The sequence below is a fragment of the Chiloscyllium punctatum genome, chromosome 29 (genome assembly GCF_047496795.1).
Source record: "Chiloscyllium punctatum isolate Juve2018m chromosome 29, sChiPun1.3, whole genome shotgun sequence".
Taxonomy (NCBI): domain Eukaryota; kingdom Metazoa; phylum Chordata; class Chondrichthyes; order Orectolobiformes; family Hemiscylliidae; genus Chiloscyllium; species Chiloscyllium punctatum.
In genome coordinates this window covers 80592731-80878307 of record NC_092767.1, presented here as the reverse complement: position 1 = coordinate 80878307, position 285577 = coordinate 80592731, and the positions used below count along the sequence as shown (strand labels likewise).

Here is a 285577-nt window from a genome sequence, read left to right as displayed (position 1 = left end):
ATAGGAGCGAGAGTAATAGGGTAGTTGTTATGGGAGACTTTTAACTGTCCAAATATTGACAGGGGATACGATAGTTCAAACTTTAGATGGGTCAGTTTTTGTCCAATGTGTGCAGGACAGTTTCTTGCCAACTGGGTAATGAACCCAGCCAGGTGTTATATTTGGAGGTAGGTGAGCACTTTGGTGATAGTGACTACAATTCGGTTATGTTTACTTTAGTGATGGAAAGGGGTAGTGCATGAGTTACAGCTGGGGGAAAGGCAATTATGATGCGATTAGGCAAGATTTAGGATGCATAGGATGGGGAAGGAAACTGCAGGGGATGGGCACAATTGAAATGTGGAGCATATTCAAGGAACAGCTACTGCATGTCATTGGTAAGTATGCACCTATCAGGCTGGGAGAAGGTGGTCAAGTGAGGGAGCTGTGGTTTACTAAAGAAGTTGAAGCTCTTGTCAAGAGAAGAAGGTGGCTTATGTTAGGATGAGACATGAAGGCTGAGTTACAGCGTTTGAGAGTTACAAGTTAGCTAGGAAAGACCTAAAGAGAGAGCTGAAAGGAGTCAGGAGGGGACATGAGAAGTTGTTGGCAGATAGGAATTTCCATGATCCTAGGGCTTTGTATAGGTATATTAGGAATAAAAGAATGACTAGAGAAAGATTAGGAGGTAGTGAGGACTGCAGATGCTGGAGATCTCAATGGAGAGTGTGGTGCTGGAAAAGCACAGCAAGTCAAGCAGCATCCAAGGAGCAGGAGAATCGACTTTTTGGGCATAAGCCACTCAACCGGACCTGATGAAGGGCTTTTGCCCAAAACATCGATCCACCTGCTCCTCAGATACTGCCTGACCTACTGTGCTTTTCCAGCACCCCACATTCTCAACACGAGAGTAAACTTAGGGCCAGTTAAGGATAATAGTGGGATGCTGTTCGTGGAGTCAGAGGAGATATGGGAAGCGCAAAACAAATATTTTTCATCAGTATTCACACTGGAAAAAGACAATGTTGTCCAGGAGGGTATTGAGCTACAGGCTACTAGACTAGACTGGATTGAGGTTCATAAGGAGGAGGTGTTAGCAATTCTGCAAAGTGTGAAAATAGATAAATGTCCTGGTCTGAATGGGATTTATCCTAGGATTCTCTGGGAAGTCAGGGAGAAGATTGCAGAGCCTTTAACTTTAATCTTTATGTCGTCATCATCTACAGCAATAGTGCCAGAAGACCTGGAGGATAGCAAATGTTCCCTTGTTCAAGAAGGGGAGTAGAGACAACCCTGGAAATTATAGACCAGTGAGTCTTTCTTCAGTTGTGGGTAAATTGTTGGAAAGGGTTATAAGAGAGAGTATTTATAATCATCTCGATGGGAATAAGTTGATTAGGGATTGTCAGCATGGTTTTGTGAAGGGTAGTCGTGCCTCACAAACCTTATTGAGTTCTTTAAGAAGGTGACCAAACAGGTGGATGAGGGTAAAGCTGTTGATGTGGTGTATATAGATTTCAGTAAGGCATTTGATAAGGTTCCCCATGGCAGGCTCCTGCACAAAATACACAGGCATGGGATTGAAGGTAATTTAGTGGTTTGGGTCAGAAATTCTCTAGCTGAAAGAAGAGAGAAGGTGGTGGTTGATGGGAAGTATTCATCCTGGAGTTCAGTTACTGGTCGTGCACCGCAAAGAAGTGTTTTGGGGTCACTGCTGTTTGTCATTTTTTTAAATATATAATTTACCTGGATGAGGACGTAGAAGGATGGGTTAGTAAAGTTGCGGATGGCATTAAGGTCGGTACAGTTGTGGGTAGTGCTGAAGGATGTTGTAGGTTACAGAGGAACATTGATAAGCTGCAGAGCTGGGCTGAGAGGTGGAAAAGGGAGTGTAATGTGGAAAAGAGTGAGATGGTTCACTTTGGAAGGAGTAACAGGAGTGCAGAGTAATAGGAATGCAGAGTACTGGGCGAATGGTAAGGTTCTTGGTAGTGTAGATAAACAGAGATCCATGTGCATAGATCCCTGAAAGTTGCCACCCAGGTTTATAGAGGATGGTGTTCGGTTTTATTGGTAGAGTGATTTGAGTTTCGGAGCCATGCTGCAGTTTTATAAATGTCTGGTGTGGCTGCACTTGGGGTATTGCATACAGATCTGGTCACCGCATTATAGGAAGAATGTGCAAGCTTTGGAAAGGGTTCAGAGGAGATTTACTGGGATGTTGCTGGGTCTGGAGGGAATGTCTTATGAGGAAAGGTTGAGGCTGTTTTCATTTAGAGAGAAGATTGAGAGGTGACTTAATTGAGATATAAGATAATCAGAGGGTTAAATAGGGTGGACAGAAAACTCCCAACAGGGTGACCTCTCCTTTCATGTTTCTAACCTCAGCCCATACTACCTCAGTAGACGAGTCCTCATGAAATGTCTTTTCTGCCACCGTAATACTGTCCTCAGGCTATTGTCCTAGGCCCAACCATCTTCACCTGCTTCATCAGTGATCGTCCCTCTATCATAAGGTCAGAAGTGGGGATGTTTGCTGATGATTGGTGCTGAACAGTATGCATTCAGGTACTGAAGCAGTCCATCTTTAAATGCAGCAATACAGGTGGGAATGCGGAATATGAAACTAACTGATCAACCATTATCTTATTGATTGTCAGTGAAGACTTGTCAGGGCAAATGACCACCTCCTGCTCCTGATTCATCTGTTATCCCCTAACCCCGGATTACTAGTTAAATGACAATACCATGCACCGCTTCCTACCTTGCCATTCTAAGAATCTTACGACCTTTAAAGTTCAATTCAAAAGGTTTAAAAATAGATTTCACTTTTTCCCATCATAGTTGTTCGAGGATTCCCACTTTCGCTAAATTCCCAGATTGGTCACTTTCTTTTGTTTGCCCTTCTCTGCTGGGGCCACTCAGTGCCACAGTTGGAAATGTGAAAACAAAAGGTTTGGGGTTGGAGGAGATATCCAAGTTGGGGAGGGATGAAGCCTTTAAAAGCAAGAAAAAGAATGATAAAATTTAAGGGGTGATTTCATGAGGAGCCTATGGAGGTGGGTGAGCACAGATGTGATGAGGAAATGTGATCAAAGTCTGGCTGTGAATTAGGAATCTTGCAGGACCTTGTGTTCACAGAGGCCAGGCTATGGGGTCTGATTAGGAGCACGTTTAGATTAGTTGGGTCTAGACCTTCACCAACCTCTATCCTTGCCATGGAATTGTCAACTCTGGAGGACCAAAAGCTTCCACAGTCGAAAAGTCATGACTTGAATAGGATCATGCATTGATAATTTATGAAACCCCGTAATAGGCCACAAGGTTAAGGCAGTAAAGACTAGGTGGTATCAGGAAATGACGAGTAAATTAGAGACCTGAGTGAGTGAGTGAGTAAAATTCTGGAGTTCTGAAACAACTTGAAGGGAAGAGGAGGTTTTACTTGATGGGGCTCATATGCACCATCATGTGGCAATAATGGTCTGGGGGACAGATGATCACTGAGAACCAGCAAGTTGTACAGAATGGTCCTTCTGAAAACTTTTTATGGAATTGTAAAAACCTGAAAGTTCTCCACAAGATGGCAATAAAGTTTGCTAATAGCAGGGTGATGACACTTCAAGCTGAAACTTTATTTACATGTTACTCCAGAGGGAAGAGGTTGGCTTCCTTTGGAATAGTTGAAAAGATATGCAGTTCAGAAGACAAGTGAGAAACGATAACAGTACGGTAAGGTAGAATTTGATTTAACTGGGATAATTTCATAGGAATCGAGGCCTAGGTTTTTATGATGTGTGTGGAAGATCTTCCCAAAGCATGAAATCTTCATCTTTAAGCCTTTCAGTTACAGTCAGCCAATCCCCTAATGAATAGTAGAATGCAATCCCCAAACATGAATAAAATCTCTGTGCAATTTTGGTTACATTTCCTGCCTGTTCCTATTAGACTTGCGAATGTCTTGGTGGCAAAATTACCTCATGTTCCTGGGTTTGTTACCAGAAGCTGCATGTTCAGTTCTGATCTGAACATTGACATGTACACAACCTGTTAAATCCACAAATTTCTGGGCTGACATCAAGTTAACTGAAGAATGGGGGTTGGGATGGGAGTGGGGGTGTGTTGGTGGGATATGGAGTTCTCATAGAAGCTTATAGAATTCTAATAGGATTAGGCAGGTTAGACACAGGAAGGATGTTTGTAATGACTGAGTGTCCAGAACCCGGGCTCACAACCCATGGTGAAATTCTCTGCCAAAAAGCTTTCAAGGTTGAACATGGAATAGAGATGGAATGTTTTCAAGAAAGAGTTGGATATAGTTGTTAGGACTAAAAGGATCAAAGGTTATGGGGAGAAAGCAGGAACAGGGGACTGAGTTGAATGACAAGCTATGATCATAATGAATGGTGGAGTTGGTTCGAAGGACCTTTTTTAAAATGGCCTCAGAAATCCCATATTCCTGTGAAGTATGATTGATGTTTTTCAGGAGAGAGAACCCATTGTCTGTCAAGTTCAGTGGCTGACATTTGCTTCATTCAACTAAGCCTAAAACAGATAGTGGTCTATACTCATGTAATCGGGAGAAAGTGAGGACTGCAGATGCTGGAGATCAGAGCTTAAAAATGTGTTGCTAGAAAAGCGCAGCAGGTCAGGCAGCATCAAAGGAACAGGAGAATCGACGTTCCTTTGATGCTGCCTGACCTGCGCTTTTCCAGCAACACATTTTTAAGCTATACTCATGTAATCTACAATTACAGCACAGAGAGAGGCTAATGTGTCTGCATCAGCAGTTCCTCTGATCACACTCCTCCAACTTTTTACCATGACCAATGGATATAAATCCAATTCTCTGTGGAAAGCCTCAGCCTGAGGCAGTGCTTCTCATCCTGATCACTGACTGTTCCATCATCATCATCATTGAAGGCCAGTGTTGTGAGTGCGCTGCGCTGTTGCAGGATTGCTGCACTGTTGGCAATGCTATATTCCAGATGAGATATTAATCTAATTCTCCAACTTTGAATGATCCCACGGACCTTGGAGTGTGAAGGGTTAAATCCAATTTCACTACATTGCCAGGTTAAAAGGAAGTGGGCCAGCACAGAAAAAATGACAGCTTCTTAATGAAGTATGGGATATAGATAATTAATTTTAATAGATTCAAAGGGAAGTTAATTAAATATTGAAATTAAAATATTACACTATTAGCTGATGATCAGTCTTATGTGGTCAGAAATAAATTAAACAGGGACTAAATCTCAAAGGCTTTACGTGTTACCAACTGGAGAACCAGAAAAAAAACAGCACTTGGGCATTTACTCCAGCTCAGATTCATTTTGATTTAAGAACAGATTTTGATTATAGTGTGTAGGTGGCTGTGTCCCTGTCTCTCTCCCTATTTGAAGGAAGTCCTGTTTGAAAGAAGTTGCTTGTTACTGGTTTTTGTAGTTGCTGTTCTGATTGAGGTATCATGTTTGGGAAAGGCAAGTCCAATCACTGGTGAAACGTTGATAGAGGCTATCACCAATTTGGTATCAGGGAGTGAATCCACCTCCACCCCACCCTCCCGCTGTGTCAGTTTGTAAGGGGCAGACAGTGAATACCCTTGTAGAGCACAGGAGATGGTTCATCCTTTTCCCTCACTGCAGCCGGGTTCAGTGTCACCCATTGCACTAACCTTCATTGCTGCCTCCATTCAGGTCACTTTGGTCTGATGCTGACCCCATGCAGGGAGCTGGACTTCTGGCCTTTTCCAAAAAGCTGGAGGCGAACTCACTGTCTCATATTCTCACACCCTGTCTTTCTCAATCTGTCTCATGCACTCACTCTCTCACAGCAAAAGGAAGTCCCTGTCACATGTCAGCTTGCCTAAAATCTGGGCCTGAGAATTTTGGGAAAGTTTACCCTTTGGGTTCAGATTCCAGGATTTCAGTTCCTGGGACTCAAAAAAAAACTGAAACATACTTAGGCACCAAGTGGTCAGGATTGAAATGCAGTCCAAATTGATTCAATCAAATGCTTTAACCCTAACCCTAATGGAACAGAAACTGGACTGTTCTTTGCACTGATTCCAAAGTACAATTCTGTTCTCAGAGAAGATGAAAGAATAAATAGAAGAACAAAAAACTGGGAGATACTGGAGCATGAGACATGGTAAATTGAAAGTTCAGGCAGGATGTTCCTGGGATCTGGTGAACGTCGGAAGATCCCAGCTTCCAGGAAAGGATCGGAAAGGATCAGAAAGCAACTCAATTTGTTAAAATAGATTTTTCTCAATTTGTGTCTATATTAAAAGGATATTTTAACTAAAGGAATACAGGACTCAGATGCTAATGAATGAATGAAATCAAATAAAGATAAACAAGGTATTTATAAATGAATTAAAATGGAAAGCTAGTAATCACATCACGAGGAGAGTCTGACTTAATTTTTTCATTTTTATTGTGACTTTGTTAAATAAACTTTACAGTTCTTGAAAATCTTTTGTTACGTATCAGCAGTGTGGGTTTGTGGAAGTTGCATAATGAGGACCTCCTATGGTGCGCTGTGACTGTGGGCAGATTAGCCTCTGTCACTCTCACTGGGTTACAGTGCATACAAAGAAGCCATGCATTCAGAAAGAACACCCCAAGTGGCAATCCAGTTCCACTAATTCCTTCAGTTGCAGTTCACAGCTGGTCAGTCTTTGAGGGGCAGATGTTGAGGCAGACTCTGAACTCCAGCTTTTAGGCTTTAGCTTCCAGCATCTCAAGGAATAGTTTGTGCATTGGCACCTTACCCTCTGTCACCACTCTACGGAAGCTCTGTATGGCTTTGTTTGCAGTTTGTCGGAGAAGGGGTAAAGTCATCAGTAATTTGCCACTGCGGTGAGGATCTGCCAAATGCTGGTTTGTCTCGTAGTCCTGCAGAGCTTCATGGAGGAGATCCTGCAGGTTCTGAATGGCCTCAACGTTCTCAATATTCATTGAGTCTGTGATCAAATTGAGGAACATATGAGACAGTTCGCTGGTGGTTTTACCCTGGTTTACCCTTCCCCCAAACAGAGCTGCACAGCAGGTCAGGCAGCAGCCGAGGAGCAGGAAAATCGACAATCAAGCCCTTCATCAGGCTTTTGTCCAAAACATTGATATTCCTACTCCTCAGATGCTGCCTGACCAGCTGTGCTTTTCCAGCAACACACTCTCTGCTCTAATCTCCAGCATCTGCAATCCTCACTTTTGCCACACAATGATATGCTCCAATTGCCCCCTAGGGGTCTGCCGCAGTGTTTGAAGGGGTGCCCTCCTCTCCCATCCAGCAGTGCAGAGTGTGGATGTGGAGTCGGGGGCCAGGGGTGGGATTGAGGAGGGGGTGGAATTAGGATGAGGGACTTAGGGCTGTCTAGACAGGTATTGGATACTGTGTGGAGGTGGGAGGGGAAGTTGGGAGAAGTTTGTGTGGGAATGGGCTTTACTGGGGCTATATGTTTCTGTGGGGTGGGACCAGGGATCACTGGGGATGGTGAGGGAGAGGTTAACATCTGTGTGGGGGTGAGGAACTGGGATCAGTGGAGGATGGTGGTGGGTAGGGGTAACATCTCTCTGGGGTGGGAGTCAGGATGGTGGGATGTGTGGGTAACGCCTCTAAGGGGAAGGGAGTGTAATGACTGCGAGGGAGGGGAACGGGGTCAGTATGGGATGGGGGTAATGTTCTAGATGTAGGTTTGCTTGCTAAGCTGGAAGCTTCATTTTAAGATGTTTCATCACCATACTAGGTAACATCTTCAGTGAGCCTCCGGATGAAGCATTTGTGGTGTAGCCCGCTTTCTACTGATATGTTTGGGTTTCCTTTGATTGGTGATGTCTGTTCCTGTGGTGACGTCAATTCCTGTTCTTTTTCTCAGGGGTTGGTAAATGGGATCCAAGTCAATGTGTTTGTTGATAGAGTTCCAGTTGGAATGCCATGCTTCTAGGAATTCTTGTGCATGTCTTGTTTGGCTTGTCCTAGGATGGATGTGTTGTCCCACTCGAAGTGGTGTCCTTCCTTTTCTGTATGTAAGGATACTAGTGAGTGTGGGTAATTTCTTTTTGTGGTTAGTTGATGTTCATGTATCCTGGTGGTTAGTTTTCTGCCTGTTTGTCCAATGTAGTGTTTGTTACAGTTCTTGCAAGGTATTTGGTAAATGACATGACATGCAAATGACATCAGATGACAAAACGTCTGAAAACGAACCTTCCAGCTCAGCGAACAAACCTACATCCAGAGCCTCAACCTGAGCTACAAATCTTCTCAAAACTCGCAACTGGGGATAATGTTTCTGTGGAGGTTGGAAATAGGGATCGGTGAGGTGTGGGTGTAAGGCCTGTATGGAGGGGTTGGTGAGCAGGGATCAGTGGAAGTGGAGGTAATGTCTCGGTCGGGGTGTCACTCCCTTCCGTTTCCCTGGTTCTGAGTGAACCCTGGAGCCTGTGGAAAGTTGAAGCCTCTCATTGCTGGCCCAACTGTTGACTGAGGACCTTACACTCTTCCAAAGTAATGCCCTTCCACCTCCCAACCCCATGGTGGTGCTCCCAATGATTAACAAAATGAGAAAATAAATGACTAAAAATTAATTGGAAAAAATATGGTAGAAGCTGGCAGCCTCATTCAGAGAGAGAAAGACTGAAGTTATCCCTTACCCTTCGTTGCATTCTCTTGTTCCACAGTCACTCTATTCCTCCTCAGCCTTCCCTGCTCACTCCTCCATCTCTTACCACTTCCCTCACTTTCCCCATTCCTCAAGCATGTTCTTAGTCACTTCCCATCTCCCTCAGTTACTCTCAACACTTGACTTTCCCCTCAGTCTCTGCCTCCCTCTGCTGCTCCCCTTCATCCTCTCTCTATCCCCACCCCTCTCCATTGTGTATCCTCACTACCTCCCTCTCCCCCTCGTGTACCCTCACTATTTGGAATGGTTTACTCTGTGGACAAATGTAAGGGCAAAGTAATAATATTGTGTCAATCAATGAGATTGATGAACTCTTAATTACAAAATCAATCTCTCTCTTTTCTTCATTCCCCCAATCCTTTACATCTGTTAAACCCAGCAGGCTCACACAATCTGCTCTCTCTCTCTCTCTCTCTCTCTCTGGCCATGTCTTGATGGTTTATTATTATTCTAGGCTATTGGAGATAGTGACATTGTAGATTAGACAGCAGCTCCCTCCAATAGGGCTTTCTGTCAATACAATTGCTCACGTCCCTTGCTTAGGAAGTGACAGATGTCAATAACTTTATCGGTCATCGGCTTCCTTTTAGCAAACAATGTTTAGCAAATGCACAAAAGGGTTGTGTCTCGTGCTTTGTCGCTTTGCAGACTCCACAGTTGGTGCACACACCATCCTTTTCTCATTAACATGCCACGCCAACAGCTTCGAGACTTCACCAGAAAAAGAGATGCCCTTGACAAAGAATTGGGATTGAAAAGGAAAGACAAAAGGAGTTGGAATACTCAGAATCATGCAACAGAAACCACCAGGAAATGAAGCCTGATTGAATTTTGTTATAACCATACCTAGACTCCATTCTCAGTTACACACCCTGTCTGTTTCAGTCCAAGATTCTCTATTATAGTACACTCTCTGTTATACTGTCAGCATACACAGTAGGAATAACACTGATAGCTGGTCTTGAATTGCAGAGATTGGTGGGGGAGGGGAGGGTGGTGGTTGGCAGTTAGCTCAATAGGCAAAATGGTTACTAGTTTGGTCACTGAGATACACCCAGAGGGAATGGAATAGCCACTTTTTACAAAAACCGCCTAGCAACAGCTGACGGTGAAGCCTCAGCAAATAAGAGGGCAAGGATCTGTCTTGGGAAAGTGCACAAATGACTAAATGACTTGAAGTGCGAACAGCAGGAAGCAATGGTTTTGTTCATTTGTGGGATGTGAGTTACACCCTTAACTGCCCCGGAGAAGTTAATGGTGACTCACCTTCTTAATATAGCTGAGTGATATCATAGAATCCTTACAGTGTGAAAAAAGGCAATTTTGCCTAACAAGTCCACACACACACCCTCTGAAAAGTAACCCACCTAGGCCCATTACCCCTACCCTATTACTTTACATTAACCCCTAACTAATGCACCTAACCTACACATTCCTGAACACTATGGGTAATTTAGCACGGTTAATTCACCTAACCTGCTCATCCTTTGGACTGTCGGAGAAAACCCACACAGAGACGCGGAGAATGTGCAAACTCCACACAGACAGTTGCCTGAGGCTGGAATTGAACCTGTGTCCCTGGTGCTGTGAGGCAGCAGTGCTAACCACTGAGCCATCTTGCCACCCTGGTTTGTTCAAATACTTGCAAAATGCAGCTGAAAGTCAACCACCAGTTTTGTGATATTTCTAAATTTGATGAAGTGCCACATAAATGTTTGGGTCGGTCGATGTGTTGCAGCTGTACCATGTGTGGGATGCCTGTGGGATCCATGGTGACCACATGTTTTAGTCTAAAAGGTTTGTTCCTTAACTTTAAACAATGATCCCTAATCTCGACACTCCCACCATCAGGAACACGCTTCCTGCATCTGACCTGTTTAGTTCTGTTAGAATTTTATATGTTTCTATGAGATCCCCTCTCAGTCTTCTAAACTTCACTGAATACAATCCTAACTAACTCAAAACATAAAATATTGGAAATCACAACAGGTCAGGCAGCAACCATGGAGAAACAGCAAGCTAACATTTTGAATCTAGATGACTCTTTATCAGAGTTCAATCATCCGGCCATCCCAAGAATCAATTTGGTAAACCTCTGGAAAGTGGGAGCTATTATCATTGTGATGATCTTTGTTTCAATGGCGCTGGGATTCATAAGACTAGGGCTTTAGAGGGGGCTTTAAAATAACTTTAATAGGAAGATGAAGGAATCTCAGTGTCCTGTCACATAAATCACAAACAGTCAGCATGTAACTAGAGATGGGCAATGAGTACTGGCCCACTCAGCAATGCCCGCATTCCATGACTGAATAAAATAAAAGATACAAGTGATTAGAAGGATAAAAGTTAGGAAGTTGGCCCTACTCTACTGGACATGATTGAGACAACATCTTTAATACTATGTAGTGTTTTGGTCTCCATACTTATTAAGGAATACACTTGTACCAGACACAGTTCAGAGAAGGTTCACTTGGCTAATTCCTGGAATGAAAGGATTGTCTTATGAGGAAAGATTGAATAGGTTGTGTTCAGACTCATTGGAGTTTAGAAGAATGAGAGATGATCTTATTAAAACAGAATTGGTTCCAAGAAGGTTTGATAGGGTGGATGTTGTGAAGATGTAACTTCCTGCTGGGGGAGTCTAGAACAAGGGTACAGTTTAAAAATAAGAAGGGGATGAAGAGATATTTCTTCATAATATCATAAGAGTTCTGAGTATTTGGAATTCCCTTCCCCAGGGAGCAGTGGAGGCTGGGTCATTGAATATGTTCAAGGCTGAGTTGGACAGTTGTATGATTGACAAGAGAGTCAAAGGCTATGTGAACAGAAAGGAATATGAAGGCCACAATCAGATTAGCCAATTGAATGCAAGAGCAGACTCAAGGGGCTGAATGTGTGGATCTAGAGTCAAGTGTGGGTCACACTGGTTAAGGATAACTGATCCTACTTTAAAGGACATTAATGAACCAGATGGGTGTTTACAAAAATCCAAAGGTCTGTGGTCATCATTTTCTGAAATTGGCCTTTTTAACCAAAGGTTATGTGATACACTGAATTAAAAGTCCTCAGTTGCCTGTTGGGTGATTCTGGGACTGGAGGGTTTGAACTATAGGGAGGGGCAGAATAGGCTGGGGTTATTTTCCCTGGAGCGTCAGAGGCTGAGGGTGACCTTATAAAAGTTTATAAAATCAGGAAGGGCATGGATAAGATAAATAGACAAAGTCTTTTCCCTCGGGTGTGGAAGTCCAGAACTAGAGGGCATAGATTTAGGGTGAGAGGGGAAAGATATAAAAGGAACCTGAGGGGCAACTTTTTCACAGAGGATAGTGCGTGTGTGGAATGAGCTGCCAGAGGAAGTGGTGGAGGCCGGTACAATTACAACATTTAAAAGGCATCTGGATGGGTATATGAATAGGAAGGGTTTGGAGGGATATGGGCCAAGTGTTGGCAAATGGGACAAGATTATTTTAGGATATCTGGTCAGTGTGGACGAGTTGGACTGAGGTTGGGAGTGATGATTGAGGATTCATACCTGAGTTAGCCAGAGCCATGGCTTTCAGTGTCACAAACTCTTCCTTGTCAAGCTGAAGCTTACGGTATTTTGTGATCAGTTGGAGGATTGTGCAATATAAGTCAAGTAATCCAACCACTCGACACTGTTCCCGCTCAAGGACTAAATTATCAGCATAAACCAATCCTTCTTCATAGGGCAGTGAGCGGAACACAAGCCCCAGGATCAGGACCTCCATCCAGGCACTCTGCAGGAGACCCATCTGATCTCCCAATGAAAGGGCGGAAAAACCTGGGTAGAATCGAGACAAATTGAGATCAGTGAATATTTTTGCAAGCTGCCACTTCAGGAAGTGTCACATTGAGACTGAGACTTTATAAAGCTCTGGTTAGGCCCCATTTGGAGTACTGTGTCCAGTTTTGGTCCCCACACCTCAGGAAGGACATACTGGCACTGGAACGTGTCCAGCGGAGATTCACACGGATGATCCCTGGAATGGTAGGTCTAACATATGACGAATGGCTGAGGATTCTGGGATTGTACTCATTGGAGTTTAGAAGATTAAGGGGAGACTTAATAGAGACGTACAAGATAATACATGACTTGGAAAGGGTGGATGCTAGGAAATTGTTTCCGTTAAGTGAGGAGACTAGGACCCGTGGACACAGCCTTAGAATTAGAGGGGGTAAATTCAGTACAGAAATGCGGAGACATTTCTTCAACCAGAGATTGGTGGGCCTGTGGAATTCATTGCCACAGAGTGCAGTGGAGGCTGGGACGCTAAATGTCTTCAAGGCAGAGATTGATAGATTCTTGTTGTCTCAGGGAATTAAGGGCTACGGGGAAAATGCGGGTAAGTGGAGTTGAAGTGCCCATCAGCCATGATTGAATGGCGGAGTGGACTCGATGGGCCAAATGACCTTACTTCCACTCCTATGTCTTATGGTTTTATGGTCTTATGAGTGGCGTCCCCTCAGGATTGGGTGTCCTGGCCTGGGCTGCCCATTCTGCCAATCAACATCGTGCTGGCAGCTTGTCCCTTCCTGCTGGGACTGTGCTCTCCTGGAGCTGTCTGAACCCGATCCGCTCCCATATTCCAGGAAGCAGGCCAGATCTTCCAACCTGGTAATTGATGGGAAGGAATGAGGATGGGCATTGGAGGAAGAGGTAAATGTGGAAGGAGGGAAAAGCAGGGACTGAGGGACAATAGAACAGACGCTGTTTGACATGGATGGAGGACACTGGGGTGCAAAAGGTACAGGGGTTGGGAGAAAGAGTCATAATGAGGATAAAGGGAGAGAAGGATAAGTTTTGGGGGAGGGTGCATGGGGTGGGGAAGGGACCCTGGGAGGAGAAGGGAGTGAAAGCATGGAGGGAGGGGTAGTGTTGGAAAATGGGTTAGCAATGGGATGTGGAGAGGGTGGGAAAGGGCTCTAAAATCTGATGTATAACCTTTTGAAAATGAATGTTAACTTAAAGCGTGGGTACCCCTTGTTTACCAAGAACACAAAAAGTACTGAGTATCAAAATACAGACTCAGCATTTTTAAGGTGTGCAAAAATAAGAAATCTTCCTGAAGCATTAAACACTGGCATTTGCATTCAGGTCAAACTGACCTCCAGATGACAGTTTTCATTTCAGCTCCATCACTGGACTTACACATGGCTGGAGAGTCCAGTGAGGATACCAGTGATGCAGATTACCCTCAGTATTAACATTTACTGATTACTATCTGCACAACATCTCTGCATCTGGTCCCAAGTGAATCTTATTTTCATTTTTTTAGCTGATTAATACAAAACAGGGTTTAGAAAACATTAATTAACAGATAGTAATCAGGAAATCAGTGGAAAGGAGATCAGAAAGGGACAGTGACAGACATTAAGGTCCTTCACAAGCATCAACATTTCTGCCTTAAAAGTTTTAAGGTGAAGTGCATGCTCACACTCACACTTATACAGACAGTCACACACTGTCACAGATACACTGTCACGCACATACACACTCACAAATACACAGTCACACACTCAGTTACACACATTCATACTCTGACTGCCACACACACATCACAGTTAGGCTCACACTTATTGGCGTACTCTCAGACAGTTGTGCATAAGAGCCATCAGAACTAGGAGCAGAAGGAGGCCATCCAGCCCCTCTAGCCTGCTCTGCATTCAATACAATTACACTTGATCTCATCTCAACCTCAATTCCACTCCCTCCTCCAGTAAGGGGGCCAAAATTGTACACAATACTATACTCCAGATGTGGTCTCACTAAAGGCATGTACAATTCATTACTTTTGCTCACTACCCCTTTAATAAAAATGCCGAATATCAATTCGCTTCCTTTCTAACCTGCCATAGGTACATATTAATTTTCTGTGATTCATGCACAAGGACACCCAGATCCCTCCGTACCGAAGCACTCTGAAGTTTCTCTCAAATAAGTTGCCTATATTTTTAACCAAAACTTCACATTTATCCACATTAAACTTCATCAGCTCCAATGGAAGAATCAATCCCTGCTAAACAGCTTTCAAGTTTACACAATTCATTCATTTCCCAATTAGTGGGTCACTTTCAGATTTAATTAGTTCTTTCAGGCAATCGAAAAACAATTTACACTTAGCCAATTATTGTTTGTGTTATTATTTATGTGTTGAAGTTCATGTTAGGTTGGGGTTGGAGGGATAGAATACATTTTGGAAAGTGAACCACGTGGAGTGAAGGATATGGGGTGGGGATGTGAGACCATAGGAGCAGAAATTAGGCCATTCAACCCATCGAGTCTACTTTGCTCTGCCATTCAATGATGCCTGATAAGTTTTTCAACCCCATTCTCCCGCCTTCTCCCCATAACCTTTGATCCCTTAACAATCAAGAACCTACCTATCTCTGTTTTAAATACACTGAATGATCTGCCTTCTGGGGCCTTCGGTGGCAATGAATCCCATAGATTCACCATTCTCTGGCTGAAGAAGTTTCTTCTCATTTCCATTCAAAAGGACCAATTAGGTAGCCCCTCATCCTTCTAAACTCCGTTGAGTATAGGCCCAGAATCCTCAAATATTCCTCATATGTTAAGCTTTTCATGCCTGGAATAATTCTCACAAATCTCCTCTGGCCCCACTCCAGTGCTACTACATCCTTTCGGAGATAGGAGGAGAGGAGATATGGGGAATGGGGCTGACAATGGGGTAGGACCCTCAATAGCAGGGAGGCAAGTACAAGGCTGGAAGGAGATATAGTAAACAGAAATAGTAAAGTGAAGAGACAGGTCAGGCTAGAGCATGACAGGGAGTGAGGAATGCTTGTTGGATTAAATTGCATGTATATCAATGAAAAAGGCTGACAGGCAAGGCCACTGAACTCAGAGTGTGGACAGACACGGGGGACAGAGATATTGTAGCCATTACAGAAACATGACTAAGGGAGGGACAGGACTGACAGATTAATATACCAGGGCACAGGTGCTTTAGGTGGGATAAAGGTGCTGGAAGGAGGGGAGGGGGAGTTACATTTTTGATTAAGGTGATTATCACAGCAGTGATCAGAGATAAAATAACTGAAGAATCATCCAGTGAGGCTTTGTGGGTGGAGCTAAGAAATAAGAAAGGGGTGGTGATGCTATTGGGGTTGTACTATAGGCCCCCAAATAGTCTACAGGAATTAGAGGAACAAATATGCAGGGAGACTGGGAAGACTCGCAGGAGTGATACGGTTGTCATAGTAGAGGATTTTAATTTTCCTAACATAGACTAGGACTACCAGAGCGTTAAGGGCTTAGATGGGGTGGAATTTGTTAAATGCGTTCAGGAAAGTTTCCTCAAGCAGTATACAGAGGGTCCTACTCGGGAATGGACAAAACTCGGCCTGCTCTTGGGAAATAGGGCAGGAAAGGTGACAGAGGTGACACTGGGGGAAGACTTTGGTACCAGTGATCATATTTCTTTTAGTGTGTAGGAGACTGAGAGGGGATCTTATAGAAGTGTATAATATCATGAGAGGCATGGATAGGTTGAATGCACTTAGTCTTTTTTCCAGGGTTGGGAAATCAAGGACTAGAGGGCATCATGGAGTCACAGAGATGTACAGAAACAGACGCTTCAGTCCAGCTCAGATGCCTTTTAAACATTGTATTTGCAGTTTAAGGTTGGAGGTGAGAGGGGATAGAATAAAAGGGAACCTGAAGAGCAACGTTTTTTAAAAGGGTGGTACGCATATGGAATGAGCTGTCAGCAGAAGTGGTTGAGGCAGCTACATTAATAACATTTAAAAAGCATTTGGACAAAGAGATGAATAGGAAAGGTTTAAAAGGACATGGGCCAATTGCAGGGAAATGGGGCTAGCACAGATCAACATTTTGGTCGGCATGGACCAGTTTGGGCCAAAGGGCCTGTCTCCATGGTGTGGAACTCCATGACAATGACTCAATAGACAATAGGTGCAGGAGTAGGCCATTCTGCCCTTCAAGCCTGCACCACCATTCAATATGATCATGGCTGATCATCCTTAATAAGTATGCTGTTCCTGTCTTATCTCCATAACCCTCGATTCCACAATCCTTGAGAGCTCTATCCAACTCTTTCTTAAATGAATCCAGAGACTGGGCCTCCACTGCCCTCTGGGGCAGAGCATTCCACACTCTCTGGGTGAATACGTTTCTCCTCATCTCTGTCCTAAATGGTCTACCCCATATTTTTAAGCTGTGTTCTCTGGTTCGGCACTTACCCATCAGCAGAAACATGTGTCCTGCCTCCAGAGTGTCCAATCCTTTAATAATCTTATATGTCTCAATCACATCCCCTCTCAGTCTTCTAAACTCAAGAGTTACAAGGCCAGTCACTCCAGTCTTTCAGTGTAAGGTAATCCTGCCATTCCAGGAATTGACCTCGTGAACCTTCGCTGCACTCCCTCAATAGCCAGAATGTCTTTCCTCAAATTTGGAGACCAGCACTGCACGTAGTACTCCAGGTGTGGTCTCATCAGGGCCCTGTACAGCTGCAGAAGAACCTCTTTGCTTCTATACTCAATCCCTCTTGTTATGAAGGCCAGCATGCTATTAGCCTCTTCACTACCTGCTGTACCTGCACGCTTACCTTCATTGACTGGTGTACAAGAACACCCAGATCTCTCTGTACTGCCCCTTTACCTAAACTGATTCCATTTAGGTAGTAATCTGCCTTCCTGTTCTTGCCACCAAAGTGGATAACCATACATTTATCCACATTAAACTGCATCTGCCATGCATCTGACCACTCACCTAACTTGTCCAGGTCACTCTGTAATCTCCTAACATCCTCATCACATTTCACCCAGCCACCCAACTTAGTATCATCAGCAAATTTGCTAATGTTATTACTAATACCATCTTCTATATCATTAACATATATTGTAAAAAGCTGCGGTCCCAGTACTGATCCCTGCGGTACCCCACTGGTCACTGCCTGCCATTCCCAAATGGAGCCGTTTATCACTACTCTTTGTTTCCTATCAGCCAACCAACTTCCAATCCAAGTTAGTACTTTGCCCCCAATACCATGCGCCCTAATTTTGCTCACTAAGGAAATGAGGAGCAGGTAAGACTGGTGGTGTTGAATAAACATACAATAGGGAACAAAAGTAGGCCACTTAGCTCTGAATCTGTTCCACCAACTGATAAAATCATGGCTAATCTGAGTTGAACCTCAGTTCTATATTCCTGTGTGTCCCTGATATTCTTTCATCCCCTCAGTCATCAAGAGTCGATTGACCTCTGCCTTGATCTGCAATTACTGCCTTTTGAGGAAGGGAATTCCAAAGATCTTCAACTTTCTGAGAAATAAAACATTTGTTTTAAATGAGTGCCCCCTGATTGCTGACTCCTTGCCAAGGCTCCTCAGAATTATATATGTTTCAATTAAGTCACCTCTGACTGTTCTCCATGCCAGAGGATACACATCCAGCTTTTCTAGCCTTTCCTCATAGAGCAACCCAATCAATCCAGAGATTAGTCCAGTAAACCTCTGAATTGTTGAACTTTAAATGGTTTGGTGAAGGAGTGAAAGATGGAGTAGGAAGTCACAAGAGGTTGGTCTTGGTGATCTTTACAAGACACTTTTGGATGAATGGGGTTCAGGTTCAGCTCTGACTCTATCTCACGAACACTAACATTCAGAACTTGTGGGATCTTTTCTGAGGTCACAGAAAGTAGTCAATATTTGCAAAGACTGATTTAGAGTCAGCACTTTCAAGAACAGTATTTTTTTGTGTAGAAGCAGGAAAGAAAAATTAGAAATGAAAATGTAAAGGATGCTCGTTATTAAAGTCATCATCAGGCAGAATTGTAATCCAGCACAATCTGCAATCTCATAGCTCAACATCTCCCAAACCCAACCAATGTCATCAGCCATTTCACCCTGTTTCAGTGGACAGTGTAGGAGGGCATGCCAGGAGCAGCACCAGACATATCGAAACATAAGGCATCAACCTGGTGAAGCTAGCACACAGGACTACTTATTTGCCAAACAGGATAAACAGCAAGTGATAGACAGAGCTAAGCGATCCCACAACCAATGGATCTGACCTAAGCTCTGCAATCCTGCCACATCCAGACATGAATGTTGGTGAATAACTTAACCACTTACTGGAGGAGGAGGTTCCACAAATATCCCCAACCTCAATGATGGCAGATATGTGGTGCTGGAAAAGCACAGCAGGTCATGCAGCATCTGAGGAACAGAAAAATCAACATTTTGGACCAGAACCCTTCATCCAGCCTAAAATATCGATTTTCCTGCTTTTCGGATGCTGCTTGACCTGCTGTGCTTTTCCAGCACCACGCTCTCAAAACTGATCTCCAATATCTGCAGACCTTACTGTCTCCTCAATGATGGGGGAGCCCAGCACATCAGTGCAAAAGATAAGGCTGAAGCTCTCATAATAATCTTAAACCAGACGTGCCGAATGGATGATCTCTCTCAGCCTCCTCCAGTAGGCCACAGCATCACAGTTACTAATCTTCAGTCCTCGTGATATCAGGAAACGGTTGGAGACTGAATACTGTAAAGGCTATGGGTCCTGACAACATCTAGCAATAGTAATAAAGATTTGTACTCCTGAACTTGCTGCACCCCTACCCAAGCTGTTCCTGTATGATTACAACACTGGCATCCCCCGACAATGTGGAAAATTGCCCAGATATGACCTGTACACAAAAAGTCAGGAAAAATCCAACCTGGCCAATTAATGCCTCATCAGTTCTGCCAGTGAGATTCAGCTTCTGATCTCATTATACAGGTTGGTTCAAACATGGACAAAACAGCTGAATTTCAGAAGCAGAGAGAGAGTTACAACCGTTGACATCAAGGCTTTATTTGATTGAGTGTGTTATCAAGGAGCCATAGCAAAACTGGAGTCAATGGGTATCGGGGAGATTCCCTGCTGATTGGAGTCATACCTGACACATAGAAAGATGGTTGTGGTTTCTGGAGATCAGTCATCTCAGCTCCAGGACATCTCTGCAGGAGTTCCTCAGGGGAGTGTCCTAGGTCCAATCATCTTTAGCTGCTTCATCAATGATCTTCCCTCCATCATAAGGTCAGAAGTAGGGATGTTCGCTGATGATTGCACAATGTTCAGCACTGTTGGCAACTCCTCAGAGCCCATCTCCAAAGGGAGCAAGATTTGGACAATATCCAGGTTTGTGCAGGCAAGTAACATTTGTGCCACATAAATGTCAGACAAGGATTACCTCCACCAAAAGAGAATCTGGTCATTGCTCCTTTACATTCAATGATATTACCATCACTAAATTGCCCACAGTCAACATTCTGGGGAATATAATTGACCAAAATTGGACTAGCCAAATCAGTACAGTGGCTACAAGAACAAGCCACAGTGTACAAATCCTGCAGCAAGTACCTCACCACCTGACTCCTCATAAGACACAAGTCAGGAGTAGGTCAGAAGTCACACAACACCAGATTGTAGTCCAACAGGTTTATTTGAAATCACAAACTTTCTAAGCAATGCCCCTTCATTCACCCCAGTCCAACACTAGCACCTCCACACCAAGTCAGGAGGGTTTAAGGAATACTCCTCATTTGCCTGGATGAGTGCAACTTGAACAGCACTCAAGAAGTTAGACATCATTCAGGACAAAGCAACCCACTTGATTGCCATCACATCAACAAATATCTATTCCCTCCACTACCGACACTCGATAGCAGCAGTGTGTACCATCTACAAGATGCACTGCAGAAATTTACCAAGGCTCCTCAGACAGCACCTTTCCAAACCCACAACTACCATCCAAAAGGGCAAGGGCAGCAGATACATGGGAATGCTACTGCTGGCAAGTACCCCTACAAGCCACTCACCATCGTGACTTGGAAACATATCACTGTTCCTTTAGTATTGTTGGTTCAAAATCCTGGAGTTCTCTCCCGGCAGCATTTTGGTCATTGTTGGCAGCAGAGTATTGAAAGAGGCAGCTCACCACTGCCTTTTCAAGGGCAATGAGGAATAGGCAATAAATACTGCCCCCATCCCATGAGGCCCACGTCCCATGAATGAATAGAAAAAGTGATTGATTTGAATGTCAGTAAGATGAATGGCCTCGTGCTGCTCCTATTTTCTATAGGCTTATGAATAAAAAAACAGATTGTACCAGTTCTGGTTTCTATGCCCTAATAGCCCAAGGGTTTGAATTGATTCCCAACATTTCTTCAATATTTGTGCAGTGACTGGAAAAACATTCTTCTGATGCAAATACTTTTTACATGAACTGGGAGGCTCACCTATTATACTTTACAATCTAGCTTGGCTGATTCCATCACACAAACATGTGAAACTCAAACACACTCATATATAAACACTTTCACACACATTAACAATGCTAATGCACACACTAAAGTAAACTTATACGCAAACAACACAGCCCCTGACACACACTCAGAGAAACATACTAAGAAACATACATATATACTGAATCACACAGACAAACAGAAATGACATGCATGCGCACTGAAACACACTAACATACACATTCATTCAACATGATTCAAACTTGCTCACACTGGCATTGTGGCTCAGTGTGGCCTCACACTGCTGCCTCACAACACCAGGGACCCAAGCTCGATTCCAGCCTTGGGCGACTGTCTGTGAGGGGTTTGCATATTCCCCCCACCCACCCCTCCGTGTCTGAGTGGGTTTCCTCTGGATGCTCTGGTTTCCTCCCACAGTCCAAAGATGTACAGATTAGGGTGCATTGGCCGTGGGAAATGCAGGGAAAGGGTATGAGGGTAGGTCTGGGTGGGATGGTCTACAGACATTTGGTGTGGTCTCAATGGGAGAAATGGCCTGCTTCCACACTGTCGGTATTCTATGTATATAAAAGGCATACACAAATGGAAGGTTCTTGATGACACTATGTTGACCCCAAAGTGTCTATTCGTGGATTATTGGTACCTGGGACATGTTTAGCCCAATTAATGATGACAACCAGTTCTCTGTCCACAAGGTCACAGAGTGTTGTGAGGACTTTGACATCATTCTCAGGAGCAGTTGGGTCAGCCATAGCGAAGATCTTGTCTGGTTCCACCAATAGCAGATGGGAAACAATTTTATTCCCTAGAAGAAAAATTAAAGATTTTAATTGATGACCTATCGCCTAATGTCTTGATTGACGGGTCTTTATTAGAACATAGAACATAGAAAAGTACAGCACAGAACAGGCCCTTTGGCCCACGATGTTGTGCCAAGGATTATTCCTGATCTAAAATAAAATAACCTAACCTATGCACCCCTCAATTCACTGCTGTCCATGTGATTGTCCAGCAGTCACTTAAATGTCCCTATTGACTCTGCTTCCACCACTACAGCTGGCAACACATTCCATGCATTCACAACTCCCTGCGTAAAGGACCTGCCTCTGGCGTCTCCTCTATATCTTCCTTCTAATATTTTCAAATCTGACCCTTTGTGCCAGTCAATCCTGCCCTGGAGAAAAGTCTCTGGCTATTGATTCTATCCAAGCCACTCATTACCTTGTATACCTTGATCAGGTCACCTCTCTTCCTCCTTCTCTCCAGAGAGAAAAGTCCGAGCTTAGTCAACCTCTCTTTGAAAGACAAGTCTTCCAGTCCAGGCAGCATCCAGGTAAACCTTCTTTGCACCCTCTCCAAAGCCTTGTATCTCTCCTGTAATAGGGTGACCAGAACTGGACAAAATATTCCAATTGTGGTCTCATCAGGATCTTGTAGAGCTGCAGCAAAACCTCACGGCTCTTAAACTCAATCCCCCGATAATGAAAGCCAAAAGACGATATGCTTTCTTAACAACCCTATCCACTTGGATCGTAACTTTGAGGGATCTATGCACTTGAACACCAAGATCCCCCTGTTCCTTCTATATTCAGCATTCAAGTTTGACCCCCCAAAATTCAACACTTCACATTTATTCAGGTTGAACTCCATCTGCCATTTCTCAGCCCAGCTCTGCATCCTGTCTATGTTGCGCTGCAGCCTGTGATAGCCCTCGATGCTATCAACGGCACCTCCAACTTTTGTGTCATTGACAAATTTACTCACCCACCCCTCAACCTCCTCATCCAAATCATTTATAAAAATGATAAAGAACAGAGGCCCAAGAACAGAGCCCTGCGGGACACCACTCACCACTGACCTCCAGGCAGAATACTTTCCAACGACAACCACACTCTGCCTCTGTCAGCCAACAAATTCTGAATTCAGATAGACAAATCTCCCTGTATCCCATACTTCCTGACTTTATGAATGAGCCTGCCATGGAGAACCTTATCAAATGTCTTGCTGACGACCATATACACCACATCCACTGCTCGACCTTCGTCAACCTGTCTTGTCACCTCCTCAAAGAACTCAATAAGATTTGCGAGGTATGACCTGCCCCTCATAAAGCCATGCTGACTGCCTTTAATCACACTATGCTTTTTTCAAAAAGTCATAAATGCTATCCTTCAGAGTTCTTTCCAAAACTTTGCTGATCACAGACGTAAGACTGACTGGTCTGTAATTGCCAGGGATTTCCCTATGACTCTTCTTGAAAATAGGAACAACATTCGCCTCCGTCCAATCCTCTGGTACGACTCCCGTTGAGAGTGATGAAGCAAAGATCTTTACCAGCTTAGCAACCTCCTTTCCCACTTCACAGAGCAATCTAGGATAAATCTGACCTGGCCCTGGGGACTTATCAATCTTAATGTTTGCCAAAATTTCCAGCACATCAATTTCATCAATCTTGACCTCCTCAAGCCTGTTTCCCAGCTCCTCAAAGTTCTCATTCACAACAAGGTTCCTTTCCTTCCTCAGATGCTGCCTGAATTGCTGTGCAGCATTACTCTAATCTAAACTCTGGTTTCCAGCATCTACAGTCATTGTTTTGACCTTTCCTTGGTGAAAACCAAAGAAAAAAACTCATTTAGGGATTCCCCTATCTGCTCTGACTCCACGCACAAGTTCCCTATGCTATCCCTGACCGGCCGTACCTTCTCCCTGATCATTCTCTTATTGCTCACATATGAGTAAAATGCCTTTGGGTTCTCCCTAATCCTTCCTGCCAAGCCTTTTTCGTGCCCCCTCCTGGCTCTCCTCAGTCCATTTCTGAGTCTCTTTCTAGCAAGCTTGTAATCCTCTAAAGCTGTGCTTAATCCTTGCTTTCTCCACCTTACGGAAGCTGCCTTCTGCCTTTTGATGAGAAACTCCTCTGTTCTTGTCTTCCAAGGTTCCTTAATCTTACCCCTTCTTACCTGTCTCAGAGGAATAAGTTTGTGCGTCACTTGCAACAACTGCTCCTTAAACAGTCTCCACGGTGGGCGGCACGGTGGCACAGTGGTTAGCACTGCTGCCTCACAGCGCCAGAGACCTGGGTTCAAATCCCACCTCAGGCAACTGTCTGTGTGGAGTTTGCACATTCTCCCCGTGTCTGTGTGGGTTTCCTCCGGGTGCTCTGGTTTCCTCCCACAGTCCAAAGATGTGCAGGTTAGGTGAATTGGCCATGCTAAATTACCCATAGTGTTAGATGAAGAGGTAAATGGGTCTGGGTGGGTTGCTCTTCGGAGGGTTTGTGTGGACTTGTTGGGCCGAAGGGCCTGTTTCCACACTATAAGCAATCTAATCTAAAAAAAACATGTCTGCTGTGCCCTGTCTGTGGAACAATTGCTCCCAGTCTGTACTTCCCAACTCCTGTCTGATAGTGTCATAATTTCCTTTTCCCCAATTAAATGTCTTCCCTTGGTAATTGCTCCTTTCCCTCTCCAAGGCTATGGTAAATGTGAGGCAATTGAGGTCACTGTTACCAAAGCGTTCTCTCACCACGAGATCTGATACCTGTCCTGGCTCACTGTCGAGCACCAAATCCAGTCATCCAGTCCAGTCAGCAACACACAAAGCTCAGTCTATGGGAGAAGAGCCTTACTGCTCCTTGACCCTTGCAACCTTCTGACTCTCACTACCATCTGACCACACATCATTCTATCTCCACTTTCCCCTCGAGTGAACTCTTTTCCAAGATACATTATTTAAGCACCTTTTTGAATTTCTTGTGAGCTTCTGGAGCTGAGGCAATAGTTGATTCCTTCAGGGAAGTATTCAATAAATATGAAGCTGAGGAGGATGCAATGTCATGAGGGTCAAGCAGTGCAATGGGATTTGCTTTCAACATTCCATTAAAGAACCATCCCAGAGATGATGGGTTGAAAGACCTCCTCCTGTGTTATCAGCCTATGTATTCCAAGTAAAGGTGCAGTTAAAGTCCTCATTGGCAGCACAGTGGCACAGCGCCAGAGACCTGGGTTCAATTCCCGCCTCAGGCAACTGTCTGTGTGGAGTTTGCACATTATCTCTGTGTCTGCGTGGGTTTCCTCCGGGTGCCCTGATTTCCTCCCACAATCCAAAGATGTGCAGGTTAGGTGAATTGGCCATTCTAAATTGCCCACAGTGTCAGGTGAAGGGGCAAATGTAGGGGAATGGATCTGGGTGGGTTGCTCTTCGGAGGGTTGGTGTGGACTTGTTGGGCCGAAGGGCCTGTTTTCACACTGTACGGAATCTAATCATTTAAATCACACATTTGTACTCCAGTCAGATTTCATCTCGGTTAAGGGGGAAATGCAGGATGCTGGCAACAATGTGGTACCAACAGCAACAGCTTCCACAAACCTGCATTCACAGTTTAATTGCAACTCCTTTGAGGGAAGCAGGAATTATCTGAGGATCCAGCACTGGACATGTACCTGATTTTTTGTTTGACTGACAACATTGAGAGTTGAGATATCCAACAGTCGACTCCTCAAAGCAACGCCTGTACTTCTGTCGCCCACCTCTCACACGGTCGAGCCGTACACCTGTGGGCAAGAAAGCAACAGTGACAGTAGCCAAAGCATGTACAGCAAGATCCCATCAACTGGAAAGTGAGCCAAATAAGCAGTTAATCTATTGTTGCTAGTCTCAGCAATTACAATTATTTTGACACAGAAACTTGGACAACAACCCTGTCCTTCTGATAGTTAGTCACGATGTAGAGGTGCTGGTGTTGGACTGGGTTGGACAAGTTCAGAAGTCACATGACACCAGGTTATATTCCAACAGATTCATTTGAAATCACAAGCTTTCGGTGCACTGCCTCATTGTCAGGTGAATATTAGTATCAAAGGACATTTTAATCCAATGAAGGAGGAGATAGGCCCATAATTTAACACTTCATCCCTCACCATACCCCACACCCCTCACAGCATCACTCTGATACATCCCATACCCCTCACAGTATCACTCTGATATCCACCACACCTCTCACTGTAACACCCTGATATACACCACACCCCTCACTGTAACACTCTGATAATACCCCACACTCCTCACTGTAACACTCTGATAACACCCCACACTCCTCACTGTAATACTCTGATGTATACCATACTCCTCACTGTAATATATTGACATAACCCACACTTCTCACTGTAACACTCTGACATACCCTACACCCACCACTGTAATGCGCTGATATACCCCACACCCCTCACTGTAATACTCTGATGTATGCCACACTCCTCACTGCAATAATCTGATATACACCCCACCCCTCACTGTAATACTTTGATATACACCACACCCCTCACTGTAATACTCTGATATACTCCACACGCTTCACTATAATACTCTGACATATCCCACATCCCTCACTGTAATACTCTAATATACCTCACACCCCTCACTGTAACACTCTGATGTACCTCACACTCATATGACTACAAGAAATAGGACATGAGTAGGACATTTGCTCCTTCAGACTTGGTCTCCCATTCAATATGATCACTGCCAGGACTTTATTTTCCTCTTGATCAAGAATCTATTTCAGCCTTAAATGTACACAATGACTCTGTCTCCATGGCTGTCAGTAGCAAGGAGTTCCAAAGACATACAACTCCATTTTGGTTAATGATGATAGAACAGTACAGTACATTGCCGCCCTTAATTCTGAGACTCTCCCATGAGGAGAAATATCGTCCTCCATCTATCCTGCCCTGCCAAGCACTTTAAGAATTCTTTATGTTTCCTAGATAGAACATGGCAGCAGGATTAAATATTCAGCTCTTCAAATCTGCTTTACCATAAATAGGATCATGGCTGATGATTGAGCTCAAGACGGGAACCCTGTCTTACCCTCATTCTTGATCCCCTGCGCCATCAGAGCTATATCAACCTCTTCTCAGAAACACAATGTTTTGGCCTCAACCACTTTCTGAGGCAGAGAAACCCACAGGCTCCCCACTCTCTGGGTGAAGAAATTTCTCATCTCAGTCCTAAACGATTTACTCCTTATCCTTAACTTTGACCCCCGGTTCTGGACTCCCTCACCATTGGGAACATCCTTCCTGTATCTAAACGGTCTAGCCCCGTTAGGATGTCAGAGGCTTCTCTGAGACCCTTCTCTAAACTCCACAGCATAACAATAAAAACATAGAAAATAGGTGCAGGGATAGGCCGCCAAGCCCTTCAAGCTTGCACCACCATTCAATATGATCATAGCTGATCATGCAATTTCCGTATCCCATTCTCACTTTCTCTCCATACCTCTCAACCCTTTTAGCCACAAGGGTCACATCCACATATATCTAGAGAACTGGCCCCAACAGCATCCTTTGGGAGAGATTTCCAAAGGTTTACAACTATCCACATGAAAAAATTCTTTCATATCTCGATCCTGCACAGCTTACCCCTTATTCTTAGACTGTGACCCCTAGTTCTGGACTTTCCCAACATCAAGAAAATTCTTTCTGCATCTAGCCTGTCCAGTCCCATCAGGATGTTTCTTTAAGATCTCCCCTTATTCTTCTAAATTCCAATGAATATAAGCCCAGTCACTCCAGTCTTTCCTCTCCAGTCCTGCCATCCTGGGAATCAGTCTGGTGAACCTTCGCTGGACTCCCTCAACAGCAAGAATGTCCTTCTTCAGACTAGGAGGCCAAAACAGCACACAATACTCAAGTTGTGGCCTCACCAAGTTCTTGTATAACTGCAGCAAGATATCCTCACTCCAACACTCAAATCCTCTCGCCATGAAGGCCAGCATGCCATTAGCTTTCCTCCCTGCCTACTGCAGCTGCATGCTAATCTTCAGCGACTGTTCTACCATGACATCAGGTCTTGTTGTACCTCACCTTATCCTAAACTGTCACCATTCAGATAAAAATCTCCCTTCCTGTTTTTGTGACCAAAGTGGATAACCTCACATTTATCCACATTAAATTGCATTTGCCAACTCAGCCAGTCTGTCCAAGTCACCCTACAGCCTCTTACCATCCTCCTCACAGCATACTCAGGTAAGTGTCATCTGCAAAATTGGAGATCTAGGATTCAGTTCCTTCGCCCAAATCATTAATGTATATTGTGAACAGCTAGGGTCCCAGCAGTGAAGCCTCTGGTACCCCACTCGTCACTGCCTACCACTCTGAAAAAGACCCTTTTATTCCAACTCTCTGCTTCCAGTCTGCGAGCCAGTTCTCTATCCATGTCAATACACCCCCTCCAAGACCATGAGCTTTAATTTTCCTTACTAATCTGTTGTGTAGAACCTTGTCAAAAGTTTTTTGAAAGTCCAGACACACAATATTAACTGATTCACCGTTAGCCATTCTACCAGTCACGTCCTCAAAAAATTCCTTAAGATTTGTCAATCCCTGCTGACTTGGACTGATTCTGTTACAGCTTTCCAAATGCTCAGTTATTACATCCTGACTGACTGATTTCAGCATTGTCCTCAACACCAATGTCAGGCTAACCAGCCTATAGTTCCCTGTTTTGTCTTTCCATTTTTTTAAAAAGTGGGGTTACATTAGTTACCCTCTGAGCCATTGGAACTCTCCCAGAGTCTATAGAATGCTAGAACATGATCGCCAATGTGTCTAGGACCACTGCCTTAGGTACTCTGGGATGCAGAGCATCAGGCCCTGTGAATTTATTGGGTTTTAATCCCATTAATTTCCCCAATTCCATTTTCTGACTAATAAGGATTTCCTACAGTTCCTCCTTCATGCTTAACCATCTGTCCCTTAACATTTCTGGAAGATTATTTGTGTCCCCCTTAGTGAAGACAGAGCCAAAGTATTTGTTCGCCAATAACATCCTAACAAACTCATCCCATACGTCAATCCTGCCACCCCCAGGAATCAATCTGGTAAACTTACACTGCATTCTCTCAAGCAAGAAAAGTATTCCTCAGTTTTATTGAGACCAGCTCTCTTCTAAACGACAGTGAGTTTAGTCCCAGCTTCTTTAGTCTTTGCTCATAAGACAATCCTTCCACACTAGGGATCATCCTAGTGATCCTTCTCTGAACTGCCTCCAATGAAATTATATCTTTCCCTGAATAAGGGGACCAAAACGGTCTACAGTATTACAGATGTGGTCTCACCAGTGCCTTGCACAGTTGCAGTAAGACTTGCCCTACTGTTATACTCCAACTTCCTTGAAATATTCCATTAAACGTCCTGACTCCCTACTGCATTTGTGTGCTAGCTTTTTGTGTTTTGTGCACAAGAACTCTCAAGTTCCTTTGTATTGCAGTTTTCTGCAGTTTTTCTCCATTTAAATTACACTCTATTCTTTTGTTCTCTCTTCCAAAATGAACAAATTCACATTTACCCAAATTATACTCCATTTGCTAACATTGTGCCTACTTACCTAACCTACCTTAACACCTCAGGTAAAGGAAGAAGGGAGGCCTGCAGATGCTGGAGATCAGAATCGAAGAGTGTGTTGCTGGAAAAGCACAGCAGGTCAAGCAGCATCTGAGGAGCAGGAGAATTGACATTTCGAGCATAAGTTCTTCATCAGGATAAGCTCTTCCTGATGACAAGCTTATACTCGAAACAACGACTCTCTTGCTGCTCGAATGCTGCCTGACCGGCTGTGCTTTTCCAGCATCACACTCCTCAATCTCAGGTAAAGGGCAAAGTTAAGACAGTTGGATCTCCATGGTAACCTCAGCTAGTCTGGGAAGTGATGTCTGTTCTATTACAAACCAGCCTCCCAGTCAACTATGGTAAACAGCCATGCAACCATAGGAGGAAAAACACACTTGCCCTTTTCTTCCTCCTTCTTCACCAGCCAAGGTTTGAAACTTTCTTTCCAAGTTAAACAGCATTTCCCTTGTACTTCTTTCAATCTAGTCGACTGCTCACAATGCTTCTCCGTTACATTGGCAACACCAAATGCAGACTGGGTGACCACTTTGCGGAATACCTCCACGCTCTCTGTAGGATTGGCTGCAACCTTCCAGTTACTGGTCATTTTAATAAAGCACCCTGTTCACACATTAACATTTCTATCTGAGGCATCCAGTGAAGCTCAATGTGATTTTTCTACCAGGGTTCAGGACTTAACTTTGAGTTCACAAAATTCAGCAAATTTACATTGTCCTCCATTCTGATTACAGCCTAACCTCCCTCACCTTCTCACCCTCCCTGTGTGTCTCCCCATTATTTGACAGGACAGTATAGAGGAAGCTTTACTCTGTATCTAAACACGTGCTGTCCTTGTCCTGGGAGTGTTTGATGGGGATAATATAGAGGCAGCTTTACTTTGTATCTAACCCCATACTGTCCCTGTTTTGGAGTGTTTGATGGAGACAGTATAGAGTGAGCAGTACCACATACATGAAGGGTCAAAAAGTGTGGTGCTGGAAAATTCAGCAGGTCAGGCAGCATCTGAAGAGCAGGAGAATCAACAGTTTGGTCATTCCTGATGAAGGGCTAATGCCTGAAACATTGATTTTCCTGACCGGCTGTACATTTTGTAATGGAGGTGTAAGGGGTACTGTACCTTAAAGCTAGCAGAACTATCTGACACAGCACACTGAACAAGGTAACAATGTAACATTTGGTTGAACAGCTAGATCAGCTGGGTTGCCTGGAGACAAAAAAAAACAATTCAAATTTGGTCAATCAGTTTAAATTATGCTCCAAAATACCAAACTCCAATCAAGTTTGACAATATTAAGACCAATGAAATCATCTGATGTTTTGGGGTATAAAACTGGGAAAAAAAATGAACAGTTGGGAGGAGAACTGCCAAAGACCAACAGATGTAGGTTTTTAGTAAGAACTCTCTGAAAGGTCTGGAGAAGGAGTTTGCACAGAGAAAAACATTGACACCGACCTGGAGAGCAAATCTACAGAGGAAAATACAAAGAGAAGATTTGACAGCTGGCTGGTTTTGAAATTTGAATTTTTCTGTAAATCTTAGTTGGGGCTTTTATTGAACCAGTACTGTAGAGGGGAAGGTAAAGGATAGGTTTAGATAAATATGTTGCAAATAGTTGTTAGTTAATTCTTCTCTGTTAGACTTTAAAAAAATTAAAGTTGCTACTTTTTACTTTAAATAGGGACATTTTGGGATAGTTCTTTGCCTCTCGAATTTTCACAGGTTACAGCACGAGGTGAATCTTTTCTGTGTGCCACGTTTAAACTGGCAGAGGGGTTTACTCCATGTCATAACAATTCCCAGCGCTAAACGTTTTGACTCTGATCTCCAGCATCTGCAGTCCTCACTTTCTCCACATACTTGAAGGAGTAATGACAAAAATGCACTCTGACATCTCTGGGAGTGTTTTGTGTGGTTGACTATCTGAATGTAAAATTATCTTTGTTGCTGCCCCTGAGGTGGAGAGAGAGAGGCAGCCCTGAGACCTGTGTCTTTTGAGTCTCCTGGTTGAAGAAGGTTGTGGACTGGATTGTGGGTTGACAGGGTAGAAGCAATACTTCCAAGAAACACGCTCAACACAAACACGATATGATGGTGTCAATCTGCCGTTGGTAAAAGCTCTGGTTATGTATCCAGATGGACTTTGTTCACATATAAAGCTGGCTGGTGAGACTGTAGGGGTCCACTGTACAGACTTTCACTAAGACAGTTAGCAATTTGCTTGCATCTGCCTGGGGTTGGCGTTTAGGTACCAGACTGTGGTGAGTTAGACTCTGTGTGTGTGTGTGTGTGTGTGTGTGTCTGTTGGGGGGGGGGGGGGGGGGGGGCGGGGGGCACTAGTGGGGGAGCTGAGCTGGGAAGCTACATTGAGAAAATGCAAATTCAATTATGTGCTTCTTCCCAAATGAGATCACTGCCTTTAGGAAGAGAGGTGACCACCTCTTTCTGCACGGATGCTAATTTAATTAGCTGCTTATCTCACAGGCTTCACCCACCAGCAGTCATCTTCCAGGGAACCACATGACCAACTGCATTCCATTTGCTCATTTAGCAAAGCTCACTCATGCGCCTCAGCAGTTTGTCCCAAACCCTTCATTTACGCGAAGTTACAGCTGCGTGTGTATTTCTCTATGGGGATAGGGCGCAGTGAATCAATTCAATAAAAATGGTCTATTTACCTTCCTTCATCATACCCACTTTCAGACACTTCATAAATCTACATGATTGACAGGATTTCCGTCTGCGTTTAGTTATTTCACACTCATTTCTGGCAGGGCAGCTGTAGTCAATGTTACCTGCAGGAAAAGAGACAATTAGAAGGTACAGATCTTCACATGTAGACCCTGATGCTTCGATGGACCCTCACAGACACTGACTGTGTCTAGTTCTGGCTCACTTTCTATCTAACTCATTGTCTCTTTTCCCCACCCCCAGTTATCACGGTCATCCCTCTGCGAACATCTCATTCCTTTGACTCCAAACCGTGTGCACTGCAGCTTCCAACTGCAAAAAAATTGGGCTTTCAATTTGTTTGGTCCCTGCCTTCAATTTTACTATAAATTTCTCCACTATCCTCTTCTCCTTTAAGAAATTCCTTAAAATTCATCCTCTTGAGCCTAGCTTTCAGCTAAACTGCTTTTCATGTGGCTCAGTATCAATTTTCTTGATTCTCTCTGTGCAATACTGTGCAGCATTTTACGATCTTCACTAGGCTATATAAAAGTGTTTCAGCCTGTCTCTTACACTGTTTCATTCCAACTATCTTTCTCTCATCCAATATTCAACTGAAGTAAAAGGAAATAGTCCACTTTTGGTATTGTTGGCCTGTGTGCCTCCAGTACACATGCACAAAAAATAAAAGTAACAATCAGAGTGAATCAGGTTATAAAGGTTCATCAAATTCAGCCTGACTCAATGCAGATTCCCATCCCTCACCAGACACCCTTTGGATCTCAGTGGATGCTGATGAAATCACAGAATGGAGACCCCATATGGAGCAATATTTTTACTTTTTATGTTCATCAGTGGTACGATCAGCATTAAGTGCCCATCTCTAATTTTGCTGGAGACGGTGGGGGTAAGCTGTCTTCTGGTACCTGCTGTGGTCTGTAGCAACACCCACAATGCCCTTAGGGAGGGAATTCCAGGATTTTGACCCAACAACATTGAAGGAACGATGATATATTTCCAAGTCAAGATGGTGGGTGATTTGGAGGGGATCTTGCAGGGGTGGTGTTTCTATGCATCTGCTGCCCTTGTCATTCTAAATGTAAGTGGTTGCAAATTTGTAAGATTCCTGGTAAATTACTACAGTTGCACCTTGATGTTACATGCTGCTCTCTGGTGCCTTCATTGTGGAAGGGTAACTGGTAAAGGTGGCTGAAGTGGTGCCAATCAAGCAGACAACTTTATCCTGATGATGCCAAGCTTCTTGAGTATTGCTGGAACTGAACTCATTCAGGCAAGTGGGAAATATTCCATCAGACTCCTCATTCATGCCTTTAAGGCAGTGGGCAGGCTTTGGGGAGTCAGGAGGTGAGCTGCTTGCTGCAGCATTGCCAGTCTCTAACTTGCTCCTGTAACCATTGTATTGAATTGATAAGATTCAGTTCAGTCTCTTGTCAATGGTAATCCCCAGGATTGTGAGGGATTCAGTGATGGTAAGACTATTGATCATTGAGGGGCAATGTCACTTATCGTCCCTATGAATTATGAATGTCACTTTCCATTCATCAGTTAAAGCCTGAATGAATCCAAACTTGCTGCATTTGAACATGGAAGCCTTCAGTATCCGAGGAGTCGTGAATGGTGCTAAACATTGTGCAAATATCGGAGAGCATCCCCACTTCTGACCTTATGATGGAGGGGAAGATCATTGATGAAACAGCTGAAGATGTTTGGGCCAAGGACACTGCCCTGAGGAACTCCTTCAGCGATGACCTGGAGCTGAGATGACTGACCTCCAACAACCACAACCATCTTCCCATATGTTTCCAACCATTGGGGAACTTGTCCCTTGACACTCATTGATTTCAGTTTTGCTGGGACACCTTGACACCACACCCGGTCGAATGCAGCTTTGGTATGAAGGGACGTCATAGTCACCTCACCTCTGGAATTCAGCTCTTTTGCCCATTTGAATCTGGTATCTAATATCTACAGTTTTCTGTGACACAGTGTGCAGCAACCCCATGTTATTGCTTCAATGACTACACTATCCCCATCCCAGAAAGTATCACAGGCTCCTAATCCTTCTCCAGCTCCAGGCTCAGGGCCAGGCCTACCACAGCCCTCAAGCCAAGTCCTGTGAGGATAAGCTCCAGCAACCCAGCTCCAAACCCACCCTCTAGGATCTAAGGCCCAAGACCCAGATCCATGTCCAGCCACATGCCTCAGGATGTCTGCTTGAAGAAACTTAAAAAAAACCTTTCTGATCAGCTTATCCCTTCCAGATGCCCCAAGATGGGTAATCTGTCAACCCTGCACATTCTTTGTAACTGGGACACTATTCTTTCTGTGCATGTCAAGCAATTGCCATGAGATGTCTTAACCATAGACAAACCGGGCACTGTCCACATCAACACTGGATGAAAATCAGTCATAGGGAGCCTAACTGTCAACTGCCCACCCAGTCACACCTGAGAGTCATAGCTGCTGGTCACTAAGCACAGAGCAGGAATTATATCAATGTCGTCTGAATCCCGGAAATCACTGGAAAAAGTGGATTTTAACATCCTGATTAACTCTTCTCCCTTTTTAAAGTTCTCAGTTAAAGTATTAAGGATCTGGGAAACCTCAGGAAATGAAAAGATGGCACTGACATAGCAAATGAAATGTCAGTGCCAGCTCCTGCATTTGAACAGTTAACTGTTAATCTTGGTTTTGTTGATGTTCAATACAGTTCAGCAACCAATGGTGGACATTAAATGATTCTCTGCCAGACCATGGGGAAAGAGGCAGTGGCCCTAATTAAAGCTGCTATGCTTCCATTAAAGTAGCTCTCTAAAATATGTGCTTGCATTTAGCAATTAGTCCCCTCTCACTCCCTAGGGACTGTGCCGTTAATGAAATGTCGTGGCACTCAAACTCTGTAAACACTAATGAATATTGACTGTATCTTCTGCCTGATATCTCTTTCTTACAGAGTCAAGCACAGAGATTAGCAAAGTCATTAAATGAAAAGTAATTAATTAAAATCATTGCTATTCTTTTCATATACATCGTCTTGTCAAATTTGCAAATTTCATCATGAACAAACTGAGTAATATAGGGCATATAAATTTTGTGATTTAAATATTTCTGAGGAAAGATTGCTGTGTTCAGTTATTAATTAAATCCTTATTGTCACATTAATGTGATATAAAGAGTCTGTCCTTTGCTCCACACCAAGAAACGACCAAAGGATGGCCCCAAATAAAAAAAAGGATGGTTCTGTGCTCATCAAGGTGAGAGGTGTTAGTGTGGAGAATTAAATCCAATCTCACTTCACGCAATTGGTGTCAGCATCAAACACTTCCAGGACAGGGACAGCATGGGGTTAAATACAGAGAAAGCTCCCTCTACCCTGTCCCCATCAAACACTTCCAGGACAGGGACAGCATAGGGTTAAATACAGAGAAAGCTCCCTCTACCCTGTCCCCATCAAACACTTCCAGGACAGGGACAGCATGGGGTTAAATACAGAGAAAGCTCCCTCTACCCTGTCCCCATCAAACACTCGCAGAACAGGGACAGCATGGGTTTAGATACTGAGTAAAGCTTGCTGTACATTGTCTCCCATTAAACACTCCCAATGAACCCAAAGGGGTGTTAAAATGTCTTGTTACTCTCAACATTTTTTGCTATCTGTTTCTGATGAAGTAGTTTCATTAGTGCCTGTATTATCAATGATCCTGTGATCGGGTCTACCTAAGCTTGGAGACACCACACACAGTCACTGGGAGATGGTACGCCTGGCCCTGACATTAGGTGGAAAAGTCCCACATTCCAATCTCCCACTTTCTATGTTTCCACCATCCAATCTCCAACCACCGTCAGTAACGCCCACAGAATGATGACGAATATTGTTGTAAAGTGTCACTGGTGCAGTCCTATGTGTGTGAAGCTTCTTAGACAGCACATTCCAAACCCAGCAGCACTTCCATTCAGACTGACAAGGGCATTGGGAACACCACCTCCCACAAGTTCCCCTCCAAGCGACTCACCATCCTGACTTGGAAAAAAAATCACCGTTCCTTCAAGATTGCTGGTTTAAAATCCTGGAAACCCCCTTCCTAAACAGCAATATGGGTCTACATTTACTGTATGTATAGCTATGGCTCACCTTCTCCATGGCAATTAGCGATGGGTAATAAATGCTGGTCCAGTCAGCAACGCCCACATCTTATAAGTGAATACAATCAAGTCTTAGCCTGTTGATATTGAACATTTGTGTGCGTGTAGTATCTCCGATTTAGATTTGCTGGGACGGCCTGCACTGTCACTCACTGCTGATGGCAGGGAACCTTTAATGGCGACTCAGACTGACAATCAATGGGAAGTCAAGAACAAGAGATTTGAAGCTCTCCTCAACATGTCTGCCCTTCCCATCTCAATCAATACGAAGCAGGACATTTACACAATGCTTCTGAATAGATTATTGATTATCTCAACAGCTTCTCAGACAGATGTTATCAGCTCCCTTTTATCCCTTTCGAGCAGTGATGTTTTGATCAATAACAGGTTGGAAATCTCACACTGTGTCATACTGAGCTGGAAGGACAACCTTTTCCATACAGGGCAGTGGGGAAGTGGCATGGGGAGGTGTAGGATTATAGGGAAGCATTGAAAGGGGTAGAAGTAAATAACTGAGGGATGTGGAGAAGGGTCATAGTGAAGACAGTGAGGAAGGAAAAAGGGGTGAAGGCAATGAGTGAGTTGAAAGGGGAGTGCTTTCTAACTATGTTAAAATTCACACAACATCAGGTTATAGTCCAACAGGTTTAATTGGAAGCTCACTAGCTTTCGGAGCAGCGCTATGAAAGCTAGTGTGCTTCCAATTAAACCTGTTGGACTATAACCTGGTGTTGTGTGATTTTTAACTTTGTACACCCAAGTCCAACACCGGAATTTCCAAATCATGAGTACTTTCTAACTATGTTGCTGAAGAAGCTGGTGTACTGGCATGGTGTGCTCATTTGGTTTGTCAATTGTTTGTTGGAGGCCCCTAAATTGGTTAAAGAGGACTGTGTTGTAAAATATCAGGTTAAAGGGTTGAAGATTGGTTCACAAACTGAAAGCAGAGAATCTGAATGGAAGGGGGTCATTTTTTGGATGGCAGTGTGCAGTGAGTGGGGCACTCACTTATTCACTTTGACAGAAGAATCTGCAAGAACATCTCTTAAAAGTTAAAAAAAAATCATACATTATACTGTGCAGAGAAATTCAGGGTCCTTTAACACAAATTTCAGAAAGTTCAAAAAACAACAAGGAATGAAACTGGTCTGTAGCCTTTTATTGCAGAGGGAGTTGAAATATAAGACAAATTAAGCTGCTGCAAGGATTTGATGAAAGTGCAGCTGGGAGTTCAACCCTGGGGGTGTCTCCTTGGTCAAAGAAGGGGACACTAACCTTGAGTGGTTGCAGTGAAGGTTCACAACGTCGACTGCCTTGCATGAGAGAGTGGTGTTATGATAGGAAGATGATTGGAATAGGCCTAGACTCTATGGAATTCAGAAGAGAGAGGTGAATTCATTGAAATGTGTCAAAATTCAACAGATAGACAGGGTCGATGGTGGGAGCCTGCTTCCCCTAGGCTGAAGACTGAGGGTCCAACTCCCAGTATCAGGAATTGACAATTATGAGTGAAAGCAAGCGATTATGGACCTTATCACCCAGACAGCTCCACATGCTTACTTGTTGAATATATTCAAGAATGAAATAGATAGATCATGGATACAAAGGCAAGCAATGGAAATGGGAGCAAGGCAGGAATGTGGAGTTCATGCGGAAGTTCAGTCATAGTCCAACTGAATAGCAAAACAGGCTTGAGGAGTTGAATGGTTTACTCCTGTGCTTATTTCAGGTGGTCATAAGTAAAGAGATTTGGAAGTTATTTAAAGGTGGCCATGGAAAAATATCCTTTCAAGTGAGTTTATTCTCACCAAGGTAAAAGGACTAAAGTGGATGTTCCATTCTGGAAACCAAGACTTGAATACCCCTGGTGCCAAGACAATGGATTTGGAGGTGGACGAAGAGGCAGGAAAATTTTAGAATGCCATCTCTGATTGGCTACTCAATGTGCTAGGTGAGTCTCGGTAGAGTCGGCTGCCACTAGAATTGAAAACTTGCCCATGGATGGATAAAGCATCATAATGCTAACCCTAGCCCTTTCACAACAGCCTTTCTTTGACAATGGAAGCTTCCCAATTTGTGGGACATTGGCTTCAGAGGTTGCTACTTTTAGTGTTGCGCAGACAACCATTGGGATCTGCTTGTGATGCTGATATCAGGGTGGGGAAAAGCTCTATGTGGTCCAGTTGTTGCTATCGGTATTCTGATGGAGATAGTTCCCCTCTGCACTAAGGGTGCTTGTTTCTCTAGACTGTGTTTGGAGATATCTGTCAGCAGCTCAATGTTAAGAGACCCCCATGTCACATTGCTTCAGGAATACTCCCCTGGTGAGGCTCAATAGACATTTTCATTGGTTCTGACCACTTCCTGTTCAACCTGTCATTCTTCGTTGGATGGACATCACAGAAATAGCTGGCTAATTGGCCAGAACTCATCCAGAGAGCCTTCGCTGACCAAAGTGAATACTGCTGTCTCAGGGTTTTATCACATGACCAGGACAGTCCAACCACTCCCAGGATATGGACTGCATTGGGTTAAATCCAGAGGAAAGCTCCCTCAACATTGCCCCATCAATTACTTCCAGAATAGGGATAATCTAGCATGGGCTTCGATGCAGAGTTTGTACCTGGGGAGGTGTTGGTTCAGCCCTGAGATGTTTGGAGTGGGATTTTGTAGCTGAATGGGAATGTCTGCTGCTGACATTGTTTGCCCAAAATGAGATATGCTTCAATCCCCATCACTAATAACATTCACTCAAACAAAACCACTGCAGAAATTAAACCAGGGAACAAATGCTGGACCTTGGATAGTACGTTTGAAGAAAGCTTTACATGCTTCACAGGAGGCCACTCCATAATGGTATCCAGAAGCAGTGTCCCCACACACAAGGCATAGACGTTTTGGAACTGAGCTCAGGCTGTAATCACATTTCAGGGCCACGTCTCCTATTAGCCCATTAGGACAGTCCTCGTATCTCTTGTGGCAATAATTGAAATTATTTGTGATAGAACCTGGGAAGGCGAGTCCCTGTGACATTCCACCCAGTGTGACACTGTAGATGGTACTTCCATCTGACGGTGCACTTGGACTGCAGTGATTCGCTGCCGCTGGCACTGGGCTCCACGGTTCCATTTTAACACAGGATTCTGTATGTTGGTCCTCAACTGATTTTCTACAGAGGAACCTGAAAACAATATAACACATATTTTAAGCAACTTGAAGGAAGAGACAGAGCAACATCAATCAGACATGTGTAAGGATTCATTATTTCTACATCTAATTCATGCTGTTTTTATTCCAGGAATGTTTAATGGCATAATGAAGAGGTAGCTTTACTCTGTATCTGACCTTGTGCAGTCCCTCACTTGGGAGTGTTTGATGGATACAATGTAGAGAGAACTTTACTCTGCATCCAACCCTTGGTGCAGAGTGACAGAAACTGTAGAGAAAGAGAATGCTTAAGAAAGAAAATACGCAAATAGAGTGAGCACAAGAAGGAGAGATAGAGAGAGACAGCGCACATTGGAGAGAGACAATGAATGCTGGAATGAAATATTGTGAGCGACAATGTTTCCACAATCAGTGCTCTGAACTTAAGATCAATTTACTAATATTAACTAAGGTTTATAATGAGGAGTTTGAGGATAATTGGAAGTGTTTGTTTCTCTGTCCCTGTGGGAAGCAGGCATTTTTACAATGTCCAGTGTGGGGCACGTACCAAGGATGGTGCACTAATTGCCCACATCCCTCCTCTTTTTAGACAGGATTAACTTTCCACTTGTTTAATTCTAGTTGTCAGAAGTGGACAATGGAACATGAAGACTTTCAGATCTCATTTTATCATGAACATGTATATTTTTGCTCAAACTGTTAGATATTTTAATCCCCCAGTGATAGAGAACTGGAAAGTTTGAAGTTATAGTCAGAGTTTCTGAGTGTGGTTTCTTAGGTTTATATGTGTTTGAGGGTTTGCTCACCTCAGACACAGAATTAAATGAAACCTCAAATACTTTGACCACGCGAAAAATCCAACATTGAACAAAATGTCAACAGTTAGCTGTCAGCACCTAAGCTTGTTTGGTGAAATCAATCTCACTAAGAAATATTTGCAAAGGTCTCTGAGGTTTTGAGAGAATTATTCAGATCATATCTCTGCCTAATGCCAGTCACAACCTACAACTATCAGTATGCCATCAAATCTAAATTTACATAAATCAGGAATAATTATTTTAGGAGAAATTAAGTTTCCATACTGACTTCAGAAAAGAACATAGAATTTATTCACACTCAGTCCAAAATTGTTAATTGCAGCTGTTATAACAATCTGATCATTTAACTACTCATCAAGGAAAATCTCCCAAATTATTACTTTAGAATTACCAATATCAATTACAGTGCTTGATTTCTGAATATGAAATGCTCAGGATCTGAGGCAAGGTCATTTGAAGATAAATCTTGGTCTGGATGAGCTATGGAATTTTGTTTCTTCAGCTCCCATTGGTAGTCTCAGGAGTCAATACACTTACTGTCTCAGGCTACTCACGGGATCAAACATATCCAGGGTCCCAGATATCAGGTATTAAACCTTTTCACTCATTCACTGAGAAACTTTGCACATATCAATCAGAATCCTCATTAGAAAGCAGCAGATAGTTTATATCATGCTTTATATTTGGTTAGAAATGGCCAATCTTTCAAAAGAATATTTAAATATTCTCAGTAATAGAATTAGAGGGATTTGGAAGCACAAGTTCCAAACATTAAAGACTGAATTTAAAAATCACTCACATGTTGGATTTCTTCTTTCCTCCACGTATCTACCCAATTCCTCTAATTTCTGTCCGCTGTCACTCCAATACAGCGACCAGAGCTGTGAGCTGCGGCCCAAGTAAGATTAAACTCCAGCACACGCCCCCATTAGGAAGATCAAAGCGAAGAGGAGGGACTTGGCTCGGAGGGTTAACCCATTCACTGCTGCGCTCTGAAGAGAAGCTGTATGTGCTTCACTAAACTGGAACAAATTCCTCTCACATCAAACTGCTTACTCGCATGAAGAATAATGGACAAAAAGTGCACAATAAAACAATAAAAATGTATTATTTTATTACAGAAGATCAGATGACAAGTCGTTTTTTTTACAGGGTGTTATCACTTAGAAAGACAAGGAATGAACACTGGGACAATGAAACTTCTATTACAGTGGGGACAGTAATCTCATAACAGAGACAGATAAAACTATATCATCACAAGAGACAGAAACGGGTAGGATATTTAGCCAATCTGTTCTGCCCATTCAATAAGGTCAAGGCTGAACTGATTGTGCAGGGGATTTACCAGCCTTTAATCTAATTCATTTTACGAATTTCTTCTCTGCCATTGGCCCACTGGTCTTCCACGATTCGGGGATGTTTCTGCGTCTTCTATTATGAAGGCAGATAAAAAGATATTGTTCAAAGTCTTTGATATTTCCTTGTTTCCCAGTATTACCTTCCCAATCTCATCCTCAAATGGACCAAAACATACTTTAGCAACTCTTTTCTTTCTTATACACCTGTAGAAGGTTTTACATATTGAGTTTATACTTCTCCAGTGTTTTCCCTGCTCTCCAATTTCTCATTTTTAGTCATGCTTTGTTTGTCTCTAAAATCTTCCCAATCTTTGGGTTCCCTACAAATCATTGCAGTTGTATATCTAACCGTGTAAATTAGTACCATCTTTAAGACATTGAGTTAGCCAATGAATGGACATCCTGCTGGTGGGACTAATTCTTTGTGAATCGTTTTGATCACAGACTATGGGAGTAGTGGACAATCTGGTCCCAGATGGAAACCTGGATTGACAGCAACATTTTTTATTCATTTATTGCCCACCCCTAATCATCGAGTGCAGTTGAGAGTCCACCTCATTGCTATGGGTCTGGAGGCACATGTAGGCCAGGTCAGGTAAGAACAGATTTCCTTCCCTAAAGGACATTAGCAAACCAGATGGGTTTTTCCAACAATCGGCAATGGTTTCATAATCATCCCTAGACCCTTAATTCCATAATCTTTATAGAATAACTGTGGGATAGTATACTGACAATTAAAGAAGATGATGAGTGAAACTCTCAGAAGCCTATTGATCATAAATTTATTCACAAAATAAAGGAAACCATAAAACATGTGAGAGGGAGATTGAAAGATAGGAAGAGAAGATTGGTTACCTTAGGGCCAGCACCTTGCAGTGGTTCTGAACAGAGCTAATCTACTCTCACTAGCAATATAGGAGAAAGTGAGGACTGCAGATGCTGGGGATCAGAGCTTAAAAATGTGTTGCTGGAAAAGCGCAGCAGGTCAGGCAGCATCAAAGGAGAAGGATAAGCCCTGGGCTTATGCCCGAAACGTCGATTCCCCTTCACCTTTGATGCTGCCTGACCTGCTGCGTTTTTCCAGCAACACATTTTTAAGCTCTCACTAACAATATCTCAGGTTGGGACAGTAAAGAGGAACACAGATACCTGCCATTAAGAACTTGTCAGATAATGATATCAGAGTACTCAAAAGCGCATGCCTGATTGCATCTGTATCAATCTCCAAAATGATCTCACTGCAACACACCCTCTCCATAACTTAGAACCAATGCCAATCTAATCCCTGTGTTTTGCTGTCTCCTCATTGTCATGTATCAGTCCCAAACTAATCCTAATGTCACATTCTTTCTCAAAATTTTGTATATTTATCTCTTTCAAGTACTTATCCAATTTAGCTTTTCCTTACAAGATATAGACTAAAGCTCCCTACAGGGCAAAAGTGAGGACTGCAGATGCTGGAGATCAGAAACATTCCTGATGAAGGGCTTTTGCCCGAAACGTCGATTTTCCTGCTCCTTAGATGCTGCCTGACCTGCTGTGCTTTTCCAGCACCACTCTAATCTAAAGGTCCCTACATCTGCACCTCCTAAAAATTCACAGGATCCTCATTAAAGGTACATGTGTGAGATGTTTGGTCCCTCAGCACAGTGCATGTACAGTAAATGGGACTGGGTGTGAGTTCTGTTGCAGATAACAGTGTTTTAGTTCAGATTGCACCAACCTGATTTTGCTTGAGCATATTCCATGTTTGTCAATAACCTTCAGATAATTCCTGAGACTAATATAGGTACATATACATATATGTATGTATGTGTATGTATGTATGTGTATGTATGTGTATGTATGTTCTAACTGACAGCTGATCCAGCTCTCACTAACAGTCTCTCCTTCCTCCTTCACTCAGTTTTACTTTTCTATTTTGTTTGCTCACTCTCCTTTTTACTTTCCCTCTTCTTATACGTTCCCATTTCTATGCTTTGCTGTTGCCTGACTCTCTCTTGTATATATTTCAGCCTTTATATTGCTCTCTTGTTTCTCATGTCCTATCTGTTCTGCAAATCAGCATATTTATTGAGTAAAAGCTGCTGTAAACTTGCATCCTTGCCTATCACTTTATGGTTCAGTTTAACTTGGGTTGCTAAATCTAAAGCAAAAATACCCACAGGACTTTTCCTGTCTGTCTGTTTTCCATCTATTTGTCTGCTTATATCCATCTCCCTGTCTACTCATTTATTTGTCTACCTATGTCTGTCTCCCTCCCTGTCTGTCTATCTGTCTGCCTGCATAACCCTAACTGGTCTATATAATGTTGATCCAGTGATCTCGTTCTCCCAGCGAGACTCTCCAAGTATTTATTATCTCTAAGTGCCCACTATACTCTAACCTAACTCTAAACTCTAACCCTGATTCACCTTAACGTTAATTCTAAACCTAATTCTAACCCTAACCCTGAACATAACTGAAACCCTAAACTTAAAACTCATCCTTACACTAACCCATGACCTTAACTCATTTTTACAAAAATATGCTTTACTCAGATTTTTTAAAAAAGTGCATCACATAACTCTTTAAAGTTGACTATTTATAAAATACAGTACAGATAAGATTCTTTCAATTACAGTACCTGAAATTCCTTAATGCACTTGCTATAACTAGTGATATTTACAAAGATCATTTATGTTTTGAGTTAAACATTCTCAGGTGCACACAGTTTAAGGGGTTTTACACAATTTCCAACTCTTTGGTGTACATAGTAAGGGCTTTGCACTGTGCCTTTTCCTCATTGTCCCTATTCAAGAGGTACCCCAGGTTTAGAATGTCCCTCAATATGAGAATGTGTCAGTCTGCCACATTCCATCAAGGACAACTTTTTGCACTGGAAGATCAACAAGTTTAGGTGGTCCAAAAGAGTCTTTAACTGAGTTGACTATCCTCTGTTTGTCTTTGTGTATGCCCCAGGGAACAGTCTGTAGAACACAAAGTCCTATGTTATAAAGTTGCTCAGGATAAACCTCAAAGAAATTACTGCATCTCTCCCCAGTGCAGTGTTACAAAGATACATCTCACATGGCAACAATGTCTTTCACACCACAAACAGCTCAAGAACATTGCACAGGATGACTCTTGCTATGGGTGTACAAGAAGGATCCTTAATCCTGACACTAACCTCAGACTAAGTTTACTGTCAACAGCACTAACCTTAGCCCCGTGTTGGGCATAATTCTGACACCAAAACAGCCAGCCATAAATTCTGATCCATGTCACTCTGTACGAGGTCATTATTGAAGTGTGATGTCAGTATTTGAGTGTGTCATCAATATTGCTATGGTGATCCACATTGATGAGAGCAATCAATCAGTGGTCAACGTTGGTGTGTGTGGTCAGTATCAGAGTGTGTGGTCAGTATCAGTATGTGTGGTCACTTCCAGTGTGTGTGGTCAGTATCAGAGTGTGTGGTCAATATCAGAGTGTGTGGTCAGTGTCAGTGTGTGTGGTCAGTGTCAGTGTGTGTGGTCAGTGTCAGAGTGTGTGGTCAGTATCAGTGTGTGTGGTCAGTATCAGAGTGTGTGGTCAGTGTCAGTGTGTGTGGTCAGTATCAGAGTGTGTGGTCAGTGTCAGTGTGTGTGGTCACTTCCAGTGTGTGTGGTCAGTATCAGAGTGTTTGGTCAGTATCAGAGTGTGTGGTCAGTGTCAGTGTGTGTGGTCAGTGTCAGTGTGTGTGGTCAGTGTCAGAGTGTGTGGTCAGTATCAGAGTGTGTGGTCAGTGTCAGTGTGTGTGGTCAGTGTCAGTGTGTGTGGTCAGTGTCAGAGTGTGTGGTCAGTCTCAGAGGGTGTGGTCAGTAACAATGGGAATTGACAGTTATCAGTGTGTGTGGTCAGTGTCAGAGGGTGTGGTCGCTGTCAGCAGGAGTGGTCAGTACTGAATGGAAGGTCAATATCAGTGGGTTTGTTCAAATCTCCCAAGCAAAGGTCAAATTTCATATCCTCATCCTAGCTTCTCAATAGTGATCCACTGATCGTTTAACATTTTCCCAGTGATACCCTTCTTTTGCATCTTCACTGAAATAAAAACACCCCCTCAGCCACCCTACACACACATCTTCGCCATTACTCCACTCTGCACTCCCCAACATCCTCACCTGTCTCCTCACATATACTCGCCCCCCGCCCCCCCCCCCAGCAACACTTACCTGGAAGGGGTGATGATGGATTTGATGAAATGTGGGCAATGTTTGAGGGCATTGGGTCAGGTGTTTTGGAATGGACATTTTCTCGGACTGCCCCACACTGACTACATCCTGAAGTAAATAGCCTTTCATTGCACAGCAGCAGCAGCAGCAGCAGAACTCCACTCAATCGCCTTAATCAAATCCTTTACTAATCTGTTCTGTAAAACAATCACTGTCCTCTGTTACACAATATCCTATTACCATTCCATTTTCTCTAATCTATCCTGGCATTTCTCTTGCTGCAAGGATGTTGGATTAGTCTCCTCACTCCTGTTAGATTCCACAGGCCTGGAGTGGGTGAGGACTCTGGGTCTGAACTCAATGGAGGTTAGAAGAATGAGGGAGAATATGATTGAAACCCACAGAACACTGAGAGGCCTGGATTGAGTGGATGTGGAGGAGATGCTTCCACTAATAGGAGAAACTAGGATCCGATGACACAGGCTCAGAGTGAAGGGGTGACCCTTGAGAACTGAAATGAGGAGGAATTTCTTCAGCCAGAGGGTGGTAACTTTGAGGAGCTCACAGCCTGTAGAGGCCAAACCATTGAGTGTCTTTAAGACAGAGATAGATAGGTTCTTGATTAGTAAGGGGGTCAAGATTATGGGGAGAAGGCAGAAGATGGAATTGAGAAATATATCAGCCATAATTAAATGGCAAAGCAGATCTGATGGGCTGAATGGCCTAAATCTGATTAGACTCGATTCTCTACAATATGGAAGCAGGCCATTTGGCCCAATAAATCCACACCAACCTTCTGAAGAATAACCAGATCCATTCCCTATCCTATATTTACCCCTGACTGATGTGCCTAACACTACAGGCAATTTCCCATGGCCAATCCACCCTAACCTGCACATCTTTGGATTGTGGGAAGAAATCGGAGCACCCAAGGAAACCCACACAGACCTGGGGAGAATATGCAAACTCCACACAGACAGTTATGTGAAGTGGGAATCGAATCTGGATCCCTGGCGCTGTGAGGCAGGAGTGCTAACCACTGAGCCACCGTGCCTCTCCTCTCCCATATTTAATGGTCTTATGATATAACACGACCTGTGCCAAAATGAGAGTGGGAAGTCCCTCTAATTGCCTGGCTGGGAAATAGTGTGTGCAGTCTCATTATTTAGTCTCACATCTGAATCAGTCTCAGGACCATTATAACAGAGGAGCAGACATAGTCCATTCAGCCCATTCAGTCTGCTCCATCATTCAATAAGATCATGGCTGATCATCTCAGTGTCACTTTCCCACACTCTCTTGTCTCTTGATGTCATTATTCTCCAGAAATCTATTGATTTGTCTTGATCCTGCTCAATGACTAATCTCCCACAGGTTCCAAAGATTCACCACCCTCTGAATGAAGAAGTACATCCTCATCTCAGTCTTAAATAGCCTAGCCCTTAACCTGAGATGATGTCTCCTAGCTTTAGACCCATCAGCCAATGGAAAATATCCCACCTACATCCATCCTTTCATGCCCTGTAACACACAAACGCTTGAAACAGGAGCAAGAAAAGGCCATTCAGCCCGTCAAGTCTGCTCTGCTGTTCATTAAGATCATGATACTGTTTGTGTTTCACATTCCACATTCACATCTGCCCCCTTCCAATCCTCAATATACCTGCCTGACAAGAATCCATCCACCTCCATCTTAAAAATATTCAATGACCTGCCTCCACTGCCTTCTGAGGCAGAGAGTTCCAAAGTTACACAACTCTCTGAGAGAACAACATCCCCTCCTCTCTGTGCTGGAAGGATGACCTCTAATTTAAATCAGTTCCCCCAAATTCTGGAATGATCCACAAGAGGGACCATCCTGTCCCCATTCACTTTGTCCAGCCCATTCAGGATCTGAAACACTTCAATCAAAACACTCTCTAAACCCCCAGTGGGAACAAGCCCAGTCGGTCCAACCTTTCCCCATCAAAGAACCCCCTCCTTATAGGGACCAATCTCATAAACCCTGAACCACCTCCAATGGATTTATACCCTTCCTTAAAAAGATCAAAACTGCGCACAGTATTTGAGGTGTGGTTTTATCAAAGCCCAGTACAGGATGAGGAAAATAATTCGTCACAGGTTAGCAAGCAATGAAAGATTTATCCAAGAAATGTGTGAGGCATCAAATTAAATCTTCCTTTGCCAATTTCTTACCTCTCCCCCTGCAGACCACCTCCTAGAAATGCAGAAGTACAGGCATCTCATCCAGATTAGTATTACTCATAGCTGGGCTCTGACAGTGACTGCTGACAGGCTATTTGACTTTGGGAAGAATCACAGATAAGCCTCAGTCCATCCTCACCTGTTGTAAATTCAGTCCTGGATTTGATATTTCATTTGTCTCAGAGGAAGCAACCGGATTCTTTTTAAGTTGACTTCAGCACACAATAAACACAGCCTGCTGAATACAGTATCCATTGAATTACACTAAAGAGGAGTATGGTTCCAGAACCAGATATAAACCAGAGTGAGTCTGGATGAATGACATGAGTGACCCTTTTGGGTTCTTCTCCAATTAAGATGTACTGGGGATGAGAAGGAAAATCGGAAATGAATGAACACACATAGTCATATATATTGAAAGGGATGTTGGCCTGAAAATTACCGGGTGTGTGAGAGAGTATGAAATGCAACCATGGGAAATGGTGAAAGTCTGACTGGGATCCCCCATATCAGACCTTGTTGAAATTTCCCAACTAATCATCTCTGCACCACTTCCCAATAATTTTGATATCAGTGTCAATTTGTTGCACTGATTTGTTGCAAATTTGGAATTAGAGTATGTATTGGTTGATGATCTTATCATTTCACTGTAACATCTGACCACACTGAAAAAGTCAATTTTCCTCAATCTGGAACTTTCTACCTGTTAATTGCAGATTGGTTGTCTGTCTGTACATGATGCGGTACGTCAAAGAGTGTTATCTGCTTGAAGTCTGATATTGGTGTGATGTGGATAACTGTAATCATTTTCATTGAAATGGACGAGCAGTGTACTTTGTAAAGATTATACAAAATACTAATTAGGAATTAGGAGTAGTATTAGGCCACAGGGCCTCTGAAGTCTGCTCTGCCAATAACCCCAACTAAATCATACGTATACACATACACACTGACTGAGTTTATACGTGCACATTATACACACACAGACACAAACATGTGGCAAACATACAGAGTATATACACATGGTACACACATTACATACATGGTATACATAGGGCACACATGCACACATACATGTAGAGAAAAGTGGACATATACATGTTAAAAGACAAACACATTGTATCAATCACACAACTATATACAATGCACCATGTATCCTGTAAGCCACACAAGTTCACCCAAGCTCACTCTGTGCAGACACCAATGAGTGTGAATACCTGGGCACCCCATTTACAGATACAAGTCTGAGAACCCAGAGCTTGAGTTGGATCCTGACACTCTTTTGGTTTCCAAAGCTTTTTTATTCCGCTCTCTTTGTGACCAAATCACTTCCAATTTTTTCATTGTAATCAAATATATTTGTCAATGCATTTATGGAGAAGTAGAGGAGCTGCCGAAAATATGTTTCCAACATCAATGGATTTGGTACCTTCCCCTGCTACCGCAGGAACTGCAAAACCTGCGCCCACACCTCCTCCCTCACCTCCATCCAAGGCCCTAAAGGAGCCTTCCACATCCATCAATGTTTTACCTGCACATCCATTAATATCATTTATTGCATCCATTGCTCCTGATGCAGTCTCCTCTACATTGAGGAGTCTGGACGCCTCCTAGCAGAGCGCTTTAGGAAACATCTCCGGGACACGCACACCAATCAACCACACCGCCCTGTGGCCCAACATTTCAACTCCCCCTCCCACTCTGTCGAGGACATGGAGGTCCTGGGCCTCCTTCACCGCCGCTCCCTCACCACCAGACGGCTGGAGGAAGAACGCCTCATCTTCCGCCTCGGAACACTTCAACCCCAGGGCATTCCCCTTCCCCCACCTCACCCTAGTTCCAAACTTCCAGCTCAGCACTGTCCCCATGACTTGTCCGGACTTGTCCTACCTGCCTATCTTCTTTTCCACCTATCCACTCCACCCTCCTCCCTGACCTATCACCTTCATCCCCTCCCCCACTCACCCATTGTACTCTATGCTACTTTCTCCTCACCCCCACCCTCCTCTAGCTTATCTCTCCGCGCTTCAGGCTCACTGCCTTTATTCCTGATGAAGGGCTTTTGCCCGAAACGTCAATTTTACTGCTCCTCGGATGCTGCCTGAACTGCTGTGCTCTTCCAGCACCACTAATCCAGAATCTGGTTCCCAGTATCTGCAGTCATTGTTTTTACCCCATAAAAATCAGGAAGACATGCTTTCAAAAATCAGCTTCAAAAACATTTTCTATTCAAAGACGTTGTCTGAGGGTTGACATCCTCAAGACCGGCAAATTTTGGCTAATCCAGGATTTCAGGTTTTGTCTTTTAACCCAATGAGACAGCAATGATGATGAGTCTGGGAAGGCAATGTGTTCATCACTTTGCTGATAATTAGAAGATCCTGACAGGGCAGTGATTGACGAGGTTAGGTCTTGTTGTGAATCCAATATACTGGGGCAATTTTTAACTTTGTCAGAGTTGGAACAACCCGGTTAAGAGCACCACTAATTCTGTAGTATATATCTCCAGTACTATTATCAGAATGTTGTCTGGGCTTATAGTCTTTACAGTATCCAGTCTCTTCAGCCTTTTCTTGATATCACGTGGAGCAAGTTTTTTCAATTTCAAAAATATACTTTATTCATTAACAAATCTCATACAGAACATTATTTATATCCATTTTGAGGCAATAAGAGGGTCTAACCACTGGTCAGGAAGACCTCAGATGGTGGTCTTTCCCCGTTGTGCCTTGACAGCAGCTGCCCCAGGCTTTAGTGTATCCCTCAGCACGTAGTCCTGGACCTTGGCATGTGCCAGTCTCCAACACCCATTCAGGGTCAGCTCCTTGCTCTGGAAGACCAAAGATTGCTTTTCACCAAGTTGATGGTCCTCCAAGTGCAGGTGATGTTTTTCCTGGGGAACACACCGTAGAGCACAGAGTCCTGTGCCACAGAGCTGCTTAGGTATGAACCTCGATACAAACCATTGCATCTTCCTCCAGACTTCCTTTGAAAGGCACATTCCAGAAGATGTGCAACAGTCTCTACACTCTGCCTCCTCACAGCCATTTTGAGGGCAGTGTGTGGTGGGCACACAGAGACCAGGAACACATGAAAGATCTGACCAACAGTGCACTTCTCCCGAACAGCCAAATGATGTCTTGGTGCTTGTTGGAAGTTCTGGTGATGGGGCATTCTGCCAAATGACTTTAACAGTCTGCTCAGGCAACAACCCAAAGGGATCCATCCTCTCCTTTTCCCTGAATCTTAAGGGCACTACCTGTTGAGTACTACCTGATGGGCTTGTGGTCAAAGGTTTTATTCTTTGTAAATTTCTCCAAGGGCAGGTGTTAAGGAGTAGTCCAACTACTTGGAGTGTTTCATGGCAGTAGGCCAGTCCCATCCTTCGTAACACCAGGGACAGGTAGAACCTCAATACATAATGACACTAGTGTTTGTGTACCGAGGACCTATGCACAGCTTGATGCAGCTGCACGCAAAGGTGGCCATCAGGATGAGGGCAGTGTTGGATATGTTCTACCCTCCCGTTTTTCCAGTGTTTAGTACATGGTGTCCACGCAAACCCAGTCTACCTTAAACCTCCTCCACATGAAGTGGAAGATGGCTTGGGTGATTGCAATGGCACAGTTTCAGGGAAAGGGCCAGATCTGCACCATGTACAACAACAGAGAGTGCCCCATACCTGATGACCACTTTTTTACCTGCAGTGGACAGGAAGTAGTGCTCCCAAAAGCCCAGTTTCTGCCTCACTCTGGTGATGGCCCAGCTGCTCCGAAACATATTCCCAGCACTTTCAGGTAATCTATGCTGATAGTGAAGAGGATAAATAGACAATAGACAATAGGTGCAGGAGTAGGCCATTCTGCCCTTCGAGCCTGCACCACCATTCAGCGGAAACATGTGTCCTGCCTCCAGAGTGTCCAATCCTTTAATAATCTTATATGTCTCAATTACATCCCCTCTCAGTCTTCTAAACTCAAGAGTTACAAGGCCAGTCGCTCCAGTCTTTCAGTGTAAGGTAATCCCGCCATTCCAGGAATTGACCTCGTGAATCTATGCTGCACTCCCTCAATAGTCAGAATGTCTTTCCTCAAATTTGGAGACCAGAACTGCACGTAGTATTCCAGGTGTGGTCTCACTAGGGCCCTGTACAGCTGCAGAAGAACCTCTACTCAATCCCTCTTGTTATGAAGGCCAGCATGCTATTAGCCTCTTCACTACCTGCTGTACCTACATGCTTACCTTCATTGACTGGTGTACAAGAACACCCAGATCTCTCTGTACTCCCCCTTTACCTAAATTGATTCCATTTAGGTAGTAATCTGCCTTCCTGTTCTTGCCACCAAAGTGGATAACCATACATTTATCCACATTAAACTGCATCTGCCATGCATCTGATCACTCACCTAACTTGCCCAGGTCACCCTGTAATCTCCTAACATCCTCATCACATTTCACCCTGCCACCCAACTTAGCATCATCAGCAAATTTGCTAATGTTATTACTAATATCATCTTCTATATCATTAACATATATTGTAAAAAGCTGCGGTCCTAGTACTGATCCCTGCGGTACCCCACTGGTCACTGCCTGCCATTCCGAAATGGAGCCGTTTATCACTACTCTTTGTTTCCTATCAGTCAACCAACTTTCAATCCAAGTTAGTACTTTGCCCCCAATACGATGCGCCCTAATTTTACTCACTAACCTCCTATGTGGGACTTTATCAAAAGCTTTCTGAAAGTCCAGGTACACTCCCTCGTCCATCTTAGAGTTCAAGGATCAGTCGGTCAGTTCCCAAAGAAAATGGTCTCTCTTTTGCCTTAATTTACCTTGCCATCAGAAGCTAGTTTGAACTGGTCGCAGATGCTCATAGTCTGTGAACTGACAGCGGATCTGAGCAGAAAAAGGCAACATCTTCCACCTGCAGGCCTCCGCTGCCTGGAATAGTCACCCCTCCCAGGCTCACATCCTTCCTGATGGACTATACAACACACAAACAAGGCAGGAGAGAGAGTGGGCAGCCCTGCCTGACTCTGGATCTGATCGGGAAGCTTTCTGATTCCCACATGTTGATTGAGACTGCACTAAGGTTGGTGGTGTAGAGCAGTCAGATCCAACTGCAGATATCCTCCGTAAAGCCGATTTTGGACAGCACATCCCACATGTAAATGTGCTATATCCTGAAAGGCCTTCCCATGGTCCAGGCTGATGAGGCAGGTGTCACATCCCTTGTCCTGCACCTAAGTGATTGTATCCATGAGTATCCGAGGCTGTCAGAGATATGGTCCTGCCTAGTACAGTATGAGTTTGGTCGGGGTGAAACACTGATCCCAGAGCAGAGCTGACCTGGTTGGTGATGACCTCAGTCAGGATTTTACAATTTGCATTCAGCAGTTACATTTGTTGCCAATTTCTGATTGCCTCCCTCTCTCCCTTCCACTTGTAGATGAGGGTGATGATACCCTTCCTCATGGAATCACATACGCTCCCTGCCAGAAACATCGTGAATACTCACTGGTTTCTGTGTTTCATCACCTTCAAACAACTGCCTAACCTGGGAAATTCCACTGTGTAATGTCCTCCTGTCTAATGTTCAAATATTTCCCATCACACTCTGTTGGCCATCACTGGAGCAATTCCATGGTCATGTTACTGCTGTCCCTGATATTCCATGAGCTGTAACTTTGCTGTCAGGTCTGTTGTGTCCCACTGTATCAAATGCCTTTTGGAAATCTGTGTGCATCACATCAATGATATGACCCTCAATAACACCCTCTGTTACCTCATCCAAAGTTCCAGCAAGTTAGTGAAATTAAATTTGCCGTTAACTGGCATTCTATATTAACCTGGACTTGTCTAAGTGACTGTTAATTTCATCCCAAATAAGCATTCCAAAGGTTTACCACCACTAGGATGATGCTGATTGGTCTTTTCAGTTTAGATTAGATTACTTACTTCTGGAGTTTATTCTTACACACTTCCTCGAACAAAGGTTTAACATTTGTAATTATTCAGTCCCCTGTCCTCTGACCTATTGGAAGATTATGCTGGATCCTTTGTAATTTCTATTGTTACCCTATCAGTATCCTTTGATCTACCTCATTCAGTCCTGGTGACTTATATCTCAGTCAAATTGTTCCAAAAAAAAATTCTGTCTTAGTTTTTCTACCAAAGTGTGTAACATATGTACAAATGTAAGAATATGTAGCTTTATATATAACCTTATACTTCATGTGGTGCTCTATTTTCTATGTCTTGCTTACTCACCCAACCCAACTCTATGAGCCTTCGGCGTTCCACAAACAGCCCTTCCCTTCTCACTGACTCCTAACTTTGTATAATCAGCATACTTGGGTGTTACATTCAATCCTTACATGGAACTCATTGCTATCGATTGTACAAAGCTGAGGTTTAAGTACTGTTCTTTATAGAAGTCTGCACAAATTACAATCTGCTTCTTGGTCTAAGATTGAAGGGTTTTGGAACCAGAATTAACGCAAACCATTTTTCCTGTTTCTCAATCTGGGTCATCACTGAACTGCAGTTGAGAGCAATGTCAGATACCTCACAATGTGTACACCCCAGCTTGATATCTGACATTGCACAGAGTTTAATAAAACCACATTTCACCTTGGAAACCTCCTATTACCACACATTCCTTCTCACAACCTCTCATACACCCCTTTCAAACATAGTCCTCCACATTATCACCCCCTCAATCTCCCCAGCCAGATACCATTTATCACTGTCTCAATTTCCCACTGTTAAACTGAAAGTCAGTGTGAGAGGAAAGTGAGAAACCGAATGAGAGAGTGTTGTGTTCAAAGTCTGTAAGAAGATTTGTAGCTCGGGTGCTCGTTGTTGTGGTTCTGCTCGCCGAGCTGAGAATTTGTGTTGCAGACGTTTCGTCCCCTGTCTAGGTGACATCCTCAGTGCTTGGGAGCCTCCTGTGAGGCGCTTCTGTGATCTTTCCTCCGGCATTTATAGTGGTTTGAATCTGCCGCTTCCGGTTGTCAGTTCCAGCTGTCTGCTGCAGTGGTCGGTATATTGGGTCCAGGTCGATGTGCTTATTGATTGAATCTGTTTCAGCTGGAACTGAAAACCGGAAGTGGCAGATTCAAACCACTATAAATGCTGGAGGAAAGATCACAGAAGCACTTCACAGGAGGCTCCCAAGCACTGAGGATGTCACATAGACAGGGGATGAAACATCTTCAACACAAATTCCCAGCTCGGCGAACAGAACCACAACAGAGTGTTGTGTGTGTGTGAGAGAGAGAGACAGAGAAAGGGTGTGCAGGAGAGAGAGGGAAAGTATGAGAGTGTGAGAAGAGACAATGACAATAAGAGAGAGAAATTTCTCAGTTTATTCTAACACTATCCTTTCACCTTTTGAACCTAGAACTGAACTGGGTGGGAGAGGGAAGGTGCACACCTCGACTCGGATAAGGCCATCTGAAGGTCAAATATGACTCAATGCAAGAGGTTGATGAATTACTGCAGTTACATCTTCTCTGATTGATCACACAAATGCATTGTGTGTTGATGCAATTAGTGATGGGAGATTTGCATTTGAGTGTGTTGTTATGTTTGGTACCAAGATCACTTCTGTCATCTCAGGCAGATGTAATAGATCCCATTATAAAAACAGGAGAGCTCCCCTGGACCAATCTTTACTGTGTATCACAGCATGTATGTTGTCTTGATGTATGAGGCTAAACTGTTTTCTTCAGCTCCAACTGAGTACTTAGCACAATACTCAGTGTCCATGTCAACTCTACTTTTTCAGTCAATAAATGTATGCTCAGAGAAACCTGTTTATACTCACCTTCTAAGTCAAGGTGATAAGAGTTGTGCTGGAGGAAGATGCACATGGGTTTAAGAGAAGACTGTTTAATAGGAATGAAACCCCTACACCAAGCCCGGTGTCATACTTTAAGTTTTATGTTTGAGTCAAACTCATATTTGGAAGATTTCTTCAAAGTTTCAATAGTCAACTTATACATCAGGATTTCTGTTTCAATCAAAATCAGTAAAACAAATAATCCAGCATCGCCATATTGCTGGCTGTGGGATCTTGCTGCGCACAAACTGGTTGCCACATTTCTGTTGTTAAGATAATGAACTATACTTTGTAAGTACAATCACTAACTGTGCTGTGTAACATCCTGAATTTTTCTGTCTTTCTGTCGTCTGTACTGTGTGTTGAGTAAATCTTGGTGCTACAACAGTTCAGTTCCAATCTTTGCTATTTTACGAGTAATCCTGAGTGGGATGTTGTAGCTTTAATTGGGATGATTGATGTGTAGATTGAGCAGACAGGAGTTACGTTTCATTGTTCCATGCTGCACAAATGGACTAGTGTCTGCCTTTGATAGTGTACCATTGGCAACTCTTAACTCAAGCATCCTGTTAGGAATATGATCTGTCAGGTTGGAAGTTTAAGACATTTCAAACTTCAGTGATACATCGAAAAACAACAATTCACAGAAAGAGAGCAAACTCACAAAGAACAGAGAGTGACATGAAAACTGGCTGGGTACAGACTACGATGACACAGTTGCTCAGCAGGTTGTCAGCCACTATGCACCTGTATGCACCTCAGGAAAATAGCAGGCATTGTTGGCCCATCCTTTCTATTTCCCAATCTGGTAAAAAGCCTTCTCTTTATTTAAACTATGAATCTTCCGACAGAGGAAGAAACTGCAGAACACTATCGGATAAAATAACAGCTGTCACGACTTGCAGGGATCTGTTTATGTGCAATAAACAGTCCGAAGCCATTGATCTCAGGCTAGTCCTGGGTTATTCTCAATCAGTAATAAGCATGGAGGGAGGCAGTGGGTGTCGTGGCATTGTCATTGAACTAGTAGAGTCCTTAGCTAATACTCAGGGTAGGTTTTGATTCCTTTCATGGCAGAGAGTTAAATTTGAATTCAATGAATAGGAACAGGAGTTGATCATTCAGCCCCTCAACTCTGTTCTGCCATTCAATGGGATTATGGCTGATCTGAGGCCTAACTCCATATCCCTGCCTATGGCCCATATCCCTTGATAGCTTTGCTTAACAAAAATATATCAATCTCAGAGTTAAAATTAATAACTCATCCTGTATGAATTGCTGTTTGTGGACGACAGTTCCAAATCTTTGTGTCGAGAAGTGCTTCCTAACATCTCTCCTGAGCAGTCTGGCTCTAATTCTCAGATTAATCTCCCAAGTTCTAGAATTCCGAACCAGTGGGAATGTCTTTTCCTGTGAAAATCTTGAATACTTCAATCAGATCCTTAACTTTCTAAAGTTCAGGTGCCATTATTATAAACCTATGTTGTATTCCCTCCAAGGCCACTATAATTCTTCCGAAGGTGTGGTGCCCAGAGTTTGGTTGGCATGAACCAGTTTGGGCCAAAGGACCTATCTCTGCGCTATAGGACTTTGTAAGATCTGCTCTGGGTTTTCCAAGTGGGGTCTATCTAGCATATTGTATTATTGTAGCATTATTTTCTGTACCTGGAGTCTTCATTCCTGAGATAACCTGTTGGAGAGTCTATGACTGGCAAGTAGTTTACTTTGAACAGATGAGGAAAGATTTAACAGTTGATCAGAATATCTGCACATTTTGAACTACCTCTTTTCTGGGGTCTTGATTTCCAAGAGATCTGGAGCAGTGTAAATCTGTGGTTGACTGCCAAAGGATGAGTGTGATTACCATTACAAGCTTCTCAAAGAGCACAACACATTTCAAGCACAATTTCAGTCGATTCTATTAACCTTTTCTGAACAAATGTATCAGAAAACTTAGCTTAGATCTACTTGGTCTCTGACTGAGCATGAGAGGGAGAAAACAATGTTAATGTTAAACTTCTGGGTTTGTTAGGCCTGAAGTTAACAGATTAAACCCCACAAGGATGCTACATGTTTCCTGGGTCTTTACATCGCAATAAAAACTCAATCGAGGAAGGGCAGAAAATGAACACAAGCAAAGATCCACTCAACTAATATCGTTAATCAGCAACGCTGTTCTTAAAGAGTATTAGTTCCAATGTTAGGATCTGAGTCTGAAGCAGTCTAGACAACATCTTGCAGGAAGTGTGGGGGTTAGAAACTGGATTGGAATCCAGAGTGGAAGCTAATGTTAACCCATAAAATACCAACCATCCAACCAAGAGATAAGGGAGAATTGTGAAACTATTTCAATAAATCTGGATCTATTCATTGGCAGCAGAAAGCAAAGTGACCACCAACATTGTTGGTTGTTTAAAACTCCAACTAACTTCACTCACGGTCCTTACAAAATCTGCCGCCTCAACCCAGTCTGGCCATAACTTCACTCCATTTCCTCATCAAGTGGCTGAGTAAATCAACTCGCCAGAAACCACAAGCAGTAGCAGAAAGCCCATTAACTTGTCACAGTAACTCGGCGTGAATAATAAATTCGTACTGTCTACATCCTGAAATCAAATGGGAAAATAACATCTTGCCAATGTTAAAAATCTCCCTTGATCTTTGTGATGCGAACAGATCAAATTCAGCTTCATTAAAAACTAAAGCAATATTTTGGACATATTTTATTTTGGCTTTTAATGTGAGCAGATTAAAAAAAACATTGAGAAACAGTACAACAAACCAAAAGTGTAAAAAAATGCCCTCACTATTCATAAACATGTAGAAAATATGTAGCTTTATAGCAAAAGTACAAGAATATCAGTACCACAATCACAAGTGGCAAAGCTTGTGGGATATTTGATGAGCTGCCCAACAATATCTCAGCTATTCTAAATTGTGGCAAAATGTGGACAAGGCACAGTGTGAGACCAAGTTCATCGATCGCATAAAGAGCCTGACCAGCACAGATTGTGGAAAGCAAACATGGAGAAACACCCCCACACCCCCTTTCATATTGAAAACTATCGTCTCAGTTTTACTCTTTCTGGATTTTGTTGGGAACATTATTTCTGGAATCCTTTCCAAAAACCGGTTTGGCTCCCAATGTTTTGAGCTCAGCACAGAGAATGTTACGAAAGAAATGTAAATTATCTTTCCTGCAGGAACAATATGAGTGCCAAGGACAAGAACAGCATTCTAACAGATCGAGCCACGATTAGGGAATAGGGACTGTGGGTGGGCAAGAGAGAGATAGGTTTGTCTCAATGCTGCTGATTTATTTGATGCTGTTTTACACAGGGATTAATGATGAGATTACCCATCTGGAAAGTCATCACTTTGTTCCTTATTCTGGTCTGCTAGTTAGATAAAAGTGATAATATTAAGTTTAGGATTGGTTGTGGTGGTATAAATATATGGTCATCTTTGAATAGGGGAAACAGAGGGAAGTTGGCTGATGAAAGTTCAGCAGCCTCTGAGGCAAGGTCATGTATTTAACTGTTGGACCCATGGTTCATTATGGAAATCCTGACCCCCATTCATCTTTGCAAATTGACTTGCTTTGAGAAGCCAAGGTGAAAATGCAAGATCTAACGTCTAGATTCACTGTTTGAAAAGAGGAGAAAAGAAGATGAAGAAGCAGAAGGTCAGGAAGGAGCAAGCTTAATTGGTCAGAATCTCAAGATGGACTCAATATGGATTGGAGGGACAAGGAATGGTATCATTTTACAACATCATGCTGTTTTGTAGAAGCTGCCCCATTACACATCATAGGAAGATGAGCACTGAGTCAGAGAGAGAGTGTGATTAGAAGCAGGTGGGATTTAAAAAAAAGGTGTCAAAAGAGCATAGAGATGTTCACACTTTTGAATCAAGTTCCAGGATCCATTCTCAGTGATTAGAACTGGGGGAAATGTCAGGTCAGGTTATTTTAACGAGGATTAATCTCAAAAGCCAATCAGATTATGGCAAACTTTACCATCTCTGCAAGACCAGTGTTTCAGTGATCTCTCTGTGAGAGGCTGATGAACTACTGCCAAATCACGTTTCTACCTGATGCTTACTTTGCACGACCTGATGCTGTTGGATGTTTAACATCCCTTGGGCTAGAAGGAGGAAATCAGTGCAGTCTCCCACACCTCATCACCATCCAGTGTACACCACGGCCTATTGGGTCATTCATCATGGTGCGCCTTTCACTGCTGATTAGCTTATCACCTTCACTGTCTCAGAGTGAATGAGAGGCAGAGTGAAGGATTGTTGTGGTGCTGGGTACAGCAGGACAGCACAGGAGGGAAGGAGATTTGCAGGTGGGGTTCTTTCGGTTTATCTCCCTGTTAAATTTTACAGTTACTCAGTCAGAAAAATTATTATTCTGAGGGGTAGGATCTTCTCAGGGATAAGGCAACACAGTGACTGGCAACATTTTATAAAATCAGACTAGTAGGTATTTCAAATGACACCTGGAGCTTTAGAAATATGTGCTTTTGTGATTGAGAAAGTCATCCCAAATTCCTCACTACGTGAGGGAATGGGACTGAATCTTCCAACCATTTGATTGAAGCTCAACAGATCCTGCTTAAAGATTTGGGAAGAGAGCCTGAATGGCACAATTTCAGGGATGTCCATCAAATTTCATGGGGCTGGGCATTTATTACATTCCTTCCCTGGTGTTGTCCAATATCAATTAAATAGCAATTAAATAAATACCTTCCACCCTCTTATTCTACAACACTCCCCTTGTCTGATAAACATGGAATTGATTGCTAGTCTGAATCTTTGGTTTCACAGGCCTGCTCTCCTCATGCTCTCCGCTCCACTGGGACACAGTAGTTGGGTTGCCGTGACAACACGTAACCCCGTAAGCAGATACAGCGGTAAGAACCATCGGTGTTTGCACACTTCGCATTTCTACACAGTGTCTTCGGGTCATCCACCTCATCACATTCGTTTATATCTATGACCGATAGACAAAGTTTTAGTCTGGAGCAAGGGAAACACAGGAAATACAGCATTCGAAATGCACCCTCCCCATCCAAGACACCTCCCCCAACAACCCTCCCAGACCACCCAGCCAACACTCCCCACACAAGCCACCCACTCCACCCCACTGCAACACCTCACCACACAGCCATTCTAGACCACACATCCCAGACAGCCCCTACCTACAAACCCCACAGACCACACCTCTAACCCCACCCAGATGCCCCACCCCAGACCACCCCACACACTGGCTCAGTGGCTAGCAGGGAATGTTGTTGAAGGGAGGGGGAGAATCCAGTCCCTTGTTGGTTCTGTGCCAGAGCGAGGGAATATTCCATGTGAATCTGGCTCTGAACTGTCTCCTCCGCCTCACTCCTCTAGATCAGGCATTCCTGTCCTCACAGTCTCTATAACTATACCAAACCCATGCCTCAAATTTACCTTGCCTCCCCCAATGTCACAACCCAGTACCACATCAGCCCCCATCCTGAATAAGATTTCTGCCCCTTACTCATTCCAATAGACCCCCTCCCCCAGTGTCAACACTCTCACATTTCTGGATGTAAGTTAGCTTGCTGACCTGGAAGGTTTGTTTTCAGACGTTTCGTCACCATGACCAGGTAACATCATCAGTGAGAGTCTCCGGGTGAAGCGCTGGAGGTATATCCCGCTTCTCTAATTATAGGTCTTGGTTTCTTAAAGTGGGGGATGTAATTTCCATTTTTTTTAATGGAAGGTAGATGGGGTCTAAATCTGGTTAGAATGCCATGCCTCTAGGACTTCTCATCTGTGTCTTTTTTTGCCTGTCCTAGAATGTATGTTATATCAAAATTAGGGAAGAGCTGGGAAATGTGGATTGAACACAGCTATTTGAAGGGAAGTCCACATTTGAGATGTGGAAGGCTTTCAAAGATAGGTTAAAGATAGTGCAGGATAGGCATGTGAACCATGGAAGCCAAGAGGAAAAGGGAAGTGTACATAAGATCTAGGCAGCTAAGAATAAAACGGGCCCTGGAGGAATATCGGAAGAGTAGGACAAGTCTTAAACAAGGAATCAAGCGGGCTAAAAGGGGTCATGAAATAGCTTTAGCAAGCAGAATTAAGGAGAATCCCAAAGCCTTTTATTCATATATAAGGAGCAAGCGGGTAACTAGAGAAAGGATTGGTCTACTAAAAGGTAATGAAGGAAGGCTGTGTGCTGAACCTGAGAGAATGGGTGAGATTCTGAATGATTACCTTGCATCAGTGTTCACTGAGGAGAGAGACATGATGAATCTTGAGATTATAGATAGAAGTTTAATTAGTCTGGATCATGTTGGCATAAGTAGGGAAGATGTGTCAGGTAGGCTAGAGGTTATTAAGGTGGACAAATCCCCAGGTCATGCTTTCACAGTGAGAGGTGGAAAGTTTAAGGGGGATACACGCGGCAAGTACTTCACACAGAGGGTGGTGGGCATCTGGAACGCGTTGCCAGCAGAGGTGGTAGAGGCACCTTGACAGATGCATGAGTAGGTGGGGAGCAGAGGGATACAGATGCTTAGGAATTGACCAACAGGTTTAGACAGTACATTTGGATTAGCTCAGACTTGGAGGGCTGAAGGGCCTATTCCTGGGCTGTAAATTTTCTTTGTTCTTTGTTCTATGTATGTGTTGTCCCAGTCAAAGTAGTGTCCTTCTTTGTCTGTATTTATGGAAGCTAGTGATAGTAAGTTGTGTCTTTTGGTGGTCAGGTGGTGTTCATGTATCCTGTTGGGAAGTTTCCTGCTAGTTTGTCCAATATAATCTACATCAAAGACATATGAGAAATGACTTCCAGACTACTCAGACACCTTGGCATCATGGTAGCCCACAAACCTACTAACACACTTCAACAGTGACTAATGAACCTGTAGGATCCATTAGATACCTGCCAGCAAAACTAATGTAATTTACAAAATAACTTACAAGAACTGTAAAAAAGAAGAAACATACAAACTAGCAGGAAACTTGCCACCAGGACACATGAACACCAACAAGTTACCAAAAGACATGACGCACTTTAACTAGTTTCTATTAATACAGACAAAGAAGGACACTTTCTCTGAGACAACACACACATCCTGGGACAGGTGAAACAAAGACATGCAGGAGAATTCTTAAAGACATGGCATTCTAACCAGAACTCCATCAATAAACACATCGACTTAGATTCTATCTACCTTCCCTTGAAAACAGGAACCAAAAATGATATCACCCACCTTAAGGAACCAAGACCTATAAATAGAAAGGTGGGACACACCACCAGCGCTTCACTGGAGACTCACTGATGATGTTACCTAGTCATGGTGACGAACCATCTGAAAACAAACTTTCAAGCTCAGTGAGTTAACATACATCCATATCATCAACCTGAGCTACAATTCTTCTCAAAAATCGCTAAGTCTCACGTTTCTTTCTGTACCCTGTGTCCATAACCCCCCCAGTATACCCAGGACCATATCCCTTCCATGGTACCTGTGCTTATATCTGCCCACAACCACCCTACCCCATGTCCATATCCTCTCCAGTGCACCTGGGGCCCATATCCCAACCCACAGTACCCAGGGACCATAATCTCCCTACTGTATCCAGGACTATAATGCTCACAGTGTGCCCATTATACCTCCACCCCGTGTTGGGCCCATATTCCCCCACCAGACACAGGCCCCGGAGCTCATACCGACACACGCCATTTTGGTCATGTCGAGTTGATAACCATCATCACAATGACAGGTGAACCCTTCAGGGACACGGATACATTTCCCATTCACACAGCCAGTCAGGATCCCACATTCCTCAGCTTGCAGACCCTCATAACGCTGGAACTGGTCTGAGAATCAAGATGGACAACGTTAGTGTGTACATTATTATCTGGTTTCCACAGTTCCTTATTTAATTTCAGTAAATTATTAAAGCTGTCCTGCGTTTGTCAATGACGTGAATTTCCTGAACCTTCATCCAGCTCAGTGCCGGCTGCAGCTGGAAGCAAAGAGCTTACCACAGAAATACAAACTGTAAGTGGTCGGACTGTGATAGTCTGAACACATTGTGAAAAATCCTGACCCAGGGATAAGCATGAGATTGTGTCCAATGGCAGAGGAGAGACTGAGAGGAGGACAAGGCAGTGGTAAAAGGAAAGGAGGGCAAGAAATGGGGTGAGGGTGGGGGAGAGTAATGGGAATGAGGAGGGTATTGGGGGGGAGTGAGACTGAAAGGGGATTGAGGGTGGATGGAGGGGAGATGAAGGGATTGAGAAGGAGATAGAGGAGTGGAGTGGGGACTAGTAGTGTTTAGTTGCAGAAATGAGGTACGTGAAAATATTTAAGGAGAGATGAGGTGAGGGAGCGTGCATATAGGTCAGTGTCAGTGACTGGAGACATTACTTACTGTCATATTCTTCATTGCTGCTGACAAGGAGAGGGAGGTTGGGAGACTGGAATTCTGGAGCAGCTTGGACAGGTTCCCGGGGCTGGTAGTGATGCCAGGGCTGGGCAGACTCTGAGTCAGTGACACTTGTGTGGATGCTTCGGGTGTTGTAGCCCTGTCCCAACTGCCTGCTTCGGGGCTGGTAGCGACGTCGGCTGGATGAGCTCTGCCCCCTGTAGGCCGTCCCAGAGCGCAGCTGGCGGGAGTCGTACGGTGGGCGCCTAGGCAGGGAATCCCGTGGCAGGAACGGCTCACGGTTTGGAAGTCTGTAATCGCTCCCATCTCCAATCTGGGGTGGAATGGGGACATACTCTCGTGGGCGATAACGACTGAGGGAATCTGGAGGGAATTCAGGCCCAATTGGCAGCTCATAGTTTTCATATTCCAGCCCTTGAGAAAAGCCCTCATCTTCACTCAGAGGTACACTCAGGTAATTACACAACTCATTGTGATACTCTGTGGAGAGAGAGAGAGAGAGAGAGTTTAGTGTCCGAAACTCAATCATTCATCATTCTCACATTCAGGCATCTCATCCTCTCCAAAAGCTGACCCTCACTTTGCTAGGGTCATAGGACACATGTCCATAGTCGGGGTCAGGGTCAGGGGTCAGAGTTACCTGAGTTCCTGTCAGGGCAGAGGGCGCAGTCCATTCCCCAGGCTTCTCCATAGCGGCAACAACATTCTGTGTATGTGGTCTGTCTCTCCAGGAAAGGTCGCTTACACAACAGGTTAACAGTCACCTCCTGCCAACAGAGAGCCATGTGCACATCTGTGAGGGTGGAGGGATGGGAGGGACAAGGGGGAGGGAGGTAGAGGGAGAAGGAGAGAAGATGAGGGAGAGGTAGTGAAAGAGGGAGAGGAAAGGGTGTGGTGGGAAAGGGGGTTAAGAGGGAGGGAAAAGGGGGAGTTGGGAGGAAAGGGGGAGAGGGAGACGAAAGGGGGAGAGGGAGAGGAAAGGGGGAGTAGAGTAGGAAAGGGGGAGTGGGAGAGGAAAGGGGGAGTGGGAGAGGAAAGGGGGAGTGGGAGAGGAAAGGGGGAGTAGAGTAGGAAAGGGGGAGTAGAGTAGGAAAGGGGGAGTGGGAGAGGAAAGGGGGAGTGGGAGAGGAAAGGGGGAGAGGGAGAGGAAAGGGGGAGTGGGGGAGGAAAGAGGAAGTGGGGGAGGAAAGGGTGAGTGGGAGAGGAAAAGGGGGAGTGGGAGAGGAAAGAGAGAATGGGAGAGGAAAGGAGGAGTAGGAGAGGAAAGGGGGAGTAGGAGAGGAAAGGGGGAGTGGGGGAAGAAAGGAGGAGTGGTAGAGAAAAGGGGGAGTAGGGGAGGAAAGGGGGAGTGGGAGAGGAAAGGGGGAGTAGGGGAGGAAAGGGGGAGTAGGGGAGGAAAGGGGGATTGGGAGAGGAAAGGGGGAGTAGGGGAGGAAAGGGGGAGTAGGAGAGGAAAGGGGGAGTGGGGGAGGAAAGGGGGAATGGGAGAGGAAAGGGGGAGTAGGGGAGGAAAGGGGGAGAGGGAGAGGAAAGGGGGAGTGGGGGAGGAAAGGGGGAGTGGGGGAGGAAAGGGGGAGTGGGAGAGGAAAGGGGGAGTAGGGGAGGAAAGGGGGATTGGGAGAGGAAAGGGGGAGTAGGGGAGGAAAGGGGGAGTAGGAGAGGAAAGGGGGAGTGGGGGAGGAAAGGGGGAATGGGAGAGGAAAGGGGGAGTAGGAGAGGAAAGGGGGAGAGGGAGAGGAAAGGGGGAGTGGGGGAGGAAAGGGGGAGTGGGAGAGGAAAGGGGGAGTGGGAGAGGAAAGGGGGAGTGGGAGAGGAAAGGGGGAGTGGGGGAAGAAAGCAGGAGTGGGAGAGAAAAGGGGGATTGGGAGAGGAAAGGGGGAGTAGGGGAGGAAAGTGGGAGTGGGGGAGGAAAGGGGGAGTAGGGGAGGAAAGGGGGAATGGGGAGGAAAGGGGGAGAGGGGAGGAAAGGGGTAGTGGGAGAGGAAAGGGGGAGTGGGGGAGGAAAGGGGGAATGGGAGCGGAAAGGGGGAGTGGGGGAGGAAAGGGGTAGTGGGAGAGGAAAGGGGGAGTGGGGGAGGAAAGGGGGAATGGGAGAGGAAAGGGGGAGTAGGAGAGGAAAGGGGGAGAGGGAGAGGAAAGGGGGAGAGGGAGAGGAAAGGGGGAGAGAGGAAAGGGGGAGTGGGGGAGGAAAGGGGGAGTGGGAGAGGAAAAGGGGGAGTGGGAGAGGAAAGGGAGAATGGGAGAGGAAAGGGGGAGTAGGAGAGGAAAGGGGAAGTGGGGAAAGAAAGGAGGAGTGGAAGAGAAAAGGGGGAGTAGGGGAGGAAAGGGGGAGTAGAAGAGGAAAGGGGGAGTAGGGGAGGAAAGGGGGAGTAGGGGAGGAAAGGGGGAGTAGGGGAGGAAAGGGGGAGTGGGGGAGGAAAGGGGGAATGGGAGAGGAAAGGGGGAGTAGGAGAGGAAAGGGGGAGAGGGAGAGGAAAGGGGGAGTGGGGGAGGAAAGGGGGAGTGGGAGAGAAAAGGGGGAGTAGGGGAGGATAGGGGGAGTAGGAGAGGAAAGTGGGAGTGGGGGAGGAAAGGGGGAGTGGGGGAGGAAAGGGGGATTGGGAGAGGAAAGGGGGAGTAGGGGAGGAAAGGGGGAGTAGGAGAGGAAAGGGGGAATAGGGGAGGAAAGGGGGAGAGGGGAGGAAAGGGGTAGTGGGAGAGGAAAGGGGGAGTAGGAGAGGAAAGGGGGAGTAGGAGAGGAAAGGGGGAATGGGAGAGGAAAGGGGGAGTAGGAGAGGAAAGGGGGAGTAGGGGAGGAAAGGGGGAGTAGGAGAGGAAAGGGGGAATAGGGGAGGAAAGGGGGAGTAGGAGAGGAAAGGGGGAATAGGGGAGGAAAGGGGGAGTGGGGGAGGAAAGGGGGAATGGGAGAGGAAAGGGGGAGTAGGAGAGGAAAGGGGGAGTAGGAGAGGAAAGGGGGAGTAGGGGAGGAAAGTGGGAGTGGGAGAGGAAAGTGGGAGTGGGGGAGGAAAGGGGGAGTGGGGGGGGGAAGGGGGATTGGGAGAGGAAAGGGGGAGTGGGGGAGGAAAGGGGGAGTGGGAGAGGAAAGGGGGAGTAGGGGAGGAAAGGGGGAGTGGGGGAGGAAAGGGGGAGTAGGGGAGGAAAGGGGGAGTAGGGTAGGAAAGTGGGAGTGGGAGAGGAAAGTGGGAGTGGGGGAGGAAAGGGGGAGTGGGGGGGGAAGGGGGATTGGGAGAGGAAAGGGGGAGTGGGGGAGGAAAGGGAGGAAAGGGGGAGTGGGAGAGGAAAGGGGGAGTAGGGGAGGAAAGGGGGAGTAGGGGAGGAAAGGGGGAGTGGGAGAGGAAAGAGGGAGTAGGGTCGGAAAGGGGGAGTGGGGGAGGAAAGGGGGAGTGGGAGAGGAAAAGGGGGAGTGGGAGAGGAAAGGGAGAATGGGAGAGGAAAGGGGGAGTAGGAGAGGAAAGGGGAAGTGGGGAAAGAAAGGAGGAGTGGGAGAGAAAAGGGGGAGTAGGGGAGGAAAGGGGGAGTAGAAGAGGAAAGGGGGAGTAGGGGAGGAAAGGGGGAGTAGGGGAGGAAAGGGGGAGTGGGGGAGGAAAGGGGGAATGGGAGAGGAAAGGGGGAGTAGGAGAGGAAAGGGGGAGAGGGAGAGGAAAGGGGGAGTGGGGGAGGAAAGGGGGAGTGGGAGAGGAAAGGGGGAGTGGGGGAAGAAAGGAGGAGTGGGAGAGAAAAGGGGGAGTAGGGGAGGATAGGGGGAGTAGGAGAGGAAAGTGGGAGTGGGGGAGGAAAGGGGGAGTGGGGGGGTAAGGGGGATTGGGAGAGGAAAGGGGGAGTAGGGGAGGAAAGGGGGAGTAGGAGAGGAAAGGGGGAATAGGGGAGGAAAGGGGGAGAGGGGAGGAAAGGGGTAGTGGGAGAGGAAAGGGGGAGTAGGAGAGGAAAGGGGGAGTGGGGGAGGAAAGGGGGAATGGGAGAGGAAAGGGGGAGTAGGAGAGGAAAGGGGGAGTAGGGGAGGAAAGGGGGAGTAGGAGAGGAAAGGGGGAATAGGGGAGGAAAGGGGGAATAGGGGAGGAAAGGGGGAGAGGGGAGGAAAGGGGTAGTGGGAGAGGAAAGGGGGAGTAGGGGAGGAAAGGGGGAGTGGGGGAGGAAAGGGGGAATGGGAGAGGAAAGGGGGAGTAGGAGAGGAAAGGGGGAGTAGGGGAGGAAAGGGGGAGTAGGGGAGGAAAGGGGGAGTAGGGGAGGAAAGGGGGAGTGGGAGAGGAAAGTGGGAGTGGGGGAGGAAAGGGGGAGTGGGGGGGGAAGGGGGATTGGGAGAGGAAAGGGGGAGTGGGGGAGGAAAGGGGGAGTAGGGGAGGAAAGGGGGAGTGGGAGAGGAAAGGGGGAGGAAAGGGAGAGTAGGGGAGGAAAGGGGGAGAGGGAGAGGAAAGAAGGAGAGCGATGGAAAAAGGGGAGTGGGGAGGAAAGGGGAGAGGGAGGTAAAAGGAGGAGTGGGGGAGGAAAGGGGGCGTGGGAGGGAGAGAGAAGAGAGTCAGAGGGGTAGAAGAGGAAGAGTGAGAGAAGGTGGATATGAGGGAGGGGGAGGGGAGGGTAAGGGAGTGAGTGCCATGAGGGAGTGGGGGTTCAAGGGAGTTGGGGAGGGGGCGAGGAAGAATGGTCAGAAGGACAGAACAGAACAATTAAAATTGTAAAGCATGAATCTAATTTGCTGTTCCCTTGTGGATTGTGCTCAGTGATCTGGTCTGTGAATCTGTGAGCCCAAGTTCCAAACCACCACATGGGATTTATGGAATCTGGGAATTTCAATCTGCAGTAAGTGACCCCTGTGTCCTTCAGACTGATCCAGCTGTGATTCCAGTCTCAAACCTCCCTGATTACAATCACAGAACCCCACTCCCACAATGACCCAGTGCCACTCGGAGGCTTTGATGGGCATGATGTTGGGAGTCCATCGTCCTCAAACCCAGGAGGTGGGGGCGTGGGGGGGATCTTGGAGGTTGAGTTCCAGGGAATGGAGCCCCAATCCTGCCCCTTCTACCTTGATGAGGGAGAGGGATCATAGTCTACAGTATCTGGGGAATCATAACGAGCATCTGGTTCAGGGACAGATCGAGAGGGTTCATTATCAGCATTTGGATCAATGATGCTCCGAACTGATATCCAGATCAAGGGGTTTCAGTATCAGCATCGGATCAAGGGAGTCCTGTGCCAGCCCCCAGATGAATAGGACTGTATTCAGGGTGGAATCCCTGATGTTTCTGTCTCCCATACATAGGCTAACACCAGTGCAAATTTGGCCACTTACCAAACTGCTCACTGCTGTTTGAGATGCACCGCCGAAGTGTCACATCGAGAATGAGAGGAGGTTGACATGAACAGTAATAGGATCCAATTGTGTTCACACATTCGCCGTTATCACAGGCTGTCTCTTCCTCACACTCATCATTATCTGTCAGGGTACAGGGGAGACAGGCACGTTGAATCTAGGACAAGCTGTAGGAGAAGCTGCTTCCCCATTCTGTGTAGGTACACTTCTGAGCTACAAGACTTGGGGGAATACAGTCCAGCACAGAGCCAATTGGCTTCTCAGTAACACACTCTGTCTGTCTTTCAGTCAAGTGACTGCAACTCCAAATTCTACTTCAACACCCCCTCCCCACCCACCATCCCCTCCTCTCATTCCAGCACCACACCCTGTACCCAAATCACTGAGGGAACATGGATTGGCATCAGGACAATCACAAGATGCTGTGTGGCTGGCTCTTCAAATTTATGATGGCACGGGGTCAGGTCAATCAACGATGATCCATGGAATTCTCAAACTGTCTGGCCAACAACTCCTCAAATTTATGGTTAGTGAAGGTCCTGAGGCACAAATTTTCACAAATCAGGAAACTCTTTTTGAATAAGACAATTTGGGAAAAGCAATTGTGCAATAGAGAAGAAATGGGGAAATACAATTTGAAGAGAAGCAGGGAAATACAATTTGAGTGGTTGGTTTGCTTGCAGGGGAAGTACACATTGGTCAGAATCAAGGACCAGGGCATAGATCATAAGCTGGAAGACAGACATCCTACATGCCATGTCTCTCCTGACGTCTGTCTATCTTTCCTCTCCCCGACACTCAGCTCTAGTCCTCTCTTGGACACCAAACTGCTTCCTGCATCCTTAAACCAACACTCACCAATGCACTCCAGCCGGATGGAGTGATAATAATAGCCGGTTGGACAGTAACAGGAATAACCAGGAACTGTGTTCACACAGACGCCATTCTTACAGACCTCAGACCCAAACAACGAACATTCATCAGCATCTGTGAGCAAGGGAACCAAATGAACAGACAGTTAAAGGATTACGGCAAACTCAGTAACACTTTACTCAGCACGGTAAAGGTCACTCACTACGTAGCTGTACAGAATCAGAGTTTATTCAGCAGGGTCAGGATCACTCACTGTGGAACTGTACAGGCTCAGAGTTTATTCAGCAGGGTAAAGATCATTCGCTGTATAACTGTACAGAATCAGGGTCACTCACTGTGGAACTGCACAGGGTCAAGGTCACTGTGTAATTGTACAGGGTCAGAGTTTATTCAGCAGGGTCAGAGTCACTCACTATGTAACTGTACAGGATCAGGGTCACTCACTGTGGAACTGCACAGGGTCAAGGTCACTGTGTAATTGTACAGGGTCAGAGTTTATTCAGCAGGGTCAAGGTCACTCACTGTGTAACTGTACAGAGTCAGTGTTTAGTCAGCAGGGTAAGGGTTACTGTACAGGGTCAGGGTTTATTCAGCAGGGTAAAAGTCACTCACTGTGTAACTGTACAGGATCAGAATTTATTCAAGAGGGTCAGGGTCACTCACTGTGTAACTGTACAGGATCAGAATTTATTCAAGAGGGTCAGGGTCACTCACTGTGTAACTGTACAGGGTCAGAGTTTATTCAGCAGGGTAAGGGTCACCCACAATGTAACTGTACAGGATCAGTGTCACTCACTGTAATTGTATAGAGTCAGTGTTTATTCAGCAGGGTAAGGGTCACTCATTGTGTAACTGTACAGGGTCAGGGTTTATTCAGCAGGGTAAGGGTCACTCACTGTGGAACTATACAGAAGTCAGAGTTTATTCAGCAGGGTAAGGGTCACTCACTGTGTAGCTGTACAGGATCAGGGTCACTCACTGTGTAATTGTACAAGGTCAGAGTTTATTCAGCAGGGTAAGGGTCACTCACTGTGTAGCTGTACAGGATCAGAGTCACTCACTGTGTAGCTGTACAGGATCAGGGTCACTCACTGTGTAATTGTACAAGGTCAGAGTTTATTCAGCAGGGTAAGGGTCACTCACTGTGTAACTGTACAGGATCAGAATTTATTCAAGAGGGTCAGGGTCACTCACTGTGTAACTGTACAGGATCAGAATTTATTCAAGAGGGTCAGGGTCACTCACTGTGTAACTGTACAGGGTCAGAGTTTATTCAGCAGGGTAAGGGTCACCCACAATGTAACTGTACAGGATCAGTGTCACTCACTGTAATTGTATAGAGTCAGTATTTATTCAGCAGGGTAAGGGTCACTCATTGTGTAACTGTACAGGGTCAGGGTTTATTCAGCAGGGTAAGGGTCACTCACTGTGGAACTATACAGAAGTCAGAGTTTATTCAGCAGGGTAAGGGTCACTCACTGTGTAGCTGTACAGGATCAGGGTCACTCACTGTGTAATTGTACAAGGTCAGAGTTTATTCAGCAGGGTAAGGGTCACTCACTGTGTAGCTGTACAGGATCAGAGTCACTCACTGTGTAGCTGTACAGGATCAGGGTCACTCACTGTGTAATTGTACAAGGTCAGAGTTTATTCAGCAGGGTAAGGGTCACTCACTGTGTAGCTGTACAGGATCAGAGTCACTCACTGTGTAGCTGTACAGGATCAGGGTCACTCACTGTGTAATTGTACAAGGTCAGAGTTTATTCAGCAGGGTAAGGGTCACTCACTGTGTAGCTGTACAGGATCAGAGTCACTCACTGTGTAGCTGTACAGGATCAGGGTCACTCACTGTGTAATTGTACAGGGTCAGAGTTTATTCAGCAGGGTAAGGGTCACTCACTGTGTAGCTGTACAGGATCAGAGTCACTCACTGTGTAGCTGTACAGGGTCGGTGTTTATTCAGTAGGGTAAGGGTCACTCACTGTGGAACTATACAGAATCAGTGTTTATTCAGCAGGATAAGGGTCACTCACTGTGTAGCTGTACAGGATCAGGGTCACTCACTGTGTAATTGTACACGATCAGGATCACTCACTGTGTAATTGTACAGAGTTGGTGCTTATTCAGCAGGGTAAAGGTCACTCACTGTGTAATTGTATACGATCAGGATCACTCACTGTGTAATTGTACAGAGTTGGTGCTTATTCAGCAGGGTAAAGATCACTCACTATGTAATTGTACAGGGTCAGAGATTATTCAAGGGGGTTAAGGTCACTGTTAATTCAGCAGAGTAAGGATCACTCACTGCAGAACTGTACAGGATCAGGGTCACTCACTGTGTAATTGTACAGATTCAGTGTTAATTCAGCAGGGTCAGGGTCACTCACTATGTAACTGTACAGGATCAGGGTCACTCACTGTGTAACTGTACAGGGTCAGGGCCACTCACTGTATAATTGTAGAGAGTCAGGGTCTCGCACTGTGCAACGTCAGTGCTTATTCAGCAGTGTACGCATCATTCACTGTGTAAATGTTCAGGATCAGTGTTTATTCGAGGTAAATGACACTCACTGTGTAACCCCATCCAAAGTTATTACTACAATCAGGAAATGAAACTGTACAATGAATTCTGGGTAATCCAAGATGGAGGTGGAGAAGATCAGAGAATCGTCATAGAATCCCTAAAATGTGGAAACAGACGCTTCAAGTCCACACTGACCCCTCCGAAGACTAACCGGCCCAGACCCATTCCCCCTACCCTATATTTACCCTTGACTAATGCACCGAACCTACACGCCCCTGAACACATGGGCAAGTTAGCATGGCCAAAGTACCTAACTTGCACATTTTTGGATTGTGGGAGGAAACCGGAAAACCCAGAGAAAACCCACACAGACACAAGGAAAACATGCAAACTCCACATTGACAGTCATTCGTGGCTGGAATCGAACGTGGGTACTTGGTGCTGTGAGGCAACAGTGCTACCCACTGAACCACCATACCACCCCATGGAGGATGGGAAGAAATTGTGGCTGTAAGAACTGCTCCTTTTTTGAGGCATTTTTCACTGTTGGAGCTGATTTCCTCAAACTCTAGGAGCAGTAATTAGTGTTTTGTAAGCAGTTGCATTGTTTTGGAAGTTGGGCAAAAAATATGATCAAAACAACGGTACTTTTAAAAGGAGGGAGACAGACAAAGGCTGTGACCACATGAGGAGCGAATCAAATAGAGAAATAAACCTGCACTGCTGTTTGACCCTGCCATGCATCTGCACAGCTGACTGTTCTGCTGCTTTGTTTCAACTATCTCTGGACATCAAAGTTGTCTAAGAAAAATTAACAAACAGCAAGATTCACAGCTGACCTTGGAGAAATCTGTGTGGGAGAGTTCACAGCAGGGGAGCAGCTAAGTGGCTTTTTTAAAAGTGTAACCTTACTGTTTTCTTTTTTGTAAATTTACAGTAGTGAGAAGAGTGAGTTCTTTTCTCGATTTTATGTTTTATTGAGATCTGTGTCTTGATTATCTGAAAATATAAAACATAGATACTAAGTTAGCCTGGAGCAGTATTTTTAGAGCAGTAAGACTATGCTATTTTCTGAGTCTGTAGATTGTTAAGGTGCAGAGATGGCCTTTAGTAGAGTGATGTGCCTTTCCTGTTGGATGTGGGAGTTGAGGGAGAGTTTCCATGTGACTGATGATTATGTCTGCAGGAAGTGTGTTTGGTTGCAGATCCGATCAAATCACATAGATCGGTTGGAGTGACAGTTAGAGGCAATGAAGAATTTACGAGAGCTAGAGGATGTGATGGATGGCAGTTATAGGAAGGGAGATAAACTGAAGATACAGTCAAGTAGATGGTGATCCCCAGGAAAGGTAGGAGAGGGAAGTAGGGAATGCAGGAGTCTTCTTTGACTAGTCCCATCTCAAACAGGTAGGCCCATTTGGAAAATATAGGAGATAATGACTCTCAGGAAAATGTAGCGTGAACAGCTAGGTTTCTGGTATCAAGACTGGCTCTGATGTAACGAAGGGTATGTCAGGTTCCAAACAATCGATTGTAATAGGGGACTCTCTAGTCAGAGGCACAGACAGACATTTCTGCTGCCGACAGTGAGACATCAGAATGGTGTGTTGCCTCCCTGGTGCCAGGATCAAGGATATCTCAGAGAGGGTGCAGAATGTTTGAAAGGATATTGGAGCAGGAGGGAGAAGATCCAGTTGTTGTGGTCCACGTTGGCACTAACACCATAGGCAAGGCGAGGAAGGAGGACCTGTTTAGGGAGTATCAAGCACTAGGAAGGAAATTGAAGAACAGATCCTCGAGGGACATATCTCTGGATTACTTCCTGAGCCATGTGCTAACTGGCAGAGGGATAAGAAAGTTAGGGATGTAAACATGTGGCCAAGAGATTGGTATGGGAAAGAGGGATTCCATTTTATGGAACATTGGCATCAGTTTGGAACCGGAGTGATCTGTACCGATGAGACGGTCTCCACCTGAACTGATCTGGAACCAGTGTTCTGACAAAAAGGATAAATAGGATGGTCACTAGGACTATAAACTTCTGAGTCAACGGGGGAAGAGAAAGGGAAAGCAACAGGGAGTATGGAGTCAAGTAGAAAGATAAGCAGCCGGTTAGCATGTGTGCAGGTTTAAGTTCAAGGCAGACTTGGAATGAAGCAAAAAGGAAGGATAACTTAGGACATATTACTAGGGATGTTGGAAATCATGAGGGTAAGAAAATTAGCATTAAGAAGCTGTACCTGAATGCTCGTAGTATTTGTAATAAAGTAGATGAATTAATGACACAAATCATTGTGAATGATTATGATGTGGTAGGCATCACAGAGACGTGGTTGCAGGGGGTTCAGGGCTGGCAGTTAAACATCCAACAACATACAACTTATCAAAAAGACAGGGAGGTCAGCGGGGGTGGGGGGGGGGGTGGCTTGTTAGTTAGGAATGAAATTAAATCTATAGCACTGAATGACGCAGGGTCAGATGATGTGGAGTCTGTGTGGGTGGAGTTGAGGAACCACAAAGGCAAAAAAACCATAATGGGAGCTATGTACAGACCTCCCAGCAGTGGTCAGGAGCAGAGACGCAAGATGTACCAGGAATATAGATAGGGCATGTCAGAAAGGTAAGGTCACGGTGATCATGGGAGACTTCAATATGCAAATGGACTGGGTGAATAATGTTGCCAGTGATTCCGAAGAAAGGGAATTCATGGAATGCTTACAGGATGGCTTTTAGGAACAGCTTGTGATGGAGCCCACAAGACAGCAGGCTATTCTGCACTTAGTGCTATGTAACGAGCGAGACTTTATAAAAGACCTTAAAGTAAGGGAACACTTAGGAGGCAGCAATCATAATATGGTAGAGCTCAGTCTGTAGTTTGAGAGAAGGCAAAATCGGATGAAATGGTGTTACAGTTAAATAAAGATAATTACAAGGGCATGAGAGAGGAACTGATAAAAATTGACTGGAAGCAGAGCATAGTGGGGAAGACAGTAGAGCAACAATGGCAGGAGTTTCTGGGTGTTTTTGAGGAGACAGTACAGAGGTTCATCCCAAAGAAAAGAAAAATTATTCGGGGTGGGGTGGGATAGGAATTAGACAGCCATGGCTGACAAAGGAAGTCAGGAAATGTATCAAAGGAAAAGAGAATCCTATAAAGTGGCCAAGAGCATTGGGAAATCAGAAGATTGGGAAGGCTACAAAAGTAAACAGAGGATAACAAAGAGAGAAATAAGGAAGGAGAGGATCAAATATGAAGATAAGCTAGCCAGTAATATTAGAAATGATAGTAAAAGTTTCTTTCAATACATAAGAAACAAACGACAGGCAAAAGTCGAGATTGGGCCGCTCCAAATTAATGCTGAAAAGCGAGTGATGGGAGATACGGAAATAGCTGAAGAACTTAATAAATACTTTGTGTCAGTCTTCACAGTGGAAGACATAAGTAATATCCCAACAATTAAGGAGAGTCGGGGGCAGAGTTGAGGATGGTAGCCATTACAAAAGAGAAAGTGCTAGAGAAGCTAAAAGGTCTAAATATTGATAAATCTCCTGGCCTCGATGGGTTACATCCTAGAGTTCTGAGGGAGATGGCTGAGGAAATAGTGGAGGCATTGGTCGTAATCTTTCAAAAATCACTGAAGTCAGGGAAGTCCCAGATGATTGGAAAATCACTGTTGTAACTCCGATTGACAAGAAAGGATCACGACAAAAGGTGGAAAATTATAGGCTGATTAGCCTAACCACAGTTGTAGGTAAAATTCTAGAATTGATTGTTAAGGGTGAGATTTCTAAATTCTTGAAAGTGCAGGATCGGATTAGAACAAGTCAGCATGGATTTGGTAAAGGGAGGTCGTGCCTGTCAAACCTGTTAGAATTCTTTGAAGAGGTAACAAGTAGGTAAGACCAGGGAAACCCAGTGGATGTTATCTATCGAGACTTCCAAAAGGTCTTTGATAAGGTGTCTCATGGAAGGCTGTTGAGTAAGGTGATGGCCCATGGTGTTCGAGGTGAGCTCCTGGTATGAATTGAGGATTGGCTGTCTGACAGAAGGCAGAGAGTTGGGATAAAAGATTCTTTTCTTGGAATGGTAGTTGATGACAAGTGGTGTCCCACAGGGTTCAGTGTTGAGCCACAGCTGTTCACGTTATATGTTAATGATCTGGATGAAGGGACTGGGGGCATTCTAGCGAAGTTTGATGATGATACGAAGTTAGGTGGACAGGCAGGTAGTACTGAGGAGGTGGGGAGACTGCAGAAAGATTTAGACAGTTTAGGAGAGTACTCCAGGAAATGGCTGATGAAATTCAATGTGAGCAAATGCGAGGTCTTGCACTTTGTAAAAAAGACTATTTTCTAAATGATGAGAAAATTCAGAAAGCCGAAGTACAAAGGGATCTGGGAGTGCTAGCCCAGGATTCTTTAAAGGTAAACATGCAGGTTGAGTCCGTGGTTAAGAAAGCAAATGTAATGTTGTCATTTATCTCAAGAGGGTTGGAACATAAAAGCAGCGATGTGCTACTGAGACTTTATAAAGCTCTAGTTAGACCCCATTTAGAATACTGTGTCCAAGTTTGGACTCCACACCTCAGGAAGGACATACTGGCACTGGAGCGTGTCCAGCAGAGATTCACACGGATGATCCCTGGAATGGTAGGTCTAACATACTATGAACGGCTGAGGATCCTGGGATTGTATTCATTAGAGTTTAGGAGGTTGAGGGGAGATCTAATAGAAACTTACAAGATAATACATAGCTTAGAAAAGGTGGACACTGGGAATATGTTTCCATTAGGCGGGGAGACTAGGACCCGTGGGCACTGCCTTAGAATTGGAGGGGGTCAACTTAGAACGGAAATGAGGGGAGCATGGTGGCTCAGTGGTTAGCACTGCTGCCTCACAGCACCAGGGACCCGGGTTTGATTACAGCCTTGAGTGACTATCTGTGTGGAGTTGCACATTCTCCCCACATCTGCGTGAGTTTCTTCTGGGTGCTCCGGTTTCCTCCCACAATCCAAAAGATGTGCAGGTCAGGTGAATCGGCCATGTTAAATTGCCCATAATGTTAATTGCATTAGTCAGGGGTAAATATAGGGTAGGGAAATGGGTCTGGGTGGGTTATTCTTCGGAGGGTTGGTGTGGACTTGTTGGGCCGAAGGATGTGTTTCCATACTGTAGGGAATCTAATCTAAAAAAAATGAGGAGACATTTCTTCAGCCAGAGTGTGGTGGACCTGTCAAATTCATTGCCTTGGAGCACAATGGAGGCCGGGACATTGAACGTCTTCAAGGCAGAGATTGATAAACTCTTGATCTCACAAGGGCTGCACGGTGGCACAGTGGTTAGCTCTGCTGCCTCACAGCGCCAGAGACCTGGGTTCAATTCCCGCCTCAGGCGACTGACTGTGTGGAGTTTGCACATTCTCCCCGTGTCTGTGTGGGTTTCCTCCGGGTGCTCCGGTTTCCTCCCACAGTCCAAAAATGTGCAGGTTAGGTAAATTGGCCGAGCTGAATCGCCCATAGTGTTAGGTGAAGGGGTAAGTGTAGGAGAATGGGGTCTGGGTGGTTTGTGCTTCGGTGGGTTAGTGTTGTTGGATTTGTTGGGCCGAAGGGCTTGTTTCCACATTGTATCTAATCTAAAGGGTGCGGGTAAGTGACAGAGTGGGCTGAATGGCCTTACTTTCACTCCTATGTCTTATGTTCTCAAAGAGGAAAGGAACCAGCAGGAGGTCATTGTACATGTTGGAATGAATGACATAGGAAGGGAAAAGGATGAGATTCTGAGGAGAGAATATAGGAAGTTAGGCAAGAATTTAAAAAGGACGTTGTCGAGGGTTAGAATATCTAGATTACTCCTGATGCCACAAGCTAGTGAGGGTAGGAATAGAAGGACAGAACAGATGAATACGTGGCTGAGGAGCTAGAGCAGGGGAGAAAGATTCACATTTTTGTGTTATTGGAATCTCTTCTGGTGCAGAAGTGACCTGTATAAGAAGGACGCATTGCACTTGTATTGGAAGGGGACTAATATACTGGCAGGGAGATTGCTACAGCTGCTCAGGAGGATTTAAACTAGTAAGATGGCACGGGGTGGAGGTGGGTGGGTGTTGGGGGGTTTGGTGGGGGGTGGGGGGTGAGAAATTGGAGAGGTGGGACCCAGGAGAGAGTGAGGAAAGAGATCAATCTGAGACTGGTACAGTTGGGAAAGGGAGCGAGTTGAACAGTCAGGACAGACAGGGACAAAGCAGAGAGCAATACTCAATCTGATAAATTAAACTACATTTATTTCAATGCAAGAGGCCCAATAGGGAAGGCAGATGAACTCAGGGCATGGTTAGGAACATTGAGATTGGGAATGTCATTGCACCTACAGAGACGTAGCTCAGGGATGGACAGGACTGGCAGCTTAATGCTCCAGAGTAGACACGATAGGAAGAATAGAAAAGGAAGCAAGGGAGGAGGGGGAGCGGCATTTTTGATTAGGGATAACATTATGGCTGTACTTAGGAAGAACATTCCTGGGAATACATCCAGGGAAGTTATTTGGGTGGAACTGAGAAATAAGAAAGGGATGACCACCTTAATAGGATTGTACTGTAGACCCCCTAATAGTCAGCGGGAAGTTGAGAAACAAATTTGTAAGGAGACCTCAGTTATCTGTAAAAATAATAGGGTAGTTATGGTAGGAAATTTTAACTTTCCAAACATTGACTGGGACTGCCATAGTGTTAAAGGTTTAGATGGAGAGGAATTTGTTAAGTGCGCGCAAGAAAATCTTCTGATTCAGTATGTGGATGTACCTACTAGAGAAGGTGCAAAACCTGACCTACTCTTGGGAAATAAGGCAGGGCAGGTGACTGAGGTGTCAGTGGGGGGAGCACTTTGGGGCCAGCGATCATAATTCTAATAGTTTTAAAATAGTGATAGAAAAGGATAGATTGGATTTAAAAGTTGAAGTTCTAAATTGAACAAAGGCCAATCTTGACTGCATGAGGCAAGAACTTTCAAAAGCTGATTGGGCGCAGATGTTCGCAGGTAAAGGGACGGCTGGAAAATGGGAAGCCTTCAAAAATGAGATAATGAAAGTCCAGAGACAGTATATTCCTGTTAGGGTGAAAGAAAAGGCTGGTAGGTGCAGGGAATGCTGGATGACTGGAGAAATTGATGGTTTGGTTCAGGAAAAGAAAAATATATTTCAGGTATAGACAGCAGAGATTGAGTGAAACCCTGGAAGAGTATAAAGGCAGTAGGAGTATATTTAAGAGGGAAATCAGGAGTGCAAAAGGGGGACATGAGATAGCTTTGGCAAATAGGCTAAAGAGAATCTGAAGAGATTCTACAAATACATTAAGACCAATGGGGAACTAGGGAGAGAATAGAGTCCTCTTAAAGATCAGCAAGGCCACTTTTGTGTAGAATGGCAAGAGATGGGGGAATACAAAGCAAATATTCTACATCAGTGTTTAATGTGGAAAAAAACATGGAAGAAATAGAACATGGAGAATTAATAGAGACATTTGGAAAAATATCCATATTAGAGAGGAGGAAGTGCTGGACGACTTAAAACATATAAAGGTGGATAAATTCCATAGGACCTGATCAGGTGTACCCGAGAACTCTGTGGGAAGCTAGAGAAGTGATTGCTGGGCCTCTTGCTGAGATATTTGTATCATCGATAGTCACAGGTGAGGTGCTGGAAGACTAGAGGTTGGCAAACGTGGTGCCACTGTTTAAGAAGGGTGGTAAAGACAATCCAGGGAACTATAGACCAGTGAGCCTGACCTCGGTGGTGGGCAAGTTGTTGGAGGGAATCCTGAGGGACGGGATGTACATGTATTTGGAAGGCAAGGACTGATTAGGGATAGTCAACATGGCTTTGTGTGTGGGAAATCACTAATTTAATTGAGTTTTTTGAAGAAGTAACAAAGAGGATTGATGAGGATAGAATGGTGGGCATGATCTATATGGACTTCAGTAAGGCGTTCGACAAGGTTCCCCATGGGAGACTGATCAGCAAGGTTAGATCTCATGAAATACAGGGAGAACTAGCCATTTGGATACAGAACTGGTTTGAAAGTAGAAGACAGAGAGTGATGGTCCAGGGTTGCCTTTCAGACTGAAGGCCTGTGACCAGTGGAGTGCCACAAGGAACTGCTGGATCCACTGCTTTCTGTCATTTATGTAAATGATTTGGAATGTGAACATAGGAGGTATAGTTAGTAAGTTTGCAGATGACACAAAAATTGGAGGTGTGATTGACAGCAAAGAAGGTTACCTCAGATTACAATAGGATCTTGATCAGATGGGCCAGTGGGCTGAGAAGTGGCAGATGGAGTTTAATTTAGATAAACATGAGGTGCTGCATTTTGGGAAAGGCAAATCAGGACAGGACTTATATACTTAATGTGTTAAGGTCCTGGGGAGTGTTGCTGGACAAAGAGACCTTGGAGTGCGGGTTTATAGCTCCTTGAAAGTGGAGTCACAGGTAGGTAGGATAGTGAAGAAGGCGTTTGGTATGCTTTCCTTTATTGGTCAGAGTATTGAGTACAGGAGTTGGGAGGTCATGTTGCGGATGTACAGGACATTGGTTAGGCCACTTTTGGAATATTGTGTGCAATTCTGGTCTCCCTGCTATATGAGGAATGTTGTTAAACTCAAAAGGGTTCAGAAACAAGGATCCTGCCAGGGTTGGAAGATTTGAGCCATAGGGAGAGGCTGAAGAGGCTGGGGCTGTTTTCCCTGGAGTGTCAGAGGCTAGAGGTTTATAAAATCATGAGGACATAGATAGGATAAATAGACAAAGTCTTTTCACCAGAGTTGGGGAGTCCAAAACCAGAAGATACAGCTTAAGGTGAAAGGGGAAAAATTTAAAAGGGACCTGAGGGGCAACTTTTTCATGCAGAGGGCGGTGCGTGTATGGAATGAGCTGCCAGAGGACATGGAGGAGGCTGGTACAATTGCAACATTTAAAAGGCATTTTGAGGGGTATATGAATAGAAAAGGTTTGGAGGGATATGGGCCGGGTCTGTTTCTGTGCTGTACATCTCTATGACTCTGTGAATGAATCTCTCCATATTGGTCTGGATGCTGTAGGTATTTGACAGTATCAGATTGCTACTACATTGCTGCCATCCTGTGGCAAAATGGGGTTTTGCAAGTGGAACATGCCATTTTGAACAAGTTTGTGGCTCTCTTTCGTTCTTTTTGAGTCAGAGAGACCAATGTCAAGAAGCCTGTTTGTCATTCATGTACTGAGAAATATTGTGTTTGCACTTTGAATGGTCTCTCTACAGGGCAGCAAGAACAGGTATGAGCAGGGATTATGACTGAAGTAAGTTGTTACTAAGGTCTTCAGGATGGAAGTTTTTTATATAAATAATGAGAAGCAGTGGACCCAGCTTCGATCCTTGTGGCACTCCACTGGTCACAGGCCTCCAGTCTGAAAAACAACCCTCCACCACCACCCTCTGTCTTCTACCTCTGAGACAGTTCTGTATCCAAATGGCGAGTACTCCCTGTATTCGGTGAGATCTAACCTAGCTAACCAGAGGTGCATGTATGGAATGAGCTGCCAGAGGATGTGGTGGAGGCTGGTACAATTGCAACAGTTAAGAGGCATTTGGATGGGTATCTGAATAGGAAGGGTTTGGAGGGATATGGGTCAGGTGCTGGCAGGTGGGACTAGATTGGGTCGGCATGGAAGGGTTGGACTGAAGGGTCTGTTTCCGTGCTGTACATCTCTATGACTCTTTGACATCTTATTGAATGGTGAGCAGCCTTAATGTGCTGAACAGTTAACTTCTACTTGATTGTTTTATTGTTAACATAGAACAAGTGAGAGGAATATGTCATAGAATGATCATCAGGACCTCCGCTGCTGATGGGACCAGGAACAGCATTTTCAAACAGAGAGTTTCTCTCCCAGATTATCAAGAATCATGCTCCAACTCTCCAGGTTCCAAGGTTCAAAAGCTATTCCCACCTGTGAACTCACCTTTGTAGTTCCTTCCAAACAATGACTGTGGAATGGAGAGGAATCCTTGCCCTTGAGGACACAGAGACTGATATTCGTCTGAAAGAGATATGAGAGGGAAATCATTTAGACACAGGAACATGAGGTTCTACAATTGACAGTAAAGATTCACAAGTGGTGGTAAAGATTAACAAGTGACAGTTAGAGTAAACCACTGATGGTTAAGATGAACAAGTGATGGTATGAATTAACTGACGATAGTAAAAATGAAAAAGAGATAGTAAAAGTTAACAAGTTATGGTAAAGATTAACGAGTGATGATAAACATTAACTTCAGTTTCATGCATACACACTAACCTGCGCCAGGGACAGGACATTGGTAGATTCGGCATTCTCTCCCCCAGCCCTCACCCACAGTGCAGCAACATTCCTGTCTCGTGACATTCCGTGCCAGAATGTTTTCACAAAGCTGCACATCATTTAGGTTGTAGTAACACTCGTTCTCCTCCCTCGTGGTCTCTCCCATCGGCCGACCTGGAAAAGGCAGCAGAGTCAGAAGGTAAGGAGCAGCAAATCACCAGTAAACCTGAGACGCTCTCCCTTTCACTGACTCTACCCCATTCATTTGTACAAAGGACCATGTATCAATCAATCTCAAGTTAATACTGGGACTTACCCACTTTGATTCCTAGAGATTGTCTATCTCCTTGAATTCCATTTAATCTCCAAAGTTCATATTGTTTCTGTCTCAAACACCAATCCCAAAAGTGAATTCAAGCAAATACAAACTGTCAGCAGCTCCCTCCCTCCTTCTGTTCAAACTCCTATCTTCAGTTTTGGATCTGATTATTGAAGACAGATTCTGGATCAATTCTCCTTGATGAACAGAGATTACTGAACAAAGCACCAACGTTACAGATCCATTCGCAGTTAGTTCTGCCTGGTACATTCTCTCCTCTCACTCGTGATCTGATTTTGCCCATACCTGCGTATCTTGGCCTGTATTGTATGTCTGAGGAAACACATTATGCTAGGATTCCCTCTCCTCCTCGCCAACCCCACTGTGTAGATCCTCAGTGTCCCATTCGATACTGATTTGGAGCAGGGCTCATGGGCAATAACCTGTTCACTCATCATGAACTAAGAACTTTTCAGGGATGATTTGGAGATGCCGGTGTTGGACTGGGGTAAACAAAGTTAAAAATCACACACCACCAGGTTATAGTCCAACAGGTTTATTTGGAAGCACTAGCTTTCGGAGCGCTGCTCCTTCATCAGGTGGTTCTGCTCCGAAAACTAGTGCTTCCAAATAAACCTGTTGGACTATAACCTGGTGTTGTGTGATTCTTAACTTTTTCAGTGAAAGCACATTTATTGCATCAATGCTCTCACTCGTTTCTTGAGCTGTTTTGTACAGAATCTGGGCTTGGCTGAACCGGACAGAGATGTCACTAATGTACAGGTGTGAGTTGGTGTGCACACCTCAGTACGGCTTTCCCAAGAGGAAGATATTACCCTGGTCTAGACAGAGAGAAAAGCAGCAATACAGCAGCCATTATAGGTACCCTGGACAGTTCGTCGATTGCACCGTCCTGTCCTTGGTTCAAACTCTTCGTTTTCATCCAGACAAAGACAGAAAAATGAACCGGCCACATTCTCGCAGACTGCAGAGCCACAGACACCCTCGATAGTCTCACACTCGTTCACATCTGCAAAGGGATGGCAAGTTTTATAGTGAAAATTTAGCTGAATTTGAACCATTTACATGACATTCAGTATTGCATTCTGAACTTCATTCCCTTGGCCTTTGCTCAGGAAACATCTCAGACTCACTTCAACTCGTGTGTAACAATCTTCCGGTTGCGATTACAATACTGCTAAGTACAAAAGGTTAAAAAACTATTCACATTGCAGTTCCTCAGTGAATGTTCAGCAGGTATCACATTGCAGTCAATGTCCACACAGAAACCTCCCAGCAGGGGGAGTGGTCAGTTTGACTAAATTTGCTTTCATTGTGCAATCACCATTATGAAGAGCCCGACTGAAGGAATGAAGGGTGTGAATGACAGCAGTGGGCTAGATGGATGCGCACAAGAAGTTTTCAATTGTCATGTGGCAAAGCATCACATGACAGGAATGGGATTCCCCCAATCGTTCTCATTGGAGGGAAGAAGGGTGACAGGTGACTTGATAGAGTGTACAAGATGATGTGAAGCACAGATAGATGAATAGTCAGAGACCTTTTCCCATGGCAGAAATTTCTGTCATGAGGGGTCATAATTTTAAAGTGATTGGAGGAAGGTTTAGGGTAGATATTAGAGGTAAGTTCTTCACTCAGAGAGTGGTGGGTGCGTTGCCAGCACTGGTAGGACAGTCAGCTACGTTAGGAACATTTGAGTGACTCTTGATAGGCAAATGGATGATAGTAAAATGAAGGGTATGTCAGTTAGTTTGATCTTAGAGCAGGATAAAAGGTCGGCACAACATCAAGGGCTGAAAGGCCAAATCTGTGCTGCACTGTTCTATGTTCTATATTCAATCTTCCCATACATCTGCCATCTCCCCAACTGGTCTAAGTCCATCTGAAATCTACACTATCCTTCCAACGGTTTGCTATTTTTCTGAGGTCCAGGACATAGTTACTGACACACACCGTCAATCCCCACCCCACACCGTCAGTCCCCACCCCGCACCGTCAGTCCCCACCCCGCACCGTCAGTCCCCACCCTGCACCGTCAGTCCCCACCCTGCACCGTCAGTCCCCACCCCGCACCGTCAGTCCCCACCCCGCACCGTCAGTCCCCCACACCGCACCGTCAATCCCCACCCCGCACCGTCAGTCCCCACCCCGCACCGTCAGTCCCCACCCTGCACCGTCAGTCCCCACCCTGCACCGTCAGTCCCCACCCTGCACCGTCAGTCCCCACCCCGCACCGTCAGAGACCACTCTGCACAGTCAGTCTCTACACCGCACCATCAGACACCACCCCCGCACCGTCAGTCCCCACCCCACACTGTCAGACACCATCCCACACCGTCAGACACCATCCCGCACTGTCAGTCCCCACCCCGCACCGTCAGAGACCACTCTGCACAGTCAGTCTCTACACCGCACCATCAGACACCACCCCCGCACCGTCAGTCCCCACCCCACACTGTCAGACACCACCCCACACCGTCAGACACCATCCCGCACTGTCAGTCCCCACCCCGCACCGTCAGAGACCACTCTGCACAGTCAGTCTCTACACCGCACCATCAGACACCACCCCCGCACCGTCAGTCCCCACCCCGCACCGTCAGTCCCCACCCCGCACCGTCAGACACCATCCCGCACCGTCAGTCCCCACCCCGCACTGTCAGTCCCCACCCCGCACCGTCAGTCCCCACCCCGCACCGTCAGTCCCCACCCCGCACCGTCAGACACCATCCCGCACTGTCAGTCCCCACCCCGCACCGTCAGTCCCCACCCCGCACCGTCAGACACTACCCCCCACCCTCAGTCCCCACCCCGCACCGTCAGTCCCCATCCCGCACCGTCAGACACCATCCCACACCGCCAGAGACCACCCTGCTACCGTCAATCCACACACTGCAACGTCAGTCCCCACCCTGCACCGTCAGTCCCCACCCCGCACCGTCAGTCCCCATCCCGCACCGTCAGTCCCCACCCCGCACCGTCAGTCCCCACCCCGCACCATCAGTCCCCACCCCGCACCGTCAGACACCATCCCGCACCGTCAATCCCCACCTCACACCGTCAGACCCCACTCCGCACCGTCAGTCCCCACCCCGCACCGTCAGTCCCCATCCCGCACCGTCAGTCCCCATCCCGCACCGTCAGACCCCACTCCGCACCGTCAGTCCCCACCCTGCACCGTCAGTCCCCACCCCGCACCGTCAGTCCCCACCCCTCACCGTCAGTCCCCACCCCGCACCGTCAGTCCCCACCCCGCACCGTCAGTCCCCACCCCGCACCGTCAGTCCCCACCCTGCACCGTCAGTCCCCACCCCTCACCGTCAGTCCCCACCCCGCACCGTCAGTCCCCACCCCTCACCGTCAGTCCCCTCCCTGCACCGTCAGTCCCCACCCCGCACCGTCAGTCCCCACGCCGCACCGTCAGTCCAAACCCCGCACCGTCAGTCCCCACCCCTCACCGTCAGTCCCCACCCTGCTACCGTCAGTCCCCACCCTGCACCGTCAGACACCACCCCGCACCGTCAGACACTACCCCGCACCGTCAGTCCCCACCCTGCACCGTAAGACACCACCCCGCACCGTCAGACACCACCCTGCACCGTCAGTCCCCACCCTGCACCGTCAGTCCCCATCCCGCACCGTCAGACACCACCCTGCACCGTCAGTCCCCACCCTGCACCGTCAGTCCCCACCCCGCATCGTCAGACACCACCCCGCACCGTCAGTCCCCATCCCGCACCGTCAGACACCACCCTGCACCGTCCGTCCCCACCCCGCACCGTCAGTCCCCACCCCGCACCGTCAGTCCCCACCCCGCACCGTCTGTCCCCACCCCGCACCGTCAGTCCCCACACCGCACCGTCAGTCCCCATCCCGCACCGTCAGACACCACCCCGCACCGTCAGTCCCTCACCCGTACTGTCAGTCCCCACCCCGCACCGTCAGTCCCCACCCCGCACCGTCAGTCCCCACCCCTCACCGTCAGTCCCCACCCTGCTACCGTCAGTCCCCACCCTGCATCGTCAGACACCAGCCCGCACCGTCAGACACTACCCCGCAGCGTCAGTCCCCACCCTGCACCGTCAGACACCACCCCGCACCGTCAGACACCACCCTGCACCATCAGTCCCCACCCTGCACCGTCAGTCCCCACCCCGCATCGTCAGACACCACCCCGCACCGTCAGTCCCCATCCAGCACCGTCAGACACCACCCCGCACCGTCAGTCCCCACCCTGCACCGTCAGTCCCCACCCCGCATCGTCAGACACCACCCCGCACCGTCAGTCCCCATCCAGCACCGTCAGACACCACCCTGCACCGTCCGTCCCCACCCCGCACCGTCAGTCCCCACCCCGCACCGTCAGTCCCCACCCCGCACCGTCAGTCCCCACCCCGCACCGTCAGTCCCCGCCCCTCACCGTCAGTCCCCGCCCCGCACCGTCAGTCCCCGCCCCGCACCGTCAGTCCCCGCCCCGCACCGTCAGTCCCCATCCCGCACCGTCAGTCCCCACCCCGCACCGTCAGTCCCCACCCCGCACCGTCTGTCCCCACCCTGCACCGTCAGTCCCCACCCCGCACCGTCAGTCCCCACCCCGCACCGTCAGTCCCCACCCTGCACCGTCAGTCCCCACCCTGCACCGTCAGTCCCCATCCCGCACCGTCAGACACCACCCCGCACCGTCAGTCCCTCACCCGCACCGTCAGTCCCCACCCCGCACCGTCAGTCCCCATCCCGCACCGTCAGACATCACCCCGCACCGTCAGTCCCCACCCCGCACCGTCAGTCCCCACCCCGCACCGTCAGACATCACCCCGCACCGTCAGTCCCCACCCCTCACCGTCAGACACCACCCCGCACCGTCAGTCCCCACCCCGCACCGTCAGACACCATCCCGCACCGTCAGTCCCCATCCCGCACCGTCAGTCCCCATCCCGCACCGTCAGTCCCCACCCCGCACCGTCAGACACCACCCCGCACCGTCAGTCCCCACCCTGCACCGTCAGTCCCCACCCCGCACCGTCAGTCCCCACCCTGCACCGTCAGACACCACCCCGCACCGTCAGTCCCCACCCTGCACCGTCAGTCCCCACCCCGCACCGTCAGTCCCCACCCCGCACCGTCAGACACCACCCCGCACCGTCAGTCTCCACCCCGCACCGTCAGTCCCCATCCCGCACCGTCAGTCCCCATCCCGCACCGTCAGTCCCCACCCCGCACCGTCAGACACCACCCCGCACCATCAGTCCCCATCCCGCACCGTCAGTCCCCACCCTGCACCGTCAGTCCCCACCCCGCACTGTCAGTCCCCACCCTGCACCGTCATCCCCACCCCGCACCGTCAGTCCCCATCCCGCACCGTCAGTCCCCACCCCGCACCGTCAGACACCACCCCGCACCATCAGTCCCCATCCCGCACCGTCAGTCCCCATCCCGCACCGTCAGTCCCCATCCCGCACCGTCAGTCCCCACCCCGCACCGTCAGACACCACCCCGCACCATCAGTCCCCATCCCGCACCGTCAGTCCCCACCCCGCACTGTCAGTCCCCACCCTGCACCGTCAGTCCCCACCCTGCACCGTCAGTCCCCACCCTGCACCGTCAGTCCCCACCCCGCACCGTCAGTCCCCACCCCGCACCGTCAGTCCCCACCCCGCACCGTCAGTCCCCACTCCGCACTGTCAGTCCCCACCCCGCACCGTCAGTCCCCACCCCGCACCGTCAGTCCCCATCCCGCACTGTCAGTCCCCACCCCGCACCGTCAGACACCACCCCGCACCGTCAGTCCCCACCCCGCACCGTCAGACACCATCCCGCACCGTCAGTCCCCACCCCGCACCGTCAGTCCCCACCTCGCACCGTCAGTCCCCACCCTTCACCGTCAGTCCCCATCCCGCACCGTCAGTCCCCATCCCGCACCGTCAGTCCCCATCCCGCACCGTCTGTTCCCATCCCGCACCGTCAGTCCCCACCCCGCACCGTCAGTCCCCACCCTGCACCGTCAGTCCCCACCCCTCACCGTCAGACACCCCCCCCACACTGTCCACACTGTCAGTCACAGCTGGAACGAGTCAGGCATCCCCATGTACTGTTAGTGACTTACCCACACACTGTGAGCCATCTGATGTCATCTGGTAACCCTGGTCACAGTGACACTGATAGGAACCAGCCACATTCTGACAATACGCATTCAACCCACAGATCGTGGCATTGACGCACTCATCGATATCTGGGAGAGATAGCAAAGAAAACAGTTCACTCACTTATATAGATTACACACTCACTGTGTCACACTACCAGGGCTGCTCTGGCAGAGCCACTCTGACTGGGTCAAACTGGCAGAGTTGCACTGGCTGGGCCACACTGGCAGAGTCACTCTGGCTGGACCACACTGGCAGAGTTGCACTGGCTGGACTGCACTGGCAGAGTTGCACTGGCTGGGCTGCACCGGCAGAGTCGCTCTGGCTGGGCCACACTGGCAGAGTTGCTCTGGCTGGGCCACACTGGCAGAGTCGCTCTGGCTGGGCCACACTGGCAGAGTCACTCTGGCTGGACCACAGCCTGACATTTCCACAAGTTTACGTCATCTGAATTTGATTGTTCTTGCTGGGCTGCCCATTACTAGTTTCTGCCTCTGGACTCTGCCTTCGTCCTGACATGGTCTTGGTGCAGTTCATCAGGAACTCCTGAGTTTAAAGGAGGTGTTGTTCTCAGGATTCTGCAGGAATAATCAAAGACTTTGCATAGAAATCAATTAACATTCCAACTGGACAGAGGGGAAAAGAGCCAGGGTCATTTATGATCAAAAATAGAAAATTCAAGTCCCATTCAAGCACAGGAAGCCAATATGTGGGGAGGGACAACTTGTCTTCAATGGGGTGTGGTGGCTCCTACTGCTCTCTCAAAGAATGTTGAGAGTTTTAATCTTTGGTGCAGCACCCTCAGTTGAATAGTAACTCCAAGAGGATTTGCAGGAAACATGGTCACTGTCTTGAGACTTTGGTGTCAGACTTGGTTTAAATCTGCCTCTGAGGCAGTACACAACGTAATGATCAACAAAGGCTGAACTTTATACCCCCAGATCCTGGCTCTGGTCCAAGCTCCTCTACTTTATCTCTCCCTCCTCCTTTCCTTTTTCCTATTCCCTCTCTCCTATTTGATCCCTACTCCAATCTGCTCCTCCCCCAGGTCACACCACCATTCCCATTCTCCCCCTCCCCCTCTCTATCACATGCTTCACATTCTTCCATTCTTTCTCCCTGCCTTCTCCCACACAAAAAAAAATTCCGCTTTGCAAACTCAGTTGAATTTGCAGTGATATGGTCCCTTCAGTTTGACAGCCGATGGTTGGGATCCTATTTGTGGAACTGGGATTTCCTCCCTTCCTTTACATACAGGCGCTCAGATCCACGTCACCATTAGTTGTGTTTGAACAGCACAAACCTGGAGATGATTCCAGCACAGACTCATCTAATTACAGCCACAATTGAGACCATCAGCACTCAGAATGCTCATTCACTGGCCAGGCCTATAGTAAAAGTCAGGAGTTCTCTGCTTGAAGACAGGTCCCCTATTCTCCAGATTCAGAACAGGGACCAAATCCCATGTTGTTCAGATCCATAATCGGCTCTGCCCTCTCAAGGCGCCTGAGTTACTATGGTAATGTAGACATTGTACATGTAACAAAGCCTGGGGACCATCGACAGTGATGGGCTCTTCCCATCCCAGGCTGCTGAGGAACCTCTCTCACTCTTACTGTCTGCCAAAAAGTGTCAGGCCATGCATTTTGATATGAAGAGTCAGAAGACAGACCATTGACCAGAAACTGAACTGGACTTTCCACATAAACACAGTGGCTACAAGGGCAGGTCAGAGGTTGGGAAACCTGCAGTGAGTAACTCATCTCCTGACTCCCCAAAGCCTGTACAAGGTACACGTCAAGAGTGTGATGGAATACTCCCCACTTGCCCTGGATGGGTCAAACTCCAATACTCAAGAAGCCTGACACCATCCAGGACAAAACACGCTTGATTAGCACTACATCCACAAGCATCCACTCCCTCTACCACTGACACTCGGAAGCAGCAGTGTGTACCATCTACAAGAAGTGTTGCAGAGATTCACTAAGGCTTAGACAATATCTTCCAAACTCAGAGCAATTTCCATTGATAAGGACAAAGGCAAGGAAGCATGTCTTAATACAGGAAGATACATGGGAACAACACATCCTGCAAGTTCCCCTTCAAGCCACACACCATCCTGACTTGGAAATATATCACCGTTCCTTCAGTGTAACTGGGTCAGAATCCTTGAATTCCCTTCCTAAGGGCATTGTGGGCCAACCTTCAGCCCATGGACTGCAGTGGTTCAAGAAGACAGCTCACCCCCACCTTCTCAAGGGGGTAATGAGGATTGGAAGTAAATGCTAGGCACATCCGCTAAAAATAGGAGACAATGGTCTCTCTCTGAGCTTGTGTGGAGTTTCATGGGAACATGCCAGAAGACAGGGTCAGAGAAATTGTGGGTGTGGGATGAAGACAAAAAAACTGGAAATTGAGCAGAGAACAGAGTTGTGTTTACTCCCACTGTCCATGATCCACTGGGGTGGACACCTCACTGTCTCACTGAGAAGGGATATTTGGAGCTAGGATGAATGATACATGAGAGGTTTTAAAAAGTCATTGAGTTCACATTGTCATGTACATCCTCAGCCCTGATCATGTTTAGTGAAGTATCCCATTGCTGTGTATCAGTAATAACAAAACTCAAACACAAATCAACACAACATCCTTTGCAGAAATTTTGGCAAGACATTCAGCTGTTTTTATTGATCTGGGGATCAGGGACAACTCACCAATGCAGTCCTGAGCAGGACTGAGCTCAAATCCTTCACTACAGTCAGTGATACACAGGAAGGAGCCAGCAGTATTCTCACATCGCTTGCTACCACAGATGGTTGGATATTCAACACACTCATCAAGATCTGTTATACAAAAAAAAAAGAGACATAGTGAGACACAAAATAATTTCTGGGTGCAGTCAGTCAAAGTTTATGACTGATCAAAGTTCAGGAGGCAGGCAGAGAAGAGTTACTGTGTGGGCCTGAAGATTGCTTTATAGAAAATCTAGTTCCAAGCATGTGTGAGATCCAGTGCATGTGTGAGAGAGTGTGCGTGTGAACATGAGAACATAGGAGCTAGGAGCAGGAGCAGGCCACCTGGCTTTTCGAGCCTGCTCTACTATTCAATAAGATCATGGCTGAGCTTTTCATGGAATCAGCTCCACTTACCCGCCCACTCTTTCAAATAATTATCAATCTTGGCTTTAAAAACATTTACTAAAGTAGCATCAACTACTTCACTTGGCAGGGAATTCCACAGATTAACAACCCTCTGGGTGAACAAGTTCCTTCTCAATTCAGTCATAAATCTGTTCCCCCTAATTTGGAGATTGTGCCCTCTTGACCTTGTTACACTTGCCGTCTATTCCCTTCCTAATTTTATATGCTTCTACATGATCCCTCCCCATTTTTCGAAACTCCAATGAATATAATCCCAATCTACTCAGCGTCTCCTCATAAAACAACCCCCTCAACTCTGGAATCAATCTAGTGAACCTCCTCTGCATTCTCTCCAGAGCCAGTACATCCCTTCCCAAGGAGACCAAAATTGCACACAGTACTCCAGGTGTGGCCTCACCAGCTCCCTATACAGCTGCAACATAACCTTCCTGCTTTTAAACTCCATCCCTTTTGCAATGAAGGACAAAATTCCATTTGCCTGCCCAATTACTTGTTATACTTACAGACCAACCTTCTGTGATTCATGCACAAGGACACCCAGGTCCCTCTGCACAGCAGCATGCTGCAACTTTTTACCATTCAAGTAATAATCCTTTTTACTGTTACTCCTACCATAATGGATGACTTCACATTTATTAACATCATATTCCATCTGCCAGACCTTTGCCCACTCACTCAAAGTATCTATGTTCTTCTGCAAAGTTTCACATTTCTCTGCACACTTTGCTCAGCCACTCATCTTAGTGTCATCTGCAAACTTTGACACCCTACATGTGGTCCCCAACTCCAAATCACAGATATAAATTGTAAATAATTGCAGTCCCAACACTGATCCCTGAAGCACACCAGTACCCACTGATTGCCAACCAGAATAGCACTCATGTATCCCCATTCTTTGCTTCCTGTTAGTCAACCAATCCTCTATCCACGCTAATCCTTTACCTCTAACACCATGCATCCTTATCTTACGCAGCAACCTTTTGTGCAGCACCTTGTCAAAGGCCTTTTGGGAATCTAGGTACACCACATCCACTGGGTCCCCCTTGTCCACCTTGCTTGAAATGTCTTCAGGGAATTCCAAAAGAATAGTTAAGCAAGCCCTTTATGAACTCATGTTACATCTACCCAATTTCTGTCCATATACCTTGCTATTGCTTCCATGATTATAGACTCAAGCATCTTCCCCACTACAGGAGTTAAGCTAACAGGTCTATAATTCCCCTTCTTTTGTCTACCTCCCTTTTTTAAACAGTGGAAAAAAGCAAATGTGACACCAATCTGTTGGAACTGCCCCAGAGTCCAGTGAATTTGGAAAATTACCATAAGTGCACTTGCTACTTCTCCTGCCATCATTTTTAGTACCCTGGGATGTATTCCATTCGCACCAGGAGACCTGTCTATCCTTAGCTCTGTTGGCTTTCCCAACACGGCACCTTCCATGCTAATGTCTGTTTCCAGGTCCTCACCTACCTTCATCTCTTTGTTAATTACTGGCATGTTATTTGTGTCTTCCACTGTGAAAACAGACACAAAATAATCTATTCAATGCCTCATCTATTTCATCATACTCCTTCTTATCCTCTAAAGGACCAATATTTACTTTAGCCGCTCTTAATCATTTTATATATTTATGGAAACTTTTGTGATTTGTCTTTATATTCTGTGATAGTTTTTCTCATGTTCTATCTTACTTTTTTTATAGCTCCTTTTGTAGCTTTCTGTTGGTCTTTAAAGCTTTCCCAATCTTCTAGTGTCCCACTGAAAATTTGGCCACTTTGTGTGCCTTTTCTTTTAATTTCATAGAGTCACAGAGTCATAGAGATCTACAGCATGGAAACAGACCCTTCGGTCCAACCTGTCCATGCCAACCAGATATCCTAACCCAATCTAGTCCCACCTGCCAGCACCCGGCCCATATCCCGCAAAACCCTTCCATTTCATATACCCATCCAAATGCCTCTTAAATGTTGCAATTGTATCAGCCTCCACCACATCCTCTGGCAGCTAATTCCATACGCATAACACCCTCTGTGTGAAAAAGTTGCCCCTTAGGTCTCTTTTATATCATTCCCCTCGCACCCTAAACCTATGCCCTCTAGTTCTGGACTCCCCGATTCCAGGGAAAAGACTTTGTCTATTTATCCTATCCATGCCCCTCATAATTTTGTAAACCTCTATAAGGTCACACCCTCAGCCTCCAATGCTCCAGGGAAAACAGCCCCAGCCTGTTCAGCCTCTCCCTATAGCTCAAATCTTCCACACTTGGCAACATCCTTGTAAATCTTTTCTGAACCCTTTCAAGTTTCACATCTTTCTGATAGGAAGGAGATCAGAATTGCACACAATATTCCAATAGTGGCCTAACCAATGTCCTGTACAGCTGCAACATGACATCCCAGCTCCTGTACTCAATTCTCTGACCAATAAAGGAAAGCATACCAAATGCCTTCTTCACTATCCTATCTACCTGCGACTCCACTTTCAAGAAGCTATGAACCTGCACTCCAAGGTCGCTTTGTTCAGCAACACTCCCTAGGACCTTACCATTAAGTGTATAAGTCCTGCTAAGGTTTGCTTTCCCAAATTGCAGCACCTCTCATTTATCTGAATTAAACTCCATCTGCCACTTCTCAGCCCATTGGCCCAGCTGGTCCAGATCCTGTTGTAATCTGAGGTAACCCTCTTCGCTGTCCAATACACCTCCAATTTTGGTGTCAACTGCAAATTTACTAACTTTACCTCTTATGCTCGCATCCAAATCATTTATGTAAATGACAAAAAGTAGAGGACCCAGCATCAATCCTTGTGGCACTCCACTGGTCACAGGCCTCCAGTCTGAAAAACAACCCTCCACCACCACCCTCTGTCGATAACCTTTGAGCCAGTTCTGTATACAAATGACTAGTTCTCCCTTTATTCCATGAGATCTAACCTTGCTAACCAGTCTCCCATGGGGAACCTTGTCGAACGCTTTACTGAAGTCCATATAGATCACATCTACTGCTCTGCCCTCATCAATCTTCTTTGTTACTTCTTCAAAAAACTCAATCAAGTTTGTGAGACATGATTTCCCACGCAGATAGCCATGTTGACTATCCCTAATCAGTCCTTGCCTTTCCAAATACATGTACATCCTGTCCCTCAGGATTCCCTCCAACAACTTGCCCACCACCGAGGTCAGGCTCACTGGACTATAGTTCCCTGGCTTGTCTTTACTGCCCTTCTTAAACAGTGGCACCATGTTTGCCAACCTCCAGTCTTCCGGTACCTCACCTGTGACTATCGATGATGCAAATATCTCAGCAAGAGGCCCAGCAATCACTTCTCTAGCTTCCCACAGAGTTCTCGGGTACACCTGATCAGGTCCTGGGGATTTATCCACCTTTAACTGTTTCAAGACATCCAGCACTTCCTCCTCTGTAATCTGGACATTTTGTAAGATGTTACCATCTATTTCCCTACAGTCTATATCTTCCATATCCTTTTCCACAGTAAATACTGATGCAAAATATTCATTTAGTATCTCCCCCATTTTCTGTGGCTCCACACAAAGGCCGCCTTCCTAATCTTTGAGTGGCCCTATTCTCTCCCTAGTTACCCTTTTGTCCTTAATATATTTGTAAAAACCCTTTGGATTCTCTTTAATTCTATTTGCCAAAGCTACCTCATGTCCCCTTTTTACCCTCCTGATTTCCCTCTTAAGTATACTCCTACTTTCTTTATACTCTTCTAAGGATTCACTTGATCTATCCTGTCTATACCTGACATATGTTTCCTTCTTTTTCTTAACCAAAACCTCAATTTCTTTAGTCATCCAGCATTCCCTATACCTACCAGCCTTCCCTTTCACCCTGACAGGAATATACTTTCTCTGGATTCTTGTTTTCTCATTTCTGAAGGCTTCCCATTTTCCAGCCGTCCCTTTACCTGCGAACATCTGCCTCCAATCAGCTTTTGAAAGTTCTTGCCTAATACTGTCAAAATTGGCTTTTCTCCAATTTAGAACTTCAACTTTTAGATCTGGTCCATCCTTTTCCATCACGATTTTAAAACAAATAAAATTATAGTCGCTGGCCCCAAAGTGCTCCCCCACTGTCACCTCAGTCACCTGCCCTGCCTTACTTCCCAAGAGTAGGTCAAGTTTTGCACCTTCTCTAGTCGGTACATCCACATATTGAATCAGAAAATTGTCTTGTATGCACTTAAGAAATTCCTCTCCATCTAAACCTTTAACACTATGGCAGTCCCAGTCTATGTTTGGAAAGTAAAAATCCCCGACCATAACCACTCTATTATTCTTAGAGATAGCTGAGATCTCCTTACAAGTTTGTTTCTCAATTTCCCTCTGACTATTCGGGGGTCTATAATACAATCCCAATAAGGTGATCATCCCTTTCTTATTTCTCAGTTCCACCCAAATAACTTCCCTGGAATATCCTCCTTCAGCACAGCTGTAATGCTATCCCTTATCAAAAATGCCACTCCCCCCTCCTCTTTTGCCTCCCTTTCTATCTTTCCTGTAGCATTTGTATCCTGGAACATTAAGCTGCCAGTCCTGCCTATCCCTGAGCCATGTTCCTGTAATTGCTATGATATCCCAGTCCCATGTTCCTAACCATGCCCTGAGTTCATCTGCCTTCCCTGTTAGGCCCCTTGCATTGAAATAAATGCAGCTTAATTTATTAGTCCTACCTTGTCCCTGCCTGCCCTGACTGTTTGATTCACTTCTGTTCTCAGCTGTACCCGTCTCAGATCGATCTCTTTCCTCACTATCTCCCTGGGTCCCACCCCCCCCCCCCCCCCCCTCACCCCCCCCACCTTACTAGTTTAAATCCTCCCAAGCAGTTCTAGCAAATTTCCCTGCCAGTATATCAGTGCCCTTCCAATTTAGGTGCAATCCGTCCTTCTTGTACAGGTCACTTCTACCCCAAAAGAGATTCCAATGATCCAAAAATGTGAATTCTTCTCCCATACACCAGCTCCTCAGCCATGCATTCATCTGCTCTCTCCTATTCCTGCCCTCACTAGCTCGTATCACTGGGAATAATCCAGATATTACTACCCTTGAGGACCTCCATTTTAAATTTCTGCCTAACTCTCTGTAATCTCCTTTCAGAATCTCAACCTTTTCTCTTTCTACATAGTTGGTTCCAATGTGGACAATGACCTCTTGCTGGCCTGTTTTTGGAGTTAAGTCTCTTGATTAAATTTAAAATATAAGCCATAGCTCTTAATTTAACCTGGGGCAGTGTTTGTCGAGGAATAAGATGGTATTATTTTCTGGGTCTGTAGATTATGAAGGAGCGAAAATGGCCTTTGCAGTGAGATGTACTTCTTGTCAGATGTGGGAGTTTAAAGAGAGTTTAATGGTTACTGCAGATTATATCTAACATAAATGCTGTTGGATGCGAATCTTATTAGATTGAGTGGATCGGTTGGAGAGACAGATAGAAGCGATGAGGAATTTGCAACAGCAACAGTATGTGATGGATGGCAGTTATAGGAAGGGGGGAAAGTCTCAGATACAGTCACATAGATGGGTTAACTCCAGGAATGGTAAGAGAGGTTGGCACCTAGTGCAGGAGTCTTTTGTGGATATACCCATTTCAAACAGGTATGCTGCTTTGGAAAATGTAGGGGGTGATGGATTCTCAGGGGAATGTAGCACAAACAGCCAAGTTTCTGGTATTGAGACTGGCTTTAATGCAACGAGGGGCATGTCGGCTTCCAAGAGATCAATTGTGTTTGGGGATTCTGTAGTCCGAGGTACAGACAGACGTTGCTGTGGCCAGCAGAGAAAAAGCAGAATGGTGTGTTGTTTCCCTGATGCCAGGATCAAGGATGTCTCAGAGAGGGTGCAGAATGTTCTCACAGAGGGAGGTTTGCTAGCCTCCCTTATTTCCTTAGACACCCATGGCAGATTACCCATTTTCTTAAAGTTCGTCCTTTTTACTGGAATATACTTTTGCTGAGCACTTTGAAAAATTGCTTTGAAAGTCCTCCACTGCTCGTCACCTGTCCCACAATAGTCTTTGTTTTCAGTTTACTTTAGCCAACACCTCCCTCATCGTGTTGTAGTCTCCCTTGTTTAAGTACAGGACCCTGGTATTGGATTTTATCTTTACACTCTCCACCTGTATTCTAAATTCAACCATACTGCCATCGCTCCTTCCAAGAAGATCCCTTAACAAGTGTGAGAATGTATGTGTATGTGAGAGAGTGTATGTGTGTGTGAGACAGAGAGAAAGAATGGAATTGTGTGGGTGTGAGAGAGTGGGGAGAAATCCAGGAGGGTCAGTATCCAGTGGGGTGGAATCCAATGGACAATGGATCCAGTGAGGTTGCAAAACTAACACTGAAAATACAGAGCAGTGAGTAGAAACATTGGTGGAAAAGCTGCTAAACCCCTGGGTGAGGAAAGGTCAGACACTTACCAAAACACTGGGATCGATCTTCATCAACTAGGAATCCAGGCTCACACACACATTCAAATGACCCAACTGTATTGGTGCAGCTCCCACGATCACAGACACCTGGCTGTGTGCACTCATTAACATCTAACAGGAATGAAAGGAACACCGAGAAATGGATTAATGAAGGGGAAACTCGAGAGGGAGGTGAGGGGAGGAGAGGAGGGAAAAAGAAGCATTGAGAGACAGAGAGAAAGGGAGAAACAGAAAGATGGGAGAGAGGCAGAGGGAGGTAGAGGTGGGAGAGACACATTTATGGAAACATAGTGAGAACAGGAGATAGGGGAGAGAGAAGGGATAGAGAGAAAGAAACAGAGAGAACACAGAAAAATTAGAAGGAAGGGAGACAGAGGAAAAATGAAAGAGCAGGAGTGAAGATTGTGAGAAAATAGTAAAATGAGGAGTGAGAGAAAGAGAAAGTCAGAGGAACAGAGACACCAAAAGCTAAATGGTGACTTCATACAATCCCCATGTTTAACAGATTTCCCTTTTTTAAGTTGAAGGACCCACACAAAGAAGCAAAGGTGCAGGAACTCAGAAAAGGCGAAGTTCAGGCTAACCAGGAAACAACTCAGAGTTAGAATTCCTGACAAACAAAAGCAAAGGAAAACTCAAAACCAACAAGAATGGAGGGAGAGAAAAGTGTGAGATAGAGGGTGGGAGAATCAAAAGGAGTTGGGGAGAGAGGGACAGAGAAAGAGAGGGAGAAGGAGGGAGAAAGAATTCTCATAATGAAGTGGGAGAGTTATGACATGGAGAATGGAGTGAAAGCAGGAGAGAGACAGTAAAGGAGAAATATTAAAATTCATGTAATGGAATAAATGCTGGATAATGTGGGTGTCTCACCGAGACAGGTGGAGAGATCAGCAGATGTAGTGAATCCCTCAGCACAGAGACAGGTGTAGGATCCAACACTATTCAAACATTCCCCATATGGAGCACAGAAATCTCCCTCAAAACATTCATTGATATCTAAAAAAACCATAAACAAAATCTCACAGCAAATCCACATTAGCTCTTTTACTTTACTCATTTTTAGAAAAGCTATTTTTGAGATAAAATTGACAGTTACTTGGATAAATTCAAATTAAAAGATGAAAGACAACACACATTTGTTAAGGCAATGTGATTGAGTTTTTGGATGAGGTAATATGATGCACACGGATTTCCAAAAGGCATTTGATACAGTGTGACACAACAGACCTGACAGCAAAGTTACAGCTCATGGAATATCAGGGACAGCAGTAACATGACCATGGAATTGCTCCAGTGATGGCCAACAGAGTGTGATGGGAAATATTTGAACATTAAACAGGAGGACATTACACAGTGTTAGGATTCCTGTTTTTGCTGACTGACATTAATGACCTAGTCCTTGGGTGCATAGGGCACAACTTCGGCACTTACGCAGAACACAAAGTTTGTGAGCACTGTGAACCGTGAGGAGGAGAGTAATAGATGTCAAGAGGACATAGGCGCCCCTATGCTGGAATGGGCAGATAAAATTTAACACATAGAAAGTGTAAAGGGATTCATGTTAGCAGAGGAACGCAGAGAGACAATCTAAAATAATGAGTACAATTCTGAAATGGCTACAGGAGCAAAGAATTCTGGGTGTTTATATATCCAGATCATAAAACGTTATCAAAAAGATTGAGAGCTTGGTTAAAAAGTGCATGGAATCCTGAACTTAAGTAATAGGGGAATTAAACTCCATCTGCCACTTCTCAGCCCATTGGCCCAGCTGGCCCAGATCCTGTTGTAATCTGAGATAACTCTCTTCACTGTCCACTACACCTCCAATTTTGGTGTCATCTGCAAACTTACTAACTGTATCTCTTATGCTCGCATCCAAATCATTTATGTAAATGACAAAAAGTAGAGGACTCAGCACTGATCCTTGTGGCACTCCACTGGTCACAGGCCTCCAGTCTGAAAAACAACCCTCCACCACCACCCTCTGTCTTCTACCTTTGAGCCAGCTCTGTATCCAAATGGCTAGTTCTCCCTGTATTCCGTGAGATGTAACCTTGCTAATCAGTCTCCCATGGGGAACCTTGTCAAACGCTTTACTGAAGTCCATATAGATCACATCTACTGCTCTGTCCTCATCAATCCTCTTTGTTACTTCTTCAAACAACTCAATCACGTTTGTGAGACATGATTTCCCATGCACAAAGCCATGTTGACTATCCCGAATCAGTCCTTGTCTTTCCAAATACATGTACATCCTGTCCCTCAGGATTCCCTCCAACAACTTGCACACCACCGATGTCAGGCTCATCGGTCTATAGTTCCCTGGCTTGTCTTTACCACCCTTCTTAAACATGTTTGCCAACCTCCAGTCTTCCGGCACTTCGTCTGTGACTATCGATGATACAAATATCTCAGCAAGAGGCCCAGCAATCACTTCTCTAGCTTCCCACAGAGTTCTCGGGTACACCTGATCAGATCCTGGGGATTTATCCACCTTTACCCATTTCAAGACATCCAGCACTTCCTCTTCTGTAATCTGGACATTTTGTAAGATGTCACCATCTATTTCCCTACAGTCAATATCTTCTATGTCTTTTTTCACAATAAATACTGATGCAAAATACTCATTTAGTATCTCCCCCATTTTCTGCGGCTCCACACAAAGGCTGCCTTGCTGATCTTTGAGGGGAGAAAGTGAGGACTGCAGATGCTGGAGATCAGAGCTGAAAATGTGTTGCTGGAAAAGCGCTTTTCCAGCAACACATTTTCAGCTCTGATCTTTGAGGGGCCCTATTCTCTCCCTAGTTACCCTTTTGTCCTTAATGTATTTGTAAAAACCCTTTGGATTCTCCTTAATTCTATTTGCCAAAGCTATCTTATGTCCCCTTTTTGCTGAAACTATTCTTTGATTTATAAAGATGCCTTCTGCACCTCATGGCAATTATTCATTTTCCACATTTAAAGGCAGGTTTCTGACAGAGAAATGTATAATCCAGAACCAACTCAGCTGAACTGTGCAAACGCTCACAATGATCATTCCACAGCAAGAGAAACATTCATTTCTGTCACTCCTTTTACATGCTCAGGATGTATCAGTAGCTCTCCAGCAAACACATTATTACAAAAGTGTAACCACTCCAGTAATTGAACAATCAGACAATTGTGCACAACAGGATCCCACCAAACATTACTAAGTTCAGCAAAGACCTCATTCAATTCTGTGCACAGAATGTTTTGGAATGCTGGAAGAAACTGCATATATTTCAGTATTGGTTTCAAATCTTCTACAGCTGAGCACAGCCTCAGTTTATGGAACTCTGGGACATTGTCAGTCTGAGTCAAACCTGCACATCGATTGCTGTCAGCACTTTGCCGATATCCAGGGTTACAGTCACATTGGTACGAGCCCTCAGTGTTGACACATCTTCCAGAATTCCCACACGGTGCAGCATTTGCACACTCGTCAATATCTGTAATGATAGATAACCAATCAGACTGCACTGGGCAGAGTTTAACCCTGACATCCGATTGCTTCTTTCATAGGGTGGGAGTACATCTAACAGGGAGCTAGGCTGCCATGTGGCCTGACAGTACAATGGCTTAACGATAATAATATTAATGATAAAGATGTGCGCTAATCTTGCAACAGGAGAGTGGAAGGTTAACCTTCTACCTGACCCCATGCTATAACTTGTCCTTGAAGTGTTTGATGGGGACAGTGTAGAGGAAGATTTACTCTGTAGCTAACCCCATGTTGTCCCTCCCCTCGCAATGTTTGATGGGGGATAGTGTAGAGGAAGCTTTATTTTGTAGCTAGTCCCATGCTGTCCTTGCCCTGGCAATGCTTGATGGGGACAATGGGAGTGGAAGCTTTACTCTGTATCTAACCCTGTGCTGTCTCTGTTCCTGAAGAAGGGCTTATGCCCGAAACGTCGATTCTCCTGTTCCTTGGATGCTGCCTGACCTGCTGCGCTTTTCCAGCAACACATTTTTCAGCTCTGTCTCTGTCCTGGAAGTGTTTGATGGCGCAGTGTGGAGACAGCTTTACTCTGTATCTAACCCCGTGCTATCCCTGTCCTGGGAGTGTTTGATACTGCATTTCCCTCCTGCCTCTGGATATTGTTACCATTATTTGGTTTCAGGCTTTAAGTAAAGTCAAGGCCCTTATTACCTGAACACTTGCGATTCTGGATTCTGTAGCCATTTGGACAGGGCAGACAGCGATATGATCCCACTGAATTCACACACTCTGCATTTGGACAGGTGGAAATATCCAGACACTCATCAATATCTGAAAAGGTGCAAAAAGTAGGGAGAACAGACTGAATTTAGAAATTTGCCGTCCAAATCAATCTAAATATCATTAACAAGACAGAATGTGTGTGTGTGTGTGTGTGTGAGTGACAGACAGACAGAGAGAGACAGAGAGAGAGAGAGACAGAGAAAGAGAGAGCACGAGAGAGAGACAGATAGAGAGACAGAATGAGAGAGAGAGAGAGAGACAGAGCGAGAGAGAGACAGAGACAGAGAGAGAGCGCAAGAGAGAGAGACAGACAGAGAGACAGAGAGAGAGAGAGAGGGAGGGACAAGTCGAGAGTGTTCACAAGTGATTCTGGGACTGTAGGCGTGAGGTCTGATGCTTTATCTTCATTTTCTTAATGTTCTGATGGTGAATATTTTTATTCTTCTTTCTGTAACAATGATGTTCTGCCCATTCTCCCAAATCCCAGCTTTTGATCAATTGATCTCTGTGACCTACCAACCTTTCTTGGAGCTTCTGGATTTCAGATCATCAAAACGTGACAATCTCAAAAACCCATTTGCCACCTCATGAGCAACAAGTCTTTGTATTGGACTCTCAGCTCCAGTCTCTTGCTTGATCCTTTTTTTAAAATTCATTCTCGTGATGCAGAGGTAACTGAGAAGGCAAAGCATTAATTACCCACAGAGCAGTCTCAGAGTCAACCACATTGCTGTGGGTCTGGAGTCACATATAGGCCAGACAGGATCAGGATGGCAGTTCCCTTCCCTAACGGACATTAGTGACCTCGATGGATTTTCCTTGACATCATTATTAGATTTTTACTGAAGTCAAACTCTGTCATCTCAGCAGATTCAAACCTGGGTCTTTGGATAAATATCCCAGCAATAATACTAAGAAGGTTGTTGCTTCCCCCCAAGTCTCACCCTGCCACACCCACAATCATCTGTCAGACACTCCATGGCCCTGATTTCTTTTTTTCTGATATTGAGTTTTTGAGGTGGGAGGTGAATACAACGTTGAAAACTCCTCATGCTGCCGGATTTACAATGAGGACAAATTATTAATTACCCACACAATCCGTCCCGTGAGAATTGGCTGAAAACCCCTTGGAACAGGCACAATGGAAACTGCCGACTGTGTTCACACAGTGCCCATTGAGGCAGGGCTGAGGTCTCACTCTACATTCGTCAGTATCTACAGGAGAGACACAAACCATTAGCCATCCGCCTCAAAATCAAAACAGCCCATTAGATCGAAGTCCCCACCGAGGCCCACACACAAGCTCAATGTACCCTCACTGCCTTCTCCCGACCCCCACCCCCCTCCTGTACTCTCGCAGTGCCCCCCCTTCCTCCAGCCTCCGCACCCCATTCCCCTTCCAATTACTCTCTGATACCTCCTCCATCACCCCACAGGATGGGAGCTAGAAGTTCCCCCCCCTTGGGTAATTTGGCCTCAGTACCCCCAGAAGCAGCAAATCCCGTCTCTAAGCCAGTTAAACTGGACCCCAGTGATGAATAAACACCAGTCTCGATGACAGCACTGATGGCCCCTGCTGCTTTGCTGAGCGCAGTTCGACTCTCTGCTCGGCTTCACTCACCAACACAACGTGAACGTTCGGTGTTCAACTGGAAACCAGTGTTACATGCACATGTGTAACCAAGCTGCCGTATCACACAGCGTCCCGGCCCACAGATCTGCGGCATCCGATGACAGATGTGAACCTCAGGAACTGCAGATCGAGAAGAACATAGCAACAGTAAATACCATTGGGAGTGAGAGTCAGAGAGAGAGAGACAGAATACAAGGAACGGAATAGAGTTAGCAAGTGAGAGAGGAAGACTGGGCAAGAGAAAGACAAATGGTGGAAGAGAGAAAATATAACAAGGAAAGAGATGAGCAGAATGGGAAAAAAAAGAAACGGAGAAGAGGAGGAAAGCAAAGAGCTGGAACAGAATGGGGAAAGTGAACAGGAAGGAAGCACAAAGTGACAGCACGAGAGAGAGAGAGAGAGACATAATGACAGAGCGAGGGAAAAGGATAGATAATGAAAGGAAGGAAGGAAGGAAAGAGGACACTCTGTATACAAGGAAACCCCACACTGTATACACCAGGTAAAAGGAACTCCCACACTGTATACACTGTGTACAGGGACCCCCCACACTGTATACACCATGTACAGGGGTGCCCACACTGTATACACTGTGTACATGGAGCCCTCACACTGTATAAACCGTGTACAGGGACACCCCACACTGTATACACCGTGTTCAAGGAGCCACCACACTGTATACACGGAGCCCCCCCCAACACTGTATACACCGTATACACGGAGCCCCCACACTGTATACACTGTACATGGAACCCCCACACTGTATACACCCTGTACAGGGACCCCCCCACACTGTATACACCATGTACAAGGAGCTCCCACACTGTATACACCGTGTACAGGCAATCCCCCACACTGTATACACCATGTACAGAGACCCCACCACACTGTATACACCATGTACATGGAGCCCTCACACTGTATACACCGTGTACAAGGTTCCCCCACACTGTATACACCGTGTACAAAAAGACCCCACACTGTATACACCATGTACAGGGAGCCCCCCCCCCCACACAGTATACACCTTATACAGGAAGCCCCCATACTGTATTCACTATGTACAAGGAGATCCCACACTGTATACTCCATGTACACGGAGCCCTCCCCACTGTATACACCGTGTACAGGGAACCCCCACACTGTATACACCGTGTACAGGGAACCCCCACACTGTATACACCGTGTACAGGGAACCCCCACACTGTATACACCGTGTACAGGGAACCCCCACACTGTATACACCGTGTACAGGGAACCCCCACACTGTATACATCGTGTACAGGGTGCCCCCACACTGTATACACGGAGCCTCCCCCACACTGTATACACCTTATACAGGAAGCCCCCATACTGTATTCACCATGTACAGGGATCTCCCACACTGTATACACCACGTACAAAGAGCCCCCCCACCACTGTGTACACCGTGTACAGAGAGCCCCACACTGTATACACCGTGTACAGGGAGCACCCACACAGTATACACCATTTACAAGGATTTCGCCCCTACCCCCCCACACAATGCCTACACCATGTACAGGGACCCCTCACACTGTGTATACCATGTACATGGAACCCACACTGTATACACCATGTACATGGACCCCACACACTGTATGCACCGTGTACAGGACCCCTCCCCACCACACTGTATACACCATGCACTTGGAACCCTCACACTGTATACACCGTGTACAAGGTTCCCCCACACTGTATACACCATGTACAAAAAGACCCCACACTGTATACACCATGCACTTGGAACCCTCACACTGTATACACCATGTACAAGATGCCCCCACACTGTATACACCATGTACAAAAAGACCCCACACTGTATACACCATGTACAAGATGCCCCCACACTGTATACACCGTGTACAAAAAGACCCCACACTGTATACACCATGTACAAGGAGCACCCACATGGCAAAGAATGCAGCAACATTGCGAGATTGACAGAGGACCTAGATGAAACTGTAACTGATTTGCCTGTCAGATTGTGGAAACCGAGGTATCCTCATCAGGGCATGGGGAGTCAGTGGGTGGGGACTGAGTATGGCAGGGACTGAGTGGGGCAGGGACTGAGTGGGGCAGGGACTGGGTGGGGCAGGGACTGAGTGGGGCAGGGACTGAGTGGGGCAGGGACTGAGTGGGGCAGGGACTGGGTGGGGCTGGGACTGAGTGGGGCAGAGACTGAGTGGGTGGGGACTGAGTGGGTGGGGACTGTGTGGGGCAGGGACCGAATGGGCGGGTCTGAGTGGGGCATGGACTGAGTGGGGCATGGACTGAGTGGGTGGGGACTGAGTGGGTGGGGACTGAGTGGGTGGGGACTGAGTGGGTGGGGACTGAGTGGGGCAGGGACTCAGTGGGGCAGGGTCTGAGTGGGCGGGGACTGAGTGGGTGGGGACTGAGTAGGTAGGAAATGATTGGGGCATGGACTGAGTGGGTGGGGACTGAGTGGGTGGGGACTGAGTGGGTGGGGACTGAGTGGGTGGGGACTGAGTGGGGCAGGGACTCAGTGGGGCAGGGACTCAGTGGGGCAGGGACTCAGTGGGGCAGGGTCTGAGTGGGCGGGGACTGAGTGGGTGGGGACTGAGTAGGTAGGAAATGATTGGGGCATGGACTGAGTGGGTGGGGACTGAGTGGGTGGGGACTGAGTGGGTGGGGACTGAGTGGGTGGGGACTGAGTGGGGCGGGGACTGAGTGGGGCAGGGACTGAGTGGGGCAGGGACTCAGTGGGGCAGGGTCTGAGTGGGCGGGGACTGAGTGGGTGGGGACTGAGTAGGTAGGAAATGATTGGGGCAGGGACTGAGTGGGTGTGGACTGAGTGGGCGGGGACTGAGTGGGCGGGGACTGAGTGGGCGGGGACTGAGTGGGGTAGGGACTGAGTGGGCGAGGTATGAGTGGGCAGGGACTGAGTGGGCGGGGACTGAGGCGGCATGGACTGAGTGGGCGTGGGCTGAGTGGGCGGGGACTGAGTGGGCAGGGACTGAGTGGGCGTGGGCTGAGTGGGCAGGGACTGAGTGGGGCAGGGACTGAGTGGGGCAGGGACTGAGTGGGGCAGGGACTTAGTGGGTGGGGGCTGAGTGGGCGGGGACTGAGTGGGCGGGAACTGAGTGGGCAGGGACTGAGAGGGCGGGGACTGAGAGGGATAGGGACTGAGTGGGCGGGGACTGAGTGGGCAAGGACTGAGCGGGCGTGGGCTGAGTGGGCGTGGGCTGAGTGGGCGGGGACTGAGTGGGCAGGGACTGAGTGGGGCGGGGACTGAGTGGGGCGGGGGCTGAGTGGGCGGGGACTGAGTGGGGCGGGAACTGAGTGGGGCAGGGACTGAGTGGGCGGGGGCTGAGTGGGCGGGGACTGAGTGGGGCGGGGACTGAGTGGGGCGGGGACTGAGTGGGCGGGGGCTGAGTGGGCGGGGACTGAGTGGGGCGGGGACTGAGTGGGCGGGGACGTTGTGGGGGCGATGTTGTGGTCGGGGACTGAGTGGGTGGGGTCTGTGTGGGGCAGGGACTGAACAGGCGGGTCTGACTGGGGCTGGGACTGAGTGGGGCGGGGACTGAGTGGGGCAGGGACTGAGTGGGTGGGATTGAGTGGGCGGGGACATTGTGGGTGGGGACTGAGTGGGCAGGTACTGAGTGGGCGGGGCTGAGTGTGTGGGGACTGAGTTGGTGGGGCTTGAGTGGGGCAGTGTCTGAGTTGGTGGGGACTGAGTGGGCAAGCACTGGGTGGGTGGGGACGGTGTGGGCGGGGACTTAGTGGGTGGGGACTGATTGGGCTGGGCCGTAGTGGGCGGGGACTGAGTGTACCTGTACTGGGTGGGCGGGAACTGAGTGGGTGGGGACTGAGTGGGTGGGGATTGATTCGGCGGGTACTGAGTGGGCGGGAATGTAGTGGGCGGGGACTGAGTGAGTGGGGTTTGAGTGGGTGGGGACTGAGTGGTCGGTGATTAGGTGGGTGGGAAGAGAGTGCATGTGAATGGTGCGTGGAGAGAGACCGTGTGGGGAGATAGGGTGTCGGTATCCAGTGCTCACAGACTGAATGCATGGGTAGTGTGTATACAGGGACTGTGAAGGGAGTGAGTGCGTGGGGGGTGTACGCAGGGAGGGCGTGAGTGTGCGGGGAATCTACACAGGGACTGTGTGGGGAGTGCGTGCACGGGGAGTGAGTGCGCAGGGAGTGTACACAGGGACTGCGTGGGGAGTGAGTGCGTGGGAAGTGTACGCAGGGAGAGCGTGAGTGTGCGGGGAATCTACACAGGGACTGTGTGGGGAGTGCGTGCACAGGGAGTGAGTGCGCAGGGAGTGTACACAGGGACTGCGTGGGGAGTGAGTGCATGGGAAGTGTACGCAGGGAGAGCGTGAGTGTGCGGGGAGTGTACACAGGGACTGCGTGGGGAGTGAGTGCGCGGGAAGTGTACACAGGGACTGCGTGGGGTGTGAGTATGTGGGGTGTGTACACAGGGACTGCGTGGGGTGTGAGTGCGTGGGGTGTGTACACAGGGACTGCGTGGGGAGTGAATGCACGGGGAGTGTACACAGGGACTGCGTGGGGCGTGAGTGCGTGGGGAGTAAGTGCACGGGGAGTGTACACAGGGACTACATGGGGAGTGAGTGTGCAGGGAGTGAGTACACAGGGACTGCGTGGGGAGTGAGTGCACGGGGAGTGTACACAGGGACTGCGCGGGGAGTGAGTACACAGGGACTGCGTGTGGAGTGAGTGCACGGGGAGTGTACACAGGGACTGCGCGGGGAGTGAGTACACAGGGACTGCGTGTGGAGTGAGTGCGCGGGGAGTGAGTACACAGGGACTGCGTGGGGAGTGAGTGCGTGGGGAGTGTACACAGGGACTGCGTGGAGAGTGAGTGCGCAGGGAGTGAGTACACAGGGACTGCGTGGGGAGTGAGTGCGCAGGGAGTGAGTACACAGGGACTGCGTGGGGAGTGAGTGCGCAGGGAGTGAGTACACAGGGACTGCGTGGGGAGTGAGTGCGCAGGGAGTGAGTACACAGGGACTGCGTGGGGAGTGAGTGCGCAGGGAGTGAGTAAACAGGGACTGCGTGGGGAGTGAGTGCGCAGGGAGTGAGTACACAGGGACTGCGTGGGGAGTGAGTGCGCAGGGAGTGAGTAAACAGGGACTGCGTGGGGAGTGAGTGCACGGGGAGTGTACACAGGGACTGCGTGGGGAGTGAGTGCGTGGGGAGAGAGGCTGCAGGGACAGATTGTGCGGGGAGAGAGAGTGTGGGGAGTGAGAGCGCGGGGAGTGAGTTGGCTCTTACAGATCTGGGAAGAAGTTGCATTTTTTGCTACATTTGCTGCTATTCTATACTCTCAGAGTCAGGATAACTGTCTCAGTTTATTCACTGTGACAACCTCCAGCCTTTCAAGTGATAGAGCACCTGACCCTTTGAAGGAAAATCAGTTCAATCCAGCAACAAATCCATTGATGCAGAGCTCTGACCAGAAAGGAACAGGAATTTGGAAACAGGGTGGGCACAATATCCATCCCAACAGCAACACAAAGATTCTGACACAGAAAGCAAAGCAAGAGTTGGAAGTGTTTAAAGATGGCGAATGTGGCAGCTTGTGAATCTATTTGCCTTGTTTCTGAAGTAGGAGTTGGACACAAACCTGGTCGGGAGGTCCTGGGCACAGCTGCTGTTGTGGGCGATGTCCTGGCTACGCTTGTTGTCTCTCTCAGCCTTGGAGCTGAGGTGGAAAGAGAATCAAAACATTACAGTTCCCCTCTGGTACCCATCTCAAACATCCCCCCTTTTCACACATTCCATCCTTCCCCTGCTATCCCCTTCTCCCCCAGCCTCCAATCCCAATTTCACCCTCATCTACATCTTTCCAATCATTCCCCCTTCACCCGCGTGCTATCCTCTCCCCACATCCCTCCACCCTTGATCCTGCAATGACCTTGAACCTACCCTGTGTGGGTTGAACAATTGGTGCTGAGGTACTGGTCAATGATGCTTGATCCACATTTGTGACTCCTCGGTTCCTCTCCCCCAATCCCTGGTTACTGTAGCGGAGATCTGACCGGATGTAATGATATCCAGAACCTGCGGGGCAAATCTCCCGAAATCCCTCTGAAGGCAGAAATTGAAATTTAGAATCTTAAAACATCCAGAATCTGTTTGAAAGCCCAGTGTGAATATGTCAAACAGCGATGATGCTTCAATCGCACTGGCACTGATGGTGTACTTGATCCAGCCAAAACAGCCCCGATTGAGTTCAAACATCAGTAGGGCAAAGTGCGAGATTTGAATAATCATATTTAGTCATTTGTGAGCATAATGTGTCATAGTGAGAGGTCAGAAACCCAAAAGTACTTAGAGACTGACTGAATTTTTAATTGCAATGTGTTTTTCTGAACAAAAATAACAGGGTCAAAAGGGGACTGCAGATGTAAATTCTGTACAGTTGCTATCTGGAGAGAGACCCTGGAATGTCATACTGATATAGTACAAGGATTCTTCAAAGGGATGGATTTAAAAGGGAGAAAGACATGACAAACTAAACTGCAATCCCCTGGGAGTTATCTCAGAAGATGTGAACATGATGAGAAAAATAGGCAGCAGATTGTTTTGTCTCTTCCCCTTTTAAGAATACACAAGAACAGGGATTAAAAGGCAATTGAATCCTGGTCTGTGTGTGCCAGTGGACAATAATGTGTTTGCGTATTTGTGCTTGGGTACTTACTAACACACAGCATAAACACGAGTCTGAGAACCTGTGTGTTGTGTGGTCACAGTTAAAGTGAAGGTCAGCTGTTACTTTAAATGCTAGAAGCCATTTAGTCAGATCACAGGAAACAGGATAGACTTCAACTATTCTGCAAAACCAAGAATCTCAAATTCAGTTGTTTGAATGTGCAATGTTCCATGTTTCATGAATGACTGAGAGATTGAACCATTTATCTTTAAACGTATATTTTTATTACACTTCATTCTCGTTTCTAATTGGTGTTTGATGCACTGCACTATTATTTCTTCTTGCGTTTAGTAACTAACAAAATTACTCTATCATTATGTCAAGAAAGTGCAGTTAAATTGGCTCCTTTTAAAGCATTAATTCATATGGTCTGTGAGAAAGGACCCCACTGGGAAAGGAATCCTCTTTAAATGAACCTGTTGTAACCAACTCAGTGCAGCAGGAGAATAAAGGTTGGGAGCAATTTCATTCCTCTTCACTCAGGAACTTAATAATTCGGTGTACAGTACTCTGTTTGGAACTAGAACAAATTGAGTAAAGTTGCCTTCGATCTGGTTTGTTATTTCACCAGAGGCATGAAGCTGCTCATGATAAAAACTAGCACCTACACCCTGCCTCTTGGGAATCTTCAAACCACTCAAGTCCCATATGTAACTCCAGGCCCACATTGCGGTTATGATCTGAATTCCACATGGTCCACTGAACAAACCATTGGCAGAGTTTGGTCTCCAGTATCCCTTTGGGGTCTAGATTCCCAAAACAAAACCAAGGCCTTGACTCTGGAACAGACAGATTTCCAGCAGGTCGAGGGAGGGAGACTCACTAACATCAAATCACACAAACCCAAGCAACTGTGATAGCAACCATCTCCATTCACTGCCTCCTGCCAAATCCCCCCAGTGTTTCTAATGTTTCTGAACCTGACACTGTAACCTGACAGAGTGTTGCTTTGTTCCCTTCCCTCTGCCTCACTGCAGAAACTGAGGAAATTTATTTCCCAGACAGGGCTCTTGTCACAATGCAGAACAATATCACAGAATTATTATGGTACAGAAGGGGGCCAGTGGTCCATCGTGCCTGTACAAAATCTATGACATAGTGCCAATCTCCTGTCCTTTCCCCATTTCCCGACACACTATTTCTATCCAAATAATTATTTAATACCCTCTTGAATTCTTCAATTGAATCTGCCTCTATCAGATTTCCAGGTAATGTATTCCATGCCCTAAATACTTGATGCCTGTAAATGTTTTCCTTACATAACGCTTTGCACGTCTCTTTAAACCTACGTCCTTTCACTCTAGTTTCTTTCCCTATCTAGTCTATCCAGCCCACTCAGCCCCCAAACAAATCCTCTCTCAGACTTCCCCTCTCCAAGGGAATAGTCCCAACCTCTTCAATCTATCCTCACAACTGAGGTTTCTCATTCCTGAAATCATTGTTGTAAATCCCTTCTGCACTCTCTCCAATATATTTGCATCTTTCCTTGACACTTTATTTATTTCTCCCATTATCATCAACCCAATAACACCCACCCTCTCGCCCCAGGTGCCCAAAGATCAGTGGGTCAAGCATTGGTCTATTCATTCACACAACAGAAACTTGCTGCCCTCTCATCTGTGACTCAAGGGATGGTCAATGATGTCACTTCTTCCATCACTCCTTCATTACTCCCCTCACAGTCACCTTGCTGTCTCTCTTATCCCCTCTTATACTCTCTCTCTGATACCCTCCTCCTCCTCCTACCCTCCTCCTCCTACCCTCCTCCTCCTCCTACCCTCCTCCTCCTCCTACCCTCCTCCTCCTACCCTCCTCCTCCTCCTACCCTCCTCCTCCTCCTCCTACCCTCCTCCTCCTCCTACCCTCCTCCTCCTCCTCCTACCCTCCTCCTCCTCCTACCCTCCTCCTCCTCCTCCTACCCTCCTCCTCCTCCTCCTACCCTCCTCCTCCTCCTACCCTCCTCCTCCTCCTCCTACTCCTCCTACCCTCCTCCTCCTCCTACCCTCCTCCTCCTCCTCCTACCCTCCTCCTCCTCCTACCCTCCTCCTCCTCCTACCCTCCTCCTCCTACCCTCCTCCTCCTCCTACCCTCCTCCTCCTCCTACCCTCCTCCTCCTCCTACCCTCCTCCTCCTACCCTCCTCCTCCTCCTACCCTCCTCCTCCTACCCTCCTCCTCCTCCTCCTACCCTCCTCCTCCTCCTCCTACCCTCCTCCTCCTCCTCCTACCCTCCTCCTCCTACCCTCCTCCTCCTCCTACCCTCCTCCTCCTCCTACCCTCCTCCTCCTCCTCCTACCCTCCTCCTCCTCCTACCCTCCTCCTCCTCCTACCCTCCTCCTCCTACCCTCCTCCTCCTCCTTCGTTCCATTTATCTCATTCATCTCTTTTCTTTCTATTTTTCCTACATTCAACCCCTTTTGCTCCACTCTTCCCCTTGCAGTCTCTCACTCTTTACTCACACTCTTTCCCTCTATCCCCTACCTATTTTCCCCCTTTCCTGTCTCACTTCCTTCCCAACTGTATAGCCCTCTGCAGTCAGAGGTCAGTAAGGTGCTGGCCATGGGTAACTTCCTGATTACCTGTGAGCGGCGATGGGCACTTCAGGCACTCTGTTCCCCAGGCTTTCCCCACTCTGCTGCAGCAACAGATCTGCTTCGTGATGTTCTGTCCCACGGGCAGGGAACAGGATCCACTCCTCCAAATCCGATAACAAGGTCCTTTGGTTAATGAGATCACCTTCTGCGCTGAAACATTGAAACCGCAGCAAGTTACTCAGTAAAAACACAGGAGTTGGAGTAGGAATGGTTCGCCACTCTTCTTCAGTCTGGAGAACCCCAAATAGGCCCCCAGGTGATGTGGGAAATCTCCCAGACTCATCTTGTCCTCACAGTCACTCTTTAACAAGTTTGTTGCAGCATAAAGTCTGCTGTTTTCCTACTTCCCAACATTAATGTGGTCGTGTTACATCTCAAAGCCCATTGGCAACAAAGCTTTAAAAGACATACTCATCTCATCATCACATGTGAACCAATATTATGAAGGTGCCAGACTCCACCTTACTGCGTACACTAGTAGCATGGCATGCCAAGGTTTCTCCTAGCCCATATACAACAGAGCCTGTGATTGTAAGGTGTGTGTGTAAATGCCCATAATTGTCATAAACATCCATTGAGATTCTCAATATGATGTTACTCATACAGTCAAAAAGATAAGGACACAGACTCTTCAGTCCAACTCATCCAGGCCAACCATATATAATAGAAACTTACAAGATAATACATGGCTTGGAAAGGGTGGGCGCTAGGAAGTTGTTTCCGTTAGGCGAGGAGACTAGGACCTGTGGACACAGCCTTAGAATTAGAGGGGGTAAATTCAGAACAGAAATGCAGAGACATTTCTTCAGCCAGAGAGTGGTGGGCCTGTGGAATTCATTGCCGCAGAGTGCAGTGGAGGCCGGGACGCTAAATGTCTTCAAGGCAGAGACTGATAGATTCTTGATGTCACAAGGAATTAAGGGCTACGGGGAAAATGCGGGTAAGTGGAGTTGAAATGCCCATCAGCCATGATTGAATGGCGGAGTGGACTCGATGGGCTGAATGGCCTTACTTCCACTCCTATGTCTTATGGTCTTATGGTCTTATATCCTAAGAGAAGAAAGTGAGGACTGCAGATGCTGGAGATCAGAGCTGAAAATGTGTTGCTGAAAAAGTGCAACAGGTCAGGCAGCATCCAAGGAGCAGGAGAATCGATGTTTTGGGCATCAGTCCTTCTTCAGGAAATCCTGAAGAAGGGCTTATGCCCGAAACATCGATTCTCCTTTTCCTTGGATGCTGCCTGACCTGCTGCGCTTTTCCAGCAACACATTTTCAGCTCTTATATCCTAACCCAATCTAGTCCCATTTGCTAGCATTTGGCCCATACCTCTCTAAACCTTTCCTATTCATATACCCATCCAGATGCCTTTTAAATGTTGTAATTGTACCAGCCTCCACCACTTCCTCTAGCAGCTTGTTCCATACACACACCACCCTCTGCGTGATAAAGTTGCTACTTAGATCCCTTTTAAATCTTTCCCCTCTCACTTAAACCTATGCTCTAGTTTTTGACTCAGTCACCACAGAGAAAAGACATTGTCTATTTGTTCTATCTATGCCCACATGATTTTATAAATCTCTATAAAATCGGCACGGTGGCACAGCGGTTAGCACTGCTACCTCACAGCGCCAGAGATCCGGGTTCAATTCCCGCTTCAGGTGACTCTCTGTGTGGAGTTTGCACATTCTCCCCATGTCTGCATGGGTTTCCTCTGGGTGCTCCGGTTTCCTCCCACAGTCCAAAGATGTGCAGGTCAGGTGAATTGGCCATGCTAAATTGCCCATAGTGTTAGGTGAAGGGGTAAATGTAGGGGAATGGATTTGGGTTGGTTGCTCTTCGGAGGGTCGGTGTGGACTTGTTGGGCCGAAAGGACTGTTTCTACACTGTAGGGAATCTAATCTAAGGTCACCCCTCAGTCTGAAATACACCAGGTAAAATACTCCCCAGCTATTCAGTTTCTCCCTGCGGCTCAAATCCTCCAACCCTGGCAACATCCCTGTAAATCTTTTCTGGACCTTTTCAAGTTTCACAACATCCTTCCGATAGCTGGAAAACCAGAATTGCATGCAGTATTCCAAAAGTGGCCTAACCAAAGTCCTGTATGGCTGTAATGTACTCACGTCTAGTTCTTACCTCATCAGGTATGAAAACCCGAAAAAAGGTAAAAACCTAACCCTAATGCTACCTCTTCATCTACAGCAGATGGTGAGAGCAGAACAGATCAAGGTTAACAGTGATGGCCGTTTACAAAGAAACAGCTCCCAGATTCCAGATCCCAGAGCTCACATCATGGTGGCAATGCAGGTTAAATAGTGGGAGCTTCTCGTAAAAAGCTCCAAAATATCATTTGCAGATCCTCCAAAACACCACTGAACTACACAAGATGAGCCTTACACTCAAGGATTCAGAAGACTAACAGCAACAAACTTTTGTGTGTGAATTATCACAAATTAAATAGCCACGAGGCAATTTATCTCTTTTCTACTTCACATACAAAAACCTCTGTATCTCTTTTATTAAAAAAAAAGTATAGTCTGCTTCTTACAGACTAAAGAAGTAAAAATGGCAATCAAAATCTAAGGTTAGGATAAAGGTTTGAGAGAGTGAGGGATAAGTCACTGCATTGTTTAAAGCAAAATTAAATTTATATTGGAAACTGACAGAGGTACAGGTTATGGAGAGTGTGAGGCAGTAGAATTAGTTTGAGATTGATACAGCATTGAGGGGAGAGCAAGGGACATTGGGATTACATTGGTATGGGAGAATATGTTGGTGCAATTAGTTTGAAGACTGCTACAGACCTTTGGGAGGGATTAGGTTGGGGATTAGTACAGCGCTGTAGGGACAAAGTGGGGCAGTGAGATTCATTTGGGGATTAGTACAGGGATATGGGGAGGGAGTGGGGTAGTGGGATTAGGTTGGGGATTAGTATAGTGCTATGGGGAGAGTGTGGGGCAGTGGGATTAGGTTGGGGATTAGTACAAGGCTATGGGGAGAGAGCACGGGGCAGTGGGATCAGTTTGGGGATTAGTATAGGGCTATGGGGAGACTGTGGGGCAGTAGAAAGAGCTTTTGACTGCTCTCGTTGTTGGTTATAATTGACCAAATTTCCTATTCCTAATTTGTAAACTTCAATTCCATGGTCCCCTAGATGAAAGCTGCTGTAATTTCGGAAGTTGAGGGTGGAGCTATTGCCTGTAGAAAACTGGCTGGTAGTTTTGGTGATTGTGCTCAATGGTTACAAGGCGTTGTGTCTGTAATTTCTGATCACTTACAGATGCAGCGGCTCTTGGAGGTGTCCTGCACAAACCCTTGGCTGCATACACAGCGGTAGCTGCCTCTCACGTTCAGGCACTTTCCATTTTGACAGATTCCTGGCAGGGAGCACTCATTGATATCTGGAAGAAGCAGAATGAAAGAGTTGACTATATGCTCATAAAGTTACCCTCTCCAACGGGTGGGGAGGGAGCAGCACCAGGTCAAAAGCTTATTTCTAGTCTTATGTTTTATGAGTGCTACAGAAGTGATGGTTGAGCTCTCCAGGTGATTGCTCTGCAGTAAATTTTCATGCCTCAATTATTTTTATAAGAAATTAAATCAGTCTTCAGGGAAGGCCAACAGTAAGTGAGGTGGCATCTGTTTTATCCATCTATCGATTTGATACCTTACACCCCTATACTCACCTCACAGTTAATATAAAGAAGAATCTCGTTTGCAGTTACAGTGTCCCCACAGATGTTCTGTGGTGGTGGGCAATGCTACCTTACCCCAACTGCAGTGTTACGCCTGTTTATTGCAACGTGGACACCAAGGCCCTTCAAACAGCATCCTGAGGGGCTAGTAACTTACAGAACCTTTTAGTCCCAATGCTTGCTACTGAATCTAGATACTGAATGTCACACAGATTTCAATTGTATTGAGGCACCTCAGAGTGTAAGGAATTTATCGAGAAAACCTGAATATTGTTGCAACTTCTAGAATGTCCAATTGGAAACATTTTGGAATATACCTTTAGATATTTTTAAAATAATATGTTTTTGGAAAATATTTATTGCAATCCTGGCGCCCTCTAGAGAACAGTGCAGCATTTTGAACTGGAGATGGTATTTGGTGGGGTCCCCTGGGATCAACGCTTTGTGTGCACTTCAATTATACAACTGTAAAATGATGTTGATTATTGTCTCAATAATTATGGGATGGGGAGGTACTAGCAGCTTACGGACTATCACAGACATCACACAAGAATGGTCAGTAATAGTGGGATAGAGTGCCAGCAAATATTTACTCAGGGAAAATATTTTGCTTGAACCAAAGGACATTACCTGTTTAAGACCAGACATGATTTAATACATTATCTTCGTACCAAACAGTTTGAAAAGATATAGTATGTCAAGGTTGGAATGCGAGCTGTTGAGACCAGTGTTAAGATTATTTGGGAGGTATGTGCAGAATGCTCCAAAGGGATAGGCAGCTTAATGCATCAAATGTAGACAGGGTTCAGGCTGTGCACCTCCTCTCAATGAAGCTGCCAGCAGAGGAAGCAGGGAATGAGATTTCCCAAATACCAGAGCATCAATTGCTGCTCCCACTCCGATCATGCCTTTAGAATGCAGCCTAATTACTAAAGCAGCTTTCAGTTTATTCAGGTCTCCAGTCTCTCTCTGGGGGAGGGGGGGGGGGAGCGGGAAGCATGGTGTGGAATCTAATTTGCACTAATCCCTTGTGTAAAGAGGTTCGCACCTTTTACCCTCATCACCTCCATGACTGTGTAAACTGAATGGTTAATGTGCTCACACAGAAATCGTCTTTTTATTTCTTCTTTTCCATATTCAGTCAATTCAGCGGAACTCCCAGCACTGACGTGGAGAGGCCCCAGCAGCTGTAATGGGTGCAGCAATAGCGTCTCTGGGAATGTGGATTCTTAACAGTTATTCTTCATGTCTGAACCCTGATCATGAGTGAGTGTTCACAGACAATTCAAACATCAGTCTGAAGTTTAACACACACTGCACTGGAGGTTCACTCAGGAAACAGGCTAAATCCAAAGAGCTACTGAATGTAACTGTAAACCCCAAAGTATGGGCAGCACAGGCTGGGTCCTTCCCGACTGCCTGCTGATATTAGGATTATATTCATAGCAGTACTTTCTGTCTGGAGTTAGGAGTAAGGGGAGCAGGGTGTTGTTGGTGGGATGAAGGTGGGGAAAGGGGTTCATGTGGCAGGGAATTTAAGGTGCTTTGCCTTATTTACCTTGACAATGCCCATCAGCAGCTTTTTCAAATCCATGTGGGCAGTCATTTCCTGTGGAATAGAAAAGAACAACAGTAAAGCAGAAAGAAACAGAGAAAAAAGGCTGGGAGGAAATCGAAACAAGAGTGACTGAACATCTTAACTAGACTCAGAGTAGACAGGCAGGAAGCTGGAAGAACACAGCAAACCAGGCAGCATCAGGAGGTGGAGAAATCAACATTTCGGGTGTAACCCTTCTTTGGGACTGGGGGTGAGTGTGGGGGGAGCTGCAGGGGTCAGGGTGGTGAAGTGGGGACAGGTGAAGACAGGTAGAGGGTACGACGTGGTTGGCCAATGGGAGGAATGAATCAAGTTGATGGCAGGGACGGGTGGAAGGGAGGGGAAGAGAGGCTAGGAAGGGGGGTGGGGATAGGGAAGGAGGTTATTTGAAATTGGAGAACTCAATGTTGAGTCCTTTAGGCTGTAGTCTGCCCAGGTGGAAGATGAGGTGTTGTTCCTCCAATGTGTGGTTTGGTTCATTGTGTAATTCTGGTCTCCTTCCTAGTTGGAAGATGTTGTGAAACTTGAAAGGGTTCAGAAAAGATTTACAAGGATGTTGCCAGGGTTGGAGGATTTGAGCTGTAGGGAGAGGCTGAACAGGCTGGAGCTGTTTTCCCTGGAGCGTCAGAGGCTGAGGGGTGACATTATCGAGGTTTATAAAATCATGAGGGGCATGGATAGGATAAATGGACAAAGTCTTTTCCCTGGGGTGGGGGGAATCCAGAACTAGAGGGCATAGGTTTAGGGTGTGAGGGGAAAGATATAGATTAGATTAGATTAGATTACTTACAGTGTGGAAACAGGCCCTTCGGCCCAACAAGTCCACACCGCCCCGCCGAAGCGCAACCCACCCATACCCCTACATCTACCCCTTACCTAACACTACAGGCAATTCAGCATGGCCAATTCACCTGGCCTGCACATCTTTGGAATGTGGGAGGAAACCGGAGCACCCAGAGGAAACCCACGCAGACACGGGGAGAATGTGCAAACTCCACACAGAGAGTCGCCTGAGGCAGGAATTGAACCCGGGTCGCTGGCGCTGTGAGGCAACAGTGCTAACCACTGTGCCACCGTGCCGCCCTAAGGGGCAACTTTTTCATTCAGAGGATGGTACATATATGGAATGAGCTGCCAGAGGAAGTGGTGGAGGCTGGTACAATTGCAACATTTAAAAGGCATTTGGATGGGTATATGAATAGGAAGGGTTTGGAGGGATATGGGCTGGGTGCTGGCAGGTGGGACTAGATTGGGTTGGGATATCTGGTCGGCAAGACGAGTTGGACCAAAGGGTCTGTTTCCATGTTGCACATCTCTATGACTCTATAGTAGATGAGGCCAAGGATGGTCATGCTGGAAAGGGAGTGGGAAGGGGAATTAAATTGGGCAGTGACTGGGAGGTCTGGTCGACCCCTGCAGATGAACCTCTGACAGTGCTTCACCTGCATCTCTTCCAACCTAGGGGAAAGTGAGCACTGCAGATACTGGAGATCAGAGTCAAAGAGTGTGTTGCTGGAAAAGCACAGCAGGTCAGGCAGCTTCCGAGGAGCAGGAGAATCAATGTTTCAAGCATAAGTTCCTGATGGAGAGATTATGCTTGAATCATCAATTGTCCTGTTCTTCAGGTGCTGCCTGACCTGCTGTGCTTTTCCAGCACCGCACTCTTCGACTCCCTTCCTACCTAGTTTACTGTATCTGGTGCTCCCGACGTGGTATTCTCTACATCGAGAGGCTGAGGGTAAACTTAGGGAATGGTTCGCACAACATCTCAGCCAGGCCCGCAGGGGCCAACCTGATCTCTCAGTTGTCATCTATTTTAATTTCCCTTCCCACTCCCTTTCCAACATGATCATCCTTGGCCTTCTCCACTGCCACAACAAACCAAATCACAAATTGGAGGAACAGCACCTCAATTTCCACCAGGGCAGCCTACACCTGGAGGACACAACATTGAGTTCTCCAATTTCAAATAACTACCCTTCCTATCCCCTAACTCCCTTTCCAGCCTCTCCCCCTCCCTTCCACTCTCTCAGCCACCTACCAGATTCATTCCTCCCATTGACCAACCAGGTTGTATCCTCTCCCTGTCTTCACCACCCTGCCCCTGCTACCCCCTATATCTGCAGATCCCACCCCCACACCCAAACCCAGTCCTGAAGAAGTGTTACACTCAAAACGTCGATTTCCCCACCTCCTGACGCACATCCTGAAGGGGGTACTAACTCACTGAGAACAAATGCACATTGTAAAACAATGTCAGGCTCCCCCCCCCCACCCACCTCCCCACCTCCATGTTACCATCACCTAATACATCATGTTCCTAAAGGGAATGAGGTCTAATGGGAAAGGTCTTGTGGAGGTTCCATGCAAACACGCCACTTCATGTGATTAATGATTATGCTTTAATCTGCCTGGGATATTTCTGCACCCTCACTGTGGTTTGTGTGTGCAGGAAGTGGCTCCTGCTACATTAGCAAGACCCTGGTACACAACAGTGAACAAGATCGCAGTGAGAAGACGCCTGTTCACACACACTGCATCTCCCACACATGGGAACAATTAGTTCCAGAGATTCAGATGATTCGTACAATTACAATTGGCCAGCTGTTGGCTGTGACTGTACATAATTTAAATTATTCCCTTCTTTGAGACAGAGCTGAAATGGTGACCAGAAGGTTTCAGGTTTGATTTTCAGACTATTTTCAGTTTGGTGATTTTATTTCACAGACTTTAAGATAAAGAGAGAGAATGAAAGATCGGAACAAAATTACTGAAAGAGGAAGCCATTCAGCTCCTTCAGGTAGTTATATGCACTGCCACCCAAAAACGGGGGACTGTAATGAGGACCTCTTGACTGACAAAGGCTAGGGTGGACTTTGTTTATTGAGCCCCATGATCCAAACATTGGCCCACTCTCACTGCCCTTTAGAGACAAAAAAACTGCAGTTGCTGGAATCCGAAGTAGATAGGCAGAAGGCTGGGGGAACACAGCAAGGCAAGGCAGCATCAGGAGGGACAGGCAGGAGGCTGGGGGAACACAGCAAGGCAAGGCAGCATCAGGAGGGACAGGCAGGAGGCTGGGGGAACACAGCAAGGCAAGGCAGCATCAGGAGGGACAGGCAGGAGGCTGGAAGAACACAACAAGGCAGGCAGCATCAGGAGGGACAGGCAGGAGGCTGGGGGAACACAGCAAGGCAGGCAGCATCAGGAAGGACAGGCAGGAGGCTGGGGGAACACAGCAAGGCAGGCAGCATCAGGAAGGACAGGCAGGAGGCTGGGGGAACACAGCAAGGCAGGCAGCATCAGGAAGGACAGGCAGGAGGCTGGGGGAACACAGCAAGCCAGGCAGCATCAGGAGGGACAGGCAGGAGGGTGGGGTAACACAGCAAGGCAAGGCAGCATCAGGAGGGACAGGCAGGAGGCTGGGGGAACACAGCAAGGCAAGGCAGCATCAGGAGGGACAGGCAGGAGGCTGGGGGAACACAGCAAGGCAGGCAGCATCAGGAGGGACAGGCAGGAGGCTGGAAGAACACAACAAGGCAGGCAGCATCAGGAGGGACAGGCAGGAGGCTGGGGGAACACAGCAAGGCAAGGCAGCATCAGGAGGGACAGGCAGGAGGCTGGGGGAACACAGCAAGGCAAGGCAGCATCAGGAGGGACAGGCAGGAGGCTGGGGGAACACAGCAAGGCAGGCAGCATCAGGAGATGGAGAAGTTGATGTTTCAGGTGTAACACTTCTTCAGGACTGAAAAAGGGTTACACCCAAAACATCAACTTCTCAAGACTCTCTATCCAACCACCTCTTGAAGGACGGTTATCAGGAAGGACTCTTCCCCCGTCCTCCTGGCACCACTTTGAGACTCATTGTCTTGTAGCAAAATAACCAATGGGTTAAGGTTTGGATCAGGACTGTGGACAATACTTCAAATTATGTCTGGCTAGTCCCCACACTTTTGGCTGATATCAGTGGAAAGAATTAATTTGAAATGGACACTGAGGAAGATTTAACAGCCTAGACAAGTGATTAAGTTAACACAGAGTCTGATTATTGCAAGCAGAGATTTGTGTCTTGTTTAGTTGAAATTATACAAACCAGAAAGGAATGTCTGATCACGGTCAGAGTGCACTTGCTCACAGCCCCATGACAAATCAACAACACAGTCAGTGACACCCTGCGCTGAACAGCTTTGGGACATCATCTGTGATTATTTCCAATACCTCAGCTCAGGCACAAAGCAATACGGGATATTTGACTGTGGGGGCATTGTCATCCATTTTGAATCTACTCTGACATTTAAATCAACTAGGATCTCTTGTCAGGTCCACACCCGCCACCAACCCATCTTCTCCTCCTGGCACCTTTCCTGCCACTGCAGGAATTGCAAACCTGCACCCACACCTACCCCCTCACCTCTGTCCAAGGCCCCACATGCATCAGAGTTTTACCTGCAAATCCACACGTCATTTACTGTATCCATTGCTCGCGATGCAGTCTCCTCTACATTGGAGAAACAGGACGCCTACTTGCAGAGTGCTTCAGAGAACATCTCTGGGATACCTGTACCAACCTACCCCACTGCCCCTTGGCCGAACACTTCAATTCCCCCTCTGTCAAGGACATGCAGGTCCTGGGCCTCCTCCATCGTCATACCTTTACCACCTGAAGCCTGGAGGAAGAACACCTCATCTTCCACCTTGGGACCCTCCAACCACATGACATCAATGTGGATTTCACCAGTTTCCTCATTTCCCCTTCCCCTACCTTATCCCAGTTCCAACCTTCCAGTTTAGCACCATCCTCATAACCTGTCCCACCTGCCATCTTCCTTCCCACCTATCCACTCCATCCTCCTCTCCGACCTATCACCATTACCCCCACCTCTGACCACCTATCGCACTCTCAGCTACCTTCCCCCCAGCCCCACCCACATCCCATTTATCTCTCCACTCCCTTGGCTCACAAGCCTGTTGAAGCGCTCTTATCTGAAGCATCGATTCACCTGCTCCTCAGATGCTGCCTGACCTGCTGTGCTTTTCCAGCACCCCACTCTTGACCCTGTAATTTAAACACCACCTGTTATCAGTGGGAGCACAGAATGGACTACAGGAACAGGTTCAGAGGAACAGGAGGACACAATTCAGACCCTCAAGCCTTTCTGCTTTACAACTTTTACAGATCTTGGGGATCCATGCACAAGCCGATACACAAACTAGGCGGAAGATGAGACGCTCTTCCTCCAGCCATCATGTTGCCATGGTCTGGCGATGGAGGAGTCCAAGGACCTGCATGTCCTTGGTGGAGTGGGAGGGGGAGTTAAAGTGTTCAGCCACGGGGCGGTTGGGTTGGTTGGTCCGGGTGTCCCAGAGGTGTTCTCTGAAATGTTCCGCAAGTAGGCGGCCTGTCTCCCCAATATAGAGGAGGCCACATCGGGTGCAGCGGATGCAGTAAATGATGTGTGTGGAGGTGCAGGTGAATTTGTGGTGGATATGGAAGGATCCCTTGGGGCCTTGGAGGGAAGTGAGGGGGGAGGTGTCAGTGCAAGTTTTGCATTTCTTGCGGTTGCAGGGGAAGGTGCCGGGAGTGGAGGTTGGGTTGGTGAGGGGTGTGGACCTGACAAGGGAGTCATGGAGGGAGTGGGCTTTCCAGAATGCTGATAGGGAAGGGGAGGGAAATATATCCCTGGTAGTGGGGTCCGTTTGGAGGTGGCGTAAATGATGAAGGATGATACGATGTATCTGGAGGTTGGTGGGGTGGTAGGTGAGGACCAGTAGGGTTCTATCCTGGTGGCGAATGGAGGGGCGGGGTTCAAGGGCGGAGGAGATGCGGTGGAACACAGAACCCCACTGGTCCTCACCTACCATCCCACCAACCACCAGATACATCGTATCATCCGTTGTCATTTCCGCCACCTCCAAACGGACCCCACCACCAAGGATATATTTCCCTTCCCTCCCCTATCAGCGTTCCAAAAAGACCACTCCCTCCATGACTCCCTTGTCAGGTCCACACTCCCCACCAACCCAACCTCCACTCCTGGCACCTTCCCCTGCAACCGCAAGAAATGCAAAACTTGTGCCCACACCTCCCCCCTTACTTCCCTCCAAGGCCCCAAGGGATCTTTCCATATCCACCACAAATTCACCTGCACCTCCACACACATCATTTACTGCATCCGCTGCACCCAATGTGGCCTCCTATACGTTGGGGAGACAGGCCGTCTACTTGCGGAACGTTTCAGAGAACACCTCTGGGACACCTGGACCAACCAACCCAACCATCCCGTGGCTCAACACTTCAACTCCCCCTCCCACTCCACCAAAGACATGCAGGTCCTTGCCCTCCTCCATCGCCAGACCATGGCAACACGACGGCTGGAGGAAGAGCGCCTCATCTTCCGCCTAGGAACCCTCCAACTACAAGGGGATGAATACAGATTTCTCCAGCTTCCTCATTTCCCCTCCCCCCACCTTATCTCAGTCCCAACCCTCAGACTCAGCACCGCCTCCTTGACCTGCAATCTTCTTCCCGACCTCTCCGCCCCCACTCCCTCTCCGGCCTATCACCCTCACCTTAACCTCCTTCCACCTATCGCATTCCCAACGCCCCTCCCCCAAGTCCCTCCTCCCTACCTTTTATCTTAGCCTGCTTGGCACACCTTCCTCATGCCTGAAGAAGGGCTTATGCCTGAAACGTCGATTCTCCTGCTCCTTGGATGCTGCCTGACCTGCTGCGCTTTTCCAGCAACAGCTCATGTCTGACTTCCATGTGGTTTCAGAGCCATATGACTGGCTCTCAACTCCCCTCTAAATGACTGAACAAGCTGTTCAGCTCAAAGGCAAATTGGATAGATAATAAATGCTGACCTCATCTACAACATCCACATCACATGAATGGATAACAGGAAACAAAAGCTGTGGTACCTAGAACTAGCTGTGGTGGCTCCTTGCCCCCAGCCTCTGTCACCTCTCTCTCATTCAGCACTGAGCAAGATAGAGAAATCTAATAGGAAACATACATTGCACTCAGCATTACAGGATTCAGAATTGCAGTTATCTGAATGGATATTTGCAAAGAACAATTTTCTTTTGTTTGGTGTGTGGACTAAAAATGAGAGAAGAGACACCTTTAAATTGAGAAATCTGAGAAAGAATGTTTGCAGCTATTAAAACCAAATGGGTGGAGCACATTGTGAAATGTTGAGGGGAATTTCAGATGGAATGGAACTGCCTGTGTGTGTTTAGGGCCACTTGGCCCAGAAACAGTTCTTTGATTAGTTCATCAATTGGAGCCAGTTATTATGGGCTCAGCGTAGTAACAACTGCTTGACTGGTTCCTGGGAAGGTGGTTCCACCCCTGTGTGTGGGCAATACAGGAGACTGTGAAGAGAAAGAATCCATCTCTCCTTCACCATCTTTTTTCTGTGCTGAGTAGCTAACTATTCTCCTCATTTTTCTCTAAACTGTTTTCTCTGGAAATCCCTGGTTGAAACGACCAATGGAAAAACCACCTTCAGAGGCACTGAAAAGGTGATTCTTCAACCAGCAAAAGAAAGACTGAGAATTGGTTGTAGCCACAATCTCATATCATCAGAAAAGAAGCAGAAACAATTGAAGGGAATAAAAGGGACCCAAAAGGAAACAACTTGCTAAAGTCTGTGATTTGGACTGGTGCCAGGATTGTGCTACTTTATTCATTCATTTCCCACCCCTAACACTTGTGTCTTCTCTCTTTCTGCATCTGTATGGAAATTGTAAAAAGTGGCAGAGTTTAAGTTTAGAGTTTTGTAACTTGACTTGTCAGCCTTTTGCCATTGGCTAAAAGGAGTTTGATTACAACAGTTATTTTTTATTAATTGAAAATAAATCTGGTCTGCACAGTCTCGTCATCAGAATTAGAATGTTTGATAAAATTAATCAATTTTTCACATATGTATTGATTCCAAGAATAGTGGATCTTGACTTTCATTGCACTGCCCCAGTACATAGGTAATAGACTAATATTAATTGACAATACAAAGAGCCAAAGCTCAGTTAGAAACTGCCAGGTGTGAAACGTTTGAAAACTTCAGGAGCTGAAGTTCAACTTAAAAGTGTGTGGATTTTGTGAATGGGGAATTCATGTGTTGATCAGGGAGGAGAATGGCAACTCACTGACTCTTTAACTTTCTTCATATGTATCTACATTCAGTACCAAATTCTGGAAATGAATTAATTAAACGCACACTGAAAATTGCATTCCAACATTCTAGCAATGTGAAGACCCACCTTGTTTGAAATAAAACAAAAACATCTTTATTTGCCCAGTTCAGCTGCTGAGGAAAGCTGCTGTCTTTCATCCTCAAATCTAAGTCATTAAATTGAGTGCTTAAAGTCTTTTAATAAAATCACGACTCCCAGAAAGTACTAATTCCTTGATCATGTGATCAGTGCTCAGATTTCAGTATTTGTCTAAAATTCTTTTGTTCAGCACCTGTGATCAAACGCTACTAGCCTGTTAGCTCAATAAAAACCCCTGACAAATCCTCAATGTTCCAGCTCTTACTCCAAAACAACACCGATTCTGTACAGTTATAGTGAGTGACCTTTATCCTATTGAATAAACGCTGACGTTATACAGTTATAGTGAGTGACCCTTACCTTGAATAAATGTTGAATCTGTACAGTAACACAATGAATAGCCCTTTCCCTGCTGGATACAAACTGACGCTGACACAGTGAGTGCATGAAGCAATGTGGTGGAGGCAGATTCAATGGAAGCTATGAAGAGGCAGTTACACTGTCACGTGGTGGAAGAGTGGATAAGAACGATGAGCAGGGTTATGGGGAGGGGATGGGGCTGTAACTCTGGCTCAAGGTGCTCATTCTGAAAGCCAGTACATATACAAGGGCCTAGTGTCCTCCCCTGTGCTGTAATAACTCTCTGGTTCTACTGATGTGGGTTACTGATCCAATTCTGATCTAACTTGGGGTTCGAGACTGGTTGTGGCTTGGTTATTCCACCAGGTGACAAGCTCACTAACTGATCCACTGTGGGTATGACCATGTGATTTTGGAATAGTTTTGTCCGTATGCATTATGGAAATGTCTGACCTGGTGTCACAGGACATTGAATACATTCGGTCACTCCCCAGCCAACACCTCCTCCTTGGCAGCAACGTTCGACTGTCCGCAGGCCGGTCAGTGGGGAAGAACACTGAAATGATAATATCGAGACAAGAATGACTTCCGGGCAAGCCAGAACCTTGAAGCTTAGGTAAAAACAAACGCCACTGAAAGTACACGGCAGCTCGGGCAGAAGGGAAGAGCGTGAGTTAATATTGTAGCTCAGCGACCTACCCCAAAAACTCATACTTTTCTCCTCAGTGACTCTCCCAGAAAGCTTCAGCCCATTTGTCAAACATTTCATTAATTTGAGGAGAAGTGGCTGTTGTAACAAATATATCAGCTCCTTGATGAACAAGCTTCCACTCCGGGCTGAGATGAACCAACAGCTTGGTTCTGGTTAAGGGAAGAAGGTTGACACCAGGATTTCTCCAGATTGAGCTGAGGCCATAAATCCTTGAACATTCACAAGACAAACATTTTGACAGGAGTAACAAGGCAAGGGAGTACACACTGAATGGTCGGACCCGAGGATGTACAGAGAATTAGAGAGACCTTTGTCTGCATTTGCATAGATTCTTGAAGTTGGCAGGAGAGACAGGTAAGGTGGTTAAGGAGGCATATGGGAAACTTGCCTTTATTAGTTAAGGGGGTTGTGGTGGAGTTGCATATGAGTTAGATCACAGGGGGTGTACTGTGTGCTGTTCTGGTCACCAAGTTATAGGAAGGATGTGATTACATTGGATGGGGTGCAGAGGAGATTCACCAGAATGTTGGATGGGCTGAAGTGATTCAGCGACAAAAAGAAAGTAGATTGGCTGGGGTTGTTTATCTTAGAGCAGAGAAGGCTGAGGGGCTTTGGCTTGAGGTGCTCAAAGCTCTGAGGGGCATAGACCCTGAGGGGCCCTCGCCTTCAGAGAGGGGTCAATAACTTGAGGGCACCACATTAAATAAGGAGCAAGGGACTTGAGGAAAAAATATTTTCACCTAGAGGGTGGTGTGAGTCACTGCCTGAGAGAGTAATAAGGCAGGAACTCCAAGACATTGAAGAAGATTCAAATGAACAGTTGAAACACCAGAGCAGACAAGTGCTCGAAAATGAGAATGGAAGAGATGTCTGCTGGGTGGCCAGCGTGGACATGATGGGCTGAAGGATCTGATGCTGTAAAAACTCTGATTATGACAAACAGGATTCAATCTCTCAGCGAAAGTAAAGATTAACTGTTATTGGTCAATGGGGTAAGTCACTGTCTGACACCAAGAACATTGCACAGTGACAAAAGCCAATGAACAGAGAGAGGTGGGAATGGAACTCTGGATAGGGGTTAATACCTCCCTTCCAAAGAGAGCTTGGTGGCAGCCATTTAATTGGGTAGAAGTGTGACAGATGGGGACCCTGCTCCCTTCTTGCTTTCACTCTGATTAAAGCTTTCTCATTCTGTTATTGACCGAAAACCTTCATCTGCTCATTAATGGGTTTGATCCTGCCAGTGAACAAAGAACAAAGAAAATTTGCAGCCCAGGAACAGGCCCTTCGGCCCTCCAAGCCTGAGCCGATCCAAACCTACTGTCTAATCTGTTGCCCAATTCCTAAGCATCTGTATCCCTCTGCTCCCCATCTACTCATGCATCTGTCCAGACGCAACTTAAATGATTCCACTGCGCCTGCCTCTACCACCTCTGCTAGCAACACATTCCAAATGCCCACCACCCTCTGTGTGAAGTACTTGCTGTGTGTATCCCCCTTAAACTTTCCACCTCTCACCTTGAAAGTGTGACCTCTTGTTATTGAATCCTTCACCCTGGGAAAAAGCTTGTCTCTATCCACCCTGTCTATACCCTTCATGATTTGGTAAACCTCAATCAGGTCCCTCCTCAATCTCCTTTATCCTAATGAAAATAAACCTAACCTACTCAACCTCTCTTCATAGCTAGCACTTTCCATACCAGGCATCATCCTCGTAAACCTTCTTTGCACCCTCTCCAAAGCGTCCACATCCTTTTGATAATGTGGTGACCAGAACTGTACACAGTATTCTAAAGGCAGCCGAACCAATCTTCTTGTACGATTTTAACATGACTTGCCAGCTCTTATATTCAGTACCCCGTCCAATGAAGGCAAGCATACCATATGCCTTCTTGACCACTCTATCCACCTGTGCAGCAACCTTCAGGGTACAATGGACCTGCACTCCCAGATCTCTCTGCCCATCAACTTTTCCCAAGGCTCTTCCATTCATTGTATAATTCGCTCTAGAATTAGTCTTGCCTAAATGCATCACCTCACATTTGTCTGGATTGAAAACCATCTGCCACTTTTCCGCCCAACTCTCCAGTCTATCTATATCCTCCTGTATTCTCTGACAATCCCTTATGCTTTCTGCTACTCTACCAATCTTTGTGTCATCTGCAAACTTGCTGATCATACCAACAGTGCCCTCTTCCAGGTCACTTATGTATATTACAAACAACAGTGGCCCCAACACTGATCCCTGTGGAACACCACTGGTCACCTTTCTCCATTTTGAGAAACTCCCTTCAACTACTACTCTCTGTCTCCTGTTGCTCAACCAGTTCTTTACCCACCTAGCTAAAACACCCTGCACACCATGTGACTTCACTTTCTCCATTAGTCTACCATGGGGAACCTTATCAAACGCCTTACTAAAGTCCATGTATATGACATCAACAGCCCTTCCTTCATCTAACAACTTGGTCACTTCCTTAAAGAACTCTATTAAGTTGGTAAGGCACAATCTCCCCCGCACAAAACCATGTTGCCTATCATTGATAAGCTCATTCTTTTCTAAATATAAATAGATCCTATCCCTCAGTACTCTCTCCAGCAACTTCCCCACCACTGACTTCAGGTTCACTGGTCTGTAGTTACCGGAATATCCCTAATATCCTTCTTGTACAGGGGGACAACATGAGCAAACTTCCAGTCCTCCGGCACCTCACCTGTATTTAAGAATGCCACAATGATATCTGTCAAGGCCCCAGCTATTTCGTCTCTTGCCTCCCTCAGCAACCTGGGACAGACCCCATCTGACCCCTGGGGATTTGTCCACCTTAATAACCTCTATCCTAGCCAACACACCTTCCCTACTTATGCCAACATGATCCAGACTAATCAAACTTCTATCTCTAATCTCAACATTCATCATGTCCCTCTCCTCAGTGAACACTGATGCAAAGTAATCATTCAGAATCTCACCCATTCTCTCAGGTTCGACACACAGTCTGCCTTCATTATCCTTTAGTGGACCAATCCTTTCTCTAGTTACCAGCTTGCTTCTTATATAAGAATAAAATGTTTTGCGATTCTCCTTAATTCTGCTCACTATAGCTATTTCATGACCCCTTTTAGCCCGCTTGATTCCTCGTTTAAGACTGGTCCTACACTTCTGATATTCCTCCAGGGCCCGTTCTGTTCTCAGCTGCCTGGACCTTATGTACGCTTCCCCTTTCCTCTTGGCTAGTCAAACGATTTCTCCTGTCATCCACAGTTCACGAATCTTGCCCTTCCTATCCTTTGCCTTCAATGGGACATGCCTATCCTGCAGTATCTTTAACCTATCTTTGAAAGCCTCCCACATCTCAAATATGGACTTCCCTTCAAATAGCTGTGTCCAATCCACATTTCTAAGCTCCTGCCTAACTTTGATATAATTGGCCTTGGTCCAGTTTAGTACTCTTCCCTTAGGACCACTCTCTTCTTTATCTACGAGTATTCTAAAGCTTACAGAATTGTGGTCACTATTCCCAAAGAAATCCCTCACCGCAACTTCTCCCACCTGGCCTGGGTCGTTCCCCAGTACCAGGTCCAATATGGCCCCTTTCCTCATCGGACTGTTGACATACTGCTCTAGAAAACTCTGCTGGATGCTTCTTACAAATTCTACTCCATCCAGACCTCTGACACTAAATGTATCCCAGTCAATGTTGGGAAAATTAAAATCTCCCATCACCACTACCTTATTGCTGCTATATCTTTCCATAATGTGTTTACCTATTTGTTCTTCTACCTCATGCTCACTGTTGGGAGGCCTGTGATACAGCCCCAACAATGTCACTGCACCCTTCTTATTTCTCAGCTCCACCCATAATGCCTCACCACCCAAGACTTCTATAGTGTCCTCTTTTAGCACAGCCGTGATATCGCCCTGACGAGCAATGCAACTCCACCCCCCTTTTACTTCCCTCCCTGTCCTGTCTGAAGCGTCTATATCCTGGAACATTTAGTTGCCAATCATCATGCCCTTCCTTCAACCAAGTCTCTGTGATTTGCAATAACGTCATACTCCCAGGCACCAATCCAAGCCCTAAGTTCATCATCTGCCTTACCCTCTATATTCCTTGCATTAAAGTAGATGCATTTCAGACCACCAGTTTGTTTTGCGTTCATTTGCTCTCTGCCTACTCTTCCCTTTATTAATGTTATCTTCATAACTGTTACAGTCTCCAGTCTCCACCTCACTGCCTACTTGTTTTCTCTTCTGGTTCCCAGTCCCCTGCCACATTAGTTTAAAACCTCCCCAACAGCAGTTGCAAAAACTCCCCCAAGGACATTGGTTCCAGTCTGGTTCAGATGTAGACCACCCATTTTGCAATAGTCCCACCTTCCCCAGAACTGGTCCCAATGTCCAACAAATCTGAACCCCTCCCTCCTACACCATCTCTCAAGCCACGTGTTCAGCCTGCCTATTTTTTCATTTCTACACTGGCTAACACGTGGCACTGATAGTAATCCCAAGCTCACTACCTTTGAGGTCCTCCTCTTTACCTTCTCTCCTAGCTCCCTGAATTCTTCTTCCTGCTATTAATGCAGCAGGAACTGAGAGCTGGCTCAACAACGTGGACCAAACCTGCACAACATCATCTCTGGGCTCCAATGGGAAGACTCTTTTGAACAAAAGTGCTCAGTGCCTGGGATTGAGGGACTTGGCACCAAAACATCCTCATCAAAGATCAGCACCTTCCAAACCCACAACCACTTGCATCTAGAAGGACAATGGCAGCAGATACATGAGATCATCATCACCTTCAAATTCTCTCCATGCCACTCAACATCTTGATTTGGAAGTATATCACCATCCCTTCACTGTTGCTGGGTCAGAATCCTGGAATTCCCTTCCTGAGGGCATTGTGGGTCAACCCACAGCACATGGACTGCATCGGTTCAAGGAGACAGCTCATACCCACCTTCTCAAGGGGCAACATTAAATGCTGTCCCAGCCAGCAACACCCACATCCCACAAACAAATTAAAAAACGACAAAGGGGTCTGCTTAGAATTGTCCCCACTACTGCCAACCCCCTGTCCACTCCATCTCCAAGTGTCACCTCCCTAGATGTCACTCACCAGTGCCTGGAATCTAGTGCTGATCCTAAGCATCAGGACGAAGTTGTACCAGAAACATCCACTGCTTGTCTACTGTGGATTCCAGTATCTGCAGTTCTCTTTGTCTCTGTCATCCTTAAGAGCTGCCAGTCACTGGCATTGGCTAGTGACGCACTTTCAAAGAAAGATTTAGGATTTTTCCTCACAACTCTCAGACCAATAGAAGGACATGGATGATGGTAAGATTTGAGAATGGTATGTTGATATTCTAGGGCATGTCACTATTAAAAAGGAAGCAATGCTGGTTGTCTCAAATAACATTAAATTTGAGAAAGCCCCAGGGGCTGATGGGATCTACCACAGGATATTGAGGGAGAAGAATTCTGGGACCTTGACAGAAATCTTTGTATCCTCTTTAGCCACAGGTGAGATCCCAGAAGATTGGAGTATAGTCAATGTTGCTCCTTTGTTTAAGAAAGGTAACAGGGATAATCCTGGAAATTATAGGCAGGTGAGCCTTACATCACTGGTTGGGAAATTATTGGAGAAGATTCTGAGAGACAGGATTTACTTGCATTTGGAAAAGAATGGACTTATTAGGGATAATCAACATGACTTTGTGTGGGGGGAGGTCTTGTCTCACAAATTTGATTGAGTTTTTTGAGGAAGTGACACAGATGATAGATGAGGGAAAGGCAGTGAATGTTGTCTATATGGACTTTATTATAGAATCCTTACAGTGTAGAAGCAGGCATTTCAGCTCAACAAGTCCACACTGATTCTCCAAAGAGTATCCCACCCAAACCCATTCCCCATTACTTTGTATTTCCCATGACTAATGCACTCTAACGTACACATCCTTGAACACTACGGGCAAATTAGCATGGCCAATTCACCTGACCCGCACATCCTTGGACTGTGGGAGGAAACCAGAGCACCCGGATGAAACCCACACAGCCACGGGGAGGATGTGCAAACTCCACACAGACAGTTGCCTGAGGATGGAATTGAACCTGGGTCCTGGTGCTGTGAGGTAACAGTGCTAACCACTGGGCCACCGTGCCTTAGAAAACATTTGAAAAGGTCCCTCATGATAGGCTGGTCCACAAGTTTAAGTCACATGGGATCCACTATGACTTGGTAAGTTGGAAACAAAATTGGCTTGGTCATAGAAGACAGAGGGTAGTTGTGTTTTTCTGTCTAGAGGTCTGTGACCAGTGATGTTCCACAAGGATTAGTGCTGGGACCTTTCATGTTTGTAACATATATATAAATGATTTGAATGAAAATGTAGGCAGTCTGATTAGTAAGTTTGCAGGTGACATGAAAATTGGTGAAATTACAGATAGTGAGGAAGGTTGTCAAAGAGGACAGCAGGAAAGAGATCAGATGGAAAGTTAAGCAGAGAAATGGCAGAAGGAGTTTAATCTGGATAAGTGTGAGGTGATGTTTTCAGGAGGGCAAATACAATGGAAATGTATACAGTAAATGATAGGATCATTTGATGCATTGAAATACAGAGGGATCTTGGGGGCAAGCCGATAGCTCCCTGTAAGTGGCAACACAAGTGGATAACAGGTAAAGAAGGCATAGGTATTCTTGCCTTCATCAGTCAGGGCACTGAGATTAAAAATTGGTAAATTGTGATGCAGCTGAATAAAACTTTAGTTAGACCACATTTGGAGTATTATGTGCAGTTCTGGTCACCACACTATGGGAAAAATATTGAAGCTTTGGAAAGGGCGCAGAAGGGGTTTACCAGAACATTGCCTGGATTGGAGTATATTAGCTATAAGGGGAGGTTTAAAAAACTTGGATTATTTTCATTAGATTGTCAGAGGCTGAGGGGCAACCTGATAGCAATGTAGAAAATTGTGAAGCAGAGATAGGGTGGGTAGTCAGTGATTCTTTTCCAGTGTGGAAATATCAATTACTCGGTGGCATTGGTTTAAAATGAGAGGGGAAATGTTTAAAGGAAATATGGGGGGCAAGTCTTTGTTTACACAGAGTGTGAGGGGTGCCTGGAAAGCATTGCCAGGGAAGGTGGTAGAAGCAGAGATAACAGAAACACTTAAGAGACATTTAGACAGACACATGAACTGGCAGGAATAGAAGGATATGGACCATGTGCAGGCAATTGGATTAGTTTAAAATAGCATCATGGTCAGCACACATTTGGTGGGCCGAAGGGCCTGTTCCTGTGCTGTACTGTTGTATGTTCTAACAGCAGTGTGCTCCAAGCTGGCATCACAGCCCAATGCCAGTTGTAAAGCAGTTTCCTACCTGTCCACTGGTGATTTCAGTAAAGCAGTACCCAAACACAGACTCTGCATCCAATCGGGGGTCAGCAGTGAGAGGCCCCTGGCGCTCCTGTGGTGTCCGGTTTTGTGGTTCTCTCTGAGACGTTGGCTCCTGGACGTGGAGCTGAGCAGAATTTGTGTGTTTCTCTCCGACCACTTGTGTGACCTGATGAACCTTCACTGAGACTTCAGGAGGATGCTGGACTCGGAGATTAACGATTGACGGAATCAGTCGGTCTGCTGGAATCAGCACATTATTTGCAGTTAGAGATCACTGTCCAATGGGGAGTGCAGCAATAAATCAATATGCAATGAGGGCACAGGGTAATGAATGACTGTGTAATGAAGGAGCAGAATAAAGGACAATATCCAATGGGAGAATAGAGGAATGAATCATTGACCAATGGGGTCAGAAATCAGACAGTACCATCCCTTGGGAGGACAGCTCACCTGTGGCAGGGCTGTGAAAGAAAGATTAAGGGTAAATTTTCCAATACAATTACATCAGTTATCAATAGGGTTGTTTGGTGCAGACAGGGAAGTGAGGAATATCAAATAAAATTGGAAACTTAATCAGGAAACCTATTTGAAAGCTACTGATACTGAAACAGGTAAAGATAAAGGGAGATGGTGAAAGAGTGGGGTTAATCAATGACAAAATGGATGAGCTAATTCTATTTTCTCTTCTAAGAATTGGGATTGCTGTTAGATTAGACCATAAACTTTTAAAGCTGAAACTAGTGTACACTAGACTACGTGCTAACTGATGATCCTCAGTCCTCTCTCTTGTTCACATAGAAAGCTTTTCTAATTCTACAGGATATGCAGCACAGACAGGCCATTCAGCTCAGTCTCTGCAGATTTGATTCAAACCTCCTCCCATTTTTTCTCATCTCAAACTTGAAAGGGCTCAGAAAAGACTTACAGGGATGTTGCCAGGATTGGAGGGTTTGAGTTATAGGGAGAGGCTGAACAGGCTGGGGCTTTTTATCCCAGAAGTATTGGCGGCTGAGAGTGGCCTTATAGAGGTTTATAAAATCATGAGGGGCTTGGATAGAGGGAAGAGTCAAGGTCTTTTTCCCATGAAAGGGGGAGTCCAAAACTAGACAGTATAAGTTTAATGTGAGAAGGGAGAGATTTAAAAGGGACCTGAGGGGCAATGTCTTCACACAAAAGGTTGTGCATGTATGGAATTAGCTGCCATAGGAAGGGGTGGAGGTGAGTACAATTGCAACATTTAAAAGGCATCTGGATAGGTACATGAGTAGGAAGAGTTTAGAGGGATGTGGGCCAAATGCTGGCAAATAGGACTACATTAATTTAGGATATCTGGTTGGCATTGATGAGTTAGACTGAAGGGTTTGTTTCCATGCTGTACAAATCTATGACTATAGTATGTAAATGTACCTACCAGAGAAGGAGCAAACCTCGATTTTCTCTTGGGAAATTAGGTATGGCAAGTGACTGAAGTGTTAGTAGGAGAACACTTTGGGACAAGTGATCATAATTCTACTAGTTTTCAAATAGTTATGGAAAAGGATAAGTCTTCCATAAAAGTTTAAGTTCTTAACTGGAGTAAGGCCAACCTTGATAGTATGAGACAAGAACTTTCAAACGTTGATTAGAGAAGACTGTATGCAGGTAATGGGATAACTGACAAGTAGGAGGCTTTCAAAAGTGTGATAACGAGGGTTCGGAGGCATCATGTTCCTGTTAGAGTGAAGGGTAAAACTGGTAAGAGTAGGGAACAATTGATGAATAAAGATATTGAGGTTCTAGTCAAGGATAAGAAAGAATCATATATTAGATATAAACAAAAGGTATCAACTGAACCTCTTGAAGAGTAGAAAGAGTGTAGGGCATTCTTAAGAGGAAAATCCAGAGGGAAAAGGAGGGATATGAGATTGCCTTGGCAGGTAAAGTTAAGGATAATCCAAAAAGATTCTACAAGTATATTAAGAGCAAAATATCAATGAGGTTGTCTATGTGTTGAACCTCAGGAGAAGGGAGAGATACCAAATAAATATTTCATGTCAATTTTTATGGTGGAGAAAGAAATGAAGGTTAGAGAACTCAAAGAAATAAATATAGATGTTTTGAAAACAGTTCACATTACAGAAGAAAAGGTGCTGGGGGTCTCAGAAAACAACAAATCTCCAGGATCTGACCAGGTGATTCCTAGGATGTTAGGGAAGAAATTGTGGGGCCTCCAGCAGAAATATTTGTATCAGTGATAACCATGGGTGAGGTGCCGAAGGATTGGAGGGTGGCTAAAGTGCCTTTATATAAGAAAGGCTGTAATAAGGAGAAGCTTGGGAAATATGGATCTGTGAGCCTGATATCAGTGGAGGGTAAGTGGTTGGAGGTGAATCTGAAAGATAGGATTTACATGCATTTGGAGAGGCAATGACTGATTGGGGATGGTCAGCATGGTTTTGTGTGAGGGAAATTATGTTTCACAAACTTGGTTGAGTTTTCCGAGGAAGTATAAAAAACAGTTGATGATGGTAGAGGGTAGACGTTGTTTACATGGTTTTTAATAAAGCCTTTGATGAGATTCTACATGGTAGATTAATTAGTAAAGTTGGATCACATGGGATTCAGGGTGAACTTGTTAAAGAATACAAAATTGGCTTTATGGTAAGAGACAGAGTGTGGCAGTGGAGGGTTGTTTCTCTGACTGGAGACCTGTGACCAGTGGCGTTCCACAGGGATTGGTAATGGGTCCACTTTTGTTTGATATTTATATAAATGATTTAGATGAGAATATAGGAGGTATGGTTAGTAAGCTTGCAGATGACACAAAAATGGTGGACAGTGAAGAAGGTTATCTATAATTACAAAGAGATCTTGATCAATTGGGTCAATGGGCTGAGGAGTGGCAGATGGAGTTTAATTTGGATAAATGTGAGGCATTGCACTTTGGTAAAACAAACAAGGGCAGGACTTATACCATTAAAAGTAGGGCCTTGAGTTTGGTGGTAGAACAGAGAGACCTAGGGGTTCAGGTACATAATTCTTTGAAATTTGCATCACAGGTAAACAGGGTAGTTAAAAAGGTATTTTGCACAATTGCCATTGTAGCTCAGACCTTTGACTATAGGAGTTGGGATGTCATGTTGAGTTTGTACAGGACAGCGTGAAACCTCTTTTGGAGTACTGCTATAGGAAGGATATTATTAAGTTGGAGAGGGTTCAGAAAATATTTACTAGGATGTTGCCGGGAATGGAATGTTTGTGGCATAAAACTAAGTTGGGACTTTTTTCACTGGAGTGTAGGAGGTTGAGGAGTGACCTCATGGAGGTTTATAAAATCATGAGGGGTACAGATAAGATGAATAACAAGAGTCTTTTTTATGCACAGGGAATGGTTTGTGTTTGGAATGAACTTCCACAGGGAGTGGTGGATGCAGGTACAGTTACAACATTGGAAAGACATTTGGATAAGTTCATGAATAGGAAAAGTTTGGAGGGATATTGATCAAACATAGGCAGGTGGGACTAGTTTAGTTTGGGATTGTGGTCAGTGTGGACTACAGTCATAAAAATGTATAGCATGAAAACAGACCCTTTGGTCCACTCGTCCATGCCGACCAGATATCTCAACTTAATCTAGTCCCATTTGGCAGCACTTAGCACATATCCCTCTAAACCCTTCCTATTTATATACACAACCAGATGTCTTTTAAATGTGGCAATTGTACCAGCCTCCACCACTTCCTCTGGCAGCTCATTCCATACATGCACCACTCTGTGTGAAAACGTTGCCCCTTAGATCCCTCTCGTATCTTTTCCCTCTCACCCAAACCTATGGCTTCTAGTTCTGGACTCCCCCACCCCAGGGAAAAGACTTTGTCTATTTATCCTACCCATGCCCCTCATGATTTTATAAACCTCTATGTCTACACCCCTCAGTCTACAATGTTCCAGGGAAAACAGCCCCAGTGTATTCAGCTTCTCCCTGTAGCTCAAATCCTCCAACCCTGGCAACATCCTTGTAAATCTTTTCTGAACTCTTTCAAGTTTCAAAACATCCTTCTGATAGAAAGGAGACCAGAATTGCATGCAATATTCCAAGAGTGGCCTAACCAACGTGATGCATAGCTGTAACATGACCTTCCAACTCCTGTACTCAATACTCTGACCAATAAAGGAAAGCATACCAAATGCCTTCTTCACTATCCTATCTACCTGCGACTCTACTTTCAAAGAGCTATGAACCTGGACTCTAAGGTCTCTTTGTTCAGCAACACTCCCCAGGACCTTACCGTTAAGTGTACATGCCCTGCTCTGATTTGCCTTTCCAAAATGCAGCACCTCACATTTCTCCAAATTAAAATCCACCTGCCACTCCTCAACCCATTAGCCTATCTGATCAAGATCCCAATGTACTCTGAGGTAACCTTCTTTGCTGTCCACTACACTTCCAATTTTGGTGTCATCTGCAAACTTACTAACTATACTAGTTAGACCGAAGAGTCCATTTCCATGCAGTATGACTCCATGATAATCTCTATTGGATTGAGTTGACAGTTAACTGCCAAGCTAAGTCTGTAAACTGGAAAACTCAAAGATTGATAGATCATACCAAACAACCCATCCCTTCAGAAAAGCACAGTTGGTCAGGCAGCATCCGAGGAGCAGGTGGATTGACATTTTGAGCATAACCCATCAAGAGAACCTCATTCTTGATGCTGGTCTTATGCTCGAAACGTTGATTTTCCTGTTCCTCAGCTACTGCCTGACCAGTTGTGCTTTTCCAGCACCACACTCTTTGACTCTGATCTCTAGCATCTGCTGCCCTCATTTTCTCCCAGCCCATCCCTTCAGCCTTTATACTGATTGAATCTAGTCACACAACACCAGGTTATAGTCCAACAGGTTTAGAGTCATAGAGATGTTCAGAATGGAAACAGATCCTTCGATCCAACCCGTCCATACTGACCAGATTTCCCAACCCAATCTCGTCCCACTTGCCAGCACCCGGCCCATATCCCTCCAAACCCTTGCTATTCATATACCCATCCAAATGCCTCTTAAATGTTGCAATTGTACCAGCCTCCACCACATCCTCTGGCAGATCATTCCATACACGTACCACCCTCTGCGTGAAAAAGTTGCCCCTTAGGTCTCTTTTATATCTTTCCCCTCTCACCCTAAACCTATGCCCTCTAGTTCTGGACTCCCCGACCCCAGGGAAAAGACTTTGTCTGTTTATCCTATCCATGCCCACTCATAATTTTGTAAACCTCTATAAGGTCACTTCTCAGCCTCCGAAGCTCCAGGGAAAACAGCCCCAGCCTGTTCAGCCTCTCCCTATACCTCCAACCTTGGCAACATCCTTGTAAATCTTTTCTGAACCCTTTCAAGTTTCACAACATCTTTCCGATAGGAAGGAGATCAGAATTGCATGCAATATTCCAACAGTGGCCTAACCAATGTCCTGTACAGCCGCAACATGACCTCCCAACTCCTGGACTCAAGGTTTGTTGGAAGCACTAGTTTTTGGAGCGCTGCTCCTTCATCAGGTAGCTGTGGAGCAGGACCATAAGACATCCTGGTCCAATAGCCACCTGATGAAGGAGCAGCACTCCGAAAGTTAGTGCTTCCAAATGGACTATGATCTGGTGTTGTGTGATTTTTAACTTTGTCCACCCCCCTCAAATGCCGGCTCCTCCACATCATGTACCTAATCAGCCCATGTTCTCAAAATTAAAATATAGTCTCCAACATTAGACGTGATTCCATTATTGGACATTTGCTAAATAATGCTGAGTGTGGTACAGTTCCATCTAGCATTATCAGTCAGGATCACAGTGTGGTACACAGTACATACTGGAAGGTACATATATGAATACAAAGGGCCCTATTCTTTGTAGATAGAAAGAGCATGTACATACATGGTATCTGACTTAATTCAGCAGAATAGGTGACCACCATTCACTGGTTCTTTTCTGAGACCAAATCCTTGACCAATTAGAGTCAGCTTGCCTGATTTAAATTTAAACAACAAACTTTGAATTAACTGTTAATCATTACATACCTGGTGCATGGCAATGGCATGACCATCTACTTACCAACAAACTAGCATTTGACCCTTATGGTAAAAAATGTCATTTACCTTTACACCGATATTCTTACAAAATGTCCAGTGTGCAAAGCAAAAGGCTTTGTTAAAATGTGGCTTTTTTTGTCCCATACCCTAGTTCTACTGTATCAAATAATTGAGTGTTAAAGAGAACCCTAGAGATACAGAACTTGGAGAAGTTTATAAAGGTGAATTTCAGAAGTTAATGTCCTCACAGCTGAAGGCTGTCATGAAGGCACCATACATAAAGTGCATGATATGAATATCAAAGGTAAACATTGAAGGAATGTGATTGTCTGTCGGGTAGGAAGGCTGGAGGAGGTTGGAGAGATAGGGAGTGACAAGACCATAAAGAAATATATTTTCCAATTATTTATGTGCCTGCTACTCTTTATAGTGGCACATTAAAGCATTTCAGTCTGTTTCTCACAGCCTTCTGTGTCTGGTTACTTACAAAGCAGTTTCAAATCTGTACAATAATCTTACAATACCCTGTGAACTCCAACAATGTTTCCCATTGTGTGCTTGTTTAAGTGACAATTACATACTCCAGGACAAGATTAATGTTCTGACTGGCCAAACATTAAAAATATTAAAATGATGATAAACGGGTTTATTAAATGGTTTATGTTAAGTATTATTGCGGCTGGAAGTAAGTGAACTTGTGCTTGGCCTCAGGAGGCTGATTAACAGCCAAACAATCACTCCCAGTTTGTTCTCCACAGTCACCCAGCTATTTCAAATTGCCAGTTTCTATTCCTTTCTCAGAATCCCAGTTTCTATAATGACTGCACATTAAATCAATAAATGTTCTACTGTAGATGTCCTTTTGTTTCGACCAATTTAAAATAATTGAACGCCAATGTGGCCAGTAAAATGTAAGTTTTCCATTCTGCCATTTGCAGTGGACACTTCAACCTCTTAGATGCAGAAACACTGTGCTCCTAAAACTTAAAACTGACCACACATCATTCCAGACTTGGCTCTTCACCCCAACTCCAAACTGTCCAAGATGCCATTACCCAAGCTGCAAGCAGATTCCACCACAAAATGAAACAAGGTTACGTTTAGTTTAGCGATGGAAAGGGATAGGTATGTGCCACAGAGCAAGAGTTATACATAGGGGGAAGGGCAATTATAATGTGATTAGGCAAGACTTAGGAGGCATAGAATGGGACAGCAAAATGCAGAGGACAGGGACAATCAAAATGTGGAGCTGGTTTAAGGAACACAAATTGCATGTTTTTGATAGGTTTGTCCCTGTCAGGCAGGGAGGAAGTAATAAGGTAAGGGAACCATGGTTTACTAAAGAAATCGCATTTCTTGTTAAGCAGAAGAGGGAGGTTCATGTGACATTGAGGTGAGATGGTTCAGATGAGGCAATGGAGAGTTACAGATTAGTTAGGAAGGATTTATCGAGAGAGTTAAGTAGAGCAAGGAGGGGACACGAGCAGTCTTTAGCAGGTAGAATAAAGGAGAACCCTAAAGCTTTCTATAGATATGTGAGGAATAAAAGGATGACTAGGGTAGGAATAGGGTCTGTCAAAGATAGAAGGGGGAAGTTGTGTGTGGACCCTGTGGAGAATGGAGAGGTGCTAAATGAATATTTCTCATCTGTTTTCATGCAGGAAAAGCAGAATATTGTAGAGGAGAAGACTGAGATACGGGCTATTAGACTTGAAAGGATTGAGGTTAGTAAGGAGAAGGCGTTATCAATTCTAGAAGGTGTGAAAGTAGATAAGTCCCCTGGGCCAGATGGGATGTTTCCAAGAATTCACTGGGAAGCGAGGGAGGAGATGGCCGAGCCTTTGGCCTTGATCTTTGAGTCTTCATTGTCTACAGGTTTAGTACCAGAGGACTAGAGGATTGCAAATGTTGTGCCCTTGTTCAAGAAGGGAGTTAAAGATGACCCAGGTAATTATAGACCAGTGAGCCTTATGTCTGTTGAAGGAAAGGTTTTGGAAAGGATTATAAGAGATAGGATTTATAATCATCTAGCAAAGAACAATTTGATTGGAAATAGTCAACATGGACTCGTCAAGTGTAGGTCATGTCTCACAAACCTCACTGAGTTTTTTGAGAAGGTGATCAAGCCTGTAGATGAGGATAGGGCAGTTGACGTGGTGTACATGGACTTCAGTAAAGCCTTTGATAAGATTACATATGGTAGGTCTTTGGTTTAGGCATGGGATTAAAGTTGATTTACCAGTTTGGATTAGAAACTGGCTTTCTGTAAGAAGGCAACAAGTGGTGGTTGATGGAAAATATTCAGCCTGGAGTCCATTTACTAGTGGTATGCCACAAGGATCTGTTTTGGGACCACTGCTGTTTGTCATTTTTATAAATGACTTAGACGCAGGCGAAGGTGGATGGATTAGTAAATTTGCAGATGACACTAAAGTCGGTGGGGTAGTGGACAGTGTGGAAGAATGTTGCAGGTTGCAGGGAGACTTGGATAAACTGGAGAATTGGGCTGAGAGGTGGCAAATGGAGTTCAATGCAGATAAATGTGAGGTGATTCACTTTGGGAAGAATAACAGGAAAGCAGAATACTAGGTCAATGGAAAGATTCTTGGTAGTGTGGATGTGCAGAGGGATCTTGGTGTCCATGTACATGGATCCCTGAAAGTTGCCACCCAGGTGGATAGTGCTGATAAGAAGGCATACGGTGTGTTAGGTTTTATTAGTAGAGGGATTGAGTTCTGGAGCTGTGATGTCATGCTGCAACAAAATGTTAGTGCAACCACACTTGGAACATTGTGTACACTTCTGGTCGCCCCATTAAGGAAGGATGTGGAAGCATTGGAAAAGGTGCAGAGGAGATTTACCAGGATGTTGCCTGGTCTGGAGCAAAGGTCTTATGAGGAAAAGATGAGAGACTTGGGTCTGTTCTCATTGGAGAGAAGAAGGCCAAGAGGGGATTTAATAGAGACATACAAGATGATCAGAGAATTAGGGTGGACAGTGAGAGTCTTTTTCCTCGGATGATGACATCTGCTTGTACGAGGGGACGTAGTTGCAAATTGAGGAATGATAGATTTAAGACAGATGTCAGAGGCAGGTTCTTCACTCAGTGAGTGGTAATGGTGTGGAATGTCCTGCCTGCTAATGTAGTTAACTCAGCCACATTAGGGAGATTTAAACAGTCCTTTGGATAAGCACATGGATGATGATGCGATAGTGTAGGGCGATGGGCTTTGATTAGTTCACAGGTCGGTGCAACATCGAGGGCCGAAGGGCCTGTTCTGTGCTGTATTGTTCTATGTTCTGTGTTTGCACAGAGGGTGAAGAGCTGAAGAATTCTCTATCTTTCCCAGACCTGTCTCCTGCTGGGATACATCCCTTCTCCTGCTGGGATGCGGTTGCAAGTAAAGTCTGCTAGAAAGTCTTTTACTACCTCACTTCAGTGCTCATCGTTAATGTGTGAGCTCAGGGAGTGAGTGTTGGCAGCCTTTTCAATTGTTGCGGTATTGCAGAACATCATTACATATATACTTTCTGCACCAAGGCTCAATGGATTCTGAGCAGGAGTGAGAACCCTCGCAGACATTTCCCTTCCTTAAAGTAGGGACTATAAAGTACTCCTGAAACTGAGATTAGGTAATTTTGCTCCAGGAGTGAAATCTGGGAAATGGGTCCAACTCTATCAATAAATATCAATCATTATAAAATCTGAGAATTGAAGATGTTTTGCTGAGGAATTCAGGAGCTTCATGAGTCTCTGTTCCAGTTTCTCTCCTATGTCCATACCTTTATTTAATTGTTTCATTTTGTTCTTCTTCACTGACTATGATTTTCTCTTAAAGGTTGTGACTGACTCAGTTTATGATAAGGCACTCTATTCTGGCAAAATTTCTACGGAGTGTATTATTTCCAATTATACTGCATTTGGTGCACATCCTGTATTTCAACAAGTCTCGATATTTATCTCTCTGTGACCATCAGGTTGTGAAGAAGAGAGAGCTCCTAGTGGTCTCTGATGCACTGCCTGTCACAGCATTGACCCATTTCTGTCTCCAGGCTTCAACTGGACTGAGCCAGTCAATTCTTCAACGTCCTTGATCTTTACAACTCATGTAGCATTTGATAAAATGTCACTTGAACATCTGAATATATCAAATTGAAACTAATCCTTTGACTATTTTCTTTGTTCATAACTTAGACAACAAATTTAATTATATTTGTCAATTTGACCTGCCCTTTTATAAATCTCTCCCGAGTGCAGCCAAAAGGTTTCCATGGTGTTATTATAGATTATGGCCCTTCACTGGTTTCCATATAACTGATACAAAATGCCAAATAAAACAGAAATGCTGGAAAGACATACATCAGAATCTGGACAATTTACAGGGAAAAAGAGGATCAGCATTGCTCAGTTTACAGGTTTAATGAGAAGTGCCCCTGACTCTGGTTAGAGATTTCATCTCTGTCTCCAATTTCCTGAACATCAAGTTCCCAGTCCCAGTTTGGATAGCCTTTCTTTTATGAAAATACAAAGACAAATTATATTTGTTTTAAAAGTTGCTTTTTTGCAGAAGTGACCTGAAGATTAATCTCCAATTCTTGCAGACTAGGCCATTTTTACTGACCAATCAGCAAAGCTTTAAATGAGAGAGATGTGAATTACTGAACACACCACAGAAGACAGTTCTGAAGCTGTCAAAGTGGGCCGGCATGGTGGCTCAGTGATTAGCACTGCTGTCTCATAGCAGCAAGTACCTGGGTTCGATTCCACCTCAGGCATTTGTCTGTGTGGAGTTTCTCATGATATCTGCACTGGTTTCCTCCCACAATCCAAATATGTGCAGGTTGGTTGAACTGGCCATGCTAAATTTCCCATAGCATCCAGGGATATGGAGATTAGGTGGATTAAGCATGGGAAATATAGGGTTAGGGGGATGGGGTGGGATGTCCTTTGGAAGGTCAGTGTGGATTCAATGGGCCAAATGGCCTGCTTCCACACTATTGGGATTCTGTGATAATTGAACATGGTAAATTTGGGGACATAATGTGAATATATATGTGGTGGATCCTGAACTATTTCCAGGGCAAGGAAGTTAGTGCAAGCTCTGACTGACTCAATCAATGCACTGGGCACAGAGCCTAGCAAAGCCCTGTTTTCCCCTGGTCAAATCGGAAGCTACATGAGGAGGGCAAGATCCAGCAGGCAAACCCCTCAGTTAAAATAAAAAACAGGCAGGTATTCAAACATTTGTTCAAGAATATTCACCATCTGCATCATAACATTGCCAAAATTATTATTAGCCTTATTTGTCAAATTTGCATTTAATCTGAAACAATGATGAAGAATCAATCCTCCACCTTAACAAAATTTAAACAACAATTTCTGTTGTGAGGAAGTTTCTCTTACTTTGGTTTGAAAGCTGTTGGTTGGAGAGTGGAAGAGTGTATACAGTTTCCACCCGTGGTTTACGGTGTCGATCTGGGTCTACTGTCGGGAAACTGTCAGGAACCTGACTGCTGCTGGCTGACCGGGTGGAGATCTGACAGAATTTCCCGGTGAACCCAGGTGGGCAATGGCAACGATCCTTTCGTACGCACACTCCCCCATTCTGGCACTGAAGCAGACAGAGGACTGGAAGGAAAGAAATCATGTTACATCAGTAGAAACAAGTTAACATCATCAGGAAAGTTTAAATCACAAAAACTTAAATTCTCCTCTTGCCTGGAAATTACTGACTCTTCAAGGAATACAGAAACTAACGGAGTTAAAATCCTTCACTCAAGCAGAAAACTGTCTTGGGAATGTATACATAGGAACAGAAGGAGGCCATTCAGCACCTTAAGCCAACAAGTTAATGAGGTCTTGGTTGGTCTGTGACATAACTCCATATACCCAAACTGTTCCCCATTCTCCTTAGCATCAATCTGAAAATTTAAAATTAATAATTTACACAGAATACACTGTGGAAGGGAGTTCCAAATCTCTGCCAACCTTTGCATTTATAGGTGTGTCCTAACTTGATTCCTGAAAGGTCTGTTCCTATTTTTTAAGATTGGTCTCCTAATCCCAGATTCCCAAACTGCAGAAGTCCTTTCTCCAAACCTACTGGATTTATTCACTATTGTTTCTGGAAAACGGATGACTAAATCACCCCATAACCTTCTAAATTTCACGCATTGCAGTCCTAGTTGGGGGAAAGACTCTGTAATGACTCAATAGTCCAGGGACTCTCATCCCTGTACAGTTTGACCTAAGCACTGTACAGCTGTATATGAAGGCTCTCAGGTATAAGCAACAAAAAAAAAAGAAAATAGCCAATATTTTGACAAAATCATCTACTCAGGAAAGATTTTGACCAAAAACACGTTTATGTATGAATAGGTTTAGAAATAAGTTTCCCCTGATGAGATCAGTGTATGCAGATTGATACTGAACATGGGCAGAGGGGGAGTGTAATTCCTACAGTTTGCAGGAGGGAGACTCAGCAGGTTTACTGATATTTAACAGATGCTGTAGAGTTTAGGAGAAAGAACAGCAACACTGTGATTATGAATTCTATAATCGACATAGACAGATATATATTTAATATGTAGCAAGTGGGGGCTGATAGAAAACAGGGGAACAATAAAATGCTAATAATCCAGTCAATCACACGCAAAACAATTTTCATCTCCACTGAAACTAAATCCTCTTGCATCTAGTTCAGGAAGTTGGAATCCTGCGCCTCAAGATTGAGACCCCACAGCCTAAACTACCCCTAGTGGCAGATGTAAAAAAGGGTGGAATGTAAAGCAAGCACAGTGTACCATTCCAGGGGTGAAGCTGAGGTAGTTTGACACAGAAGGTAACAATACTCCCTGAGAATACGTTGGAAGGGAATTTAAAAAGACATTGAAACTCTAAATCTCAGTCTCAGCTTCCTCATACTGTCCCAGTCTTGGAAGAGTTTGAAGGAGACAGTGTAGAGAGAGCCTTATTATGTATCTGATCCCATGCTGCCCCTGTCCTGGGAATGTTTGGTGGGGACAGGGTAGAGGCAGATTTTTACTGGTATCTAAGCCTGTACTGACTGTTTCCTAGGACTGTTTGATGGGTCAGTGTAGAGGAAGCTTTACTCTGTACCTAACCCTCTGTTGCCCCTGTGCTGGGAGTGTTTGGTGGGGACAGGGTAGAGAGAGCTTTACCCTGTATCTAAGCCTATACTACTCCTGTCCTAGGACTGTTTGATGGGTCAGTGTAGAGGCAGCTGGCAGTGCCCCTGTGCTGGGAGTGTTTGAATCGCCTTTATTGTCATGTACATTCAGTGAATGCAGTGAATGTAATGTCACCTTCTGGACGCAATCTTATGCAGAGTACCGAGGTACAGATATTTAACTGTGGGTACAGAGTAAAATACATTTTTAAGTTTGGGAATAGAGTTTAAAAGTCAAGAATGATAATAAAAGTGACTATAAAGTACTTGAACTTCAGAAGTTCTAGTCCTTTTCCAACATGAGTTGGAAGTCCACTGGCTTCAGAACACTTGGCAACACCCAGCCCGTACTTGCTCTGCTCCCGTACCAGCACCTGCTCAGCACCCCGCTCCAGGAAAACACACTGCTCCCCACTCCGGGACACACACTGCTCCCCGCTCCGGGACACACACTGCTCCCCACTCTGGGACACACACTGCTCCCCACTCTGGGACACACACTGCTCCCCGCTCCGGGACACACACTGCTCCCCACTCCGGGACACACACTGCTCCCCGCTCTGGGACACACACTGCTCCCCACTCTGGGACACACACTGCTCCCCACTCTGGGACACACACTGCTCCCCACTCCGGGACACACACTGCTCCCCACTCTGGGACACACACTGCTCCCCACTCCAGGACACACACTGCTTCCCTCTCCAGGACTCAGCCCGTGCTCAATCTGCTGCTGTTCCAGGACCCAGTCTGTGTTCATTCTGGCCCCACTCCAGCTCCGGCCCATAATCACTCTGCTTTCCGCTCTGGGACTCAGCCTCTGTTTGCTGATGGGTCAGTGCAGTGGGAACTTTAACACGTAGTTAATCCAATTACTGTACTTACCTTGGGAGTGTTCCATCTCAGACTCCAGCTGAGGTTGCCAGATTGCAGATAGCAGCCTTTAGTTAATTTGATTCACTCATGTGATGTCATGAAACAGCTGAAAACTTTGGATACTGTTTGGGCCCCTAGCTGAGGGGAGAGACAATGGGCAGTGGTTTTGTTCCTGGATACTAATCCAGGGACAAGGACCATGGCAGATGGTACTGTTTGAACTTGCAGCAATTACAATCTGAATAATGACTGTGATATGAGGGAATTTTGTTCAGTAAGATCCTTTAGGTCTGGCATACATGTGACTCTAGGCTCACAGAACATTGCCTGTCAAATGCCCTTGGAAATGGCAGAGCAAACCATTCAGTTGTAACAATTGCAGTAAAGCCTTAAATTAGAAATGAAACTGGTTGGACCATCTGACACCAGGCATCAGAATCAACAACAGCAAATCCAACCCTGTTGACCCTTCAAAGTCCTCCTCACTAACATCTGGAGGCTAGTGCCAACACTGGGAGAGATGTCTCTCAGACTAGTCAATGAGCAGCCTCACAGGATCGTATCTTACAGACAACATCCCAGACACCACCATCACCATCCCTGGATACGTCCTGTCCTATGATCAGGATAGACCCAGCAGAGGTGATGCTGCAGTTGGGTGAGAGTTGTCCTGGAGTCTTCAACATTGACTCCAGAGACCACAAGGTTTATCGCATTAGGTCAAACATGGATGAGGAAACCACCTGCTGATTACCATATACCATCCTCCCTTGGCTGATGAATCAGTCCTCCATTTGAACAACATTTGGAGGAAGGACTGAGGATGGCAAGGGCACAGAATGTACCCTCGATGCGGGATTTATGTCGACCATCAGAGTGGCTCGGCAGCAATACTAATTGAGCTGGTCGGGTCCTAAAGGACATCGCTGCTAGACTGGGTCTGCAGCAGGTGGGGAGGGAACCAACAAGAGGGAAAAACATACCTGACCTCATCCTTACCAATCTGCCGACTGAAGATACATCTGTCCATGACAGTATCGGTAAGAGTGACCACTGCATAATCCTTGTGGAGACAAAGTCATATTGAGAATACCTTCCATTGTGGAACTGTCACCATGCTAAATGGGACAGACTTTGAACAGATCTAGCAACTCAAGACCAAGCATCTATGAAGTGCTGTGGGCCATCAACTGCAGCAGAATTGTACTCCAACACAATCTGTAACCTCACGGTCTGGCATATCCCCCACTCAACTATTACCATCAAACCATGGGATCTAGCCTGGTTCAAAGGAGAGTGCAGAAGGGTATACCAGAAGCAGCACCAGGCATACCTGAAAATGAGGTGTCAACCTGGTGAAGCTACCAAACAGGGCTATTTGCATGCCATACAGCATAAGCAGCAAGTGATAGACAGAGCTAAGTGATCCCACAGTCAATGGATCAGATCTAAGTTCAGTCCTGCCATATCCAATCGGGAATGGTGATGAACAATTAAACAACTCACTGGAGGAGGAGGGGTCTCCACAAAAATCCTCATCCTCAATGATGGAAGAGCCCTGCACACCAGTACAAAACATAAAGCTGAAGCATCCACAGCAACCTTCAGCCAGAAGTGTCAAGTGGCTCCCAGCATTACAGATACCAGTCTTCAGCCAACATGATTCATTCCATGTGGTAACAAGAAACAGTTACAGGTACTGGATACTGCAAAGGCTCTCTGCCCTGACGACATTCTGGTAACAGTACTGAAGACTTGTGCTCCAGAACTTGTTCCCCTAGTCAACCTGATCCAGTGTAGTTACACCACCGGCATCTACCTGACAATGTGGAAAATTGCCCAGGTATGTCCTGTACATAAAAAGCAAGACAAGCACAATGATGAAGGGCTTTTGCCCGAAACGTCGATTTCGCTGCTCGTTGGATGCTGCCTGAACTGCTGTGCTCTTCCAGCACCACTAATCCAGTATTTGGTTTTCAGCATCTGCAGTCATTGTTTTTACCACAATGGCTAACAAAACAAGTCCAAGATTAGGAATCCTGCAGTGACTCCCCAAACTTTGAGGATGGTGTTGATGACTCCACCATCTACAGTGGACAAACTAGGAGTGTGATGGAACACTCCCTACTTACCTGGAATACAACTCCAACAATATTCAATAAGCTTGACGTCATTCAAGTCAAAGCAGCCCTTTTGATTGGCAGCACATCCATCACTATCAACATTCTGACACACAGTAGCAGCAAGTGAAGAACACAGAACAGAATAGGCCATTCAGCCTTCTTCCACCATTCTACAAGACCATGGCTGATGTGTGGCCTAACTCCATAATCTCACCTTTGGCCCATATCCCTTAAAACCTTATCCTTAACAAACATTTATCAATCTCAAAATTAAAATTACCAACTGATCCAGCATCCACTGCTGTTTGTGGAAGAGAGTTCCAAACATCGACACTTTGTGTCTGTAGAAGAGCTTTTTAACATCTCTCCTGAACCACCTGGCCCTATTTCTCAGATGATGCCCCATTGTTCCAGAATCTCCAACTAGTGAAAATAGTTTACATTTATGTACTCTGTCTCTTCCAGTTAATATCTTGAAAACTTTTATCAGATCACTCCTTAACTTGCTAAATTCTAGAAAAGTTACAGCAACTACAAGATCCTTAAACAGCACATTTTAAACCCATAGACATTGCCATCTAGAAGGACAAGAGCAATAAATACATGAGAACACTATCAACTGCAAGTTCTCCTGCTAAGCCAGTCACCATCCTAACTTAGAGATATACCTCTATTCACTCATTGGCAAAGTACTGGAACTCACTCTCTTACAGCATTGTGGGTGCCCCCACTCCAAATGGACTGCAAGTGGTTCAAGAAGGAACCTCACGACCACCTTCTCAAGGGTAATTATGGATGGACAATAAAAGTTGGCCAAGGCAGTGCCACCCACATTTCCTGAATGAATATATAAAGACTCTGTAGCTTACAGCATGCTGTATCTGTTATGGGAGTGTTTGATAGGGATAGGGTAGAGGTGGCTTTACCATGTATCTAGCCCTGTGCTGTGCCTTGGCTGACAGAGAATGTTTGATGGGGACAGTGTTGAGAGAGCTTTACTTTCCATTTAAAAGAGTATGGGGAACTTTATTCTGTATCTAACCCTGTCCTGTCCCTGTCCTGGGAGTGTTTGATGGAGACAGTGTAGAGTTTCAAAATTTCTCAATGTATTATTCTGAAAAGCAGAATTGTGCAGACATTGAAGTCTGAGGTAACAACAGAAGTTGTTGGACTGAACTTGCTGAGTTTCTTTCCAGAATGTTCAGTTTATGCTTGTAATTTTTGACCCGGGTCTTTACATATTTTATTCCTGGTGCCCAGGGAACAAGTGAAAAATATCTCAAGTCTAAGCTAAAAACCAATTCATTCTCTAAATAATAGCTGGGATGGGAAGGTCTAATCCTGAAGTGAAGCTTCAAACCTGAAGATTAAGTGATTATTTAACAGAAATTTTAACAGGGGGCAGCACGGTGGCTCAGTGGTTAGCACTGCTGCCTCACAGTCCTGGGTTCAATTCCAGCCTCAGGCGACTGACTGTGTGGAGTTTGCACGTTCTCCCCGTGTCTGCGTGGGTTTCCTCCGGGTGCTCTGGTTTCCAAACCTGTGCAGGTCAGGTAAATTGGCTATGCTAAATTGCACATAGTGTTAGGTGTATTAGTCAGCAGTAAATATAGGGGAGGGGAATGGGTCTGGGTGGGTTACTCTTCGGAGAGGCGGTGTCGACTTGTTGGGCCAAAGGGCCTGTTTCCATACTGTAGGGAATCTAATCTATTCAGAAGGTTCCAGAATTAGGCTGTTTCTGTGTTTGGTTGCCTGTGTAAAATGTTTTACATTGACTCTGACTGTTTCAGGAGGAGAGTAGGATGGAGCTTCTCTCCAACAATAGAGTGCACCTTCTCCACAGCAAATACAGACTTCAGAAGATCAAGTGAGGTGGAAAAGTGTTTGACAGGGAAGAACATAAAAAAACTGAGAAATGAAACAGTAAATAGAGGCAGAATAGCAATACAATGACCTCACAACAATGGTCTCTTTCCAAGAAAGAGAGAGAGAACTCCTTGATGATCAGCAAAGGTGGGAACTGTGATCTGTGAGGGCAAAACACTCTCAAACTATTCCCTGCAGGCTTTTAAAAGTGTGCAGTTTGAGAAACAAGGTTCAGCAGTTATTTTGCCAAGTGCCTGGTGCCATTAGAATGTGGAGTACTATAATTTGGGAAGAATGCTTTACATTCTCATTCATTACAGGAATCCAGATCTTTGTGCTGCAAACATACATTTTAAAGGCAGGGAATCTTTCAATCACTATCCTTCCTAACCACAAATCTTCCATTCATTGATACCTCTGATTTCAAAACTCATATTTAATGCTGATCTCTCTGGACAGCCATGATTCTGATACATCTCTCTACTATTTCCAAATTCTGATTCATAATCCAGCAAGCTATTAAAATTGTTTTTTTTAAATAAAGATCACTCCCCTGAAAAGTTGCAACAGTCAGTGAGCTATTCACTGTGGAGTCCTGAGCCTCAGAACAAGAACATCCAAGCCTCCGTTCTTGCTAAGTGATCACTGGGAGTCAGTGCCTGAGATGATAAGTGTAATCTCATAAGCATACATGCTTGTCCTCACTCAGGAAAGGGAGGGAAATATCTTCCATGCTGCTTCACCAGCAAACCTAAGGTGTAAAGCACTGAGGAGCAGGGGAAACATGCATTGCTTGTGTAGGTTGTCATTTTGTCACATGACTTTGGCTGTGTGTGGTATACCAATACTTTGCGATCATGCTTTGTACACTTTGTGGTCGAGCTGGGGAGTGGAAATTGACCAGCTTCAGAGCTGCTGGGTGACTGAAGAAGAACTTTCACACCGCTCTTAAAAGGCAGGGAAAACTGGACACCATCGGGGAAATGTTAACTGGCAGATAAAGGAAAGGAACGGGATACTACATTCCCGTCAGGAAAGATTGGATCTACTGAAAAGGGAAAGTAACCTGCTTATACCTACAGGGAGTTCTAAACACTACAGGGACATGATCTCAATTAATTATATGTCTGAATACAAAGACAGCAGTGTGTGTGAAGTCAGTCAAACAGATCCTTCCCAACAACCACATAATACAGGTAGTTCTCCTTTCATGGTAAAAACAATGACTGCAGATGCTGAAAATCAAATACTGGATTAGTGGTGCTGGAAGAGCACAGCAGTTCAGGCAGCATCCAACGAGCAGCGATTTCGCTGCTCGTTGGATGCTGCCTGAACTGCTGTGCTCTTCCAGCACCACTAATCCAATAGTTCTCCTTTCATGTCCAGAATGCCCTGAACTGGCTAAAGTACAGACTAGAAATAAATAACATGCCAAATGTAGCTTGGTTGCAGGCCCAGACACCCAACAGACTCCCAGAGAAGACCCTGTTTGATTGACAGCTCTGGCTATCTGATCTATTCACTCAATTACACAATGTTTATTTAGAGAAGATAAAGGGGTTTCAAGTGCTTGCAGTTTCTGAGGTTCAGGACCACACTATTGTTAACATAAGAATCATTGGTATTACAGTATATTAGATTAGATTCCCTATAGTGTGGAAACTGTCCCTTCAACCCAACCAGTCCACACCGACCCTCCGAAGAGTAACCCACCCAGACCCATTTCCCTCTGACTAATGCACCTGACACTATGGGCAATTTACCATGGCCAATTTACCTGACCTGCACATCTTTGGACAGTGGGAGGAAATCAGAGCACCCAGAGGAAACCCATGCAGACATGGGGAGAATGTGCAAACTCCACACTGACAGTCGCCCAAGGCTGGAATTGAACCCAGGTCTCTGGCACAGTGAGGCAGTAGTGCAAACCACTGAGCCACTGTGTTTATAGTGCACATTGTGAGTAAATGAGCATCTAAATGCCATACCTTGGCACGAAGAATTCGCAGGGTAAAAACAAGGACTGCAGATGCCGGAAACCAGAGTCTAGATTAGAGTGGTGCTGGGAAAGCACAGCAGGTCAGGCAACGTCCAAAGATCAGGAAAATCGATTAGAGTGGTGCTGGAAAAGCATAGCAGGTCTGGCAGCGTCCGAGGGCTCCTTGGATGCTGCCTGACCTGCTGTGCTTTTCCAGCACCACTTTAATCTCGACGGAGAATTTGCAGGCTAGGCAGAGGGGGTGGGGGTGGAACCATGAAGCTTAACACAGAGAGTATGAGGATTATAAAACTGAATGGGGATTCACAAGATTTTCTCATCCAGACAATAGCTCACAGCTTCTCATAGGTTGCATTAATCAGCACTGTTTAAAATCAAGGCCTGAGTGACTGCACAAAAATTGCCAGAGAGTGGGGGATGTTCAACCCTGAAAATGTTGGGTGTATGCACTTGACCTGAACCTGCCTGAACCCTAATCCTGTTTGGCAGAAAGTCAGAAATCCTGAGAGTAGGTCCCAGCTGCCATTTCCACACTTCCAGAGAATCTTCCTGACTCTCAGGAATTAACTCAACAAACTAAACTACACCATCAACCTATCCACAATCCAACAACAAAACCAAACCTCTTGCACATACTAATTTTATTAATTTTGATCTAAATACAAGGTGCACTTGGATAATGAAAAGCTCAATTTGGCCCAAGGATTTAGAAAAATTCAGGAAGCAACATGTAAGTGACAAAAATAGAGGCAGCGTTCCCAGACAGACTAGAAATGGATAGAACAGATCAAGCAGGAGGTGGAATCCTCACCCTAACCTTAACCCTAACCTCTGGATGATTTGACCTTCAAAATACTACAATAGATCCAGGGATCTTTAACACATATATAATAGGCCCTTCATGTTCACTGACTGTCACTGACCTGTCTGAATTAAGCACTGACTACCTATTGGCTGTACAAGGTCAAGTTTGACATGAAGTACCTTGTGTAGGTAAAGATGAAAATAGCTATGGAATATTGTAGAAATTACTTGGGAAGATATTAAATATTTAACTGTTATGAAATAAGCTTGCTCCAAATAGAGCCACCTTTCCAGCTTAAATACTAACACCTATTTACAACCATTTGCAGATTAAGAACCAGATTTCTCTTGTACTCTCCCACACTAACAAAGCCTTTAGGAAAGATTCTGATTAATAGTGCAGAGACTTTCTCACTAACATGGCGATGAGATGGTATAGACTGGTTTAGGTGGTCACTGCTGTAAAGTGGAGCTTCAATGTCAGTGATTTTTTGCAAAGATTCAGCTTCCAGTCTCTCAAATAAATCTAGTTATGTCTGGCCTTTCACAAATACAGTACTAGCAATGAATGCAGCAGAATCTGTAAAAGACAGATTTTGGAATGGAAAATTCCTATGCCACATGAATGAGGTAGAGTCAGGGTCTAACACTGTGTCATTCACCTTGCCACCATCCTATTTTCCCTGTCTTTATGACTTGATGTACTTCCTCTGATATTACCATATCTCCTTTTCAACTTTGTTTCCTCAGTTTAAGTTTAAATTACAGATCATGGAGAATGAGAAACAAATTTAGGGTGTACTTGACATCCAGCCAATGGCTTAAATTTGCTAAATATATTATTGTAAGCTTAGAGGAGATGTAACTCCCAGTCCTTAGTGAGCTCCTGAATGAAGTGTGGCAGGAAAGTTGGACAACTTAATCCAGGCTGTGTGAGAGTATCACACTCACTCCTATCCCCACAACACTGAGATACTTCAATGTTAAAATAACTCAGCAACTGCTCTCCTCTAACAATCCTATCACAAGGTGCTGAACCCTGGGTCTGTGAGCAGGTTATCACACTGAAACTTTAACCACTTCCACATCTCCAATGCCCCACTCCAACAATCTCCCCTCCCCAAGAAACAGAAGAAAACCTGTAGAATTCTTCCTGATTGTGGATAATATTTTTCATTTTAGACACCAGAAAATTTGATCAACAGATTTAACATAAACAGTGAATCAGCTAAGACTCTATGGACGGAGGTCAAACTGTACCCTCCAGCCTCCAAGTGAGTTAGCCAGGGTTCTGGTCTGGAGCATTTAGATAGAGCCTGAGCCTAGGTAGTTGAGCAGGGTTCAAGACCGGGGGCAACTGGGTAGAGTTCAAGATGGGTGGGATGGGCAAGGTTCAGGTTTGGGAGATTTGGGGCAGGATGTGTGTTTGGTGTATTGACAGGGTTCATTTGGAGCATTTGGTAGGTGGATATTTGTGGGTATTGGGCTGGGTTTGAGTTTTGGCATTTGGACGGGGGGTACAAGTTTTGGGGTAACAGGCAGGACTTGTGTCTGTTGGTCAATTTGAGCATTTCAGTAACTGCTCTCCTCTGAACAACCCAATCACGTAGTGCTGAAGCCTGGGTCTGTGAGCAGGTATCACACTGAAAAAAAACCTATCTCCCCTCTCCCATACCCCCATCATGTTCCACTCCAACAATCTCCCTCTCCCCAAGAAACTGCAGAAAACCTCCAGAATTCTTCACAAGTCTAAATAAAACTATTCATTTACATGAAAATTTGATCAACAGATTGTTTTGGGGTATTGGTTGCATTTGAGTTTACTCATTTGGCGGGGGGGGGGGGGCGCGGTGGGGAGTGAGTGTTTGGGGCATTTGAACATGGTTCAAATTTAAGTTAGAGGGCATTGGTTGAGTTTGGGGGTTATATTTCATTTAGAAAGTCCTGACATTATTCAGTTTCTATTTTTAGGTCACGGGTGGCATCCTGTTTTTGTTTGATTGTAACTTTTAATGTTGGGAATGCTATGTAAACATGTCACATTGTAATTATGCTACTTGCCACTAGGGGAGGTGTAATCACAGTGTCATACATTTACACAGATATCTTTCCATCAACTCCCTCTCCATTGTGGGAAGTGAAACAAATCCATGTTTATAGTCAGCATTAGGATTTATTGTTGGGTCATGTCAGGCATAGGTTACAGAGAGTGAAAGTCACTTGTATGCACTGACTTGCCAACATGCTGCAAAACACAAGCTTCAGGCACAGCCAGCTCTTGGCCACTCTCACTCTGTAAACATTCTCTCTCCCTGAGGGCTAATTGCTCCAGTTCGCTGAAGGATTGGCCAAAGTGTGTGTCAGAAACATTCTCGAGGGGAGAGGCTAGATTCCACTCAATCCGTCATCTTAATAATTATTTTGTTTTTGAAAAGTGAAAACTATGTGCACGCCTCTTAAAAAGGCATCACTGTCTGAGGTGTCCCAGAGTAAAACTGAATGTGCGCCATACAATTTGCCACTTTCACAAGCCTAGTGTGTTGAAGTCTCACCCTGATGTACAGCATTAGGCACATCTGTACTCTGTCACTATGGGAAGTACTGATCAACATGGATACTCAACAGGAGATGCAGAACAAGGGTTAAATTGGTTTCTTCATAGTGCATTTGGTGGAAAATGCATTGCATTAATCACACTTCCTTTCCTCTCTCTCCACCCTAAAAGCAACACATTTCTTTAACTGAAAAGAGCAAAGACATGTCAATGTGACCCCAAACAAGTCACTTGGTCAAAGCTGAGTCCCAAAGCCCCTGCTACACACTGCTGCGCAACATTGATATCATAATAGGACATGCAGAATCATGGCGCTGAGCCCAGAGAGTTTGTTTAAATACAGAGCATCAGAGTAAATTACAACCATTGTTTACAGAAACAAATTACTGAATATCTCGACAGATCTGTAAAATACTTGCTAAAATCCATCACCCTGGGGTTTTCTAATCTTTTGCACCTCAAAGAGTAGACTCACCCTGCCTATTGTAAAAAGGCTCTTTGAAAAATCTCTATAAAGTTTAAAATTACAGCTCAACTTAGAAAAACTAGGAGTGGGGGAGAGACAGGGACAGGATCTGGAATGAAACACAAAAGAAAACACTCTTGCACACAAACTACAATGGAAACTTTTTTTTTCTCATCTGTAAAATAAATCAAAACTCTAAGTCCCATCTGCCCAGGCACATGGAGTAAATTATATCAAGAGCTCAAGAAAGATTCATAAAACTCGTTCTTTCCCCCCTCCTGTTAGTTACTCACACAGTCGGAATCCAGTCTTGGCTGTGTCAGAAGGACTACTGTCACTGTAAACCGTTGTAATATTGCCCTTTCTACAGCGATTCTCGCAATGTCCAGCCTCACACTTCAGCTTACAAACCGTAGGTGTGAAAAGAACCTTGATCTTCCCAACCTCAGCAATTTGATTAAACACTGGTGACATGAAAACAGTGCAACAACAAAGCATCAGGAGCAGCTCGGAATCCATTGGGGTCCCTAAAGGTTCAGAACCCCGAGCAGTCCAAGGAGGAAACTGAAGCTCAAGCTAACGCAAAGAATATCTTAAAATCTCCACAGGGTTTGTGATCCTTTGTATGGGAGTTTAATTGAATGCAGCATATTGAGTATACACTGGGAAGAAATCCAAACATGCACTTTATGAGGGGTAACAGTCTCGGAGTTAACCCAGTAAAGGTCTATCCCTGATTCACTGCACGGCATCACAACTCAACACAGTTACCAAATGACAGGAGGCAAGTGCTTGAAAATTAAAATCAGGTTTTATTGTGAAAGTAAATCCTGTTTGGTGAGGTGAAACACAGTCTAGCTTTCTGGTTCCTAGCCAAAATGTACAGCACAGAATTCTAGACACATAGGAAGAGAGAGAATAGGGGCAGGGAAGAAAGGAGAGATGAGGCGAATAGTGAGAGAGGGAAAGAGAAGAGCAGAGGAAGACAGTGAGAGATGTAGAGGGAGATGAAGGGAGGCGAGTAGCTTGGAACAATGAGAGATAGGATTTTTGTTCCAAAGATAGTTGAAATGTGGTTAAATACATGTCATTGGAGGATATAATTACCTTATCCGAACAATGCCAACCATTCCAGCACTAGCAGATCTCCACTGGTGTTGCTCACAGGCTAAATATTTTAATCAGAATGGGAGTGCTACACAGAACATCAACTATCAGATATGATTCTACATATAGGCAGCATTCGCCATACGATTCTGACTGTAATAATAACTAAACTAACAACTCATTTAAGATAATTGATTGAAACATGTACCATGGCTCAGATACACTTGTTCAACATAAAATTAAGGGCCCATTCTCTGCAAACAAAAGGAATACGTTCCAGCCTTTTGCCTTTTTGAATTACCCATATTAGGAAACTAATATTTTCTGCTGCTTATTAGATAGCCTGAGGTCGATTTGCCAACCAATCAACAGCCTTTCTCCAGTAACACTGTAAACTGCTGCAATTGTTTGAAAGTTGGCAGTCTTGCGTTTGGCTTGATGAGTACAAGGTGACAGATTTCAGCAATGTGTCTGTCTTCTAAGCAACACACGACACATTATTCTGCTGCAAAAATGAGGCTGTATTTAATAATGGATGATGATTTATTGACAATTGTACTCTACAATGAACAACATGGTAAAGTACAGTGAAAAGTTTCAACTGCCACGACAATCCAGTGCCATTTGATTACTTCAAGAATAAAAGGAGTTGAGCTTCTCCCTTTACACCAGCAATGACTGGCCCTGTTATACTCCCTGTTATACTCCCCGTTATACTCCCCGTTATACTCCCCGTTATACTCCCCATCTGACAGTCAATTCTTCTGAGGTCAGTAGAGTGGAATCATAAGTGTGGCCTATAGCAAGATCCATTTCTCACCATGGGTGAAGGTGGGTTTCTATCTCAGAATGTCAGATTGTTACAAACAGGATAAATTCCAATCAGTTCAAACAGAATCACTGCTGAAGGATTTGCAGATTGACCCATTTTCTTTGTTAATTGGAGAATATTCCTAATAAGAAGGGAAGGGAAATTGATCGAGTCATTACCCAGGACTGTGTTAATGTGACTTCCACTGCGCTGATTGGACAATGATCAGAATTGACCATCACAACTGGGATCTGCCAAATCAAAACACACCAAGTTCCCGACCAGGTGAGTTATGAAATCCCTGGAAGATAGGAGCAGGAGTAGGCGAGTTGGCCCTTCCAGCCTGCTCTGCCATTCAATATGATCACCGTTGCTGCTCTAGCTCAATGCCATAGTCCCACTGTGTCTCCATAGCCCTTGAAAGCTTTATAATCTAAACATATATCTGTTTCTTTCCTGAATACATTCAGTGACTTGGCCTCCACAGCCTTCTGTTGTAGAGAATTTACAGGGTCTCTACCTTTTGAATGAAGAAATCTCAGTCCTAAATGGCCTCCTGTTTCAGGAGACTGTGTCCCCTGGTTCTAGACTCCCTAGCCAGGGGAGACATTTTTCCTGCTTGCCCAGCCCTATTAGAATTTTATACATTTCAGTTAGGTCCCATCTCATTCTTCCAAACTCTGGTGAACACAGGCCCAGTCAATGCGATCTCTCGTTGTAGGATAGTCCTACCATCCCTGGTATCAAGTTAGTGAACCTCTGCTGCACTCTTTCTTTCACAAGTATATCCTTTCTTAGGTAGAGACTCCAAAACTGCACACTATACTCCATGTGCTGTCTCACCTATGCCCTGTATAACTGCAAGGAGAAAGTGAGGACTGCAGATGCTGGAGATCAGAGCTGAAAAATGTGTTGCTGGAAAAGCGCAGCAGGTCAGGCAGCATCCAAGGAGCAGGAGAATCGACGTTTCGGGCATCAGCCCTTCTTCAGGAATGAGGAAAGTGTGCTAAGCAGGCTAAGATAAAAGGTAGGAAGGAGGGACTTGGGGGAGGGGTGTTGGAAATGCGATAGGTGGAAGGAGGTTAAGGTGAAGGTGATAGGCCGGAGTGGGAGTGGGGCGGAGAGGTCAGGAAGAAGATTGCAGGTTAGGAAGGTGGTGCTGAGTTCGAGGGTTGGGACTGAGACAAGGTGGGGGGAGGGGAAATGAGGAAACTGGAGAAATCTGAGTTCATCCCTTGTGGTTCGAGGGTTCCTAGGCGGAAGATGAAGTGCTCTTCCTCCAGCCGTCGTGTTGCTATGGTCTAGCAATGGAGGCGTCCAAGGACCTGCATGTCCTGCGATAGGGTATCATCCATCGTCATTTCCGCCACCTCCAAACAGACCCCACCACGAGGGATATATTTCCCTCCCCTCCCCTATCAGCGTTCTGAAAAGACCACTCCCTCCGTGACTCCTTCGTCAGGTCCACACCCCCCACCAACCCAACCTCCACTCCTGGCACCTTCCCCTGCAACCGCAAGAAATGCAAAACTTGCGCCCACACCTCCCCCCTTACTTCCCTCCAAGGCCCCAAGGGATCCTTCCACATCTGCCACAAATTCAGCTGCACCTCCACACACATCATTTACTGCATCCGCTGCACCCGATGTGGCCTCCTCTATATTGGGGAGACAGGCCGCCTACTTGCGGAACGTTTCAGAGAACACCTCTGGGACACCCGGACCAACCAACCCAACCACCCCATGGCTCAACACTTCAACTCCCCCTCCCACTCCACCAAGGACATGCAGGTCCTTGGACTCCTCCATCGCCAGACCATAGCAACACGACGGCTGGAGGAAGAGCACCTCATCTTCTGCCTAGGAACCTTCCAACCACAAGGGATGAACTCAGATTTCTCCAGTTTCCTCATTTCCCCTCCACCACCTTGTCTCAGTCCCAACCCTCGAACTCAGCACCACCTTCCTAACCTGCAATCTTCTTTCTGACCTCTCCGCCCCACCCCCTCTCCGGCCTATCACCCTCACCTTAACCTCCTTCCACCTATCGCATTTCCAATGCCCCTCCCCCAAGTCCCTCCTCCCTACCTTTTATCTTAGCCTGCTTGGCAAACTCTCCTCATTCCTGAAGAAGGGCTCATACCCGAAACGTCGATTCTCCTGCTCCTTGGATGCTGCCTGACCTGCTGCGCTTTTCCAGCAACACATTTTCAGCACCAAAGTGTATGACTTCACATTTAGCCAAATTGTGACTGCACTGCTATATGTTTGCCCCCTCCTTCAACATGTCTAAATCGCCTTGAAGTCTCTTTGCACCCTCCTCACAATCCCACCCAGTAGTGTCTTCAGCAAACTTGGAAATGTTGTGTTTTATTCCCTCATCCAAGTCATTTATAAATATCATGGAGAGCTGAGCCCCAAACTCTGATCCCTGTGGACCTTCAGTAGTCACTGCCTTCCACTTGGAAAAATACTTACTTATTCACACTGTTTGTTTCCTGTCTGTCAACCATATCTTGCCAAGACATTACCTGTATTTTATGTGGTTCACGTTTGCCTAGTAACCTCTTAGGAGGCACCTGATCAAAAGCTTTCTGAAAATCCACATACACCCTTTTCCCTAATTCTCTCTTTTCCATTCTGCTGTTTGCATCCTGAAAGAATACCAGGAGGTTTTTTAGGCATGATTTGCCTTTCATAAACCCATGCTGGCTTTGTCCAATCTTGTTAACATTTTAAAAATGTTCTGTGATCATTTCTTTTATAATAGACTCTAGTATTTTCCCCACTCCTGGCAGTACAGCTTACAGAAGGTAAAAGGGATTACAAGCTGGATAATAGCATACATAATTGAACACTACACTTGTACTTTTCAATCAGTGTCTACATGTACAAATCCTACAAATGTAGTTCCTAACTTCATAAGCTGAAACGACTCTGTTCAAGGAGATGGATCTTAGGAACTACTTTAAACTTCCACCTGTGTTGTTTGACTTCAACTGAAGAACAACATGTGGGATTGTGCCACATTTGCACAGTGGATCATCCTGAGGCAGTGAGGAAATGTTACAGATGGATGGGAGGCTGAGTGAAACAAGAGCTGTGGAACATTAGTCAAGACTGAATTAGTGGAGTTGGTTTTCCCAGTGAGTAGATGGAAAGAGGTTGGGGGATTTGGCTGAGTGTACAAATTTAGAAAGAGAAAAAATGCCAAAACAAACTAACACATTGGTGAAACCTATGAAACTGAGAATTTAATTGGTTTTGCTGTGACACTGAAGGGTTTGCACCAGGATTATTGCAAGTTGTCAACATGAAGAAGAAATTTCTTTTCTGCCACATAGTGTTGAGACTTTAAAAAAAAACTCAGCAAATAATCATCATTCTGATGTAAAGAACATATGTCTTGGTATAGTCTCTGGACATTTTAATCTGTATTCCTTCTTCCCAAAAGCAATTAAATCCTGGTGATTTTTTTTTGGTTGACTTGTAACCAAATACCACAGCCACAGGCCACACAAATCCAGGAGCTTGACTCTGAAACCACTTTCCAATAGTGTAGGATGGAAGTATCAGCATCTTCACTTCCACCTTTGTCTCCATTACACCCTAAGCAAGAACAACGGCTGCATGGGGATTCAGTAATTGGTGCACAAACACCAATTCAGTTCGGATACTCATCCCCTTGGAGCTCTATCAACAAACTAGCCTTCCCAGATGACAGCGCACACAAAGCACACACGCTCACTCAAGGGGCACACACAACCAGTCCCACACTTCAAAAGAACATTAGACATCAGGGCTGGGACAGCACAGGGTTAGATATAGAATAAAGCTCCTTCTACATCGTCCCCCATCAGACACTCCCAGGATGGGGACAGCACAGGGTTAGATACAGAGTAGAGTACTTTCTACAATGAATGTGCTATGCTTGGAGGAACTGAATGCTTGCTGAAGGAGTTATGAAGGTGGAGAGACAGGGGAGAGAATGCATTGGGACTGGGACTGGGACAGAGTTTGAAGACAATTTGAGATGATGTTTGGGAGAGCAGAGAACAGATCGGTGAAGTGACTGGAGGACTGCAGAAGGTAACTGGATAAGGGTGGAGGGATGGAGGCGACTGGAGTATAAAGGGAACAGAGAGGGAAGGATAGAACAGAGGGGAGCTGAGCAGAATGGCTGGGGTGGAGATGTGGGGGAGCCGAGGAGAGAGGGGAGGAGACAGGAGAGTTGGGGGGGAGGTGCGGGAACATCCGAGGAGAAAGGAGAATTGCCACTGAGACTGGAGGGAAGCCGGTGAGAGGATTGAGGATGGTGTAAATGGGGTTGGAGGAGGTGGAGGGGGATGTCAGAGAGAGTAAAAGGAAAGTGGAAGGGTGCAAAGGTGTATGGAGGACGGGAGGAGTGGTAGAGGAGTGTGGTGAGAGGAGACAGAGTGGGATGGGGAGGGAGCAGAGGGGTGGGTGTGGGCTGTGGAGTGTGGTGGGAGAGGGCAGAGGGATGAGGGTGCTGTTGAGGGGTGTAAAAAGGAAGTGGAGTGGAGGGAGAGGACAAGGCATAAAGGGCATGAGGTATAGGGAGGGCAGCTGATTAGAGGGTAAACCCTGTGGTGAAGTGGTTGGTGATGGACATTAGGGGATCACAGTCACTCATTGGCTGTATCCAGATTGAGTGGAAGGCTGCAATTAGGAACAATGGCATCGGGCCAACATTTGTGAGACTGCATTAATATCAGCTGGCAGGGCTGGAAGCAGCAATTACAGCTGCCTCAAATCCTGGCAATGTGAAGGCATTTTAACCCCAAGAATCTCATCGAATTCAACTGCCTAACATTAAGTCTTGTGACAACTTACACGAGTCTGTATTGATTTAGATTGCATACACACTCACTCGTACATTCACTCTGTCCTGCACCTATGCACCCTCCCTCTCTCTCCTACACCCATGCACCCTCCTTCTTTCTCCTACACCCATGCACCCTCCTTCTTTCTCCTACACCCATGCACCCTCCCTCTCTCTCCTACACCCATGCACCCTCCTTCTTTCTCCTACACCCATGCACCCTCCCTCTCTCTCCTACACCCATGCACCCTCCCTCTCTCTCCTACACCCATGCACCCTCCCTCTCTCTCCTACACCCATGCACCCTCCTTCTTTCTCCTACACCCATGCACCCTCCCTCTCTCTCCTACACCCATGCACCCTCCCTCTCTCTCCTACACCCATGCACCCTCCCTCTCTCTCCTACACCCATGCACCCTCCTTCTTTCTCCTACACCCATGCACCCTCCCTCTCTCTCCTACACCCATGCACACTTACTCACTCTCTTGCCCAAACTCAAACACACCTACTCACTCTCACACACGCTAACTCTATCGCACAGACTTGCACACTTAACATGCTGAAATGCCCAGAGCGGTGAGACACAGCCACTTAAAACCAACTCTCACTCATTCAGATACTCTCTCACACACACATGCAGACCCCACTCTTACACACCCACAGTCACTCACTCATGCACCCTTCCCTTAGACAAAACAGTGAATGTTGTCTCTAGAATCAGATAAATCATCATCTCATTGTATGCAGAATGAAATCAAAGGGCCAGTCGCCTATCACTGATCCTAAAGTCAAGCCCTGTGTACCCTGTCCACATCAAACCCTGCCAGGACAGGGACAGTACAGGATTAGATACAGAGTAAAGCTCCCTTCATATTCACCTAAACATAAAGTAAAGCCACCTCTACTTCTTTAAACTGAAAGTAAAGTTCTTTCTCTACTTCTAAATTGAAAGTAAAGTTCCCTTGACACTGCCTCCATCAAATATTCCCAGGAAAGGGACAGTGTGGATTTGTACTTTGGTTCATTTGATCTTGACTATGCCAGTGTTTATTACCCACCCTTAACTGCTCTGAAAAACATGAGGGTGAAGTACCTTCTTATTAGAGAAGGATTTTGGTCCAGTGACAACGAAGGAACAGTGATATACTTCCAAGTCTAGATGGTGAGTGGCTTGGAGAGAAACGTGCAGGCACTGGCATTCCCATGTGGATGCTCGTCCTTCTGGATGGAAGTAACCACAAGGCGATGCTGAAGGAGACCTGAAGGGCTGTTATTGTTCATAATGATGAGAGTCCATGATCACTAGCAATTGGGTTAGGATTGCTCAGCTTAGCTCGTACTGGGCCCTTTCGGGAAGCTCACCCTTTGGATTGGAATTGAAGGCTCTACAATGAAGAGATTGTGTTCTCCCTTGTCTCACCTGGAGTGGTACCTAATCTGATTAAATCACTCAGAGCCCACTCTCATCTCTACACCTGCAGTTATAACCACTTCCCCTTCACTTTTACCTTTGACACTTGCTTGTTTAACTCGAGGTTGGTTCTGCCCATGTGCCTTTGGGCCCTGGCTTTTTGTATTGGCTGTGACATCAGATGGTGTTGGCTGTCTCTTGGCAACTTTGACAGAGCGCTGGCTGGACAGTGTGAGTTTCCTCAGTAACACCGACTGTGCCTGCTTCACACTGCAAAGGAAAAGGAACAGAATTTAACAAAGTAATAATCGATACTACAGACAACATGGGAAACTGCTGAAGCAAAGAGAGGGAGGAGAAGAGGGAGTGGAAGAAGGGGAAAATTGGGTAAAGAGAAAGGAAATGATGAGAAATGGACAAGAGAGGTGAGAGAGGAACCAGCTTAGAAAGTTGGAACGAGGAAGGGGAGCAAGCAAAGGTCGACTGGACACAAGGAAAATCTTTGGTTGAAGGCCTAATCTTTCCTCCTGTTCGTCCAATCATTATCTAGACATGCAGCCAAAACAAATGATGCACTTCATTGGTATTGCCCAGCCTGTGTGTCTCCACATCCATTTCTGTATGTACACATTAAATGTTGCAAAAAGAGACAGTTACCTCTTGCAAGCCCCAGAGCTAGTTAGTTCAGGTTGCCTGGAGACAGGAAACTCTCAATCTGCACAATCACTTACTCTGTTTACATTCAATTTTCAGACGTAATATTCAGACAGTTCCTGGCTCAACTTTGCTCTCCCCCCCAGTACAGACAGAATTTTTCCTGCCAGAATGAACAAAGGTACAAATCAAGGATATTTGGCAATAGTTTCAGACTGAAACAAACTGATTAGATTTACGTTTCACGGGGACAAGAATCTCACCCCACACTGGTGCACAAACTTAGCTCCAGAAGCAGCCCACTGATCACTGATAAAAACATTTCTGCACGAAATGTGCTACATGAATTGTGAAAGTGATCTGTACATCATAGCAAGAGCATCTTCTACAGGGAAAATCACATCAGTACAAAAGCTCTGTTTTGGACCTACCAGGGCCACACAGCACCTGACATCATCATAGCCTTGGTTCAAAAAGAGGTGAATTCCAGAGGTGAAGTGACAGTGACAGACCTTGACATCAAGGCTGCATTTGACTGAGTGTACCATCAAGGAGCCCTGGCAAAACTGGAATCAATGGGTGTTGGGGAAAACTCTCTGCTGGTTGAAGTCATCCCTGGCACACAGGAAAATGGCTGCGCTGTTGGAGGTCAACCATCTCAGCTCCAGAACTGCAGGAGTTCCTCAGGGCACTGTCCTAGGTCCAACCATCTTCAGTTGCTTCATCAAATAACGTTCCCTCCATCATAAGGTCAGAAGTGGGGATGTTTGCCGATCAATGCACAATGTTAAGGTTTGGGCTAGCAATTGGCAAGTACCATTCATGCCACATAAATGCCAGGCAATGACCATCTCCAATGAGAGAGAATTTAACCATCACCCCTCAACATTCAATGATATTGTTGTCACTGAATCCCCTTTTATGAGGAATCGAAGATGTGGGTTTGTTGAACAGCAGATCGAGTCAAAACAAATGATACACCATAGCAAAGTGTGTCAATCTCAGCAACAATCGTGTATCTGACACAAGAGAAATGTCCAAGTTGTATGCAGCATGGAGGAATTTTAACCAAGAGGTCCCTTTGGGGGACCCCTGTGCTCTCTGAGTATTTCCCAGTCAATTTAAATTTCAGATTGAAGTAGTCAAAGTAGCCTTGTGTTTCTTCTCATTTGGAGGTTATGATTCTAAAGAGAAACTGAAGCCTCTGGGACAATTTCTACTGCCGCCAAATCTGGAACATGTATCTCAGGGTCTGGGTGGGAGGATCACAGCAAAGACCAGTCTTATGCCCATCCTTTAGTTTTCCATCTGAAGTCAATGCATTGAGGACAATACAGAATTCCTTCAATCATGCACTGGAGTTCGGGACTGTTCCAGGCTTAAAGAACGTAGAATGGTACAGCACAGAATCGGGCCCTAAGGCCCACCATGATACTGAATTAAGCTAATCCCTTCTGCCTGCCCTTGCTCCACATCCCTCCATTCCTTGCATATTCATTTGCTTATCTAAAAATCTCTTAAATGCCCCAATCATATTTGCCTCCATCTCCACTCCTGATATAATATTCCACACTCTTACCACCTTCTTTGTAAAAAAACCTCCCCCATATCTCCTTTGAACTTTCCCCCTCTCACCTTAAATGCATGCCTCCTAGTATTAGACATTTCAACTCTGGGAAAAAGATTCTGACCATCATCCCTATCTATACATCTCATAATTTTATAGACTTCTATCAAGTCTCTCCTCATCGTCCAATGCTCCAGAGAAAACAGGTTTTTTTAGTCTTTTCTCATAGTTCATTACCTCCAATTCAGGCAGCATCCTGGTAAACCTCTCCAAGACCTCCACATCCTTCCCTCATTGTGGTGACCAAATTTGAATGCAGTACTCTAAGTGTGGCCTAACTAAAGTCTTATAAAACTACAAGATGACATCCTGAATCTTGTACTCAATTCCCCGACCAATAAAGGCAAGCATGCCACACATCTTCTTTACCACCTTATCTACTAGTGTGGCTAAATTCTCATACCCAATCTGTGATATAAACTACACCTCAGCTAGACCTGTTCTGCAGATACAAGCAAAGAGCAATTGACTAAAATCTTGTCATCACCAACAACCAATTAGAAGCCCTCAACAGAAGCAAATCAAAGATGCAGACAATGAAAACTAATGCCTAACCTTATGATATACCTCAATTTATTTGAAATCATTTCAACAGTTGCTCCTATTGAATCTTAATTCCTACTTATGCTCAGGCAGATGTTCTTACTTTACTAAGAAGATCTGCTCAAGGATCATTTTCAATGAATTTCAGGCGCATAATATGATCTTTTCTTTAAACTGTATCCAAAGTTTGAAGAACCGACATGAATCGTACTCTGACAGTTTTATCATAGAAATCACCCTGTCTTTTTTCCTAAGACAGTAAAATTCTTCATTATTGTTGTAAAGAGAGGCTAAAACTCTAGTTTTCTTTTATTCTCAGCACATGGAGCTAAAAGTAAATGCTCTTCAACTTTCCCATATTCTGTAAGATCATCTTCACAGAACTGAATGAGCGAAATCATTGTTATACAGAATCTCTAAAATTCCAACTTTAGCAAATTCCAACCTCACTCACCAATTTAGTCAATGGGGAAATAAGCACTGCTGAGCTCTCTTACTGTGTCAATTTGCAATTGGTCTGGTCTTGAAGCTTGAAATCAGATTCCATACTGAGCCAGCTCAATTGGCTAGATGCCTGTTTTTCTGAGCACAGTAACAAATTAGCGTCGGTTCAGTTCCTGCATTGACTGAGGTTATCATGAAGACTCTCCTTCTCAATGTTGCCCCTCACCTGCAGCGTCATGCCCCTCAGGTTAAACTCAGCACCAGTCACCTCTCTCAAATGAGAGAGTAGTGATATGGGCCAGTATGACTCTGGTTACTTTCCCTTTCAGATGACCAATTAAATACCTTATCTGTATCAGGTTTTAAACCAAAAGGTCTATTGACCAAATCTTTTAATAAATACCATTATGGGTTTATTATCAAAATAAAACTTATTCAGTGATGATGCAATAGTTAGTTAACAAATACATGAAAGCATGCACACTTGGCTAATGGAAAAGAGAAAACTTGAAATATTCCAGCAACAACTCTTACAAACAAACAAATAGGTTTCAGCCCGAACTCAACATGAAGATTTGAGATTTTGAGGCAGGGGTCTACCTCAAAACAAGTTGTTTTAATAGTCATGTGATTTCTTAGGAAGCCTTGCTAAAAAAATCTACAATGTCCACGTGAACCTTCAACTTCCTCTTTTGAAGAACCCACATTAGAGGTATTTCCACTAAACTTGAAATAAGTAGGTTTTCTAGCATTGTATAGTAATATTAGTCCTTTACTAAATATGAAGCATCTTCATAACAAGGGAGTTCAATGAGGATTCACCAAACTGATTCCTGGGATGAGGACGTTGTCCAATAAGGGGTGATTCTGAGTAAATGTTCCCCCCATTTGGCAGAATTAAGTATCAGGCATCACAGTCTCATAATAGGAAGTCAACAATTTAGGACAGACATGAGGATAATTATTTTTATGAAAAGGATTATGAATCTTCAGAATTTATTTTCCTTTACCCTCAAGAGCTGTGAATGTTCATGTGTTGAGTATGTTGAATGTTCATGTGTTTAAATTATTATACAGAGTTTGGATATGAAGGTAATCTGGATCTAATGCAGCAAGACAAGGTTGAGGCAGATAATCAGCTATGATCTAATGGAATGATTCCTCCCCTCTCTTATACTTTTATGTTCTCGATAAGATTGGATGAAAATTAGTTGTCTTGTTGTCCCACAGTAAAACAGTCGAGGAGGTACTGGTGTAACAGTAATGCTATTGCCCTCTGGTCAATTAGGATGGGTATGCGAATGACCCCCACATCCCATATTCAATTTTTTTAAAGTCCAAACATAATTCATTGGCTGTAAAACACTCTAAAAACCCTGAAAGTTTTTGTCTAAACATGTGTTCAGTTTTGTGGAAGCAGTGTTCTATGAACAAGAAAGGGGCTAATAGAGAAATAATGTGCAGTTCTGCAGAATTTTGCTCATCTTGCATTATCTTCTCCTTCTCTCCTAAAAATGGTTCTTGATAGAAGACCATAAAGAGGCCATTTAATACCTTCTCACACCCAGGAGAGCTTTCAAAGTGCTTGGTGTTGAATGAGTGGTTGATGCATGGGATGATATCCAATTCTCATTTAGTAAGTTTCACAGACACCTCAAAATAAATAATCATTATAATCATATTTTCCAGAGTTTATAGAAGGAGGAATATTGCATAGTAGATTTCTACTCTGCTTCAAATAAAATCAGAAAACTCCTATCCACGAGAAGTGCAGGTGTTATTTGTTACCACTCTCACACCCAGCTGGACAGTACATTCCACACTGCATCAAACTTTTAAAATGTTCCTCCTCTGCCAAACCAACTTGCTCCAATCCATCTCTCCAAGGTCCTCCAGTCCCTCCCATCTTTTACCTCCATTCAACCTCTTTGTTCATCTTGTTCACTCTTTGACTCAAAATGGTAACAGTCTGCTCTGCTCTAATTAATTCACATGTGCCTGACACACACACGAACCCATTCTCAACATTCTTGGCACCAAATGCAATATTTGTTTTTGCTAAACAAACATTCTTCAACTGGTTCCCAGAGGACAATCACTCACTGAAGGCCAGAGAGCTTAGTCAGAGCTGAGTTGAGAGATGGAAAGCGTGGGACTGGGGGAGTGCACTGGGAGTGGGGGAAGGGAAGATACAGAGAGATGAAAACAGAAAGAGAGAGGGATAGAAAAAGAGGGGGAGAAAAACACTTCCTGCTGTTCTTCTGCATTGATAACTTCGAAAATGTAGAGAAATCTCATGTTAGTTTTGACTATTTCCAGGTAAACTTCATAAGATTAATTGGCAACGCAACGCTTAGGAACAGATTGCTCAGAACCAACAACTCAAGGTTCAGCTTGTATATCCCAGTCCATTCTGATTCGGTCTGTCTGTCCTGATCCACTCCAAATTCAGTCTAAGAATCTTGATTCGCTCTGGGTTCACTGGGAAGGAGTAGTTCATTTATGCTGTGTTTAATTGTTCAATGCTATAGAATTCTCTGTAAATAAACTCCTGGTAAAGTTTAGCTAACCACTTCTCCAGTCCCTATCTAACAGACCTTGAGTAAGTGGTAAATGGAGGCAATTCACTCAACATCTAGCCAAACAAATATCTTTCCTGCAACTATGATCATCAAACTGCTCCTCATATCCTTCAGAGATGGCACTTTGTAAATGCTGCCTGCCAGTCTGGCACAAAGCAATTATCCTCACCAAGAAAAGACTGGTACAAAGTTCCCATGTGATGCAATAAATACACAGAGCTTCTACAGATTGACACTAAAACATGCTTCATTACTGTTCCTTGACCCTGTCTCACAACACTTTGGTCTGTCTCTCACTTTGTACAAAGAAAGAATGCTCACTGATCCTTCCAGCACCACCTGGATTTATGTTGGTCAAGATTGATAAAAGAAGTAAAAATTAATCTAAAACTTGTAATTATAAAAACCATTTTTAAAAATGCTGAAGGTGAGGCTGCAGTAGGACAAGGGGCTACACACATCAGCTCCTGAACATCTCTCCCTTTTAATCTCAGCAACTCCCCGTCCCCAACCCCATGCCCCATTTTCTTCACGATTCACCCTGTTCTGCCACCCTAGGCTTCCATCTCTCATCCTTTACAATATCCAGGTGAGATAATAAAGAACAGATCTGTGAATTTGATCACAGCTCAGTTTGGAAAGATTAAACATGCGAGGTCGAAATCTGAAACATGAAACATTTGCAGGCTTGCCCATATGAACTGCAGGTGCCTGCAGACCTGTCGATGTAAATGCCAAGATTCCGCTAGGCAGCTGAGCATTAACCCTTACATCAGCAGTGGCACCACTGTACAGTTACTGCCCTGGATTTGCCTGTTGTATCTTGTGGCTTAAAGCCAACTTCTATAAACAGATGTGGTCTTCAATTAAACAACCCCCCCCACCAGGTCCTTACAGCCCGCATATAAGTTCCAGAATTTAATAATCAACCATTAATTACTTTAAACAACCCCACAATCTCTTCCAATACAAAAAAAAACAGATGGCCAAGTTATACAGGTTAAACAAATTGTTCAGATTTATTTAAACATTAAGGCCAAAGGGCTTAGCAAAATAACCAATCAAGACCAGACAGACAATAAGATTTGAATCAGTCTGCAAGTGTTGTCTATCCCATTATTGACTGGTGGGTCCTGATTGTCTGTCATACACAATAATACCTTTGGATGAAATGACACTGTCCTCTGTAGACTTGTAATCAAAGGTATTGAACAGAGACAACACATAATCTAGTCTCTGTTATTTAAAATAAAGCTTAATGCTTGAGCTGCGATTCACACCAGGACACAATTCTTGTTGAAACCATTTTGTTTCAAGTAAATAAAGTGTTTAACAGATCCTGGACCTTGTAAGGACAGGTGCTTATTTCTGGATTGTGCATTTATTCCCCTACAAGGAATGTCCTCCCCAATTCTGGAATCCATTCGACTGACTCAGTATTCAGATATCGGGAAGTTATCCAGCTCCTGTCTCTGTCATTCCACAGATTTCCGAATGTAAAGTCAGCCAATCTGTCAACAATGCAATTCTTAATATAATTACAATGGAAGGCTGAAACAATACTTTGTGAATTTGGTTGTAGCGTAGATGTTTTGTGACTCACCAAACTTTTCAGAAAATGAAGAAAACATTTAGCTGGAATCCATTGTTTGCTCCACAATCACAAGATCAATCAGATGCTCCAAAGTCACCCAGCTGCGTTCGCAGAATTATCACTTCGTTATTGACAATTAGCTTCAATGTTTGTATAGACAGGCATGGATTAGGAAACTATTGTGTCCCTATGTCTGGGCCAGGAGGTCTAGGTTCAATTACCACCTGACCCTGAGATGTGACATAATAGGTCTGAGACAGGCTGATGAATGACAATTAAAACGATGGAAAAGATATTGGTGTCACCATGGGCTACATCCGGACAATAACAAATGAAGGTCAATAGTGTGCATCAACAGTGACACTGAAGAGCTAGCTTCTCAGTGAGAAAGCTTGTATGGTCAGTGAGACCTACCTGGATTCAGCTGTGCACTGGATTTTTCAGATGCAGGCAGAAGGAATTCACATCTCAGCTGCCATTGTGAACTGAATCGACAAATAAGTTTCATGGCCAATGATGGCTACTACCCCTGGAGAGATGAGGTCAGTGAATGGAGCTGTAGCTCATACTAATCTACCTAGAACTGAACCTCGAAATAACAGGGTTTTATATCAGAACAAGCATACAGTGCACAAGAGAGAGTGTAGTTCTGTATGATGTGGCCTAATACCATTCTGGCCACCACAGTAGATATCATGAAGACTCAAGGATTTAAGCAACGCAAGAACCAAGGACTATTCCTGGTGGGCTGTACCTAACTCCATCTGTGATTAGGAAGTCCAGGAAATTGCAAAGCCAATATCACGTGAGCATACACTCACCACTACTGTATAACAGCAATAACATAGTGTGGATGACAGGAGACATGTCCAAGGGCTAGTTTTTCAAATATTTTATGCCCAGTGTGAGGAAGCACTTAAGGTCATAGAGAGTACTAGAGAAAGCTATCCCATTATGAGAATGTTTTTGGAATAGTTTCTGAGAACTAAACAGCAAGTTCGAGAGCCAGCCAACCAACCAAGGTATCCTAGACCCGGATTTAATGAAGACAGCTTAGTCAACAGTAATAGTGTGGAATGAGACACCTATGTCCATTAGCAAAAAGGTTAACAACCAGGAGATGCGAATTATTATACATTAAATTTGACGGACAGAAGAGAGGATCCAAGACTATTAATTTAAATTTGATTAAGGACAGTTATGATGGCATGAAAGCAGAGCTAGCTAAAGTGAACTGGAAAAGTAGAAAAAGCAATAGATTGATTGATGTGCATTGACAGACATTGAAGGCCTTTTTCAGAACACGCAGCAGAGATACATTACTACAAGAACAAAATATTTCAAGGTAAGGACAATCATCTAATGGATCTTACAATAAGTTCCAATACTAAAGACAATATAAACTTTAATGAAAAGTGTAAAATTGCACAAAGGTAACGGCAGGCCAGAACACCAAACACATTAGACTGGAGAACAATGGTAATTAATGAAAAGATTAATAAGAAAGTGAAATTAGAACATGAGAGAAAGTGAGCTAAAGAAAAGAAAACAGAGCAAAATTTCTAAAATTTATTTCTAAAAGGAGAGTTAAAGTCAGAATTCCTCCTATAGAAAGTACGCCTTGGGAATTAATTATGGAAAATTAGATGAGAAATGAATTGAGCACATACTTTATATCAGCCTTCACTAGGAAGAAACGAGTAATGTCCTAGAAATAGCTGTAAAACAGGAAATGGGAGACAGGAGGAACTCAAAAATATTACCATCATTAGGTGGTGGTGATGATTTGGAGGTGCTGATGTTGGACTGGAGTGTACAAAGTAAAAAATCACACAACACCAGGTTATAGTCCAACAGGTTTATTTGGAAGCACTGGCTTTCAGAGTGCTGCTCCATCATCAGGTGGTGTAGTAAGCAAATTGTTGGAGCTATGGGCAGCTGTTAATTTTCCAAAATATTCTCAATTTGGGGAATGTTCCTTCAGATTGGAAGATAACAAACATAACTCTTTTATTAAAAAAGCAAAGGATTAGACAGGAAATTACAGGTCAGTTAGTTTAACATCTGTCATCGGAAAAATGCTCCAAGTCATTATTGAAGATATTACAGCAGTGCTTTTGTGAAAGGAAAATCATGCTTAAACAACTTATTGAAGTTGTATGAAGAAGTAACACTTGCTGTAGAGAAAGGGGAACTAGCGAATGTACTGAACTTGGATTTCCAGAAGGTGTTTAATAGAGTGCCACATCAAAGGTTGGTGTTTAAAATTAAAGTTCATGGTGTTAGAAGTAATACTTTGCCACAGACAGAAGATTGGTTATATCTTACAGGGACTAGAGAGGTGGCATAAGTGGCTCATTTTCTGGCTGACGAAACATAATGTGTGTTGTCCCACAGTATGGGCACCTCAACTGTTTACAATTGATATAAATTCATAAAGTGACCACATACTGTCCTCCTTTGGCTGATGAGTCAGTACTCCTCCACTTGGAGGAAGCACTGAGGGTGACAAGGGTACAAAATGTACTCTGGGTGGGGAATGTCAATGTCCACCACCCAGGTGGCTTGGCAGCAGCATCACTGATCGAGCTGGTCAGGTCCTAAAGGATATAACTGCTCGACTGTGTCTGTGGCAGGTGGTGAAGGAACCAACAAGAGGAAAAAGCATGTTTGACCACATCCTTACTAATCAGCTGGTTGCAGAACCATCTGTCCATGACAGTATTGGTAAAAGTGACCATCGCACTGTCCTTGTGGAACTGAGGTCCTGCCTTCACATTGAGAATAACCTCCATCATGTTGTATGGCACTATCACTGTGCTGAATGGGACAGACTTCGAACTGATCTAGCAGCTCAAGACTGAGCATCTATGAGGGTCTGTGGGCCATCAGCAACGGCAGAATTGTACTCCAGCACAATCTGCAACCTCATGGCTCGGCATATCCCCCACTCAACCATTACCATCAAGACAGGGGATCAATCCTGGTTCAATGGATACTACAGGAGGGCATGCCAGGAGCAGCATCAGGCATACCTAAAAATGAGGTGTCAACCTGCTAAAGCTACCGAACAAGACTACTTGCCAAACAGCATAAGCAGTGAGTGATAGAAAGAGCTAGGTAATCCCACAACCAGTGCATCAGATCTAAGCTCTGCAGTCCTTCCACATCCAGTTGTGAATGGTGATGGTCAATTAACTAACTTACTGGAGGAGGCAGCACCACAAATATCCCGCTCCTCAGTGATGGAGGAGCCCAGCACATCAGTGCAAAAGATAAGGCTGATGCAACAATCTTCAGTCAGGAGTGTCAAGTGGATGATCCATCTCGGGCTCCTCCAGTGGTCCCCAGCATCACAGATACCAGTCTCCAGCTAATTCGATTCACTTCATGTGATATCACGAAACGACTGGAGGCACTGGATACTGAAAAGGCAATGGGCCCTGACAACATTCCGGCAATAGTACTAAAGATGTGTGCTCCGTGTGTTCCAAAACTTGCTACTCCCCTGGTCAAACTGTTCCCATACAGTTACAACACTGGCATCTACCCAACAATGTGGAAAATTGCCCAGGTATGTCCTGTACATAAAAAGCAGGACAAATCCAACTCGAGCAATTACCGCCCGATCAGTCAACTCTCCATCATCAGTAAAGTGATGGATTGGTTCAGCAACAGGGCTACCAAGCAGCACCTGATCAGTAACAAACTGCTCAGTGACACCCAGTTTGGGTTTCGCCAGGGCCACTCAGCTGCTGAGCTCATTACAGCCTTGGTTCATACATGGACAAAAAAGCTGAATTCCAGAGGAGAGGGTCAATCCTTGACATCAATGAGCCCTGGCAAAACTGGAATCAATGGATATCGGGGGCAAACACTCCATTGGTTAGTCATACTTGGCACAAAGGAAGATGGTTGTAGTTGTGGAGGATTAGTCATCTCAGCAGGAATCCCCATTGTGTTCTAGGCCCAATAAATCTTTAGCTGCTTCATCAATGACCTTTCCTCTGTCATAAGGTCAGAAGTGGGGATGTTCACCAATGATTGCACAGTATTCAGCACCATTCGTGACTCCTCAGATACTGAAGGAGCCCATGTTCAAATGCAACAAGGTCTGCACAGTATCCAGGCTTGGGCCGACAAGTGGCAAGTAACATTTGCACCACACAAATGCCAGACAATGACCATCACCAATAATAGACACACTAACCACTGTTCCTTGACATTCAACGGTATTACCATCACTGAATCCTCCACTGTCAACATCCTTGAGGTTACCATTGACCAGAGACTCAACTGGCCTCACCACATAAACACAGTGGCTACAAGAGCAGGTCAGAGACTAGGGATACTGCAGCAAGTAACTCACCTCCTGACTCCCAAAGTCAATCCACCATCTACAAGGCACAAGTCAGGAGTGTGATGTAATACTCTCACTTGCCCTGGATGGGTGCAGCTCCAACAACACTCAAGAAGCTTGACACCACCCAGGACAAAGCAACCCGCTTGATTGGCATCACATTTACAAACTTTCAATCCCTCTACCACTGGCGCTCAGTAGCGGCAGTGTGTACTATCTACAAGATGCATTGTAGAAAATCACCAAAGATCCTTGGACAGCACCATCAAAACCCACGATCACTTCCACCTAGAAGGACAAGGGCAACATGTAGTTGGGAACACCAGCCCCTGCAAGTTCCCCTCCAAGCAACTCATCACCCTGACTTGGAAATATACCACCGTTCCTTCACAGTCATTGGGTCAAGATCCTAGAATTCCTCCCTAATGGCATTCTGGGTCTACCCAGAGCAGGTGGCCTGCAGTGGTTCAAGAAGGCAGCTCACCGTCACCTTCTCAAGGGCAAATAGGGATGGGCTATCAATGCTGGCCAGCCAGTTATGCCCAATCCCACAAATGAATTAAAAAAAATACAAATGGTGTATGACGGAAGAGATAACTACTAAATCTGCTGACAATACAAGATCGGTAGGAAAACAAGTTGGGAAGAGGACATAAGGAAGCTACAAAGAAATATACACTGTAGATAGGTTAAGTGAGTGGGAAAAGATCCGACAAACAGTATTAAATTCCCTACAGTATGAAAACAGGCCATTTGGCCCAACAAGTCCACACCAACCCTCTGAAGAGTGACCCACCCAAACCCATTCCCCTACCTAATGCACCTAATACTATGGGCAATTTAGCATGACTAATTCACCTGACTTACATGTTTGGATTGTGGGAGTAAATCAGAGCACCTGGAGGAAACCCACACAGACACAGGGAGAACGTGCAAACTCGACACAGTCACTCAAGGCAGGAATTAAACTTGGGTCCCCAGCGCTATGAGGCAGCAGTGGTAACCACTGAGCCACTGTGCCATCCACATAGTGTAGGAAATGCAGCAGATGCAAAACCCATATAATGTAGGAAAGTATGAACTTGCCTACTTTGGCAGAAAGAATAAAAAACATATTATTTAAACGGTGAGAGGTTGCAAACTCAGATCAAAGGGACCTGGATGTTCTTGTGCATCAATGATAGAAGATTTGTTTGCTGGTGCAGCAAATAATTAGGCAATTTAATTTTTTGATGATTAGATTAGATTCCCTACAGTGTGAAAACAGGTCCTTCGGCCCAACAAGTCCACACCGACCCTCAAAGAGTAACCCACCCATTTTCCTCTGACTAATGCACCTAACACTACGGGCAATTTAGCATGGCCAATTCACCTGACCTACACATCTTTGGATTGTGGGAGGAAACCGGAGCACCGAGAGGAAACCTACGCAGACACAGGGAGAATGTGCAAACTCCAACAGTCGCCCGAGGTTGGAATCAAACGTGGGACCCTAGTGCTGTGAGGCAGCAGTGCTAACCACTGAGCCATCGTGTCACCCCGTGTTAGGGAATCGATTACAAAAGTAGGGAGTTATACAGGGTACCAATGACACCACATCTTGAGCATCATATTGGTCACCTCTTTTAACGAAGGATGATAAAATGTCGGTGTCAGTTCAGAGAGGGATTAATCGGGAAATCCCTGGAATGGATGGTTTTCTTATGAGGAAAGATTGGGTGGGTTGGGATTGGCATCTGCTGGAGTTTACAAGAGTGTGAGGCAACATGATTGAAGCAGAGATGATCCTGAGGCATTGGGGCAGGGAGGATGTGGGGAGGATGTCTCAGCTTGTAGGAGAATCTAGAACTAGGAATAACTGTTTAAAAGAAAGCGGTTGTCCATTTAAGACAGAGATAAGGAGAAACATCTTTCTTACAGTGCTTGAGAGTTTTTGGAGCTTTCTCAAAAGGCAGTGGAAGCAAAGGTCTTGAATATTTTTTATGGCAGAGATGGATAGATTCTTGATAAACAAGTGGGAGTGTGAATGGTTATTGGAGGATGGTGGGGTACATAGAAATGTAGAGTAATCAAATGAACAATGAACTTATTTCTCACGAGAGACCAAATGGTCTAATTCTGTTCCTTATTCATATTCTCCCGTGTACAACAGTCCAGAGCATCAGCACCCAACACAACATCCACTGAGGTCCCTGGGACAAGTGATGGCAACATCAACACTCCAAAAATCAGCCTCTGGAACTGTATACTTCAGAACACTTGCAGAAAACAGCTTTTCCAGCACTGGCTGGTTGAAAGCCCAGCATTTTACAGGAGCCAGTACAGAGTACCCAACATAGGACAGCTCCCATTAAGAAAACAAAAAGAGGCAGGCACAGAAGAAAGGGATTGAATTATTTTCAAGAATTGATTCTGTAATCTATTGCAATACAATATTTATTTATAAAATAAATATTTGGAAAGCTCGGCAAACAGAACCACAACAACGAGCACCCGAGCTACAAATCTTCTCACAAACTTTGAATACAATTTTAAATATTTATATATCTTAAAACTAAATTCAGTTCTGTCATGTTGTCTTTCTCCCGTATGGGATAATGTGCTCTCACTGCTTAGACCCTGATGACTGCCTTATATCAGACTTTTGTGCTTTTTCAGCAGGGGTGAGTAGTATTGTTTTTGCTACTCCCCAGAAAACCTGCAGAGATTCAACTTGAATCCTGATGAGTGATAGTTTCAGTTTGAATAATAAGGCAATAAATTAAATGAAGTGAAGAGAAAAATCTCTACGCTTGTCATGGTACCTCTTCCAGATAAAGCTCAAGGGTCAGTCACAATGGAGCCCAATTTGGGGGTTCAAAAATCTATGTTTGTTTTTTAGAGCAGCACATTCTGCTACCATCTTGAAAGCATTCTACAAACTCTTCATCCAGATTTTTCCTGCCAAACTGATTTTTCCAGTTTGTATGTAGATTAACATCATCTGTGATCATTGCTGTCCCCTTTTCACAAGTGCTTAATATTTCTTGTATGTTTTGTCCCACGGTGTAGTTATTGTTAGGGGACTGATAGAGTACTCCCACTAGTAACTTCCTTCCTGTGCCATCCTTGATTAACAGTGTTAACCCTCCCCCTTTACCAAGCTTCCTGTTCTTTTATGAGGGTCCCGTGAGGTTTCTTTTTGAGGGTTGAATATCCAGGACCCAACCTTCACATCCCGTAGCTACATCTCTATAATAGCTCTGACATCATCCCATTTATTTACTTCAATGTGCACTATCAATTAGCTATGAATGCTGCATGCATTCAGATATAGCCTATTTAATTTTGCTTTTTTTATTGTTGTAACATCTTATCTTGACTGTTGATGCATTCTGAGATGTATTCTTTCTGCCTGTTCCTGACTTTCTCTGCCCACTACCTTGACTCAACCCCTGGATTTGCTACACCTACTCAAGCTTTATCCTCACTCCCACTGTTTAGTATAAAACCCTTTCTACTTCCTTAGGTATAGAGATTGCCAGATGAAGTCTGTCCTATTGGTATAAACCCCATTTCCCCAGTATGAGTTCCAGTGGTCCATGAATCGAAACCTACTTTTCCCAAACCAGTCCTTGAGCAGTGTATTAACTTCTTCCTGGCCTCTGTCAATTGGAATATGGTTCAGGATTATTACCTTTGAAGTTCTGCTCTTCAATTTGGTGCCTAGCTCCTAATAATGTCTAAGTAGAAACTCCTTCCTTGCCCCACCAATGCCACTGGTACCTACATGGGACACAACAATTAGATCTTCTCCCTCCCACTCCAAATTCCACACTACCCTGAGCAGATGTCCGAAACTCTGGCACCAAGCAGACAACACAGTCGCCTGGACTCACCCTCTTGGCTCCAGAGAATGGTATCTATTCCCTTAATTATATTAGCCTCTATTGCCACTGTATTCATTTTCACTCCCCCGCTTCTTGAAAGGCAACCAAAGTGTCCTGGTCAATGTGCTCCACCTCCCTACAGACCTTGTTTTTGTCCATACAAGTGAAACATCATTACACAGGCCGAGTCTCCTACATTATAAGTATCCTCCTTGCCCTTACCTGCCTCACTCATGATTCAATGGTCCTGACCCTTACTACTGGTGGAATTGGAGAGCCAAACCCTAAGGGGTGTGATTGTCTTTAGAACAAAGCATCATTGTACACATTGGGTGGATTCTAGGATATCTGGTATCTCTTCTTCTTGTCTGATACATCATAATATCTTCAGTTCAGCCTCCAATTTAATGATTGAGTTGGATTCCCTGTAATTTTACACATTTACGGTAGAGGTGTTTGCCTTAGATTACTTTCAGGTCCAGAAGCCCCCATGTCCCATGTTCGTCAGCCTGGTTCTCCATTGCCTTATCTAATTAGTTAAATGTAGTTGTTAATTTGATAAGTCGTGTTAAATTTTTATTATTTATCACAATTTTACTTTATCAATTAAATGCTATTACCATTTACAACTGAAAGTTATATGTTAACATTTAATTAGCTCACCCGACTCCTATGATGTCACTCATTTTTTCATTGTTTCTCAAATCGAGCGCACACTGACTGCCAGCTGCTGTGGGTGAAGTGGGTGAAATGGTGCACTCCGAAAAGGGCAAGAAAGAAAGAAGACAGATGGACCTCCTTCTACCATTTCACCAAAGTCTCAGGCTGACCAAACCCACACGCTCCCTGAACTCACACAACTTCCACTCTGTGCCAGGTGCACTTAATGCAGGCTGCACTCAATATTGTTGATGTGACTTAGATGAGTCAGTTTGGCTCCATTATTGTTCAAGAATTTGTTTTAGCTAGCTCCTTAATTAATTAACTAAACACGAGCTTCTCAAAAGAAATGGAACTGAGTTTCAAGCTCCACATCATATTAGTTACTAACAATGTCCTCAGACCCTCACACCAAGTGAAACCTCCTTCATGTTTCTGTCCAGGTTGGATTCCTTAACTCACTAAATTCCAAATAGTCTGAAGCTGAAAATATTTGAGCGACAATAGATCCGGGCGCTTGTCTTTAAATTGTTCCATCGTCCTTCCATAACCAACATCTACAACCTCCTCCAGTTTTACAAACCTCCTGTACATCACACCTCCGCACCCACAACTCACTCCTCAAATTCCTTCATATCTCCTTATTCCACTTTTAGAAATCTCCTCATCCATTCAACCAGATTTTCAAACACCTTTTTCAACCTGAACCCCATGTCCAATGTTTGCTTTCTCTTCTCTCTCAAAGTCACAATTGGTGTTTATTGCAGGATTTCTAATTGGGATCCCCTGAACTATATGACAGCAGTGAGAACATTTCCTCAGAGTTCAGACTGGAGGATATATTTCCAACTTGATTCCCAGCCTCAGAGAATATCAAGTTCTCACAAAACCATTAAGCTGGGATGTTGTTACATCATCTTTTGGTGGGAGCTAATTATTCATGATGATGGTGTCGTGGAGTTGAAGGCGTGTACTGTACCTTTAAGAGAGAGTGAAAGTTGATAAGCTAGCAAGCACCTGTCATGTGACTGAATGCAGGCATAGAGCATTCTGGACAATTTGAAGATGTAATATTTGAGCTATAAATCAGATAATGAGTTGTTTTCACAACCATTCAAATTCAACCAATCAGTTTAAATTATGCCCCAAGATACTAAAATCCAATTGAATTTGTCTTGACAAAATCAAACCAATGAGACGATCTGATGTTTTGGGGTATAAAGAGCAGGCATTTTGAACCATTAGCTGGAGACAAAGAGCACCTACTGCCATCAATAGGCTGCCCATAGGCCCTCTCTCTAAAAGGTATCGTTTTCATATGAAACATCTTTGCAGGAGAAGACCAAAGATGATGCAGTGGAAATCTACAGACAGAGGAAGTGCAGCACACAAAGATGGCACCTGGTTTTGAAAATTGATTTGCTGTAAATTTAATTGGGGCTTTATTGGATCAAATATTGTCATAGAGTGAGAGGTAAATAAATCATTAAGACAAAGGAGGCTTACAGTTGTAGATAGTTGTTATTTAATTTTTTTTAAATTAAAGTATAAATTGTTAATTTTTCTTTAAATAGTGGAATTTGAGTAGTCTGCTGTCACTCATACTTTAACAATTTACGAGGTGGGGTGAGCTTTTCTGTATGTTTGGTTTAACTGAGCAGAAGGGTTTACCCCGTGTCATAACAGTGTTTGGGCTCGGGTCTGTGATTTGGAATGGTTTAGACAGATCCAGTCTGAGATTTGGACAAATCTGAACAGATAAAATCCCAGCAGATTTAAACACTTGCTGATTAGTGTCCTAGATCTTTAAATAAACCATAGGTGAGACAATTTGTTGAATTTCAGTTGTTAGTGGTTGGTTAAATTAAAAGTGAGACAAATGGCCCTTAAAATTGTGAAAGAGGTTCTGGGGCTTGAAGATGATTTCCAAATTTGCCAAGAAAGTTTAGAAGGAAAGAAAAAGACCTCACTTCTAGAATTAGCAAAGAGGTTAGAATTGGGTTTACCCAAGGACAAAAGTAAAGCTGAAATTGGAAGGGAATTACTTGAGCAATTAGGTGTGTCAGAGAAACAGATAAGTGCTGTAGAGTTAGAAAAAACTTAGGAGAGGGAAAAAGAAATAAAGAGAGAGAGAGAGAAGAAAGTGGGAGAGAAAAAGAGATAGAAACATAGTTAGCAATGTCAAGTTAACAGGATGGAGATTAAGAGAAGATAGTGACATGTACAAATGTGTTAAACACCACCACATTTTGATGAGAAAGTTGTCAAAACCTTCTTTATTTTATTTGAAAAACTGGCCAGTCTGATGGAGGGGTCAGAGGACTTGAGGGTAATGCTAGTTCAGACTAAACTGGTAGACAGAGCTCGTGAGGTATTTGCAGCGATGTCAGATGAGGGCTCAAGAGATTATGAAGAGGTCAAACAAGCTTTAGCTTCCGGCAAGAATTTCAATCTGTGAGGGTCAGAAGTTGGGAGAAGGGAGATCCTACACTATGAAACCAAGAGTAGAGAATACTGGTAATTGTTTACCACAGGTTAAAAAAGAAACCCAAGAGGGTGGAAAGGAGGTGAAAGTCCTTGTGTATGTCCACTGTGCTAAAGTGGGACACACAAAGTGCTGGCTGTTAAAGAAAGGCACTGTGGGAAAAGATAGTGGTAAAAGAAGCTAAGCCAGTGGCGTTAGTGAAAGTAGTAAAGGAAACCCCAAGAAGAGCCAAGGAACTGCAGGAGAGTGCACAGCCAAGGCAGGGGCTGGGTATGGGGTTAGTATCTGATCATGACTAAGGATTCGTCTCTGTGGGTAAAGTTTACTCAGAAAGAAGAGAATGACAAGACTTAATATTTTGAGAGATGCAGGATCTAACCAGTTTCTAATAGTAAGACATGAATATATTTGCACTCTTTCTGATCTGTTACCTGAGAGAGTGATAATTTGTAGGATAGATGGTCAAAAAGTTAGCATTCCCCTATGTAAGATCAGGTTAGAGTGCCAACTCAAGACTGGGGAAATGACAGTGGGAGTGATTGACACAGATAAGATCCAGGAATCCAGTTTGCTCTTGGGAATGATTTAGCAGGTTTCAAGGTAGGAGTGATACCCCTTGTTGTGGAGAAGCCCAAGGAAGACCAGGGAACTGAGGAGTTAAAAGAAAAATACCCTGATATTTTCCCAGACAGTGTCATAACAAGATCCCACTATCATAAATCACAGCACGAAGCAAAAACTAAAGAGAAAGATGAAGGAGTTGAGGTTCACTTAGCAGATACCCTGTTTGATGTAATGGTGCAGGAAAAACCTGAACAGGCAGAGGGTCAGACAGAAGTGTTTAGTCCTGAAAGGCAAAGGGACTTGCAACAGAAAGATGAGACAATCAAAGATATGTATATTGATGAGTAATCCGAAAAAGAGGAAGAGAATATTCCTGAGGATTATTAGAATCCTAAAATGGAAATGGAGACCATGGCAGATTAGTGCAGAGGAGAAATGGGCAGAGATGCACCAGGTTGTGTTGCCTATAGCATATTGACAGGAAGTGTTACAGTAGCACATGAACCACCTGCAGGAGGTCACCTAGGGGTACGAAAGACTCAGGCTAAGGTACAAAAACATTTTTATTGGCCTGAAATACACAAGGATGTGGTTAACTTTTGCCATATGTGTCATACATGCCAAATAGCAGATAAGCCATAGGCAGTAATAAAACCAGCACCTTTGTTTCCAATTCCCACATTTGAAGAACCTTTCATGCAGGTTATGATTGATTGTGTAGGTCCCCTCCCGAGAACTAAAAGTGGGAACCAGTACTTGTTCACCATAATGGATGTGTTTCCCAGATTTCTGGAGGCAATTCTATTCCAGAGTGTTAAGGCAAAAAGAATGGTAGAGGAGTAAGTTGCTTTTTTCACACGGTATGGGCTATCCGGGGAGATTCAGTCAGACTAAGAGTCAAATTTTACTGCTAGGCTGTTTAAGAAGGTTATGGATCGATTAGGTATACAGCACTTTAAATCCAGTGTGTATCATCCTGAATCCCAGGGAGCTTTAGAAAGGTGGCATCAGACCCTGAAGACCATGTTGAGAGCATACTGTCAGGATTACCCGAATTTAAAAATGTGTTGCTGGAAAAGCACAGCAGGCCAGGCAGCATCAAAGGAACAGGAGAATCGACGTTTCGGGCATAAGTCCTTCTTTCCTGGCCTGCTGCGCTTTTCCAGCAACACATTTTCAAGCTCTGATACTCCAGCATCTGCAGTCCTCACTTTCTCCTAGGATTACCAGAATACTTGGGATAAAGGTATCCTATTCGTATTGTGTGTCATTAGAGATGCCCCAAACAAATCTACTCAGTTTACTCTCTTTGAGTTAATATTTGGACATGAAGTGAGAGGCCTTTTGAAATTAATTAAAGACAAATTGATAAGACCAAATTTGGAGGTTTCACACTTGGATTATGTATCGGAGGTGAAGGAGAGTTTAAATCAGATAGGTGAGTTAGCTAGGGCACAGCATAGAATGAAGCAGGTGGCAGATAAATACTCTGAGATTTGGACATTTTCCTGTGGGGATGATGTATTAGTATTGTTACCGGTAATAGGAGGTCCCTTCAAAGCCAGGTTTAGTGGTCCCTATCAAATTAAGAAAAAGTTGAGTGAGATGAACTATCTGCCAGATAGAAAAAATCTATATTGGGTATGTCATGTGAATATGTTGAAACCTTATTATAATAAGGAGAATGCTGTGGAGAAACAGGTGTTAGTTACTGTCCTGCAGAGTGAGGAATCAAATCTAGATGTTGTGGAATTTGACGTACCTCAAAATATATTAAACAATGACAAAGTCCTTGAGGAGTGGGATAGGTTAGTAAACTATCTGTCTCAAGAGCAAAGAACATGGTTGAAAGGTTTGTTACGGCAGGACATATGCAGGAATAAGATGGAGAGGACTAATGCTATAGTGCATGAAGTCGATGTCAGGAATACTGCTCTGATAAAACAACACCCCTACAGTCTTAGTCCTGTCAAAGCCAGACCGGTCCAAAAGGAAGTGAAGACTATGCTCAACAAACATAACATCGAATCGAGTCAGAGTGAGTGGTGAACACTGATCGTGTTAATTCCCAAATGTGATGGGACTCAACAATTTTGTATGGACTATCAGAAGGTCAATGCTGCAACAAGATTGGATTCATGCCCAATACCGAGATTGGAGGACTGTATAGAGAAATTTGGACAAGCCAGTTACATCACAAAGTTGGACTTACAGCATGGTTACTGGCAGGTACCTTTATCAGAGAAAGCAAAAGAAATGTCTGCGCTTGTAACTCCAAATGGGCTATGTCAATTCAAAGTGGTGCCCTTTGGAATGAAGAACATACCTGCCCTATTCCAATGACTCATGAACAGAGTTGTGGCTGGGTTAACGAACTGCACAGTCTATTTGGATGATGTAGTGATCTTTAGTGAGTCCTGGAAAGGTCATATGGTACAGTTCACAGATCTCTTTGAATGATTGAACAACAAACCTGGTAATAAACTTAAATAAAACCAAATTCGCAAAAGTAGAGGTAATGTTCTTGAGACATAACATCGATCATGGAAGGATGGCACCACTGAACGCAGACATCACTGAATGCAGACACCATGGAACGCCAAGACAAAGGCCATGGAGGAATTTCCATGACCAACCTTGAAGAAAGAGGTGCTTCAATTCTTGGGATTAAGTGGATTCTATCGGACGTTTGATCCAAATTTCAGCCGTGTAGTGGCACTGTTAAAAGATTTGCTGAAGAAGAACACAAAATTTCGGTGGACAGAACAATGCCAGGAGGCATTTGACAATTTAAAAGCAGTATTAACCACTACACCAGTTTTAGCTACACCAAATTTTTTGAAACCCTTCAAAGTTGCAATTGATGCTAGTGACATAAGAGTTAGAGCTGTACTGCTACAGGAAGATAAGGATGGAATTGAACTGCCAACTGGTTACTTTTCAAAGAAACTCAACACTCACCAGAGAAAATACTCTACGATTGAAAAAGAATGATTGAGTTTGGTACTAGCCTTACAACATTTTAATGTTTATGTCACGAACAATGTGTCTGAGTTGATTGTTTACACAATCACAATCCCCTTACATTCTTGGAATACTTTAAAGACAAGAATATGAGACTAATTCATTGGAGTCTTATGTTACAGACTTTTAATTTCCAAATTGTACATGTTGTGGATCATAAGAATGTAATAGCAGATGCGTTATTGTAGATTTCATGGATAAAGCATAGGTAAGGTAGAACAGATACCAAAGTTTTTTTTATATATATGTGTGTGTACAGAGGTTAGTATGAACTTAAATTAATGTCCCATGTATGTCATGGTAGTGAGGTTAAGAATTAGACGACTAAAATGAAGCTATCTTTACATTATGATGGTTCATTTCTATTCTTAAGTGGGGAGGAGTTGTGGAGTTGAAGGTGTGTACTGTACCTTTAAGAGAGAGTGAAAGTTGATAAGCTAGCAATCACCTGTCATGTGACTGAGTGCAGGTACAGAATGTTCTGGACAATTTGAAGATCTAACATTTGAGCTGTAACTCAGATAATGAGTTGTTTTCACAACCATTCAAATTCAACCAAATAGTTTAAATTATACTCCAAGATACTAAAATTCAATCAAATTTTGATTTTGTCAAAACAGTAAAATACAACCAATGAGTATAAAGAGCAGGCATTTTGAACCATTAGCTGGAGACAAAGAGCACCTACTGCCATCAATAGGCTGCCCATAGGCCCTCTCTCTAAAAGGTACCTTTTTCATATGAAACATCTTTGCAGGAGAAGACCAAAGATGATGCAGTGGAAAGCTACAGACAGAGGAAGTGCAGCACACAAAGATGGCACCTGGTTTTGAAAATTGATTTGTTGTAAATTTAATAGGGGCTTTATTGGATCAAATATTGTCATAGAGTGAGAGGTAAATAAATCATTAAGACAATGGAGGCTTACAGTTGTAGATAGTTTGTTATTTAATGTTCTCTTTTGAAGTTAAAGAATAAATTGTTAATTTTTTTCTTTAAATAATGGAATTTGGATATTCCTCTGTCACTCATACTTTAACAGTTTACGAGGTGAGATTACCTTTTCTGTGTGTTTGGTTTAATTAACAGAAGGGTTTACCCGTGTCGTAACAATGTCGACATCTAATGTATAGCCCAATAAGGGCAGTCTGTAAAATTCAGCAGTGAAGATGGTTGTGTCTCTCATCCCAGTTAATCCACAGGTAGTGCCTTAGATTATTGTTGATTTAACCCATTAACCATTTCCAAACGTTCCTGTGTTTGACCACTGCTCACTCGGGTTCACCTGTCTAAACCAGTGAAGGAACAGTAATTGAAGGAGGGTGCTGTCTGTTAGACATAGTTACTAATTTCACTGCCTTTCCCCTAGTTGAGAATGGCTCCTCTGGTACTTACGTGAGTGGTTGCCATCGAACTGTAGACTTCTTTCGGCCAATGTAGCGAGGGCTTGAAGCTTTCGTCCCTCCGGCTCTCTCCCTCTTTTGTTTCTTGCGGACGTGTCCCATTGACAAAGCTGGCACATGCTGTGTCTTGGGTGAAGCTAATGTGGGATTGGTTGGGAGATGAAGGTCAGTCACTACTTCACAGCGTGTGCCGGTAAAGCCAGGTTTACATACACAGACCTGGGGCTGTTGGCAAAATCCACCATTCTGACAACGTGGGAAACAGATAGCTGCAAAGTGACCAGAACAAAATCAATCAAGAAACAGCTCTCAGAAGGTGAAAGTCTGAAATTCTGGCATTATACATCTCTATTTAACACAGCATCTGGGAAAACAGACACCACTGAGATTTGACAAAGTATGGAGTATGGATGGGATGAAGAGAAGATGTCCTGCCATCCTGTAACAATGTTCCTGCAGCAAGGAGAGGGAATGGCATTGACTTGCAACACAATCAGCAACTCCCTGACCAACTGCTGTCATTTCCAGTTCACAGCTGACTACTAATATCTCTCTTTGCCATTGAAAGACAGTGTGTAACCCAGTTCTGACCTCTAGATTTGGGAGCAAGTTTAAATGATTACTGCAAGAAACACACTGATTTCTGGTTTGGATCTTTGTAATAAAAGCAACAAATTTAATGCATAAATCCTTCAGCCTAACAGAAGTGTAGCAGTTTAAGTGATCATTTTATTCTGAGAAATAAAATTATAGGGTTATCTGACAGTGAGTCAAGAGTGTGGTGTTGGAAAAGCAAGCATCCGAGGAGCAGGAAAATCAATATTTTGGGCAAAAGCCCTTCGTCAGATTATCTGATAGTGAGTTGAACATTGTCTGTCCCTTCTGGACTCTGGGTTTAAACCCAACCTTGACCAAAATCCCCTTTACTTTGTTGTATATAAAGCCTTGACTAATAGACAGGTAGAATAAATCTGGGATGTTAGCTACGGATAACCAAGTCATCAGGTAGTACTATGGAATTTTACATTGTAAAGAGATCATCAATGCTTGTTGTTACATTAGTTTGGTACAGAAAATGACTGAAATTTAGATTGAGTTACAGACTGGGTCAGTTTAAAAAAAAGACTCTCAATACTCTGTAGCTAACTCTGTATCTGTTCTTGGAGCCTTTGATAAGGACAGTGTACATGAGGACAGTATAGAGGAATATTTACTCAGTATCTAACTCTTGCTGTCCCTGTCCCGGGAGTGTTTGATGGGGACAATGCAAAGAGAGCTTTGCTCAGTACTTAACCACACACTGTTCTTTGTTTGGAAATCCTTGATGTTGATGTTCAAAAAGAGATTCAACTAAAATATTTCACAATAAAAGCTTGCATTTAAATAGCTACTCTCAGAATTGTAAAATGTCCCAAGCAGCCTTAGAGATGTGAATCAGACATTAGGATAACAAGGAGATGCTGGGACAAGCGACCTTGAAGCCAGATTGCAGCTACTGAAAGGAGACAAAGAGATGGGGATGTGAAGGGGTGGACGGCTAGAGATGGTCAGTGAGGGGAGTGTGCGTATTTAGGGAAAGAGATTTGGATGATATTTAGGCAAGAATTCCAGGCAGATGGTGGGGTTGAGAGGTTTGGGAGGGAGTTTCAGTGTGGGGTTGTTCAGGGAGAGAGCTGTTGAGAGTGGGGAAACTGGGAGCCAGAATTCCAGAACATTGAGGCTTGGATTGACCTCCTTCTGTTCCTGAGTTTCTACCACCATCTACAGGCCACATACAGCTGGTACAGCAGCTGCTGGTGAAGAACCAGAAATAAAACCTTTCATAATTTCCCATTAAAATCACAATGCAATGGGGTTGGTGTTGAGGCAGGGAACCACTAGGATTTGGGCAGTGGGTTTGAGCTGTAACACTGCAGCAACGTGAATGACCACAGTGAGTGAGAAAAGCTACAGATCAAATACAAACTGTGCTGTAATTATACAACTGTTTTAGAATCAATGTCCTTTCAGAAACGAAGTCTGCCGGCCTTACCCAGTGTTGCATTCATGTGACTCTTGACCCAAAGAAGCGTGACTGATTCTTAACTACCCTCTGAGCAATTAAGGATGGGCAATAAATTAGGGTGGTCCAGTCAATGAAATTCCCATCCCATGAATTAATTTTAAAAAGTAGTATCTATGGCACTCAAGACAGGCAATGATCACCTTCAAACAATAAAAAGCCTCATTGTTTTTCCTTGATATCCAATAATACGAATATTGCTGAGCTCCCCCACTATCAATATGAGGGGACCATCACTGACCCAGAAGCTCATCAGGGAACATATCAGGAATGGGATGGAATACACTCCAATTGTCTAGATGAGTGCAGCTCCAACAACACTCAAGTAGCTCACATTATCCAGGACAAAGAAACTGATTGGACTGACACCCCATCTACCACCTTCAACATTCACTTCCTCCAACATTGCAGTGGGTATCATCTGCAAACTACGCTGCAGCGAATCACCAATATTCCCTTGATTGCATCTTCCAACCTGTAACATCTACCATCTAGAAGGAAAATGACAACTGATACATGGGAACACCATCACTTATACATGGTTCCCCCTCCAAGTCACTCACCATCCTGACTTGTAAATATATCACTATTCCTTCAGTGTCACTGAACCAAAGTACTGGAACTCTCTCCCTAACTGCACTGTGGATTTCCTGACAGCAGATGGACTACAGCAGTTGAAGAAAGCAGCTCATCACCACCTTCTTAAGGGAAACTAGGGATGGGAAATAAATACTGGCCAGCCAGTGATGCTCACGTCCTGTGAATAAATAAAAAAAAAACTACTGATTGGAATCAAATCTCAACTGCCTTTAGAGAATGTGCTAAGCAACAATATCCTTTAAAGATAAAAGGAATTGCAATTCCTCCATTAAACGGACTTGAAAGTTTAGCTGATTCAAGTCAGATTCTCTCTGAAGTTTGTCTTTTCCTGTTGGACATCTTTTTGGCCTGTAAAATGTACCAGGTGTTGCCACTCAAACACCATCAATCACATTTGCCCCAACCTTCTGCTTGGACACAGTAGCTAGGCACAGCTTTGTATGATTACACAATAAGCTTTGGTGACAGCATCTGCTAAAAGTCTGAATATTGTTGCCTTTCTGTTTCTGATGAAGTGTAATTGGAGCTGAGATACAGAAACCAGACTGAAGCTTAGTCTATTGAAGCTATGTCGGGTTGGGAAGCACTTTTGTATCAGATATCACACTTTGAGTGCTACACTGGAGAAAATCCGCTAAACACATTCAAGGTCCTTTCATGGTCAAAGTAGAGAGGGTGTTGGAGGAGGGGGAATCCAATGTTGTGTGCATGCTTCAATCTGAAAAAATAGCTTCTCCCAATTCCAGAGCATGTTGGCCACCTGTTCACTAGGTTGTCAGTCCCAGGGTCAGTCAGAGACAGGAATCCAAAGTTTGAAGAGCAGGAGGCTGGACGAGCATAGCGAGCCAGGCAGCACCAGGAAGTGGTGAAGTTTGCTGCTTCAGGTATAATCCTTCTTCAGGAGTGGAGGTGGGGCTAAGAGGAATTGCAGATAAAGTGGGGGGGTGGGGGGGTGTTATGGGTAGGGAGAGAGCAGAGTGGTAAAGTGGTGAAAGATGAATACTGGTGGTCTGTACAACTTGGTAGGTCGGTAGGAGTGACTCCAGTTGGGAGCTGGAAGGAGGGGTCTGTCAGAGGTGGGGCTGGAAATGGAATCAGGGGATGGGTGGGGAGATTATTTGAAATTGGAGAACTCAATGTTGAGTCCTCTGGGCTGTGGGCTGCATAGGTGGAAGATGAGGTGTTCTTCCACAAACTTACTGTCTGATTCACTGTGGCAATGGAGGATTCTGAGGATGGACATGACAATTAGAGAGGGAGAGGGAAGCGGAATTGAAATTTCCATTCCAGTCCTGCCTCCTCTCTTCCATCCCTCTGACAAACCCCACCTTCCAGCTTCCAGCCAGATTCATTCCTTCTATCGACCAAATAGGCTGTACCTACCACCTATATTCATCTATCACCACTGCACCACTCTGCCCCTCTCCCCATCCATAGCCCTTACACCCCCTCCTTTACCTGTAACTCCCCCATCACCACCTTTATTCCTGAAAAAGGGTTATACCCAAAATGTCGGACTTCTCCACCTCCTGATGCTGCCTGGCTTGCCTTGTTCTTCCAGCCTCCTGCTCGTCTACTTCAGATTCCAGCAACTGCAACTTTTTGCCTCTGGAAGCAGGAAGTCAGCAGATCACAGAAAGATACTGAGCAACTCCACTCTGAGAGGGAGGCTTTGGAAAACTCTAACCAGCTGGTCCCTGCTGAGACTCTGCATCTGGATCAGACATAAAGGCAGATTGGAGCCAGAGATGTCGGTCACTGTGACCGTCTTGCAAAGGAATGGCAATGATTGGAGGACACACACACACACAAAGGCTCTGCATGGGGACTGGTGTGGTCTCTGTGCAAAGCACAATGCAATGCTTCAAAATAAAGAAACTATTACACTGATGAGTGTCTCTTCAATTGCCTGAAATTACACTTGAAACTACAAAGAGCACTGTTCAGCTTGGGTTGCACAAGTCACATTGAATAACCATCTCTGCATTGTGATACAGAAAGCTCATACAGGTCAGCACAAATCGCGAGCCAGTGCAGATTGCCAGAATTGCAGCCATACTTTGTGCACACAGGTTTGCCCCCAGACTGACCCCAAGGCTTTTGGTTGTGGTAAAGGAAGCAAATACAGGCTGCTCTATTTTTGGTTCTTTGAGTCTGGCCATTTGGAATGACAACACAGACCGAGATTAAAACTAGTCAGGAAAAGATCCAGTGATATGCTATGGCATAATAGACTCGTAATGAAGGTGACAAGAGGTGGAATCAGAGGAGAAAGTGAGGACTGCAGATGCTGGAGATCAGAGCTGAAAATGTGTTGCTGGAAAAGCGCAGCAGGTCAGGCAGCATCCAAGGAGCAGGAGAATCGACGTTTCGGGCATAAGCAATCCTCTGAATCAGAGGATAGTAAACTGATTACAAAAGAAGGTGCAGAGAACAGGTTAAAGTTAGTCACTCAGAACGGTGATAATTAGGAAGTGAAGCTTCATAAGGATCGTCACTGGGACTGATATTGTCCATTGTTTCGACACTTTTACAGAGGACATCACCTGAAAATCTCCTTCGAAGCTATCACCATCCTGACTTGGAAATATATCGCCGTTCTCTCAGTCACTGGGTCAAAGCTCCCACCCTAACCACTTTGTGGATTCCCTTACACCCAAAGACTGCAGCAGTTCAAGAAGACAGCTCACCACCACCTTCTCAATGGTCTCAAGGAATGAACAATAAATTCTGACTCAGCCAAAGACGGCCACGTAACACGGATAAATAAAGTAAAGACTTGGTCTTTCAATCAGAGCACACAGTTAATACACAGAAATATTGTGGCAAGATACAGGAAAATATTATCAAACTTGCAAAATGGGTGAATATTTGTAAGTAGATTCAATAGAGATAAGGATGAGGTAGGAAGAAGCAAAGACTACACACTTCTTGAAAAATGAATGACAGTGGGGATTGGAAAACAGATCACACAAAGCAGTGATACAAAGTAATAAGGCCCAGAAAAAGAAAAGCAGGTACTGGAATGAATTTCCAGAAGGGTAGAATTGAAATGGAGAATTTCTGTGAATCCTACATTGAACTTCAGTGCAATCACAATTGTAATGCACAGTCTTGTCTCCACATCAAAACAAAGGTACTGAAGAAAGATATTATTAGACTCATGCCAGAACAGAGGGGATATCAGGAAATATCAAACAGATTGAGTCTCTTTCAACTAGAAACAAGAAAGCTGAAGGCTGCCCTGACCGAGGGTTTTAAGGTGATACAAGGACTTTGATAGGGTGAACATGGAGGTAATATTTTCCCTTCCTTGGAGACCAGATCTCAGGGCTGTCAATGAGAGACTGACAAATCTAACCTGGATGTCTGGAGGAATGATTTTACTCAGACAGTGGTGCAAATATAGAAGTCACTTCGACAGGGGATAGTCAAGGTGAATATTATCAATACTTTGAAGTGGGAATTTGGACAAAAGGAATAGAAAGAGAGGATGATAGGACAAAAAGCAGAGGGGTTGGGAGGAGGCTTATGTGGAACAGACCAGCATGAAGCAGAAAGGCTGAATGGTCTGTTTCTGTATAGGAAAGGTGATGGAATTCTACAGCACTCAGTGTAGGATCTCCCCAGTGTTTCATTGGTATACAAAAATGCTTCTTCCATCCTCACTGCTTTTATATGGAGTATTTGAGAAAGGGACTTACGTTTTGTGCATTGTCTAGTCTGGGGTCCCAATGCCCATCCGTTACAGCAGCCACTGCCACAGACATTTAAACTGCAATAAACACAAGGTACAGGTTACAGAGCTTCACAGATCAGATATAGGAAGGAAGGGCTGGAGGAAGATGTGGATAGAAGGAATAAAATAGAGGCATGGTGGATATGGCGGGGAGGGGGGTGGAGGATGCAGAAAAAGGGCAGGGAATGGGGCACTGTGCTGCTGAATGAAAGAGTTTTTGATTTCTCAATCAGGAATCTGGTTTGATTTCTCAAAGCAAATCTGTCCTTAAAAAGAAAACACAATACTTTTGTATTTCAAATGAAGATTGAGCCATTTGCTGCTCAGTTATGATGTTGTGTTCCATCACTGGTTAGACAGCTCAATATCCTTGTTCACTGTACACACTTAGAGACACCAAGAACAGAAGAAGTCACACTGTCTCGGTATCTGTGCATAGGTGGCAACGCGTGTGTCTGTGTGCATGTGCGTGTCTGTGCGCATGTATCTGTGCATCTGTGTTTGTGTGTTTATGTCTGTGTGTATATAGTGAGTAGTGTAACTACTGAATATAGGCACATTGAGATCCCCATCCAGTAATGGAACAGAACATGGTTGAAAGACAAGTAGACTCTTCTTTGGAACAGTTCTGTTTGGACTCAAAATACTAACTCTGTTTCTCTCTTGACAGGTACTGTCAGATCTGCCAAATTTGTTGAGTGTTTTCTCTTCCTTTTGGAGAATTCAGGGGGCTTTTCTCTCAGACCTATTTTACAATACAGCTGTTGACATTTCACTGGTAGTAAATCTATTGTCCCCACCAGCCTGAAAATGTGAGACAACTTGAAAACAGCTTGTTTTGAGGCAGACAGGAGGCTGTTGGGACAGATTGAACTTAGCACCAACTGTGAAATACTGCAGAAGAGTCTACTTCAGAATGGCTCATATGTTCAAGCTCAAAAGATAACTCGAGCTTAGACAGTTGATAAAGGTTAGGAAAGCACATTAACTCCATAAATCACTACTTAGATCTCAGCTGGAGGACTGTGTCTGATTCTGACCACTGCATTTTAAGGAGGATATCAGGGCTTTGAAGAAGGGGGTAAAGGAGAATGTCCCAGGGATGAGGGATTTCAGTAAATGTGCAGAGGCTGGAGAAGCTGGGATTCTGTCCTGAAAACAGAGAAAGCAATGGAGAAATAAAACACAGATGTTTCAAAATTGTGAGAGAGTGTCTGCATAGTGAATAGCCCAAACATTGAGTATTAGGATGTTTAGAGTTGCGTATTAAAGAGACATATTTAGAGAAACTGGGGGCAGAATTGGAGACAGTGAGAGAATTTCTTTGTACAATTATTTGTGTGATCCTGGAATGTGCTGCCTGAAAGGGCAGTAGAAATCATTCAAAGTGAAGATGTCCAACTCCCCAGAGGAGGAATGTGAAAATAATTAAAATAAACCCCATAACTCCCAGGCTTTAAATCTTCAAACTCTTTTTCTATCTCCTTATCAGCCACTTCTCTTTTTTTTGCTCAGGCTCCTGCTCCATCCCTATTCCTCAGCCACCATCACTTTAATCCTTTGTCTATTTCATTGCCATGGTTCAGGTTTTGGTATGGTTATGTGGTTGACTCTTACCATGGAGACAGAAGGTTCTGAGTTCAAATTTGCCTCCAGCATTTGCCCATACAAATCACCAACATGGTTCTGAGGGAGTGCCGCACTGTCAGAGGGTCAGCGCTGAGGGAGTGCCGCACTGTCAGAGGGTCAGTGCTGAGGGAGTGCCGCACTGTCAGAGGGTCAGTACTGAGGGAGTGCCGCACTGTCAGAGGGTCAGTACTGAGGGAGTGCCGCACTGTCAGAGGGTCAGCGCTGAGGGAGTGCCGCACTGTCAGAGGGTCAGTACTGAGGGAGTGCCGCACTGTCAGAGGGTCAGCGCTGAGGGAGTGCCGCACTGTCAGAGGGTCAGCGCTGAGGGAGTGCCGCACTGTCAGAGGGTCAGTACTGAGGGAGTGCCGCACTGTCAGAGGGTCAGTACTGAGGGAGTGCCGCACTGTCAGAGGGTCAGCGCTGAGGGAGTGCCGCACTGTCAGAGGGTCAGTACTGAGGGAGTGCCGCACTGTCAGAGGGTCAGCGCTGAGGGAGTGCCGCACTGTCAGAGGGTCAGCGCTGAGGGAGTGCCGCACTGTCAGAGGGTCAGTACTGAGGGAGTGCCGCACTGTCAGAGGGTCAGCGCTGAGGGAGTGCCGCACTGTCAGAGGGTCAGCGCTGAGGGAGTGCTGTACTGTCAGAGGGTCAGCGCTGAGGGAGTGCCGCACTGTCAGAGGGTCAGTACTGAGGGAGTGCCGCACTGTCAGAGGGTCAGCGCTGAGGGAATGCCACACTGTCAGAGGGTCAGCGCTGAGGGAGTGCCGCACTGTCAGAGGGTCAGCGCTGAGGGAGTGCCTCACTGTCGGAGGGTCAGCCCTGAGGGAATGCTGCACTGTTGGGGTGTCAGCACTGAGGGAATGCAACACTATTGGAGGGTCAGCACTGAGGGGGTGCCTCACTGTCGGAGGATCAGCACTCAGGCGGTGTCGCACTGTCGGAGGATCAGTACTCAGGCAGGGTTGCACTATTGGGAGACTCCTGTTTCAGAGGAAACCTGCTAAAGGTGAATATGAAAGATCCCTTGGAATCAAATGAATATGTCACCAACCTTGGTATGGTGTATGGATGCAGAGAAGTGCCTTGAACACAGTTAAATGTGAACATGCCCTGGGAGGATAATAAAGATGAAAAAACCTCACAATCGTAGAACCCCTACAGCATGGGAGCAGGCCATTTGGCCCATTAAGTCTACAACTGACCCTCTGAAGTGCAGGTAAAAACAATGACTGCAGATGCTGGAAACCAGATTCTGGATTAGTGGTGCTGGAAGAGCACAGCAGTTCAGGCAGCTTCTGAGGAGCAGTAAAATCAATGTTTCGGGCAAAAGCCCTTCATCAGGCCTCCGAAGGGCAGCACACCCAGACCCACACCATATATCCCTGCATTTCCTATGGTCAATCCACTCTTATCTTTGTATGGTGGGTGGAAACTGGACCATCTTGAGGAAACCCACTGTTAGGAAGGTGTACCCACTGTTAGGAAGGTGTACCCACTGTTAGGAAGGTGTACCCACTGTTAGGAAGGTGTACTGTGTACTGTACCTTTAAAAGAGACTGGAAGCTGCCAAGAAAATCAACAAGCATAGACTGCTAGCTACATAGCTTTCTGAAAGGTACCTGTCCATAAAATAAGTTGTGCAGCAGAAGACCGAAGAAGAGACGACCCAGGAAAACCCAGAGTGAAACCTACAGAGAAGAATTGATAAATCTTAATTGTTTTTTTTAATTGGACCAGTATTGTAGAGCGGGAGGTAAAAGATTGGTTTAAGAGAAAGGAGTTGTAAATAGTTGTTGGTTTTAATATCTCTGTTGGACTTAAAGAATAAAATTGCTAATTTTTACATTGAATAGTGATCTCTGGGATAGATCTTTGCCTCTTGAAATTTAACTGTTCCAACACAGGGTAAACCCCTCTGCTAATTTAAATCTGACACACAGAGAAGCTCATCTCGTGCCATAATCTGTAAAATTTTGAGAGGCAAAAGAACTATCACAGAGGTCACTATTTAAAGTAAAAATTACAAAAAAAAAGTTCCTTGGCAGTTCTCCCCCTAACTGTTCAAAATGTCTGGTTTTATACCCCAAAACATTGGATCATTACATTGGTTTGATGTCATCAAAACACTAAAGTCCAATTCAAAGAAAGAAAACAAAGAAAATTTACAGCCCAGGAACAGGCCCTTCGGCCCATCAAGCCTGAGCCGATCCAAATGTACTGTCTAAACCTATCGGTCAATTCCTAAACATCTGCATCCCTCTGCACCCCACCTACTCATGCATCTATCTAGATGCACCTTAAAGGAATCTACCGTGCCTGCCTCTACCACCTCTGCTGGCAATGTGTTCCAGACGCCCACCACCCTCTGTGTGAAGTACTTGCCACATGTATCCCCCTTAAACTTTTCACCTCTCACCTTGAAAGCATGACCTCTCATTATTGAATCCTTCACCCTGGGAAAAAGCTTGTGTGTATCCACCCTGTCTATACCCTTCATGATTTTGTAAACCTCAATCTGGGCCCACATCAATCTCTTTTTCTCTCGTGAAAAATAAACCTAACCTACTCAACCTCTCTTCATAGCTAGCACCTTCCATACCAGGCAACATCCTCATAAACCTTCTCTGCACCCTCTCCAAAGCGTCCACATCCTTTTGGTAATGTGGCGACCAGAACTGTACACCGTATTCCAAATGCAGCCGAACCAATGTCTTGTACAATTTTAACATGACTTGCCAGCTCTTATACTCAATACCCCGTCCGATGAAGGCAAGCATACTATATGCCTTCTTGACCACTCTATCCACCTGTGCAGCAACTTTCAGGGTACAATGGACCTGCACTCCCAGATCTCTCTGCCCATCAACTTTTCCCAAGGCTCTTCCATTCATTGTATAATTCGCTCTAGAATTAGACTTGCCTAAATGCATCACCTCACATTTGTCTGGATTGAAAACCATCTGCCACTTTTCCGCCCAACTCTCCAGTCTATCTATATCCTCCTGTATTCTCTGACAGTCCCTTATGCTTTCTGCTACTCCACCAATCTTTGTGTCACCTGCAAATTTGCTGATCATACCAACAGTGCCCTCTTCCAGATCATTTACGTATATTACAAACAACAGTGGCCCCAATCCTGACCGCTGTGCATTCGATTGGATTTTGGCATCTTGGGGCATTATTTAAACTGATTGGCCAAATTTGAATTTGTTATGTACCATGGCAACTCATCTGCACTATTGGTTTCGCAGCCAAATGTTACATTTTAAATTATTTCAGCACACTCTCTGCCTCTCTAAGTCAGTACCAGCTTCCAGTCTCTCTTAAAGGTATAGTGCACACCTACACCTTCATAACACCCACACAGACATGGGGAGAATGTCTGTGTAGAGTTTGCAGTCACCTGAGGCTGGAATTGAACCTGGGTCCCTGGCACTGTGAGGCAACAGGACGAACCAGTAAACTACCTGCCACCCACTCTGTTAAAAGTACTTAGGTGAGCACCTGAAATGTCATAACATTCCAGTCTGTAGGCCAAGTGCTAGAAAATGGGATTAGTGCAGACTCGATGGGCCGACTGGCCTCTCGTGTGCAGTTTGAATCTCTCACAATTTTGAGGGGAAGGAGTGGCGAGGCGAGAATTACCTCCATTAACTTGGGGTATATCTACATGGCCGGGGACCTGATGACGATCGCCTTGCTTTTTGTGAGATCTTGCTATGCGAGGTTAAACAATGACCGCACTTCATTGGCTATAGGGAACTTTGGGACGTCCAAAGGTAGCGACAAGCGCTATCGAAAGTCATTTCCTAGAGGAGGGCTGGGAAGTAGGGAGGAGGGACTGGGGTTGGAGGGGATGGAGAGAAGGACGGGTGAGGAGGAGGGGGAATAGAGAGGAAGGATGGGGGCATGGTAGGGAGAGATGGGGATGGTGGAATGGGTGATGGAGGGGGGGAGGAGGGGAGAGGGAGGAGGGATGAGCGATGGAGGGAATGAGGTAGAGGGGGGAATGGAGCGGAGAAGAGGGGAGCAGATTGGAGGGGTGGGGAATTCCCTTACCCCCTACCGACTCTCCCTGCCTGATAGGGTCTGCTGAGGTTGGTCTCGATGGAGAACACAAGTCCCTGGGGGGCCTGGGGGGGCAGGATTCGGGGCTGAAACCTCGACATTAAAAACCCTGCAGCAGCTCAACAGTAATCTCCTTGAAAATAAACCCAAGAGCGACATAAACTTCGCAGGGAGCGAGTCCTGGAGAGGATTACAGACAGCATTCCAAAATCATTTCTATCTCACCAGTTTTTGGGAGAACTGACTGTACATTAACCGTGAAATTGCACAAAATTAAATTAAACCATAAATCGCACAATTCAGAATTACGTTATTAAAACTAAATTCTAAAGCTGCATTATTAAAAACCGTTAAAACAGTAACAAGTTAAATAATGTCAGTTGTAGTAACTGCGGTTGGAATTAGCGAGAGAGCGGACACACCTCGGGGACAGTGCCCGCTGCTTCCCTCTCCCTCTCCCTGGAGACAGGCGCCGATTGTGGGCAGCACTAGCTTCACGGGCCCGGCCACAAACAGCGAGCATCAGCCAGACCACAGCCAGAATCTTCCACATGCTTTCCCCCGGAGCGGCTAACGGGAGGAGAGCGAAGCCTGGCCCCGCGATCCGCTCACTGCCCGCGGCTCATTCATACAGCCAGAGCTCGGTACCTGGATCCGGCTCCCTACCTCACCCCCTCAGCCCGGGATCCGGCTCCCTACCTCACCCCCTCAGCCCGGGATCCGGCTCCCTACCTCACCCCCTCAGCCCGGGATCCGGCTCCCTACCTCACCCCCTCAGCCCGGGATCCGGCTCCCTGTCACACACCCCTCCCTAACACTTTAACCCCCCCGCTTCTTTGTCCGACTCCCCTCTCCCTGTCCCTTTCCCTCTCACCTTCACTTCTCCCTGTCCTACTCTTCCCCCCACTCCCTCTCTCGACCCCAATCCCTTCTGTCTCCCCCACCCCTTCCTCCTTTGTCCTGCTCCCTCTCAACTTCCCCAATCTCTTTCTCTCTCTCTCTTTCTTTCCCCCCTCTGTCCCACTCCCCCAGTCCCTTTGATTATTTTATGAATGAGTCTTCTATAACTATTTGTAACACATTTCTACCCAATCCGCTGGGATTCGACATCGGTCCAATTGAAAGCTGAGACAGACAGCTGGGCGGAGCATTAGATACAGAGGGGGGGAAAGTGAGAGAGACGACGGGGAGAGTGGTCAGTGAGGTCTAGGTGAAGGAGATGCTTCTCGTTATTGATCATTCCCGACAGAATCGACCAAAGATTTTTCTGCCGAGATATCAGCTTCCCGTTAGACTCCTGAAGAACAGTGAGTACAGGGAGGCTACTCAAAGGCAGACACCAAGCGCCCGGAGGTTGTGGGCAGGGGACAGAGACTGTGCGAAGCTGCAGCTCCACAGATCAGAAATCTCCCAAGAGAATATGGATGAAGGCAGCTCCGACTAACTCACATCTCTCACCCTCACCCTCAGAGTTCCTCTGTGTCCTCCAGAACACAGTTCTACTGGAGTGGCCACCGCTCTCTGCTTCAGGAAGTAAATGTGGGGGATTAGCGGCACTTTGTTTAAGTCCTGAAATCAGAGCAAGTGAAATGAAGTGAAGAGAATGTACAGGTTTACATAAAACACGGGGCTAACCTCACAAACTGAACAGACAACCAGATGCTGTGAGAGCAGTCACTGAACAAAACTGTTCACAATAGCCCGAGCTGGGGGAAGGTGTGAGGGCTGGCTAACTGGCCAACTGTGTCCACTCACACAAAGCTTCCTCCATCCAAACTGGCAGGGCTCAGCATCACTGAGAGTCGGGACAGAAATCAGGTGAAGCTCCCTGGTTAAGAATTGTTTGATGTTTCTAATCCTTCATTAATCCTCCACCATTGATCAGTTAGACAATAACCTGCAATGGTGGTCTGTGCTGCTAGGGGCAGGGAAGGGGGGAGTGGGGGGGGGAGGAGGAGTAGGGATGGGGTGGGGTGGGGAGGGGAGTAGGAAGGGGGTGGGGAGGGGAGTAGGGAGGGGGTGGGGTGGGGAGTAGGGAGGGGGTGGGGTGGGGAGGGGAGTAGGGAGGGGGTGGGGAGGGGAGTAGGGAGGGGGTGGGGTGGGGAGTAGAGAGGGGGTGGGGTGGGGTGGGGAGTAGGGAGGGGGTGGGAAGGGGAGGGGAGTAGGGAGGGGGTGGGGAGGGGAGGGGAGTAGGGAGGGGGTGGGGAGGGGAGTAGGGAGGGGGTGGGGAGGGGAGGGGAGTAGGGAGGGGGTGGGGAGGGGAGTAGGGAGGGGGTGGGGTGGGGAGGGGAGTAGGGAGGGGGTGGGGAGTAGGGAGGGGGTGGGGTGGGGAGGGGAGTAGGGAGGGTGTGGGGTGGGGAGGGAAGTAGGCTGCTGGTTTCTGAGATTGATGTAGGCACCCCCCAGGCTCATGATTGCAGTATGTCAGTGCCCAGCACTGAGCCTCACAGTGCCGAAAGCAGATGGCATTTCCGGGACAGTCCTCTCTATTCTCTGGTTGGCAGCTGGGCAGCTGGAGGAAGTGAGAATGAGTCCAGATTCCTCCCTTGGTCCTGAGTGTGGTTGAAGACATTGTTAACTTCCTGCTCTATCAAAACCTTGCTTGTGGAGGGGAAGTGTTAGCGATTGCACTGGTCATCAAGGCAGCATTTCCCTGAATGTGGCATCAAACAGCCCAAGGAAAATGCCAACAGGAATGTGAATCAGGAGGAAAACTCTCTGCAGGTATTTAGAAAGATGGTATGGTTTCTGGGGGTCAGTCATCTCAGCTCTGCAGGAGTTCCTCACAGTAGTGTCCTACACCAAACCATCTTCAGCTACTTCATCAATGACCTTCCCTCCATCATACAGTCAGAAGTGGGGATGTTCATTGATGATTGCACAGTATTCAGCAACATTCATAACCGCTGTTACTGAAATGAGATTTGGACAATATCCAGATTTGGGCTGACATGGAGCAAGTAACATTCAATCACACCAATGACCATCTTCAACACGAGAGAATGTAACCATTATTTCTTGACATTCAATGGCATTACAACCACTGAGACCCTCATCATCAACATCCTGGGGTCATCATTGATGGTAGAACCTGTCTAACCATATAAGTACTGTAACAAACACAGGTAATACTGGAGAAAATTGGCAAGGTTGGCAGCATCTGTGGATAAGGAGAACACTCACATTTTGAATCTGATTTGACTCATCTTCGGAACTCTGAAATACATAAATATAGCAGCTAAAAAATAAGGTGGACTCTAGGAAACCTGAAGTCAAGAAGTCATCTGCTGTTTACCCAATACATTGCCAACATTTATAAGGGACAAGTCAGGAGTGTGATGGAATACTCCCTACTTGCTTAGATGAGTGCACCTTCAACAACACTCAAGAAGCTTGACATCATTCAGAGCAAAGTTGCCTTTTTGATTGGCTTTTCATCACCTTCAACATTCACTCTCTCTGCTATTAAGTCAGTAGTAGCAGTGTCTATCATCTACAGAATATACTGCAGTAACTCACCAAAACTCCTTCGACAGCAGCTTCCAAAGTGTTACGAAGTTGGGTAGAGTAACTGTAAATTGGGAGATAAAATGTTAGAATTTGTTGTTTGTAAAATTGTAAAATGGGGAAAGCATTGCATGGTCTCTGTAAAAGATGTTTTTTTTTCTGTGCTTAGAGATTTAAAATGCAAATACCCAGCAAGCCTGAACTGAAACATTTGTATCGAAAGGCCATACAGTTAACAGGCCTAGTAGCAGTTTTTATCAAGACAACAGACTTTTGAATTCAGCCAATCAATTTGAACAAGGCACACAGATACCAAAAACTTATTAAATGTAAATTTGATGGATTTTTACAACATAGGACCAATCCTATTTTAAGAAATATTAATACATCATCAACTGTATAAAAGAAGGGGAGCATTTGGGCAAAGACCCCAAAGCTAACTAACATCTGCCAGCAGTAATGCCCCTCAGCTTGAGAGAGAAATGCTGGCTCACACAGCTTCATCAAGGAGAAAGTGAGGACTGCAGATGCTGGAGATCAGAGCTGAAAAATGTGTTGCTGGAAAAGCGCAGCAGGTCAGGCAGCACCAAAGGAGCAGGAGAATCGACGTTTCGGCATAAGCCCTTCTTCACAGTTTCATCTACGTGTTAGAGACAGCACCATCTAAATAACCACGGTACCAATGTTTTTGTTATATGAGTGTACTTGTACTTATTGGAACAGCATACCATTAGAATTTTTTAAATTCAGGAATAGTTAGTAGTTAGAAGGGATTTATTCAGTTTGTTAATAGTTTGGTTAACTTGTTCATTGTTACAGTTAGATAAATAAATTGTTACTTGTTGATTTTGAGCATCAGGGATTTATTTTATTTAACCAGTAGAAGTTGCTGAAAAGAAGGTTACACCCACTTTTCACACTCTTTTTACAGATGAGAGAGTGAGGTCCTCCTCTTTGGGTGTTTCGTTTTAGGTTTCACGAGAGGGTGGGGGGGCAGGAGTCAACCTCCACTTTGTAACACAAAGCCACCACCCTGATAAGTTAGAAAGGCATTATCACACCAGATTTCCATAGAATACAAAGTGATGCTGATCACATTATTTCATTTAGTGGCTGAGGGATATATATTGGTCCGAAACACCAAGAAAAAGACTGGTTCTTCTGCAAAATAGGGACCATGATACTTTAAGCCCCTGAGAACACATAGAATCTCAATTGAATGCCTCATCCAAAAAAATTATCCTCATTTGATAAAGCACACTCCTCCAGTACTGATCTTCCAACAGTGGAGCACTCTCTCAGTGTTGACCTTCTGACAGTGCGGCACTCCCTCAGCGCCGACCCTCCGACCCTCTGACAGCACGGTGTTCCCTCAGCACTGACCCTCCGACAGTGTGGCATCCCTCAGCACTGACTCTCTGACAGTGCGGCACTCCCTCAGCACTGACCCTCTGACAGTGCAGCACTCCCTCAGTGCTGACCGTCCGACAGTGTGGCATTCCCTCAGCACCAACCCTCCGACAGTCTGTCATCATTTCAGACACTCCCAACCATCTCACCCACCTTTCCTCTCCAAGCAGATGCAGTGATCTAAGTGAGTGACCAGTCATCTCCTGTGATGGATGTTTGTGGGGAAGGGGAAATCCTCATTCTGTCCTCATCTATTAGAATGACAGTGAGCAAATAAATGAAGGATAGATAGAGAGAGAGAGAGAGAGAGAGAGAGAGAATGGCAACAAGGTTGTCTAATTCTTCCTGGACTGTCTAACTGTTGGGCCCCAAACTAAGACTGCACTCAACTGTCACTTCACTGCCCATACTATGGTGTGATTGTAATAAGGTCCTGATTGTAGCAGGATGCTGAATAGTTTGTGCCTTTTGTGACTGAACAGACAAAAAGCCCAGGCTCAAAACAAGGTGGGCCTTGTTCAGATATTTGGTCATGTTTTGCTGTTCACCAGGTTTTTCCATTGAGCGTCTCAATCATGACAGAAATGGCCACCCAACAATGGTTTGTACCAGAATTTCTGCTCTTTTGGAATTTCATCTGACCCTCTGTTTATTACTCCTCCCACCATAGTCTATTCCATCTGTATATTGATCCAGCTTCCCCTTAAATGCATCTCAAGCACTCCGTGTACTGGTTGGTTCCACATTCTCGGGGTCAGGTGGTTTTCCTGACGTTCTTTATTGAAGTTGTGAACATGCTTCAATCACACATTTGTTACTTGTTAGGGTAATTTTGATTTCACCAGTTCTTTTTTTAAATAAAGACAATGAGCAGGTGTCTGAGTGCTGCAGAAATGAGTTGCAGAGTTACAGGCAACTCCCACAACCTCAGCTGTTCAGCCATTCACTCGCTCACAATATGTCTAGACTGCATCAGCCTTTACAATCATTACAATTAGGCGTTTGTGGGGAGTGGGTACAACAGAAGATATTCACTGCCCAACTCAGTAAAGAGCACAGGTCAGAGTTCAAACAGTGTGGGGTCAATGCAATCCACCCTGAACTGAGCTGGCAGATGCCTTTCTCGAGAAGAATCATACAACTGTTTGAAGTCAGCACAACTCCAGCAAGTTAAGAAGCTTTTTCTTGTGTAAATAGAACTCTTGTCAGTTTATCTGAGCTATCTGCATGAGAGAGTCAGATTAGGATGGAATCGCTATTAAGTATGCAAGTTCACAGACATGTTCCAGTGAAGGGAACGACTGTAGCGTTGTCATGGAGACCACTGTCATGAAGGGAGGGTATGCCTTGATTGGAAGAAGCAAGTACCACTGGAGCATCACCATCCTGCACCAGAGGAGAAGGTGGTTTCAGTGATCAAGAGCCAGAGTGTACTGTCTCAGGTATACCCTTCTCTCAAATAACCGGGTAAAGGAATGCAGGACATGGGAAAGTTTGTGACAGTGAGGAGAAAGAAATTATGAGTGAGCAAGGTTAAAATTAATTAAACAAACACAAGACCCCAGAAAGGATTGACTGGATTTGTCCACATTGCAGGCTTCAACCAGAAACAGATACAATAATCAATTCCTTGAGTAAAGAGCTGGAAATTGGCGACGTCCACTGTAATAGGATGGAATTACACTGAGCAGTGGATGGATAGGAGACAGTGAATGAGTCAGGTGCAGGAGGAAAGAGCGCTGAACTGTCGGAGGGTCAGTGCTGAGGGAGTGCCGCACTATTGGAGGGTCAGTGCTGAGGGAGTGCCGCACTGTTGGAGGGTCAGTGTTGAGGGAGTGCCGCACTGTCGGAGGGTCAGTACTGACGGAGTGCCGCACTGTCGGAGGGTCAGTGCTGAGGGAGTGCCGCACTGTCGGAGGGTCAGTGCTGAGGGAGTGCCGCACTGTCGGAGGGTCAGTGCTGAGGGAGTGCCGCACTGTTGGAGGGTCAGTGTTGAGGGAGTGCCGCACTGTCGGAGGGTCAGTGCTGAGGGAGTGCCGCACTATCGGAGGGTCAGTGCTGAGGGAGTGCCACACTGTCAGAGGGTCAGTGCTGAGGGAGCGCCGCACTGTCAGAGGGTCAGTACTGACGGAGTGCCGCACTGTCGGAGGGTCAGTGCTGAGGCAGTGCTGCACTGTCAGAGGGTCAGTGCTGAGGGAGTGCCACACTGTCAGATGGTCACTGTCGGAGGGTCATTGCTGAGGGAGTGCCACACTGTCAGATGGTCACTGTCGGAGGGTCACTGCTGAGGGAGTGCCACACTGTCAGATGGTCACTGTCGGAGGGTCACTGCTGAGGGAGTGCCACACTGTCAGATGGTCACTGTCGGAGGGTCACTGCTGAGGGAATGCTGCGCTGTTGGAGAGTCAGTGCTGAGGCAGTGCCACACTGTCAGAGGGTCAGTGCTGAGGGAGAATGTACAACAGGCTTGTTAGAAAGCTGTGGGGGTTGGTGCGGTGCTGAAAAATGGGAAAGAAAGAGAGGGAGAGACTGTGATCACGGTGAGGATGGAAAGTGCTGGTGAAAGCAGCTTCTAAACGGATGGAGGAGGGGAGAGATTTCTAAATCCCTTGTACGTTCCTGCTGGTTTCAACTCATTTTCATGTTTAATCTATTTAGGGTTGTGCCTGTTTATTTGGAAATGGTAGGAAAATTTAAGCTGCAGGCTCAGTTTTATACCTATATGGGTGCTCTATACAGACAGTATAACTCATATTCAGGTATCAGGGTCTGAGGGTGGGGGTAATGTCATGAGTCACTGGATCATTTGGCAGCGCTGCTGCTGCTGCTGCATTTAGAGACTGAAGGGGAAATAGCACCACCTGGTGGGAAGGAGATGATGCCACACAGGCAGAACCAAACCAGACAAAGCAGAATATTACTCGGATATCACATTACTTTCATTATTACACTTTAAAATTATTTTACTGTTAGGCATTTTCCAGCATTCTTGACCTCAGGACATTTAAAGTATTTTGTGATTTGGAAGTGCTGGTATTGGACTGGAGTTTGCAAAGTTAAAAATCACACACCAGGTTATAGTCCAACAGGTTTATTTGGAAGCACTAGCTTTCGGAGCGATGCTCCTTCATCAGGTGGTTATGGAGCAGTGCTCCAAAAGCTAGTGCTTCCAAACTACTTTTGTGTAAGTTGTGCTCAAAAAGTTTCTACAAACAGCAATGTCAAATCTAGTGAAACAGAAGCAGAAAGTACTCAATGGATCTGATAGTACTTCTGGTGAGAGGTACAGAGTTAACATTTTAGGTCCGTGACCTTTTAACAGAATTGATTAAGACGTTAGAAGTTTCAGTGGAATATATAGAACTCTTTTTTTGTTCTAATCACACTCAAATCCAACCCCTTTTCTCACCTCTTCCCTCAGTGCTCTATTAATGTGTCACTTCCCATGTTGACCCTGAACTGCAAAGTTTCGATGATTTGGTTTCCAATTTTCACTCTTCTTTCAGTTTCAAATGGTTCATCTCTCTTCTCTTCCTCTCTTTAATATCTTTGTGTGCATTTCTGGGGATAAGATTATCAAAGCTATATTCATAAAATGCCTCCAAGACTCCCACCGATCTGTGGATTGTCACCTTGTTATGGTGGAGAGGATGGAGTGTTCAAATACGGCTGGGACGTCCCTTCTGAATGAAGTGTTATGGACCAGACCAGACCTGTCAAAACATTTCAAGAAAGTAGTCCACACTCTAACTTTGCTAGTTGTTTTAAGCAGGTGTTAGGCAGATATTCCAGGAGTGATGCAGATGGTCAAAACCACTTAATTTTAAACAAAACAATTTATTTACAAGATTACTGAATAAAACACAAACAGAAGAGAACAGATACAGAACAACAACCTATCAAAAACCCAACAGGTCATCCCAACTTAATTATATTATTCAAATACTTGCAACAATCCCCATAAATTCCCCTTGGCAAAAAAGGTAAAATCAAACACAAGTTCTTACAGGAGAGATGTCAGAGAGAGGGGGGATCAGCATGGAGCTGCTTCTTTGGGTCCAGCAGCTTCACAGCACAACTTGCTAAAAACTAAAACAATCAGAGAAAAGCTGAGCTTTTCATTGTACAAGTGTTTTTTTAAAACTTGAAAACCTTTTTCCCGAGGCAGTATCTGTCAGCTATAATTAAGTTGGCCCTAAAACCCTTTAAACCTAGGTTTTTCAGAATCGCTGCATTTATGACCTCTCTGAAAAAAAAGGACACCTCTCTGAAAAAAAAGGACACCATAACCTTGTTAAAGGACCAACTTCGTCACACCTCCTCCCTTAAAAAAATGAACCATCAATATCCAAAGATGGCTTCATTTTAAAAACCCTTCGTCTTAAACTGTTAGTACTCTACAACACACATATACATTACATTGACACTAAACATGTAAACATGCACTACTACACACTTTGTCTGCTTTACTCCTGCCACTGAACATCTCTGTTTCTCATTCGAGTCTTGACAATGCAGCATGGTGGCTCAGTGGTTAGCATTGCTGCCTCACAGCATGAGGGACCTGGGTTTAATTCCTGCCTCTGGCTACTGTCTGCGTAGAGTTTACACATTCTCCCCGTGTCTCTGTAGGTTTCCTCCCACAATCCAAAGATATGCAGGCCAGGTGAATTGGCTGTGCTAAATTGCCTATAGTGTTAGGTGTATCAGTCAGGAGTAAATGTAGGGGGGTGGGTTACTGTCCAGAGGATTGGTGTGAACTTGGTTGGCCAAATGGCCTGTTTCCATATTGTAGGGAATCTAATCTAACGTGTTGGCAATTATTGTTTTCTCGTCCTACCACATGTACAATTTTCAAATTGAATGGCTGTAACAACAAGCTCCATCTAAACAGTCTAGAATTATTGTCCTGAAATTTCTCCACAAATCTCCATGGGTTATGGTCAGTGTATACGATTGTCTCAGATGCATTGCTGGTAACATAAACATTGAAATGTTGTAATGCCAACACCAAGCTCAACGTCTTGGGGGGTAGATATAGGACTGATGTTAGGGGTAGGTTCTTCACTCAGCGAGTCGTAAGTTCATGGAATGCCCTGCCAGTAGCAGTAGTGGACTCTCCCTCTTTATGGGTATTTAAGCGGGCATTGGATAGGTATATGGAGGATAGTGGGTTAGTGTAGGTTAGGTGGGCTTTGATCGGCGCAACATCGAGGGCTGAAGGGCCTGTACTGCGCTGTATTCTTCTATGTTCTATGTTCTATGTATGTCTCCTTCTCAGCTGTTAAATATTTCTGCTGATTAATGTTGAATTTTCTGGGAAATACCCAATAGGTCTTTCAACTCTCTCATCGTCTTCCTGTAAGGGCACAGCACCAACACCCACATCAATAGCCACCTTGAATGATTTTGTGTAATTAGGTGTGGCTAGTACTGGGGCAGTGGTTAATACAGCTTTCAGACTGTCAAATGCCTTCTGACAGTGTGTTGTCCACTGAAACTTCTTGCCATTCTGTAGCAATTCAGTGAGTGGAGCAGCCAAACTGCTAAAATTTGGTACAAGTTTTTGATAAAATCCACACAATCCCAGGGATCACAATACTGTTCTTTTTTGTCTATGCATCCCATGGGGCCATTTGTCCATGTGCAATAACATGGCCTACAAAGATGACTTGGGCTTTGCAATTAACTATTAGCCACGTTTATCACCATTCTGCCTTCCGAACAATTGAACAATTCTGATAGATGTTGCAAATGTCCCTTCCATGTGTGACTAAAAATGACCAGGTCATCTATATATATGCCACAATTGGGTAGTCTGGAAATGACCTTATGTTCGTGTTTGATTTCTTGTCTTCTTCCTATTTCATTGTATGCTGTCATATTTTTACATGCTGGCACATTTTTCATACCAAATGGCTTGAATTTAATCTGATCCAGTCCATTCAGCATTACAAAGGCCAAAATTGTCTTTCCTATTTCAAAGGTACTAGTTGGTATCCCCTGAGCAAGTCCAATTCAGAAGTATAAGCTGCTTGTCCCACCTTTCCAACACAGTTGGCCAAACACGGAATTGGATATGGTTCAGTCTTTGTAACTGCATTGACTTTGTGATGGTCCACACATAACTACTGGGTACCATCTGGCTTTGGCACCATGACTATGGGTGAGCTCCAGTCACTATAACTCATTTTGATTATGTCATCTCCTTTTGAACCTGTGCCAACTTGAGAGGGTTATGTCTATAAGGATGCTGCTTAATCGGAAAAAGCATCTCCTACATGTAAATAATTAGGTTAATATTTCCTAGCTTATTTCTACATATCTCCCTGTATTATAGTAATAACTTTCAGGTCACTTTGATTTTCCTTTGGAAGGTAACTCAATAATTTATTCCAATTTTTGACAACTTCCACATTGTCCAATTTAATTTGAGGAATGTCCAATTCCGAATCCTCTGAACTTGATGTTGTAAACAAAACGTGGTCGCCTTTGTCTTTCCTTCCCTGTCAAAATATTTTTTGAGCATATTCACATGACACACTCTGTGACACAGATTTCTTTCTTTCTGGAGCCCTTATCAAATAGTTCACCTCAATTTCCTCTCAACTTGATAAGGTCCACTAAATCTTGGTTTTAAAGGTTCACCTATCTCTGTAAGTAACACTAATATCTTATCTCTGACAGCAAAATTGCTAGTTTTTGATTTCTTATCTGCTTCCTGTTTCATTGCATGCTGTGATATTGATTGAGCTTTTTGAAGAAGTAACAAAGAGGATTGAGGAGGGCAGAGCTGTAGATGTGATCCATATGGGCTTCAGTAAAGTGTTCAACAAGATTCCTCATGGGAGACTGGTTAGCAAGGTTAGATCTCATGGAATACAGGGAGAACTAGCCATTTGGATACAGAACTTGCCAAAAGGTAGAAGAGAGAGGGTGGTGGTGGAGGGTTGTTTTTCAGACTGGAGGCCTGTAACCAGTGGAGTACCACAAGGACCGGTGGTGGGTCCACTACTTTTCATCATTTATATAAATGATTTGGATGCAAACATAAGAGGTATAGTTGGATTGATGACACCAAAATTGGAGACGTTGTGGACAGAGAAGAAGGTTACCTCAGTTTACAATGGGATCTTGATCAGATGGGCCAATGGACTGAGAAGTGGCAGATGAAGTTTAATTTAGATAAATGTGAGGTGCTGCATTTTGGGAAAGCAATCCTTTGTAGGACTTATACACTTAATGGTAAGATCCTAGGGAGTGTTGCTGAACAAAGAGACATTGGAGTGCAGGTTCATAGCTTCTTGAAAGTGAAGTCACAGGTAGGTAGGATTGTGAAGAAGGCGTTTGGTATGCTTTCCTTTATTGGTCAGAGCATTGAGTACAGGAGTTGGGAGGTCATGTTGCAGCTGTACAGGACATTGTTTGGGCCACTGTTGGGATATTGCGTGCAATTCTGGTCTCCTTCCTATCGGAAAGATGTGAAACCTGAAAGGGTTCAGAAAAAATTTAGAAGGATGTTGCCAGGGTTAGAGGATTTGAGCTATAGGGAGAAGTTGAATAGGCTAGGACTGTTTTCCCTGGAGCAACAGAGGCTGAGGAGTGACCTTATAGAAGTTTATAAAATCATTAGGGGCATGGATAGATAAATGGACAAGGTATTTTCCCTGGGGTGGGGGTGTTCAGAACTCGAGGGCATAGGTTTAGGGTGAGAGAGGAAAGATATACAAGAGGCCTATGGGGCAATTTTTTCACACAGAGGGTGGTACAGGTATAGAATGAGCTGCCAGAGGATGTGGTGGAGGCTGGTAGAATTGCAACATTTAAGAGGCATTTGGATGCGGATATGAATATGAAGGGTTTGGAGAAATATGGGCCAGGTACTGGCAGGTAGGACTAGATTGGGTTGGGATATCTGGTTGGCATGGACAGGTTGGACCAAACGGTCTGTTTCTGTGCTGCACATCTCTATGACTCTATATATAAATGCTGTCTAGCCAACTCTCCCATGCTATTTAATTGATCCCTAAAATGTGACACATAGTTTAAACATGTTGCCTCTAGATTGTGACTTATCAATGTCTCCTTAATCAATTTTAGCGGTCCTCTCACTTGATGTCCAAAAACTAATTTAAGCGGACTGAATTTGGTCAATTCATTTGGTGTATCTCTGATTGCAAAAAGTACAAATCATCTGGATACTCTTGACTATAAGCTTTCAACATGATCTTTAATGTATGATTCCACCTTTCTAGCGTTGCCTGTGACTCTAGATGGAACACAGTAGATTTGAAGCTGTTCATAACTTACTTGAATAATTTCAATATGAAGTTTGACCCTTGGTCTGATTGTATCTCTGAAAGAATTGAGTAATTCCTCTACAATCCTTTTAGCTGTGATACTAATTATTGAAATGGCCTCTGGAAATCTAGTGGACACATCCATTATTGTTAACAAATACTGATTCCCACTTTTTGTTTTAGGTAGGCTCCTACAAAATCAATTAAGACTCTTGTAAAAGGTTCCTCAAATACAGGAATAGGTATTGAAGGTGCAGGTTTTATTACTACCTGTGGTTACCTGACACGTATGACATGTCTGGTAAAATTCAACTACATCCTTATGCAGTCCACATCAGTAAAAATGTTTTTGTATTTTAGCTTGTGTTTTCCTCACTCCTGTAAGACCCCCTCGTGTGCACTATCCGTAACACCTTCTTTCTATAGCCTTCTGCCCAGTTCTCACCTGACTGAACATGTGATGGTCTCCATTTTCTCATTAAGACATCATTTTTAAAATAGTAACATTCAGGGATACATTTGGATCCTTTTTTCCATGTGTGCCTTTTGATAACAATTGTTTTCAGTTTTAAGTTTTTATCTTTCTGCTGTAACTCAGTTAATTTATCTGAGTTAAAGACGTCTGCTGTGTCATCTATCTGCTCCTGGCTTGTGCCAACCATCTGATCAAACAGGGTCCCTGCTAACTCCACTTCAACTTTCTTATCTGTACTCTTTGATCGCTCCTGTTTCAACTTGTGACTTTGCAACCTTGTTACCACACAGTCAGGAAAAACTCCAAGAATTGTGTTCTGCAATAGTTCAGTTGTCTGAGTTTTCACTGGCTTTTCAACCATAGTAGGCAGCACTCCTACCAGTGAATCAGCTATATCATTAGCAAGGACAAATTATATTCCTGGAGCTGAGAGTCTGTCCAGTACTCCTACCACGACTTTTCCACTCTTCTCTGGATACTCTAACCTCTCGTTACATAATTGAGCACTTATTGTCTCACCGTGAATTCCTGTTGCTAGTACCTTTTCGGGCAATAGTCCGATACATATCACAGCTTTCAACATCAAAGACTGAGAGGATCCTGTATCTCTTAATATTGTAACCTCTTTACCTGCTGCTCCTGGCCCATATGAGTAAACTTTACCTTTGCAGGTATATAGTTTAAGATGATCTGGCACTTCCTCCTTTACAAACCTCCGACCAGCTTGTACATTCTGGTGCAACTTTCTAGCCTCCACTGTACTTTCTGTTACCACGCCAACAAAATTCACTGGCTTATCCTGGTTTCCTACATCTGGCTTCCCAGTGCTTTTCCTAACCCACCAACACTGATTTCACGTGGCCTACTTTATTGCAGTGAAAAAAACTGAGCTTTTTAACTTCTCTTTCCCCTTCAAGGGTTTCCTTTTTACCCTGTGGTAAGTTATCCTTATGATCTTCACCGAGATGTACCTTTCCCTTTCCAAGTGAGGATTTTTCTTTTTCCCAATTTCTATCACTTACGGACTGAAATTGATTTTGGAAGTTAACCTTTGACTTATGGGCCAACTCAATCATCAGCCATTTCAGCTGCTAATGTTGCAGTTTTAACTCTCTGCTCTTCCATGAGTTCTCACGACTTCAGGAAGTGATTTTTTGAACTCCTCGAAAATAATTGTCTATCTAAGAGCGTCATAGATTTGCTATATTTTTAATGCCCGTATCCACCTATCAAAATGACTTTGTTTAATCCTTTCAAACTCAATGTAGGTTTGACCAGGGTCCCTCCTTAGATTCCTGAAACATTTTCCATACAAGCTCATATACACAAAAAATGGCTTTTTTTACCTCCTCATACACCCCAGATACCCCCCTCTGATAGTGATAATGAGAGTACCTCACTAGCACTATCTACAAGTTTTGTTTGGATCAACAAAACCCATACAGTAACTGGCCACCACATTTGATTAACTGCCTTTCCAAATGAGATGAAAAAGGCTTCCACATCCTTCTCATCAAATTTAGGCAATGCTTGAATATATTTTAACAGTTTCTCACCAGGCCTTTGACGACCATGGGTTTGCTCATCCTCACTCTCTTCCTCACTAGGTTTATCTTCATCTCCATCCTTTTAAGCTGACTTTCCTGTCTAAGTGCCAATTTCTGAAATTCAAACTTCCTTTCTTCCTTTCCTCTGCTTTTAATCGTAATTCAAACTGTTTCATTTATGTTGCCCTTTCCTTGTCTTTTGCCTCTAACTCAAACTGCTTCATTTTCAATTGAATTATAGCCATCTCTAAAGATTTTGATAGCGTTTCCTGCATATTTAAATGCCGAGCTTCTGTTGTAATTATCTCTCCTTACCTTACAGAATGAGACAGCTCCAACTCCAGATTGTCTGCTAATTCTAGCAGCTTTGCATTAATCATCTTCCATAAAACCCCCAAGATCACTTCATTCTGCTCCCCCACCCCACCCAGAAAACTCTTAGTAACTGAAAGAGCCATTGCAATCCCAAGCACTGTTTAAGCCATCCAAAATCAACCAGAACAAAAGACACTAACACTTACCACTTGCTGCCCTCGAGTCCAGCAATCACAATCCCAATTTGGAAACATAGAAGAAATCCTGCAAAGAGCCCTCAAATTTGTTGTGGACCAGGCCAGGTTAGACCCCTCAAAACATTTCAAGAAAGTAGCCCACACCCTAATTTGTTAGTTGTTTTAAGCAGGTGTTTAGCAGATATTCCAGGAGCGATGCAGCTGGTCAAACCATTTAGTTTTAAAAACAGAATTGATTTACAAGATTATTGAATGAAACACAAACAAAACAGAACAGAATGTAGAATAACTTGACCTATCTGAAAACCCAACAGATTATCCCAACTTAATGACGCTGTTCAAAATACTTGCAACACCCTTTGGTTAAAAAATGGAAAAATCAAACACAGGTTCTTACAGGAGCTATGTCAGAGAGAGGGAGGATCAGCATGGAGCTGCTTTTTTGGGTCCAGCAGCTTCATAATGCAACTTGTTAAAAACCAAACCAGAGAAAATCTGAGCTGGGAGAAGTGGCCCCTCCCATTTCATTGTACAAGTGATTTTTTAAATTTGAAAGTGTTTTTCCTGAGGCAGTATCTGTTAGCTACAATCAAATTGGCCCCAAAACTCTTCAAAACTGAAATTTTTGAAATCACCGCTATTACAACCTCTCTGAAAAGAAAGCCAAGGACAGCATAACCTTGTTAAAGGAGCACCACTGTCACACAAGTCACAATTCTTTAAGAAATCCATTGACAAAAGTCAAGAAAGGAACCAGAGAAAGGAATAGTAACAATCTCAAAGCCAAGGACCAATGCCACCTCCCAGAAATTCCTGTTAAATGTGTGGTCAAAGATGTGACTCTGCCGTCTCCAGCCCGGCATGAGCACCAGATGGGTCTTCCCATTTCCTCTCATCAGCAACTCACAGGGATCATTCCCATTGGAGCATCAGTGCTCTTCTTGGTCTCAGTTGTTAAGAACGTGTGTTATTTTATAAAACAGTTATATTTTAAACTGTCTCCTTTAATTCTAGGTAAAATAGAAAGTTTAGAAAGTGGCATTGAACCTTCTACAAAATGTACAGAAACCTGGTTGACATGTCGACAGAGGCCAAAGTCAAAACTTGTTGGAAGGAAGAGGAGAGTTTTGACAGCTTAATAAAAAGATCAGAGTTGGTTTTGCTGTGCCTAGGCTCCCTCAGCTCTTTAGGCAGAAGGGTTTGGGGAAGATATCAATAAGCAGGAGCTGCTATGCCAAGCAGGAGAAAGACCTTGGTGGAAGATCAGCCACGAAGTAGAGTGGTGGTCAGAATGGATGTCGTATTTGAGTAGACAAATCCCGATGTGGTCTCCTCTACATTGGGGAGACTGGGCGCCTCCTAGCAGAACACTTTAGGGAACATCTCCGAGACACCCGCACCAATCAACCAAACCGCCCCGTGACCCAACATTTCAACTCCCCCTCCCACTCTGCCGAGGACATGCAGGTCCTGGGCCTCCTTCACCGCCGCTCCCTCACCACCAGACGCCTGGAGGAAGAACGCCTCATCTTCCGCCTCAGAACACTTCAACCCCAGGGCATCAATGTGGACTTCAACAGCTTCCTCATTTCCCCTTTCCCCACCTCATCCCAGTTTCAAACTTCCAGCTCAGTTACTGTCTCCTTGACTTGTCCGACCTGCCTATCTTCTTTTCCACCTATCCACTCCACCCTCTCCTCCTTGACCTATCACCTTCATCCCCTCCCCCACTCACCCATTGTACTCTATGCTACTCTCTCCCCACCCCCACCCTCCTCTAGCTTATCTCTCCATGCTTCAGGCTCACTGCCTTTATTCCTGATGAAGGGCTTTTGCCCGAAACGTTGATTTCACTGCTCGTTGGATGCTGCCTGAACTGCTGTGCTCTTCCAGCACCACTAATCCAGTATTTGGTTTTCAGCATCTGCAGTCATTGTTTTTACCTTATATGAGAGAGTCAGGCATGCTGGAGTCACTATAAGGTGCCTCGCTACTGGAATTCCATCCTGCTCAGAGAATCAGGTGGAGGGACTTTCTTTTAAAGGATACCAGAAGATACACCCTTATACATCAACTAAGTATTACTTGGGTAATTTATACCCAAGTATAAATTAGATATAAATTATAAATGCCATGTGGAGATTTCAGTTGTGTTATTAAGTTAATGCAGTGTACCTTTTCTGAAGTTTAGGGTATAAATTGCCCAAGTAATATTTAGTTAATGTTGATTTTAGCTTATTTTGCTACACAAGTTTTACATTGTGAAATCACGTTGTGTAATTCTTTGCATTGATCACTGGGATATTAACTCTCTAAATGTTATCAGTCTGGATAGGGATCACAAAGCCCCCAAGAATCCCCTCCCTATCTTTTGCCACTTTACATACTTAAACTGCGGGCATAACACTCAGCCTTTTATCTCCTCCCTTCTCAGCACTGAACATCCCAAACACTCCAATTGAAAAAGCAATTTACTTGTATTTTCTTTATATTGAGTACGTTAAGGATCAATGATTAGCTTAGAGTCTCAAGAAGAAATTTCCTGCTCTTCTTCCAACTGCAATCCACAGCATCATCCTGCTCAGCACTGACCTTCTGACACTGCGGCACTCCCTCAGCACTGACCCTCTGACAGTGCGGCGCTCCCTCAGCACTGACCCTCTGACAGTGCGGCGCTCCCTCAGCACTGACCCTCTGACAGTGCGTCGCTCCCTCAGCACTGACCCTCTGACAGTGCGGCGCTCCCTCAGCACTGACCCTCTGACAGTGCGGCGCTCCCTCAGCACTGACCCTCTGACAGTGTGGCACTCCCTCAGCTCTGACCCTCTGACACTGTGGCACTCCCTCAGCACTGACCCTCTGACAGTGCGTCGCTCCCTCAGCACTGACCCTCTGACAGTGCGGCGCTCCCTCAGCACTGACCCTCTGACAGTGTGGCACTCCCTCAGCTCTGACCCTCCGACACTGCGGCACTCCCTCAGCACTGACCCTCCGACACTGCGGCACTCCCTCAGCACTGACCCTCCAACACTGCAGCACTCCCTCAGCACTGACCATCTGACAATATGGCACTCCCTCAGCACTGACCCTCCGACACTCCCTCAGTACTGTCCCTCAGCACTGACCCTCTGACACTGCGGCACTCCCTCAGCCCTGACTCTCTGACAGTGCAGCGCTCCCTCAGCACTGACCCTCTGACAGTGCGGCGCTCCCTCAGCACTGACCCTCCGAAATTGCGGCACTCCCTCAGCACTGACCCTCCGACACTGCGGCACTCCCTCAGCACTGACCATCTAACAATACGGCACTCCCTCAGCACTGACCCTCTGACACTCCCTCAGTACTGTCCCTCAGCACTGACCCTCTGACACTGCGGCACTCCCTCAGTACTGACCCTCTGACAGCGCAGCATTCCCTCAGCACTGACTCACTGACAGAGCCGCACTGCATTAATACCTTTTCAATTTGTCATCATCATGATCTCTTGCTCTGTGTAAAACCAGTCTCCTTACCCCTGTACATCAGTGATCAATGTCAAAGCTTGAGGCAATGTGAAAAGAACACGCAGGTTCAATGATTAGTACAAAATCTTGTTTATCAACTGTGAGGTCAGTTGTTAATATTTTACAATCAATACTTGGACACGGGAAACTCTCCCATTGGTCAGTACCCACGGAGGTTACAGATTGACCCTTCCTTTCCGCTCCCATTACTAATAGCATCAAGCCACCGTTCAAATCCTGTTTCTTGCAGAATATAGGGAGTCACCACTCACAAACAGGAGATCAAACTGATGCAAATACTGCAGTGGAAGGCTCAGTGTTGGTATTCAAACAGGTGCTGCCCCTCCTCCCTTCACACTTGGTGAGAAATCTGCTGGATTCTGCTTAGTATCTCCTCAGATTCGAGCTGATCTAATGAGAGCAGTGACAATCCCAACTGGTCTTCCTGGGGTTAGAATCGGGAAAAACAGAAAATGTTAAACAAATCATAAATAAAATACTTTTTAGGACCACACTGACAGTTTCTCAGAAGCTAACACAGGAAAAGTATTGAAATTCTCCCAAGTATCCTGGCTAACATGTATCCTTCATTTAAATATTATCCAGAGCACTCGAAGTACAAGAGGAGACTGGGGGACAGAGGAGAAAGCATGTGGTGAAAGCACTGGAGTTGGGGTTGGTGTTGGGGAAAGAGAGATATCGATGTAGAAAACTGAAAAAGAGAGACAGAGGAGAGAAGGTAGGAAAGAAAAAACCTGTGGGAGAAATAGAACAGGAATTAATGAGAGAGAGAAGAACAAAACAGAACAGTAAACGAAAGAACAAAAGGAAATATGAGGTGACAGTGGGGGAGCACTTTGGGGCCAGCGACCATAATTCTATTCATTTTAAAATCGTGATGGAACAGGATGGACCAGATCTAAAAGTTAAAGTTCTAAATTGGAGAAAGGCCAATTTTGATGGTATTAGGCAAGAACTTTCAAAATCAGGAGGCAGATGTTCACAGGTAAAGGGACGGTTGGAAAATGGGAAGCCTTCAGAAATGAGATGGAAAAAGTGAGGACTGCAGATGCTGGAGATCAGAGCTGAAAATGTGTTGCTGGAAAAGCGCAGCAGGTCAGGCAGCATCCAAGGAGCAGGAGAATCGACGAATGGGATTCCTGAAGAAGGGCTGATGCCCGGAACGTCGATTCTCCTGTTCCTTGGATGCTGCCTGACCTGCTGCACTTTTCCAGCAACACATTTTCAGTTCAGAAATGAGATAACAAGAATCCAGAGAAAGTATATTCCTGTCAGGGTGAAAGGGAAGGCTGGTAGGTATAGGGAATGCTGGATGACTAAAGAAATTGAGGGTTTGGTTAAGAAAAAGAAGGAAGCATATTTCAGGTATAGACAGGATAGATCGAGTGAATCCTTAGAAGAGTATAAAGGCAGTAGGAGTATACTTAAGAGGGAAATCAGGAGCAAAGCGGGGACATGAGATAGCTTTGGCAAATAGAATTAAGGAGAATCCAAAGGGTTTTTACAAATATATTAAGGACAAAAGGGTAACTAGGGAGAGAATAGGGCCCCTCAAAGATCAGCAAGGCGGCCTTTTTGTGGAGCCAAGAAAATGGGGGAGATACTAAACAAATATTTTGCATCAGTATTTACTGTGGAAAAGAATATGGAAGATATAAACTGTAGGGAAATAGATGGTGACATCTTGCAAAATGCCCAGATTACAGAGGAGGAAGTGCTGGATGTCTTGAAACGGTTAAAAGTGGATAAATCTCCAGGACCTGATCAGGTGTACCCGAGAACTCTGAGAAGCTAGAGAAGTGATTGCTGGGCCTCTTGCTGAGATATTTGTATCGATAGTCACAGGTGAGGTGCCGGAAGACTGGAGGTTGGCAAATGTGGTGCCACTGTTTAAGAAGGGTGATAAAGACAAGCCAGGGAACTATAGACCAGTGAGCCTGACCTCAGCGGTGGGCAAGTTGTTGGAGGGAATCCTGAGGGACAGGATGTACATGTATTTGGAAAGGCAAGGACTGATTCTGGATAGTCAACATGGCTTTGTGAGTGGGAAATCATGTCTCACAAACTTGATTGAGTTTTTTGAAGAAGTAACAAAGAGGACTGATGAGGGCAGAGCCGTAGATGTGATCTATATGGACTTCAGTAAAGCGTTCAACAAGGTTCCCCATTGTTCCCCATGGGAGACTGAGCAGCAAGGTTAGATCTCATGGAATTCAGGGAGAACTAGCCATTTGGATACAGGACTGGCTCAAAGGTAGAAGACAGAGGGTGGTGGTGGAGGGTTGATTTTCAGACTGGAGGCCTGTGACCAGTGGAGTGCCACAAGGATCGGTGCTGGATCCTCTACTTTTTGTCATTTACATAAATGATTTGGATGCGAGCATAAGAGATACAGTTAGTAAGTTTGCAGATGACACCAAAATTGGAGGTGTAGTGGACAGCGAAGAGGGTTACCTCAGATTACAACAGGAACTGGACTAGATGGGCCAATGGGCTGAGAAGTGCAGATGGGAGTTTAATTCAGATAAATGCGAGGTGCTGCATTTTGGGAAAGTAGGACTTATACACTTAATGGTAAGGTCCTAGGGAGTGTTGCTGAACAAAGAGACCTTGGAGTGCAGGTTCATAGCTTCTTGAAAGTGGAGTTGCAGGTAGATAGGATAGTGAAGAAGGCGTTTGGTATGCTTTCCTTTATTGGTCAGAGTACTGAGTAAAGGAGTTGGGAGGTGATGTTGTGGCTGTACAGGACATTGGTTAGGCCACTGTTGGAATATTGCATGCAATTCTGGTTTCCTTCCTTTTGGAAAGATGTTGTGAAACTTGAAAGGATTCAGAAAAGATTTATAAGGATGTTGCCAGGGTTGGAGGATCTGAGCTACAGGGAGAGGCTGAACAGGCTGGGGCTGTTTTCCCTGGAGCGTCGGAGGCTGAGGGGTGACCTTCTAGAGGTTTACAAAATCATGAGGGGCATGGATAGGATAAATAGACAAAGTCTTTTCCCTGGGGTCGGGGAGTCCAGAACTAGAGGGCATAGGTTTAGGGTGAGAGGGGAAAGATATAAAAGAGACCTAAGGGGCAACTTTTATCATACAGAGGTGGTACGTGTATGGAATGAGCTGTCAGAGGATGTGGTGGAGGCTGGTACAATTGCAACATTTAAGAGGCATTTGGATGGGTATATGAATAGGAAGGGTTTGGAGGGATATGGGCTGGGTGCTGGCAGGTGGGACTAGATTGGGTTGGGAAATCTGGTCGGCATGGACGGGTTGGACCGAAGGGTCTGTTTCCATGCTGTACATCTCTATGACTCTATGAGGAGTGCAAAAGCAGGATACAGACAGACAGAGAGAATGAGATAGACAGGAAAGTTGAAGAGTAAGCAGGAGCCAATGTCAATTCTGTAGCTGACCTGTTGGAAAGGCTGTGCCATCTGTCGCAGGAAGTGCTTGGCTATTTGCACTGCTTCATCCACGGTGAGATTGAGGTTACTGTCTGTGATGTGCTCCTGAATCCAGCGAGGCAGCTTCCCCCGTTTATCAGCTCGAGCAAAGCGCTGCCCAGAGAAAGCACTTTGAATCAATGATAATGCGATGGACCCAGGGAGGGCACATGGCCCTTAACCCACTGGACAGTCTTTGACATGGGGGCCAAAACACAGCACGGTCACTTGCTGTTTAGTACGTGTGGCCACATTACTCTATATTTAGCCTCAGCACAGTATGCATGTGGCCTGCAGTAGTGTACATTACCCTCAGCCTGTGATACAGTATGCACGTAGCCTGTTACCCTCAGTACAGTATGAATGCTACCTGTAGTATAGCTTATGTTACCCTCAGTAGTGTGCATGCAGCCTGCAGTATGGTACACATTTCTCTCAGTACAGCATGGACATGGTGCATGGGAGAGTATGCAGGTGGCACATGGCAGAGTATGCAAGCAATTTGTTATACAGCCCACATGTGGCCCTCAGTGCAGCTTACACATGGTCCACAGCACACAGGAACTAGTTCATGGGTCAAGAGGGGGAGGAAAGAAGAGAAACGGAGAATGCTAGAGTACAGCCCTATGGTTCTCTGCAAGCTACAGTCCCCACAGTGCACTTCTTTAACTGGTTAATGTTTCTGTGTCTGGATGTTTGGAAAGATCTGCTCTGAACTCTGATGAAGCATCTGTATTTAAATTCCAGATGAGAAGCTGAGGTGCTCAGTTCTGTTACCATTAATAGCTTGGGATATTTGGGAGTTGACATGGATGGCAGTATTGTACATGGTGAGCAAGCTGCATAGCAACCACTTGTAGAGGCAAATAGCATAGAAAATCCACAAATTCTTGTGGGAGGAGTTCAAGGTTGTGAAATAAAGGTTCTTGTTGTGGTTTCACAATCCGAGGTTACTCTCCACCATGCAGTCTCTGATACTTAGCACAAGCCAAACTCTAAATAACCCTGAGCTAAGCAATTTAATCTGCATTTATTCAAATCAACACACACTATGACCATGGATTTATGATGCTGTCTGTTTGTAGAGATACCTTTCCCATATGGATAGCAGCAGTTCAAAGTGGCAGTTCACCACTGTCTTCTCATGGGTAATTGGGAATGAACAATTAACACCAGCTTTGCTGGTGACATCCAACTAGAACAAAAATGTTGATATGAGTGATTATTCTGAACACTTTGCTGCTCAATCTCATACAATAATAAGGCCGCTTAAACCCTAAGTTATAAATCTCCCAGGTCACTGGGATTTAAACAGCACAGAAATAGATTATCTTGCAGCTGAACAAACAATGCTCCTGAAAAAGCCACACACTCCATGTTTAATTCAGTTTGATCAGTAATCACAGGCAAATTGCATATTTACTAAGACTAGTTTCAAATTACCTTGTCTGCAAAAATCATGAGCCCGTAATCAGTTTTTCCACGAATGACTCTTCCTACACATTGAGCAGCATGCCTCATGGCATCAAAAGTCAGGAAATCATTCTCTCGGATTTGGAACTGATCCCGGATGTATTCTAAACGTGCCTGTAGATTACAGAGACTCCGTCAATGAAGTTCAGAAATATCAAGGCAGTTCTTAAATTTGTTTTTGCATAATAGAACTCACTTCCAGATTTTGCCCTTTGCTCTGTCCATCATCTTCTCTACTTTCAGCATCTCCTGTGATCTTCTCCAGCCACTATAACCCTCCCTCATCACCTGTCACCTCCTCCAGCCACTATAACCCTCCCTCGTCTCGGGTCACCTCCTCCAGCCACTATAACCCTCCTGAACTCCAGTCACCTCCTCCAGCCCCTATTGATACTGCCTGACAAATTGAGTTTCCCCATTAATTTGTTTCATTTCAGATTTCCAGCATTTGGAACATTTTGTTTTTGCATTAAAAATAAGAGATCACCCATTTAAAGTAAATAATCAAAAAATGGAGGTAAGGAGAAATATTTATCAGAAGGTGTAAATAGGTTTATTGAATACTTTTAAAGCTAGACACAGACAGATTCTTGACTAATAAGGGACTCAAGAATAATCAGTAACAGGTATACAGTGACAGTTGAGGCCATAGTCAGACCAGCTATAATCTTATTAAATGGATTGTATTATAGACCCCCCTAATAGTCAGAGGGAAATTGAGAAACAAACTTGTCAGGAGATCTCAGCTATCTGTAAGAATAATCGTAGTAATGGTAGATTGGGACTGCCATGGTGTTAAGGCTTTAGATGGAGAGGAATTTGTTAAGTGTGCACAAGAAAATTTTCTGATTCAGTATGTGGATGTACCTACTAGAGAAGGTGCAGAACTTGACCTACTCTTGGGAAATAAGGCAGGGCAGGTGTCTGAGGTGTCAGTGGGGGAGACAGTTGAGGCCACAGCCAGACCAGCTATAATCTTATTAAATGGTGCAGCAGGCTTGAAAGGGCTGAATGGTTTAAACTGGCCTCTAAGATACTTCAGTATCTGGAAGAAGGTGAGCATCCTAATGCCTAAAATATCAAATCTTCTGCTTCTCGGATGCTGCCTGAACTGCTGTGCTTTTCCAGCACCACTTTCTCGATTTCTACTTCAGTAACTGGTCTAAGTAGTCTGGTGTACAGCATACACATGACATCACATTGAGACAAGGAGCAGAAATCCTGAATAACATTTCCATTCGTGACCACAGGGCCACTGAAATCAATTGTGGACACCCCCAAGTACACAAACTGCAAACAGTGGAGATCGAAGCGACCCATCTTTCTGTCATTCCTGCTGAAACACATAGCTGGGCGACTGCTTGTGCAGGGCTGAGCATGGTTAAAAACAAAAAGACTCTGATAATTTTTTTATGACAGAGAATCATGTAATTATAGCACTTTTTGTGGCCTGTAACGAGATGAAAATGCTTTTAGGTTACTTCAGCTGGGTGGAATTATTAGACTTCATGTAGGTGGAAACATTAGTTTTCTTCCTTGCTTACCTTCTATTACCCTTAAAACTGAGGGCCAACCCATTTTGTATCAAATCAAATTAGTGGCCTCAGCATTTCAGCCTTTAGTACAGTTAGATCCTGTCATATAGGATGAAGTCTGCACTAACAACAGAACATCACTTCACTGAATTAGGTGTAAAGCACAGCAGATGATGATGGCAATATCTCAAAAACTATTTTCCAACGTGACCCTATTTTAATTTGCCTCTACATTCTCAAATGTAATCAGTGATGGGTAACAAAGACTGGCCTCACCAGTGATGCCCACGTCCTCGTTAATGAATATTAAAAAATACTGAAAATTAACATCACTTCCAAGTACCAGCGAAAACAAAACAGCACAGGAACCTCTAACATTCAATTATTAATATATATATATATATATATATATATATGTTAGAAATCACAAACACTTTTGAAAACCTGTGCTTTTACAGTTCTCTGTAAAAATGTGGTAACTGTCTGTACCCACGCAGCCAAATAATCGATGTACTAACCCTAACCCTATCACAGGTGACTGAAGACCTATTGATGCCTTCTTTCTCCTCATCCAGATATACACTTCTTTCTGCTGTCCCTGTCCTGGGAGTGTTTGATGGCGACTGTGCAGAGGGAGCTTTGTTCTGTATCTAACCCTGTGCTGTCCCTGCCCTAGGAGAGTTTAAGGGGGACAGTGCAGAGGGATCCTTACTGTGTATCTAACCCTGTGCTGTCCCTGCTCTGTGAGAGTTTAAGGGGAACAGTGCAGAGGGAGCTTTATTCTGTATCTGACCCTGTGCTGTCCCTGTTCTAGGATGACTTATTGGGAGAGAATAAAGGAAGCTTTACTCTGTATCTAATCATCTGTTTGGAGCTGATTCTGAGTGCTCTAATTGATACTAAAACATATTCACCACCTAAATTAAAAGTAATAAGATACAAACAATCACTGGTGTTCTCAGTGGTTTGTTTATCAGCATCTCTGAAAGGTCCTGTTTTTTTTTCCATACATTGATTCTGTCCGTGTTGCTGGTGCTGACTATGCACTTGAGTCTCCCAATGTTTATCAGGTTATCAGCCACATCACCAAACACCACAAACAGAAATCACCCCAGACAGAGGATACCTACCTTTAGAATCCTGCTCTGAGTGTAGACATAAGGAACACCAAACATAATCACAGCTCTCCCGTAATGATGGACTGTCAGAAAATATAGAGGGAGTAAATATCAATGAACACGAATTGAAACACTGGAATGATTAGATTAGATTAGATTAGATTGCCTACAGTGAGCAAACTGGCCCTTCGGCCTGTCAAGTCCACACAAATTCTCCAAAGAGTAACCCACCTAGTCCTATTCCCCTACCCTATATTTACCCTTGACTAATGCACCTAATATCATGGACAATTTAGAATGGCCAATTCACCTGACTTACACATCTTTGGATTGTGGGAGGAAACTGGAGCACCCAGAGGAAACCCAAGCAGACACGGGGAGAATGTGCAGACCCACACAGGCCCTGTCACCTGAGGCGGGAATCGAACTCAGGTCCTTGGTGCTGTGAGGCAGCAGTGCTAACCACCGAGTCACTGTGCCGCTGTGAGCTGAAGTTAATTGACTGGGATGGCAGAACAGAAGAAAAGCATGTGAAAAACATCTGGCAACTTGCGCAACTAGTAACAAAATCAAAGGGAATTCTGCAGATCAAGGAGTCAATTACAGGTCAATTGGTACATCTCTCTCTTACACACACACATCCAATGTGCCTCATTTGACATGCTGCTTCAGGTCATGTGAGAGAGTAAAAAAAATTGCCAGATGCAATACAATATGTAGAAATGTGAGGTTATCCACTTTGTCAAAGTATACCCTAAAGGTTAAGGGATTAAGAGGTGCTAAGTTCAAAAGGACCTCTGATGCCTTTGTAATGTATCACTGAACATTAACATGCAGGTACAATACGTAGTGATATTTTGGCTTTTATTACAAGAGGATTTGGGCATAGGAGTAAAAGTCCCTTACTGTAATTGTAGAGAGCCTTAGAGACCAGACGTAGAGTACTGTATGCAGTTTTATTTCTTTAATTAAGGAGAGTTATACCTGCCACAGAGGGAGTGCAGCAAAGTTTCACCAGTCTGATTCCTAGGAGGCAGGATTCCCCCATGAGGAAAGATAAAATAGATTGCACCCAATATTCTCTGAAGTTTAGAAGAATGAGAGGTGATCTCATTCATACAGACAAAATACTTAAAAGGGAACCAGAGGCTGGATACAGGAAGGACAGTTCCTCTGGACTAGGGGCGTTGGACCAGCCACTGATGACTGAGATGGAGAGGAATTTCTTCACCCAGAGGGCCGTGAATCTTCGACATTCTCTGCCTAAAGGATATGGAAGCTCAGTCTTTGAATACATCCCAAGCTGAGGTTGATAGGTTTCTACAAATTAAAAACATCAAGTGATACAGGGACAGTGCAGAAGGATATTGTTGAAGTATATGATCAGTCATGGTTCCACTGAATGGTGAAGCAAGTTTGAAGGACTTAATGGACATCTCCCACCCCGCTCTCTTTTGTTCTTGTGACTAAAAGCTGATTTAAAGGAGCATCCTAAAAGCAAAGAGAGAGGTGCAACAGGGAGGGAATTCCAGAGCGGAATGCTCAGTCAGCTGAAGGCACAACTGTCAATGAAGGAGAGACTGGAGATACTGATATTGCTCACACAGGAGCACAGAAGGCTCAGAAAAGATTTAATAATGATCCTTAAAAACTACAAAATGTTTCAATAGACTAAATAATTCCACTGGCTATTGATTCAATGAGAGATTATCAATTTAAAACTGTCAGAGTGAGCAGAAAGGGGTTAGTTACACCTTGGCTTAGTAGCTGGTTAATCCTTTACAACAGGAAATGGCGGAGGCAGAAATCAGTGCAACTTTGCTAAAACACTGCACTATAACTGTAGGAGGGCATTCTGTTATGTGCAGTCAGTTGCAATATCGCAGGGAGTGTCCACATCAAAAAAGCACTGAAATTGAACAACTGTAATGCTGTAAATGCAGTTCATTCAAAACTCATTTAGTCATAGAGATGTGCAGCACAGAAACAGACCCTTCGATCCAACTCGTCTGTGTTGACCAGATATCCCGACCCAATCTAGTCACACCTGCCAGCATCTGGCCCCTATCCCTTCAAAACCTTCCTATTCATATACCCATCCAAATGCCTTTTAAATGTTGTATTTGCACCAGCTTCCACCACTTCCTCCGACAGCTCATTCCATATATGTGTCACCTTCTGCGTGAAAAAGTTACCCCTTAGGTCCCTTTTATATCTTTCCCCTCTCACTCTAAACCTATGCCCTCTAGTTCTGGACTCCCCCACCCCAGGGAAAAGACTTTGTCTATTTATCCTATCCATGCCCCTCATGATTTTATAAACCACTATAAGGTCACCCTTCAACGGCTGAGACTCCAGGGAAAACAGCCCCAGCTTATTCAACCTCTCCCTGTAGCTCAAATCCTCCAAACCTGGCAACCTCCTTGTAAATCTTTTCTGAACATTTTCAAGTTTCACAACATCACTTCTTCATTAAAGGGACACGTTTCGTTAAGTGCAGCAATGAATAACTGAAGTAGGGAGCAAGGCAGCCAGGGAAGGGTCAAGCCTGATAGTGAAGGGAAGCAGCAAGGGGAGTGGTAAAGGCATTGAGGGGAGAGTCAAGCGAGATAACGAGGAAAGCAGGGCTCAAGGGGAATGGTGATGGAAGAGAGTGGGAAGCCAACTGAGACAGCGAGGGGAGTAGGGCAGTGAGATAAGAAGTGCAGCAAGAAGGCAGTAGTGACTGTTCATCATAAACTGGGGAGTATGAGTGCCAGATCTGCAGTACTCCACACACCGAGTGCTGATATTGTCTTCCTGACAGACACTGACAATGTCAGTAGCACTGATCTCTTGTCCTGATACTGTGGCAGGGAATCAAATGTTTGTCAAAATCTTGGATGAGTGGGGCAGAGGGATCGGTTATAGACTTTACAGCGAAGGATTGGTGCTGACTTAATTATCAAAGTTTCTGATCCAACTGTACAGATATGAAGAGGAATCTTCCTCAGTTATTCTTAACAGATACTCAGACTAATCAGATATCAGACTGGCATTTTCCAAAATCTAAAAGACATTATTTCACTACATAAATACACAACCAACTTTCCTAATGCCGAGGTGAATTGCTTGATAAAGTCCTACTGCAGTAATAGTGTCTCAGTAGAATTATCTGTCCTGGTGAAACATTGCATCATCAGGTATACTGTGACTGTACAGGACATGCATTAAAGCTTATGTAAAACCACCCTTTATTGGTGATCAGGAATGAGCACTCGATCAGCATTCCATCTGACTACATCCACTTTTCATTCTCAATAACACAAAGGAACTGATGTGTAAATCTGATGGTATGGAAATTGGTAAGCTGATTCTGCTACTCCCTGAATTTTACATGCCAATGTGTTGAACAATGAAACAAACACGCTCCACGCTCATGAAGCAGCGATTCACATTACAATTACACCTCTCATAGCAAAGTGACAAAACTGAATCGTGACACTGACCAAAATCTATCCCCTCGGAGACCTTTCCTCTAGCGACAGACAGTAGGATGGCGCCTCGTCCATTCTCACATGCCTGCCAATGAAACAGAAACATTACTGAGCAGTAGCTGTTGGGAGGGGATTGTAGCACAACTGTGGAATATACAGCCTCAGCTAATTCATACAGTCACTCAGCACAGAATAGGCTCTTCAGTTCATCAAGTCTGCAGTGACCTATCTACACTATCCCCACTTTCCAGCACTGGGCCCATAGCTTTGAACATTATGATATTTCAAGTGCCCATCCAAGTACTTTTTAAAGATCGAGAGGTTTTCTTGCCTCAACTACCCTCCCAGGTAGTGCACTCCAGAATCCCACCATTTGTCAGTGAAAAAAATCTTTTCCTCAAATCCCCTTAAAATCTCCTGTCTTTCACCTTAAAATTATTTCCCTTATTATTGATCTTCAACTAAGGGGAATAGCTGTTTTCTATCCACCCTGTCTATGAACCTCAGTCTGGTCCCCTCTCAGCCTTCACTGCTCCAAAGAAAATACCCAATTTGATCCAGCCTCTCTTCATACCTAAACTGCTCCAACCTGGTGATCTTCTCTGCACCCCCTCCAGATTGCTTTCTGTCTTTAATTCACTCCCTTATCTGAAGGGACTGATTCCGTGCTGGGAGGTAATCATTAGCCAAGTGACAAGTCTTCCAGTGGGAGCCCAGTGAACTACCCAGTGGAGGGCATTAATCCACTGCCCAACCTGCCCTCATCAGACACCCATGCGTACTCAAACTATTTTCTGTCTCTGGATAGCAATCAGAATCCACTTTCCCAAAAAAAAAAACAGACTGTGGGTTGAAAACGACACCTCCTGATTTCTGTAGTTAAGTGTTCAGCTGTAACATTTTTGCTCATTGTGTGCAGTGCACCAAAACACTCACCCTGTCAGGCCCTTGAAATATTTTTGATCAGTCACACTTTCATTTGATCGTGGCCATGTTCAACATGGCCTCCGTAGGTTCATGCAGATTGCTGCATACGCGGGAACATTGTTCACTGCACAAATTACTCCAGTATAAACCCAGACTCATACCCTAGGACAGAGCCAAGGGACCGTGGCACAGTTAGAGGGTCAGCACCGAGGGCGTGCCACAGTGATGGAGGAGACCATCATGTCAGTCAGATGTTAAGGTAACCATCCTGTTTACCTGTCTAGGTGCGTATAAACAGAATCGACAGTGTGCTCTTGAGGTCAAGGTTACACTAACTCCCTTGACCATTGCTGTATCAACAGATTAACAGTCAGTTATCAATACTGATAACATCAGAACTTTCAGTCTTGCCTTGGATAATTCAACCCTACTTTGGTTTCACTTACCTCCTGGTATTTCTCCAGGGCCACACTGGTCTCTGCAGCATCCTGAGTTTCAATAAATATAAGTTTGTTACGTTGAATATTTTCGAGAATTCCCTAAAAGGAAAAAGAGGAAAAAAAAGTTTTCTTAGCCCTTAAAGCAAGAAAGAAATGTTATTCCTGGTACAGGTGATATTATTTGGCACAAAAACAGACAATGCTGGAAATACTGAGCTTGCCAGGCAGTGTCTGTGGAGAAAGAATCAAAGTTAGCATTTTGCTTTGTGGACCTGGTGAATGAACTGGAACAAGTTAGATATGTAAAAGGACAAACTTGCTTTTTATTTGAATTCAATCCTATCCTCTCCTTCCCCGCCCTGCATTGACCACTCAAGTGAAAACTTGTGGAACAAGAAATTATTTTTCGATTAGGCAGTTTACTGCGGTCTGGACAAAATGCTCAGACACAACGCTCTCAACAACTTGAGAGAGAACCCTGAGATAGCAGTGAGGGGTAAAGCAGTTTAATGCACAGTGTTTATAAGTAAAAGGAGCATGTCTTCCTACTGGATCTTTAGGACAGGATTTCAGTCTGCAAGATCAGGCAGTTAGCATTCACCAACCATTTTTTAAAAAGTTTCAGCAATTAAAGGGTCCCCACTGTTCACACTTGCTTGGAACCCCACAACAACCATTGCTTCATTGGAGCTGGCAATCCCACTGGGAGGGGGAGTAGGCTGGGAAGCCCTATTCTCAGAATATATTTTGTTCTTTTACTTTTACCAACACCATCTCATTTTGCCATGGACCTTCATCCCAGCACTTAATGAATCACTCCTGCTTCCACTCTATCACAGAACTTCTCTTCTTCTGCTGTTCACCCATCCACTTCTGTACTTACTTAAACCCTGCGATGTCGCTAACTTTTTCCATTTCTGATTAAAGGTTGTTTTCCTTTTTATTGAATTTGGTGTCTAGGAGTAGATCATTAGTCAGCTCAGAGTATAAACAGATCAGGCAGGAAGGGGAGGTTGCGATGGAAAGGAGAAGGGAGGGCAAAAAAGGGAAGCAAAGGACAAACAACAAAACACAAACATGCAACTAGACAGATACATGAGGAAGAACACAAATACCGACACATACATCCAATCATGTACACGCCAGTGCAAATGTACATATGCATGCATAGGCAGGCAGTCTGACACAGATACATGCATCTTATCGTAATGAACACCACACAATGAACTGTGTCTACTGTCCCTAATTTTGGTTACTCTCACAAGCCAAAGCCATTGTCAACAGATCGGATAACTCAGGATAGACCACAAGTTGGAATAGAGATATGCCCGTCAGTGGCTGCACATAACAGTTACTGAGCTGGGGCATGCTATCAAGTTACAATGAGGAATATTAAAAACAAATCTTCTTGAGCCAGGAGACCTGTCCTTGTTGGAACTTGTCACGTCCTGAATCATCAGTTGCTGTGAAGGTTGAGTGAGTCTGAAGGAAAAGCCCGTCATTTACCTGTTCATACCAGGAGGCTACGATATTCTCCATGTAATGGTAACTAGTAAAGAAAGACACAATTCCATCTGGGACAATGGCCGACATCTCCAGCAACAGGTTACCATAGTTACGAATCACAGCTGGAGCCAAAAGAGAGAACTCAGTTATTATCAAAGGTTGCAATTACTGAGGAACCCCAGCAAAAGATGAATGCCCTCATTACGAAAAGTGGAGAATAGCAATTGGCTTGTAACCAATCTCAGCAACTGAGAAAGTGTGGAAGTTGTCAAAACCTCAAGAGAAGTGAGTCAGAGCAAAAGGCAGTGAGTGTGCAGGGGCAGGAGAACTGGTTGGAGGGATTGAACAGTCTATTTCTGTTCCAATGGTAAGACAGAGGAGAAAGTTCAAAGGAACAACAGTTTGAGTGGAAAGACTGAGTGAATGGGTGCAAACCTAACAGTAGACTTGCAGTTGCCTGATACTTGCCCCTTGCACACTCACTGCCTCTTACTTGGACTCATTGCCCGAGGTTTGACAACCTCCACATTTTCTCAGTTTCTTTTTGGGGAGAAATAAAAAGCAAGAGAAGGAACCCCTTGGTAGGAGTAACTTACAAATCCCTGAACAGTAACTTCCAATGTAGGGCACATTATAAACCAGGAAATAACGAGGGCTTGTGAGAAGGGTACAACAGTAACGATGGGTGATTGGAACATGCACATTGATTGGATTAATCGCTTTGGCAAGGGTAGCCTAGAAGAAAGGGTCATTCAGTGTACGCAGGTCTGTTTCTTACAGCAACATGTCATGCAGCCAATCAGAGAACTGGCTACTTTAGTCTCCCTATTATGTAACTAGAAAGGATTGATAAATGATCTTGTAGTTAAGGATCCTCTTGGAAGGAGTGACCACAACATGGTGGTGTTTCAAATTCAGATTGAAAGAGTGAAGACAGAGTCCCAGTCAAGAGTTTTAGTGTTGGGTAAAGGTAGTCACACAGGCCTGAGGAAGGAATTGGTCCAAGTGGACTGAGCAAAAATATTGAATGGCAGGACAGTTGAAGAACTGTGGCAAATGCTTGGGGAGATATTAAATACCTCTCAATCAAAGTATATTCCTTAGAGGAATTGTAGAAAGGTGAAAAATCATCCATGGCTTAACAAGGAAGTCAGGGATCACATCAAGGGCAGAAAATGTAGGGCATAGCATACAGCAAAAGGTAGTGCCACTCTCAAGGATTGGGAGAACTTTAGATATTAGCAAAGTGTTATGGAAAATAAAATCAAAAGAGCAAAGAGAAACTACAAAAGGAAACTTGCAGAAAACACAGGTACTGATACCAAAAGCTTCTCTAAATGTATAAAAACGAAGAGAACAGTAAAAGTAAATGTTGGCCCTTTAGAGAATGAAAATGGTGAGGTCATATGGGAAACTCAGAAATGGCAGAGGCACTAAACTCATATTTTGTCTCTGTTTTCAGTGAAAGATAATAATTTCTTCCCAAAACTGTAGTTACTACAGGAATTTGGTGAAATGACTACGACTAGAGAGAAGGTGTTAATTAAACTGATGGGATTAAAGGCTGCTAAGTTCAAGGGGCTGATGGTCTGCACCCTACAGCATTAAAGGAAGTGGCAACAGAAATACTGGATGTATGAGTTATAATATTCCAAAGTCTCCTGGATTCTGGAAAAGTACCAGTAGACTGAAAACATACTAATAAGACCATAAGACATAGGAAGAGAAATTAGGCCATTCAGCCCATCAAGTCTGGCTAATAGGTTTTTCAACCCCATTCTCTCTATACCCCTTGATCCCCTTGACAATAAAGAACCTATCCATCTCCGTCTTAAATATACACAATGACTTGGCCTCCACAATAATGTGACACTGGATTAGGAGGTGCTGGAAAAACACAGCAGTTCAGGCAGCATCCGAGTAGCAGTAAAATCGACGTTTCAGGCAAAAGCCCTTCATCAGGAATACAGGCAGAGAGCCTGAAGGGTGGAGCCCTTCATCAGGAATACAGGCAGAGAGCCTGAAGGGTGGAGCCCTTCATCAGGAATACAGGCAGAGAGCCTGAAAGGTGGAGCCCTTCAGGTTCTCTGCCTGTATTCCTGATGAAGGGCTTTTGCCTGAAATGTCGATTTTACTGCTACTCGGATGCTGCTTGAACTGCTGTGTTTTTCCAGCACCACTAATCCAGAATCTGGTTTCCAGCATCTGCAGTCATTGTTTTTACCATAATAATGTGACACCACTGTTCAAAGAAGGAGATAGACAATAAGTGGGAAACTACAGAGCAGTTAGTTTGACCTCTGAAGTGAGGGAGTTGCTGGAGTCAATCATAAAAGAAGTGATAACTGAACACTTGGGAAAACAAAGCTCAATTCATCAGTCAACACAATTTTATGAAAGGGCAGGTTGTGCTTGACAAACTTGCTGGAGTTTAAGATGTAACCAGCAAAGCAGATAATGGAAATCTGGTGGATGTGGTAGATCTAAACTTTCAGAAGGCATTTGACAAGGTGCTGCATAAAAGGCCAATCCAGAAGGTTAGATCCTGGGGGGTCAAGGATAGAGTATTGACTTGAATAGAAGACTGACTGACTGAGAGAAAGCAGGTGGTCAGGACAAATGGGTCCTTCTCTGGATGGCAACTGTGACTAGTGGTGTGCCACAGGATTCAGCTCTTGTATCTCAACTATTTACATGCTGTATAAATAGGGACAGAATGTAACAAAGCAAAATTCACAGTTGGATATTGAGAGGCTAGAAGAACGGGCCAGAATCTGACAGATGGAGTTTAATGTGAATAAGTGTGAGGTTGCCCATTTTGGCCAGAAAAACAAAAGGGCATATTATTATTTAAATGGTAAGATTTCACACACCTGACTGGCAAAGAGATTCATTAAATTCTGTAATCAGGGCAACCTTGAGTATCCGAAAGAAATGGGCAGGGAGTATTTGGTTCGGATAATCGAATGTTCAGACAACATTTTACCCAAGCATTGAGACCTTGAGATCTTGTTCGGATAATCCGAAATTCAGATAATCAAGGTTGTACTGTAGTCAGCATTGGGCTGATCCACAGGAACTGGACTAAACAGTGTAGATTACTTCTGCAGGAAATCCCTTCTTCTGCCTTGGACAAATATTTGATGTAAACCCAGACATAAGGGTGATTATTCAATTGTCTAGGTCTCAATTGGGACTGGGAAGGGCTCTTGACTGCTGTAACCAAGCCTAAGAGAGATGCATCTGCTCACAGTGGGATCGTCCACTCACTCACCGATATCCTCTCTCGTTTCAAACTTGGAGCTGATCGTCACCTGGTCATTGCCTCGTCCCACAATCTGAAAAGAACGCAAGCAGCTGAGGTGTGATACTTAACCGTAGTGAGAACACTTAAACAGGAGGAGCAAAACAGTCTTAAAGATTCCAGATAAAAGGGACAAACACAGATTTAGACAAAGTGGTTAGAAGGTAACTCCATCACTTTCAAGAACCACATAATTTTTAGGGTTTAGAAAGAGGCCATCCAGCCCATTGTGTCTATACTGCCTCTCTAAGCATTTTTACTCCTGCATCTTCCCTGTGACTGGATACATTACTTCTATTTAAGTAATTATACAATGCACTCTTGAATGCGCATACAGAGCAGCAGGGCAAGACAGCACAGAGTCAAGGTGCGAAGTGAAAAGCTAGGAATTAATTCTCTTATGGACCAGGCTAGACCACCTCAAAACAGTTTGAGAAGGTAGCCCAGACCCTAACTTTTCTAAAGGTCTTAAGCAGGTGCAAGTGTATGTACCAGGAGTGATGCAGCTGGCCTTATCTGAAAATTCAATTGATTCTAGCAACCTAAATGATGCTGGTCCAAATACCTGCAACATCCCCATAAACACCCCCTTGGCAAAACAGGTAAATTCAAACACAGGTTCTTACATGAGAGATGTCAGAGAGAGAGAGAGAGAGAGAGACAGAGACAGAGAGCGAGCAAGCGAGAGGATTAACCTGGAGCTGTTTCTTTCGGTCCAGCAGCTTCCCAGCTAAAACTGGAGCAGTTGCTGCAAACAAAACAGTTTGCTCAAACCAAACCAGAGAGAAGCTGAGGTGGGAGAACTGACCACTCCCCTTTCATTGTGCAAGTGTTTTTTTTAAACTTAAAAGTTTCTTCAAGTAGATAAATCCAGACATACTGGAACCTCTATCTTTACGGCCCCTCTTAAAAAAAGCCCAAAGACAACATAACCTTGTTAAAGGAGCAGCATTATCACAATTCCTCACACAGCGGGTGAATACCAAAGTGTAACCCAGAACAGCTACGTTTACCCTGGAATCACTCAGAAAATATTTGGATGGGCAGAGGGAGTATATTTCAAACAGCTGAGAGAGGCAGGACCATCAATGCTTTGTTTAAACTGACAATATGTAGAAGCCTCATGCCACATTAGACATGCTCACACTAGCTGGTATGGCACTGAGTCCTGGAATAACTGACAGAACTATGTTGGGGTCATCCTGGTATATGCTTCTGACAGTGGGATTTAAATACTCAGAGAAAACTAATTTATTGCTTGTGGCATTGCACATGGTGAGTTCTTTTTTAAAATAATGTGGAAAATGATTTCAGAAATTTTGTCCACAAAATCACCTGGCATCTAATCTCATTGCTGATAGAAACTGGAGAACCTAGCCCTGAAAATAACAACAGAAAATAAAGCTTTATAAAGGAATGGTGTGACTTACATGAGCTTACTGATAGTTTGAAACAGGCAGACTCACCAGAGGACAAAGGCAGGTCCTTGACAAGGTCATGGTAAAAGTTGCCATGATAACAGGTCTGAAATCGAGGATCTTTGGGTACATGTCAAGTGGAGACAATGTCTGGTAAAAACACAACAAAAAAAAAATACACAATGTATTACTTCAAGCCAAGAGGAGGTTTCAGGTGGAAAGCAAAAAGACAAAATGATACTTCCTTGAACAAAAGGAAGAGTGGCTGCCAGTTGAACCTAATGATGCCGAAGAGTTAGGATAGAGCAACTAAACATGATGAATGGCAGAGCAGGTTCGAAGGGCCGAATGGCCTGCTCCTGCTCCTATGCTTCTATGTTAAAAGATTGGGATTGGCTTCTGATGGTGTAACTGACATTAGTAATGCACCAGGATTGGGCGGAGTAAGGAATGTGGTAGGAAGAAACATAAAGGACAGCGATCTGAAAAGGGTTATGAATACTTTAAAGACATCTGAGAAGTATTTAGATGTACATTTGTAATGCCAAGGCATACAGGGCTATGGACCAAGTGCTGAAAAATGGAATTAGAATAGTTAGGTGGTTGCTACTGACTGGTGCAGGCTTGATGGACAGAAGGGCCTTTTTCCATGCTGTAGACCTCTATGACTCTATGAGGACAATCTTTGGAAAACAGTGTATATTATGTACACTGTAATTATAGAGAGTTGCATATAATGACATCATTGTGTTGATAATGTTCACATTGTCTGTGTTATATTAATGTTTGCTCACATTGAGCTTATATGAGGGAGGTATAAGCTATCTTGATACAGTTAGATGTAGAGAGAGAGAGATAGAGAGAGAGATATAGAGATAGAGAGATATAGAGAGAGAGATATAGAGATAGAGAGAGAGATATAGAGAGAGAGAGATATATATAGAGAGAGAGAGAGAGAGAGAGAGAGAGAGAGAGAGAGAGAGAGAAAGAGAAAGCTTAGGTAGAGCAGAAAGACCAAAATTGACCAGTTAAGCTGAGTGGCCAGTTTCTGTGCTATTAATACTTTGTAATTATGAACAACATCAATACTCAGAATTATTGATTTTACCCTCCCTTAACTTGGATTAATGAGACCTGTAAGCAGATATACATCAGGCAGAGAATGATAAAATGATTGGGATGAGAGTGGGAACAGTGATATGGATTAAGTGAAGCACATAGCAAGTGTATCACGTAATACTGAAACAAGTTGTTTTAAGTGAAACCAACTGCCACAATCTCGATACACAACATATCCTTAATGATAAGTCTGTACAAAGTAGAAATGTAAACAGGGGATTTGGATATCACCAAGCCACAGAAACAAAATCACATTTCAATTACATAAATAAAAATTGTGCAACTTACCCCTGAGGTGATAATCACAGACTGAAATCGCTCAAACACAGGCTTGATGGCAATGGATGGGTCCATGCAGCTTATGAAAAGATTTCAAAAGCATAATTTTAGGAGTATATTTCAAATAAATACAAATTTTTATTTGTATAGAATTTCATTAAACCATTCTTATCTGGACTGGTTTTCAATGAAGCCTTAATATACCAAAGAGCTACACTGATGGAACAGCACCTTGTAAAATGATCATCTCCTTCAACAAAAGAATCCTCTAACTTACCTTGTTGAAGTTTATCTAGTGTGAGAGATATCTAAAATATTCTTCAAAGTTATGAAATGTGTATAATTTTATTCCATAATTTCAAATATTATTTTAAAATCAACATCTGAAATTGAATTTTCTTAATGCGAATATCTTATAAAAGGGAAATTCTGTATGTGAACGGCTGTAGGTCACACTGCAGTTACAGACCTCTGACCAATAAATGGCATCATCACAAAATGTTATGGCCTCCCAATACAGTCATACATCACAAAACAGACCCTCTGGTCCAACTCATTCAGGCCAACTAGATATTCCAAATGACAGTCTCACTTGCCAGCATTTGGCCCATGTCCCTCTAAACTCTTCCTATTCATATACACATCCACTGTAATTGTCCCCTCCTCCAGTACTTTCTCTGGCAGCTCATTCCATTAATGCACTTATTGAAGTTCTAACCACAAATAAAAAGATCAGTTCTACTACAAAAGCACTGCTCTGAACAATCAGACCAGGCCCTTAATTTTCAAGATTAGAGTGGTGCTGGAAAAGCACAGCAGGTCAAGCAACATCTGAGGAGCAGGAAAATCAACGTTTTAGGCAAAAGCCCTTCCTGATGAAGGGCTTTTGCCTGAAACATTGATTTTCCTGCTCCTCGGATGCTGCCTGACCTGCTGTGATTTTCCAGCACCACTCAAATCTTGACTCTGATCTCCAGTATCTGCAGTCCTCACTTTTGCCTTAATTTTCAATGTCAACTACCATTTAGACTGACTCTACACAAGCAGAAATTTAATTTCACAAATGGAATTTAAACCCTGTTTGCTCTGTACTACTTCATTTCACACTAGCATGTGCATTTATTATCGAGGCCAATCAGGAAACATATGAAGAAACAATCAATGTAGGACCTTGTCTGGTGTCACTGGTGGGTAGTCTAAGGTCTGATGTCGTGTTACTGGGCTATCCCTTCATTGCTGCTACTCAAGCACTCCCTACAGCATCTCAATAACACAGGAAACATAGAAGTGAATTTGAGGTCAGTAAGTATTGCAAACTTTAGACTCCAATCTAGACACAGAAAAGGAAGGAAGCCAATATAGATCTGCATCAGCAAGCAAGTACAACTGTGATGGACGGAACACATCTGGATAGAAGTCATTTTAGATTGACTAGATTAGACAGATTATATTAATTAGTTTAGTTAGACGTGATTAAATAAATAAGATTCAGTTTGATTTGATAAAACATTGCCAGCACCAGACATCCTACATGGTCACAGTCAATGTCAGATTACAATTGGATCTAATCAGACATTGTGTCTTTAATTACCTGCTCCCTTGGTCACACTCAAATCTTCACAATGGCTGTAAAATATTTAATAACCGATGGTAGACTGTGACATCATTCAGAAGCTACTTTGTGGCAGAAATTGAATTCTAATCCTTTGACCTACTGGCCATTGCTAAACGTAAATAAAACTGTGTTTGGTTACAGATAAAAGGAAATTTCAATCCCTAATGACTGGAAGGATCTTTATGAATGAGCTAAACATCCCTGGACAGGTTTTAAATTTCTCAGAAGTGTAGACCCACAGACCAAAACTGACCTTATTTTAGCATTAACTTAGCAACCTGATTTAGGGATAAAATGAAAAGCTAATACTGTGGTAGGACATAGCAAATCTTCACTCTGCATCCTGGACCATACTAGACTAGACAGTTGGTAAAATGAAAGGAAAACCCTCAATGTAATTCAAAAATATAACAAAAACTTTCCCAGTTAGCCAATATAATTTGTGCAGATTTCGGCCTACCTGAAGTGAAGTATTGGATTAATAATTGTTGGCGTTTTGTCATCAAAAGGTTCCATGATGATGGTAAAACCTTGGGTAGTAAACAAAAATACCATGAAAACGTTTTAGGAAGTGCTAAAATGTCAAACAGCAAATTGCCCACATGAAGGGCTGCACATTCATCCAGGATTTGCATCTTATGATTTCCTGATACCATTTCCTATATTAGGAATATGAAACAGGGGTAAAACCAACTGAACCACTTCCTTCCGTATTCTTGACTTGGAGAAAGCGGAGTAAATCATGTTGTGTCAGACACCGTGTTGGGGCCTTGGTTCTGCAAAGACTTCCTGCAGACACTTGTCCATCTCACTCATCAGGACACTGCTGGAGCAGAGAATCTCTGGCAGGATGATCACAGAAGGTAATCATCCCACCACACACTCAGAAGAACAGCACCAACATGAACCACCTCATATTCTCTTTGGGCATCTTCTATAGGCAATTCACAAAGAATGACTGATGGGAAACCTCTTCCCAGGGCAGGTTGTTGAGATTCTGAAAGGTCAGTATCTAAATTAACTGGAAAAAGAGTTCATAGAGCCTTACAACCATTATAGCATAACAGGAGGCTATTTAGCGCATCCAGACTTGCCAGCTCTCTGTAGATCAATCCAATATTTTAAGGTGTAATCCCCAATTATTGATGTCTGCTCCTGACAGAATCACTTCTTCATCAATTTCCTCCCCTCCTCACCTGAAGATGTTGGAAACAGATATATAGCTGCCACTGGTTTTGTTATTTTACTCAAGTGTTCAGTTTCCTTTGAAATTTAACAGGAGTGAAACATCAGCACAGTGTTTGAACCAATTCCCAGAAATCCAGAGAATACTGGAAACACCTAGTAAGTCAGAAAACCTCAGTGAATAGATGGAAGTAAACTATCAAGTCATCACTGACAGAAATATTAACCCAACCTTTATCCACTACCCAGAAGTGTTCTGACCAACTGAATGTTTCGGCATTTGCCTCAGACTGAGGCAAACACATTAGCAGTAAACTGGAGATCACACACACTTCCTGTAGGAACATACCCCAAACTCTGGGCAATTTAGACACAGTTTGATGAAGGTCAAGGCCTTGAGACTCCCTAAATAAGCACAAATTCCATTATTCAACACTGTTCAGATTACTGGAAGATGATCCCAAGTATACTGGTCTGCAGCCAGCCCAAACATCTATCATTTCAAAAATTGGTTTATGAGATCACATGAAGGCCAACACAAAGAAGCACAGTAGAGCTCATCGACAGCCTAGAATCTAATATAACTGCCTGGTGCGGGAGTCAGAAATCTGAAGATTTTCTCAGCTTCATTCACCAAAGGTACTGCAACAACCTTATCACAGATGCATCTCTTCAATGCTTCATGTGTGATTGTTGATAATATTGTAAATGTTAGCAGTCTACTTGTCGGGAAGGGGAATTCCAGATTGGCCTCAGCCTACCCAATTATTTTCCAGCTGATATCCAGCCAGCATCAGAGGTCCGGAACTGCCTATTGTTCGGAGGCACTGAGGTCAACCACAGTTCCTTCTGTGACTTGCTAATTAGCACAAATCAGAGGCTCAAAAGCCTTGTGATGTCTCTGAAGTACAAATGCAATGATAAGGCACTAAGTGACATTTCCAGTACAAGAATCACTACCTTTGGCATAAGTGCTGACCAATGTAGCAAAGTTTGAGACAAGTATAATCGGTGAAAAGTTGCTGAGATCGGCAATTTCCAGCGTTTGCAGCAAAGACCGCAACCTCTCTGAACAGAACCTGGAGAGAGACAGAGAGAGAGAGAGAGGGATACACATACATAGGACACAGATCACAATATTATCACTCTGACTGCATTCAAAACTAAGTTGCAAATGCCATTATGTCAATAGCCATTGAAGAATCCACAATCACAAACTACACAGTTAAGGGTAGCTCTGGTTGATTTTCAGCTTCAACACACTGAAGGGGAGGTGGTGGTACAAAGGTAAAGTTAGTGGACCAGCAATCCAGAATGCCCAGCTAACATTAAAGGCATTTGAACCTGACCATGGCAAATGGCGAACTTTGAATTCAGTAAAATTTCTGGAATAATATAAGCCAGTCTAACGATGACCATGTAATCACTGTTGATTGCTGTAAAAACCCAAATAAATCATTAATGTCCTTCAGGGAAGGAAATCTGCCATCCTTATCTGGTCTGGCCCAAAATGTAAACACCGACTTATGACAATGTGGTTGACTCTTAATGGCAATTGGAGATGGGCAATTAATGCCAGGCCTTGCCAGTGAAACTCATGCTATGAATGAATAGAAGCCAAGCCCCTAGGTTCAATTCTCAATGTCCTCAAATTTAGCAGACCATAACTCAGGAGGGGGCTGAGGTTGGTCCTGGTTACCCACCCCAGTTGGAAGTTATCAGCCCTATTCACCATAGTTCCTGGTCTAACACTTGGTTTGTGGCCCTATGATGATCCAATAATTTGCACATACAATACTGGGAGCTAACATCAGTAGAAGTGACCATGTGTTTATCAGAGTTTTGACAAAACCTGAAGTCCTTTACAGAAGGAAACCTGCTGTCTTTGTTTGGCCTATGACTAGAATCCCGACCCCCAAGGTTGATGCTTAAGTAGCCTCTGAAGAGGCTTTCCAAGGCACGTATCAAAAATTTTAGGGTAACTTGGACTGGGCAGTAAATGTCAACCTTGCAAGGTGATACCCTCAGATTGACAGCAATTCGTTAATATCCAGGTTCACCTGAAGAATGGGCACATGGATAAAGTGTCAATGGCCATGGACCAGCATTCCTCAGCACCATCAGGAGTGATGAAGAAACCGATAAACTAGATTAGTCCAGGATTCTGTACCTGAGAGGTTTGCGTTCAATGCAGACTTTATCAAAAACATCTTTCAAGAAAGAGGGTGGGTTCTCAGCTACCACATGGTGTACTCGTAAGCGGGACTTCAGATACTCCACAAAGCGCTTCATAAATCCAACAAAATGCTCAGCCGTGCGAATATTACCAGGAACAGACTCTGGATTCACAACAAAAGAACATGTGATTAATGCTCAGCTCCATTCTCCTGAATCCAGGTGAGGAGGCAGGGTGCATCAAGGATGAACAACAGAGGCAACAGGACCATGAAACAAATCAACCGTTATGTGATGTGGGTAGACAGAATGGAAAGGGAATTCAAGTCTGAAACAGCCAACATTGAGGAAGCTGCGGTTCAAAGTCAATGGGTAAAATATAGTTACATTCGCGAGGTGCCCAGGACATACCTTTTGGAGAAGAGGGAGGAAATTGGAGATAAATTGGCAAAAATAAACTGAATTTCCATCAGGGTGCAGTACTCTGCAGCTTACCATAATCAAAAGAACAGTTTGAGTGAAAGTGCGTATGAGTTCATGAACATTTTGCAATTGCTTTCATTTACTGTACCTTGTAGAATTTCATCTGGCAATACAGGATTGGCTAAATAGACATCTGTTTCTCTGGCAATGTGAGCTTCTTTCAGCCCCTCCACTAACTGTCTGTATTCTTCTTTCAGTTTGGCAGCATCTGTTTCCTTTATACTGGAGAGAAAAACTGTTGTTTGGCGAGAGGATTAACAACCATTGAGTGAACGTCTAATATGTGAGAAAACACATCTCCATTTTGATTATTTTTAAACTCATGCTGAGAAATCCACTTGAGTAAATTTCCTAATCTGAACAGAAACTTTCCCTGAGGGTCCTAGTAATTGGCAGGATGGTCTGATGTCTGAGCAACAAGAACCAACAGTATTTACACAACAGCAACCACTCTATCAGCGAGCCTGTAGAATTGCTGAAGTTTATAGATCGATAATAGGCCTTTCAGTCCAAATGATTCATGTTAATGGTGATGAACCACCTGAGCCTTCTCACACTTTCCTTATTTAAGGTTTTTCGATGAAGTGACACAGCTGATTGATGAGGGGAAGGGCTGTAGATGTCATACATGGACTTCAGTAAAGCGTTTGAGAAGGTTCCACATGGTAGGCTGATGGAGAAAGTGAAGTTGCATGGGGTCCAGAGTGTACTAGCTAGATGGCTAGAGAACTGGTTGGGCAGCAGAAGACAGAGAGTAATAGTAGAAGGGAGTTTCTCAAAATGGAGACCTGTGACCAGTGGTGTTCCACAGGGATCCAGGTTGGGACTACTTGTTTGCGATATACAAATGATCTGGAGGAAGGTATAGGTGGTCTGATTAGCAAGTTTGCAGATGAAACTAAGATTGGTGGAGTAGCAAATAGTGAAGGGGACTGTCAGAGAATGTAGCAGAATATTGATAGATTGGAGAGTTGTTCGGAGAAATGGCAGATGGAGTTCAATCCGGACAAACGCGAGGTAATGCATTTTGGAAGATCCGATTCAACAGCAAACTATACAGTAAATGGAAAAGTCCTGGGCAAAATTCTTGACAGAGATCTGGGTGCTCAGGTCCAATGTACCCTGAAGGTGGCAACACAGGTCAACAGAGTGATCAAGAAGGCATACAGTATGCTTTCCCTTATCAGATGGGATATTGAGTACAAGAGTTGGCAGGTCATGTTACAGTTGGAAAGGACCTTGGTTTGGGGGCCTGGAACGCGTTGCCGGCGGAGGTGGTGGAGGCGGGCACAATAGTGTCATTTAAGATGTATCGAAACAGATCCATGAATGGGCAGGGAGCAGAGGGATACAGATCCTTTGAAAATAGGCAGGTTTAGATAGAGGATATTGATCGGCGCAGCCGAAGGGCCTGTTCCCGTGTTGTTAATTTTCTTTGTTACTGTGTGCAGAGGTAGTAAGCTTATCTCTGAACCAAGAAGCCCAGGTTCAAGCCCCGCCAGCTCCACAAGTATGTCATAACATATCCAAATAGACTGATTATAAATATCGACTTAACCTCACTTTCTGTTGCTTTCTTTCTCACATCTATCCATTTTACCCATAAATGTATCTATGCTATTCACACCAATCATTCAATGTAGAAACAAGTTGCACATTCTCACTGTTCTCTGGGGACAAATAAAAATCTCTTGGCATCTGCCTAAATGCAAACTCTGCAATCTGGCCCTGTCATGATGAGTCTCTTGCTACTGCTCAGAGTTTACTCCATCTTGTCAATATATTGCTGTTCTTAATCATGAGCAGCCAAGTGGAAAAACAACATTTTTCCAGTCCATCTTGTTCCTAGGTCTGGCAACAATTGTGGAAAGGGAAAGAGATAATATTTTAGGTTGATGGTCTTTCAGAAGACAAAAAGCCATTGACCTTAAATATTAAGCATTTTTCTCTCTCTAGAAACCCAAGTACCTTCAGAATTTCCTGATATTGTTTCTGATTTCTAGCATCCACATTATTTGGTTTTATTGTTTATATATCTGGTTTAATCTATTCTAGGCCAAGTCATTGTGAAAGAATGAGCCATGAAGAAAATTGATCAAAATACCGACTGAATGACTTACTGTTGGATGGTCTTTTGTATTGTTTCAATGTTGTTCTGACATTGGTCTAACATGCGCCGAGTAATGTTCACACTCATTGAGTCAATGCATACATTGTCTGCAAAATGACATGTTAAAAATATTTTTGTTTTCAAATATATGGACATGTTTTTAAAAAGAACAGGACAATCAGAACGTTGTAAAATTGAGCAATCAATGGTCTAGATCTACAATTCTGGGATGGAATCCAGATTTGGTCAGAAAGAAGACCTCCCACGATTTGCTGCTGCAAGAGCATTTTATCTTTATAAAATAAACGAGGGATACACTCATTCCAAGTCCAGAGCACAAAATTTTATCCCATTTACTCAAGACACCCATGATCGATATGATTAATAAGGACAAGTTCTGAACTTAGTGAAATGGGGTCATGATTTGCTAAGGTATTCTGCACCTGACCTAGAAACAGGTCACACAGAAACTGTTGTCAACTGAAATGAAAAGGATCACAATAAATAAACATAATTACAATTATATATCTTACTATAATATATTGAGAACTGCAGTATAACAACATACCGATATTGTGAGCCTCATCAAATACCACCACTGATTTCCGAGACAGCTCCTTGGAGACCAGGTCTGCAATCTTGGGGTCCAGCAGGTAGTGGTAACTATACACTATGATGTTTGCGTGTAGAATCTGACAGAAGTATCACAAAGCTGATGCATTTGTGGATTAAAAGCAGTTAAATAACATATGATTCTAAAACATTTGTCCACCCATTCTGAAGACAACATCTGGTTTGGACACCATTCAACAGAGAACCGCTCAATCCCTGTAACTTTGATGGAGACATCACTTGTTAGTTAGTCCTAGTGACCTACTCTACCATAGCACTGTCCTGTTCAAGCCTAATTCTGTTCTGATCCAAACTTCCCAAACCCAGTCACATTGTCACTTGCACACATAAAGACAAGTGTACGTATATTCACTGTCTTGCAGATAATCACTCATCCACATGCCCATACAGATCCCCTGGCTGGGGGTCATTACAGAACAATCAGGACAGTATTGGCAGATATTTTCCCTATGCCCTTAGCCAAGCCTGCAGATGACCGCATCACTCAATCATCACCTCAGCAAACTCAGGAAAGATTGGAGCTGAAGCACAATATTCCAGGTAGTCTGGCTTAGATCCTTCCCTTGGAATAGGAATATGTGCATTGTGAAGGAGATCAGGATCAGTTCTGATAAAGGGTGACTGGACTCAAAATGTTAACTCTGGTTTTCTCTCAATAGGTACTGCCAGACCTGCTGAGTTTCTCCAACACTCTCTAAGCTATAATACTTTCTAGAGGAAAAATTCATCAATGCACCCTGAAGCTTATTCAGTAAACAGTACAAGGTCAAAGGTGCAGTACAGGGCCAATGCCTTACCTTGAAGAGAACTGGATACCAAAACTTTGTCATTTGCCAAAGGGAAAGGTGGAATGCACTTACAGAATATCTGGCCAGGAAATAGGGACACCATCCTTTCTGCTTCCCATAAGCTTTCAAGTCATCCAGGTTATAAATTCCAGAAGTCAGTGGCACTTGTTTCCCATGGAGATCAAACTCCTGTCAGAGAAAATACACAAACACATACTGCAGAATCAATCACTCAGTGAGAAAGCTAACATAGTGACTGGTGTTAACAAGCTGGAGGTATCCATTAAATAAAAGAAGATCACAAATACTGGCAAACTTGAATTTTTAAAAAGTAGACTGCAGGTTGTAGAGAGGAGATAAGATTTACGAAGGGTAGGATGGAGAGAGACAGAGGAAGGCCAGAGATGGGGACAAATTGGAAGGAATACGAAGGGCTTTGGAGGCAGCAACGTCTAACCTATGACTTCAACAGATGCATAAGAACATTACCAAATGAAAGCTTCCTTCCAAACTACACACCATCCGGACTAGTTCTCCTACAATGTTACTGGAATCCCAGAATTCCTACGCAAACAGTCATCACTTTCTCAATAATTTTTAGTCTCGGCCCATGCTGTCTATATTTCATGAACAAAATAAGACAAAGGGAGAAAAAGGAGATGAAGGGAGGGGAGCTGAGGGTGTGAGGAGAGGGAGAGAGAGAGGAGAATTTGAGTGCGAGGAGAGGGAGGGAAGCTTTCTTCAGTTTTGATATGAGGGGGGTTCCAATCTCAGCTGGTGGCAAACCTAGAAAAGTCAGATCCGACAATGAAACCTGGCTTGACAGATCATACGTTATAATTTTGCAACTTGGTTACCTAATAGTTAATCACTGAATATAATTCACATGAGGCTGCCAATTTACTTTTAACAAAAGAACAGAAGTTTATTATGCTCGAGGGAAAAAAAGTAGAGGACAATTTGGTAAAATGCTATTATAAATGACAAAAAGGAAGATTCAACATTTTTCTCTGCAATATACTTGACAGATACTAAATCCAGTGAAGTGTCAATTCTAACTTTATTTTTAACAATGTCTTACTCAGCTATTGAGATCACAAGCATTTCCCTTTAGTAACTTTCTGCACATTCATCAAAAGTGACTCTCCCTATCTCTCCCTGACACTCAGGCACAAGCTAACTCATTGACATTTCTCACGGAACTCTAAAAAAAGAAACTTCAGGGCTTTTTCCTGCTACTTTGACTCCTTTAGGGCTGCTAAACAGCAGATGTACTTTCCTTCTAGACTGAACTTGCTTTTGGCTTATTTTTCACTGGGTTGAAAAATGTAACTTAGTAAATCATTACCAGTGATTGTCTAGGTGACTTGCCCAATTGTTTGGCTTAAGTCACATGATTTCTTCGAAATGCTGTTTTGATCCAATGTTTCTGACCCTTCAAAAAAACAAGTTACCTTTGCAGACCTAAAACCCATTTACCTCTACATTTGAACTCAAGTTGAAAATAACAATATGTTATAAACTTTCACCATATAAGAAACAATAATTTTCAAGTGAATGTGGGGAACCAAGAGAGGATGCAGCAAGGATGTAGAGATTGGATGTGGAATAAACATTCACAACAGCAAAGGCAGTCTGGTCTGTCCAAAAATGCTCACACTAAGCAAACCAAGCTTGCAATGGTGTAAAGACATCAAGTGTAAAGAACCTGACTGTTCAGTTACTAGGCAGGGATTTTAATTTAGACTTTACAGATCTTAGCTGCTATAATGTACCTCATAGAACTGGCAGATGGGCACAGTGGGATTGCTGGAGTGCTGCATTCTGATGTGTGATGCAGTCAGGCTACGACACTTTCCATCAACTTCCTTTCCAAACCTCTGAGAACTAACCTGTAAATAGCAAGATAAAAATCAACCTACAGAACAGCTTCATTATTTATTTTAAAAAGTAGAGAAAAGTTGCAATCCTACAACAGGTTTTCTTGGAACATTTCACCCAACTAGTGCCATTGCTCCACAGCTTGAAAATTGGATGTAGGTTTGCTCGCTGAGCTGGAAGGTTCATTTTCAGACGTTTCATCATCATACTAGGTAACATCTTCAGCAAGCCTCCAGACAAAGCATTGCTGATGTTTCCTGTTTTATATTTATATGTTTGGGTTTCTTTGGGTTGGTGACGTCATTTCCTATGGCAATGTCATTTCCCGTTCTTTTTCTCAGGGGGTAAATGGGGTCCAAGTCAATGTGTTTGATGGTAGAGTTCCAGTTGGAATGCTGTACTCCTAGAAATTCTTGTGAGTGTCCCTATTTTTGGCTTGTCCTAGGATGGATGTGTTGTCCCAGTCGAAATGATGTCCTACCTTATCAATTTGAAAGCTACGATTGATAATAAGTCCATCTCTGGCGACAGAGAATTTAGCTGTGGTCTTCGCATTCAATGGCATTACCATTACTGAATCCCTCAGTATCAACATCTTGGGTATACCATTAATTGAACTAGACCAGCCATATAAAAGCAATATAAATATCAAACTGCAGAAGAACTGCATCATTTATTTTAAAAAGTAGAGAAAAGTTGTGGTTCTACAGCAAATTTTCTCAGAACACATTTGTGAGTGGCATGGTGGCTCAGTCATTAGCACTGCTGCCTCACAGCGCCAGGGACCCAGGTTTATTCTAGCCTCAGGCGACTGTCTGTGTGGAGTTTGCACATTCTCCCTGTGTCTACTCCAGTTTCCTCCCACAGTCCAAAAATGTGCAGGTTAGGTGAATTGGCCATGATAAATTGCCCACAATGTTCAGGGATGTGTAGGTTAGGTGCATTAGTCAGGGGAAATGTAGAGTGATAGGGAAGGGGAATGGGTCTGGGTGGAATACTCTTCAGGGGGTCGGTGTGGACGTGCTGGGCTGAATGGCCTGTTTCCACACTGTAGGGATTGAATGATTTCTAAGATTCTATGAAAAGCAGATCACCGACTAGAAATCTTGCAGTGAATAACTCACTTCCTGTCTCCCCAAATGCTGGTCCAACATTTATAAGGTGCAAGTCTGGAATATGATGGAATACTCCCCACTTGCCTGGCTGACACAGTTCCAACTACACTCAAGAAGCTTGACACCATTCAGGACAAAGCAGTCCAACTGAACTGTGACCCATCCATCACCTTTAACAATCACTCCCTATATGACCAGCATACTGTACCAAAAGTCCATAATATCTGTAAGGTGCACTCTGTTAACTCACCAAGGCTCTTTTGACAGCACCCATTGACAGTTTGGCAGTCCCTCAGCACTGACCTGACAACAGAGCAACACTCGCGAGCACTGACTCTACAACAGTTTGATGGTCAGTCTTAATTCTACACCGAAATCCCAAAATTGAGATTGAAGCCACGGTTTTTTGACTTTTAACAAGAATTGTGAATTACAACTTTAGAGTTAAATTTTTATTCACTGAAATTTGTACTGGCAGAACAGCTTATTCCCTCCTCAGACCTCAGTCTACATGACCAGCAAGACAGATATTGGATGAGTTGGAGCAATGGAAAGCTCACCACCCTATCACCTTGTGGAGACTGACCTGTCAGTTCAGAGCACAAAGATGAAGGAGATCCAAAGTGCATGTAAGCATCTGCTTCTTCAACAATCACACAGAGCACTGTTCAGCAAAACTAACCTCTGGGTGGATGCAGAGATTCTTCCTGGAGCTCAGAGCCAGAGCCAAGAATTCAATATTGTTGCCAGACAGTTTCTCGTAATAATCGATCAGCTTCCGCAACTCCTCAATGACCTGAGAAGATGGGGGTGGGAGGTTTAAGAGAGAACAGGGAGAGAGAGAGAGAGAGAGAGAGAGAGAGGGAGGAAGAGAGAGAAGAGTGGGAGAGGGCAGAGACAGAGGGAAAGTGAGCAAAAGAGAGACAGAGGAGAGGATGGAGGAATACACAGAGTGAGAGTTTTTTTGAATAAACAGGTTTGCAATGTTCAGAATTATCATCCTTTTTAAATGAACACAGCAAACTGCAGTGCTCAAAATTAAGGTTTTTACATGTTAGCAACACAGACTGTCCACAGATCTTTTGATGCACATCCTGGCAAGGGTCAACATAATGTTTCTTCCCTTCCCCACCACCCAAGATCAAGAGGGTTATTTTTTGAACTTTTTGCAGTCACATCCTCACTCTCGCCAACTCCTTCATTCAGTGATGAGGTCACACAGTAACATTATTGTGTATTTGTGTTGAGGTGAAAATGTGTTCCTGGAAAAGTGCAGCAGGTCAGGCAGCATCCAAGAAGCAGGAGAATCGACGTTTCGGGCATGAGCCCTTCAGCCCTGAAGAAGGGCTCATGCCCGAAACGTCGATTCTCCTGCTCTTGGATGCTGCCTGACCTGCTGCGCTTTTCCAGCAACACATTTTCAGTTCTGATCTCCAGCATCTGCAGTCCTCACTTTCTCCTATTTGTGTTGAGGCGCAGGATTTTAATTCACTGAAGAATTGGAACAATCAATATTCTCAATAAATATCAATCCTCGATTCAACTTAAATGAAAACACCACCATATTTAAATTGACACAAGACAATAACCATCAGCAATAGAAGGTAATTTTTTTTTCAATAACTGGCACACAGTTCATAAGCAGCACATTTATTTGCACTGAACTTATTACTGTGTGTTGAAGCTATTTTGGCTCCCAGTCAGCAAGGCATTCCTTAGCTGAGAGTCTCCCTCCCCCCGCAACTCTCCCACTCACTTTGTCCCTCGCCCTTCTCTAGTTGTAGCTTATCGCCTCACCCAGTAAACTGTCTGCCACCCCTATCGCTAAGTACGGCAGATCCTCCTACCCCACCGAACTGTCAGACTCACTCATGTAGCTCCTGTTACCCTCCCCCAGATCACCAGGCAGACTCACTGCCCCGTTCTGATAAATCAGCCACCTTGCCTGGCTGACTTGCTAACCACACACCCTTGTTCCCACCCCACCCTATCCCCTAAACACATGCCACTAACACACACCCTGCCGATGTCCTGGCACCCTCCCCTCCCTATCTGCCTCACTTGGCAGCCTCCTATCCTGGCCTAGCTGCAACAAATCCCACCTCCCCTCCCCTCCTCCACCCCCCCCCCCCCCCCCCCACCCCCACCAAACACACAACTGTTGCTGATGGATTGATTTGTTAACCTATCGACAGCAAACATGAGGAGAAACAGCTTGTGATTGGAAGATCAATTTCTGTCCAACATTTTCAGTTCTACTTAGCAGAGTGGTGACATTTCTCATCAGTTCCCTCCCCTACTCCACCCTCAACTGTGATTCACTTTCTCTTTGTGATGTGGCCACTTTTGGGACATTCTCTACCCCTTCCTAGTTACTATATATTTTGAACAAAAATCTTGGGTGTCCAAGATCATCAAAACTTAAATGCTGGAAATAGAAACAACTTCATAAATACAATGAAAATAACACAGCGTAAACTGTTGGAGGAACTAAACTTGGTCTCAGTGCCCCTAGGATAGAGAGGCGCGAGTGATAAGGATGAGGCAGATCCATCAATGAAAGATAATTTTAATCCTGGCTTGCAGTGTATACAGCGATTGTTAAAACAAAAATAGGGATTTCACAAATTGCACCTACCTTCTCAATCTCAGGAACTGTTCGAGAGCAGTAGATGAGTTTAGTCACTTCTGTTGGATATGCCTAGATGGGAAGGGAAAGGCAAAAAGGTGAGAATATTTAGAGGTGCAGAGACAGGGCCTCTCTCACATACAGAAACATAATGGATACAGAAAGAGATGTATTAGTGAATTGAACTGACCCCATCCACAGGGTGAGACAGAGCATAGATACATCAATTTCTAACAATGCCTAGATACCTGCCTGTACTGAGGGACCTTCAGCCAGAGCAAATTGTCCAGTCAGTTGAGCTGAGAAGAACAATAGGTGATATCTGCAGTTGAACTTCAGTAGCGTGAAAGGATTAATATTGTAAGGAAAAGCCAGGGAACCACAGACTGGCGAGCCTGATGTCAGTGGTGGGTAAGTTGAGGGAGGGAATTCTGAGGGACAGGATGGACATGCATTTGGAAAGACAAGGACCGATTAGGGACAAGCAACATAGTTTTGTGCGTGGGAAATCGTGTCTCACTAACTTGATCGAGTTTTTGAAGAAGTGACAAAGACGGTTGATGATGGCAGAGTGGTAGATGTTGTTTATTTGGACTTCAGCAAAATCTTTGACAAGGTTTTGCATTATAGACTGGTTGTCAAGGTTAGATCACATGGAATCCAAAAGGAGCTATTAGATTGGATACAAAATTGGCTTGAAGGTTGGAGACAGAGGGGAGTGGTAGAGAATTGTTTTTTGGACTGGAGGCCTGTGACCCATCATGGGTCGCAACAGGCCAAGGAATCGCAGGTGGAGTTTAATTTAGTTAAATGTGAGGGAGTGTTGCTGAACAAAGAGACCTAGGGGTGCAGGTGCATAGTTTCTTGAACGTGGAGTCACAAGTAGACAGGGTAGAGAAGGCATTTAGCACATTTGCTCAGTCCATTGAGGAGGAGTCAGGGTGTCATGTTGCAGCTGTACAAGACATTAATGAGGCCACTTTTAGAATACTGCACTCAATTTTAGTCTCCCTGCTATAGGAAAGACGTTGTTAAACCTGAAAGGATTCAGAAAAGATTTACAAGGATGTTGCTGGGATTGGAGAGTTTGAGCTAAAGGGAGAGGTTGAATAGCCTGGAACTGTTTTTCCAGGAGCATCAGAGGTCAAGGCGTTATTGAGGTTTATAAAACATGAGGGGCATAGATAGGGTGAACAGTCACGGCCTTTTTTCCCAGGGTAGGGAGTCCAAAACTAGAGGGCATAGGTTAAAGGTGAGAGGGGTAATGTGTAAAAGAGACCTGATGGGCAACCTGCAGAGGGTGCTGTTATATGGAACGAGCTGCCAGAGGTGATGGTGGAGGCTGGTACAATTACAAATTTAAAAGGCATCTGGATGGGGACATGAATAGGAAGGATATAAAGGGATATAGACCAAATGCTGGCAAATGGGACCAGATTAATTTAAGATATTCTGGTCGGTGCAGTCAGGTTGGATCTGTTTCTATTTTGTACATCTCTGTGACTCATTCATTCCAGCTTTACATGAATTTAGTAGAAATACATGTTGAAATGAAGCTTAACCTTTCCCCTCCCTGACTCATCCCCCACCCCTTTCCAACCCTAACCCAACGCACCCCGGAGAAGTAAGCATCATTCTCACCATCTGATAGGCCACAAGCAGTGAAAGCAGTGACACAGTCTTCCCTGTGCCTGATGGCATTTCCAAAACCCCATGTCCCTAAGATACAGGAAGTGACACCAAGTTTGAAACAACAAGACATGATCAGCAAATATAAGCAGCCAAACAGGCTTTCAAACATAAAAAACAAATCCCGACTCTAAAAGATTCATCCTTGTGTTCAATTCCTTCCATCATTCTGTACAGCCTTGTGCTTTTGAACATACCATAGGAAATGCCTTTTTAGTAAAGAATGTGTTAACAATCCCCCCACACCACAGCATATTATATCTATGGAGGGAAAGTCGAATTTGACAAACCTACTGGACTTATTTAAGAGGTTACTACTAGAATAGATGAGGGAGAACCATTAGATATGGTATACTGATTTCCAGAAAGCTTTTAATAAAGTTCAACATAACAGGTTATTGCATAAACAATAAAAACAAACAGATTCACAAACAGGTTCTTCCCCACTGTTATCGGAGTTTTGAACGGACCCCTTTAATGTTAATTTCTCTCGCTGCCTTTTTGCCACGTGCAACATGGTGTCCTGGATCTTGTTCTGTTACCCTGATGTACTTGTATAATGCAATGTGGCTGTAAAGCACACAGGACAACACTTTTCACCGTATCTTGTTACATAGGACATTAATAATTAAATCAAAATTAAGGCACGTGGGATTGGTGATAATTATCTGGGCGTGGATTGAATTTGGTTCACAGAGAGTAGGAATAAGACAGCGACTAGTGGGGTACCGCAGGGATCAATGCTCTGGCTCGTTATTCCCAATATCTATCTGGATACAGAAATCAAATGTAATATTTCACAGTTTGCCGACATCATCAAACTAGGTGAGACTGAGAGTGGTGAGGAGCATGCAAAGAGGCTTTAAGACAATTGATAAAAGTGTGAATGGCAGATGGGGCGGCACGGTGGCTCAGTGGTTAGTACTGCTGCCTCACAGCACCAGGGACTCGGGTTCGATTCCAGCCTCAGGTTCGATTCCAACATTGGGCAACTGTCTGTGTGGAGTCTGCACATTCTCCCCGTGTCTGTGTGGGTTTTCTCCAGATGCGCCGGTTTCCTTCCACAGTGCAAAGATGTGCAGGTCAGGTGAATTGGCCCTGGGAAATTGCCCATAGTGTTATGTGCATTAGTCAGAGGGAAATAGGTCTGGGTGGGTTACTCTTCAGAGGGTAGGTTGGACTTGTTGGACTGAAGGGCCTGTTTCCACACTGTAGGGAATCTAATCATGTGATTAAATGTGATGATGCTCATTGAGGAAAAACAGAATGGCAGAGTATTATTTAAATGGAATAGGCTGGGAAAGACTGATGTTCAAAAGGACCTGGGTATTCTTGTAAACTGGGTAAAAACAATGACTGCAGATGCTGAAAACCAAATACTGGATTAGTGGTGCTGGAAGAGCACAGCAGTTCAGCTGCTCGTTGGATGCTGCCTGAACTGCTGTGCTCTTCCAGCACCACTAATCCAGTATTCTTGTAAACTGGTCATTGAAAGCTGGCATGCAGCTGTTGCAGGAATTTAGGAAGGCAGGCAGTATGCTGGCGGTTACTCCACAATACTTTGATGACAGGAGCAGAGAAATCTGACTGCAGATGTACAAGGCCTTGGTGAGACCATACCTGGGGAAGTGTGTGCAGTTCTGGTCTCGTTACTTAACAAAATATATAACTGCCACAGGAGAGCAATGAACGCTCACCAGACTGATTCCTTGAGGATGGTTAGTTTTGCATACAAGGAGAAGTTGGGTCGACTGGGCCTGTATTCACTTGGGCTGAGGACAATGAAAGGGGGTTTCATTGAATTGTACCAAATTCTGAGAGGGCTGGACAGACAGGGCACAGGGATGATGTTTTTCACTGGCTAGAGGGGTGGGGTTCCAGAACAAGGACTCACGGTCTCAGAATACAAGGTAGGCTGCTTTGAAAGGAGTACAAGAAGTGACGGTCTCCACTCAAATAATAGTGAACCTGGGAGATTTTCTACCACCAAAGCTTATGGAGGCTAGGCCATTGAATACTTTCAGAAACAAAGAAATAGATTTGAGGAAGTTAGAGGTGACAAGGGATATGGGGATTATTACCTTCAAGATAGATGACACATAATCAAGATTACTGAATGGCATGGTGTTAATGGCCAAACAGCATACTCGTGCTCCTATTTTCTATATTTCTACATTCTGCTTTTAGTTTTACGAAAGGTATGCAGTTCATGTCCAGTCTAAGGATAATATTCCAGTGAGTGTTGCTGAGTTTAGAGGGTTGAATTATGAGGTCAGACCTTACTTGAATTCTCTTGGGTTTAGCAGGTTGAGGAGTTGTCTGATTGTGGCTTTAAAAGTGATTAGAGGATTCTGCAGGTTAGTTGGAAATAGGAGGCAGCAACCTTCACACAAAGACTGCTGGATATTTGGCAGCCTCTCCCACAAAAGCTGATAATGATCAAATAATATGTTGAGAGTTGAGATTGATAGTTAAGGATGGGTATCAAAAGAAAAAAAATAGCCTGGTTGATAGAGTAAAGGTACAGAAGAAGCATGATTCAAATGAATGGTAAAATCTTTTGATCAGATAGTAAGTGGCTTCCCAATTGTTATAGGTCCCAAAATGACCTATAGCAGGTTCAAAATGATAAGAGCATTGATCCAGCCAGCTAATATTTTCCCTCAACTATTTTTGCCAAAACAATAGCGACTGTGTTATGAAGGTATAAGGAGTACTGTACCTTTAAGAGAGTTGAAAGATAGCAAGGACTTACAGAGGCATACAGAGTACTGGAAAATTTACAACGTAACATTTGGTCCAGCAACTAGCAGTACTTGGTTTGCTGAGACAAAAACAAATTCAAATTAGGCCAATCAGTTTAAATTATGCCCCAAGATACTAAACTCCAATCAAGTTTGAATGTAGTTTTTTGACAATATTAACACCAATGAAACAATCTAATAATTTGGCTTATAAATATTAAACAAATTGAATAGTTGGAGAAGAATTGCCAAGCCACCAACATCTGCAGACTGCCCAGAGAATAGCTCTCTTAAAAGGTACCTTTACCTATCAATGATCCGTGAAACAGATATCCCCAAGAAGAAGAAAATAAGACAGAGGAAGATACAAAGAGAAGATTCAACAACTGGCTGGTTTTAAAATTTGAAATTTTTGGTAAATCTTAATCGGGGGGCGGGGGGGGGGGGTGTTTATCGGACCAGTTTTATAAAAGAGAAAGTAAAAGGCAAGTTACAAAAAGGAGTTGTAAATTAATTATTGACTGTTAGACTTCAAGAATAACATTCATAAAGTTTTTCTGCTTTAAATAATGACTTTTGGGATAGTTCTTGGCCTCTCAAATTTTAACAGATTAAGTCACTTCATGCAGGTTTACATTAGCGGGGTGGGGGGAAGAATGGTTTAGTCCATGTCCTAGTAGGGTAACAAAATGTCTTGAAATGAACCTTCCAGCTCAGCAAGCAAACCTACATCCAAAACCTCAACCTGAGCTACAAATCTTCTCAAAACTCGCTAAGTGTCCTAGATTTTGAAATAAAATGTAAGTAAGGCAATTTGTTTAATTTCGGTAACTTGTGGTTGATTAAATTAAATATGAAAGAAATGGTTCTTAAAATTGCTAAAGAGGTTCTGGGATTTGAAGATGATTCTCAAATTTGCCAAGGAAGTTTAGAAGGAAAGAAAAAGGCCATTCTTTTAGAATTAGCAAAGAAGTTAGATTTGGGTTTAACCGAGGACAAAAGTAAAGCTGCAATTGTAAGAGAGTACTCAAACACTTAGGTGTTTCAGAGAAATAGAAAAGTGCAGTAGAGATAGAAAAAACTTAAATTACAATTAAGGAATATAGTTAGAAGATAAACAAAGAGGAAGTGAAGAGAGAGGGGAAAAAGAACAGAGAAGGTTCTTAGCTGAGCAAAGAGAGAAATGAAAGGGAGATAAAAAGAGAGGGGGGAAAAGAAATTGAGAGAAGGTTCTTAGCTGAGCAAAGAGAGAGATGAAAGGGAGAGAGAAGGGGGGGGGGGGGGGGAGAGAAAGAAAGTGAGAGAAATGTTCTTAGCTGAGCAAAATGAGACAGAAGTTGCGACTTAGTTAGCAAAGTCAAGTTAACAGGATGGAGTTTAAAAGAGAAGGTAGCGATATATACAAATATGACAAAACTCTGTCACCTTGTGATGAGAAAGATGTTGAAGCCTTCTTTATTTCATTTGAAAAATTGGCTGAGGATTTATGGGTGATGCTAGCTGAGACTAAACTGGTAGGCAGAGCTAGTGAGGTATTTGCCGCGCTGTCTATGAGGGGTCAAAAGATTATGGAGAGGTTAAACAGGCTGTTTTAAGTGCTTATGGATCGGTACCAGAAGTATATAGACAACAGTTCAGAAGTATAAAGAAAGAACCAAGGCAGACTTATGTTGAGTTCGAAGAATTAAACAGTCATTTTTGCGACTTTTGAGAAGATTTGTAGCTCAGGTTGAGGTCCTTGATGTAGGTTTGATATCAACAAATACATTGACTTGGATCCCATCTACCACCACCTGAGAGAAAGAACAGGAAATGGCATCACCACAGGAACTGACATCACCGACCCAAGGAAAACTAAACACATAAATAAAAAGCCGGCCATACCACCAGTTCTTCATATGGAGGCTCACTGATGATGTTACAGAGTATGGTGACGAAACATCCGCAAACAAACCTTCAAGCTTAGCTAGCAAACCTACATCCAGTCATTTTGATAGGTGGGTGCATGCTTTAAAAATAGATAAGGCCTTTGAGGCTGTACGAGAGATTGTTCTGCTGGAGGAATTTTAAAAACTCACTTCCAGAGATGGTAAGAATTCACATGGAGGAACAGAAAGTGAGAAGAGCAGCAGAATTAGCAGATGATACATGTTGGTGCATAAGACAAGCTTCCGGCCAGAATTTCATCATGTGAGGGAGAGAAGTTGGGAGAAAGAGAGATCCTACTCTATGAAAGAATGAGTAGAGAACACTGGTAAGAATTTACCATATGTTAAAGAAGCCCAAGAGAGTGAAAAGGAGATGAAAGGCCTTAAGTATTTTCAGTGTAATGGAGTGGGTCACAGAAAATTACACTGCTGGTGGTTTCAGAAGGGCACTGGGAAAAGGTGCTTTCACTGCTATAAGGTGGGACACAAAGTTACAGTGCTGATCGTTAAAGAAAGGCACTGTGGGAAAAGAAGCTAAGCCAGTGGCATTAGTGAAAGAAGCCAAGGAGACCCCAAGAAAAGTTGAAGAGTGGCAAGGGCTGGGTATGGAGTTAGTGCCTGATCTCGACAAAGCATTCGTCTCTGTGGGTCAAGTTTACTCAGAAAGAACAGGGTGAGAAGGACAAGACATTATACTTTTGAGAGATACAGGATCTAACCAGTCGCTGATAGTAAGAGATGAATGAATATGCACTCTTTCTGATCTATTACCCGAGAGTGTGGTAATTTGTGGAATAGACAGACCGAAATTTAGCATTCCCCTACGTAAGATCAGGTTGGAGTGCCAACTCAAGTCTGGGAAGTGGTAGTGATTGATAGAGTGTCAGTTCCAGGAAATAAGTTTGTTCTTGGGAATGATTTGGCAGGATCCATGGTGGGAGTGACACCCACCCCCACCTTGTTGTGGAGATGCTCAAGGAAGACCAAGAAGGTGAGGAGTTAAAACAGAAATATCCTGGTATTTTCCCAGACTGTGTAGTAACCAGATCCCACTATCTTAGGTCACAGCACGAAACAAAAAGTAAAGAGAAAGATGAAGTAGTTGAGGTGCAGTTAGCGGACACCCTGTTTGATGTAACGGTGTTCGGAAAAACCTGAACACGTAGCAGGTCAGACAGAAGTATTTAGTACTGAAAGGTGAAGGGACTTGCAACGCAAGACAAGATGATAAAAGATGTCTATGTGGATGTGTACTCCGAAAATCAGGCAGAGAATATTCCAGAGGGTTATTATCTGATAGATAAAATCCTAAGACTGAAATGGAAACCATGGCAGATTAGTGCAGAGGAGAAATGGGCCAAAATGCACCAGGTTGTGTTGCCTATAGCATACAGACAGGAAGTGTTACAGTAGCACATGAACCACCTGCAGGAGGTCACCTAGGGGTACGAAAGACTCAGGCTAAGGTACAAAAACATTTTTATTGGCCTGGAATACACAAGGATGTGGTTAACTTTTGCCGTATGTGTCATACATGCCAAATAGCAGATAAGCCATAGGCAGTAATAAAACCAGCACCTTTGTTTCCAATTCCCACATTTGAAGAACCTTTCATGCAGGTTATGATTGATTGTGTAGGTCCCCTCCCGAGAACTAAAAGTGGGAACCAGTACTTGTTCACCATAATGGATGTGTTTCCCAGATTTCTGGAGGCAATTCTATTCCAGAGTGTTAGATTAGATTAGATTACTTACAGTGTGGAAACAGGCCCTTCAGCCCAACAAGTCCACACCGCCCCGCTGAAGCGCAACCCACCCATACCCCTACATCTACATCTACATCTACCCCTTACCTAACACTACAGGCAATTCAGCATGGCCAATTCACCTGACCTGCACATCTTTGGACTGTGGGAGGAAACCGGAGCACCCGGAGGAAACCCACGCAGACACGGGGAGAATGTGCAAACTCCACACAGAGAGTCGCCTGAGGCGGGAATTGAACCCGGGTCTCTGGCGCTGAGTCAGCAGTGCTAACCACTGTGCCACCGTGCCGCCCTTCTTTCCTGAAGGGCTTATGCCCGAAACGTCGATTCTCCTGTTCCTTTGATGCTGCCTGGCCTGCTGCACTTTTCCAGCAACACATTTTTAAGCTCTGATACTCCAGCATCTGCAGTCCTCACTTTCTCCTAGGATTACCAGAATACTTGGGATAAAGGTATCCTATTTGTATTGTGTGTCATTAGAGATGCCCCAAACAAATCTACTCAGTTTACTCTCTGAGTTAATATTTGGACATGAAGTGAGAGGCCTTTTGAAATTAATTAAAGAGAAATTGATAAGACCAAATTTGGAGGTTTCACACTTGGATTATGTATTGGAGGTGAGGGAGAGTAAATCAGGTAAGTGAGTTAGCTAAACAGCACCGAAAGAGGGCACAGTATAGAATGAGTAGAAAGTGTGGCACTTGAAAGGCAGAGCAGGTCAGGCAGCATTTGAGGAGCAGGAAAATCAATATTATCAGATGTTTCTGCTCCGATAAAACAACACCCCTATTGGCTTAATCCTTTCAAAGTCAGACAGGTCCAGATGGAAGTGGAGGCCATGCTTGACGAGGATATCATTGATGAGCTGAAAAATGTGTTGCTGGAAAAGCGCAGCAGGTCAGGCAGCATCAAAGGAGCAGGAGAATCGATGTTTTGGGCATAAGCCCTTCTTCAACACCATTACAGAATCAGACTCACATCCAATTCCTAGATTGGGGGACTGTATCAAGAAAGTCGGACAAGCCAGTTACATCACCAAGTTGGACTTACTGCATGGTTATGGCAGGTAACTTTATCAGAGAGAGCGAAAGAAATTTCTGCATTTGTAACCCCAAATAGGCTATATCAATTTAGAACACAGCCACCACATTCCAAAGACTCATGAACAAAGTTGAAGCTGGGTTCATAAAATTGTGTAGTCTATTTGGACAATGTAATGATCTTTAGTAAGTCCTGGAAAGATCACGTGGTATAGTTGGCTAAGCTCTTTGAATGACTATGACAAGCAAAACTGGCAATAAACTTCAATAAGACTGAATTTGCAAAAGCAGAGGTGACGTTCTTGGGGCGTAACATTGGTCATGGGAGATTGACCCCCATGGAACGCAAAGATGAAGGCCATCGATGAATTTCCACAACGAATCCCAATTAAAGAGGTGCTTCAATTCCTAGGACTTGGTGGATTCTATCAAAAGTTTGTTCCAAACTTCAGTAGTGAAGTAGCACCATTCACTAATTTGTTGAAGAACAAAGTTTTGGTGGACAGAACAATGCCAGGAGGCAGTTGACCATTTTAAATCAATATTAACCACCTCACCAGTTTTAGCTACACCAAACTTTTCAAAACCTTTTAAAGTCGCCATTGATGTTAGTGAGTTGGAGCTGTACTGCTACAGAAAGATGAGGATGGGATTGAACTGCCAGTTGGTTACTTTTTGAAGAAGCTCAACATCCACCAGAGGAAATACTCCACGATCAAAAAAGAACTATTGAGTTTGGTACTGACCTTACAACATTTTAATGTGTATGTCACAAACAATGTGTCGGACATGTTTACACAGATCACAATCCTCTTGGGTTCTAAGAACGCTTTAAAGACAAGAATATTTCATTGCAGTCTTATGTTACAGACTTTTAATTTAAAAATCATACATGTTGCGGGTTGTAAGAATGTAATCGCAGATGCGTTATTGCAAATTTAACTGAAAGTACAGATAAGATGCATCTATCTAATGTCATATATACAGATGGGAAGATGTTAGGGTAAACTCAGATTAAAGTTATCTGTATGTTATGGTAATGTGTTTAAAGAATAGAAAAAAGGAACGAAGCCATCTTTTCATTGTGACAATTTTTTTTAAGGGGGAGGTGTTGTGAAGATGTAAGGGGTACTGTACCTTTAAGAGCGTTGAAAGCTAGCAAGGACTTAGAAAGGCACATGGAGTACTGGAAAATGTACAATGTAACATTTGGTCCAGCAGCTAACAGTACTTGAGTTGCTATGAGACAAAAACAAATTCAAATTTGGCCAAACAGTTTAAATTATGTCCCAAGATACTAAACTCCAATCAGGTTTGAGTCTGATATTTTGACAATATTAACACCAGTGAAACGATTTGAAGCTTTGGGGTATAAGACCAGGAAAACCTGAACAGATGGGGGGAGAACTGCCAAGCCACCAACATATGCATATTGCCCGGAGAATAGCTCTCTTAAAGGTACCTTTATCTATTAATGACCTGTGAAACAGAAATCTCTAAGAAGAAGAAAATAAGACAGAGGAAGTTACAAAGAGAAGATTTGACAGCTGGCAGGTTTTCAGATTTGAATGTTTTGGTAAATCTTAATTGGGACTTTTATCGGACCAGTATTGTAGAAGGGAAAGTAAAAGATTTGTTAGAGAAAGGAGTTGTAAATAGTAGTTCATTAATATTCTATGTTAGACTTAAAAAATAACGTTCTTAAACTTTTTGTACTTTAAGTAGTGACTTTTCAGATAGTTCTGAGCCTCTCGAATTTTAACAGATTACAGCACAGGTTAAATCATTTCTATGTTACAGGTTTAAATTAGCGGGAGGATTTATCTTGTGTCGTAACAATTGATTAATAGCGGATTGTGCTATGTTTAAATTAGTTATAAGGTCATGAAGCACATTTGGAGTATCTGGGCTGTGGTGTACAGTCCTTACCTCTGAACTAGGAGGCCTGGGTTTAGGTCCCATCTGCTCCAGAGTGTGTAATAACATCTCTCAATAGGTTGATTAGAAAGTTATATGGAGCACATCTAGAGATCCCAAGGGACATAGTCGGGTGCGTTAGCTCTATTTGACAATCTCTGATCTTGTCCCCCTTTCCATTGTGTCCTCACAGCCTCCAATCTGTCATTTCATTACAGCTGAGGATTAAGATCTGACCATTTTGTAACAAGGTACCTTAGCATCAAGAATCCTTTTCAGCTCCAACATGTAGGAATACTGCTCAGGATAGATGAAATCATAAGGGAAATACACCAACAATCCATCAATATTCAATCTGAGGAAAGAGAGAAACGCATTGCCAGCACTGGGAGTTAGATGCTGGTTACAGTATATTTCAATTTATAAATACTATTTTAGAATGGTTACATTTTATTTTGCCCTTTGAATTGGAGATTCCTATCCACCAATTCACTAAAGTCAAGCTCATTGTTCCCATTTTTCAATCTCCTCTTAGTGCTGTTCCAATCTAATACATACAGTCTAACAACCGCAATCACACTGAGCACCAATCCCGTCGAGCGCCCGAAGAATTGTCTATCATTCAATAAGGCCACCTCTTATTCTTCTAAATGCCAATGAATACAGGTCAAACCTACACAACTCCTCCTCATAAGAAAGTCCCTCCACACCTGGAATCAACTTAGTGAACCTTCTCTGGACTGCCTCCAGTGCTAGGATACCATTCCTCAGATAAAGAGGCACAAAAACTTCAATATTTCAGCTATGGCCTTGTACAGTTTTAGCAAGTCTTCCATATTGACATACTCCATGCCCTCTGAAATAAAGACCAACAAACCATTTGCCTTCCCTAGGTTAAAAAAAAACAAGGACTGCAGATGCTGGAAACCAGGTTCTGGATCAGAGTGTTGCTGGAGAAGCACAGCAGGTCAGGCAGCATCCGAGGGCAGGAGCCCTTCATCAGGAATACCCTCACCTACTGACTTGCAAATTAGCACTTTGCAGTTTATGCACAAGAACCCCCATATCCCCTGCCCCCCCCAACTCGTCTCTCCCCCCTCCCCCACGCTGCCCCCTCTATCCCAGCTCCTCTCTGTCCGCTCTTTCCCCCCTCTCTCTTATCCTCCCTTCCCCTCCACTTCCACTCTCTCTTTCCCCCCTCTCTCTCTCCCCACTTCCCCTCCTATCCCCCCTCCACTTCCACTCTCTCTCTCTCTTTTTCACCTCATTTTCGCCGCTTCACCTCCAGGCCCCGCCCTCTCCGGTGTCCGCCAATCACATTTCCCCTTTCCCAGTTTCCGCTTCCTATTGGCGGCTCTGCCTGCCCATCCGCGCTCTCCAGTCCTCACCAATCGAACGCCGCCCTGATAGCCAGGGAGAGGAGTCGAGCGCCGATTGACATGGATGGATTAGCTCCGCCCCCTTTCCAGCTGCAGAGAACATTGACCCAGATGACCACCTTCAAACACAGTCTGCCTTAATTCGGCAGTTTCTCCATCCAAGTCTCCATTCCAAACAAACTATCTCGGTGTCATACAGCATAGAGGAGGCCTTTCGGTCCATTGAATCTCCCACCATTAACATTTGGAGACCATAGACTCACACAACAGGAACCCTGCTTTCCCTGTCCAATTGTATTAAGGCTTATTCCTGTGCTCCATACACCAAGCTTCACTATTCTTACACACCTGCTAATTTAATCTGATACTATCTTTAATTTTAGCCAGCCACAATGGTCACTTTTCCTTCAGAATTTTATCTCTGCATTAGTTATTTTAAAATCTTTCTTCCACTTGCTGTCACATATTATCAAGCTCCACACCATTTATTCTCGTCTCCTGAACAACCTTGGGTAGTACTGTAGTTATCACTGCTGCCTCACTGCACAATTGACCCAGGTTCAATCCCACCCTTGGGTGACTGTGTGGAATTTGCACATTCTCCCCACGTCTGCATGGGTTTCCTCCAGGTGGTCTGCTTTCCTCCCAAACGTTAAAGATATGCAGATTAGATAGATTGGTAATGGGAAGTTGCCCATAGTGTCCAGGGATGCATAGGCTGGGTGGATTACAGTGAAACAATAGAGGGTGGTATACACTTTGGAGGGTCAGTGTGGACTCAATGGGCTAGATGGCCTGCTTCCACACTCAAGGGATTCATGATTCTCTCCTCACATATTACATAGTTGGTTTTATTTAACTTCAAGATCCTTATCTTGGATTGAAGTATGCATCTGTCAAACTTAATGTAAGAATCTTATTTTATGATTACTCTGCCTCAATGGATCTTTGATATCATACACAATATTGAAGCTGAAGTACCAGTTGGCAGTATTGAGGGAATCTCTGCTGCATCTGGTCTGATGCTATCACCTTGCACTGGGCATCCTTCCTCAACTAAGGATACTCCCCATCACTGTGTTTGACACAACCCTCAATCATTCAACCATGTCTGACCCACCTCCAGCACCTCTGCCCTTACCCATTCCCCTCCCTCCCAGAACAAAAGTTGACCCCCTCTTCTCCTCACTTTCCACTCCACATTCAAAGGATTGTCCTCTGCTATTTCTATAACCATTTCTGTGGGATGTCACCATCAAATAAATCTTCCTTTAACCTTCCATGACATAATTCCACAGGAACTCCACAACACCCTGGTCTACTCCTCCATCACACCTAACTCTTCCTCACTCCTCCATGGCATTTTCCTATGCAGCCACAGAAGGTGTAACACTTGCCTATTTTCCATCTCTTCATGCCCCCCAAGGGCCCAAACACACTAACCAGGCAAAACTGCATTTTACATGTAGGCAGAAGTGAGGACTGCAGATGCTGGAAATCAGATTCTAGATTAGAGTGGTGCTGGAAAAGCACAGCAGGTCAGACAGCATCCGAGGAGCAGGAAAATCAACATTTCAGGCAAAAGCCCTTTATCAGGAAGGTGGACACTTTGCCTTCATTCCTGATGAAGGGCTTTTGCCCGAAATGTCGATTTTCCTGCTCCTCAGATGCTGCCTGACCTGCTGTGCTTTTCCAGCACCACTCTAATCTAGACCCAGCATTTTACACATACTTCATTCAATCTAATCCACTGTATTTGCTGCTCACAGTGCAGTCTCCTCTACATTGTAGACTGGTGACCACTTTTGCAGAACACCTCTGTTCTGTTTGTAAGAATGGCTCCAACTCCAACCTTCCAGTTGCTTACCAGTTCAATAAACCAGCTTGAGCTCATGCTAACATTTCTAACCTGGGACTGCTGCAGTGCTTCAAAGAAGCACAATGCAAGATCAACCAATAACAGTCTGCTTTCCATTTAGGAACTTTATAGCCTTAGCGAGTTTTGAGAAGATTTGTAGCTCAGGTTGAGGTTCTGGATGTAGGTTTGCTTGCTGAGCTGAAGGTTTGGTTTCAGACATTTCATCACCATACTAGGTAACATCTTCATACTAGGTACCATATCACCAGTGTTTCATCCAAAGGATCATTGATGATGAAATATCCAAAACTGAACCTTGCAGCTCAGCGAGCAAAACCTACATCCAGAACTTTACAGCCTCTAGGACTCAACGTTGAATTCTAAAATATGAGACCATCACTGGATGTACCGCTACAGCTGTGAAGAAGAGTAATCTAGACTAAAACGTTATCTTGCTCTCTCTCTTTCTCTCCATGGATGCTGCCTGACCCACTGTGATTTCTAGCATTTTTTTTATTTCAGTCCATGAGATCATTCCACCTCAGTCCACAATTTTTATTATATTCACCCACCCCACTCTCATCCACACACACACACCCATGTCTTGTTTGTTTGAGTCTTTTTGGCTTTGTTCTTAGCAGAATGGACTCATCTTGTCCTATCACACCTCTCATTTACACTGATTTTAAATCTCTATCACTCCTTTCCCACCATGAGCACTGCCTTGAGATTTTGTTCTGGTCACACTCATCATTTGATCCAATCACTCCTCCTCCCCCTCTTGCTGCAGCACAAAAGAAATTCCAACTCCTTTAGGTTCTAAAAATAAGTTACATTGAATTGAAAACTTACCTTTACTTCTCTCCACAGACTTAGCCAGCCTGCTGAGATTCTCCAGTATTTTCATTGTAAAATTTTAGTTCAAATTTACAGCATACACAGTATTTTCCTTTGATTGGGACTTAGACAGTATTGCTCTCTCAGAGGAGTGGATCCTGGAATGAGGCATTAAACAGAGCCCTGTTCCCACTTGATCCCACAGCAACACTCAAACGAGTACTATCAGGTTTTGCAAATGTGTGGGAAATATTTATCCCTTAACAAACACATAAATCATCTGATACTTTATAACATTTTTATTTTTGGGACCTTGCTACACATAAATTGCCCATTGCATTTCCTATAACAGTGCTTGCATTTCAAAAGTAATCCGCTGGCTGTAAAATGATAGGTTCGAAAATGGTAAAAGATGCTGTAAAAATTCACTTTTTTTTATCACACTGGAAGAAATATCTGAAAGCAGATCACATTCTAGAGGAACAGAAAATAGAGAACGTATGAAGAGAAACAAAGAATGAATTAGATGTGCTATTTAAATTGGGTTTTATGAGTGCAGTTATTTCATGTGAGAATTATTTAAGAAGTTTATTTTGAATTTGAAGCTTAAGGGTTTATTTTGGAGAGGATATGATAAGGGTGCATTTTTAGGGGTTATTTATTATTTAAGTGATTTATTTATTTCGAAGAAGCTTTGATGGAGGGTTATACAAAGAACAAAGAACACTACAGCATAGGAACAGGCCTATCTGCCCTCCAAGCCTGTACCAACATATTTTGCCCTTTACACTGAAACTATCTGCACTTACAGGATCTGTATGCCCCTATTCCCTTCCTATTCATGTATTCGGCCAGATTCATCTTGAATGATGCTATTGTGTCTACTTCCACCACCTGCTCTGGCAGCGCTTTCCAGACATTCACCACCCTTTGTGTGAAAAACCTGCCTTGCACATCTCTTTTAAACTTACTCCCCCTCCACACACTTTGACCTGTGTCTCTTCGTAATTGACCCCTCCACTCTGGTAAAAGCCTCATACTTTCCACTCTATCTATGCCATTCATAATCTTATAAACTAGGAGAAAGTGAGGACTTCATAATCTTACAAACTTCTATTGGATCTCCTTTAATTTCTTGCATCTTAGCGAAAATAAACCCAGTCTACCCAATGTTTCTTCATAGCTAAAGTCTCCTATACCCAGCAACATCCTGGTAAACCTTTTTTGTACCTTCTCCAAAGCATCCACATCCTTCTGGTAGTGTGGTGACCAGAATTGTATGCAATATTCTAACTGTGGCATAACTAACATTCTATAAAGCTGCAGCATAACGTGTCCATCAATATATTCAATGGCCCTTCCAATGAATGGAAACATGTCTTAACCATTTTTTTTAACTACCTTCCACCCAGGTCCCTCTGCATATCAATAGTCCTAAGGTCTCTGCCATTCACTGTATAATTTCCAACTGTACTTGAGCTTCCAAAATGCATCATCTCACATTTGTCCAGATTAACCCCCATCTGCCATTTTCTGCCCATGCCTCCAACTAATCTATATCCTGCTGTATCCTCTAACAACCTTCCTCACTTTCCATAACTCCACCAATCTTTGTATCATTCGCAAACTTACTAATTAGACCTACTACATATTCCTCCAAATCAGTTATGTAGACCACAAACAGCAGAGGTCCCAGCATTGATCCCAGTGCAACACCATGAGTCACAACCCTCTATTCCAAAAAGCATCCTTCCACTGTCACCCTTTTTTCCCTTGACTAAGCCAGTTCTGTATCCATCTTGCCAACTCACCCTGACACTGTAAAATTTAGGGAAGTATTTATGAGAAGTTCATTTTTAATTTTGAGGTTCACTTAATTTTTGTTTTTTTTTTATCTGTTCACTGGACTGGGGCTGCATTTCTTGCCCATCCCTAATTGCCCAGAGGACAGTTGAGAGTCAACCACACAGTTGTGGGTCTGCAGTCACATGTAGACCAGACCAGGTAAAGGTGGCAGTTTCCTTCCCTAAAGACCATGAGTGAATCTGATGGATTTTTCCAGGAATTGACAATGGTCAGGGTCACCCTGAGACTCATCAATTCTTGAATTCTTTCAAAAATGCAAATTCCACCATTTGGCAGGGTGTTATTGGGGAGGTTTTGGGGATTATTTAGTGATTTATTTGGGTTTATTCAGGGGGGGTTGGGAGATATTTGAGTAATTTATATTAATGATATATTTTGGGGATTTATGGGGGGGGGGTTCTGGGTGATGAGCGGGTGGCCGACCATGAGCCTCTACCTGAATGTGTTCCCGGACAACAAACCCTCCCTCTCCCCGAGAGGTCAGTGTGTGTCCCTGGGAGGGCCCTGATTCACCCCAGCTCCCCGTCCCCTCCCCTCCCCACGGGGTTAGGGGGTGACCCCCGGGATGTGTATCCCCCGGGGGGGGGGGGGAAATGACGGGACGCTGACGTCACGGCCTGGGCTCACTCCGGGAAAGGAAGCGGCGGCCACCCGGAGACCGGCCCCACCTCTCTACACCCGCCGACACCCCCCCGGGTCAACCCCGCCCCCTCCCCCGGGTCAGCCCCTCTCCCGGGTCAGCCCCGCCCCCTCCCCCGGGTCAACCCCGCCCCCTCCCCCGGGTCAGCCCCTCTCCCGGGTCAGCCCCGCCCCCTCTCCCCCCGGGTCAGCCCCGTCCCCTCTCCCGGGTCAGCCCCGCCCCCTCTCCCCCCGGGTCAGCCCCGCCCCCTCCCTCTCCCGGGTTACCTCCCCCGGGTCAGCCCCGCCCCCTCACCCCGGGTCAGCCTCGCCCCCTCCCCCCCCGGGTCAGCCCCGCCCCCTCACCCCGGGTCAGCCTCGCCCCCTCCCCCCCGGGTCAGCCCCGCCCCCTCCCCCCGGGTCAGCCCCGCCCCCTCCCCCCGGGTCAGCCCCGCCCGGGCCTCAGCTAACACCCGAGCCCGGGCCCGCACCCGCACTAGGCCCCGAGCCTCGGTGTGATGGTGATGGGAGACGCGGTTCTGTTCGAGTTGCTGCACCTGGAGATGGTGGCGCAGGTTTACTCAGAGCCCGAGAGCGGAGACACGGTAACCCCGGGCCCGGGGGGGGGGGCGGGCAGAGAGAGGGGGGCGTCCCCCAAATATACCCGGGCCCGGGGGGGGTAATTACCCCCAAATATACCTGGGCCCTGGGGGGGGGTAATAACCCCCAAATATACCTGGGCCCGGGGGGGGGGGTAATAACCCCCAAATATACCCGGGCCCGGGGGGGTAATTACCCCCAAATATACCTGGGCCCTGGGGGGGGTAATTACCCCCAAATATACCTGGGCCCTGGGGGGGGGTAATGACCCCCAAATATACCCGGGCCCGGGGGGGGGGGTAATTACCCCCAAATATACCTGGGCCCGGGGGGGGGGTAATAACCCCCAAATATACCTGGGCCCAGGGGGGGGTAATAACCCCCAAATATACCCGGGCCCCGGGGGGGCGTAATAACCCCCAAATATACCCGGGCCCCGGGGGGGCGTAATAACCCCCAAATATACCCGGGCCTGGGGGGTGGGGGTGGGGGGAGACTGCATATCACTGAAATATACCCGGCACTGGGGAGAGAGGAGACTGGATATCACCCAAATATAATGTACACTAAATATACCCTGGACATTGGGGATATACACCCTGAATTAGGCATAATTAGGTCCAAAATAGTATCCTAAATATATAACAAATATACCAGTATGGAAACAGGCCATTCGACCCAGCAAGTCTGCACCAACCCTCTGAAGTGTAACCCACCCAGACCCATTCCCCCCATCACTCTACATTTCCCCCTGGCGAATGCACCTAACCTACATATCACTGAACGCTTTGGGCAATTTAGCATGGCCAATTCATCTGACCTGCGCATCTTTCGATAGTGGGAGGAAACCGGAGCACCCAGAGGAAACCCACATAGACATGGGGAGAATGTGCAAACTTCACACAGTCGCCTGAGGCTGCAATCAAACCCAGATTTCTGGCGCTGTGAGGTAGCATTGCTAACCACTGAGCTACCGTACCGCATCTGACAAAGTGTCTCCTTGAGTATCCTCAGATGCTGCCTGACCGGCTATGGTTTTCCAGCACCGCACTCATGACCCTGTGTATCACCTCAATAAACCCTACACCATAAAATTGACCAGACACTCTCTTAATTTACTTAAAAATGAATAAGACCTGATTTAACCCTGAATGTAGCTTAAATACCTTAAGATTGATGTATTTTTTTTAAAATCCAAATATACTATAAATGCAATCCAGATATACTAACACAAACTACAAATAATTCCATATAGCCATAAATAAACTTGATAATACACTTAATAAAACCTAAATGTATTGTAAATTATCTTAAAATTAATCTAATCTTGATGTACTTCAAATGTATCATAAATAAACCCTTACATTTACCTATACCTATACTGAAATAAGCCCTATATATAAAATTATGATAAACTAAGCATATATTGCCAACTCAGTTCTCCATAACAAGGTTTCTGACCCTATGGTGACCTTTTCATGCTCTGCTGTAAAAATGCTTTTATTCTGATTGATTCTTACAGATCTTTTACTGTGGAGGTAGGTATTCCTACTTTCCTGGTGTTGATGAGTAAACATTGTGAGGTTTGGATCCCAGAGTCAGAAGGAAGAACTTTTTCAGTTCTGAGAGTCTCGGCTGCCTTGGGCATCACACCTCATCAAGGAGATATTACCCTTGGAGGGCCTATAGTATGCTTTCACCTGAATAGTATCTCTGCTAAAATAGTTCAGCTATGAAGACCAGTTGTATAGATCTAGTCTGTAGTTGCTTAAGTTGAAAAGGTTAGTTCATCTGAATGAGATCTTTTTAATAAGTTCAAGGCTGATATGGATTTATATAGAAGAATTTAATCATTTTTTTCTGAAATATGTGACACTGTATGTGACTAAAGTAGAGCTGAGGTTGTGCTGCATTTGTTAAACTCCATTATTTCTGCCAACAGGAACATGGGAAATCCATTTCCACGTTGGAAGGGATGGGTTTTCGGGCAGGACAAGGTTTAATCGAGAGGTTAGTGACCACGTGCCTCAGGGATCTGCTGATGTTACATTACAGTGCAGTAGAGACAATGATTAGTTATTCTGAAATGACCTGGTAAGACCATCCTGTCTCCCTGCTATGCAGTGCATTTTGATCAGACCTGCCTCAGATTCACTGATGCAGATAATGTTCCTCTTGTTCGCTGATGCTGGTACGATTCGCCTTTGCTACATAACCACGGTTTTAGGAGGTTCGACCTCACAACAAATGTGTATTGATGCAAAGAATGAACAGAACAGGGTGGGTGCATGGAATGCACTGCCAGTGGAGATGGTGGAAGCAGAGACACGTTAGCAATGTTTAAGGCATACCTTGATAGGCACACAGTGCAATACAAGCTGCACATGGGCAGTAAGTAGCAGGTCTAAATAAGAATCAGATTTGGCGCAGAATTGGTGGGCCGAAAGGCCATTGTCTTGAATTGAACATGATTTTAATGTGATTTTTTTTTGTTGTGACATTTGTTTCCAGTCATTTTGTTTTCTGATAAATATGACTCTTAAGCTTATGGCCTTAACCAAGCCATTTTATAGCTTGTTGTCAGTCAGCGAACATGGCACAATTCCTTTTGCTGTTGTATATGATGATTCTCTGCAGGTTTGTGTTACCAGCCCCATCTTGTCTTTCCCATTGTGCTACCTTCAAACCTTGTCTCTGTTTTATGGGGAATCTCTTTCTGTCATAGCAGCAAATCTTTCTAGCAATGAGCACTTCTGATCTACAGAATAACTATGTAGCCAAAACTTGTATCCTAACTCCTCCAGATAAAAAATATTCAGCATTAACCCGAAAACACTACTGATCACCCAGTGTCAGCGATTGAGTCACCAGAACAGGATGATTTCCAGGTTTAATGCTGAGTCTGCTGATTTTCTGCAGCAGAGTTACAGTTGAACATTCAGTAATTTCCATGAAGCCAATCAGAACAGCTGTTGCTTCAGATGGGTGTGGTAGGATCCCTGGGACATAATTCACATGTGTTCAATCAGTCTGACAGTTGTCTGAGTTCTCTGCGCTCCGTGTAATGATGACTTCTTGTGCAGCCCCCATTTTTATCCCATCATCAGTGACAATCGCGCCATCAGTTGTGTGAGCTCTAAACCTGTGGGATTACCTCTTAAACCTTTACTATTACTACCTGATCTCACTGAAGACATGCCTTAGAACCAACTTCGTTGACCAAGCTTTGCTCCTATATCCTTATGTGACTTGGCTGCCATTTCAGTTATTCTTTCATGGGATATGAATGTCACTGGTTAAGTCAGCATTTATTTCCCAAGACGTGGAGTAGACGGTGGTGACTACTTTCTTGAACCACTGCAGTCCTTGAGGTGTAGGAGCACCCACACTGCTGTTTGTGAGGTGACTGTAGTGCATCTTCTAGATGGTACCTGGTATTATCATTGTGTGTTGGCAGTGATGTGGAAGATAGTGGATGAGTTGCCAAACAAGTGAGATGCTTTATCCTGGATGGTGGTTCTTGAGTGTTGATGGAGCTGCAGTCATCCAGGCAAGTGGGGACTATTCCATCGCACTCTTGATTTGTGCACTGTATATAATAGACAGCATTAAGGAGTTAGCAAAATGAGTTACTTGCAATAGAACTGCCAGCCTCTGACCTGCTCATTTAGCCACTGTATGTATGTATAATTGTTCTGGTCTGTGGTAACTCCCTGGATATTTATAGTGCACAGTTTGGTGGAGGTAATGCCATTGAGCATCAAAGTGTGATAGGCACTTCTCAGCCCAAGCTTGGGTGTGATCTAGGTCTTGCTGCATATTTACATGAGCTGCTTCAGTATCCGTGATTTGGAGGAGCCGGTGTTGGACTGGTGTGGACAAAGTTAAAAATCATACAACATCAGGTTATAGTCCAACAGGTTGAAGCAGCGCTTTGAAAGCTAGTGCCTCCAAATAAACCTGAAGGACTATAACCTGGTGTTGCTTCAGTATTGTCGCTATGGTAAAGAGAATTCAAATGCATGCGGATTATTGTTGTAGGTTCACCAAAGAGACACCATCCTTCAAAGATGAGCTGGACATTATGAAATTTATCTGTAAGGAGTTTTGGACCAACCTCTTCAGGAAACAGATTGACAACCTACGAACAAACCATCAGGTGAGTGGAGCCTCATACAAAGTTTTTATTTTGCTATTAGCTGGAGAAGGAAGGTGATCAAGATGGAATTGGGTTGTTGTAGAAAAGTGTTTATATGGGGGGGGGGGTGTCACACTCCTATTGAGGAATAAGCATTTTATAAAGGGAGGGTTTAGTTCTTTTGGGAGTGAGGCAATTTCTAAATGAAAGAGGTAAGGAGGAATTTTGGCCTTTTTACCAAGGCATTGGGTGAAATGAACTGGGTGGTGATTTTTTTGAAGTGTCTAGATTAGAGTGGTGCTATAAAAGCACAGCAGGTCAGGCAGCATCCAAGGAGCAGGAAAATCGATGTTTCGGGCAAAAGCCCTTCATCAGGAATGATGATCTATTCTTTCACAGATGTGTGCATAGTTGGCCAGGCCAGCATTTATTGTCCATCCCTAATTGCCCAGCGGGCAGTTAAGAGTCAACCACATTGCAGTGGGTCTGGAGTCGCATGTAAGCCAGACCAGATAAGGATGGGAGTTTCCTTCCCTAAAGGACATTTGTGAGCTTGATGTGTTTTTCTTGACAGTCAACTCAAGGTCGTCATTTGACTTTGAATTCCAAATTTTTGTTGAATTCAAATTCCTCTGTCTACCATGGAGCAATTTGAATCCCAGGATATTACCTGGATCTTTAGATTAACAGTCCAATGATAATACCACTAGGTTGTTATCTCATGATTCATTTGTGCTTTGTTTCTCTCAGGGAACCTATGTACTTCAGGACAATCGTTTTCGCCTTCTCACTCCAGTCTCCAATGGGAAGCAGTACTTGGAGGAAGCACCAAAGGTATCGACCCCTTTGATAGGTATTCCTTCTGGTTATTAAAAGTGTGAAGGAGAAAATATGGTTTGCAGTTGTTGATTATCCCTCCATTTATGTAAATGTGACCATAAAACTTATGACTTCCCCAGCAAGACTCTGCCAATAATTGTGTCTCACTGCCACAAATTGTCACAAAATTATAAAATCCCAATTAAACCACTAGCCTGATTGACTGCTGTCTAGAACAAAAGCAATTCACACCAGGTTTCATCAGTAACATAAAAAAACACACTTTATTGTAATGTAACTTTAACGAAAGACTAAGGGAAAGATTTCTAATCCATTATTATGTCACTGAAACTATACTACTACAAAAACCACAAATGTGTACACACTTCTTCATGATTAAGACAAATGGTTTGACACACATTGTGAGTGATGAAAGAATATAGATAGGATAAAAAGTCCAAATCTCAAGGATGGGTTAAATTGTCTCATAAAGTTTCTTTTGATCTTAGCACTGGTGACATGCTGCTCTATATAAAGTGATGATTGCTGTTTAGTAAGTCATAAGCCATTTGGGAAAATGCACCGCTCCGTTCAAGTGTAAACAGGGATGGGTAATAAATGTGGGCCTTACCAGCAATGCCAACAGTCGCTGATAGAATAAAGAAAGTCACTGTGGGAGCGTTGCACTGATCGGGGAACGTTCTTGACTGGACCTGTTAAGTTGATGCCCATCTGCCTTTTCTGGTGAACGTTAATGAATTTTAATCTCTCTCGGCATTGTCAGAAGATAAGGTTTCGGATTTGTCGCAGTGAACTAGCCAATACTTCCTCCACTGTGAAAAAAGATTAAATGAATGTGTACTTTGTGGTGCAACATTCATATGCAAAACAATAATGATTTCAAAAACAACAGAGAAAATTATTGTAGGGAGGGTGGAATGTAATTAGACAACTGTGCATCTGTTTAATTATATTCTGAATGCCTGTGTTTCTTTTTTCAGTTCCTAGCATTCACCTGTGGGCTCGTAAGAGGGGCTTTATCCAACCTGGGCATCGACAGCACAGTTACTGCAGAGGTTTCCGTAATGCCAGCATGTAAGTGGGATACGACTGGAGGGGAGAGGTTGCACTGATTAATGTTCCTATCCCACCATTTCCTTCCATACAACCTCATTGAAAACCTGTCTCAGAACACTGGTCTATTGGGGCATTGGTCTGTGTCTGCAGTTTACCCACACTGACACAACTTTAGTCTGTCATTTCCCCCACATGGAAACAGGACAAGGGCCTGTGATTTCCATAAACGGTGATAGGGCATTAGGCTGCCTCTGATTTCCCCTACGTTATGACGGGATAAGAGTGTGTCTGTGATTCCCCTACACGAGGATGGGAGGGGTGTGTGTCTGTGATTTTCCCCCACACGATGACAGGACAAGAGGGTGTGTCTGTGATTCTGCCCACATTGTGAACTCCTTATTTCAGTTGAACCCCTCTGTGTTGCCACAGCCATCGACTGAAGACTCCTTGCTGACAAAATAAGCCAGGGTTGATGGTGCGATGGTAAAAGTGCCTTTTCATAGTTGGTAGATAAGTCATATTGTTAGTAAGTGGTTTGACCTTGTCCACGTAGGAAGCTATGGCAACAGTGGCTGTAAAATTAGCAGGAAGCCCACTCCTATCACAGACTGCAGTCAGAAAGGCAGAGAGTCCTTCACAATAGGAATTACATAGCATTTAAAAAAGAAAATGGAGAGTTGTTTAAACAGGGTAATTCCAGGATACAAGCTAGCACAAACTGAGCAAAAGTGGGCCACTGATTCTGAAGTATTTTTGGGAAGTGGTGTGTAAAGCCTGCAGGAGCTGGAGACTGTGGCAGGAATCTCCAGCAACACTAGGTGGTGCTCTTACCTACTATAATCAGACATTTTCTTATTTCCTTTAGCCGCCTGTTCTTTGGCTCCTGAGGATTGCAGTGAATATTTAGCTAATACTCATCATCCATTTTGTTCACCTCATACCCAGCCAGCTCCTTTAGATTAACGTTTTCACACTATCCATCCCAGACACATTTAGGTGTGAGCTAGTACCAGCCATCATTTGTGTTTGACCATGAGGCCTCATGCAGAGTAGGCTAACCATGTCACTATCCACCAGGCCAGTATGGCTCCGTGTTGATTCCCACTCATTTTCTGCATCCAGTGTATATCTCGTGTGCTTTCTGTCTGTGTGTAGTGCTCTCAGTCTCTGCCCTGCCCTGATTTACATAAACATATGAGAAAGGGAGCATGAGCAGGCCACATGAGTGTGTTCTACCATTGATTGATGTCATGCTTCCTCAAACTGCGGCTTCAAATCCTTGCACCCACCAACTCCATTTTCATTCCCTGCTCTGCTTAGTACGCCATTTCTATTACTTTATTTCCTTTGTATTTCAGGTAAATTTCACATTATAATGCAGAAATCCTAGGACCATGATGCCCCTGTTGGGGTTTGAAGAATGCAGAGATGACAGTGAAGCTGAAACTTCGACAGAAAGAAGAACTTATGCCTTGCCTTCTCTGTTATTGTGTGTTCCAGGAGATGCATTAGTTGTTTCTCAATGCGTTAGTGATGGGAATTAGAATCAGCCAAAGTTTCTGACCTGGTGAAGGTTAAACACTGGGCACTTGCTTGGACTGGCCACGTTTGGGATTACCATGAAATTGCAGTGTGTTACTGAAGTATGATCTCATGGGAAATTTTTACTGAGCGTTTGTTCTCTGAAGGTTCCACCTCTTCCTTGTCTATCCATCTCAGTCCACTCACTACCTATTTATGTATAGATGGGGCGATGAATAATCTGCCTGCACTGGATTCAAAAAGATGGAATCTTTTTCCCCTGCGTTTGGACACCACCATTGCTTTTCCATTTCAAAAAATAGTAACAATCTGTCCTCGTTTTGTTTGGCATTCTCTCTTTAACCAGTTAGAGCATGTGAGATGGAGTCTGTTGTGGTTTCTAGGACTCTGTGTGAATGCTGCCCTGATGCTTCACAAAATATGGGAGTAGCCTTAGACAGTCCAGTTATGTTCTGAAGGTCATAGCTTGTGACATGTTTTATGTGATCATCTCAAACATGTGGGCTTATGGCAGGTCTGGGGCCATCAGGTGAGGTGTAAATGCTTTACAGGGAGGATCGTAACTCGGGCCATTTTGTTTAGTCAGCGACCTTTCAATTTGGCCCTGCTTTCATTATTGATGCAACACATTGAAAAGCCAGGAAAGCAGCAGGACCTGGATCTACACTTTGGGAATGTGTTTGAAGTTTTAAACCAAAAAATGGTCACACCCAAAAAAGTGAGCCATTAGTAAGTTGAACCAAAGGAGCCCAAGTACTTTGCTTGTTTTGTTTTTCCATTGTGTGAGTGATTTACTCAATGCCTATGGCTCTTCACCTCCCACTACCATTCTGTTTTGTCTGATTTTCTACTGAAAGCAGTCACTGTATGAGTTCATGCACCTGCCAAGTTTTTGATTAAATGCATCTCCATAAAGTGAGCCACAGATTGTTGTGAATGATTTATTGTACAAGTGAAAACAATTGTAACTTCCAAATGATATAGAGACTTGAATGATATCTTTATTGAGAATTTCTTAATGCTGATCAACAAAGCAAGATCCCATGATCAGTGCTATCATGAATGGGTGAATTGGTTGTTTGGTGATGATATGACTGCCAAGACCTAGGAAATGGCATTCCAGTTGAACAGTACTCATGAACGTTTAACACAACACCTGCCTTAAAAGTGCGGCACTCCCTCAGCACTCTCCCTCCAACAGCACACTCTTAGTCCTACTCCATCTGTGACT

General features: G+C 44.6%; 4 protein-coding genes across 17 annotated transcripts; 1 reads left to right on the top strand and 3 right to left on the bottom strand.

Annotated features, from left to right (window-relative positions):
* Nucleotides 1–6421: 6421 nt before the first annotated feature.
* LOC140454657 (estrogen-related receptor gamma-like) lies at nucleotides 6422–45917 on the bottom strand. 5 transcript variants are annotated; one of them, XM_072549588.1, is made up of 9 exons: nucleotides 45760–45917; nucleotides 41554–41639; nucleotides 41008–41259; nucleotides 39021–39403; nucleotides 32067–32183; nucleotides 25422–25532; nucleotides 21623–21784; nucleotides 12192–12461; nucleotides 6422–6943 (listed from the first exon to the last, which is right to left on the bottom strand). In XM_072549588.1, coding segments are annotated over exons 3-9 (1290 nt in total). In that variant the 5' UTR covers nucleotides 41010–41259; nucleotides 41554–41639; nucleotides 45760–45917; the 3' UTR covers nucleotides 6422–6698. The 5 variants fall into 5 exon arrangements, with proteins under 5 accessions (XP_072405689.1, XP_072405688.1, XP_072405691.1 ...); XM_072549587.1 differs by having other exon boundaries at nucleotides 41008–41639; XM_072549590.1 differs by lacking the exons at nucleotides 39021–39403; nucleotides 41008–41259.
* Nucleotides 45918–58518: 12601 nt separating this feature from the next.
* On the bottom strand, nucleotides 58519–205321 carry LOC140454655 (latent-transforming growth factor beta-binding protein 4-like). 5 transcript variants are annotated; one of them, XM_072549581.1, is made up of 29 exons: nucleotides 205029–205321; nucleotides 198878–198948; nucleotides 192504–192780; nucleotides 168800–168972; nucleotides 148057–148281; nucleotides 136581–136837; nucleotides 128943–129045; nucleotides 119814–119864; nucleotides 117839–117961; nucleotides 114548–114712; nucleotides 111184–111345; nucleotides 110882–110959; nucleotides 105238–105369; nucleotides 104706–104831; nucleotides 103545–103664; nucleotides 102718–102843; nucleotides 100244–100369; nucleotides 99362–99484; nucleotides 92481–92609; nucleotides 89730–89855; nucleotides 84492–84635; nucleotides 83284–83460; nucleotides 82936–83025; nucleotides 70419–70547; nucleotides 69540–69683; nucleotides 64893–65045; nucleotides 64238–64732; nucleotides 63531–63680; nucleotides 58519–60806 (listed from the first exon to the last, which is right to left on the bottom strand). In XM_072549581.1, the coding sequence occupies exons 1-29, from the start codon at nucleotides 205157–205159 to the stop codon at nucleotides 60652–60654; spliced, it is 4461 nt and encodes a 1486-aa protein (XP_072405682.1). In that variant the 5' UTR covers nucleotides 205160–205321; the 3' UTR covers nucleotides 58519–60651. The 5 variants fall into 5 exon arrangements, with proteins under 5 accessions (XP_072405682.1, XP_072405683.1, XP_072405684.1 ...); XM_072549582.1 differs by having other exon boundaries at nucleotides 82948–83025; nucleotides 205029–205320; XM_072549583.1 differs by lacking the exon at nucleotides 198878–198948 and having other exon boundaries at nucleotides 205029–205320.
* Nucleotides 205322–223934: 18613 nt separating this feature from the next.
* ercc2 (excision repair cross-complementation group 2) lies at nucleotides 223935–270931 on the bottom strand. Of its 6 annotated transcripts, none has more exons than XM_072549575.1 (23): nucleotides 270876–270931; nucleotides 269868–269967; nucleotides 260171–260248; nucleotides 258539–258601; nucleotides 256583–256696; nucleotides 254680–254796; nucleotides 252977–253093; nucleotides 252052–252175; nucleotides 251494–251590; nucleotides 249462–249595; nucleotides 248886–249054; nucleotides 247676–247794; nucleotides 245991–246060; nucleotides 243925–243994; nucleotides 242566–242667; nucleotides 241070–241133; nucleotides 237796–237917; nucleotides 236296–236388; nucleotides 234935–235007; nucleotides 231459–231529; nucleotides 228764–228907; nucleotides 227291–227434; nucleotides 223935–224305 (listed from the first exon to the last, which is right to left on the bottom strand). In XM_072549575.1, exons 1-23 carry the CDS (start codon nucleotides 270878–270880, stop codon nucleotides 224213–224215), a joined length of 2283 nt encoding a protein of 760 aa, XP_072405676.1. In that variant the 5' UTR covers nucleotides 270881–270931; the 3' UTR covers nucleotides 223935–224212. The 6 variants fall into 6 exon arrangements, with proteins under 6 accessions (XP_072405676.1, XP_072405678.1, XP_072405679.1 ...); XM_072549577.1 differs by lacking the exon at nucleotides 270876–270931 and adding an exon at nucleotides 270060–270634; XM_072549578.1 differs by lacking the exon at nucleotides 270876–270931 and adding an exon at nucleotides 270290–270634.
* Nucleotides 270932–276598: 5667 nt separating this feature from the next.
* LOC140454653 (trafficking protein particle complex subunit 6b-like) lies at nucleotides 276599–285265 on the top strand. Its single transcript, XM_072549574.1, has 6 exons — nucleotides 276599–276775; nucleotides 278713–278780; nucleotides 280812–280929; nucleotides 281659–281742; nucleotides 282729–282822; nucleotides 284163–285265. Exons 1-6 carry the CDS (start codon nucleotides 276689–276691, stop codon nucleotides 284192–284194), a joined length of 483 nt encoding a protein of 160 aa, XP_072405675.1. The 5' UTR covers nucleotides 276599–276688; the 3' UTR covers nucleotides 284195–285265.
* Nucleotides 285266–285577: the final 312 nt, after the last annotated feature.

Coding starts and splice junctions, on each gene's coding strand:
- ercc2 (XM_072549575.1), bottom strand. Junction 254,797..256,582: donor ATCTCTGCATCCACCCAGAG/GTTAGTTTTGCT, acceptor TGCTATTTACAG/GTTAGTTCTCAGAGGTTTGG. Junction 236,389..237,795: donor TAGCCTCCTGGTATGAACAG/GTAAATGACGGG, acceptor TTTTCCTTTTAG/GGAATTCTCGAAAATATTCA.
- LOC140454653 (XM_072549574.1), top strand. CDS start 276,689: ATGGTGATGGGAGACGCGGTTCTGTTCGAGTTGCTGCACCTGGAGATG. Junction 276,776..278,712: donor AGCCCGAGAGCGGAGACACG/GTAACCCCGGGC, acceptor TTCTGCCAACAG/GAACATGGGAAATCCATTTC. Junction 282,823..284,162: donor GGTTTCCGTAATGCCAGCAT/GTAAGTGGGATA, acceptor TTTGTATTTCAG/GTAAATTTCACATTATAATG.
- LOC140454657 (XM_072549587.1), bottom strand. Junction 12,462..21,622: donor TTGGGCTAAACATGTCCCAG/GTACCAATAATC, acceptor GATTCTACCCAG/GTTTTTCCGCCCTTTCATTG. Junction 6,944..12,191: donor CATGGCTCTGGCTAACTCAG/GTATGAATCCTC, acceptor ATTTGATCACAG/ACTCAATGAATATTGAGAAC.
- LOC140454655 (XM_072549581.1), bottom strand. CDS start 205,159: ATGTGGAAGATTCTGGCTGTGGTCTGGCTGATGCTCGCTGTTTGTGGC. Junction 129,046..136,580: donor CTGAAATCACCAGTGGACAG/GTAGGAAACTGC, acceptor TTATCATTTCAG/TGTTCTTCCCCACTGACCGG. Junction 102,844..103,544: donor CCAGAATCGCAAGTGTTCAG/GTAATAAGGGCC, acceptor CTATCATTACAG/ATATTGACGAGTGTGCAAAT.